At 48.8% G+C, this 285,504-nt stretch overlaps 4 protein-coding genes across 15 annotated transcripts; 3 read left to right on the top strand and 1 right to left on the bottom strand.

Moving 5' to 3' along the window:
• Positions 1-4,415: 4,415 nt before the first annotated feature.
• CHRNA2 (cholinergic receptor nicotinic alpha 2 subunit) lies at positions 4,416-19,219 on the top strand. 2 transcript variants are annotated; one of them, XM_017337945.3, is made up of 7 exons: positions 4,416-4,553; positions 8,330-8,567; positions 9,767-9,918; positions 10,306-10,350; positions 11,873-11,982; positions 15,085-16,102; positions 17,234-19,219. In XM_017337945.3, the coding sequence occupies exons 2-7, from the start codon at positions 8,495-8,497 to the stop codon at positions 17,357-17,359; spliced, it is 1,524 nt and encodes a 507-aa protein (XP_017193434.3). In that variant the 5' UTR covers positions 4,416-4,553; positions 8,330-8,494; the 3' UTR covers positions 17,360-19,219. The 2 variants fall into 2 exon arrangements, with proteins under 2 accessions (XP_017193434.3, XP_051687873.2); XM_051831913.2 differs by lacking the exons at positions 4,416-4,553; positions 8,330-8,567; positions 9,767-9,918; positions 10,306-10,350 and having other exon boundaries at positions 11,870-11,982; positions 15,090-16,102.
• A 306-nt stretch (positions 19,220-19,525) lies between these two features.
• Positions 19,526-145,429, bottom strand: PTK2B (protein tyrosine kinase 2 beta). Of its 5 annotated transcripts, XM_051831886.2 has the most exons (32): positions 145,219-145,429; positions 143,922-144,033; positions 81,528-81,768; positions 54,236-54,414; positions 53,663-53,750; positions 52,446-52,525; positions 43,435-43,497; positions 43,198-43,252; positions 42,667-42,807; positions 42,322-42,396; positions 41,749-41,850; positions 40,971-41,088; positions 40,287-40,326; positions 39,873-39,919; positions 39,275-39,325; positions 38,768-38,865; positions 37,951-38,035; positions 37,736-37,836; positions 37,441-37,556; positions 36,051-36,151; positions 35,790-35,879; positions 34,765-34,969; positions 32,513-32,621; positions 31,449-31,514; positions 29,288-29,413; positions 24,499-24,645; positions 23,688-23,723; positions 23,343-23,367; positions 21,704-21,750; positions 21,133-21,270; positions 20,832-20,912; positions 19,526-20,563 (listed from the first exon to the last, which is right to left on the bottom strand). In XM_051831886.2, the coding sequence occupies exons 3-32, from the start codon at positions 81,729-81,731 to the stop codon at positions 20,345-20,347; spliced, it is 3,033 nt and encodes a 1,010-aa protein (XP_051687846.2). In that variant the 5' UTR covers positions 81,732-81,768; positions 143,922-144,033; positions 145,219-145,429; the 3' UTR covers positions 19,526-20,344. The 5 variants fall into 5 exon arrangements, with proteins under 5 accessions (XP_051687846.2, XP_051687840.2, XP_051687847.2 ...); XM_051831880.2 differs by lacking the exon at positions 145,219-145,429 and having other exon boundaries at positions 143,922-144,145; XM_051831887.2 differs by lacking the exons at positions 143,922-144,033; positions 145,219-145,429 and adding an exon at positions 95,503-95,733.
• A 10,135-nt stretch (positions 145,430-155,564) lies between these two features.
• TRIM35 (tripartite motif containing 35) lies at positions 155,565-169,929 on the top strand. Of its 3 annotated transcripts, XM_008249315.4 has the most exons (6): positions 155,566-156,094; positions 160,948-161,043; positions 162,502-162,732; positions 165,420-165,442; positions 166,259-166,377; positions 167,250-169,929. In XM_008249315.4, the coding sequence occupies exons 1-6, from the start codon at positions 155,660-155,662 to the stop codon at positions 167,825-167,827; spliced, it is 1,482 nt and encodes a 493-aa protein (XP_008247537.2). In that variant the 5' UTR covers positions 155,566-155,659; the 3' UTR covers positions 167,828-169,929. The 3 variants fall into 3 exon arrangements, 2 of the variants coding, with proteins under 2 accessions (XP_051687883.2, XP_008247537.2); XR_001792351.3 differs by lacking the exon at positions 165,420-165,442 and having other exon boundaries at positions 155,565-156,094; XM_051831923.2 differs by lacking the exon at positions 165,420-165,442 and having other exon boundaries at positions 155,565-156,094; positions 166,245-166,377.
• Positions 169,930-201,930: 32,001 nt separating this feature from the next.
• STMN4 (stathmin 4) lies at positions 201,931-222,454 on the top strand. 5 transcript variants are annotated; one of them, XM_008249327.4, is made up of 8 exons: positions 201,931-202,075; positions 215,420-215,509; positions 216,434-216,529; positions 217,119-217,199; positions 217,616-217,824; positions 218,878-219,069; positions 219,762-219,815; positions 221,845-222,454. In XM_008249327.4, the coding sequence occupies exons 2-7, from the start codon at positions 215,497-215,499 to the stop codon at positions 219,780-219,782; spliced, it is 612 nt and encodes a 203-aa protein (XP_008247549.1). In that variant the 5' UTR covers positions 201,931-202,075; positions 215,420-215,496; the 3' UTR covers positions 219,783-219,815; positions 221,845-222,454. The 5 variants fall into 5 exon arrangements, with proteins under 5 accessions (XP_008247549.1, XP_002709500.1, XP_008247558.1 ...); XM_051831942.2 differs by lacking the exon at positions 219,762-219,815 and adding an exon at positions 213,310-213,398 and having other exon boundaries at positions 202,017-202,075; XM_002709454.5 differs by lacking the exon at positions 219,762-219,815 and having other exon boundaries at positions 201,932-202,075.
• Positions 222,455-285,504: the final 63,050 nt, after the last annotated feature.

The following is a 285,504-nucleotide window of genomic DNA, read 5'->3' on the forward strand; positions in this document are numbered from 1 at the left end:
GTGCTCTCTGAGGTACACAGAGATAAGAACTCACTCAGTGGGCTACACACAGAATATCTTTTTAAAATGTAAATCTAATGCCCATGTCTGGTAATTTTAATATTTATGAAATATGTTTTAGTTGATAGCATGAAACATGGCTAAGTTGATATATGTTTTAGATGATATCTAAATATGACTGATATAGTAATGAAGGTACATAAGTTATATCTGTTGTTGTTCACCATATTTGTAAAGAACTTATAGTGTGAGCCGGCACTGTGGTATAGCTGGTAAAGCCACCTCCTGCAGCACCAGCATCCCATAAGGGCACCAATCTGAGTCCCAGTGGTCCACTTCCAATCCAGCCCCCTGCTAATACACCTGGGAAAGCAACAGAGGACGGCCCAAGTACTTGAGTCCCTGCACCCACATGGGAGACCCCAAAGAAACTCCTGGCTCCTGGCTTCTGATTGACCCAGCTCCAGCCATTGCTACCATTTGGGGAGTGAATTAGCTGATAGAAGACCTCTCTCTCCATAAATGGCTTTGAAATCAATAAACAAATCTTTATTTTTTTTGAGAACTTATAGTGGTCTCATTAAGTTTTGTTTTGGACTTCCTGCCACCCTACCTCTTTCCCTCCTCTTGCTATAGGCCTTGGTGTCCCAACTCTATTTTTAAAATGGTTCAATTTCTAGGGGTTGAGAGAGGAGTTGACACTGCTGTTCACTGCTGTAAGTGTTTGAGTCAAGTTCAAATTAAAGTTGTTTCCGGCAGTTTTCTACACTCATCCTCCATCTAAATCTTTGCCATTTTTTAGTACAACAAACAAGTTTCTTTAATTCATTCAGCAAGTGCATATACGGGCACTTCAAAATGGTCATGGGATTTATTTTAGTGCAAGAAATTTTTAAATCCATGCATGCAAGGGATCTTTAAAAAGTTCATGGAAAATTCATATTATGAAAAACTGCATAGATTTCTGGGACATTCTTTCAAAGGCATTCTTCTGCTGATATCATTGGTTCTTGGCTGTGTAGTTTCCAAACCTACCTCTCCCTGGGATTCTGTGAACAACTGATACACTGTAATAAGCCCCTTCCTGCCCAGATAGCCAAAAGGAATTCTGTAGTTGGAAATAAGAACCCTATCAGGCATTCCACTTCATGCGCTTTGGCAGAAAGACCTTGGCAGCCATTTTGACCATAGAATCTGAAAATGCCGTGAGCTCATTTTTCCCAGCCTGCTTCAAACCTCGAGTGAAAGCGTGTGAACTAGGCTCAGTTCACCATCTGCACCAGCCAGACTTGGAGTGGGAGCAGAGGAGAGACTTGGTCCGAGCTTCCAGGAGCAGAGGGCCATCCGTGGATCCATGGTCTCTGGCCGGCAGGCAGGGGTGGTGGCGCGGCTCTGAGACTCCCAGCCTTCAGCTGCAGCTGGGCTGGCCTCACAGGTCTCGTCCTGCAGGATCGCACAGGCAGTGGACTTTGCTTCTGCTTGTTTTCCAAGCCTGTGCCCAAAATAATAAAGCCCCCGTCATCCTCCCACAGTGTCCCTCTGGTGCTCTCTACTGAGCGTGTTTAACATTCTGCACACTCTGAAAGAGAAATGTTTACAGAAATATTTCAGGAAAAGGAAGGCAACAAATTGTTAACTGCCCGCATGGCTAAAATCCAAGTTCAAATTTTGATCTTGTTGCCCAATCATTGGATTGGTTTAATTCACAGCACTGACTGGGGAGAAATGAGACTCTAAGAAGTGGGCTAGTTCCCATGACAAATGTGCTGGCGCCTCCCTTGACAATGAAAGATTTTTCTCCTGTTTGATGAAAGCTCTCCTACCTAAGCTGCAAATTCTATAACAACATTAACTGAAAGAGGTACCATGCCCGCGGAAGCTTCCTTTGTGTGCCTCTCTACTACCCCTCCCTGCCTTCAGAAAAGAACTAAAGGCAGAAGAAGCACGCAGGTCTCAGCAAGCCAGTTAAGAAGGCAGAGAGCGTGGGAAGAGAGAAAGCATAGCCCGATCTGCAGGGTGTCGCCCTGTTAATCTGCTGAGTGTGCGTAGAAGGGGATTCTTTAGGTCCTAGAATTGTCTTTGTTCCTTCTCTGCTATTGTAATAGAATATCCCAGACTGAGAAATTGACTAAAAAAAAAAATTTATTTCTCATACTACTGGAGGGTGAGAAGTTCAAGATCAAGATGGCGACAACTGCTGAGGGCCTCTTTGCTGTGTTACATTGTGGCGGAAGGCATCATATAGCAAGAGGGGGAAAGCACACACACTCGTCTGTCTTCCTGTTCTCATAAAACCATGAACGCAGTCCTGGTGAGATGGGAAGGCAGGCAGTGGGCACAGGAGCTGGAGACCGGCAGCATCCAAGCCTTGTGCACTGCCCAGCTACCATCACCTCCATGCCAATTCAACATGACTAAAGACTGGGCACATCCACTCCACTCCTTGTGCAGCTACACCTCACTCTCCTTCGTTCACCAGAGACCTGGACAGCTCTCCGGAGCCCCACCCCTCCCTTGAACATCCCTTCAGGCCCTGCCCTGAGCACCACACAGAAGCTCAAAACCCCAGATTCCTGCTTTCTCAGCCTTCCTTGATCGGGCTCCTGGGTACATGGTCAATCAATTGCTTCTGTCCTGACCTTTGCATTGGGAGCTAGTGACACGCAGAAGCACCGACAGAGAATTAATTGTGGCAGCAGTGGCAGTGCAGCAGGAATGATTGGTTTCCAAGGACAGCAGTGACAGCAGCACTAGTGCCCGTGATAGGTTTTGCATCCAGTTCTGCAGCAATGGGGCCCGGGCTGCTGGCATGGGACCGATTTGGACAGCTAGATAGAGCAAGGCTCCCCATGTTCTCTCCTGTCCTCCCCGCAGGTCCCTGGCTTTCTACAGGCTGCTGTGAACTATCATTGCCTTTAGCCAAATTGCTTTCTGCTCACATTCGTCTGTAGGTTTTATGGCTTGCAAACTTGAATCCTGATGATATCATCTGTCTTACTCTTTCCCTCCCTCCCTCCCTCCCCCCTTCCTTCCTCCCTCCCCTCATCCCTCCCTCCCCTCATGCCTCCCTCCCCTCATCCCTCCCTTCCTCCCTCCCTCTCTCCCTTCCTTCCTTTTTCTTCCCATCTCTGGAAGAAGCATGCATGCATCCAACGTCACATACATATGCACACGTATAGGAGCACATATGTTAGAGGTATGTACATATGGTGAAGTATTAGCTATTATTGATAGTGGGAATGAGTGCTTTCTTTTTTGCTCTCAGAGATGATACTAGCAGTGACATACACATGAGTAAACCTAACGTGTGTGTGCGCATCACAGCTCCCTGTCCCAGCACTTTGCAATATTTATACCAATTCATTCACTCCTCACAATAAGTCTAGGAAACAAATAATTCACATCCTGCTGTTACAGTGAGGAAACTGAGGCACGAGAAGCTTCTAGAGACCTCTCCAAGACGACACAGCTGTTAAGAAACAGAGCCAGAAAGCAAACCCTGGCAGTTCATGTTTTGGACTGCTACTTTTAACAAAATAAGGGAGATAGGATGACAAGTAGCTTGATGGGGAGGCCAAGCGCAGCGGGTCTCAGGATGGCCCGGTGAGCTCATTTGGGGGCCGAGGGGAAAGTAGGACGGAGTGTGGGGCTGTCCACTAGGTGGCGCTGCTGTCAAGATCACAGGGGCTGAGAGTCATCCTGCATGGGAAGAGGAACAGGAGAAAAGGAGGCAAAGAATCAGTTTATAGGCTTGGAAGGGGACGACTTTGCTTCTCTGGAAGACAGAAGGCAAAGTCACCTGCAAGGGGGCTAAGAAGGGACAACCAAGCAACCAAACAAGGCAGCGGCTCAGGGGAGCCGGTGGTCTTGCAGCTGTGGTGCAGGGAGAAGGGGAGGAGAGAACGGTCAGCAGCCAGCCCGTGGCTCTGTCCTTGCTCCCAGTAACAGCTCTATCAACAGCCAGGTCCTGGATCCACGAGAGCCAACCCTGTGGGGGAGCGCAAGGGGTCCAGATAGTGACCCTGGAGCACAGGGTCCTTCAGAGCAGGGAGCGGGCATCACAGCCTGCATCACCAGACAGCAGGAAGGCAGATCTGCATCTGTCCCCACTGGACATAGGCTGGATAGTCACAGGCTCCTCCCCCCTCCCCGAGATAGAGAGAGAGAGCGAGCTTGTTAAGCTAGCTGCTAGCCTCCCTCCTGAGGTCGGGCTGGGGTTTTACCTGCAGAATCTTCCATGCCAGTCTCTCCGGGACACTCTCTTCCATAGCATCTGCATGACGCCTTCTCAGGAAAACTGACCTCCTTGCAGAACCTGTGCAGCCATCCACCGGAAGCCGATCTGACTCTCACAGTAAGGTCTCCCTCAGCTTAGCAGGGTGTCTCCTGACCCTTCAAGCTTCTGCGTCTATTTGCTCACACAATGAAGTGACCACACTCCATCCTGCACCTGCCAATTCATTTCTGGGGGCACTCTCATCGGCTGCCCGGAACCTCTAAGCCAGGCTTGTTCTCTGGGTCCTTGAATGGCCTGTCTTCTCCAGGGACCACAGGTAAGAAAGTGCCCCTAGGGCTCATGCTGGACATATTGTGCATGCGGGGAGGCTGTGGGTGTGGCCAAAAGGACGCCAGCAGCTTCCTGTGTCCTGAGCTCCTTATTACCGCATGCTTTAATAAGACTACCAGATACCAGTGGTATCTGACTTGGAAGGCAGCGGGGGCTTCATCGCTGGGTTTGCTGGGAGGATGGCTTTTGAGGAGCACACCCCCTCAGCTAGTGTGCGAGCAGGGCTCCTGACCTGTCACCCGGCACCCGGCCTTGAGAGGCAGGCTTCTGCGGCTGGGCAGGTCATTGAGCAGAGCAGATACAGGAGCTGGAAGTTTGCTCTCAGTCTCCTAAGCTCTTCCAAGGAGATTATTCGGACGAAGACACAGTGTCACGTCCTCTAGCAAGGGGCACTTTGCAGGATGCGGGACAGACAGTTGCGGAGGCACTGGGATTCCCGTGCTCGGGGGAGTTGTGGGCTCTGGAGGGCAGAGAGGGCCAGGGTGGTCCTTGTGCAGAGAGTATCGTGGCCTGGTGGGTGAGAACTTGTAAACGAGCTACAGTAGGAAGATGGACAGGGAAGAGAGGCCAAATTGTCCTGAGTTCAAAGGACCCAGGTGAATGAAGGGAGGCTGCAATGAGCATGCGGAAGAGGGGAGGGGTGGTCTAGACACTGGCACACATCAGCAGCGAAACAAGCCCCAGGGGCTCTTGGTGCCCAAGCACTTTGTACCATGCAATACTGCTGGCCTAGGCTTCTCCGTGCACCCATTTACGAAACCCACTTGACATCTGGCATTATCACCCACTGCCATGCCCTCCGCCACACCTGCCAATCCAGCCATGTCGAAGATCAGAGTCCAGAGCTCTTTGTCTTTTAAAACCTTTGTAATGGGACGTGGAAGGTTACTTCAGTTACTACCAATTGCCTGGAACAATTTTACCTTTGGCTTCCAGCGACAAATGAATGCAATTGCCATAGTGGCTAGCTACAAGGGATGCAGATTTGAGACATCTTGCAGGAATATGTGGATTGCAGCTCATGTGCGGATTTTCTCAGGGGTCTGGGACTTCTCTGCTAGATCTCTGGCATGCCTGATACACATGGGGAGAAATGTTTCTTTTATTTAATACATTCGGTTAGAGGCGAAGCAGATCACAGCCTGGGAATTTGCAGCTGGGATACTGGTTGGAAGAAGGAGCTAGGGGATCTGCACATGGAGGAATCTTCTAGAAACTTGGATTCAGCTGAGCCCAGCTTTGGGGTGTGCTGTCTGTCCCTGCTTATCACCCATCCCTCCACAAACCCCAGTTCTGGTGGCTGCCTAGCAGTGACAGTAGCAATACTAGGATTTGTAGGACACAGGCCAGTGAGGGCTGAGTGGCTCACACAAAGCCGCTCTCCTGGCTGGCGGCGTCCCCAGTCCTTTTCCACATTTTAGAAGCTGAAGCCGGAGAGTGAACCTCACTCAGCTTTACCACTTTAGAGTGAACCTCAGCTTTACCACTTAAGAGTGAACCTCAGCTTTACCACTTTAGAGTGAACCTCAGCTTTACCACTTTAAACTTCATGGCCTGGGGCAAATCAGCTTCCCTGATTGGTTCTTTAATTTACACAAAAAGGCATAATAATAGTTCTTCCCCACACCTTCCTAGGGATGAGGTGAGGCCCACAGGGCTGCAAGGCCCTGTACACCTGGAGAACACCCAAATGCAAGTTCTCAAGAGAACCTTACAGGTGTTAGCCTCAAAGGAGACCCTGGACTGCGCTCTCCCTGAGCTTAGCCAGCCCTGATTTCCAACATCTGACAACCAATGAGCAGTCAACCTCACACTCCCCTGAATGCATTTTCTGATGCAGCAAACTCCAGATGGTGCTGAAACGAGGCGATATTTAAGTCACTGACACGCACAGGTAAATTAGGCAGGCCACAGGTCCCCCAAGGGAGAGAGGATGAAAGAGAGAAAAGGTACCAGAAAGTCAGCTCTGTGGTTGTCTGATGGAGTGAGCGAAACAGAGCAGAGAAAAAACCTCACCTGCTTTGCAGTGTCTCCTGGGTTGTTAGTGTGGCAACCCCAGGGTCTCTAACTTCCATGTCTCAGAGGTCTAATAGGGTCCTCTGGCCCCCACCCCGGGAGGGCTGTGAGACAGCCCTTGGAAATGCTTTACTATCTCAACTAGCACCAGTTTATGGTGGGCACTGTGGAATGTAGAAAGATGTCAGAAGGAAGTAAGGATTGCCTCCAATCCCTGCACCCGGGGAAGGCACAGGTGACCTACAGGCACTTAGGGGAAAAAGACTGACAGAAGAGCAATGTGGCGATGACGCCTTTGTCTGGAAATGCTAGCCATGCTCTTTCCTGTGCCATGGGTCTGCCTGAGAGGAGCCCCACAGGCCAGGCCCTGCCCCCGTGAGGGACAGAGGTCCCAGACCTCACCAGCACCACAAAAGCTGCTGGGGCCCAGCCCAGGGTGAGCACCACCCCAACCTCATGCGTAGTTTGCAGGGGGCATGGTAGTTCTCATCCAAGGAGTCCCCCAAAAAGCCCGTGGGAGAGGCTGTCCCCCGGGGCGCCCCTTCCTGAGAGAGCTCTCCCCCACAGCTCAGAGCAGGCATCTTCCAGGAACCAGGGGGTCTGTTCTTCCTGCCTACATTTGTCCTGACCAGGAAGGAAGCAGAGACCTGTGAGAGAGTTAGGAAGAAGCGCATAAACTGGGGACAGGAGTGAGGTGCGTGTGACACGGGGGTGAGTGTGCGCAGCTGCTGGCCGGGGTGGTATCTCCAGAGGGAACAGCAGACAAAAGGAACTCTCTGTTTCTAATGGGTCTTTGAATTAAAATCTCCAGGACACCACTCTGGAAAAGCCGGCTGTTACTGTCTGTCCCAGAAATTGCAACACACGGAGGCTCATATCAGGCGGCTCCCACCCCACGCTCCCCCCAGTTGACACAAAGCATCACTGCTGGAGGCCATTGGGTCACACTGCCCTGCCAGCACCTGGCCTGGCCTCACTGTGGTCGGGAGCTTCCCTGAGAACAATCCTGTTTGCTCCCTGCACCTGTGCTGGGAGGTAGGCAGGGCAAGGAGTGTGCGAGACTTGTCTTAGATACAAGACAAAATCCCAGCAGGGCTGAGTGGCTTGGCTGGGGCTCCAGGTCAGTTTGCAATGTCCAGGCCAGTTCTCTTCTCAGGGTGGGGTGCTGGGGCAGGTCTGGGGAGAAACAGGGCTTCAGCGATGTCTGGAATCACAGACGGGGTGGACTGGGAGAATGAGAATGAACCAGCTCGGAGCAGCTTCCTGACTCCGTAACAGTCATTCTGATTCTCTCATGCACCTGCCAGTTTACTTCTAAAGCACTGCAAAATTGTGCTAAATATGCAAATAAAATTGTGCTAAATATGCAAATAACATAAAAGTTACCATTAGTGGTATTTAGTGCATTTGAAACATTGTCCAATCATCACAACTCTAGCTCCAGAACGTTCTCATCTTTCCAAAAGCAACTCCTAAGCCCATTATCTACACTGAGAGGCAGTGCTATGGGTACCCAAACAGACAACATCCCATCCTTACTGGAAAATAAGAAGGGTTGTTGAAGAGAAAGACAGCTCATTTGAATGTGTAAACTTTTTAAGGTCCTATCCAATATGTCATTTCAGTGGCATGGTTTAAATCGATACCATGAAAAATGATGTTAGCTTCAAACTACTGCTTTTCCCACTCCTTCCCTTATGGAACATGCGAGCCCTTCACTGCCACCCTTGACCTTGGTGTCACCAGGACCCTTTCTGCATCGGCTGTGGTGTGCTGGCCTGTGTCACCCACCCTACAGGCTGAAGAGAGTCGGTCTGGAGGCTAGGGGCAGCCACGTGGACTCCTTGGAGGCCTTGCCGGGCAAGCAGGCTGAGGGCTGACCCAGGGAAAGCCACACCTCCCTCTGAAGCCATGAGCTGCTCGCACCCAGCACTCCGGGCCTTGAGGAAGCTTGGTCTGTGCTGGCTGCTCCTGATCCCAGCAGGTGAGTGGGGGTGACACCGGGACTTCACTCCCCAACGGTGAGCTCACTCGCCCTGGGGAAGGTTCTCCTGCAGGAGAACCCACTGCAGCTGTCAAAGCTGCAGCGGACGTAAGAGGTCACCGGCGAGGCCGCTGGGGTGCAGGGAGAAGGTGGAGGGGCAGTCATGGCTGGGTGTCCCCGAGCTTCTGAGTTCCTCATCTGCAAGATGCAAACCAGACTGTGGGCCTCCCAGGGCTACTGGGAAGATTCAACAAAAGTTTGTGACCGGCACCTGGGCTACCGCGGGCACTCAGGACGCACACGGTGGGTCTTGTTGTAGTCCCACTTTCTATCCCAGAGGGTGTGGATGTGTTTTTCTGGATCTGAAAGCAGGAATTCTCAACTCGCTCGGTGGCTGAGCCCTGAAGTGATGAGCCCGTTTGCAAAGCGTGGTCAAAACTGACATGTGCAAGGCTGGTGCTGCGGCTCACTAGGCTAATCCTCCGCCTAGCGGCGCCGGCACACCGGGTTCTAGTCCCGGTTGGGGCGCCGGATTCTGTCCCGGTTGCCCCTCTTCCAGGCCAGCTCTCTGCTGTGGCCAGGGAGTGCAGTGGAGGATGGCCCAAGTGCTTGGGCCCTGCACCCCATAGGAGACCAGGAAAAGCACCTGGCTCCTGGCTTCGGATCAGCGCGGTGCGCCGGTCGCAGTGCACCAGCCACGGCGGCCATTGGAGGGTGAACCAACAGCAAAGGAAGACCTTTCTCTCTGTCTCTCTCTCTCTCTCACTGTCCACTCTGCCTGTAAAAAAAAAAAAAAAAAAAAAAAAAACAACTGACATGTGCAATCCCACCAGACAATTTTGCAGGGCTTCCCTAGCTGCTAAGAGCTTGTCCATGCTGGCGGTTCAGGAAAAATGCAGGGGCCAGCACTGCCCCTGCTTCCCCTCTGCCATCATTGTTCCCCTCTTTCTTGTCTAATATCTAATTTCTTGAGCTGACTTCTGTGTTGTGTGCCCTGAGCTCTGATAAAAATGATCATGTTGACCCCTTAACAGCGTTCTGAGATAGGAGCTGAAGTAGCATCCCCATTTGCCAGATCTGCAGACTGAGGCTCAATGGAGTTGAGTGGCTCTGATGGAATGGGAGGTGGAGAGGAAGCTGAGTACCCACCTCAGGACTCCTGGAGACGCCCTCTCTCTCTCTCTCTCCCTGTCCCACAGCACTGGCACAGCAAGGCTCCCACACCCATGCTGAGGACCGCCTCTTCAAACATCTCTTTGAGGGCTACAATCGCTGGGCGCGGCCTGTGCCCAACACGTCGGATGTGGTGATTGTGCGCTTCGGGCTGTCCATCGCTCAGCTCATTGACGTGGTGTGCCTGTCCTCACCTCCCTCGGGCTCAGCCCCTGGCAGGATCCCCCCCCCCACCCCCGTGCTGCCATCTCCAGCCCAGTCACAGCATGGTCCCCGGGGTGGCTTGGGGCGGCTGCCCCCAGCTCCCTCCACCATCTCAGCCCTGGAGCTGCCTCCTCGCCGCACAAGCCTGGGTTTCTAGACACGAGTTGAGAGGCCCCACCTGGCCCATGTGACCTGAAAGAGTCCTGGAAAGGCAGCAGTGGGGTGGGGGCTGGGCTCAGGGTGTCAGGGAAGAGGTTCTTCCAGTGCACGGGGACCTAGACCAGCTCCTTCTCCCTCCCCCCATCTTCTGCGCTGGTTCCGCCAGCCTCACTGCTCCTACCCTCTCTCCACTCCTGGCCAGGATGAGAAGAACCAAATGATGACCACTAACGTCTGGCTAAAGCAGGTGAGGGCCCCTCTCCTGGCTGAGGAGGGCGTGGGGCAGGAATCCACTGATCTCAAACCCCGGGGCTCTTACCAACACGGGCCAGGGCGCAGCAAGATTCTGGATCCGCAGGCTACCAAGGAGTAGCAGGAGCCGGCCAGTTGGAGACTGTTTTTGGCAGGTGCGGCGCTCATGGGCTGGCCCAAATCTGGGGTCTGAGATCATCCCTTATAAGGGGCAAAAAACCCTTTTCCTGATAGTAGGCATTTCACTGGCCCTGCCTCTGAGGAAGTGTCGCCCAAGTCCCACATGAGATGTTGGATGCTCGTTTTCCAGCTGATGAGAGCCAGAGGCAGAGTGCAGCCAGGCTGGATGAGGGGGAGCCCGGGAGTGCCCAGCTCGGAACCCCAGGAGCCTTCTGGGAGAACCATGAGTGTTCAGTGGCCATGCTGCCTAGGAAACTACCCCAAAGCTTGCCTGCTAAAACCAGCAGCCAGCCTGCCGAGTCCCATGGTCTTGATAACCGGGAGCTGGTGTGGTTTCTCCTGGTTTGTGTGGTGCCTACTGCATGCTTGGTGGTGCTTGGTCGGTGGCTGGTCTAGGAGAGCATTACTCACCCACCCATCTATCCTTGGCAGGGATGTTTGGAAGGTTCGGGAAGGTTCTGGAAGGCTGGACCCACCTGGGCCCCTCCCCCAGGCCCGCCCAGGGTTTCTCTGCTTGGTCTCTCCATAGTGGGGGGAGGGGGTAGACTCCTCACTTGGTGGCTCAGAGATCCTGGAGGGGAGGGTCCAGAGAGGCAGGGAGAGAAAGCCACTGGTCTGTTACAGCCCAGAAAGTGTCCGTGCTACCCCGTTCTGTGGGTCCCAGGGCCCAGCTGGCCTCGGGGAGGGGCCCTTGATTCCACTTCTTGCTGGGAAGAGAGCCAGAGAGTGTGGCTGGCTCGGAAGCGCCACTGGCGGGCTGGACTCAGGGACTCAGGGACAGAGGGAGACCGGCCTAGATAGATGAAGTGGCTGCTTGCTTGGGCTTCCTGCGCTGGGTGCGGAGGGGAGGAAAGAACGCGGGCCGTGATACCCGGCAAGCCTCTCACACTCTCCTCGTCTGTAAAGTGGGGGTAACGTAGCCGCATTTGCTTGGGAAAATTGATTAACATACCCCATTTTGAAATAATAATCCACCCCAAGTTGGCATACGCATCAATCAACCAAAATGTTGGTTGAACCTGAAAACTTGACTGATGGGCTGGAGAGAGAAGGATAAATTGATTTGGAGGAGAAAACCAGATTCACTGCGTTGGTGAACGCAGAGATGGGACCCCTGGGTGGCTTGCAGGCCGCGGGAAGTTACCCAGAACCACTGCGCTCCCCGGGGAGGCTGCTTCCCACCCGCCTGGCCTCGGCTCTCTCATGGGTCAACTGGGGAACTTGACACCTGCCCTGCAGCCCCTGCGCGCGCGGCTCCCCCACCGAGGGTCTGGGAGCTTGGCCCAGCTTGGGGCGTCCTCTGCCCCTGGGTTGACCCAGCGCCCTCCCGGTCCCAGGAGTGGAGCGACTACAAGCTGCGCTGGAACCCCGCCGACTTTGGCAACATCACCTCCCTCCGCGTCCCCTCGGAGATGATCTGGATCCCGGACCTTGTCCTCTACAACAAGTAGGAAGCCGCGGGGGGGGGGGGGCCGGGGAGGGGCGGGGCACAGGGCGCCTCCTGGTGTCTTCACCTGCTGCCTCTGTCCACTCGATTGCTAAGGCTTTCTCCCCCTCCCCCTTTCTCTTGGTTCCTCCTCCATTTCGATCCTTTCCTTCTCTCACTCATAACGCCAACTTCCTGAGCCCCAGCTGTGTATAGTGCCCACACTGTGCTGGCGGGACAAAGATTTGCCAACACCGAGTGCTCTTGGCAAACTGTGGTACAGCCTCTGCCTAAAGGCAGGAGTTTGGCAGATGGTGGTGGTGTTGCAACAGGTTAGTGGCATCCTTGGTGCGGGTGGAAGGGGACACACCCACCTGGTGTGTGTGTGTGTGTGTGTGTGTGTGTTTTAATGCTTGTTAATGTGTTTTCATCTACCACTTACAAGGCAAAACAATGGCGGACTCGGGGTAGGGGGTGGTGAGGCTTGTTACCGTGTCTTCTATCCTCTAGTTCATTCCCCAGATGCCTGCAACAGCCAGGGCTGGGCCAGGCAGCAGCCAGGAGCCCAGAACTCCATTTTCTGCTTGCCTCCTAGATTCATTAGCAGGAACCTGGGTCGGAAGCAGAGCAGCCAGGAGTTGAACTGGCACATCTCCTATGAGATACGGGCATTCCGAGTCCTGGCCTAAGCCTGCCGAGCACAATGCCTTTCCTGTTTTATTTTTTAATTGTCTCGTATTCAAGGCCAAAAAGACCCGTCATTGAGCATTAAGACTAGAAGCTCATAGGGGCCGGCGTTTTGGTGCAGGGAGTTAAGCTGCAACGCCAGCATCCAACATGAGTGCTGGTTCAAGTCCCGACTGCTCCACTACCAATCCAGGTCCCTGTTAATGGGTCTGAGAAGGCAGCAGAAGATGGCCCAACTGCTTGGTCCCCTGCCACCCACGTGGGAGACCAGGATGGAGTTCCTGGCTACTGGCCTGGCCCAGCTACGATCCTTGTTGCTGCTCTCTGGGGTGTGAACCAGCTGGTGGAGGTCTCTCTCTCTCTCTCTCTCTCTCTCTCTCTCTCCTTCTCTCCCTGCACCTCTGCCTTTCAAATAAACAAATAAGTGTTTTTAAAAAAAGTCCAGAAGTTCATAGGAGGCAGGGACGAATCTAAAGAGAGCCCTGGAGAACAAAAACAAACGAATAAGTATCTTTTTAATAGAAGAAATGAAAAACAATTTGCTTTCATTTGTGTGTTTGATATCAGGTAATGCTTCATTTAGAAGTCAAGACGCTAAGATGAAAAGATTTGGTGTTCTGTTCATCTAAAACTGTTTTCTAAAATGGGGCAGTAATGGGCACCACGTCCTTGGGCTGTGAGTAGATATGAAGAAGAGTGTGGTCAAATAATTTTGGGCCACATTATGTGTCTTAAAGCAGCCCCGCACCCCCTTGGTCCTGCAATGGCAGGGCAGGGTAATACCCTGGCTGTCGTCACATGTTCCCTGCAAACAAACCCATGTAGCCCAGCGTTTCCCAATGCCTTTGATCCTACTTCAGAAATGCTATTTTTAAACAATAAATAAAGAGCAAAAAGGAAAGCAACAATGATTTCTTACACACTGTCCAGCAGCCCTGGGCAGGCCCCAGACCTTTTCACCTAAGCCCCGCGCCGGTCTGGCTCTGCAGGCACGAGTGCCGCAGCAGGAGTCACCCACCCGCTCTGCTCTGTGCCGTAGCCGGCACCCAGGAGCCTTCCTGTCTGCTTGCTGTGTGATCCAGCAGAGGTCCGGAGCGAGGCCCTAATGTCAGGCTGGCCGTGGAGTTTGGGGCTCAGTAAGGCTCTGGCCGGTGTGGCTGATTGTCATCAGATTTACCCTCGGACAGGACAAAAGCCTAAACCAGACTCCTGCAAGCATTCAGCGGGTGCCCACGACCCAAGTTTACAGCTGCAGGCCATAAGGAAAAGGCCATTGCTTTCCCCAAGACGGGTGCATGTTGCCATCTAGTGGTGATTGAGTGTGATGACCAAAATGGCTTGTTTGATGCGTTTCCAGGTTTCTGTATTGCAACCCTAGCACTATTTCTTGGAGAAAAAAAAAATCCTTAATTCTTCTGATATTCTGGGCTTTAGGGATTGGAGGTGGAAGGGTGGTACATTGAAGACCAGGGCGCGGAGCCCACTGTGCCACCTCCTGGGGTGTCCGGGATTCAGCCCTGCCTTCCTTGGCAACACGGTTCTAGGGGTCCTTGTGGGTCTCTGGATGCCTCATTCCACAGTGTGCCCCCTCTCCTCCAGGCCCCACTCACTCCTCATGCCCACTGCACCAGCCCCAGTGCACCCTGTGGGATTTGTCCTTGTCCCCCAAGGGACCCTCTGCTGGTTTGCACTTCACCTGTGTCTCAGCCAGACCCCACCAGCCAAGCCTTGTTCAAATGGCAGCCTTCACAATGACCGTGCTCAGCCCAGCACGAGGGCATGGGAACACTCAGACTCTCCTCCTAACCTCTCTTGCATCTCATATTCCTCTTCCCGTGTGGCCTGGGTGGCAGCTCTAACAACTGACACATGTTAAATGCATGGATTAAAGGAAGTAGCTCCAACCACAGACATTAGGTCTCTTCTGAGCAAGGAACCAAAAGACCCACATGGAAAAAATGTGATCCCCACCTGAGGGGCCAGCTCACCTTGGCTAGGAAGAGGAATGTTCTCATCAGTGATCACTTTAAATGGCCACTGAAGAAACAGGCAGGCTGCACCTACCTGGCCCCGCGATTCCAAATATCATAAGTAACATAAATTCATCATAAGTAATATACATTATATACTGTTACAAATACATGTACCGTCTGTATGCCAACCAAAATCTATAAAATATCACAACATTAGTAGCGGCTTTAAAAAATTCTTGGTACTTTAATTCCACCTTCGGAATTAAAATGACAGGATTTGAAAAGATAACTGGGGTGGCTAGAAAATCCGTGTGCTGGGAAACACATTTGCATACAACCCACAAGTTGGCTGTGCCTGGCTGTGCCACTGGGGTTCCCCTGCCGCCAGTTCTCTGTACCAGCTCGGCGGGGGGCCAGCGGGTGTGCAAGGTCCCCCTCCCCAGCCCCTCTCCTCACTCCCCAGTGCAGATGGCGAGTTTGCAGTGACGCACATGACCAAGGCCCACCTCCTCTTCACGGGCACCGTGCACTGGGTGCCCCCGGCCATCTACAAGAGCTCCTGCAGCATCGACGTCACCTTCTTCCCCTTCGACCAGCAAAACTGCAAGATGAAGTTCGGCTCGTGGACCTACGACAAGGCCAAGATTGACCTGGAGCAGATGGAGCAGAAGGTGGACCTCAAGGACTACTGGGAGAGTGGCGAGTGGGCCATCGTGAACGCCACCAGCACATACCACAGCAAGAAGTACGACTGCTGCGCTGAGATCTACCCCGACGTCACCTTCTACTTCGTCATCCGCCGGCTGCCCCTCTTCTACACCATCAACCTCATCATCCCCTGCCTGCTCATCTCCTGCCTCACCGTGCTGGTCTTCTACCTGCCATCCGACTGCGGAGAGAAGATCACGCTCTGCATCTCCGTGCTGCTCTCGCTCACCGTCTTCCTGCTGCTCATCACCGAGATCATCCCGTCCACCTCGCTGGTCATCCCGCTCATCGGCGAGTACCTGCTCTTCACCATGATCTTCGTCACCCTCTCCATCATCATCACCGTCTTCGTCCTCAATGTGCACCACCGCTCCCCCAGCACCCACAGCATGCCCCGCTGGGTGCGGGGGATCCTTCTGGGCTGTGTGCCCCGCTGGCTGCTGATGAGCCGGCCCCTGCCACCTGCAGAGCCCCACAGACCTCTAGGCCTAAAGCTCAGCCCCTCTTATCACTGGCTGGAGACCAACGTGGACGCTGAGGAGAAGGAGGAGGAGGCAGAGGTGGAGGAGGGCCGGTGGGCGTGTGCTGGCCGTCCAGCCCCGACACCGGGAGCCCTATATGGCTGCGGGGGCTTGCACCCCAGCGCCTCGGGGCCCAAGGCCCAGCCTCTGCCCCAGGAGAGTGAGCTCCTGCTGTCCCCTCGCATGCAGAAGGCCCTGGAAGGCGTGCACTATATTGCTGATCACCTGCGCTCTGAGGATGCCGACTCTTCGGTGCGTTGGGACTGGGTCGGGGGCTCCTGCTGGGTGACTCTGCCAGCTTAGCAGAGCCCCATCTCAGCTTGGGGTGCTTGCTTGGGCCACCCTGGCCTCCTCCCTTGAGGACCTATCTCCCTTAGCCATGGCCCCTAGGAGTGTGGAATGGACGATGAGAGAGAAGGTCTAGGTGGCCATGCTTAGGACATTGATGGGCAGGTGGCAGAATCCCCTGAGGGTCAAGAAGGCCTCTCAGCCTAATGGGAGGACAGTGAGCCGGACAGGCAGTGAACCTGGCTGTGCCATTTCTGCCTGTTAGCTGATGGCGAGGGAGGGGACTGGAGGACGCCGAGAAGGTATTCCTTCCTCCCAGTGCGTCCATCAGTGTGCCCGTGTAGTCCTGCATGGCCTCTCCCATCTTTCCCTTGCTCCTGGGCACTGTGCACTATTCACCCACAAACTCCAAAGGCCCTTGGCTGTGCCAGGTGGGCTCCAGTCTCCAGCCTCTGCCGAATCCAGGGCTGAGCATCAGAATTCATTCTCTCAACCTCGCCCAGGAAGCAAGGCCAGGCGGTTACCACGTGCGGCCTTGTTAGATAAGAACGTTGGTCACTGTTGAACTTGGGAGCCGCTGGGAATCCAGATGCTGTGCCGCTTCTGGCGAGGCTCTGAGCATGAATTCCACAGGGTCCCCCACCCCTCTGCCCAGCCTGCCCTGACCTCGCCTACCTCTCCTGCAGGTGGAGGGGCGAGGCCTGGGGGAGAGGGGGCAGCGAGTCTTCACCATTTTATAACAGTTGGGTGTTGCATTGAAGTCACTGCAGCTCCCCACCCCCACCCCCACCCCAGAGCCCCTGCCCCTGGGTGGTTCTCCAGGGTCTGTGTGCCCCCAGCCTCCTTCAGTTGAGAGCTGATGGAAAGGGGTATATAGCACAGGGACCACAGGGGAGGGGTGCCCGGGCCTCGAGGTAACCCTGCTTCTCCTCTCTGCCCCATCCTTCTGCCTACACGGACCTTAGCGTCCCAAGGTCTCAGCGGAGCAGTGGCCGCTGTCCCCGTTGTCCATCTGTCTAGGGGCTGTGCATGGGCAGGACAGCTCCCCTTCCCAAGGCCTGGCCTCGGTCGCTATGCACCCCTTTCCACCCACAGGTGAAGGAAGACTGGAAGTATGTCGCCATGGTCATCGACAGGATATTCCTCTGGCTGTTTATTATCGTCTGCTTCCTGGGCACCGTTGGACTTTTTCTTCCCCCGTTCCTGGCTGGCATGATCTGACTCCACGTCCTTCGCGTTGGCTGCCAGGTGGCTCTGCCCAGCAGCTCCTGGCTGTCTTTCCCTCTCTTTGGGGTCAACACCATGTGGCTGCAGGTGCTTCTCTGTGGAGCCCTCACCTGGCCTCATCATGGAAGACTTCTTGGAATGCTCGACCTTGACATTTCCGTACTGACACGGAGAGCCTGCTGGGCACCAAGCTCTGTCTTTGGGTGCTGAGAGCCAGCACAGATGAAGGCACTGGCCCTGCAGGCAGTGATGATCTGGCAGTGCCAAGGTGTGCCAGAGTCAGAGACCCTGGAGGATCAATAAAGACGGAAGGCCCAGTGTACAGGTTGGGACCCAAGGGGGACGGAATTTCAGACCTCAGCAGAGGGGTGCGTGTGGCAGGGGGAGGGTGCCCTGGGGGTAGAAGGGCTACCAGCAAGGTTTTGGATTCAGGAATGAGAACCAGCAGGGCTGAGGTGGGGCTTTCCTGTGCAAAGCAGTGGGAGGAGGCTGGCAGGGCAGCTTGGGCTGTCTTTAAGCCAGCCTCAGAAAGAAGTGAGGGTCTGAGACTGTGGGGTTTGGAGCTGTGTTGGCCAAAGGCGGGGCGATGGGGCTCTTCAGAGAGGTGGGGGAGGAGGAAGCAGGCTACGCAGTGGGATCCAGGGCAGGTCCTCTAGGCGGAGGGGGCAGGTGGTGAGGCCAGTCCTCCCGCCTGGAAGCACTCGCAAGCTTCTAGGCTTCCCCTCAGCTTTCTGCCTCCCCCTTCCTTGCTGTAGAATGGCTCAGCACTGGGGAGCCTCAAGAGGTTTGGCAGAGCTGAGAGCCACCGCCTGCAGGGGCCCCACCTGTCCCTGAACACCAGTGGACCATCTCAGATTCGCAGCTTGTTTGGCCTGGCCTCACTCCCTCCTGGGGGGAGGGGCATCAGCCCGCCTCACCTGAGACTTCAGGATCTTTGGGGGCCCCTTCCATGCCGAACTCAAGTGCAGGGCCTTAGTTCCTGCCCGCAGCACCTGGCACAGCACCCGTGCATGGCGTCAGCCCTCCAGATACTTGTTCTGAGTGGCTGAGGGGAGCAAGCTGGATTGCTTGTTTGGCCCCCAGCACCCCTCTGCCCAGCCTGCCCTGACCTCGCCTACCTCTCCTGCAGGCGGAGGGGCGAGGCCTGGGGGAGAGGGGGCAGCGAGTCTTCACCATTTTGTAACAGTTGGGTGTTGCATTGAAGTCACTGTAGCTCCCCACCCCCACCCCCACCCCAGAGCCCCTGCCCCTGGGTGGTTCTCCAGGGTCTGTGTGCCCCCAGTCTCCTTCAGTTGAGAGCTGATAGAAAGGCGGTATCTAGCACAGGGACCACAGGGGAGGGGTGCCCGGGCCTCGAGGTAAATCCCAAAGCTGCAAATCCCAAAGCTGCAGGCCCTGCCCTCCCTCCCCTCCCCGGAGCCCTCAGCTCTCCCGTTCTCGCACCTGGGAATGAGACACTCCGGGGACCTCGGCTGTTGGACCCAGGGATCGGGCCTCTCTGGAGTCCTGCCCTGCCCCCAGCCGGGACCTCAGCACCTGACAGCTGTGGGCCCCAGGCTCCCCAGACAGTGCTCCGAGCAGGGCGAGCTTCTGGTTTCTGTACCCCCCTTCCAAATCCCCACCCCTCTCCCTGACAGACACCCCGGGAAAGCTGCCTGCCCACTCTGCCTCTGGATCCTCCCTGCTCCCTCCTCCAGGCCCTCTCTCTGGTCCAAGCCCCGAGATTTCAGATCTGCTCATAGTATTCACATCTCCTGTCCATCTGGCATGTGAATAAAGGTTTTGAAATCTGATTTTAAAAGCCAGATCCTCTGGTTTGTAACTGTGTGTCTCTGCAGAGCCAGCCACACCTGTTTCATGAGCACCAGCCAGCCCCCTGCGGAGGCCAGGGGGCTTTGGGACCAGCAGGGAGGTGTGACACGGCCACAGAGGGGACTGCTTGGGGTCAGGGGCCTCTCGATGCCCACCCAGAACAAAGGTGCCCAGGCACACCTGCCACACTGCCTGGCATCACCACGTGCCCTGCTTTGGTTGGGCCCCAGCATCGGTCAGCTCTTGGCCCTGCACCTCCTTGAACACGACAGATTTCTTCCAAGGCTGTGGCTCAAGGTCAACATCCTTCCCCAAGGGGTAGATCCAAGACACAAAACAAACCACAAAGCAAATGGTACAATTTTAATTCAGCCACAAGTCAGATAGAAAGAAGATAAAAGAGTGTTCTACACAAACACGTGAGGGGGGGGAGTAAGAAAAGGGGTGGGAGGACGGGAAAAGGAGAGGGGGAAGAGGAAGGGGCAGCAGGAAGAGAGCAGATTGCGGCCCCAAGTCCTATTTTGGTCTCCATCTCTCATTTCTTCCCTGACACTGGGTTTGCTGACAGCACGGCGTCCTGAGCCCAGATTCCCAATTAGCTTGCTCCTGGACTCTGTCTCAGGTCCTCCCCCAGGAGGGCACACGGCTGTCAGTTTGGGCCAAACTCACATTAAATAAATTCCAATATACACTGTACAAAAAAGCCAGGCCCATCCCCGATCTGGCTGTGACTCCACCTCCAAAATGAAGCCCCTCCCGACCCCTCTGAGCACCAGGGGGCCTCAGAGGGCTGGAGAGGAAGGAGAAAGAAGAGCTGGCTTCCAGTGGGCCTGCCGTGTCCATGCAGTACGCCATCTTGGCTGCAGGGGGCACCATGTGACCCCCTATGAGGCTCCAGCCCTTAAGCTAGGGTAAGGAGGGAGTGGCTGGGGACAGCCACGGCCCCTCTGAGACTTCTGTGTCACCCCTACCCTGTGTCCATTCCCAAAGTCCCCTCTGGCCAGCTGCAGCCCGAGCAGCGGTGTGTGGGGTGGGGAAGGGAGGTCGTGCAAATGGCAAGGGAAGGACTCCCCTTGGCCTTCCTCCGAGAAGACCCACGTGACCAAAGGCAAGGCAGGGAGGTACACGACAGGTGGGGGCAGAGGGCGTAGGCAGGTGGCCGCACTCTCAGTCACTTGCAGGCGGATGGGCTAGGTTGGCCAGAACCTTGGCCTGGTCCACGGCATCGAGCAGGTTCTTGGCGTCCACGGCCAAGGTGTGGGAAGCCGTGAGCATCTGGCGCTTGCACTCCTCACTCAGGGAGGTCACGGCGTTCTGCTGGGCCAGCCGCATCTTGTTGATGAGCTCCGCCAGGTCTTTGTTGAGCAGCTTCTGGGTCCCTTCGATCTGCAGGAAGAGCACACGGGACAGGCTGGGGACCCGTAGGGCTGCCCCATATGTCCCCAGAGGTGGTAGCCACACAGGCTTCTGCCTCCAGCCTTGGTCACAGCAGCCCGGAGGTCCCTGCTTGGATACGCTATGCAAAGCCATTTCCTGGGGCCTCAGAGAAGAGGCTGGGCAGGTGGGCCTTAGGAGCCTCCAGTGGGGAGGACAACCAGGGCCTGGTGGAGGTGAAGGGGACAGCCAACAGCTCTGTCTGGGACAGGACACTCACCTCTGTCCGCGAGGATGACGGCAAGGAGGGCAGGAGGTCGTCCACACTCCCGATGAGCTTCCGCAGGGTCAGCCCCACGTTCTGGGGGAGGAAGCGGCAGTGACGTCACTCCTCGCATTGTGGGAAAGCCACGTTTCCCTTGTGGAGAGCACTCCGGGACGGTGCTTGCCCTGTGTGGCTGCCTGGGGCTGAACTCCCTTCGGCCACCTTGGCTACTGGGCTCTATTGGGCCAGTGGCAAGGAGGTGCAGGCACCCCCTTGGGGTGGGATGAGCTGCCCCCGCCCCCACCCTGGCTCTCACCTTCACCACCACCACGTAGCCCTCGGGGGGCAGCTGGCACAGCTCGTTCTTGAGGTCCAGCACGGCCCGAACCAGCTCCATGACATTGAGGTACACCAAGTCATCAGTCCGGTCCAGGTTGGCCGTGGGCTGGATGGACTGAAGAGAAGCAGACAGCCATGCGGGGTGGGCGCACGAGTCAGAGCAATGCTACCATCCAAGGCAGCCACAGCCCGGTAGGAAAGGACTCTGCTCTGGAGTGAGTGCCCAGTCCTGGGACGAAACCTGTACCCACTCCAGGCTACTGCAGGGGCAGTGGGGGTGCTGGAAGCTATGGGTAGGGGGTTCCAGGGAGGAAGGGGCCCACACCTCCAGGACCCAGGGCTGGATTGGGGGTGGGCCAGAACACAGGAGACTGGTTCTTCCCGAATTGGCTGTGTGGCCTTAGGCAAGACACCCTCCCTCTCTGGGCCACATGCATAGTGTGAGGATGCTGGATGGGGCGTCTCTGAAGGTTTCCCAGTGCACAGGCTGTAGTCTCCTGGAAGCTTGACTCCAGTTTGTTGCCAGCTTTGGTAGAACCAACACCTACCTGCGCACCCAGCCGTGGGGGCTTCTGTGGGGGCGCTGTGAACTCCGCTGCAAGGGAAGGGGCAGTTCTCAGTCCCCCTGCCCTCCCCAGCCAGCCCCTCACTTCTGCTACCAGGAGACCCCAGGGAAATGACTCTCAAACTCCAGGAAGACACAGGGAAGACAACCTTGCAGCTTCCCTGGCTTGCCCACAGTCGGGAACAAGCACTTTCTATCACATGGACAGAGACGGTGTAATCATGGGATGAGTGTCAGCTCAGGCCCACGCTTCCTCCCCGGGTGGACGCCGGGTTCTGAGAAACAGTAATGCTCTGTGTGGGAGAAACCTCGCTCTCTGAAGGCTGCAGGCATCTGTGAGACCCCAGGGCCAGTGCGGGCACATCTCCTGGCCCAGAGTGGGGGTGTTCTGAGCACTCCTGAGGTTTCCCTTAGTGGGTGGGGCTCGAGGAAGTGAAAGAGCAGCAGAACCCTGATATTCGTTCCGTGTGATCCGCGTGGACACACGCGCCCTGAGGAGCTGCTAGAAGTGGGAGCCCGCAGGGGAAGGCCCACCCGCACTGCTGCCACCAGAGAGCTTGGCCTCCCGGCAGGCAGCTCCTATATACTCCCTGGGCCTTAGTTTCCACGTCATCTTATTTCTGTAAACAAGACAGCTAACTCAGAAGAGTCTCTGGGGCCAGCATGCCTGGGCTCACACCAGGGCTCTGCTGGTTATCAGGTGTGTGACCTTGGCCAAGCCACTCAACCATCCTGTGCCTCAGTTTCACCCTTTGGACAATGGAGACACAGGCTGAGTAGTGTTATCTGGAATGCTTGGGACCAGAAGTGTTCCAGATTTCAATTTTGGTGGGGAGTGGGTATTGGAATATTTGCATCTACATAATAAGATCTCTCCAGGAGAGGACCCAAGTCTAAACACAAAATTCACTTGTTTCCTATATATTTTATACACAGGGCTTGAATATAATTGCATACAACGTTAATAATTTTGTGCAGGAAACAAAGTTGCACGGTGTGGAATTTTCCATCTGTGCTGGCATGATGGTGCTCAAAAGGTTTCCGATTTTCGACTTCAGATTTTCAGATGAGGGATACTCGACCTGTAATAGCAAGTGGCACCTGTCTCCTGGAGTGGCTGTGAGATCAATTGGGTTAACGTTTAGGTGACTCAGGTCTGTATGTGGCTCTGCCCTCAGCAGAGGCTCCTGGGGAGACCCAGGGGATCAGTGGCCTCTCTTCCTTCCCTGGGCCTAGGGGAGATGAAGGTGAATGGGAGAGGTGGGTGGGGCTACTTCATTCTCTACAACAAGCCTCCAACAGAGCACATGGAAATGCCCAGGAAGGGAGAATGCTCAGCTCCTCCAATCAGATGCAGGAGGAGCTGAGCTGAGGGTGTGGGCAGCGGAGATAGGGATGAGAAAGGACACTGTGCGGGGAGAGAGCCACTGGGCTGGGAGGAGTGGTGAGGGGAGGGGCCCACACCAAGCTGACCCCCTCTGCACACTGCAAGGAAAACAAGGCTGACTTTTCTTAAGGCTGCAGGCACACTGTGTGGCTTCACACCAGCCAGGGAATAAGGACCATGGCCCCACCCAGTGTCAGGCACAAACTTCCCCCACAGGAAGGGCAGAAGCACTTACTGTAACCGGCCTCCTTCTCTGGGGTCTGGAAGGAAGGGAGAAGAGAGAAGATCACGCAGGTGGCTCTGGGAAGAACCCGCTTCCTCCCCTTACCTCCTCTCCACCCCTCCACTGGTTGTAGTCACTGGGAGAGGGGAGCTGGGTGCTCCTGAGAGGCCCAGGCAAGGCTAAGAGTGTGGATCTCAGGAGGGTTCAGGAAAAGAGCCATGTGGAGATCAGAGTAAAAGGACAGATCTGCTCCCAAGATGGGAAGCAGCCCAGGAAGAGACAGGCAGGCCCAGGGGGTTGAGGAGGGAACGAGGGGGCACTGGTGCTGCAGGGAATAGACCTTCCCTGGTGACTTACCAGTGGGGACTTATCGTTCATGTAGACCATGGGGTCCTGCAGAGGAGGAAACCAAAGCAAAGGGCTGAGGATTCTGGAACCGGAAGTACCCAGAATGCATGGAGAGCACTGGCTCTGGTGGGGGGGCGTGGTGCAGCACAGGGCATACATGGACACATGGTGTGTGTCCAATCCCTTAGAATGTAAAGGCAGGACGCAGCCTCTCATCTGTCTCCCTTAGCCCAAGGTGCCCTGGCCTCACCTTTATCCAAAAGGAATTCCCTGAACTGAGGGAGTGACACAGCTGTCATGGGAAGGCTCTAGTCACCGGTCTCTAGAAGTCCTTGCTTCTTAAATGGGTAAACTCTGTTGGCCAGTATTGTTGGGAGGCGTCTGTGTGCAGGAATTCTAGGTCCAGGCAGGGAATTCCCAGGTCTGGGGCTGAAGGTAACTGCCTCCTGCATGTGACCTCAAACCCTCCAGAGCAACTGGAGCCTACCTGGCCATCATAAACTCCCTAAAGAGCCCGGGGTCACCAGCCAGTACAAGGGAGGTCATGAGCGCCACTGTCTGACCAGGAACTTGGACGTGAGCTGATCACGCTCCTCTCCGCCCTAATTTCAGTCTTTGAGAACCTTCACCCCTTATTCCTCGGGGAGCCCGGGAATGAAGCAGTGGCCGCCCGGCTCCTTGCTCAGCGCCGTGCTGCAGTGACCACCCTGATGTCACCGATTGGCTTTCTGTGGGTCGGCCGAGTGGACCCAAATTTGGGGGTTCTATGGCAACACCTCCATTCAATGTGGGGGGTTGTTTGGCAACAGCGCTGGCTCACCAAGGACTTCTCCTCCTGCCTCAGCCACTGGTAGTCTTCCGCCATCTGCTTCTGCTGCTTGTCCAGGATCTGCCGCATCTTGACCTTCTCAGCCTCCCACAGCTGCTGGGCCTCTTCTCGGCTGCTGGGTCGGATGAAGTCCTCCTCCTGAGAGGCCAGCACAGAGAATGGAAGGGATCCCGTGAGCCCGGTCCTCAGGTTCAGAGAGAGATGAGCCTCCTTTGTGCCTCCTGGGAGCCACAGCCCTGGCCTCCCCACCTGCTTCTTGCAGGTGTGCGCTTCGATTCCCCAGCTTTCTGTGCAGTTTCATTGACCATCAGCCGCACACACATGCCCGTGTGGCAAGGGGGCGCCCAGCCCAAGAACACACTGTTCAACATGCACTGTGCTCTGTTACATCATCTGCCAGGGAGACGTCGTTTTCAAGTGACTGCCCCTAATATGAGCCTCTCAGTTGGCATTTGTGATGGCGGCTGTCACGTAACAGCTTTAGAAAGGCAAAGCCAGCCCTCTGGAAGCCCTCTGGCTCCTGTCTCCCCCTAAGCACCGTGGCAGTGGGTCTGGACACTTGAAGCTAGTCCCATGGTGTGAGGTCCCAGGAGACTGTCCCCGGCTGAGCAGAGCACGAGAGAGCACCATCGACCATGATCGTGCCCATCTGCTCAGGTGTGCTCTGTATTAGGACAGCAGCCAGGGTTACTTAACCAAAGGTGGAAGAGACACAGAGCTAAAAGGTAAGACGAGGAACACAATTTTAAAAAGACAGCTCTATCGAAACATGCTAAGTGTGTCCCCTCCCTCGCTTTATTCATCTAACCCCTGTTTTTACTCACCTGTGGGGCTCTGCAAATATTCAGTTTTATCTACAAGCTCTTAAGCAGAAGCACTGCATGTTTTTCTATTTTCCCTCAATCTTCCCTAGGGTTCATTTGTGTCAATTTCTGCCTAGTCCTTCCAAACTATTTTTTTTTTTCTGCTGTACAATGATCACCTTTGTTTCTGGGACTGAGAGAGGAAGAGTGTTATTAGCACCTTTTAAAAGTTAATTAATTAATTTGAAAGGCAGACTGACAGAGACAAGAAGAGCTTCCATCCACTGGTTTACTCCCCAAATGGTCACAGTAGTTAGGGCCGAGCTAAGCTGTATCCAGGAGCCAGGAACTCCATCTGGTCTCCCATGTGGATGGCAGGAACTCAAGTACTCATTCCCTCTGCTGCTTCCTAGGCACATGGCAGGGAGATGGATTGGGAGCAGAGCAGCCAGGACTCCAACCAACACTCTGATAGGGGATGCAGGCATCTGAAGCAGCAGCTGAATGTGCTGTAAACAGAATGCCCACCCCAACTGGCACCTCTTGATTGCATAAAGCCAAGGGTTTGCCTTGGCCAGGGGCAGGTTCTTTCTCTGATGTCCAAGAGAGCAGGGCTTTCAGTTCCTTTTCCCCCAAGTGGCCAGTTTACGTACAAGTTACTTGTGGAAGACGTTAGCAATGACCTCTTGTTACTTCCAGCAAGCCGCAATCTAGAAATTTCCCCACTGAGGCCTATGAAGCATACTTCAGGATTACAGCACAATTTAAAAATGTTTCTATTGGGATGCATTTCCTAGTGCTCACTGGACTTCAGTTACCCATCTCAATTTCTCATAGTACTTTCCCCATTAGTTAGGGCTCTCACTGAAGTAGTCTTTGCTCATTAACATACCCAACTACTATTTATTAAGCAACTATTGTGTAACAGGTGGGGGGCTGGGATGGACAAGACGCATAACATCCCTGTTCTCCTGGGGCTAAGCAAGAAATACTCAGACCAGGGCTTTTCCACTTCTGCACTACTGACACCTGGGGCCAAATAATCCCTTTTTGAACATTTTTTTCTTTTTCTTCTTCTTTTTTTTTTTTTTTTGACAGGCAGAGTGGACAGTGAGAGAGAGAGAGAGAGAGACAGAGGGAAAGGTCTTCCTTTACCGTTGGTTCACCCTCCAATGGCTGCTTTGGCTGGCACGCTGTGGCTGGTGCACTGTGCTGATCTGAAGCCAGGAGCCAGGAGCTTCTCCTGGTCTCCCATGTGGGTGCGGGGACCCAAGCACTTGGGCCATCCTCCACTGCACTCCCTGGCCACAGCAGAGAGCTGGCCTGGAAGAGGAGCGACTGGGACAGAATCCAGCGCCCCAACCGGGACTAGAACCCGGTGTGCTGGCGCCATAGGCAGAGGATTAGCCTAGTGAGCCACTGTGCCGGCCATGAACATTTTTACTTATCTGTTGTTTGAAAGGCAGAGATGGAGGTGGGGGAGGGGGAGAGAAAGAAACAGAGCAGAGATCTTCCATCCTCTGGTTCACTCCCCAGATGACTGCAATATTTGGGACTGAGCCAGGCCAAGCCAGGCTTCCAGAACTCAGGGTGGGTCTCCCCTGTGGGTGACAGGGACCCAAGTTCTTAAGCCACTACCTAATGCTGCCCAGGGTGTGTATCAGCAGGAAGTTAGAATGGGAAGCAGACCAAGAAGAAAATGAAGAACTTAAAAAAAAACCCAAGTCTCTTTAGGGTTGACTGCTGAACTACAGCTCAGGTGTTTTCAGGCACTGGACATTCACGCTGCTGACTACTTCTGCCCTTAGAAGGAATCAGGCCTTATGGTGTTTTAATATGACTCTCATAAGGGAGGGCATCTTCCACGACTTGGCTACGACCCTTCCTGCCAGCCTTATTCCTACCACCACAGTAGCCCTTCCTTCTTCCAGCCAATAGTTCCTCAGGTTTCTCAGCACTCAGTCTTGCTCTCCCTGCTGCCTCTGTCGCTTCTGTCCCCTGCACTCCAGTTTCTTCCTCCGAGCACTCCCCAGCCTCCAAGACCCTGCTGTAAAAAACACCTGGGAGGGGGCATTCCCTCTAAGCTTCTGCTTTGTGGCCCCCACAGCTTTCTGGCTTCACTTACACCTAAGTGTGTCCCTGGCCTGTTCCTTCTGGCCAACTGTAAACTCTATGCAGGCAGCACCGCCTTGTTCCCCTTCAGAACCTTGGACAGCGTCCTGCAGGTGCCCACGCAGCCGGTGGTTGACTGGATTTTAAATCTCAATTGTGAGGTCTTCAAGAGGGAGACTGCTGCCTCCGGTCTCTGGTGTGGCATCCCACAGAGGGCCAGATGAATCGGGCTCTGTGCCCAGTCAGTAGAAATACATCATTTTTGTGGAAAAACCATCTCTGAATGTTTGTTAAATGTTTTTAAATGCCTTGTGGGGAACTTATTTTACCATTTCTACCTAGAAGAGGCTTTATCCATGTTTCTGATCTATACTACAAAGTGGAGTTTGTATTTTTAACCTTTTTTGTTTATTTAAGGACATGCTCACTATGTTCTTTTAGGCTGATTCTCCTTATGGCAGGCAATTACTAATAAACCCCTGACACAAAACTCTCTCTCTCCCTCTCTCTCTCTCTCCTGCACAGTCTGTCTTTATGGAACTGAACAAAATCCTCCCAGGGAAGCAGGGATCAGTTAAAGGCAATGCTACCCCTTAAAGGTGCAAAATAGCTTCTTTGGTAAAGCACACATTTTTAAGTCAAACTCACCAAAACTTAGTTAATTCTGAATATAGAGCCAAGGGCAGGAGGGTGGAGGAACTGAACACTCTCTAAATTATAGTCTATACTTAACATGCTGATTTAGTATTGTTAAGCACATGCAAATATAGAAATTGGTTAAATTCATGTAAAAGAGAAAAATGAAGGTGGTCAGGGAAAAATTAATTTCACAACAGATTTTGGTACCTGTAATTCTAAGTTGCCACGCTCCTTTCAAAATTTTACTAAATTAAGAATAACAGCACAGAAGAGTGAGGGCATTTCAGAGAAAAATGTATATTATCTTCCAATTCTCTTCCTCCAATAACATTTAAGTACTTTTCTATATCATATTATTTGCCTACAGTTTCCAAATCTACTGTAATAAATGGATATCTTCCTCCCAAATATTTAGAGCCATGTATCCTGAGCCTGAAATGCATGCCTGTACACACAGTTCAAATGAAAATCCTAAGAGTTTTGGTCTGCTTCGTAGCTTAGGTTAGTGTATAGATCAAGTGTTCAGGCAACTGACCACAGGTGGGCTTTGTTATTAAAGGAAGTGATTGGGGCATATGCTTATCAGCACAGGTGGCTATGGAGACTTAAAACCTGACCATCAGAGACTACTCCATGAAGCACCTGGGGTCTCACTGTCAGCTGACAATGAAGAGGTGACTGGGGAAGTGGCTAGCCCCTCCTGCACCCCCCTCCCCGTCTCTAGCTAGATAATGAGCTGGAGTCCACCCCAGTCCCTCAGTTCCTTGCCATCCAGTGGAACCTTTTACAAAAGCAGCAGGAGGGGCAGCCACAGACTCCTTTGGCTGAAGCAATTAGCAATCAGGGCATTCAGGCAGGAAGGCAGAGTGGGGCTACAAAGGAACCCCCAGGTTCTTTTATTCCCCAGCACCACCTGGCATGGCTATGCTCTGCCCCTTGGAGCTTGCACACTTCTGTGGGCCACCCTGTCCCTGGGGTCCAGGAGGGACAAGAGCAGTTCCGGGTCCACCTGGTGTCCACAGAAGCAGAGCCTGTCCTGGCCCCCAGCCTCTGATGTGTTTGCGAAGGGAAGGGAGTCCCAGAGTCCCTCCATGGCCTGCCTGGTGCATGGAAGTGGGGAGAGCCCCTCACGAGCCTGAGGACCTGGCATTGTCCGTGCCCCAGGCCGCCTCCCTCTGGCAACCTCCTCGCTCCAGGCTGGGACCCAGCATGCAGAGGCCTCTTACCCGCATGCTGTGGCGCTTGAAGACATTGTGCCGGTGCAGAGGCGGGGTGTGCAGCGAGTTAACAGGAGATGGGTACTCCATAGGGCTGGTGAGCGTGGGAGAGCTGGCACACAGACCCTCGGGGACCTATTCAGGAGAAGCAAAGAAGCACAAGGCACAGGGACAAGGCAAGAAGGCGGACAATTAGCTGCTACAAACATGAGCACAAAGAAATGATACAGGACTTGCTCTCCGGGAGCTAGTACGAACGTGATATGGGCATTTCATTGGCCCTGGAGACACGGCAGAGCAGTGCGCCCTCTCATTCCCCCATGAAGTGCACGCAGGAAGGGCACACATGAAATTGACCTCCTGAGAGCAGGTCCCCTCCCTGAGGACCCTTCAGAACAGTCCTGTCACGGATCAGTGGAGATGGCTAGCCCACAGATGATCTCCCTCTTACTCGTCTATCTCCATCAGTAGACAGGCATAGATATTCACATGCACTTCAAAAGTTTTTGCTCCAAAATCAACTTATCTTTTCATTCCTTTTTCCATGAACTTTTTGAAGTTTGCACATGTAGACATATATGCTCATATCCTACACATGCACACAGTCATCCCCCAGTATCCATGGGGAATTACTTCCAGGGCCCACGGACAAGAAAAGTAATCCCTGATGCTCAAGTCTCTTACATGGCATGGCAGAGCAGTTGTACATAACCTCACTTACTCATAGACTTACTTACAATACCGAATATAATGTACTAATATAACAGTGTAAATAATTATAATAAATATATAATGTAATAATATAATGTAAATAATTATAATAATATAAATAATATAAGTGGTAATGTTTAAATAAATAGTAATATAAACAGTTAGGTTGTATTGCTCAGGGAATGAAAAGAAAAAACCATGTAGAAGTTCAGCACAGACAATTTTTCTCCACACTTTTGATCTTCAGTTGGTTGACTCAACAGATGCAGAACTTATGGATATGGAAAACTGAGTGTGTATATGTAATTTTTTTTTAAATTTTGACATGTCATTCGAGAGGCAGCAAGAGAGAGACACACACATTTCCCAGCCCCTGCATCTCTCCCTAAATGCCCACAACAGCCAGAGCTGGGCCAGCTGAAGCCTTAGCCTGGAACTCCATCTGCGTCTCCCCGGCGGGTGGCAGAGATCTAAGAACTGCAGTCATCATGTGCTGCCTCCCGGGATGCGTACTAGCTGGATGGAGCAGCAGCTATTCCAGCTAGGCACTCTGATATGGGATGCAGGTGTCCCAGTGACGATTTAATTGCTGTGTCCATGGACATCCCTATTTGGTTTTTTAATGAGAAATGTTACCTCTACTTTAAATACCAAAGAAGGGTAAGTCTCTTTTTAAAGAATGCTGCTGCCTCCTTCTGAATCGAGTCTTTTGCTTCACACAAAGGACTGGCATGTTAGTTCTTGGAAGGGCTTGTTTTGGCACTGGGACCCTTCCTTGATAAGAAGTATATGATCATAAGACACTAAGGAACACCAAATACACTGGTATTGCTTCTAATGATTGAGATGCCACATTTTTGAACAGCAACTCTGAGCTGGAAGATGCAGAGAAGAAAAGAGAGGACTGGGCTCTCTCTTCCTGGGATGCAAGAGAGACACAGGACAGCGACAGTTCTGAGGTGGGGACCTGCAGCCTGGGAAAGATTCATGGTTGGTGGTGACGGCTGTGGGAGAAAGCTCACACGGAACCTTGCTCTCTCTTCACGGCCACTCAGGGTCTGGCAGGGCCTCTGCAGGAGCCCCAGGGAGCACCTCCATTCTTGGGAAAGCATCGACTGTCCTCGGCTCCCCGGGGTTCCTTCTCAGCAGGCTGTGCTCAGGGTGGGAAGCCAGGGAAGCTGTGGACACAGCGAAGCAGCTGCAGGCAGGCACACAAAACAGAACACACACAGACGGACAGACTGGGGTTAACACAGGTCTTCTGAGCTGAGGATAACCTGGTACAAACATATGTCTGTTCTTTTGCTCTGAATTCAAATTCTGTACAAGGTGCCAAGGAGAAGACAACCTCCATCACTCAAGTGATCACCGCGCCTCAAAGGCATAAGAATGGAATTTTAGGAAGGACCCCGATGAGGGGTGGACCTGAACCTTCCCAGCCCCCTGGTTACATATTTACCTGGAACTGCAGCTTGGGAGCCAGGAGGTTGGTTTGTGGAGGGGGTCTATACTTGGGCCGGCTGGGCTGGAAGAAGAACAGAGTTGTGTCAGTCGCTTCTCTCTCTCTTTGAGTGAGGGACAACTGAAGCTTATTCAGAGAGATGAGGGGCAAAGTTATTAAAATAATTTGTATGCACTTATTGAATACCAATTACCTGCTGTGCTGGGAATATACAAAAAGGCCAGTTTCTCTGCCCTCCTGGGGGTTCTCACTAATTGGAGGGTCAGTGACCTGTCAGGGGCAGCCTCCCTATCCCTGTGGGCACCTGCCAAGTAATTACAGAGCCCTGGCCATTCAGAGGTGGAGGACACAGCTGGCTTTGCACTGAAGGCTCACAGGGGAGAGGAAAATTGACCTGGACCAAAGGGAAGGGACAGGGCATGCCAGGCCAGGAGGACAGCGAGAAAAGCTCTGGGACCAGACTGGGCACTACTATGGCCTGGACGCTTAGGTTCCCTCCAAATTCATGTGTTGGAGCCCCAACCCTTAATGTCGGGGTACTCAGAGGCAGGGCTGTGGGAGGTGATAGGCTTAGATGAGACTCATGAGGGCGGAGCCCCGGGATGGGATGGGTGCCCTTAAAGGAGGAAGAGGAGAGACAAGAGATTGCACTTTATGCACCAGGTGAGGATACAGTGAGGAAGGGGTCACCTGTAAGTGACAAAGGGGCCCTCACCAGCCTCCAGCTCCTTGAACATGGACATCCAGCCTCCAGCAGTGTGAGCTAATGCTGCCGTTGAAGTCACCCTGCCTGTAGTATTTTCTTAGAGCAGCTCCAGATGGCATGCAGGCCTAGTCCCTTGAAACCCACCCACCTGCTGGTGTGGCAGCAAGGCTCTGGTTCCCAAGCACAGGGCTATGGACCGAAACTGCACCTAAGGGCCCATCAGTCTGATGGACAGCTGGGGTGGGGACTGAGAGAGGACCACAGGGAAGCATCCTGCCTGTGTCGTGGAAACAGGTGAGACAGGGACTCAGCTGTGCTGTGGCTCAGGGACCAAGGAGGCCAGAGCTTGCCTTACCTTTGGTGGGGGTTCCTGGAAGCCTGTGGGCTCCAAGATTTTGGGAGGTCGGTAGCGAGCATTCCTCTCCTGCTCTAGAGCAATGTCCTTCTCCATCTGGTAAATGTCACTGTCACAGAGTTGGGTCAGATAAGAAGAGAGAACCAAGGTCAAGGCCAGCTGCTGCTCAGGGCTCCTCTCTGTACTTCCCCGGAGTGGGAGGGGCCTGGACGAGCACCACTGCCTCCCATTTCCATCTCCACCTCCCCCGCAGAGACGGGGAGAACTCTTGGCTGCAGGCTGGGACAGAACCCCGAGGCCTCCGCCACCCCAAGGCTAGGAGGATCCCAGGAATGGATCCAAGTAGGGAGAAGTGCTTGGAGAGCCAGGCTGAGCTTGCTGCAGCCCATGAGCCCCTGTGGGTTCTCTCCCGGGCCAGCTCTGTGCATGCTTCTCAACCTGGAAATCACAGCTCCTGGGGTACCCTGGAATTCCTGCAAGGGGCTCGTGGCTCCACTGTTCACATGGGTACCAAGCATCACACACTGCTGAGGTGCACTACTGTGCTTGCAAAGCACACGCAAGACACTGTGTAATCAAAGTTCCATCGTGTAGCTTACTACATTTTGTTGATGGGAGAATTCTAAAAGTGTGGCTGGCACTGAGTAGAGGCATTCTCAAAATATGTCTTTAAAAATCTTTCTACGCCCAAGATTGGGGACCCTGAATCAACTCCTTTCCTAAGTCCCAGGCAGGGACTGAGGGAGGTACCCTGGGGTTCTCTGGCCATCCTTGGGGTCCCTCTGGAGAAGATGGGTCCATCCGGGATGGGGGCTGGCTTAGTGCCGCTGCTGGGGGTCTCTCTTGGCCCAGAGATGGGCTCTGCCTCACTGCGATGATCCTTAAGGCCCCAGGATGGATTGAGACCCCATCCTCATGCTTCCAGAGCTTTTGCCCTCTCAAACGGCATCTTTCAAGCATTTTTCTCCTGCGACCCTCGGGCTTCTCACACCTCCCTTAGGCGAGCAACAGATGAATCCAGAATGGATCAGGGGTGTTTATGAGGGTAGACTGGAACAGAAAAGCTTTTAGGCCAGTGTTTTCAGCCTGTGTAGGGGCCTCTGTCCCATGGAAGAACATTTCTCCTGCCTTCCTAGCCTGGCCTGGGAAGTCCCAGCGTCCCTCCCGGGGTTCCCCCACCAGGGAGACTCCGTGGGCTATTGTCTTATGAGATCCCCAAAGCAGCAGTTAGCAAAAGCCAAATTGAGCCTATTACCTATTTCTATATGGCCTCAAACTAAGAAGGTTTTGCACATTTTTTAGTGATTAAAAAAAGAAGAAGAAAAAAGGATCTCATAACACAAGAAAATGACATGAGATTCAAATTTCAGGATCTACAAATGAATTTTTTGGGGGACACAACTATTTCTATTAATCCACATATTATCTATAGCTATTTTAAAGCTACACTGGTAGAACTGAATAAGGAATGAACAGCTCAAAATGCTTATTATCAGGCCCTGTGCAGGAAAAGCTTCCTGACCATCACCCCAAAGGAAGCCAGAAGGGGCGGGCGTTTGGCACAGAGGTTCAGACACCACATGGGGTTCCCACCTGCCATAAAGGAGTGTCTGGGTTCCAGTCCCAGCTCCACTTCTGATGCCAGCTTCCTGTTAATATACACTCTGAGAGGCAGCAACTGATAGTTCAAGTTCTTGGATTCCAGCTACCAGCTAGGAGACCAGACTGATTTCGCACTCCTGGCGGTGGCCTGGCCCAGCCCCAGCTGTTGCATGGACTTGAAGTGGAGAGGAGAGGAGGGCAGGAAGGTGATGCTGGGGCTTCTGCAAAGGGCATGGGCCCTTTGTTCAGAGTCTGCCTCAGTCCTTTGATTCCAAACAAAGGGATATTTTCTGAGCACACTCTACTGGCAAGACACTGACCTTGGAGTTGAGAGATACCTGGATGTGCAAGGCTTCCCCGGGCTCACCTTGTCTCCAAGCTCATACCCGACAGTGAACTTGGTCTCAATCTTCCATCCTCTGTCGGAACTACCAAGGGTCTCTATGCTAAGTGTCTGGCACCGTGCATCTGCTGCAAGGATTGGCTGACTCCTTTGGACGTAGGGTTCAGAGCTGGCCAGAAGAGGGGGCTCTGGGTGGGAATTCCCAGCCCTGTGGGTCACTGTCAACCTCTCACTGCTGTGTAAGAAAAGCCTGGCTCTCCGGGCAGCCAAGCAGGCCCTCCGCCCATCGCCCCTGCTCCCGGCTCACCTGAGGCTGCACACAAGCTCGGTGAAGCGAGGCCGGTCACTGGGGTCGTAGTCCCAGCAGCGGGTCATGAGGGTGTAAAGGATGGGTGGGCAGAGGTCAGGTTTGGGCAGCCGGTCCCCTTTCTCGAGCACCCCGATGACATCCTTGTTCTCCAGCCAGAAGAAGGGCTGCTTCCCAAAGCTCAAGATCTCCCACATGCACACGGCTGAGGGCAGAGGGGAGGGCTCAGGCCCCGTGCTAGGAAGAGGCCGGGCCACCCTCCCAGGCATGACTAGGGCAACCAGCACGAGGCTGGAGGAGCCCCCGGGCTGCCTTGCTGCTCTGTCTAATACCTCTAGGGACTTACCCACCAAGGATGTCTGCTCCAGGTACCTATGACCTGCCCTTGTGGTCCATGAACCAAGGCCCCCTTTCTAGATGCCCTCAGCATGGAGCTATGGGGTGCAGCGGATCAGGAGGTGGCCTTCTCCTAGGAAGAACTGAATCCCTTCCCAGAAAGTGGGAGTGGAAGCCGCGCACCAGCACTTGCTGGCCATGTGAGTGCAGGCCAGCCCCCGACTTGTCTGAGCCTCAGTTTCCCCATCTGGAAAATGGGAGTGATACTAATGCACTTTGCTGGAGTGGCCCTGGGAGAGCTGTGGGATGCCTCGCAGAGCCGCGTGCTCTGTGAGAAGCCGTCCACCTGCACTCAACTCTGTCCTCCCCACACCTGCTCCTCTTCACAGGACAAGCCTCCAAGGGCTGTCTTTGGGGTCCTGCTGAGGGGGCTTCACATTAGTCCATGGCACTAGCCCATGGAGTACACGCTTATCTCAAGAGCCTTTTCCAGGAACATGCTACCTGCCCAGGCCAACCCTTGGCCTCCCCACTCCAGGAACTTCTCAAGTGACCACAGCAAAACAGACCCTGGGAACTGGGGGCGGGGGTGCTCAGATCCCATCCTAGCTCCCTGAACCCTTCTAAGCCTCAGGTCACGGAAGTGAGAACCTGAGCCCTTTCCCCCATCCTCCCACACTGCCACTCACCGAACATCCAGACGTCGCTGGCTGTCGTGAAGCGGCGGAAATTGATGGACTCAGGGGACATCCATTTGATGGGCAGGCGCGTCACAGAGGCTTTGTGCAGGCAGAGAGGTTTGCAGGGGTGGTTTGGGGAAGAAAGATCCAGGATTATCCAGACATGCAGCCTACCCTCCAGAGAGACGACCCGTGGCCCGGGCGTCCTTTTTCTAGGCTCTGGCTTCAGTGGCCCCTCTAGGGGTGAAGCCGCAGCCAGGGCCCCCTCACCTTTGTAATACTCCTCATCCTCAATGTACCGAGAGAGGCCAAAGTCCCCCAGCTTCACACACTCAGGCGAGGCCACCAGGATGTTCCGGACAGCAATGTCCCTGGCAGGAGGATTGGAAGACCAGGGTGAGAGACAGCCATACCGAGGGAGGAGGAGACAGAGCGGAGAGTGCTGGCCAGGTGGCTTCTGTTGGCCACTGCCCCCGCAGAGTCGTCTTGCTGAAGCGCAGCTCCCCAGGGAGTCCCCAACACTCCCAAGGCCCTCTGTCAGCTCTGTCCAACTCACTGTCAGTCTTTGCCTCTGTGGTCCCTTCTCAGGATCCCATTCTGCATGCCCATAGGACCATTTAGGTATCGTGGCCTAGAGACCCTCTGAACCCCTGGTACAGGAGAGCAGACCAGGACATGGGTGGGGGCTGGGGGAAGGAACCTGCCCAGCAGGTGGGCTACTCCCCCCGCGCCCCCCCCCCCCCCCCCCGCTTCAAGCAGGAGCACCTGCTTGAAGTTTATCTGCTCAGTTTATCTCCAGTTCTTGGCATAATTCCAACCCCAAACTAGTTCTCCCGGCAGGCTCCTCTCCCCAGTATTTTGCTAATTGAAAAGATGCCTTAAAAGCATAGCAATTTGAAATAATTAAAGTAAGCAGATCAGTCTCCCAGCACATTAGCCCTTGACTATCTAAGTCGCGTTCTCGGTCTTCATGCTGGAAGCTTCTCAGGGAAAGGAAGCTGTGTCTGTTCTGATCAGGACTTTGTCCCAGCGTCTAGGACAGCACCCAGCCCTGTACAGGACTGCATGGCATCTGCTGAATGAGCGCATCAACGAATGCACGGATGAACTCAGGCTTTACCCTCTCACGTGGCTTTGCACAGGACTGGGCACAACGCCAAGAGATAATGTCAACCGTGGGGTAGGCATCCCCCGGGCCACGATCCCAACGTAGGAGCCTCCTTTCAGGGCAGGGCAACAGAGGGAGGTGGAGGAGGGGCCACCTGCATGGGCAAAGGCAGGCCTGGACCCCAGGACCCTCCTCCTTCCTGGGCCACGTGTCCCGCGTGGGGAAGCCAGAGAAGAGGGAGCTCTGAGCAAGGCAGAAGCTGTTTCAGGACCCCCACAGAGGAGGGGTGGGAGGTGCTGAGCTATAATCGGACCCCCGAGGCTCAGAGTTCCTCTAACTATGATCCTACAGGGTGCAGACGGCTGTTTAACATCCCAGATGTAGGCACAGGCTCGCAGGTGCTCAGGCGCTATAAGTGGCTGGGAAAGTCAAGGCCGCAGCGGGGATTCCAGCACCATCTGTGCACACCCTGCCTCGCCCCAGCCTCCGGAGCCAGCAGCAGGATGGGCCTGGCTCCCACGCTGCCCTGCTGCCTCCCTCCCTCGCCCCTACCTGTGCACGCAGTTGATGCTCTCCAGGTAGGCCATCGCCTTGCATATCTGCAGCGAGTACAGGACGAGGGTGAGCACCTTCAGGGAGTTCTTGTTTCGCTCCAGGTAGTGGCCCAGCTGCAGGAGGGGGACAGAGTCATCGGGGGCCCCAGCGAGCGCCCCACATGGCAGCAAGCCCAAAGGCAGTCAGACCTTCCAGGAATCTCCTCTCCAAACAGAAGGCTCTCCACGCCTCCTCCCCAGGCGCCCTGTTCAAGCCCGGCCCAGCGGGGTCGCAGGGCTCCAATCCTGCTCACCTCCCCGTAGGGGTACAGCTCCATGATGATCCAGGTGGGCTCCTCCTCGATGATGCCCATCAGCTTCACGATGTGCGGGTGGTCGAGGTTCTTCATGATCACTGTGGCGGGGGCCAACGGGACGGCTCGGAGCAGCTCACGGGCCCCGGGCCCCCTGCAGTGGGGTCCTGGCACCGCTCCCCCCATCCCGGGGGCCCTCCCCAGGGGGCGCCTACCTGCCTCGCTCATGAACTTCTCCTTGTTGTCCAGGGTGCAGTCTTTCTTGCAGGTCTTCACAGCCACGTTGATTTTCTCCCCTTTCTGCAACAAGAGTGAGTTCAGGGACTCTGGGTCCAGGCTAGCGTGCCTCACAGAGATGTGTCCCCTCTCCAGCCTCAGCACAGGACTCGCGGTGACTTCCCTGCTGGCCAAGGGCAGGCTGGGGACTCGGGCGGGGCACCGCATCCTCCCCTGCTCCCCTCCTCTGTCTCTCCTCCTCACTTTCTTCGCAGTCAGGCTGTGTTAGGATTGGAAGAAGTTGTCCACAAGAAAATCTCTCATGTTCTGGCTGTCCAGATGAGCGCCTGAGCCTGGCTGCCACAGGATCTACCCAAGGGCAGCAGGTGTGCGGCCGGCCACCCTCAAGGCCACCGCCAAGCATGAGGCCAGGCCCTTTCCTGCTCTTTCTTGGTGGGTTTTGCCCTCTTGCTGCCCTTTCCCATGAGTTCTGCTGTCCCCCAGACCTGCTGGAGACCCGACCACAAAGCCCATCACCTGTCAGCAGCCTGGCACCCCGAATCTTCACCTGCCCCTCAAGCCCACATCCTCCCACTGAGCCCCAGTGGCCCTCCCAGGTCCTGCCTCTGGTTCTAGCTCTGGGATTCATGTGGCTCCCCGCATCCTCAGAAGTGACTCTCGCTCCCGTCACTGCCTGGCTATGTTGCAAATCATGCCAGCCCACACAGATGAGGGCCCACCTGCAACTGGCCAAGACTCGAGCTCCTGTCTCACCCCGCAGCAGCACAGGGAGTGTCGGGGAGGAGCAGAACTCACGTGATTGGTGTAGACCCCTTCATAGACCTCTCCGAAGAAGCCTTCACCGAGAATACGGTTCAGAACCACGTCTTCGCGGCTGATGCCATACTGTGGGCCTGCATGGGCGGAGAGATCAGAGTCCCAGAGCACAGAGACCAGCCGGAACCCTCAGCTAAAGCCAGGCATCCCCACGGGCTGCGCTGGGAATGGGGCTCTAGAATGTTCCATCATCTCAGACCCACAGAGGAGCCAGGGCCCCGTTTCGTCTGCAGGCTGGTCCCAGCTCCACATCCTAAGAAGCCCCCACACCTTCACAGAAACCCCAGAGTTCAGTCAGTGCAGGGGGAAGAGGAGCCATCTCTGCTTTCCCACCAGCAGTGCCTCTGGTGCGTCCCCCATCTGAGCCCCGCGTTGGAGAGGACCAAGGGAGGAGAGAAGGGCCCAAGTCCCCTGTGGCGTCCCAGGAGTCCCCATCCTGTTGCCTCCCAGGGCCCTGCCCAGCACCGTGGCAGGACAAGGACCTACCTCCCGACCTTCGCAGAGTGTCATCCGGAATCTCAGCGTAGATGTCAGACTCTGGAAGAACGGGAAGAGGCCGGCCCCGTGGGCACGAAGCCCTCAGCGGGCACTGCCAGGAACCAGGGAGCGGCTCCCAGCTGCGGGCCCATGGAACCAAACGGGGCGGCAGTGGAAGCCAGGGCAGTCCCAGGGCCCTGTCCCAGGCTCCCACGCGGCTCCAGGGCCTGAGGTCTCTCAGCTCAAGTCCCTGCTCACGACTTCCCACTTGGGTCACTTAGGGCATGTCGGATGATCACCCTCAGCCTCTGTTTCCCTTTCTGGGACAGCAGATTGCTGGGGAATAAATGTCTCCTTCGAAGCCACTCATCCTGGCGTATTTTATTTGGGGCCGCCAGAGCTGAGATGAGCGTGATGCCTCGTACTAACTCCTCGAGACCCGTTAGCTACTGCAATTCATGATATTTTTAAGTGGTCACTAAAAAGTGAGAGGGCATGGGCATTTTTCTGTAACACGGAGGGAACCTTGGCAGTCACGAGAGCAGGCAGAAGCCCAGAAGCAAGAGGGAGGCTCGGAGCGGGCAGAGAGCACAGGAGGCAGCCTCACCTATGCTGCAGCTTTCGGAGAGGTGGGAGCGCCGGGCTTCCAGGTTTCTGTAGGAGGTGGAGGGAGGGAGCCAGGTGAGCTCAGAGCCTGGCAATGCTGCCTCACCCCTCCCCCCACCCCAGCAGCCTCAGTGCCCCTGCCCGCCCACCTATCTGGAGAAGCAGCTGCCCCAGCTGGGAGCGTGGCTATGGCCACTAAGGGGCTGCAGGGCAGGGGACACAGCCGCCCCGCTAGCATAATGCCAGTGTTATTTGCTTGGAGGGAAAACGGCCCTCGTGAAATGCTGGGACCACAGCGTTTTCCCTGGGGCCGGGAGCCAGAAACTCCGGAGGTGGGAGTCTCCTGCTCGTCTTTCCTTCCCTGGGCAGACACAGGCTGAACTAAGGGCTGGGCCTGCCCCTCTGTTGTACTCACAGCATGGGGATCTGCGGCAGGCTGTTCCGCTTCTCACCGTCTGTGGGGAGAGGAGGCAGGGGGAGCTGGAGCCGGGCACGCAGGGGCCTGCGTCAGCCGACCTCCCCACCATCGGCTCCCCTAGCATCTGTACAGCGAGGCAGGCCTTGGGCTCGAACTGCAATCTTCCTTGTAGCCATGACAGCCATGACAGCCCAAGGCCCTGACCTCTGCTTCCTGACTCTGGCCCCAAACCAGACACAGAGAGAGAGAGACACACATACACACAGACACACACACACAGACACACATACAGAGACACACACACAGAAACACACACAGAGACACACACACATACAGACACACAGAGACACACAAACACACATACAGAGACACATATACATACAGACACACAAACACAGAGACACATACACACAGAGACACAGACACAAACACATACACACACAAGCTCCAGCCGGGGTCCAGCTAGGGCTTTGATTTCCCAACACTGCAGATGCCTGTCCTCCAGAGGCCAGCCTGGGCCAGACCTGCAGCTCCTGAGCCAGAAGGCTCTATGAGGAGCATGGGCAGACTGGTAGGCCTGCCTGCACTCGTCAACCTTGGCATTCACTCACAGGCTGCTGGCTTCACTTCTCCCACGCTGCCCCTGGGATCCAGCCCCCTGGCCTCCGAGAGGAAACCCACCTTTCTTGGGATGGACAATGAGGGAGCCCTTGTGTTCCCCCTGCAGCCGGCAGTAGCCATCTATGAGGTCAGCCATGTTCTCAGCCTCTGCTGGAGATGAGGTTTTGATGGACAAGCACTGCAGAGAAGAGACCAGTCAAAGATAAGACTCCAGTGTCTGAGCCAGAGTTGCACAAGGACTGGAGAAGAGACTGCGGGACCCCTGTCCCCTGTCCCTGCCAGGATTCCATCCCTGTTTCTGCTGGAACTCTGCTCGCACTCCCTGTGGCCACCAGAGGGCGCTGTTAGGTCTCCCTAGTCTTGGTCTCTGCACAATGCCTTATATCTCACAGATGCTCAATATGTCAAAGCAGAAACAGAAAAAGGAAGGGGGGCAGTGGGGCAGAGGGTAACAAGGTGAAAGGTGGCCCACAGTCTGCGGTCTGACTGTTCTACCCACAAAATGCCCCCATTCTTGAGGTCTCAATTTCCAAGTCACTGTTCAGGTTGTCAAAGTAAGGCCTCTGGTTTGTACCTGAATTCTGCTCACCTGGACCTACCCTAAAAACTCTGCCCACTTTCCTGACATTAGAAACATGGGAATAACATTATTTCCTAGATTTCCCTAAAACCCATCACCATCCTGGGACCCTGTCAGAGCACTGGGTAAAGCAGCCGCAACAAGATCCCCAGGAACCCCTGGTCCCTGCCTGTCCCTGCCAGACTGGCCTGAGAGCTTCCCGACCTGTAGCTCCTCCCCCCGCAGGCTTCCAGTGCCCAGGTGCCCAGAGCCGCTCACCTGGGGGGCACCTTCAATGCCCAACTGCAGAACCGCCTGGCCCTCCTCCAGCGGGAGGCATCTGATGGACTTGATCTGCTTGAACTCAGCCAGGCAGGTGGGCTGTGGGCAAGAGAAGCGCCCTTCAGACCATTCCGCTGTGGGATCAGGCCATGCAGGCTGCTCAGTGTGGTGGGGGTGGGGAGGACGGAGTGTCTCGGGGGCACACAGAGAGAGTCAAAGACTTTCAGGGCTGGAAGGATCATCCGGGCCAGGCTGTGCACATTGCAACAGAGAAAACGAGGTCTGCAGAAAGCCAGGACTTGCCCAGGGCCATGTGCCAGAACTAGACCCGGGTCCCTGGCTCACAGGGGACTCACTGACTCATTTCGCCATTGAAATTGCAACTCTTCTGCCTGAGCCAGGAGCGACATAGAAGCGTGTGTGTCTCCCTGCACCTCCCCGGCCTCTGTGCAGAGGAAGTGAAGAACCATCTGCCGTGGCTCTCCCCATGGCCATCCATGCCCGGGCCCGGCCCTGTGAGGACTGCACTCCGGGTAGTAGGCAGCGGAGAGGGACTTCTCAGTCTGCTACCTTTGTGTCCTGACTTGTCAGCTGGCGGATGCCTTTAGGGCCGATGACCAGGTCCACAGTAATGTTCCACCCTTGCTGGAATGAAAGGAGAGAGGAGAGTGTAGTCCCAGCTCTGTCCACCCCGTATTTCAGAACTTTGCCGAAAAGCTCCCGGATCCAGCCACAGGGCCTTAGGTTGCTGTCTCCTGGGTCCTCCAGCCCCCGTGTACGTAGTTACCCCCACCCACCCAGGCAGCCTCCCACCGTGGGAGGCCAGCGTTTCAGCTCCTCCTGCCACCTGAGCACCCACAGGGCAAGCTGCCCCCCCGGGGGGGGGCAGGGGAGGGTGAAGGAGGCGGGCATTACAATGAGTTCACAGCGGTAGGTCTCCTGGTCGATGCTGGCGAAGCCGGCCAGGGTGTTGAAGAACTTCATGACACACTCCTCCTCCCTGAGCGAGGCGTACTGCTGGAACGTCTGCTGGATCATCTTCCGGAACTGCCGGGGCTGTGGGGCAGACGGGCAGTGCTGGCCTGGTCCGGCTCTCTTCCCCCGGGGTTGGCGCCCACTGCTGGAGGGCAGTCCCTGCCCTCTCCCCCCAACCCCGCTGTGTCCAGGGAGCTTCCGCATACTCCTGGAGCAGGACAGGGAGTGTCCCCGAAGCTCAGGCCCCGCAGTGAAACAGCCTCCAAAGCAAAGCTGGAGCCAGCCAGCCCCGTCCTGATTCCCAGAGGCACAGAGCAGCCATGGGGTACAGCTAGCTGTCCCATGCCCAGATGCCCGAGCACACAGACACCCTGGCTGCATTGGGCACCCCCAGCCTCGTCCCTTTAGCTCTGGTCCTGGGGGCCAGTGCAGAAGGCATCTTTCTGGGCCCCTCGCCTGTGGGGTCCTCACCTTTAAGTTCTCCTGCATCTGCTTGGGGAAAAACAGGTCCAGGCCCACTTCCTTTCTGAAAGAAGGAGAAAAAAGAGCAGCATTTGACCCCTCTCCATGCCACGCGAGGACTTCCAGCCAATCACGGACAGGTGAGAGGGCCGGGACCAGGGCCTGGGGTGAGAGGGGAAGGGGTGAGCAGGAGAAGTAGGCATAGGAGCAGAGATGGAGCAGGGGCAGGGCCCGCCCGGGACTTACTCCAGGAGCTCGAAGTTGGACTTCTTGTCCAGGGCATTGTGCGGCATGTCCTTGAAGAACCGCCTGGAGAGAGAGCAGTCACAGCAAGTGAGTTGACGGCTGCAGGAGGGGGCCTAGAGTCCACCTCCCCTGCCAGGGGCGGGGATGCTGAAGAGGGAGGAAGTGAGAACTGTCCAGTGTTCTCATTTGAAAAGCTGGAGGCAAAGGGCACACTCCAGCTGCTGCTCCGGAGATTCAGCTGTTGGACAGAGCAGTGCTTGAGCGAGGATATAAGAGGAGGGCTCTGGCTCTCAGAACCAATGGCCCAGGGGCCCAGGGCAGCCAGCGCTCACCTGCCAGCCTGGGAACACCCACCTCCACCTTCAGGTCCTGGGTTCCCTTCGTGATTGCTTTTTCACTTGTTTGCTGTCTCTGAAGTATTATAGTGAGTGTGCTTGTGTGTTCATTTAAATTATTAGTAAATGTAGGACATTTAAAAACTTTAGTGCTGGGGCCAGCACTGTGATGTAATGGGTAAAGCTGCCACCTGTGACAATGGCATCCCACATGGGCACCAGTTCAAGTCCTGGCCGCTCCACTTCTGATCCAGCTCCCTGCTAATCCAGCTGGAAAAGTAGCAGAAGATGACCCAAGTGCTTGGGCCCTTGCATCCACATAAGGAGACCTGGAAGAAGCTCCTGGCTCCTGGCTTTGGCTTGGTTCAGCCCTGGCCATTGTGGTCATCTGAGAAGTGAATCAGCAGATGGAAGATCTCTCTCTCCCTCTTTCCCTTTCTCTCTCTGCTCTTCAAATAAATAAATCTTAAAAAAAAAAAAAAAAACAAAAAAAACAAAAAAAACTTTGAGGCTGGCACTGTGGTGTAGCAGGTAAAGTCACTGCCTGCAGTACCAGCATTCTTCTATATGGGCACTGGTTCAAGTCCCGACTGCTCCCCTTCTGATCCAGCTGCCTGCTATAGCCTGGGAAAGCAGTAGAAAATGGCCCAAGTCCTTGGGCCCCTGTATCCACGTGGCAGACCCTGAGGAAGCTCCTGGTTCCTGGCTTCGGATCAATCCAATTCCAGCTGTTGTGGCCATTTGGGGAGTGAACTAGTGGATAGAAGACCTCTCTCTTTCTCTTTGCCTCTCTGTAACTCTGCCTTTCAAATAAATACATAAATCTTAAAAAAAAAAAAACAGTTTAATACTCACAGAATAGAAAAAGAAAATAAAAGTAATTCATAATCCTACCACCTCCTTTAAGTCCCAATTCTCTTAAAAATGTGTGTTTTGATGAAAACTTTTATGCACAGTCAGTGCCACATAACACTTCAGTCAATGATGGACCACAGACGTGAGGCTGGTCCCTTAAAGTGGTGTCACCTATGCCATCATCGCCATCTTAGTTTGTATAAGTACTCCCTGACTTTCCTACAGAGAACTCACCTAACTGTGCATCACGCAGGCATCGGCAGTAAGTGATGTATGGCCGTATCACTCACTTACAGCAATCGTGGTTCCAGCTGAGACCACACAGTTAGTGTCCACACATGTGCCAGCCCCACTCCCCTGCCTGTGTCCAGCAGTTTCATCGACTGTGGCAGACACTGTCCTACTCTTTTTTTTTTTCTGACAGGCAGAGCGGCAGTGAGAGAGACAGAGAGAAAGGTCTTCCTTTTCTGTTGGTTCACCCTCCAATGCCACGGCCGGCGCGCTGCAGCTGGTGCATTGCGCTGATCTGAAGCCAGGAGCCAGGTGCTTCCTCCTGGTCTCCCATGCGGGTGTAGGGCTCAAGCACTTGGGCCATCCTCCACTGCACTCCCGGGCCATAGCAGAGAGCTGACCTGGAAGAGGGGCAACCAGGACAGAATCCGGTGCCCTGACTGGGACTAGAACCCGGTGTGCCAGCGCTGCAAGGTGGAGGATAGCCTATTGAGCCATGGCGCCGGCCACTGTCCTACTCTTGATCTGATACTGATGTAAGTTTATGTTCCTTTAACCCAGGATTTTGTAGGCATCGGGGAACAGTTCTATGAACCAATACTATAAAGCAGAGAGGCATGTCACTGTGTTTAGAAAATAGGAGATTTAGGCCCTTACCTCATACCCTACAGGGAGCAAGGGAGTACTTTAAAACATTCATGGAAGGGGCTGACGTTGTGGCATAGAAGGCTAAGCCTCTGCCTGCAGCATCAGTATCCCATATGGGCATGGGTTTAATTCCTGGCTGCTCTACTTCCAATCCAGCTTTTGGCTAATGTGCCTGGGAAAGCAGCAAAAAATGGCCCAAGTGCTTGGGCCCCTGCACCCATGTAGTAGACCTGGAAGAAGTTACTGGCTCCTGGCTTTCGTCTGGCTCAGCCCCAGTCATCGTGGCCATTTGGGGAGTGAACCAGCAGATAGAAAATCAATCAATCAATCTCTCTCTCTCTCTCTCTGTCTTTCTCATTTTCTCTCTCCTTCTCTCTCTGCCTTTCAAATAATAATAATTTTCAAAAATGTTCACAAAAATGTGTATTATCTTTTAATTCTATTTTTTGTGAACTTTTTGAAGTACCCCTATTTAATAAATAAAACCATTTTAAAACTAGAAAAAAAATCTAGGGAAATATTTTCAAATCATGAGATGAAAAAGAACATCTACAGCATTAAATCATAGAAGAAATTACCAATAAAAATTAAAACATGAAATATTATATTATATTCCCTTAACAGTTTTTTTAAAATGGCATCTTTGAATATATCATCAAGCAAATAAGTAGCTGTCTCATGGCAAATATCATCTCACCAATAGAAAAGTAAATACATTGGAAAAAAACAGAAAAGATCTACATGGTTAAGGGGATTGATCTCTGGTTAACTGAATTCCAAGCAATTTGAGAAGTTCATTTTTTTAATCTTTCCAAATGTTCCCAATATTACACATTGAACAAGGATTACCTGTTTTACCTAAAAAAATTCCAAGGCAGTGATTTTTTTTTTTTTTTTTTTTTTGACAGGAGAGTGAGAGAGAGACAGAGAGAAAGGTCTTCCTTTGCCATTGGTTCACCCTCCAATGGCCACCGCGGCTGGCGCACTGCGGCTGGCGCACTGCGGCCGGCGCACCGCGCTGATCTGATGGCAGGAGCCAGGTGCTTCTCCTGGTCTCCCATGGGGTGCAGGGCCCAAGCACTTGGGCCATCCTCCACTGCACTCCCGGGCCACAGCAGAGAGCTGGCCTGGAAGAGGGGCAACCGGGACAGAATCCAGCGCCCCTACTGGGACTAGAACCCTGTGTGCCGGTGCCGCAAGGCAGAGGATTAGCCTAGTGAGCCGCGGTGCTGGCCAAGGCAGTGAATTTAATGCTATCTGCAGCCTCTAAAAAGAAAGGCACCCACCTCCACTTTCAAACGAAGGGTTCAGGGCAGGCAGTACTCAGGTTATCAGCCTAGGAAAACCCACTTCCACAGGCCGGAGCTCCCTCTGATTTCTTTTTCACGTTTGCTTTCTCTGAAATGTTGTAGTGTGAACGTTTTTGTGTTCATTTGAATAACGAGTAAATGTGGCACATATTCAAATTTTAGAACATACCGAATAGAAGAAGAAAATAATCTGTAATCCTACCATCACAGGTGACACGTCCTAGCATTTTATTAAATCACACGTGTGTTTTGATGAAGACTTTTATGTACAGTGAAGTGCCACGTAACACTTCAGTCCACCTTCCGGGCTCACCATGTGGCAAGGTGGCCTTCTCCATCGCTACACGCCTCCTTCATACAGGCTTCTGTTCTGCTCCTTCCCCGTGCTGGTCTCCTGCAGCTATGGAGACTAAGGCTAACCCCTTTCCTAGACTCCACAGAGCTGAAGGCAATTATTTGATCCTAACCTTCTCCTGTGGTCTCCCTTCCCTACCCCTGGGGCCTCCAATACATGCACACTAGGTCATCTGCAATCACTTTAACAGTTCCGCTTAGGTGAGAAAAGGTGATGTGAAGGCAGAGTGGGAACAGGATGCGGGTAGAGCAGGAAGACAAGCTGTCTTGCTACCTAGGCAGGCTGAGGGTATTTAAAATCACCTCGGTTAGAACAAAGGAACAACGGAAGATTAAGCAATCTTTTACATAAAGTTTTTCTTATAGAATCAAGAATGAGTATATTTCAATGATGATTAAGAAATAATAACTCTTTATGGTGGCTCAATCAGTATTATTGAATTCTATTTTATGATACTGAAATATTTTTCTATCCCATCTTCTTCCAATGAAAGGTACACAGATAGAAAAGTCTTAAAGCAAATTTAGTAAAATAGGGGTGGAAGGGAAGAAGAAATAAGATGAAGATTATGGCAAACCTGCATAGCACTGTAACTGTTTTCATTTAGTAGAGATTTTGGGTTTGCTTGTCCTGGCTGTCAGGGTGGTGGATACTTTATTCAGTGTGTAATTTAGCACACAAAACTATTTATCCCTAAAAAAAGATTTCATTACTTAAATTAAAGAGTTTGATGAGGATTATGGGGCTGGCATTGCAGAGTAGCAGGTAAAGCCACTGCCTACAATGCTGGCATCCCATATGGGTGCCAGTTCATGTCCTGGCTGCTCCACTTCAGATCCAGTTCCCTGCTAATGGCCTGGGAAAAGCAGCAGAAGATGGCCTACATGCTTGGACCCTGTCACCCGCATGGGACACCTGGATGAAACTCCTGGCTTCGACTTGGCTCAGCCCTGGCCATTGCAACCACCAGGGAGTGAACCAGCGGATGGAAGATCTCCCTCTCTTCCTCTGTCTCTCCCTCCCTCTGTAATGCTGACTCGCAGATAAATAAATAAATAAATAAATAAGTCTTTTTTTTTTTAAAGTTTGAAGAGGTACTGATGAAAAGAAAACTAATATCCTCAACATTCATTTTACCAAAAATAAAAAGTGAATCTCATGTGTTTCTTTCTTCTCTCCCATTGCAATGTGGGTAAATACCAATGTCATAACACTAAAGCACATTTCAGTAAAGGCCACTGTTTCAGGGCCTAACTCAATGGGGTCCAAGTATAGAGCCTCCCAACAGTCTAATTCGGTGGTTCTCATCTGGGGCGACTTTCTACGCCTCACTCTAGACTGGGGATATTTTGGTTGTCACTCCTGGTTGGGGGTGGTGGTGTCCCTGGTGTCTAGTGGTAGAGACCAGGGAAGCTGATGGTCATCCTGCCATCCCCAGGAAGGCCCCTCCCCAACAGAGAGCTGGCCGGCCCCAAACGCCACTGGTTCTGAGGTTAGGAAACCCTGGAAACTTGATCCAAAGAGAGAATTCAAGAGACTAAAACCAATGCCTCTTCTCTATCCCAACTTCTTTCTCCTGTGTGTCCAACACAGCAGGCAAGAAACGACAGCTGAGAATGGGTACGTGTGTTCACTGAGGGCCAAGCCACAGGCAGGGATGGCATTCAGTTAAAGGGCAGGAGAAGCCACCCAGGATTCCCCCGTGGAGGGATCAGCCTCTCCCTATTTGTACCTGAAAAGGGCTGGCAATTAAGATCCCTAAGTTCCACATGGCCAACCAGAGCAGTTTTAGACAGTTTTCCGAGTCAGCGTGACCTGTCACGTTCTACAGTCAGGGGAAACCTCGGAATACACCAGTGAATTCCCCTGGACAGGCAGCATGGCCACCTGCAATTCTTGCTAGGGTAGGAGAGCTACAACGTGTGCTCCCAGGCAACTGGACAAATTGGCTTGCTGCACAACATTAACTCTAACGGGATCAATGTAGGTCACTCCCCAAGTCCCCGATAGCGTTCCTCTCATGTACTGATGACCAATTACAGCCATCCTGATGACAAAGGCATCGGATCACTCCAATTTACCTCAATCTGAGTTTCTACTATTTGTATCAGCTGAGCATCATTGGGATGTCAGGAGTACCAGCCACTATCACTAATCGCAAACCCTGCTCTCGCCCAAAAGTGAACTTTGCAATCTCCTAGGCTGTGGCTGTGAGCACCCAGTTACCAGAAACCTGCCCTGAATGCGGCTGCACCTGCTAGGAGTGCCCCCCCTGGTGCCTGGCCAGCTCTCCCAGCCCATGCCAGCAATTTTGCATGGCTAGCACCAAGAGGGCAGCAGAGTCTTTAAGGCCCATGACTGATACCCAGGTAAGGACAGCAGAAAGGAAACATCTTTGCAAAATCCAGTTAGTTGTGTTTTTCTTATAAGCAGAAATTGCAATATTAACTCATGGCCAGCATTTATAAATTAACCATGATCTAAATTACTTTTGGAGCAAAGCAAGCTGGGTATTCGTCCACTAATCTTTACTTGCCAGTGACTACTTTGTTTGTATTCACTCTGATTTTTTTTTAGTTTGGGATACTCTGAGCCTCCACTGGGGAGTAGAAAATGGCCCTGGCTGTCTTAGGTCATGGGTGAAAAGTTATTTGGTTTCTCAAACAAAGCAGGTACTCATCTCTAGCATATAGACCATGAGTTTCAAATTTTAATTTACAGGGGCACAATTAGATAAAATGATAAACTTGGCACTTACAAAGCACCTCTGATAAATCAATAAAAAGTTAATTGGGGTCATTCTAACTATATGACATTCTGGAAAGAGTAAAAATATAGCAACAGTGGAGGTTGTCAGGGTTGGTGTGTGGGGAGATAACAGGTGGAGCACAGAGGATTTTAGGGCAGGAACTGCTCGGCATGATGCCATATGCCATGATGCCATGACAGCACATCATGGTGGATATGTTGTCATGTATCTGTCCACACTCAGGGAATGTGCAACACCAAGAGTGAACCCTGACATAGACTATGGACTCTGAGTGACAATGCTGTGTCAGCGAAGGTCCATTCATGGTAACAAATGGGCCATTCTGATGGGGATGCTGAAAGTGGAGGAAGCGGTGTATGTGCGTGGGAAGGGGTAATACAAGAAATCTCTGTACCTTCTGCTCAATTTTGCTGTCAGCCTGAAGCTACTTCAAAAAAAATACTGTATTAAAAATAAATAAAGGCAAAGAGAAAAAGCCATTAAAATGAATAATTACTGAACACTTCTGGTCTTATCATTGCTCTGAGTAGTTTAAATTCTTAGAACTTCCTCATAGCAACTCTACAAGGTTGCTACTGTTTTCATTCCCACTTCACAGACAGAAGGGCTGAGGTACACAGAGAGAAGGTGACTTGCCCAGAGTAGCACTGCACACAGAAGACCCGGGGCACACACGGGCAGCCCTGCCTCGGACCCACCGGGTTTTATTCTTATCCCCGGTTGGTTCTTGACAGGAATTGACTCCACTGAGGATTTATCTTACCAATATCATATTTCATGCACATCCCATACTCCCTTTTTAAGTTAGAGAAGAGTACATTGTGGTTTCCCTGAAGATAACACATCTGTAGGTAGGTGAGAGCAAGCCACCACGTTCACAGGACAAGAACCCATCGGCTAGGCTTTTTAGAACCTTTGCAGACAACAGCCACAGCCCTGGAAAATTCTGCCTGATGGTTGATTTTCAGAAATGTACCTGAATCCCTTCATAAGGAATAGTCACAACTTGTCTTTAAAACTGTCCACTATAGCGTGTAGCTTTGTATTCAACTTTTAAAATTATTAGGGCTGAAAATCTTCAGTCAGGTTTACTCAATAGGTGTTTTCCCAGCTTCTCTCCCTAATAAGGCATTCTGTGCACTCCAGTGGCCAAAGGGTGGGAGTAGGAACATTTGTCTGACTCTCCCTCACTCGGGAGACATGAAACAATGCATCCTCCCGGTGAAGCGAGGTGGGCGTGGCAATAATGACACAGTAGCCATCACTGGAGTGCACACTCCCGACAAGACTGCACAACAGCACGTCGACGTCCACGGGTCCTCCAGTCCATTAAACCACCACCAATAACGACTGGGGAATGAGTCAAAGAGACGAGAAGATGAGACACAATGCGAGGGCATCCTCTCGATGCTGCTGTTTTGCTACTCAAGGATGATTGCTTGGGAGGAGGTCATTATTGGAGTCTCAAAGTGAAACAAGAGTCCCGGTTTAAGATCCATGAGTAAAACAGGTAAAACTGTCAGAGGTGGAGACTGTGTAGGCCACGGTGCAGGTCATAGGAGCCAAAGTCTTGGAACACATACAAAGCTGCATGTCATCAAATGAACGCCACAGACTGCCCCGGGGCCACCAGCACCAGGCTCCCCAGATTACCACAAACAGCACTGAGGTGGGCTGTCTTCTAACCAGCCTCAGGGGAAGGCCTGGCTGATCCCTTGCACATTGGGGTGGTCACCAAGTGGTAAGGCAATGAGGAACCTTCAGGATTGTCCTTGATCTACTTTGTCACAAAGGCCAACCGTCTCAGATGCTAGAATCAAAGTGAGATCCTTCCCTTTCCAACACACAGCCCCCAGCAGGGGAACCATCAGCACTCTGAGACCCAGAACGGGGCCTAAACTTCCTAGTGAGCCCCAACACTGCAGAAGCAACAGCAGGTCTGTTACCTAAATGTAAGGTCACGAATAGGATCAGAACTCTCCCTGGAACTGCATACCCAGCAAAGCAGCACATGCAGTGGTGCTGAAAACCCTTCCAGCAACTCTTTTGAGACCAACTGCATCCAAATAACTGGGGGCCTGGGGTGGGTCAAACACATACTTAAGGGCTGGGGTACCGATGCAATGAGTACTATAGTACTGGAGCTGACATGCAGCAGTGGGCCACATAGATGGAAATTCAAGCATTTGAATATCCTCCAGAATCCTGCCTGGTGATCAAGAAATGCTTGCTACCTGGTTTGAATTGCAGCTGAGATGGCAAGGGCAGGTGCAGGCCCAGGAGGCTGGGGAGACCAGAGAGGGATCCAGCTCTTCCTTCCCCCGAGCCCTGCAGGCCAGGTGGAGAGCACCTCAGAGCCTCGCCTGCGTAAGCCTCCTCTTCTCCCCTTTCTGGCTCTCACGAACCCACTCTTGCCTCCCGCTCTGCACATGAAGGAAGTCCAGGCAGCCCAGAGCCCAGCCCAGCACCCCCCCCCCCCAGCCCAGGGAGGCCTTGAGGTCACAAACCTGAGCTCCAGGCAGCCCAGCTGCAGGGCCATGCCCTCGCTGACCTTGCTGGCATAGCGTTGCATGTAGTCATTCCGGAGCTGGCAGGGAGAAAGGCCAAGGGTCAGACTCACACTTCATCCCCCAAGTCCCAGAGCAGAGGCCTCAGAAGATAAACACAGTCCCGCCTCCTGCTGCCTCCTGCCACGGAGCAGGGATGGGGAACAGACAGGGGCGCTCTCTCTGCGGTGCCTCTGCCTCCCTCTAGAGTCTCATCCCTCCCTGGGCTGCAGGCTTCCGAGGAGTTTCCTTACACACTCTCTCCAGATTCCCCGCCTCTGCCCCTCATTTTGGGGAGAAGGAAATAGATTTGGAGAGGAATCTACTTTATCCAATGTCCCATAGATGAGCAGGCACAAACATCATCCATGGCCCGAGAAAAGTTCAACTTGGTCTCTAGCACACCAGGAGGGAGTTGTGGAAGGGAAGGAGCGAAGATCAGATACAAATCGCACAGCAATGCACATGGATTCCATGCTTGCTCTGTGCCAGGTGCTATGCTAGGCACTTAATGTGCATTATATCGAGTGGTGTTTCAGAGAAGCTGCAAATAGCTTGTGAGAGCCGGTTATGAAATTTTCCGAAGCTTTGCAGCGTGGTGGACATTATACTGGTAGCTGGGAAGAGACTGTGCTTGGAGTATTTACACCATGGAAGTTGCCAAGTGCTGCAAATCAGAGATTTTCTTCTCCTGAGAGCCAATTTGCCAGGCCACTACCCATGATCTCATTTGGTCCTCCTAACAACCCTATAGTGTGGATATTATTGGTATTATTATCATCTGCACTTTAGAGAAGACACGGCTTCATGCAGGTAAACAAAGTCCCCAGGAATAGGTGAGCAAGCAGCAGAGCTGGGCTAAAAGCCAGGTAAATGCGGCTACAGAGCACGTGTGTTAAATACTACAGGCTTTCCTCTGGACCGGCTCTTCCTGCTTCATGAGCCAGGCCTCCTGGGCCGCCGGCAAAGTCCAACAGGACCTGGGAGCTCCGGGGCAGGCAAGCTAGCACTTAAACAGCAGAAAGAGAGGACTATGGACCCAGGGATAATTTTAAGAGCAGTTTCTTGGACTGGGCCCTCCCGGTCTTTGTCTTTCTGTGTGCCTAGGAGAGATGGAGAGCACTTGGCATTGAAGGTGCCCCGGGACCCCAGGGATAGGAAGATTTTGCACTTTTTACCTGTTGGTAAAAATACAGCAGCGTGGTCCTGTCTTCTTTCAGGCTCTCCATGAAGTCCTCTGGCAGGTAGCGGATTTGAAGGTCATACCTGCAACAGGTCAGTCAGACTCTCGGGGTCTAAAGGAGGGAGCAGGACCCCAAGGACAGAAGCATCCCCCACCCCCCAGCATGCAAAGGGCTGCCCTGGAGGCTCCTGGCCACCCATTCAGGTCTTGAGTCTTCCTTCCCATCTCTGTGGCTGGGCAGAGAGCAGGTGTCTGGGGTGCTGGAGCAAGCCCTAACTCTCCATCTCTTCTTCCTCACACAGCTCTTTTCCTGGGGTTCAGAGACCAGCCCTTGACCTGGGCTCTCCCTGCCACCTGCATTTTGTCTGTAGACAGTCCTGGGGATCTGCCCAGGGATGTGGATATGCCCGCCAGCCTGCGAAGCCTTGGGAAATGTATGCATTGGATGTCTCAGGACAAAGCCTAGAAGGCCACTCAAGTTTTCCAGAAGAATCTGAGGTTGGGGAGTGCTCTGAGGGAGGACCTCCCAGCACCTCTGTACCCCATAGGCATCTTCCCTTATTCCTACCTCCACTCGGCTTCCACGTGTAGACACTCATACTTGTCCTGCACCTCACCCACCGTCATCTGTGGGTGCAGCCAGTGGACCTCGTCTGATTTCATGTGCTTCAGTCTCAGCCCATAGCACTCAGCCAGCTGGATGTTGGGCCCGATCCGCCCGCTCAGCAGGATGGAGGTGATGATCTCCTATGAAGACAAAAGGGGCGTGGCTCCGGGAGGTCCTCTCCTGGGCTCCCACAATCCTCATGCACTTCCCAGAAGTGTGATTCCCTAGGGCAAGATTGTATCTTAATGTTTTACTTGTCTCTGATTCTCTAGCACTTAGTGAAGACTTGCTGCCCCCCGTGTTCTACCCAGTGACTGAACAATCTGGCAAAATGAGACAGAGATACAGGAGCTGAGAGGAGAGAGCAGGAGTGAAGGAGAAAATGCAGAGGAAAGAGCACAGACTCTGTGCCTCTGCATTGCATTCCAATCAAGTCAATTTTTACAAAAAATGTATTTATTTTATTTGAAAGGCAGAGTTATACACACACACACACACACACACACACACACAAAGTAAGAGAGAGAGAGAGAGATCCTCCAGCCACCAGTCTACTCCTCAAATGGCCACTATGCCTGGAGCTGGGCCCATCCAAAGCCAGGAGCCAGGAGCTTCTTCTGGGTCTCCTACATGGGTGCAGGGACTCCCTGCACCTGCACCCATCTCCTGCTGCTTTCCCAGGCACATGAGCAGGGACCTGGATAAGAAGTGGAGTAGCACCCATATGGGATGCCAGCACCACAGATGGCAGCTTTACTACTGTGCTACAGTGCAGGCCCTGAAGGCAATTAATAATTTGTAAAAAGTACCTTCTGTTTTCCAACTTAGCCCCCAGTACTGAGCATCTGGGCCAAACACTGCTAAGCACTTTACATACATTTTTCACCAAATGGCCCTCCCACTTGGCTGATAGAAAACTGATATAGTTCATTTAGCCCATGGAATTAAGCTGAAATTCTGAACCCTGGGTCACTGGACCCTGAGAGTTTCCATTAGGGCAAGTTGCTTCATGGGATGGTGTGGTTGAGATAGATGGACAAGGCTCATGTCAAGGGATTGAGTGCCATGGTCCCCACACAGGAAGCATGAGCACAGGAAATGCAGTGCTGGCAAGAAACCAGGTGCCCTCTTGCCCTTCCTCTTGTTATCCAAAGGTTAAGGAGGCCACGTGCCCAATAGCCAAATGCCATAGTGTCCTGGCCTAGAGCCAGAGCTGGAATAACATGAGAACCAATTGGGCAGAGCCTGGAAGCCCATCTATAGCTCTGCCTGGTCATGAAATCACTTGGTACCATTTTAACTCAGGTTTCTCAGGTACTCCCACATGTAATTAATTGTTGCACCGAGTCCACTCCTTAAAGTAGCCTGGGGCCAGCACATGGTTCACTAGGCTAGTCCTCTGCCTGTGGCGCTGGCACCCCGTGTTCTAGTCCCAGTTGGGGCGCCAGTTCTGTCCCGCTTGCTCCTCTTCCAGTCTAGCTCTCTGCTGTGGCCAGGGAAGGCAGTGGAGGATGGCCCAAGTGCTTGGGCCCTGAACCCACATGGGAGACCAGGAGGAAGCACTTGGCTCCTGGCTTCAGATCGGCGCAGCGCGCTGGCTGTAGCAGCCATTTGGGGGGTGAACCAACGGAAGGAAAACCTTTCTCTCTGTCTCTCTCTCACTGTCTATAACTCTCTCTCTGTCTCCCTCTCTCACTGTCTAACTCTGCCTGGCAAAAAAAAAAAAGTAGCCCTTGGATGCAAACTCTAAAACTTGTAGGCACTGACCTCTCTCTGTTGCCTTTGTACTGTGTGTGACAACAAGCCTACACCTGTGTAGAGACTGAATGATGCACAGAAGGTCTTTATCTGACCAGGAAGGGGGGGCACTGGTTATTTAGACTTTATGATTTTATTTTTTTCCTCCCAGAAACCTTTTATTTAAGAAATATAAACTTCATGCACTCCATAAATACAACCTTATGAACTTAGTGATTCTTCCCACTATACCTGCCCTCCTATCCATACTCCCACCCTCTCCTATTCCCATTCTTATTTTTTACCAAGATCTATTTTCAATGAACTTTATACACATATGATTAACTCTACACTAAATAAAGAGTTCAACAAATTGTATATAAAAAAAACTGTTCCTCAACAGTCAAGACAAGGCTGTTCAAAGTCATTGCATCTTGAAGTGTTCACTTCACTTCTATAGATTACCTTTTAGGTGCTCCATTAGTTATCACAGATTAGGGAGAACATATGGTAGCTGTACTTTTGGGACTGGCTTATTTCACTAAGTATGATTTTTTCCAGCTTCATCCATTTTGTTGCAAATGACTGGATTTCATTTTATTTCTACTGCTGTGTAGTATTCCATGGTGTACATATCCCAATAGTTTTCTTATCCAATCTTTAGTTGATAGGCATTTGGGTTGATTCAATATCTTAGCTATTATGAATTGAGTTGCAGTATACATGGGGGGTACAAATAATTCTTTCATGTGCTGATTTTAATTCCCTTGGTAAATTCCCAGGAGTGGGATGGCTGGGTCATGCGTAGGTCTATATTCAGATTTCTGAGGTATCTCCATACTGTCTACCACAGTGGCTGTACCAGTTTAGATCCCACCAAGAGTGGATTAGGGTATCTTTTCCCACGCATTCTTGCCAGCATTTGTTGTCTGTTGATTTCTGTATGAAAGCCATTCTAACTGCGGTTAAGTGAAACCTCATTATGGTTTTGATTTGCATTTTCATGACAGCTAGTGATCATGAGCATTTTGTCATGTGTCTATTGGCCATTTGGATTTCCTCTTTTGAAAAATTTCTGTTTAAGTCCTTTGCCCATTTATTAACTGGGTTGTTTGTTTTGTTGTTGTTGAGCTTTTTATATATTCTGGTTATTAATTCTTTATCATTTGCATAATTTGCAAATAATTTCTCCCATTCTGTCGGTTGCTTCTTCACTTTGCCAAGTGTTTCTTTGGCAGTGCAGAAGCTTCTCAATTTGATGTAATCACATCTTCCTGTTGAATGATCCCTTAATCATTGCATAGGCCCTTCTTTGTCTCTTTTAACAGTTTTTGTGTGAAAGTCTATTTTGTCTGATATTAGAATGGTTACACCAGCTCTTTTTTGGTTTCCTTTAGCATGGAATATCTTTTTCCATCTATCACTTTCAGTCTGTGAGTACTTTGTTGATAAGATGTGTTTCTTGTAGGCATCAAATAGATGGGTTTTGTTTTTTAATTCATTCAGTCAGTCTGTATCTTTTAACTGGAGAGTTGAGGTCATTTACATTCAAGGTTACTATAAATAAGTAACGACTTGGCCCTGTCATTTTTCCAGAGAGAAACGTGCCCCACCCTTTTCCCTCTAGGTTGGCAGGTACACTGCCCCCGCCACAGGGCTCCAAGCCAAGCCCATGCCAGGCTCTTCCCACAGCTTTATCGCCAGTGGCTTGGGCTGTTGCAGTCTGGTCTCACCTCACTCCAAAGCCAGTGCTGAGGCTCTTGGCTCTGGAGTCCTGAGTTGTGTGCATCCACAACCTCCATGGGGGTCCACAGTGTCCCTCTAATTTCTGTGGAGTTTCCTCCACCATTTTCTCCTTAATTCTTCCCTGAGATTGCACTCTCTCCACTTTTTTAAAAACTCTCTTCCCCTAGATTAGAGCAGTAAGTTCCCTCCCTATTCTGCCATCTTGAAAACTCTCCTAGACTTTATGATTTTCTAAACTTGCCTCCCAAGTTTTTTTTTAAGATTTTATTTATTTACTTGAGAGGCAGAGTAATAGAGAGAGGCAGAGACAGAGAGATAGGTCCTCCATCTGTGGTTCACTTCCCAAAAGGCTGCAAAGGCCAGAGCTAAGCTGATCCAAAGCCAAGAACCAGGAGCTTCTTCCAGGTCTTCCACACAGGTGCAGGGTCCCAAGCACTTGGGCCACCTTCTACGGCTTTACCAGGCCATAGCCGAGAGCCGGATTTGAAAAGGAGCAGCTGAGACACAAACTGCCATCCAAATGGGATGCTGGCACCGCGGGCAGAGGCTTAGCTCACTATGCCACAGTGCTGTCCCCTAACCTGAAGTTTTTAATTTAGTCAGTCAAATGCAAAAACTCTTTAATTGGAGCAAAAAGAAAGAGGAATACCATTTTTCTAGAAGAAAATTATTTCTTTCAATCTCCTCTACAAAAACATCAAATTCATATTTAAATGGTACTGTTTGAAGGAGCACCCAATTATCTGTCTGCCACAGTATCCCTGTGTCTGGTCCAGCTGCCTCCTGCTGGTCCTCTTGGGTTCCATGAGGTTTTAAACCTGCAAAACCTTGGTCTGAAAAGTCCCTTTCCCATTAGGAAACAGAAACATCGATCACTCATTGGTGAGGTAGGTGGGGACACTGAGGCACAGGATGTACGTGTTAGCAGTGGTAGCAAATCCTGCCCAGACCTGAGGCCGCAGCACGGGCAGGACGGCTGCAATCAATGACAGCTCCACAGGGAGAGGGAGCGGGGCACGGGCAGAGGGCAGAGTTGAAGGCAGTGAAGCAGACAACTTTGTCACTGTCGCTACCCACTTCTCCACAGATCTTCTCTGGGGCTCTATCCTCCAGGCCATCTGGACATACTGCTCAGAGCTGCCCCATACTTCTGAGCCCCACCTGGAGTCCCCACCTCTGTGTTTCTAAACTCAGAGCCTTCCTCTGCCTAGTTGAAATCCACTCAGTTAATGTCCTGTCTCCTTGGGTGAGGACCCCTGTGCTATTTATTACTGAAAACTGAAAGCATTCACGAAGTAAAGAGTATAATACATCTCCTAGTGCACACCCAGCTTCCACAGTGACCCACGGGCTGCCATTCTTGCTCCATCTATACCACCACCTACTCCCCAGCTGTGATTCAACTAACAGTATTTCTTTACAGTTCTTCTGCTACTGTAAAATCTGATTACATTAAACTGCACAATTTTGGCCGTGCAATTTTGATACTTGAATACACCGGTGTAACCCACATACCAGTTAAGATAAAGTGCTTTCCAGACCCCTCAAGAGTTCCCTTGTATTCCTGCTTGTCTCCATGGCCCACTCCTACTCCCACCTCCAGACAATGCCACACAACTCCACCTCCCCACTTTAATTAGTTTGCAGGTTCTTTAACTACATATAAATGTAGTTCTTCAGAATATGAGATTTAAAACACAGATTTATTTATTTAAAAGGCAAAGTGACACGGAGAGAGGAAGAGGGAGAAGGAGACAGAAAGACAGAAAGAGAGAGGAAGAGAATGAATGAATATGAATGAGACTCTTCCATTTACTGTTCACTCCCCAAATGCCTACAATAGTCAAGGATGAATCAGGACTAAACCAGAAGTTAGAGCCTCCATCTGGGTCCCCAAATGGGTCACAAGAACCCAAGTACTTGGGTCATCATCTCTTGCCTCCCAGGTGCATTAGCAGGAAGCTGGATCAGAAGTGGAAGCAGGGCTTGATCCCAGGCACTCTGACATGGCATGTAGCTATCCCAGGCAGTGGCTCAACCTGCTAGGTGCCACAGTGACCACCCCATACATCATTTTTGTGTGTGTCTGTATGTGTTTCTCCAGCATGTCTGAATTCATCCATGTTGTAGCATATAAAGGCACTGAAAAAATGTTATGGAAAAATAGAATTATAAGTTTTATTTTGATTCTTTTTAAAAAATAATTCATGTGTAGTTTTTTCATAATATGCAATTTCCATGAATTTTTTGAAGATCCCATAAGCTTTGATTTAGAAAGTTTTTGCACCAAAATAAACTTTTAATTTCATTTTCTAGGAATTTTTAAAGTTCTATTCATTTATTTGAAAGGCAAAATGAGAGGGAGAGAGAGAGAGAGAGAGAGATCATCCATCTGCTGATTCACTCCTAAAGGCCTGCAGCAGCCAGGGCTGGGCCAGCCCAAAGCCAAGAGCCAAGAATTCCATCCAAGTCTCCCATGTGGCAAGGGTCCGAGTACTAGAGAATCACCTGCTCCCTCCCAGGTGCATTAGCAAGGAGCTGGATTGAAAGTGGAGGCAAGACTTGATCCTAGGCACTCAGATATGAGATGCAGGTCTTCCAAGCAGAGGCTTAACCCACTGAATCACCACCACTCCCACCCCTTTTTCCCATGAATTTTTGGAAATATCCTCATATATCAGTGATTGGATCCTTTATATTGGTGGGTAATATTCTACTCTATAAATGAATCACAGTATGTTTATTCAGGCCCCTGATGTTGGACAATGTGATAACCCTAACTCTTAGCTATCGTGAATTAAATTTCTATGATGTACAAGTATGTACAACGTACAAGTATTTTGTGCATATATGTTATCATTTCCATTTGATAAGGAATGAGGGGTGGTATTATTGGGTCAAAGGTAGATGATATTTGACTTTATAAGAAACTGCCAAAGTTATTCCATTTTATATTTCCACTGTCATTTGAGACTTCTGTTATACTACATCTTCATTAATGTTTGCTGTTGTCAGTCTATTCAATATTAGCATGGTAGTGGGTGTGTACAGTAAGTAGTATCTCATTGTGCTTTTAATTTGCATCTCCCTATGACTAACGGTATTGAGCACATTTTCATCTGCCTCTGGGCCATTTATACACCTTTCTTTGTAAGATGTTTGCTCAGATCTTGTGCCCATTTTCTTTCAGTTGTATTCTTATTATTGAGTTGCAGGAGATCCTCAGAGGTTCCAGATAAAAGTGCTTTGTACAATATGCTTTCTGACTATCTTCTCCAGGTCGATAGTGTGCTCACTATTCATCTCCTTCCCAGAATCTTGACAGAGTATAATTCATCAAACTTTTCTTTCTTAGCCGGTGTTTTCTGCATCCTGAGAGATCTTTACCTGCTCTCAGGTTTGGGAAGAAAAGCTACGGCTTCTTTTATAGGCTCCATAGTTATAACTCCTACATTTAAATCTGGGATCCATCATGAACTGATTCTTGTGTGTGTGTGAAGTAGGGGTTAAAAATTCATATTTTCCATATAGACTTACAGTTGTTCAGCATTGGCTATTGACTTGCCTTTCCCAAATGAGTTGTTCTTCCGCCTGTCAACAATCCACTGGCCATCTAAATTGAGGCCCATTTCTGAACTCTCACTTCTGTTCTGTTGCTCTTTGTGCATACTGTGCTAGTACCACCCTATCTGCACTGCTATAGCTTCAGAGCTCTTGAGGTCAAATAGGGTAAGCTTTCTGCCATTGCCCCTGCAAGGTTGTTACACTATTTTAAGTCTTTGCATGCCCATATAAATCTCAGAATCAGCTTTGTATGCCCATATAAATTTCAGAATCTATTGTAAAAGTCTGCTGCAATACAACTGGGATTGTGTTAAATTTGTAGCTTGATGGGAAAGCAGCATAGAGACCACCAATCCTTGAACGTGGCATATGTATTTATTTAGATATTATTACAGTTTTTTTCAGTAATGTTTTGTAGTTTTCAGTGTATTTGGTTCAGTACAAAGTAGTTCATTTACTTTTGAAGCTTCTATAAGCTAAGGAATTTTAACTGATTTCATTTGTGGGGTCACCTCTAATTTCCTGGCTCTGTCAGCCCCAGGTTTTGTCCTCTGTAACCTCAAACAGGCAAGGCTGCAGCTTTCTGTCCCAGAGCCCCTCTCATATTGGAAAACAAGCTCAGGCCAAAAGTTCCAAACTTGCAACTCTCATCAGTCACTTGGGCGTGGCCTGTCACGCGAGTGCTCCTTCCACTTTCAGTTTGCCATCAGCCTCTTCAGTGCCTGCACAGAGCTTAGTTTTGTTCAGGTTTTGTCACTGTTATCTGTAGGAAGATGGGTCGAGCCGAGCTATTCTGCTGTGTTTGGAATCCCTGTGCTATGATGTGAACAGATCTGTGCTCTTTGCAAATGAGGGAAGGCTGGGGAGCAGAGAACTCCTTTCAAGTCACAGCCACCCAGAGACATTTCTGAGACTCCTGACAAGAGTCTGTGGTCTGAACCCAATCATTAGACTCAGGGTGAGGGCTTGTCTTGGAGATCTTGAGAATCAAAGGCCTGTACTTTCCCAGACTGGAGGAGACTAAGGAGATATGACAACTACTAAGCAGTGTGTGCTCCTGGATGGAACAGGAAAAACAGATGTCGCTGAGACAGTTTGTGAAATCTGGAAGGTGTCTATGGCTTAGATGGTAGCGTCAGAGCAGTGCTGAAGGCCTGACTTGGGTGGTCCTGGTGTGTTCTGTAGAAGAGTGTCCTTATTTGGGAGAAGTAAACATGGGAACATTTCAGTGATGGAACAATATTGCTGGAATTTGTGCTGAAAGAGCTCAGAAAAAGAACCATGACCATGGTGTGTGTGTGTGTGTCTGCGTGTGTTTGTGCTGAAGAGACAGAGCTAGCAAATGTGGCAAATAATAAACTTGGACAATCTGAACAACAGGGGAGTCTGGGTAAATGCGATTTGTGAGAGTGCTTAGCACTGACCTGTTCAACTCCTTGATTCTTTTGAAATAATTTCAAAATAGAGAAAGCAGACTGTTGAGGGGATTCCCAGCCCCCTGAGAAGTAAAGATGCCACATCCAGTGGACAAGTAAGGCTTGTGGGAGGCCAAACAGGGCTGCGGTTTCCCTTCCTTCCGTAGTCTCTGAGAGGAGCCAGGCTCAGTCTAGCGCTTGGTCCCACGGTTGGTGAAACTCTCCAGGGGATGACTTGGGCACAAGTTTTTGCCAGTGTCCTAAGGAGCAACTAATTCTGTCATACAGGTGGTGGGATAAGCTGAACTCTGGCTTCTTGGAGTGGAAATTCATTAATAGACTCATCAGCCAGCAGATCTTCAAAGGAAGGCAGATGTGAGTTTCAGGTAAGGAAGAATTTGGGAGTTTTCTGAGCATGAAATGCATTCTTTGGGAGGCTGGACAGCTTCTTAGCAGGTGCATTCTGTCCTGAGAGGCAAACCTGCAGCTCCCGGGGAGAGGGAGCTTTGTCAGGCAGTTCAGCAACCCACCCCAGGATCACCGGAGCTTGGTAATGAGGTTGGATCCTGAAGAATGTGGCGGCCCTTTGTCCTTTTCTCTTTGGAGGGCGCCTCCAAACCTCTGGAATTTCCCACGTGATAGGTCTGCCTTTGTTCTTCACAGTGGCCCCTACAGACTTTCAGCTGCAAAGGCCAACTGCGTGACTGATTAGGGAGTTGACATTGGAGCCCCACGACAATCAGCCAGACCTCCAAGGAGTGGTGGGGAGCTGAAGATTAAGCTTGATTATGTGGCCCGTGATTTGATGAATCCATTGATCATAAATCCATTGATCATGCCTGAGCAGCAAACCCGAAACTCAGGGACACTCCCAAAGGACATGGAAACTTCTTGTATGGAATCCTGTGAGCTGTTTCTTCATTGTCTGATGCCCATTTGTGTCTTTATTTTTTTAAGATTCATTTATTTATTTATTTGAAAGGTAGAATTACAGAGAGACAGAAGCAGAGAAGAGAGAGAGAGAGAGCCCATTTGGGATGCTGACACTGCAGGTGGAGGCTTTACCCCCTACACCACATTGCCAGCTCCCATTGTGTCTTTTTTTTTTTTTTTAAGAGAAAAGGAAGATTTATTTTAAATCAGAGACCTCCAGCCAGAGTAGTGTGGAGAGGGGCTCCAAGGGAGGTTGGTGGTAGTGAGGTTTGTAAGCTCAATTTTGGAGAAGAAAAAACTTGGCAATCTGGTTGATGTTTAGTTACAAGACAAGGACAAAACTCATCAAAAGACCTGACTTGCAATCTTTTAACCCTGTCTGGCTTGCTCACGATAAAACAAAAGAGCCATCCAAAGGGTGGGATACCTAATTTTTTTAGGCCAGTAAAGTTCAGAAGGGTGGAGTCACCACTCCCTTGCTATTCTCCTGATAAGACTGGAGATTCTTAAAGGAGTAGGGCAAGCACTTTTGCTCTTGCTAAAGATCCACGCGAGGTTTCAGGTGCATGGCCATCTAGAATTTCACTGTCTCCAGTCTGGAGAAGAGGAATCTAACAAGCAGATTAAATTCCCAGGGTCTAAAACAAAGGACAGAGTCATTACTAGGGGACCTAAGAAAGGTGCTGTCTAAACCATGAGGGAGTGTTCCCATTGAGAGGCAAACAGAAACTGACAGGAGAGGCTTGATAATAATCAGGTGGACCTTAAGGCCTGGCCAGACCTATCTATCTGTTCACATGGGGTTCTGGAAGAGACATCATAAGGGAGGTGTGACCTCCTTAGGGAAGGCATCCTGTTGACTTCCATAACCTGGCTGACCAGGGAGGAGAACTGGCCTGCACAGATGGTAGGTGGCATCCCTGAAAGCAAATGTACAGTGCTGCCTGCAATGCTGCTTGGCCGTCCCCTCAACAGTGCTTACTCTGGCAGCTGGGCTGAGTGAAGGGCTTTTCTCAGCTTAGAGCCAACAGCGCCTGTGGCTCTGACCCAGGAGTCCTTCAACCCCCAGGGCAGCTCCATTTCCAGTGACCCAGCTCTTGGTTGGCAGAGCCGCCAGGACTGTCCAAAAGCTGACTCCTGGGTCCATCTGAAGGCCTGGCTTTCTGCATCATAAACCAATGCCATTTGCGGTGGACTGGCCTGTTGGGTCTCCCTGATGGCAGATCACTGTGTAAAGCAGCAACTAATTGGCCTGCCTACCTATCTGTACATTGCTCCTGCTGCCTACCTTGCTCCTCTTCCCCCTGGTTTCTGGTAAAGCAGACCAGGGAGGCAGTCTTTAATGTCATCTAAGAGGGTGCTCAGTCCCATCCCTAATCTTTGGTGGCCTAAGTGGAAATCTAGCTGTTCTGGTTCTGATGTGTGGTTTTGTTTTTGTTTTTGTTTTTGTTTTTTTCCCTGTGAGGCAGACAGTGCCCATGAGGAAAGCTATATCCTCACTTTAACATCAAACATGTAGTTCAAGTATAGCATTCGCCTGGCTTCTGTGAGTGGTTCTAGCAAATTATCAAACTTGAGTGAGTAGTGGGAACCCTGAAATTTGTAGCCAGTTGGTCAAAAGTGTAGATGACTTGGGATCCCTGAAGCTTATGGCTGAGGCCTGAGAAGAGGGGTGTCCTATATACTTGCCCTCAACCTGTGAGGTCTGAGCTAACACCAGAATTGTCCTGTGTCAGAACTGCATTGCAATATGTGCCCTACAGGTCTAGTCAGGAGAAACACTGTTGTCCACAATGACATACAAGGAACTCTAACTTTGCAGTCACATAAACCCAGGTGTGACCCCAATTCTGACAGGTCCTTCTAGTAGGGTAACAAGCTCCCCAAGCTATTGTCTCCTCCCTGCAGTTCTCCAGCCTACTCCTACCAAGCTGCAGAATGGCTTGTTCATTCAAACCATCAGCAACTATCTGTTACACACTCATTCTGCAACAGGAGCCCTGTGCACAAGAGCTCTCTCCTGTGGAAGTGCTTACGATGATGATTCGGTGGGAGGAAGAGAGTAGCTAAAACCCAGCAGGGCCCAGAGACAGGTAACAGAAGGGAAAGCTGGGTAGCAGGCATTTGGTACCGTGGTTAAGATGCCACTTGGAACGTCAACATCCCATATCAGGGTGCCTGGGTTCAAGTCCCAGTTCTGCTTCCAGTTCCAGCTTCCTGCTAAGACACACCCTGGGAGGCAGCTGTGATGTCTCCAGGGGTTGGCTCCCTGAATCCTTTTGGGAGACCCAGATTGAGGTCCCAATTCTTGGCATCTGCCTGACTCAACCCTAAGCCTTGAGTGCATTTGAGCAGTGAATCAACCAATGAAGATTGATCTGTGGTTGTATGTGTGTGCACGCATGCATGTGTGTTTCTGTTTCTGTCTCTCAAATAAATAGATAAGATTTTAAAGAGAGAGAAAGAGAGAGAGAGAGAGAGAGAGAGAGGAGGGTAAGCCCGGAGGTTTGGATCAGCCTTGCCTTCTCCCTCTTCACCGTCTCTAATATGCACACAGCTTCTTACGCAAATGGTGGGAGCAGCAAATCAGCACTCTACCCACGGCTCATCAACTGTCACTAATGAGTCAATATTTCTTTCTCTATTAATGAATCACTTTTTACAAGTGACAGAATAAGATGCTTATCTCCTCACTAAACTACCACATGTGCCGTGATAACAAAGAAAGCTTTCTCAGTTTTATCAGTCGCTGTTTAGAGAAGCCCCCCTCCAAGTCTGTTTTATTTTTCCTACAGGAAGACCCTTACTCCCTGCCATATACAGGCTTCCAGGTATGGCAAATTAGACACTTAGACTTCCCATGGATCTCAACCTGCAGGTTATTGAAGGCCTCCTGGTGCTTTCTTGCAAACATTTCAAAGGCTTTTCTTCCAATTTGGCTAATGTTGCTTTATTTACTTTATCACATATGTGATGACCCCAAACTGCCTTTGCCTTTCACTATTCTCTAGCCTTTATTTGTAGGTCAGAAGCAAAACAGGAAAAGGACTGGATGGTTTGTCCCCATGACCAGAACAATTTACAGTCAAGTGTTGCATAATGGTATTTTGGTTAACTACGGGCCACATACATCTGTACAACTGTGGTCCCATAAAATTCTATGGCCTAGGAACTTTGTAAGCCATCTTAGAGGCCGGGAGTTTAGAAGCAATGCAGCAGGGGTGTGTGATTTGTCTACCAGTCAAGATGGCCCCATTCTACTGTGGAGAACCTCACTTGCATTCCTGGCTCCAGCTCCTGACTCCAGTTTCCTTCTAATGAAGAGCGTGGATGGCAGCAGTCATGACCCATGTAGTTATAGCCCTGCCACCCGTGGACCCAGGTGGAGTTCTGAGCTCCTGGTTTAAGGCCTGACTCAGACCTGGTCCTTGTAGGCATTTGGAAAGTGAATCAGTGGACGGGAGAAATGTCTCTATCTCTGCTTTTCAGGATGAATGAATGAATGAATGACAGGAACAACATGACAGCCAAGCACCCCACTGTCCTCCATTAGGCCTACCCTGGCCCAAACAGTGGCCTTTGTGCAAGGTCACACCACATTTAGCGACTTGTAAACAGAAGCTTTTCAAGGCCCGGCCCTGTCATGCCAGTCTGCAACAGCTCTCATCGGCTATGCCAGGGCTCCACGTCACACAGTCTGAGGCCTTTGCTGTGTCTGCCTCATCACCCAGCTTTACCAGCTGGTCAATCCTGCTTTCTTCCCTCCTCAAAAGCATATTTTAAGAGTCCTTGCCAACATACTCCCTCCATGAAAACCTGCAACTCAGGGCTGGTGCTGTGGCACAGTGGGTTAAAGCCCTGGCCTGCAGTGCCGGCACCCGTAGGGACGCCAGTTCTAGTCCTGGCTGCTCCTCTTCCAATCCAGCTCTCAGCTATGGCCCAGGAAAGCAGTGGAAGATGGCACAAGTCCTTGGGCCCCTGTACCCACATGGGAGACCTGGAAGAAGCTCCTGGCTCCTGGCTTCGGATCAGCACAGCTCTGGCCGTTGCGGCCATCTGGGGAGTGAACCAGCAGATGAAAGACCTCTCTCTCTCTGTCTCTACCTCTCTCTGTAACTCTGTCTTTTAAATAAACAGAATAAATCTAAAAAAAAAAAAAAAAAAAAACAAACCTCCAACCCAGAAACCCAACCTGATACGCTGGCCAATAAATTGCTTTCCACACTTGATTCAATTCACTCTCCATATTCTTTACTCCTGAAAACCAAGCATTCCTCTTTTAAATATAATGCAATTGAAGATTTTAATAAGTACAATACACATAAGCCTTGATTCAAAATGTCTTGCTTAATTATTAGTTAAAAAGATGTCAGACAGATGAGGCCAAATTCAAAGCAGGTAACTTCGGCTGGAAACCCTCATTGGTTCCTTATGTTCCACTTGCAAGACTGAGACCCAAACTCTTTTAGCTCATGGTGGGAAGGGTCCTTGGGACTTAGCTCCGTGCATCCTCTCCAGTCGCATTGCCCGGTCCTCTCTGCCCGCACTGTGCTCCATGTCCCAGCCTCTAGTCAGGCTCGTGCTGTCCCCGCTGTCCCATCACAGTGTGCTCTCGCATCCTCTGTGCTGAGCAGCTGCTACGCTTCCCTCTCCCTCCTGTCCTCTCTTGCCTTGGGCTCCCAGTTATTCTTATGACCCAGGCAGAACTAGGAGGGCTTCCAGGAAACCCTCCCTGAGTCCCTGTGACAGAGTTTCTGCTTCCTCCTCTGGGTTCCAGAGAACTTTACACATGCGTCTAGTAAGATAATGTTACAGGCTGAATTGCATCCCTGCAAAAAGATAGGCTGCAGTCTCAGCACCCGTGGCTTAGAATGTGCTCTGATTTGATAAAAAGGGGGCTCTGCAGACGAATCAAGTTAAAATGAAGCCGTTAGCATTGGCTCTAATCCTTAATGATTGGTATCTTTATAAATATGGGGACTTTGGGCATAGAAGGAGACATGCACAGAGGGAGAACATCACGTGAAGATGCAAGATTTGAGCACTGCATCTACGAGATTGCTGGCAAATCACTGGATGCTAGAGAGCAGGGAAGGGCTCCCTGTACGTGCTTCTAAGAGTGTGACAATGCACTTCTGTTGTTTTAAGCCACCCTACTTGTGATACTTTCTTACCACAGACCGTGGAACATATTATAGACTTTTATCAAGTAGAACCAAAACAATCACCCATGTCTGACCTTGGAGTAGACAGACATGAATCACTGTTTTAGTCCCAATCAGTAAAGGGTCATGAGAGTTTTAGGAAATGATGCCACCTACCTTGACAGCTATTCCTCAATCAGGTACCCCCATAAAGAGATTATAGTAAAGATTGAAACTGGTTTCTAGTGATTTTTCAAATGATAGACTAACATTTTTTTGAAATGAGACGCTGTCCTGAGATTGTTTTCAAGATAGAAGTAACTGCCTGGATTTCTGTGGACCATAAACATGTAAAGAGCTTAGTACAACAGTGAGCACAAAGCAGGTGTTCAACAAATGGTGGTTACCGTGATGAGCAGACAAAAGGGGGAGGGGGAAACAGGGCTCCAGGGTTAGGTCAGCCTGAGGAGGTGGATTAACTCGCTCAAGAAGTCTCTAATTAAGACAAAAAACGATGGGCAGTAAAAGGGACTCCAAGTGCCCCTGGGCCAGAGGCTCCTCAGACTCTTCCTGACCAGGCGGGAACTGGCACCTTGGGAGACCCATTCCCTGGGAGTAGCTGGTTAGGCCGTGCCCATGGGAAAGAAGGGAGCCACGGTTGCTACAACTCCACCAGCTGCTTAGCACTAGAGAAGGAGCAGTTGAAGAAGCAGTCTCTGCAGAACGGATGTGCGACTCTTTGTGAGCTGAAGCCGGTCCTGGCAGCAAGCGGATGAAATAGAATAAATGATCCTGGTAGGAGGATCCGGCCAGGACTTCAGCTGATCCATCCACACTGGCTGGAAAAAATAATGCAGAGAAAAAAAACAGACTTCCTTCTGCGTGGAGCAAGAGAGGGTTTCATGTTCCCAGGGCCAAATCCCTTCTTCTTCTGCTGTATGCACAGACAGGAGGTAGAGCTCTGGGGAAGTGAGAAGGAGCCCTAAGAGGTAACAAGAGGCCTTCTCTTTAATTGACTTGAATAGAACACAAGAATTGTCCCTGAAAAATAAAAATGCTCTGTTAAAAATAAGACTGCTCTGTCAAACATTCTGATATACCGAGAAACCACAAGGAAGGGCTCTCGAGGCAAGCTGAGATTTAGAGGAATAAAGAACAATTAACAGCCTCAGAAAAGTACCAGTTGGATTTTATCAGAAAAGTCCCTCTAGTAAAATATCTTCAAAAATAACACCTTTACAATTCTTTCCTGCAATATGCAGTGTTTGCCTAGAATAGGAGGGGTGAGTGATGGAGGTCACTCCAATGGGACAGGTAAAGTTTTATTTCACGTGGGCCATAGGATCAGGACATTCCTTTTACCATAATGATTCACAATTCACATCAGTCTCAAGGACCCCATAGGAGGAAGGAAGGTTCTTTCTTGCGCTCAACACCCATGGCCACAGCCAACTGAATGCCTGTCCCGAGCCCCCATCATGGTGAAAATGATGGCAACATGGAGTTCTAGGTAGTCTCTGTTGACTTTAGTACTGGATAATCCACCCATTCATCCATGCATCCATCATTAAATGATTTGTCATTCATTAGTTCAGCAAATTGAGTAAACAAAATCCTTCTCTCTGGAGCGGGAGGTGGTAAGCAGTAAACACACAAATAATATATTGGGTTTTGAGAATTGCAAAGAAGACACAGGAAGCAAGGTAAATGACCAAGGGCTACTGTTTTACATGCGTGACTAGCACAGCTCTCTCTGATATGCAGGCTTTATCACAGACCCCTGGAGGAAGTCAGACAGACTGGATGGCTTCAGGGAGAAGAGCCTTTCACACAACGGGCTAGAAAGCACAAAAGCTCCAAGGTGGGTGTCAGTGGGGCTCTAGGGTGTTTGGTGCCTTTGAAGAACCATGAAGAGGACAGAGGGGCTGGGGTGGAGAGAGCACGGAAGGTCAGGGGTCAGCAATTTTCTGTAAAGGGCCAGGTAGTAAATATTTTAGGCTGTGTGGGACATAGGATGCCTGGTACAACTACTCTACTCTGCCATGTACTTCAAGGGCAGTCATACATAATACATAAGCAAATGAGTATGGCTGTGTTCTAATAAAAGTATTTACAGAACTGAGTGGAGGGCCATATCTGGTCTAGTGGCAATTTCTTGCTGATCCCTGATGCAGGCCAAGGTGCGGACGCTGGGGTTTATTTTGGGTGAGATAGTCAGTGGAGGGTTTACAGCAAGACTGTATAATCTAAGCTATGCCTTAAATACATCCCTTCTGCTGACTTCTGTTTTAAAAAGTCACAATGGGGGCCAGCGCTATGGTATAGCAGGTAAAGTGGCCACCTGCAGTGCCAGCATCCCGTATGGGTGCCGGTTCAAGTCCCAGCTATTCCACTTCTGATCCAGCTCTCTGCTGTGGCCTGGGAAAGCAATAGAAGATGGCCCAAGTCCTTGGGCCCCTGCACCCATATGGGAGACCTGGAAGAAGCTTCTGGCTCCTGGCTTTGGATCGGCAAAGCTCTGGCCATTGTGGCCAATTGGGGAGTGAACCAGCGGATGGAAGACCCCTCTCTCTCTCTCTCTCTCTCTCTCCCCCTGCCTCTCCTCTATGTAACTCTGACTTTAAAATAAATAAATAAATCTTTTTTTAAAAAAAAAGTCACAATGGCTTCCACCTGTGGAATGGATCAAATGGGGATAAAGACAGAGTTAGGAGGCAAACACATTATTGCAGGTAGGAGATGCTGATGACTTGAACCAAGGAGGCAATGGAGACAGTGAGAAGAAAATCATAATCTGACTATTTTTTTATGGCAGAGCTGACATATTTCTCAACAGACTGAATAGAATGTAAGAGAAAGAAAGAACCCAAGGAAAACTCCAGGATACAACATTTTTAAGGATCGGCCTGAGATACAATTAATTGAAAGAACAGAGCTGCAGTTGATGAAGATGGGGGAAGACCAAAGAAGAATCAAATTGTTAGGAGAGGGTTATTAGTTTCATCTTTACATAGAGATTAGAAAGCCAGCTGGGGAGCGGGAAGGTGAATCGAAGAACTGGCATCCTGGAAGAAGACTGGAGCCAGCATGATCAACTTGGGTACTGCAGGTTCAAGTTAGAATTTCAAGCTCACTGGCTGGACGAGATCACTAGAGGAATGGCCAAGGCCCAGCCTATAGTATTACATGACCTGACAGTGTCACAGGAAATCTCACGCAAAAGCACTCAGCCCACAGGCTGTCCAGTAACTAAGAACCCCAGCCAATGGGAAGAAATGGAACCCTTACGTCAGCCTGGTTCAGTGGTCACTTCCAGATACCCAGCTGTGCACTGACCACAGTGGGTGTGCATATGTGTGCAAAATGCTCACCTTTCCTTCCACACCTCTGTGGTCTTAACTGATGGCTATCATGGGTTGAATAGTTGTGCCAAAAAGATATGCCTATGTCCTAACCCCAGAATCTGTTTATGTGGCCTCTTGGGAAAAAAAAGGCTCTTGTAGATATACTTAAGGATCTCAAAATGAGAAAAATGAGACCATTATGGACCATATGGGTAGCTCCTAAATCTAATGCCAAGTGTCCTTATCAAAGACACATAGAGGAGGGACACACAGAGAAGAGAGGGCCACAGGAAGACGGAGTGGTGCGGCCACAAGCCATCCAAGGCTCGGAGCCACCAGAAGCTGGAAGACCAAAGAAGGCTCTGCCCGTGAGGCTTCACAGGGAGCGAGGCCCTGCTGACCCCTGGGTTTGAGACTTCTGCGTGCAGAACTGTGATGGATTCTGTTGTGGTAAGCCACTAGATTTGTACTAATTTTCTATGGCATCAATAGGAAAGAAAACCAATGGCGTTGCAAGTTCTGAGCTCTCAACACAAGGGCTCATTCTTAAAAAGTGACCAGGTAACAAAATAATAAAAGTAAGCATAACTTATCACTGTGAAAGCATTCATCTCAGTGATAAAAGCCACTAACAAGGACATTCAGCAATGTACCCATCAGATTAAAAATAGCTCTGAAGGCACAGACACCTGACTACTGATGTGTCAGTGTCAGGCCTCTAAGGGTACAGAGAAAGAAACAAAGGCCCGGAACTCTATAGGTTTGCCTGGTTCTCGCCGCTGGCGGTATCTGTGTGTGGGTGGGCTAACCTGGCAAGCACACACAGGAAACGGGGAGGGGGCGCAGAAAGGAGGGGCCCTTGTGACTGCGCCTCCGTGGTGCTGGTTTGTGGCTTCCTGGCTGAGCCCTTTCCTGTCCTGTTTTCACAGATGGGGGGCTAGCCTTGTGTGCGTCCATGGAGTCTCTTTAGAGTAACCTTTCTTTCAGAAACGACAACTTCCCGGGCCAGGCAACCTTCCCCTCGGTCACTCTTGCACCCCAGCCTTGGGGCTTTGCTTTGGTAGCACCTGGAGGGGGGCCGCAGGGGCTCCTCTACAAACCAAGAACCTGAGCCAAGGACCACAGGCAGCTGCTGGGCCACCTTGGCCAGCTCTGGTTATCCAATCCAATCCCCACAGACGGCCTGAGCTACACAGCAGACATTTACTCGCATCGTTCTGGGGCTGGGAAGGAGGATCAAGGGGCCACTTCCTGGTGAGGGTCCACTCCCCCGCTCGCAGCCAGCTGCCCCGTCTTGCTGCGACCTCGCTGGGAGAGAGCGAGCTCTGCTCTCCCTTCCTTCTCTTGCAAAGGCACCAATCCCATGTCAGGGGCTCCTCCCTCATGGCTTCAGGTAAACCTAAACACCTCCTATCTCAGTCTCTTCCTGCAGCCGTAAGAAAATTCTTTCAACTGGGTCATTTCTACACTTGACCAAAAGGCTGAGCAATGACTCAACGGGATGATTTCTAAGCAATGGAAGTTCATTGCTCACGGCTCTGGCGCAGAAAAGCCCATGACGAAGGCGCTGGCAGACGCCGAGGCGGTGAGGGCTCACAGCCTGCTCAGAGACGGCTCCGTCTACTTTCCTACCATGGCAGAAGGGAAAGGGGCAGGGGCGTACCCTTCAACCTGTCATCTGGACGCTAATCTCACCCATGTGAGCCGAGGCATTGTGACTTGTACTACCCCAAAGAGCCCACTTTCTAATCCCAGCACACAGGGTACTGGGTGCCATGTGAGCTTTGGGGGAAGGTCAACATTTGGACCACAGTGCCTCCAAACACCACCGTATTAGAGGATAAGGCTTCAGCACATGAATTTAGGGGAGGACTGAACATAACACTCAGTTTATTACACCATGCAGCTGCTGAGGGAATAGATTTCAACTGGAAGCTAACTGGGATGGATATTGGATGGGTACAGGGGAGTACCAGACTTGGCCAAGTGGTCACAATACCTGAAATGTGCCCCTCTGGGAATTCTGGAAGGTTCCTAATTCACTGGGGAGGCTGGAGAGTGTAGGCATGTGTGGAGTAGTCTACACTGGGAACTGGATTCCGCTCTCCTCATATGCCAGGCAAGCAGCACCCAAGAGCAAACCCCGCCCCCCAGCCCTGGCAACCTAGAGACCCTAGTGTAGGGTGGAAGGGATGCGACTGGACAGGACACGAGGGGCACAGGACGGCTTTGGCTCTGTCCCTCCCAGGGGTGTACATGTGGATTCTGAATGGGGTGGTGCTTCAGAACAAAACAAGGACGAGCTGTGAACACAGCTTTCCAGCACGGGAGAAGCCAGTTCACGGAGAGGGCTTTGGATACAGGTGTTTCATCAGCATTTCTAGAACCACATCTCAGGCACCTGCCTGCTGTTCAGTTCAAGGCCAATGTTCAGATGGTCCAATAATGGAGAGAGACGGGCACACGAAGAGTGGGGGTCAGCTGGAGCCAGCCCAAGGGAGAAACCAGCACGAGCCAGCCAGGCTGCATGCAGACACAGGGACAGCACAGCTATCTTAGAAACAGGTGGCTGGGGCTGGCATTGCGGCATAGCAGGTAAAGTCGCCACCTGCAATGCCGGCATCTCATATGGGTGCTGGTTTGTTTTCCAGTTGTTCCGCTTCTGATGCAGCTCCCTGCTAATGGCCTGAGAAAAGCAGCACAAGATGGCCCAAATGTTTGGGCTCCTGCCACCCACATGAGAGACCTGGATAAAGCTCCTGGCTCCTGGTTTTGGCTTGGCTCAGCCCTGGCTCTTGTGACCATCTGGGGAGGGAACCAGTGCATGGGAGATCTCCCTCTCTCTCTCTTTCTCTCTCTGTAACTTTGACTTTCAAATAAATAAATATGTTTTTTAAAAATAAGTAGGTGGCTGTGTAATGTCTCCTCAGAATGTTGATGCTTTCAGATCAGTGGGGGGATTGTTAATAGTTACTCCTGGACAATGTGGTAAAATGGGACTGAGACAAACTTGGACATAAGTTCACCCTGCCTAGAAAAGAGTAGGAGGATAGAAAGGAGAGGGAGGAGACAGAGGGGAAGGGGAAGGGGAAGGGGGAGGGAGGGAGGGAGAGAGAGACAGAGAGAGAGAGAGAGAGAGAGAGGCAGGCAGCAGGAATCAAGGAGAGACGCCCTGTGTGGGCACAACTGGGTGGTACTCTGCCAGTTGTTTTCAAAGTATCATCTTAGCTCCTTTCCCAGACAAGCAAATTAGCACGTTAGAGAAAAATATAATGATATAAGCCTCCACTTGTTACAAAAGATTCAGAGCTCCCAAATAAACACAATTTTCTATGAATCTCAAACCAAAAGGAAATGGAAAAATCAAGAATAGCAAAATACATTTCTCATTCAGCACATTGCTTGATTCTTTTCAACACCCGCCTGGTTTCTGCTAGGACCTAGGCATAAGGGCCCCCAGCTTATTTAATTAGCTTTTGTCAGCCTAAGGAAAATGTCATGAGGCTATTATACGTGCAAACAAAGAAGCTGCGAATAAAGACAAAAGCATGCAATCACCCAGTACACATGGAGTAACTGTGTTTTGGAAACATGCTACCCCATGGACTGTGCCAGGCGATGCCCCATTGCTTCTGTTTGATCAGACACAGCTACATGGGGAATGTCAGAATTTCAGGAGTCTTCTCAAGGAAGTACATGTACTTGGCAAGTCTGAAAGGGTTGGCAGCATTTTGGGTACTGGGAGGATGGGGAAAGATACAGAGCTGGAAGTAGACACATCTACCAGAGGACAAAGCCACAGGAGAAGAAGAGAGTCAAGAATGGTTGGGGAGCAGAGGAAGAAAAGGGCTGTCCCAGGAGAACCCCAGCAAGGAAGCTGGACCTGAACCTCACACTGGGTGCTGTGTCTCAAGCAGCACAGCTGGTTCTTGACATTTGGACTAACCCCATTCGTTGCTCATATTATATGATCCACAGTGTGGGGAGCAGCCCGGACTGGACTGAGTTACTGGAATTAAGACTTATTCTATGCATCTGCTCTCCCACAATATGGCGCTGGGAGAGAAGTAAACAGCTTCCGCACAGCTGCCTCCAGTTCAGCTAATAAACTGTAGGACTTGCTCCTGATTGGAGGAGAGCAGCGTACTCGGCGTGTGGGCAGCCGAGTTGGGATTGGCGGAGGAGGACTATAAAGGAGGAGAGAGACGGCATGCACCGGGGAACATCTAAGGAGAACATCTGAAGGAACACCTGTGCAGCCCCCGAGAGAGCCGGCCGGCGGTGTGCCGCTCCCCTGCGAAAGTGGGGAATGTGGCCAGGGGGAACTGCCCTTCCACGGAGGTGGAAGGGATAGTAGCCAACCCGGGAAGAACCAGCAGCAAACCCGGGGAGGGCCGAGCAGATGAAAGAACAGCGCAGGGTCCTGTGTCGTTCCTCCACGAAGAGGGGGAGCGACATAATGGTGCTGTGACTCGGATAGGAAACCTAGAACGGATAGCAAACCCAGGGAGGGCCGAGCAGACGAAAGAACAGCGCAGGGTCCTGTGTCGTTCCTCCACGAAGAGGGGGAGCGACACACAGGATATTTCTTCCTGTCAGAGTACTCATCTAAGATTGTAAGGGCTCATTCTTCAGTGTGAGTCAATGCCAGTCTCACCTTGGCCAGGAAGCCCTGTGCAAGCAGGGAGTGCACCTGTTTTACATGTGCTAACACCCCCCAGGACATAATCACTATGGTCCCAGGCACATGGAGGCACCCAACTAATATTTGGGGGATGGATGATGAGATTATTCAAGACCATACCCATGATTTCATCCCCATCTATGGCTTGAGCCAACATGTAGAGGCTGACCATTCACAAATGTCCAGGTCCAGCTTGTTCTCTCCTGCAGAACCACATATTCAACAGTCTACTCAATATTTCTACAAGAAAAGGCTCGAGTATCTAAACTGTACCTGACAGACCCAAAGCTGAATTTGTGAGCTCCCCATGCCCCATGCAGTTTCTCCTCTGGTGCTTTTTTGTCTTAGGGAGTGGGAAACAGGCCTGTCCTTCTTGAAACATCCCCTTCCTCATTTCCATATCTGTTCATCACCAAATCCCTTCATTTTCACCCCCAAATTATTCGGAGTATGGTCACTTCTCCAAATAGACCACAGGCTATGTGGATTTGAAAACAGAATCCTCCCCATACCAGAAATTTGCTTAACTCCTCTGCACTTAGTTTTCTTATAATACAAAGTTAGGAAATAATAATATGCATTTCATAGGGTTCTTCTGAAAAGCCAATAAAATAATGCATACTATGTTCTTTCAATAGTTCCAGCTGCTATCACCACCATCATCATCATAATCCCAATCATCACCATTACCATCACCACCACCTCCACCACCACTATCTCCATCACCTTCACCATGATCAGCACAAGCACCAGTATCACCATCACCACCATCACCATCATCATCCCCATGGTTACAGTCCTAATCTAAGCAACTATCATCTCTCATTTGGATCACTGCAACAGTCACCCAACATCTCCCCACACCCATCCTCATCTTCGCCTAGTAGATTTTTCATTATGCAACCCAAGTAATGCTTGAAAAGCACAATCTCGTGTATTTAAATAATGTCAGTGGTTTCCCAGAAGAGATGGGATAAAAACCAAGATGTTCACAGGTTTAAATAGCCAATCCTGGACAACTATTAGCCTCACCCCTGCCTACCTTGTTCTTTCTTCTGATAACACTGTTCATCTTACGTTCTCCTCATTCCGTCCTTTCATTGTCAAAATCTCTCTAAAAGGTTGTTTGCACTGCTGTGCAACTCACTGCACAATAGCTCCTGTCCCTATCTTTCCATTGAAACTGCCCAGCCAAAGGTTCTGTAGGGTACCTGTTGCTGAAAGCAGTGAACCTCTTTCTGGCCTTGATCCTTCTGAGCATCTGACACTGCTAACCAGTGGTGAACTCTGACACTGGTTAACTCCCTCTGACTTTGGCTCCCTGAGTCTATTCTCCTGTTCTCTTTATCTATCTTTGACTCCTTTTTCCATCATTTGCCACTCATTCTCTATCAGTTCTTTAGAAGTTAACTCCCCTGGGTTTCCTCACTGAAACGTTTTCTCCTGGTCTACTCGTTCTCTGTGGATGATCTTACCGATACGCATCATATCCACTGCATGACGATGCCCATATTCTTGTCTCTGGGTCCTTCCTCCCTCCTGAGCTCCCCCACGCCCCCGTGAGGGTGTTTTAGAAACACAACTGTAAAGCTGGCGTCTCAGCAGGCCCCTCCTTCTCTGTTCACTTCTCAGTGAATGGTGCAGCATCCATTCAGCTGCCACAGCAAGAGCTTGAGTCATCCTTGCCTCCTCCTTTTCTCTGCCTCCCTACACCTGGTTAATCATGAAATGCTGTCGACTCTGCCTCATAAATGCACTCAGATCTGCTCCCAATGCCACCCCCTTAGTTCAAGTTCTCATCATTTCCCTCCTGCAAGCTATCCACAGCTTCCTTACCCATCTCCCATCCACCAGTCTTTCCTTTCTCCATTCCTTTTACTAGTGGGCCAACTTTCAAAAGAGGAGTTTCCTTCAGTGCATCAGAAATGGCTGACTTAAAAAATAGCACCTTAGTAGTTCTTTCTTAGTTTATTACCAGGTATAGAAGCCTACTCTAAGGTTCTGAGAACTCTTGTTGCAAAAGAATCTGTTCTGAATTATTTAGCCATGGCTGGTGTTTGGTGCTGCAGTTAAGCTGCTGCTTGGGATACCTATCTCCCAAATCAGAGTGCCTCGGTTCAAGTCCTGGCTCCGATTCCAGCTTCCTGCTGAAGTGCATCCTGGGAGGCAGCAGGTGATAGCTCAAGTAGTCGAGTCCTTGCTACCCATGTGGGAGACCAGAACTGAGTTCCCAGCTCCTGGCTTCCACCTGACCCAGAGTTGGCGGTGGTGGGCATTTTGCAAGTGAAGGAGGGAATGGGAGATCTCTCCATTTCTCTCTGACTCTGTCTCTGTTTGCCTCTCTCTTCCTTTCAAATAAATGATAAAATAAATACCTTTTTTTTACAAAAAGAATTGTTCAATCAAGCTTTTCTCAAACATTGTTGATCATAAAATCATGTCTTACATCCTGCCAAACACTGTGCTCTCTATGTGAAAACAAGACACAAGGAGAAATACCAAAAGAAGAGAATGGCGACTTTATTCCCTGGGGAAGTAGAAACACTTAAAGATTCCTGAGCAGAGTAATGACCTAATGCCCACATAACCAACAGCTTCAGTACTGAGACCTTACTATGCTCTAGGTGTTTCTTGTCTATCATCTCTAATCCTTACAACAAGGCTACCAAGTGGGCATGATCCCAGGTGAGGAGACTGAAGCCCAAATCAGTTTAGCAATAGGTCCAAGGTCATAGAACCAGCAAGTGTGGGGCAACGGTTTGCTGCAAGTACAGGTGGCATGAAAGCCACAGCTCTTTGCAAAAAAAGCAGGTGACATTATGCCTTCAGGAGACACTGGAAGCAGGAAATAGCAGATGATTGGAACACAGGTTCCTGGAAGGCAGTCCCTTCTTTCCTTTGCTCTCTGCCTCTGTCACCACACTCCTCTAGATACGCTTCAAGTCCTAGTAGTCATTCTTAAACTTGGCTCTCATTGTCCTTTCTGTAAGCCTGCTGTACTCTTCCCTCTCAAACATCTAGCAGGTCACCAGCCATCTCCACGATGCTCTCTCCCCTGCTTAAAAACTTTGTGTCATTTCCCACTGCCTGCCCAATTACAAATTTCTCAGCCTGCTATTTTAGGCCCTCTGTTATCTACTGTCAACTTTTCCTTTTGATCTTGGCTTTAGCTACCTTTCTAAGTATAACCTGTGCTTCTCTCAAACCGCACCACTCACCGTTTGGCACCTCCCTGCCCTTGTTCATGCTGTTCTCTCCTCTTCAACAGCTGTTTCCGCTCCCCAGTGTTGCTACTTTAAATCCTGCGGAGGCCTCCTTTCACTGCTCATTCCATAAAACACGTCCTAATCTGTGCTAGCCAACGTTCTGGTTTTTAGCACAAAAGGGTGATGGGGCACCGCCCAAACTTGGAAATCAGGTTAATTTCTGAAATTTTACCTAGTATAATTCACAGTGAATGGCCTTAATTGTTAGCAAACATGACCTACCCGAAGGAAGATGCAAGAAGCGCATAGTTAAGGAGACATGAACACACCCTCCCGGAAGAAGGTACTCTCAGGACACAATTGTGCCTGTGTATCGGAAACCATGAGACGAACAAAGAGGGCCCTAATCAAATCAATTACAGGAAGCAGGGAGTCAGCCAAGCCATAATCCATGATGATAACTGGCCAAGACAGTGAGCTAATCAATTACATTCTGCTCTGGTTTGTAGAAGCACAGATGTGCTGGAGCAGACAGAATGTAGCCATAGCACTGACCAAAGGAGACACTGAATTTGCCGACACTGACTTTCAGGACACAGAAAGGGTTGACAATGACATGGAGACAGCCAGCTTAGCCAGCTGACTCAGATCTGCTTAGTTCTCCCAAAAGTCCTGTTTCCTCTCTGCAAATTACAAATTCTCTAAGCAGTCTTCTGAGAAGCAGTCTGGCTTTCCCTTACATCATCATTAAGGAATATTCTGGGCAGAAGAAAGGTAAATCCTCATTGCATCTACCTCAATGGGCTGTTGGGAGGATTTCATGAGATAATGTGTGTAGAGAGAGGGACTCAAGATCCACATAGTGTTGGTGATGGAGCTCTGCTTTGGAGAATGATTGTATTTACATGTGGCTCAGGTGAACCAACTTTCTGATGTCTAGGTGCCCTGATGAAGGCTGAGTACCCGGAACTGCAAAGCAGAGCCTGTGATCCTGGCTAGGAGTGGGCCAGGCAGTGCGGCCTCAGGAAGGACCTGGCCAGCCACCTGGTCCAGCCATCTCTAGTTCATTATCACCCTCTAAATCCTCACCAGCTCCCACTGCTAAATGCCCAGCAAACGTCTTACATCATTTTTATTCTACTTGTAGTACAATCACCTGTGTGTCTCTGTAATTCCAATTTCAAGTGTTGACACTTTGAGAACAGGGGCTTTAAGTCCCCTGTGTAGAGCCTCAAATGTAATAAATACTTGATGGACTGGATCAAAGGCCATGCAAATGATCTGGGGTTCAAACAAAGGCTTTAACATCTGTTTCCCAGGGCACTCCCAGAAGTGGAGTGCAGACCCTGGAGAGGAGGTTCCCCACGCCACCTCACCCATGACCAGCGATGGAATGGGATGGCCCACTAGGCCGAATGAGGGCTGCTCAGCTGCCCGGGAAGGAGAGGCAGGTATAAACAGAGGTGGTCTCCACACTTACCCGGATCTCGGTCTGTACAGTGCATTTGACCAGTTTGAAGTTCTTCCCAGGATTGAAGCTGTTGCTATAGAAGCACACTTTGAGGATACGCACGTCTTCCTTTTCCACGTCGACTGGGACCACCACCATGGGTTCTGGCGGCCCTTCAGGCCGGCGTAACGTGCCCACCTTTACTCGACTCAGGGGCTCAGACACCCCAGACATCCTTTCAGACGGCAGCTAGGACCGGAACATCGCAGACCTGTGGAGACAGCGGAGGGACAGCTCAGAAATGAGTCCCTAGAGGCCCAATGCCCCCTCCTCTAGGGACAGCACCCACCAAGCTCCAAGACCAATGTGGGTGACATACTCTCCCAATCCCCAAAACGACCCTTAAAGCCATCCAGCTGTCCTGACTGGGGAGGTTGCAGTGCAAGGAAGCAGTTTGCATAAGCACCCAGGTGGAGCATCCAGACTGGGAGCTCCCGGCGTGCATGCTCACTCTTCTGGAAGCCTCCTCTCCATCCCATTTCTCCCCCCACATTGGCTCCCAGGCAAGGGCCCACACTTAGCAAGCGCAGCTGTGAGAGGAGGCGGCACAGCATGGTTCCCAGGCACAGCTGAGCAGAAAATGTGAAGAGTGAGACAGTAGAAAATAGCAGGAGAGAAACAGGGACATGGGGGAGAGCTGAGAAGAAACAGAACTGGAGAATGGGTGGCCCTGATGGGACGGGGTCAGAAAAGGCAGGAAAGGGCCCAGGGTGGGGGGGTTGGGGGGGTGGCTATCAGCTGACAGCTTTGTCTGCTTCCGCCCTCCGCTGCCGGTGGGAACTATCAGGGTTGAAAGGCCAAGTCCACAGGGACTCATCCCATAGACCATCACTCATGACCTGTGGAAGAGTTCAAGAGGACCAGCACTGGGCCCCAAGCAGCCCAGTGTGGAGGGTGACTCTGCAGGGTGGGAGGAGGTGGCCCGAGCCCTCTGATGCGTCCTGGTAGACTTTGAAGAAGTCCAGGAATCTGCAGTTTACTCTGGATCTCAGCAAAGTAGATCCTGGTCTCTGGACCCAACATAAAAGGGTTCACTTTCTGCAGACCTAAAGCAGGGAGCATCCAGGAGAAGCAATGGAAGTTCTAGCTCTAGACTGGTGTCAATCTTGGCTCCACAACAGGATCACCCAGGGGGCTTTTAAGAAATAATCCAAGACCTGTCCCTAAAGCTTGCCATTGGATTGGTCCACGGTGAGCCCTGGACATTAGTATATTGAGTTTTCCAGGATTTTCCCAACATTCATTCAGGGATAGGAACCACTGCTCTCAAATGAAACTGGCTCTTATCCTAAAACCTTAACAACAAAAGCATCCTCTTCTAACAAGAGACTGTGACTTTAGGGGGCATTCCTAGACCAGGCATTGCAGGTGGAGGAATGCTGGAGGTGGCCTTACTAAAATACACATATGGAGTCAAACATTTTCAAAGTAGAATCATAGCCTATGCTTATTTATTCACACTGGGATGAGCACTAGGAAAGAAAGATTTAGATAGCCACTATCTTCAAGGATCCAGTCCTTTGAAAAAATATAAATGTATGTTAAGAATATGAAAAATTATAAGGATGAGGGAAGGAACAGAGCATATCCCTTAATTCAGGGACAGACAGATGGTGGGAAGTCCTGGGTTCAGAGTCCACAAGGGAAGCCAAAACTGGGACAAGACTGATAGAGACAATAACATTCAATCTACTTTAGGGACAAATATATGCATATAGTCTAGACGTATCAATTTCACCTATCAATCAATCCATCCATCCTAGAAGTTTCCATACCATTTTTTAACAAACATCTACTCAACGTGTAGTGTGTGCCAATATTCCCACTACTGTGTTTTGCAGTTGAGATATATCTTAGTTCCCCTAGACCTTTCATCAGGAATCCAAGCCTTTTGAGAAGTAACCTCAGGAGACACCAGTAGGGGAGTGGGAAATGTGTGACAGAAAAGGGAAGACAGTCAAAGAAGAGGTGTTCATTGAGTGACTGCTTGGGTAACTGCAGTTTTTATGCTGGTGGGAGCTCGGGGAGCCAGGACACAGTATAGCCCACTGGTAGAGGGAGGATCCGGGACATTTACACACCACTTCTTGCAGTCATTCCTTCCAGCCCTTGCAGCCTGTTCTGCACAGAAGAAAAGAGAAAGTCCTTAGTGCAAAGGAGGCAGAGCTGGCAGCTGTGTGTTGGAGTAGAACATTGAAATGGCAAGGTCCAAGAGCATGCCAGAGGGGACAATGACAGTTCTGCTATAGGATGTGCAGATGACAGAGAATGTCTTGTTCCAGAGAGCTCCCACTCTAGACAGGAAGACAAAAAGGCAAGTACTCGATACAGCCATATAAGTGCCACACATGCAGCTGGCCCCAGCTTCAGGATCTGTTGCGTCTACTGAGCCAGTGGTCTTGGGGCCACCGTGCACCTCATTTGTATGAGCTAGTCTGCAGGCAGGAACTTCATGAGGAAGATTTGTAGAAGAGGTTTCTGGGGGAGGAAGGAAGTAGAGTGGTGTCAGCGGCGGTCCCCAGAGACAAGGTCTCACCTCAATGGACTGAATATTTGCTTCCCCCTAGATGCATCTGCTGAAATCCAAAGCCCCAGGGTGATGGTGTTAGGAGGCAGGCACTCTGGGAGATGGCTACGTCCTAGGGTGGGCTCTTCATCAGTGAGATCAATGCTCTGTTGTAAGGGACCCAAGAGAGCGCTGTCACCCTCTTTCTGGCACACTAGAATAGTGAGAAGTCAGCAGTCTGCAAACCAGTAGAGGGCCCTCACCAGGACCCCGCAGTGCTGGCTCCCTGGCCTTAGACTTCCAGCCTGCAGACTGTGCAAACTGCATTTTTGTTGTTTATAAGCCATCCAATCTATGGCACTTTGACAAGACAGAAATTCTGGAGGAAGTCCCTAATAATGCAAGCCAAGGGGCCCACCTGACAAAGGCCATTTGGAAACTGGGACATGCTGCTGAGCCACGCTGGTGGCAATGTGGACTTGAAGCTGGAAAGAAGAACATTATGCCCACATCCTGAAACTTTTTCAGAAGCACATGGGAGCTCCAAAAATCTCAGGTTTTGGAGCATTTAAGATAAGAATTTTTGGGTGAGGATGTCATAAACCCCATGTGATACCAAGTATGTGAAGCCAGCATTGAGTACCCCAGTCCTCAAAGAATCCTGAACTCATCCTACTGCTAACAACGGTGTCTTGAAAGATCCTGGAAGGACTTGAAACTGAGGCAGAAGTGTCTTGGTCAAAAGACCCAGAGCCAGAAAGGCAGTGTCCACATCTCTACTAATATGGGGCACCCTCCTCAAGGGCACTCAAAACTCCCATCTGTAGACACAGATCTGCAATGAACTTCCAGAACTCTCTGAAGCAAGGCTGCTGAGAGGGGTAAGGGAGGGCTCAGCCACTTGTCTCCACGGCTTGGGAGAACCCAGCTCTCAACCCCATGCACAATCTCCTCTCACACTCACTGTGCTTGTGCTCTGGTCTCAGCTCATTTTCTGACTAGCTCTAAAAGCGTGTGCAAGCAATTTTTTTTTTTACAGGCAGAGTGGACAGTGAGAGAGAGAGACAGAGAGAAAGGTCTTCCTTCCGTTGGTTCACCCCCCAAATGACTGCTACCGGCGCGCTGCGCCAATCCAAAGTCAGGAACCAGGTGCTTCCTCCTGGTCTCCCATGCAGGTGCAGGGCCCAAGCACTTGGGCCATCCTCCACTGCACTCCCAGGCCACAGCAGAGAGCTGGCCTGGAAGAGGAGCAACTGGGACAGAATCTGGCGCCCCGACCGGGACTAGAACCTAGGGTGCTGGCGCCACAGGTGGAGGATTAGCTTAGTGAGCCATGGCACCGGCCTGTGCAAGCAATTTAACTTCGCCAACTTCATTTTCCTCACCTATAAGTTAGGGATAACCCCACCCACCCTGTTTTCCTTATGGAATAGTTCTAACAATGAAGTGAGCAAACATAAATAGAAAAGTCATTATAAGCAATACGGCAGAACATAAATGAAAGTCTCCACTACTGTGGTTATGATCTGCTGATTTTCCCAAGTCTTGTCTGACTACCTGAATTCCCCATATCTTGCTCCTCTGGACAGTGGTTGTCTAGAGGAGGGAAAAAAGGTCTGATTAGCAGCATTTGCCAATTTCCATGGTGTAAATATATCCACCAGGTTTATTTCAAGCTACCAATACTCATCACTGTGCACTGAGTTAGGTTTGATGAAAACAACCCTCTGGCTCCAAGTCCTGTTTCTGACAAAAGAACTTGCCTCTTTGCCCAAATTTTGCCCGATTATTTTAATTTCTCATCAGTAGCCTCTCTCTCTGGCTTTTGATGATCTCAGAACCCTCTGATCCTCAATATATGAACTGCAAGGCCTGTCCCTTTCTCCATACCTCCTTCCTGGCTCTTGGACCCCTGGCAGCAGGTCCACCCACATCCTGATGTGCCCTGGGCCATCTGCTTGGTGTCACATCCTGAGGCTCCAGCAACAACCCTGGCTCCGAGCCACCTTAACTTCAGCTTACGTCCCTGCCCACAGATCTGCCGAAGTCAGAGTCAAAAACATAACAAACACAAGGAAACAGTACCAAATTAAAACAGGAAAAGTTTTGATTGGCTACAAGAACTTCTTGGCCAAAACCTGCAAAAGGTACTAAACGAGGCTATTCAATCTTGGAGTCCCTGAGAATCTTCAGGAAGAAAATTAATTATGTCCTTCCTGAATGGCAAGACATTCACCTACCTAAAGGAGAGGTCCCTGAGGTAGGATTTCAGTCCCTTCCAGATGCCCTATGTTGTCATGGTACCTGATGCTTGTTCCTGTGTGGGGAAGATGCTAGGTTTCCAGGGACAACCATCGCAGGCAGGAAAACATAATTCTTGCCCTTGAGGGCACCGTAGGGTCATGGTACACTTGCTGAACATGTGTTGTATACTAAGGAGTTTATATGAGCAATCTCTGATTCTCCAGAAACATTTTTATTTATCTGAGATGCAGAGGTACAGAGAGAGGGAGAGATAGAGAGAGAGGCCTTTATCTGCTGGTTCACTCCCCAGATGGCTATGACGGTTGGAGCTGAGCCAATTCGAGGCTAGGAGCCAGGAGCTTCTTCCAGGTCCCCCACGTGGGTGCAGGGGCCCAGACACTTGGGCCATCCTTCACTGCTTTCCCAGGCCATTAGTAGGGAGCTAGATTGGAAGTGGAGCAGCCAGGACTGAAACTGAAATCCATATGGGATGCTGGCGCCACAGGTGGAGGCTGACCCTACCAGGCCACAGTGCCAGCCCCTCTCCAGACACATTTTGTGGGCTATTTAATACTAGCCTCATGGCCCAAGAGAGGACACCGAGGCCCATAGAGGTTACCGTGTCCAGATCACACAAGTGGTAGGCAGCAGAGACCTAGTGCTACTTATGGCCTAATCCAGAATCTGCTGTGAGTAGAGCCCCGCAGTGTAGTATAGCAACCCTGAGCACGCACCCTGCTTGCTGTTGCCCCTGATCTGAAGGGGCTCACTAGGGGGACTATTATTCAGAAAGGAGGTGTGGCATCAGGGAGAAGCCACACACATTGCACTCATTCAAACAGGATTAAAGCGCATTCCTGGTGCTAGGACACCACTGGGACATAACCCACAGCAGCCTCTGGGGTTAGGCGACATGGTGGCCCCAGGTCTCTGCTGCTTATCTGGACAAGGCGACCTCTGCAGGCCTCGTTTCCTCTCTTGGGGCATGGGGCTAATATTACCTATCTTGCAGAGTTCTATGGAAACTCAGAGGTTACTTGTGGATACTACCCAGTACACTCCTAGTTTAAATGCCTGTGATTTGGCAGAAGAATTGAAGACCTATTACCAAACCCACTTCTAAAACACACTACACTGGCCTCATCCGTGCCAGTGGACCAGGACCAGGTGGTCATGGCAGCCCCTCTATCACTCATGCTGGGAGGCTGCCTCTACGCCAAGACCCGCCTCTCTCCACCCACCTGCCCACCTGTACTCCGCTCACCCACATGCCCATTGTCTGGCCTGAGCATGCAGAGGAGTGGGTTCCATGGAAGGCAGCCTCACTGGAGATGGCCAAAGCACCAGCCCTCTGGGATCTGCACAAGTCAGAATGTCACAAGATGCACACTTTATTTCCACTCTGCCTCTGAGTCACTTCCCCCGGCTGTTTCCACATCAACAAAATGGGGAATACATGCCTTTCCGATCATACAGGACTGCTGGGCACAGCCACTTAACTAACGGGCAGTGACCTTGCCATCTCTGGGAGCCGTCCCCATGTTTCTGGCAAGGCAGGGCTCTGCTGGCTCCAGAGAGCACCCCCTCCCTGGCTCAAGCCCTTTCAGCTTCCAGCACCTGCAGGGCCAGCCTCCTGCCTGCCCCAGGGCTGCCCAGTCCACACTTCCTTTGATCCCTTCCCTCCTCTCCAAGCTTCCCTCCCCATTACCTAGTGAGGAAGGAACAAGAAACATTGTGATTGTCACCAGCTGTCATTCACTATAATTCAAAAAGCACTGGTGAAGATTCTACCACGCTTTCGGCTCCCCGCCCCCACCCCCATTATCCACTCACAGTGCTCTCTGGCCAGCACCTGCCAACCTACTGACTTAGGGACCTACTGACTTAGGGTGGGCCCTCAGGGGGGCATGTGAGGGACAACAGGGACACTGTTAGCTGTCCTTCCTTGTTAAGGAATCCTGTTTCTACAGTAGTTTGAAAACTCTGTTCTCTGTGGCTAGATAGATTTTTCTTACTTCCCTGTTTGCTTCCCTGAGCCTTCAAAAATTCATACTCACCTAGATTTGCCAGCTTTTGAATGACTTGGCTGGCTTGTTTCCCCCTGTCCTTCCTTTCTTTCCCCCCTCTCTCACTTCCTCTCTCTCCCTTTTCCTTCATTCTCCTCTTTCTCTCTCTGCCTTCCTATGTCTCAGGAGCCAGGCCAAACTTTGGAAATACAAAAAGTAGAGTCCAGTAGAGACTTGCAATCCAGTGAAGAGGATAAAGATCATACACACACACACACACACACACATTCACACTCACACACGCATGCACACACACATGCACACACACATGAATACCCAAACAGGCATGCACACACACACATGCACACACACTATTCGCAGCATGCTATGGGATCTGACAGAGCTCCAGGCACAGTGACAGAGGATCACAAGAGAGGATTTGCCTACTGGACCTTGAGATCTCAGGAAAAGGTGACCCTGTGAGCTTAGGCAACTGCATGGTGTGATGTAATGGTTGGTTACGACAGTGGCTTGGATCATTGGACAGAGACTAGAAGGTAGCAACATGCTAAGGAATGTGTACTTCATCCTACGGAAAAGCAGGTTTGCATTTAAAAATGTGAACGTAGCAATCGGATGGAGCAGAAGGAGCAGATAGGACAAGGAGCTGCGGCAGGCTCAGCCACGGCAGTGGGAGGAAGGACCCTGGATCTGCAGCATTCGCCAGCTTCTCTGCTATAAACACTTCCAAGATCTCTGAGAGTGGAGGTGGAGAGAGACGGGCGCCCTCAGCACCACTGCCGACCCAGGCCAGGAGGGCCTGTTTCAGGGCCACTGCCCTCAAGCCTGCCTCTGACCATTGAGGTCTCCCGGGTCCCTGCAGTACCACTGCCACCACCAACTCAAGACAGCCACAGCCAAGGCACACGAAAGCACAGAACCGCACAATGGGCTCCTTCCTCTAAGGTGCTCTGCTCTTCCCATCTCCTGAAAGGTGCAGGTCGCAGAGTGGCGCTGTTGTCACCCTTAACCTCCGGCCAAATTTCCCTCCAGTTTCACCACTTTGCACCACGTTCTCAGCTCTTTCCTTCTTGTCCAACCTCCAGGTCCAGGAAGTCGCATTTCCCTCCCTGAGTGCATTACAAAAGCGGTTGTTGAGCAAGGCAATGCAGTGACCTGACAACCTGTTGGTGCTCCAGTTGACAGAGTCCTTCCCCATTGTCTTGAGAGGTTATGAGGAGGCCAGATGATGAGCTGGGGAATTCAGACCTGGTCCAATGGCTTCTTCCCAAGACAGGTGGGCAAGGGTGCACACTAACCTGGAGGAGCAGCTGTTGCTTACATTGTGCCTTGCTCATATCTCTTAATTTGGTATGAAGGAGTCTGTGCCTATCGAATGAGAAGCACCAAAATGAGCACAGGACTGGAAGAGCTGATAACTTGTATGGTAGATCATAAAGGACTCCTGAGGGGGTGGTGTTGCGGCACAGAGGGTTAATGGGGGGGACCAGGATGGAGTCCCATGCTCTTGGCTTCGGCCTGGCCCAGTCCTGGCTGTTGTAGCCATTTGGGGAGTGAATCAGCAGATGGAAGATCTCTCTGTGTGCCCTCCTTCTTCCTTTCCCTCTCCCTACATGGTTCTGCTTTTCAAATAAATAAATAAATAAATCTTTAAAAATGTATATAAAGAAAGGTTCCCTGAAATCTTCCTGGGCTAACAGGCAGCACACACCAAAATTAACAAAATGCAGTTTGTAAAGTGAGAGAGATAGGATGTTCTTATGCAGATCTTTTAGAAAAAAAATAGGATAAAAACTTGATGATGCATTTGTTATGGGCTATGGTGCTCTGGGGGCACACCACACTCCAGGGGCAGGAGGCACCCAGACCCAAGGCGGCCACGCACGGGGCTCCCCTGCAGAGGCTCCGGCTAGTGACCCCCACAGGATACCCAGGGAAGGACACCTCCCTCCATGGAGTCCTTGAACATGGTGTCAGGTGTGGCCCAAAGGAAGCCGGAGGGACACCAGGGCAGCACCGGCCCAAGGCTTCCATCTCCCCTACAGCCCCAGCTCCTGCCTGCCTCCTTGGAAGCAGCTCTCCTGACGCCCTGCCCCTACGTCCTCTGGAGCCCAGCCAGGCTAAACATGGTGCCTGGGCAGATCAGGTTGGAAGAGGGGTAGAAGGGGCTGCACTGGTCCTCCCCTTGGTGTGCAGCTCCAGGAAGACCTGGGTGGGTGGCTACTGTTCTACTCTGTTGCAGGGCACGCAGGGGCTCAGCAACCAGCCCTCAAGGTTCCTGTGCATTGGTTTGGGCCCCTGCACAAGCCTGGAGCAGGCCCACATCAGCCCGGCTTATGCACCAGCACAGGGAGCGGGCTGTAGGGTGCTGAGGATGGTGTTGGGGTCATGTGATCCAGCAGCGTCAGCCCCCCAGAGTTCAGGGACGGAGCCTGGCCCCAGGGAACCATGAGTTCAGGCTTCTGCTTGAAGCGCTGAGCGACAGCCAGCTGTCTGGTGCAGGCATTAGTGCCTGTCCCCTCCAGGTCCATCTGGCAGGCACCAGCGCTCTCACAGCCACGGCCACGGCCACAGCCACCTAGGGAACAGCAAGGGGGTCTGGGGGCGTGGTTTAGAAGCTAGAGGGTGGCACAGGCGGCCCTGCCATGCGATGTCTGGCGGGATCACATCTGAGCTCTGTGTAGAATGCTCCTGTCGCCACTGGTCAGGGGCCAGTACTGTGGAGCCATGGGTGTGGAGCTGGTATCTCATACAAATGCTGGTGTAAGCGCGGGCTGCTATGCTTCTGACCCGGCTCCCAGCTGCGGGCAGTGAAGGGGCTGTTCTGGGTGGCCCCTCAGCTTGAAGACACACCTCACAAGTGACTGCCCTTCCCAGAGCCTCCACGCCCATCTTCTAAAACGTCTTCTAGTCTAGGTTGAGGAAAACACAGCTTAGCAGCAGCAGGGCTTGGAACACAGGATTTATGCTAACTCCCTGGCAGCTGCTATGACATAGCCACCAAAAAGAAGTTCATGTAGTGCTAGGGCAACCAGAAAACCCTTAGACAAAGGACAGTGATTTCTATAGGCTCTGTGCACACCGACCACAACTCAGCACTGCCTAAGGGCCCCAGGTCTCAGAGCCCTGAAAGCCTGGGTCCTCCAAAACAGAGGAGAGAAACGAGTTCCAGGGAAGGAAGATGGATTGCTGGTTTCAGATGATTGTAGGGGGCCATGGAAAGGACAGAGGCACCTCCTTCATCCAAGTCAATGCTTCAAGTAAAAAAAGCGACAGAGCAGAGGAGGCGGGTGGATCCTTACCTGTGCAGACGGCACACTGAGCAGCCCCGGATAGGGTTTAAAGCCTCACTAACTTGCTGGTTCCTCCAAAGACAGGTGTCACTCTCACTTTGAGGCTGAGGAAGTGACTGAGTGACTGTCTTCTTACGTGGCAGAGACCAGGCCAGGCCTCAGTTTTCTCATCTTATCCCAGCAAATGCAGTTGCAGCCCGAGGCCAGCAGGGAGCCTGCCAGAGAGCAGTTCAGACACGCGCTGCCTTCCAGATGTGGCCCTCAGGATTCTGCCCAGAGACTCCTCACACAAGCCCATTCATTGCTACCTACGCAGCACCGGAAGGCTGTCTCAGCATGCACAATATGGCTATCCAGGGTTTCATTAAGAAACAATCAAACATTGGTAATTAAAAGAAAACCCAACTACTTGTTTTTTAAACCAGGAAATGCACACCCAGGTGTGACAGCACAGGTGTTGTCCCCTCATCCATTACCACCTTAAAATCAACAAAAACACCCCCTTGAACAAGCTTCTCCACCTGCCAACTTCCAATCTGCCAGTCTTTGCAAATCCCACTTACGCCAAAACTTGCTTTACGTAAACAGACACCCAAACCATGAAATGCAAGGACGCCCCCATCTGTAGCCTGCAGCCATCAGCCTTCACTGTGAATTGTATAAAACAGCTCAGGTGCCCCATCAAGCAAACAGGATGCCACCTGTGTGTGACAAGACTTGGAAAAAGGAAAATAGGTGGTAATAGTAATTAAAAGTGGCAATGAAACAACTTTAAGGAACCACTACAAACTCATCCAACGAGCCAAGATCCCAAAAGAAAACTAATAAAGCCTCATGTGTATGGGCTTGAAACAAGACGGTACCCCTGCCACTTAATTCAGACTGCTTTCCGAAGGCAAGCTAGTTCAGCAGGAAGCCACTCATACGTGCTGGCCTGGTTGCCCATGGTGGGGAAACGTACATATTAAGGGGAGGGATGTGGCTCATTCACACAGGAATGTTCATAGCTGTGCTATTTATAAGAATGACATTCTGAGAGCCAGAACAAAACGCTCAGGGAAGTGCTCGGGGGAACGCTAGGCGACGTCCCTAATGATAAGCGATGATAAAAATATGAGTAGTAGTACATGAGAAGATGTATATAAAATGTGTTAAGTGACACAGACTGGGATTTACATACTGATTGAAACTACATGAAAACACAGCTACATTTAGAAATACAGTTAACAGATCTTAAGTTCTCTTACCGTTATCTTGGTTAAATATACACGAGAGTATGTAAAGTCCATTGCACAAGGGTAAAAGTTGATCCTCTTCTGCGGATCTGCCTCTGGCTGCCCTCACACAATCTCATCTTCTATACTTCCCATGTGGCCCAAAGAACTCAAGGAGGGAGCAAATAGGCCCTTAAAATTTTTGTTTCTAGGGGCTGGTGCTGTGGCACAGTGGGTTAAAGCCCCATCCTGCAGTGCCAGCATTCCATGTGGGCGACGGTTTGAGTCCCAGCTACTCCACTTTCGATCCAGCTCTCTGCTATGGCCTGAGAAAGCGGAAGATGGCCCAAGTCCTTGGGCCCCAGCACCCACGCACGAGACCTGGAAGAAACTCCTGGCTTTGGATCAGCTAAGCTCTGGCCATTGCAGTCATTTGGGGAGTGAATCAGTGGAATGGAAGACCTCTCTCTCTTTCTCTCTCTCTCTGGCTCCACCTCTCTCTTTCTAACTCTTTCAAATAAATAAAAATTTTTAAAAAATTTAATTTCTGAATCCCATCCCAAATCAAGATGGGGTAAACAGGGCAGAGAGGCAGCTCCCTGAGATCCCACCAGGGAGGCATGGGACAGAAGTGACCTGCAATGCCCAGCTGTCCGTCAGGAGCCCTCAGTGTCTCGAGGGTCTCTGCCCCACCACGACCCCGGTCTCCTCTCTGTCCCTGAGACCCAGAGCACACATCTTGGGCAACCGTCATGCTCCCCAAAGGGCTCACTGCTGAGACAGAGCAGCGGCTAACACCGAGCACTTCTCTAGCCCAGGGCTGGGCCAGCACTTCCCGGGCACACAGGGTAGCTACTGGGGTCCCTTCAGTATTTTTAAATAATATTCTAGGTGACTGTGGGTTTTGTACATTTTAAATTGAAATTGTGAACCTTTAAGGTGTGTAGTGTGATGTTTGATGTACAAACATAGTAAACTGATCTTTACAGTCAAGCTAAGCAACTTCCATCTTTCCACACAATTTCCACTTTCGCGTGTATGTGGTGAGGACATTTAAGAGCTCCTCCCAGCGCATCTCATGTCTACAGCAGAGCGGGATTCACGTAGTCCTCACGTACACAGCTGATCTCTGGAGACTATCCCTTCTACATCCTGAATACGTTCTGTGGAGCAAAGGTGCAGCATGAGGACTATATGCGCAGATCTCACGTGTACAGGTTGGTCCTCTGGCCCACGTCTTCCACTTCCCACCCCTTGCACCACCCCCCAACATCCCAGGTGATTCGAACATCTGCCCAGGGAGGGTGAGGACCCACTGGTTTGGCCTTAGTGCACTGGTGGGAACTAAGTGCCTAAACTGAGCAGTGTCTCAGCTGCAACCAGGCCTCCCAATTTCCAGACTTCAGGCCTTCCAGGACCAGGGTTCTGTTCAATAAACACTTGGTGTAGTGAGATCCCAGTGAGTTAAACTTCAATGCAGGACCTGGGGGCCAGCACTATGGCACAAAGGGTTAAGCCCCTGCCTGGGATGCCTGAGCATGGGTTTGAGTGCCAGCTACTCCGCTGCAGATCCAGCTCCCTGCTAATGCGCCTGGAAAGACAGCAGAAAATGGCCCAAGTATTTGGGTCCCTGCCACCCTCGTAGGAGACTGGGATCCAATTCCAGGCTCCTGACTTCAACCAAGATCATTGTCCTGTCTCTACCTCTCTATCATTCTGCCCTTCAAGCAAATTAAAAAAAAAAAAAAATCTTAAAAAAGCATACAGGTCCTTGCAGGGATTCTGGGAGCCTTATTTCAGGGCACAGTGGAGGCTTCTATTTCAGTTTCTTGTTGCTACCAAAGTCCTCTGTTGGGAAATGGGCAGAAAGAGAAGAAAGAGTTGGTTCCAGTTATTCAGAGCTCAGAGAAACAGGGGGAACTTCGGTCTTTTACAACTCCAGCCAACACAGGGCCAAAGATGGGAAACCTTGAGCGCCAGGGCCAGAAATCCCCCTGCTACCGCCTTCCCCAGCCTCCCTCCCGCCATCACTGAGTCTGGAGCAGCAGCTGTCTTCCCTGGGTAGAAAAAGAAAATAAAACACAAAGGGAAAACCCAACTGAAAATTTCCTGAGCATACAGGGTGGCAAATTCTTCTTGGAAACGGGCAATGGGGAGAAAGGCCTCAGGGACCCACAGTCAGGGCTGAGCAGGGAGAGCCCTGGCCACTGACTGCTGGAGCTGGGGTGGTTGTGAACAAGACCCTGCGAATGGCAGTTTAGGTGACAGCTCAGCAAGGAGGCATCTAAAAAAGCCGCGGTGCTTTCCCCAGGGCACAGTTCTCACCAGGTGCACAGCCTCACTCAGAAGTGGATTCTTGCCTGCCCCACACGTGATTAATGAGGAGAAATCTGGGGCACAGTCAATTAAAGTAAAACAAAACCTCCAATCATTATGTGCATATTCATTGCACAAAGCGCTTCCATGGTTACAACTGAGTTGTACACGTGTACAATTGAGAAAACCGTTCTAGTAGAGAGGAAACGGCGTTGTCCCGTTTAATGTTTAATTTAAAGTGATAAATACTTCTAAAGAATCACTTCAGCTTCCTCTTCACACACATTCGACCCAAGCCTGCAAAGAAGAAGGATCCCGGACTACTTCCGGCCCCTAGGCACTTACTTTCTCTTCACGGCCGTGCTGGGTGCAGACTAGAATCCTAGGATTGTCTCCGTAAAAACCATGACGGTCGCTCCCCCGACACTGGATCAGAGCCTGTGTTTGGCATAACGGCCCCCGGCCCTTTCTTCCTTTAGCTCTTCTTTCACGGAGGTTGAGGTTTCTGAGGCACTCAGGAAGTTGAAGAAAGAACCGAAACCCACTGCTCCGCAGCTTTACCGCAGGCAGGAGCAGGGAGAGAAGCTAAGGGCACTGCCCGACCCCTTCCCAGCAGGACGCCGGCCGGCTGCGGGAGTGGGGGCAGGGGAAAGCAGAAGTGGGCAGCAGGTTGTGAGGGTCATGTCCACATCCAGGATTTCAGGAACTCCAAAAGGAACCTGGTAGCTTTGGGATCTGCAAGGAGGGAAGGCCTACACTTCCGGGAATGGAGAGGCCTACTTCCGGGGAAGAAAGTCCTTGTCAAGGTCCCTGCGGGTGCCTAAAGGTCAACCTTTAACCCCCATGCCCTGAATCTATAAAAGGAGCTCTCCCAATCTCTAATGTGCGACTTCCCCGGCCCCCCGCTCTGTTGGGGCCGTGGAACCTTGCCCGGGAGCGGAACCCCAATAAAAGCCTGTGAATTAATTGATTTGTCTGCCTGGGAGATCTGTTACGCGCCAGACACCTTACAGAACCAAGTTCTACTTCTCCCTTGTTGACTGAGAATTTTCTGGCCACCTCATTGACGCAGGCACACACACACACACACACACACAGTCACCAAAGCTTAAGAGAGCACATTCTTTGGAATGGTATCCAACTCAAAGCCCAGAAGGATCTCAGGTGATTGGAGCAGGAAACCACACCTGTCTGGGCCTCCAGTTTTCCAGAAGTGAAGGCATTAAGTGAGAGGAACACTTTTCCAACAGTCAGAAGCATGAGTATGTCCAACTATTTAAATTCACAGCTCAGTTACAGAAGGGGCTTAATTTTTTTTCCTACTTGGCATCCTTTTATTTATTTTTTATTTTTTAAAGATTTTATTTATTTATTTGAGAGGTAGAGTTACAGACTGTGAGAGAGAGAGACAAAGGTCTTCCTGCCATTGGTTCACTCCCCAGATGGCTGCAACGGCTGGAGCTGTGCTGATCCGAAGCCAGGAGGAAGGAGCTTCCTCCAGGTCTCCCAAGAGGTGCAGGGGCCCAAGGACTTGGGCCATCCTCCACTGCTCTCCCAGGCCACAGAAGAGAGCTGGATTGGAAGAGGGGCAGCTGGGACTAGAACCAGCACCCTTATGGGATGTCGGCACTGCAGGTGGAGGATTGATTTATTGCGCCTTGGAGCTGGCCCCGAAGGGGCTTAATTTTTCCCAATCTGGCTGAGGGAAACACGATGGGTCTAGGGAGAGGAAGCTTAGAGGTCTTTCCATATACCACATACACATTTTAGACCTGACCTCAAGAAGCCTATAGGAAACAGTTTGGATGAGATCTGTAGACATTGCTGGTGGTAACTGGATGCCTCCCAAGGCCACTCCCAGGAGGGGCAATGACACTGGGGGTGGGGTGGGGGTGGAGGCAGCGGGCTCAGCAAGCACATGGGCCCTGTGCAGATTTACTGGGCCTGAATCTGCCCTGCAGCCGCCTGCTCTCTCAGGATTTGGGAGCTGAATGGGCTTTCAAGGTCGCACACTCCTGGGCCTTCGCCATGGCCTTGCAGCCCACACATGTGACTCCTGCCCTCTGCTCGGGCCTCTCAGAACTGTGGTCCCTGCTCATCCTTGAGCCGAGGTGGTGGCAACCACAGCCCCCTTTGTCCCCACAGCACTGTCTGAGCAGACTAACCACCCACTCGTGGGTTCTATTCTCGGCTGTCAACATCACCATCATTTGTCAAGTGCCTAATGGCATGGCTGTGTGCCAGGGGAGGGAAGGAGGAATCTAGAACACAGGCTGCCCTGCTCACTGCCGCAGCCCACGGCCCTTCTGGGAACAGACAGGTTGTACCAGCAAGATACTGAGCCAGACATGAATGGACACGGTGCATTTCTTATGTACAGCTGGGTTCACCGGTGCATAACTGGGGGAGGCCTGCAGAGCCCCCGGGGGGCAGAAAGTCTGGGTTCTGGTTCTTAACCCTCCACCACCCAGTAGATGAAGATACCATTTTTTACTCCAGCCCCCCAGTGCAGTGCATGGGTAATCATTCGCCCACAGGGACTCACCCGCATGATCAGAACATTATAGGATTTAGCATTGGAAGGGGACTCAGACATCGTCCAGTCTGATGGTTTCCAGAACCTGGATGGTCCTCAAGAGGAAATCATTAGAAACACAGATGGTCTACTCGGGACTTACCTGTCAAAATGGGGAGGGGGAGGTTAGGCAAAGTGATTTTTATGTCATGGAAATGACTGGCTGGCGGTTGGCCATGCTGACACCAGAGAGAGAACATCAGCTGTCAGCTCAGACCCTTGATTCAGAGCAACGCTGGATCCAGGCTGAGGTGTCCCCCTAGTCTGAGTCCTGGCTCTAAGACTGTGGGAACTCAAGGTTCCCTATGGGTCCTGGACATCTTCCTGGTCAGGGACTGCACTGTTGCCCCAGAGAAATCACGGCTAGAGGCATTTCTGAGTCCATGCTGTCCTAGTGTCAAGGACTCACAGATAAAGATTACTGGCCTGCTCCCTCCAGCCCCTTCCAAATTCATGGAATGGCAGACAGGGATCCAATTCCAGATCCTGCTCTGCAAATGACCCTGGCACTTTAGTCAAGCTGATCTTTGGGTTCAGGTCCCCTCTGTTCAAACACAGAGTAAGGATGGACTCTCGGTCACTTCTGGTCCCATCTGCTATTGGATTGACAGCACCTCGAGGCCAGAAGGAAGCAGAGACATCACTTAGCCCAGGGCTTCTCTCGGGGAGCCTGGAGAGACTGATGCCCTCAGTCCTAGGGGCATGTGGATAAGGTCTTGTAATAACCATGTTTCTAGTTTATGGGTTGATGCTTGGACATCTGGAGCTTTGATGACCCTGCAGGGAACGCTCCTCCAAGAGTTAGCCAATTCTTAACAGCCCAGCTTCCATATGCAAATCAGCCAATCCAGAGCCCATATCCCAGCCCCTCGTTTATCAGTTCCCGCACTCTGGACCGCTCTGCACCTACCCTAACCAACCCAGGGCCAGGTAATTCTAACCAGCTTATCCTGCCTGTTCCTCCCATGGAAAACACAATACAGACTCCAACTCACTTCTTCTCTCACTTCTCTGCCTCCTCAGCCACCCTGCTGCTTTCCCCTTGTGGCCCTCACTGCATGTGGGGTCTCAGGTAAGTTTCAGTGTCTTCCTTTGTGGCAGTCCCCCTGCATCTGTGAGTTTCCCATACTTGATTAGAACAAAGCCCAGCTGCCCTCAGACTGAACACTCTGAACCTTCACACTCTGAACCTCTGGGCTCAGATGAACTCCCCTCTGGGCTTCCAAATCCCCTCCAGCCTACCCCCGTGTGCCATGCAAACATTTTCACTATCTACATGTACCGTTCACGACAGAGACTGAGAACCCCCAATTTGGCAACCTCAAGTCTAACAAGTGCCTGCTCTCTGCAGCCCCTGCTGCTGCCCCTCAGCCCTCACTGCCCAAATGTCCCAAGCCTCTCCACTTCTGAGGAGCAGAGGAGCACTGCTTGTACTAACCTGCCTCTCAGCGCTGGTGGCCCCTGAGTGGATTTCTGCCCACTGGGGCACACAGAATTGGCTCAATCCCTCTTCCCCGCGAACTCTCTTCAGCTTTGGAAGAGCAGCATGTCCGGGTTCTCTGGAGGCCTTTCTTCTCCCACCTAAGCACCCCCATTTCTTTCATCGCGCTCAGGCACTGGGATGCATGTTTCCTACTCTGCTGTGATGCTGCGGGATTCCATCCTGGGGTCTATTTATCAGGGTATCTCTTGCTTTACGCCTGCACATGGAGGACAGAAAGATGGCCAACCTCTATATGACCACTTCCAGTTTCTCATGGGCGCTTTCATGTGAAATCTCTATAATTTTTAAATGTTGGTACAAACTTAGAAAACATGGCAAGCCAAGGAGGAGCTGTCAGTCCTCTCCCAGGCCCTTGCCCACAGCCAAGGACCTCAGTTGTTTGGCTTCTCCTTGGTTGGAGAGGACAGAGTTTTCCCACCACCCCCGAGGGCCCCTTCCCAGCGTAGAGCTGAGGAAGGACTGGGCCATGGGGGACTCTTTAGACAGCAGCCTAATGGAAAAGCTCGTGAGAGTTCCAGGGCAGCAGGTACCTGATGTGTGCCTTGAGCGCGGCCTCCTACCGCCTTCCCCTCTGCTCGCACTAAGAGAGCCCAGCACGCTGTTAGCATGGGCTCTCCACTGGGGCGAGGGACTCTGAGGCTCAGGCCGGGGTTTTTTTCTCCTTACCCAGGGCAGTGGGGACTCACTTGAGTGATGCTGCTCAAGCCTGGCTGGTGGAGGCCAAGCCAACAGGAAAGCAGGTTCCTAGGCTAATGGGGGCAGCCTTGGCTTGGATTTGATGGACAGTTGCTGTGTGACAATGGATGCCTGACCTCTATGCCACCGCTTCTTCTAGCCTTTTATGAGGAGCTGGAAATGCAGCCTTTTAACATGAACTCTTTTTTAAAAAAAGATTTATTTATTTATTTGAAGGGCAGATTTATGCAAAGGAAGAGAGAGAGAGAGAGAGTCTTTCATCTGCTGGTTCACTCCCAAAATGGCCGCAATGGCCAGAGCCATGCCAATCTGAAGGCAGGAGCCAGGAGCTTCTTCCAAGTCTCCCATGGGGGTGAGGGGCCCAAGGACCTGGGCCATCTTCTACTGCTTTCCCAGGCCATAGCAGAGAGCTGGATCAGAGTGGAGCAGCCAGGTCTTGAACCAGCGCCCATATGGGATGCCAGCACTGCAAGTGGCATCTTTACCCACTACACCACAGTGCTGGCCCTGTGAACTCTTTAACTAGTAGATGTTGGCACAAGCTTATAAAAGCCGGTATTAACAAATATAATGCGTGTTTGGATCAAGCCCAGGCCACTAGTTCACACCCTCTGTTCCCAGCTCAGCCAGGGTTATCCCCCTACTCAGGAAAGGGCCATCACCTGGCACAGCCCAGACGTCTTCAGCTTCTCTCTAAGGGCTTTCTCAGCTGCCTCCCTCCAACCACCACACCCCATGCTGGTTACTTTTTTGTGTCAACCTGACTGGTCCACAAGGTGCCCTGATACTCAACATGCTGCTGGGTGGACCTTTGAGGGTGTTTTTGGATGAGCTTAGCCTTCCAATGGTAGACTAAGTGGAGCAGATTCTCCTCCCTAATGTGCATGGGCCGCATCCCATCACTGATGACCTGAATAACAAAGACAGACCTTCCCCAGTGTCAGAGACTTCCTCCTGCCTGAGGATCTACCTAGTCAGGACACCGGTTTCCTCTTCTCTTTGGAAGCAAACTGGAATACCGGCTCTTCCTGGGTTTCCAGCCTGCCAGCTTCAGCTCCCTGGGGTCTCCACCTTACAGACTGCAGGTCTCAGACTTGCTGGCCTCCAAAACTGCATGAGCCAATGCCTTGGACTAATTTCTTTATAAACACACATTCACTTCTGATAGGTTCTGTTTCTCAGGGGGACCTGACTGATACACTCCCCTTCACCAAAAGGTAGCTGGCACTTGTAAGAAAAGCCTGATCATTTATCAAGTGAAATGCTTTTTCTGGCCCTGTACCTGGCCCTGGTACCTTATTTCTAGTGTTGAGTATACTAGAAACAACTATTTTTTATTGCAAGCTTCTCATGGCAGGCCTGGTGTTTAGCAATGTATATATATACTTCCTATATAATGCACACAACACCCTGTCCCCCTAGTAGACCTTATGAGCAGGCTCTGCACCTGCTCCTGGACCAGGGCTTGGTACAGGGGAGGTGATCAATAAATTAAGACAGGCTTGAGTAGCCAGGCCTGTCTCCAGTGCCTGACCTTGACATTCACACCTACAGCTCTCTCAGCCAACTGGAATGGCCAGAGTTTAGCTCCTTTACAACTCAGCAAGCCCTTGTCTGCCCTTCCCCCTCTGTTGTCCTCCCCAACAAGCCAACCGATCTGCTCGTGAGCTATCCACCGAGGTTTCTAAAGACTAATTTGGGAGTCTAACCACAGTTTCATCTGTAAAAAGAAGACAAAACCAAGAGAGGAAACCCACGGCAAGAGCCCCAGATCCCCCTCTTTTCTCAGAGTTGCTTTCAGGTAGCACAAGGGCCCAGCAGGTCTGACACCCAGGTGGACCACAGAGAGAAAAGGCTGACAGCCTTGACCCTGTGCAGGAGGAAGATTTCTGAGGCAGTGCTCACTTTCCAGGAACCACCATCCCCATGCAGTTTGCATTGCTCTTGAGTTCCTGCTGGGTCCAGCTGCACAGCAAGCTGGCAGATAAAGGACAAAAAGAAGAATACATCACGTACAGGCAAGGGGTAGGGGAGGGAGGGAGCTTCAGACAAAACAATGCAAAGTGAGAGGCTTAAGAGGCTTGCATGATCCATGATGCACCGTCAGACCCACCTGTAGCAGAAGGCACAGAGAGGAATGACTAAGAGCTTGCCCTGAATGTGGTCACACATACAAGCCTCCTTGTTTGCTCCTTGGTGACCCTGCCCTCCCCTCCTCAGGATTGAGGATATATCCCCAATTGCCCTGCTTTTTCTTGGAAGCCATTTCAGTCCATAAATACACTGGGTACTGAACATCTGCTTTATCCAAGAATGACAATAGTCCGATTTCTCTTTCTGTCCTCTGCAGCATCAAGATCCCACTCTAAAGATTCCAATACAACACAGCTATTCTGTTAACCACATAGTAAGGCACGAGGAAAACTGAATGTCAGAGTGCTGTGATGCCTACCTTAACTCCCAGAAGTTCTGAGACCCTGAGCATAGCACTTCCCCAGAGGGACCTCAGTTGCTTCATCTAAATAGGGGGGGATTGGATCAGTTCTTACATTTTTTTATTTAAGTCCTTAATACAGGTTGAACATCCCTAATCCCCAAATCCACAATCTGAAGTACTCCAAAATCTGAAAATGTTTGAGCACACACAAGTGGAAAATTCCATATTTGATCTCATGCAATACATTAAAAACGTTGTATAGAATTACCTATATTTATAAGGCATGTATGAAACACACATGAATTTTGTGTTCAGATTTGAGTCCTATCCCTGACACCTCATTATGTATTCACAAATATTCCAAAATCCCCCAAAAAACTGAACTTCAACATTTCTGGTCCTATGCACTATGGCTAAGGGTTACCTAACCTGTGTATGAACTCCTGTGTTACCTGACCTTGAGTGTTACCTGACCTTGAGTTTTTGGCAGGTCGGAACCGCTGATGCCTCCAAGCCTAGCCCGAGGCCTGGCCATAACAGACCTTCCCTCCATGTTCTTATGAGGGGGTTCTGTGATTATAAGATGCTAGAAGGAGGGCTAAAAGCAAGGGGTGGAGAGGAAGGGGGTCTCAGGGCAAGGCTTTAGGAGGGAGGTGGTGTTTGCAAAGCACTGGAAAGGTGGGGCAGAAAGAGAAGATGATATTCCTTGCTTCTTTTATCCCAATATCACAGCTCTGTTTATTCTGAGAAGCAACCAGCTGCAGCTCCAAAATAGACATGCTGAAAAACGCCTCTAATGACAGAGAAAGCCTCTGTGGGAACAAGGTTGGAACAGCCCTTTCCAAGCGACAGGAACACAGAAGCGCCGAGGGAAGGCGGACACTCCTGGGGTTCTTTCTACTTCTGCCTGCCTCTCCTACTCCTTCCCAGCCCGAGAAAGCCTTGGTTCTTCTTCCTAGGGGCCCCAGGCCATGGAAGCCCACATAATAGAGCAGAGGGAGGCCCTGCAGTCACTCCCAGGCCCCAGGGAGAGTGGTCAGTTCTCCCCTGACAGGGGTTCCACGCCAGGTGGGACAAACGGTGTTCTTGTCCATGGGCCCGAATATCTTTCCAAGCTGCTTTGCTGAGAGCAGGAGAGATAATGAGACAAACGATGGAACTGGAGCGTTTGTTAAGCATCTGGGTTATTTGTGTGTATGCCCCTGCTGCCAAAGGAAAATTGTACTGGACAGAGCTAAAGAGGCAAGGAGGACTGTTTTCAACTCTATTGCCATGAGCAAAAAAGAATGATTTCAACTCCTGCTCAAGAGTGGGGCAGCCCGGGGGTCTACAGCAATAGGCAGGGTGAGGGCATCAGTGCAGGGACAGTTGCTAAGAAGAGAAGGGCTAGAGAGCAGTGGAGGCCACAGGGTGGGAGCGGGGTTGCTTCCCATGTTGGGCTTAGTAGGCCAAGGCCATGGCTTGCCCAAGAGAACCCTTGGAGGAACCTGGCTCAAGTCTGGTCAAGAAAGGAGTCCTTGTCAGAAGGGAAGCAGTGTTTGTACAAACAGCTATCCCCTCCCTCATCCACTTTAGCAGCCTGGAGCAAGGGAAGTGTGGAACTGGACCCCTAGAAAGGTCCATACTATGAACAAAGCAGGCTCAGCCTGGGCCTGACACCACACTTCCTATTCTGTGGGGTCTGCTTTGTCCTGCAGCTCTTGATGAGGGGTCACAGAGGTCTTGTCTCCCAGTAACCCCTACTGCAATTGCAGGGGACCAAAACAAGGTGACAGAAAGAGAAACAGAGAGCATCCTCTTGGGGACCCACAGCCTGCCTCTCTGTTAAAACGGACACTTGGCTGAGAACAGACAGCTGGGAAAGCCCAGACACCTGTTCAGTTCCTCATCAGCCCCGGCAGGACCAAGTGGATCCAGGTGTCTTCCAGGGCACATGTTCTAGACTTTTCTGTTTGCCCAGAATCCCAGGCCCCAGCTGCTTCCCTACAGCCACTAAAGGCTCTTCAAGGCAGGGCAGAGCTACTGTGAAAGCCAGGGGGCCACGTGGCCATGGCCTTGTAAGACAAAGCACCCTGGACACTAGTTCCAAACGAGTCCATTTATGCCGCCATTGTTTGTGTGTGTTTAAAAGTATTAATCGGTCAAAGTAAACATGTAAAACACATCACAGAGTTTGCTGCCCAATTTTGGCGTTTCTCGCTCTTCATCCTCATTTTCAATCCTAGGAGATTCCCAAAATGGAAAAGGCCCATACATTGCCACAGCTGCACGCGACAGGCAAATGCCTGTCTCCTCAAGATACTGTTTCTTAGGCTGCTGCTCCCGGATCCTCTCTGCCCATGTCCCTGCCTCCACCAGCTCCCAGCAGCTCCCTCTCCGCCCCACACAAACACTCCAGCCTGTACTTGGTCTGAAGGGAGCCTCAAAGCCCGCCCCTTCTCCACCTCTATTCTGCATGCCCAGAAGCTTCACGCGGGACTTCCTGCCTACCTCAGGGATGGATACAGGCTCAGTCTCAAGAAATATGTATAATGCAAAGACAGACTTGCCCAGGAAATACCTGCCAGGGAGTGGGAGGTAGGTAGTGAAGGGGAAGAGGCGGCTCGTGGTCTCTGCTGTGCCCAGAGGCTGCTCTGGTCCTGACCTGGAACTCTGGGCTGGAGTTTCTGGCAGAGCCTGATCCGGCCAGTACAAAAAGACTTCCTAAACTTAATCATGCAAAGGCTGGCCTACCCCCACAAGGACCTGGGGCACCAAGAAGCCGGAGGTTGCCTGGGGAGACTGGGCTGTTTCTGTAGCAGACCACAAGGGTTAGCACGAAACCCACCCCACGTTGTTGAAGAGTGGAGATTAGTCCATAGCCTGGCTCTAAAAGTAGACAGCCTGGCCCCGGGGTATAGAGAGAAGGTGAGAGGTGCTGGGGTGTGGCTGTTGGGTCTGTCCTCAGGGAGGTTGAACTAATTCTAGGGTCAGGGATGGGAAGGAATGGAGCTCCTGGAGACCCCCCACGCTATGACTTGTGTCACTCCAAGAACCAAGAGCATAATTTTCTTTTTGTGGTATCAGATTTCCTGTCACCACCTGGGGGTCACTGTCCTATTTGACAAAGAAGCTTGGTTCAAAGATGGTGTGGAAGAGGAAAGGAGGGAAAGAGGTGAGTGAGCCAGGGCTGAGTGCACAGGAAACACTTGTGAAACTGAGGTATCACTAACGGTGTTGCCGGGAATCCTGTCTGCCCCGCCAGCCTGGAGCCCCGCGTTATCTTATCTCCTCTCAGAATCCCGGAGGGTCAGTTTTGCAGCAGGAAGGTAAATGGCCAACAAGTAGCTTCGCCTTGCCACAAGTACCCTTTGCCTTCTAGCACAGAGCACCAGCCATTCGTAAAAACAACTTTAATACATTTCTACTGGGTATTTTTAATATGCCAGTTACAAATATTACCTATTTAACTTTCAAAGCAAACCAAAGAAGTTACCAATATTATTCTCCTGCCATGTTATCTATGGGGAAATTGAGGCATAGCGTGGCTGAAGTAACTCTCTTGAAGTCCCAGAGCTGGAAGATGGCAGATGTGGCTCTTACTTCCTTAGCCGGTACACCACATTATCCCTCAAGGAAACATATAGGACTTTGCCATTTATCGATGCTTCCAAAACTCATTGAAAAATGGAACTAAAAGAGAAGTTTGCATGCTGAAGTTTGATGCAATGGTTAAGCCATTGCTAGAACGCCTGAATCCCATATCAGAGTGCCTGCGTTTGAATCCTGAACCCATTTCCAGTTCCAGCATAACACTAATGTGCGCCTGGGAGGCAGCTGGTGATGGGGTCTTTGCTCCCAAGTGAGAGACCTGACTGAGTTCCAGACTCCTGGCTTTGGCTTGGCCCAGCCCTGGCTGCTGCAGGCATTTGAGCGGTGAGCTAAGGGATGGGAGATTGTTCTCTCTGCCTCTCTCTCTTTGCCTTTCAAATAAAATGACAATAAATACATTAAAATGTCTTGAAGAGAAATTTATTTTGGTGCAAAAATAAACTGAAGCCAGGGACCAGCATTGTGGTGCAGCTGGCTTTTGCTGCTGCGTGCAATGCCAGGATCCATTACTGAAGCGCCACATCAAGTCCCAGTTGCTCTGCTTCCAATCCAGCTCCCCGCTAATGCACTGGGGAAGGTGGCAGAAGATGGCCGAACAGTGGGACCCCTACCACCCATGTAGAAGAGTCAGATGGAGTTCTGAGCTCCTGGCTTTGGCCTGGCCCAACCCCAGCCATTGTGGCCATTTGGTCAGTGAACTGGTAGATGAAAGATCTGTCTGTCTTTCCATCTCTCTGTCACTCTACTTTTCAACTACATGAATGGATCTTTAAAAAAAATGAAACCCTGGATGCAATTATTGTGAAGGAAAGCAGCAAGGGCTTGAGCAGGTTGCTGTTCTTGCTGAATTGCTTCTTTGCCCAGTGTTGTGCCTGATGGGTCTCCTTGTCTTGTCTACCTTCTCTCAGCTATTGAGGGCTGTTGTGCAGGGCCTGTGTTTACCATCAATTCCATGAGCACCACGGACTGTGGGTGGACACAAGAGAGGTGACAAGAGTGACCCAGGAAGTCGCAGCCAAGCTGGTGAGACACAGTGACACCTACATCACAGCATGGTCACAGCAACAGACAGAATGGAGTTGTACAAGGGAGAGAGGCTAATCTGACCTCTCTGGGAAGGCAGGGTCTGAGCTGGACCTTCAAGGGCAGATAGCTTTGTGAGCGAGAGGAGGTGGGCGGAAGGCTGTCCACAAAGCTCAGGATGAAGATGGGCAAGCAGCAGGAAAGGCTGAGGCTGGCAAGGAGTCCACCAACAACACCAAGGTTCAGAGAGGTGACTCTGCCCCCGACTGTGCACAGGCTGGGTGGCAGGACAAGACCGCAGGCAGCGATTTGGTGCCCGGTGCACTGGTTCTCACAAGAATAACTGGAGTATTATCCAAGCATGGGGCGATAATAAGGAAAAGGGAGGGATAATGAAGGAGGGTGCTCTGAGGCAGAATCCACCAGAACTGTCAGTATCACCCACAACCTCCTCCAGTCAGTGCGAGGAAACGTGGTGAAGTGATTCCTTAGTCAGGATAAGTTTGGGATGCAAAGGACCGTTGCAGGTGAGTAGAGAAAGTGGGATACTCAATACCACTTGCAGAACAATCACGTGAGAATTCGTGGCAAACTCCCATCTGGTCCCTGTAACACGGAGTGCAATGTCTCCCCATCCCCACATCTCTGCCTGGTACAAGCCGCTTTTTGCAAAGTACACCTCAAGTTCTAAATCTGCTGTGAAGCTTGTCTTCACGTCTCCCAGTCAGATGAGCTCTTGCTCTCTTCAGGACTCGTCTGCCTTAGTGTGAATATGTTACATTCACTCCTCAAGGCTACAACTTCCTCAACAGCCGGCATTTGTGCCTCACACACTTTATCCCCATTGCACTCAGCATGGGACCTGGAACATACACAAGGAGGCCATCATTCATGCAGGAGTTTGGAACTGAAGAGGCCTGGCCAAGCTCCCCCCGAGTTATATGCTCTGTAGCTGAAGGGCCCCTCACTGGATGCCCATGGGATGCACCTGCCAGCTCAGGGGGAAGAGGAGGCAGCTTAGACGGATGGACCTGAGGGCAAGCCACAGCGTTCTCACTCATCAGCGGCGTCATACACACATTGCCAACTATTCTGAGCTGTGGTTTCCTCCTCTGTAAAATGGGATGATAATGTCGCAGCTTCAGAGTTGTCATGAGGATTCAATGCCAGGCTGTGTATACGTAAGATGTATGGAGAGCACCAGGCGCTGGAACTCCACCTGCAGGCAGGCATTCTGCCAGCAGCAGCTCTGCGCGCACCTGTGTGTCAGGAGCAGGGGACCAGGCTCCGGGTCTAATCGTAGCCCTGCAGTGGCCTGGGTATATCCTCACTTCCTCATCTGCCATGCAAAGGGGTGTAATCGTGACCCGCAGGACTTGGGTGGGCGAAGCGAGCAGTAAGACTTCACACACACACACATATCCCAGAAATGCTTCGTGACTGCACCGACCCAGCATGGAGCACCCATTTCCGGAGCTCCTGCCACGAGTCATCACAGCCTTCCCTAGACACAGCACGGGTGCGACCATGGCTCTCTGCCTTGCTCAGGGGGAGGGTCTGTGATGAGAAAGGTGAAGACTGTCGTGGAAGCACTGTGGAGGTGGAAGGGGGTGAGGCTAGACCCAAAATCTAGCTGTGGAGGCTGAGCGAGGGAAGAGCCATCAGGGATCCTACCAGCCACCTTCAGGCAAGTGCAGGTGTTCCCTCCTGGCCATCTTCTGCTTGGATTCTTCCACTGATGATGAACTCACTACCTCAACATTTCTGTAGCTGTTCCTTTACTCAAAGCTCTAATGATAAAAAAAAATTTTCTTCCTATAACTTCCTGAGAGAAAGACAGCCAAGCACATCGCACCTCCACTTACAGGCCTTCCGGTGTTAGAAAACAGCTCATCTGCTGCACTGACCTGCCTGAGTCTGCTCCCTCTGACCCGCCTCAGTTCCCTCCAACAGTCCTCACAGGACAGCCACAGCTGCACCTCCGGGACCCTTCCCAAAAGCCCTTCTACCTGGTTCAGGAGGGACCCTTGGAAGTGAGCCCACAGAGCAGGAGTTGGCCTTTATTCTAGTCCCCACCACAGTGCAGGGACGTGGCCAGGAGGCTACCCTGAACTTCAGCCCCTCTCACCAGGAGGGGAGCGGGAGACGATGCGCTCCTAGGAAGAACTGCCTGGGCATCCAATTCCACAAGAATTCCCAGTGGGCTCTGGCTGGGTGGGGACCTCAGATACTCTTTATCACAAGGAACTGAGACAACGCACTACAGCAGTGCCACCCCAGCCCTTACCAAGCTTCATTTCTACCCCGTGGCTCCAGGTTTCTCATGGGAGTGGCTGTGTGCCTGCTGCTGACTCTCATCCTGGCCTGCTACCTTCCCTGTGGACCCATGAGGCTGGGATTGCCCTTTGCTCTCCAGTGGTGGGCTTCAGCAAAGTCAAAGGGTCCCAGGGAAGCATTGGTAGGGGGACGCCAAATAGTGCAGGGGGGATGGAGTGGCAGCAGAATATTGGGGGTGAGCAGTGCCAGTGTGGGAGAGAGCAGAAAGAAGGACGCTGACCCAAGTCCCTCTTCTCTTCGCCTGCCACAGGTGATCACTTTACCTGACAATAAATCCCTATCAGGATGAAGATGCCTTTCACAGCCCATGCAGTGAGGATGCCAGACTGCAAGTTTGGGTCTCCCTAGCCAAAGTGACAAGACATGCCATGCTCATAGGGAGCTGCCAGTGAATCAGCCCAGGAAGCAGAGGGGAGAACCCAGGTGGGCCCAGGAAGCAGGGCGGGGAGGGGAGGAGGGTCCCTGATATGTAGTCTCCTGGCTCAGTTTCAGAGTCTAATTTGTACCTCTGGGGCCACCTCTAGGGTGAGAGGTTGGGTCAGCAAAACGATGGGAGGCTCGGGACCAGACTCAGATTTGGACAGGGCCTGTTGGGGATTAGGTGGTGGTTTGTTTCCATAAAAAGGAAGTTCTTGGCCGGCACCGCGGCTCACTAGGCTAATCCGCCTTGCGGCACCGGCACACCGGGTTCTAGTCTCGGTCGGGGCGCCGGATTCTGTCCCGGTCGCCCCTCTTCCAGGCCAGCTCTCTGCTGTGGCCAGGGAGTGCAGTGGAGGATGGCCCAAGTGCTTGGGCCCTGCACCCCATAGGAGACCAGGAGAAGCACCTGGCTCCTGCCATCGGATCAGCGCAGTGTGCCGGCTGCAGCACGCTGGCTGCGGCGGCCATTGGAGGGTGAACCAATGGCAAAGGAAGACCTTTCTCTCTGTCTCTCTCTCTCACTGTCCACTCTGCCTGTCAAAAAAAAAAAAAAAAAAAAAAAAGGAAGTTCTGAGTGAGACCCTGGCTGCCCTTTCTGCCCCACGACCCCGCCAGGTTAGTAAACATCCAACAGGAGCAAGCTCAGCCTTCTGAACACTTACATTGCATTTCCTTGGCACACAGTGCAGGGCTGGCTGTGAAGATGAACCCAGAGATGAGAAAGGGGTGTTTGGAACATCGGGTCATATCAGCGAAGCGGAGCATTGAGCAGGGGACTGAGAGGCACCAAGCCATTCGCTCCAGGTAGTGAGGTGGCAGGATGCTCTGTTACTGGGGTGGGGAGTCCAGGAAATGCAGAGTGACTGGGGGCTCACCATCTTGGATGCCAGAAATAGAAGGGTGCTACCCTCTCCCTAAATGCAACCTCTTAATGTTATAGAGAAGGCACCTGGGGTCCATGAGGACTTATTTAGATACTGATTGAGTGCACTTCTCTCTGCTCATCACCTGGAGGGAGAAGAAATACTCAACGCTAGACTCAGGGCAAGAGAAATACCATTTATGACTCCCCCTCCATGCCCCACCCTACTAGTCAAAATGTACCAGGTACAATATTCAGTAGAAAAGTCTCTCAGATTCTTTTTTAAGTTCACAGCATGATGGTATCTTTGGCAGCTCTCGGCATTCTAGGGTATCATGCCAGGGGACATCCTGCCCCTCTCCCACCCTCACACCTTAGCATTTGATCACCTGCTACCTGTTTAGGGAGCAAGTTACACACCGGGCTCTACAGTCTCTGAGGTAGGAGGACTGGGAGGACGGAAGACCCTGGGGACACAATGGCCGCAGCGGCCATTGGAGGGTGAACCAATGGTAAAGGAAGACCCTTCTCTCTCTCTCTCTCTCTCATTGTCCACTCTGCCTGTCAAAAAAAAAAAAAAAGTCTTAGTCCCCCATAGGTGGGAAAAAGGAAATTTCTAGGTACGTGTGTCAGACACAGAGTGACTGCACAACCACACTGAGTGGCACTGAGGCTGGAGAAGCCATGGGGATAGCAGAGGATGGAGCCCAGGAGTTAGCGCTGGGCAGAGGGGTTCATGCTCACGTTCCTGCTCATGCTCATGTTCATGTTCATATTCATGTTCATGTTCATGTTCATGTTCATGCAGGGTGGTGTTATCAGGCCTCAGATCCTTGTGAGGCAGGAGTCAAAAACAGAGAAGAAAAAGCTGTCCTAAGTAGAAGACAAGCATTGGAAACACTGCTCACCAGCCCCCCAAAATGATGCTACTTCCCTTGGCTGGGGCCCAGGGAAGGAAGGAAGGAGAGAAAGAAGGAAGAAAATTAAAAGCCAAAGCCTGTGCCATCCTATGTGCAGTGGGAATTCTAATCTAAGTAATAAAAGTTAAAAACAAATCCAGAATTGGTGACAAATGATTCAGGCAGAGGAAAACCAACCCTCTGTAGTTCCACAATAAAAAAAAAAAAATGGAAAGTCCCCCGCCCCACTTCCCAATTATAATCCACACAAGTAACCAACCAACCTTGGGGAAAGGGCAACAGATCCAAATTACAGATTAGATGATTAAGAAGCAGTGTAGGCTGGTACAGTGGCTCACTAGGCTAATCCTCCGCCTACAGCACCGGCTCTCCGGGTTCTAGTCCCGGTTGGGGTACCAGATTCTGTCCTGGTTGCTCCTCTTCCAGTCCAGCTCTCTGCTGTGGCCTGGGAGTGCAGTGGAGGATGGCCCAAGTTCTTGGGCCCTGCACCTGCATGGGAGACCAGGAGGAGGCACCTGGCTCCTGGCTTCGGATTGGTGCAGCGTGCCGGTCGTAGCGGCCATTTGTGGGGTGAACCAATGGAAAGGAAGACCTTTCTCTCTGTCTCTCTGTCTCTCTGTCTAACTCTGCCTATCAAAAAAAAAAAAAAAGCAGTGTAATTGGGTGCTATAGATGATATTAATATTCAAATAGCGAAAATGTTCAAAGTCCAAGATAACAATCCTAACAGCTAAAGCAGGGGAGGGGTGTTGTGGAAAAGGAGGGCGCACAAACATGCTGGCCGAGGCAAGGTGGAAGACGGAGGAGAAATGTAACATCCTTCCACCTGGGGGAAGAGGATAATGATAAAGAATAATCTTAGATGTTCAATTCAGTTATGTGTTAAAAGTTAAAAAAAAAAAACATTAAAGTAACAGAAACGTAATGCAAGTGTAACTTCCAGATGAGTAGGGGTCAGAGCAGAAAGCAGCAGAAACACAGTCAATCCAGTGAAAGTCAAGGTCAAAGGCAAAGCTAAGCAACACAGGATAAATGCAGAGCAAGTGGTCTGAGTCTGTTCTGTGCTGCCAGAACAGAATATCCAGGATGGAACAGAAATGGGAGGCTGGGATGGGCAACATCAAGGTATTGTCATCTGGTGTGTGCCTCTTCCTGTGTCCTAACATGGGAGAAGGCAGAAAGGCAAACCAACTGCAGCTAACTGATGTGGGAAATCGCTTCTATAAGAGCTTTCATCCTATTAATAAGGGAACCTCTCAAAGATCCTCCCTTTAATACTATCACAATGACAACAACTGAATTTTGGAGACGACTTGTTCAAGCCATAGCAAAAGTCTTAATAAATTTTTAAGAAAGCTTAAATTTCTGGGGCCGGCATTGTGGTCTAGCGGGTAAAGCCGCCACTTGCGCCACCAGCATCCCATATGGGCACTGGTTCGTGTCTCAGCTGCTCCACTTCCAATCCAGCTCCCTGCTAATGGCCTGGGAAAAGCAGTGCAAGATGAGCCAAGTGTTTAGGCCCCTGACACCATGTGGGACACCCAGATGAAGGTCCTGGCCACTAGCTTCGGCCTGGCCCCACTCTGGCTATTGTGGCCATCTGGGGAGTGAATCAGAAGATGGAAAATCTCTGTCTCTCCATCTCTTCTCTGTAGCTCTGAATTTCAAAATAAATAAATGAACCTTTTTTTAAAAAAAAAAAGTTTAAATTGCACCTAAAAGACAAAGACTTTCAAACTTAATGTTTTTAAATCCAGCTACATGAAGTTTATAAAAAACAAACCTAAAATATTAAGACAGGTTGAATTAAGGGGATAGAAAATATAAAGCAGGTAATTACTAAATGAAAAAAGCTGATAGAGATTTCAAGAAAAACATTAAAAACATGATTATAGCGATTATATTAAAAAGGAAAAATTCACTAAGAAGTTGTGGTCATAAACCTGTATGCACTAAAAGACAGAGACTTGAATATGTAAAGCAAAAATTGACAGAAATACAAGACAAATTGCTCCTTCTTGGCAGCGTCATTTGCCCTAAGTTCTACAGAACTGTGCAGCATTTGGTGTGGCTGAACCTAGAGTACTGAGTTTTGCTCATCAGCCCTGTGCTGCCCTGGTGGAATTCAGATAGTTACAAGCAGTCTATGGAACAGCAAAGAGAGAGGACAATGAGAGCTAATGACAAAATACGTCTAGGACATTCTGCTAAGCACTAAGGACATCATCTCTTAAAGCCTCAAAGAAATCCACAGAGGTTGGCTTAGTTATCTTAATTTACAATGAGTATAGCAGTCCCGGCTCATGCCCAGGGGATCCATTCCAAAACCCACGGTGGATGCCAGAAGCCATGAGTAGTAGAGAACACACTCTATAGTCAAGCACACAATACTCGATCTGATAACTGAGATAGCTACTAAGCGATGAACAGGTGGGCAGAGTGTGCAGTGTGGGTGTGCCGCACAAGCGGATGAGTCACAGCCCCGCACGGGGTGTTGTGATATTTCATCACTGCACAGGGTGAGTGTTTGGCCTGACCCATGTCCTGCATCAGAGTAAACAGGTTCGATTCCCATCTCTGGCTCCTGTTTCTAGCTCCCCACTAATGGAGATCTTGGGAGGCAGCAGTGATGGCTCAAGTAATTGGGTTCTTGCCAATTATGTTGCAGACCTGGATTCAGTTTCCGCCTTTGGCCTCCTGGCTGTTGTGGGTATTTAGGGAGTAAACCAGCAGACGGGAACGTTCTCTTTCTCTCTCTCTCTCTCTCTCTCTCTCTCTCCCCCTGCCTCCCTCTCAAAGAAAGCAAAAAAAAATTTTTCATTATGTTCCTAGAATTGTATCTACAAAGCACACTGAATCTGTTAAAAATTAACTAAGAATTTTAAAAAAGAATGGTGCCCAATTTAAAACATATGAATTTCTGAATTTCCCACTTAATATTTTCAGCCCATGACTGACTGTGGGCAGCATGGAAAGCAAAAGCAAAGACAAGGGGGGCTGTTGTGATTCCAACGTACAGAGAAGGAACTGAGCTTCAAGCATGTTAAGTAGCTTTTCTGGGTCACATGACTGGTGAGTGAGTGAGTCTGAATGCAGAGCCTCTGGGGTAGATCCCATGAGGCCAGGCACCATTTTCACTTTCCATATCCCTCGCACAGGTTAGGCACCCGACAAACACCTGATGAAAGAATGAGTGAATGAACAGGCCATTTTTTATTATGTCCGAGCACTCGGTCATCTCGCTAATCCTTGCTGTCCCTGTGTTCCACCCAAGTCTCCCCTCCTTCCAACAGAGGTTTCTTCTCTCTCCAGCCTGTTCCCTGGCCATTTTCTCTCCCTCACCCAGAGCTGTTAAGGAGCTGGCAAGTGCAGAGCCAGGATCTGAATTCTAGCATTCTCTACTCCCTAAGGCAATGCTATACGCTTTCATTTGTTAGGTAGATTATGAGACCTTTAACAGAGTGCTCAGTGAATGTTCCCAATTACTGCTATAAGAAATAAGGTGCGGGAAAGTGGCTTCTAAGAAGAGGTAGCATGTGAAATGCACCTGAAAGAACAGATGTCGGGGGCCAGCGTGTGGCTCAGTGGGTTAAGCGTGGCATCCTGTATAAGTACTGATTTGGGTACCAGCTCAACTCTCTGTTCCTGTGCTTGGGAAAGCAGCAGAAGATGGCCCAAGTGCTTGGTCTCCCTGCCCAGGTGGGAGACTCAGATGGAGTTCCAGGCTTCTGGCTTCAGCCTGGCTCAACCCTGGCTGTTGAGACCATTTGGGGAATGAATCAGCAGATAGAAGCTCTCTCTCTCTCTCTCTCTCTCTCTCTCTCTCTCTGTAACTATATCTTTCATACAAAATAAATAAATCTTAAATAATAAATAATAGATGTCAGCAAGTATATAGTTAAGCAAACCCAGGCTGGAAGAGGAGAGAGAAGGAAGCCAGGCTCTCACATGTGTCAGTGGTGTCTCACAAACACAGCTGACCACCTTATAGGTGGTAGGGAAAAGATGCCCTCAGTGGCTATTAAGGGAGAGGGCAGGCAATGGCCCAAAACACCAGAAACTTGGGAAGTGAGTTTTCCCATCTCCTCTTCTGTCAGTTGCTGGCATCACCTCCCTACCATACTTGGCCATGAGCAGACAGCCAGAAGGGATGGGAGGACCACAGGCTATTTAAACACCAACTGAAATGACCCTGGAACTATTCAGGTGGTGAGAAAATTTGGGGGGGACAAAAGTGTCAAAGAAATTGTAGACTGTTGCTATTTCTTCTATTTTTTTTTTAATTTTGAAATAACTATAGATTCACAGGAAGTTGCACAAATAGCACACAGAGTTCTCTGCACCCTTGACTCATCTTCCCTGAGTGTGGCATTTGGTAAGTGTAATATCAAAATCAGGAAACCGACATCGTCACCATGCTGTAATGAGTCTAGAGAGCTTCTTCCATTTTCACCATTCAACATGGATTCCTCTGTGTGTGTGTGTGTGTGTGTGTGTGTTTAGTTCTGTACAACTTTTTTTAAGATTTTATTTATTTATTGAGAGGTAGAGTTACAGACACTGAGAGGGAGAAACAGAGAGAAATGTCCTCCATCCACTGGTTCACTCCCCAGACGGCCGCAATGACCAGAGCTGGGCCAATCTGAAACCAGGAGCCTGAAGTTTCTTCCAGGTCTCCCACGTGGGTGCAGGGGCCCAAGCACATGGGCCATCCTCTATTGCTTTCCCAGGCCATAGCAGAGAGCTGGATCAGAAGAGGAGCAGCCAGGTAGCTGGGACCAGAATCAGCATCCATATGGGATGCCGGCACCGCAGGTGGAGGATTAACCTACTGCCCCACAGCACCAGCCCTGTAGTTCTGCACAACTTTATCCCTTGTATATATGCTTCTGTAAGCACCCACACAGACCTATTTTATCACTGTGAAAGGATTCCCTTGGCCAGAAGCCAGGAACTCCACCCAGGTCTCCCACCTGGGTGGCATGGGCACAAGAACTTGGGCCATCTTCCGCTGATTTCCCAGGTGCATTGGCAGGAAGCTGGATTGGAAGTGGAGCTGCTGGGACTCGAACTAGTGTACTGATACTGGATGCTGGATGTCACAGGCCACTGCGCCACAACGCTGGCCACTGGTCATCCAAGTTTTAAGTGGAACATCAACTTTTCTAAAAAGCCTTCATGTTTACAGCCTTCTCCCTGGCCAGCTCCTTGCAGCTCCTCCTCATCCCATACATGTCCTTTGTTCTGTGCCTGGGGCTCCGGCCCAGCACCCAGCATGGTCAGTGCACGCTTGTCCTATTAGTAGATGGACAGCAACACTGAACTCATAGTTATTTTCTAGCACAGGCCATCCCCAGCTGGGAGCACAGCACACTGTTTGGCATAACATCATAAAGGGGCTGGTGGTCAGGCAGAGGGCTGCGTTTTCTCACTTGAGCGATGCTGGGAGGCTCTCTGATGGCTCGGAGGTTTGCTGTTACAGACGGTACTGTAATGAACTTCTTACCATATGTGCAGTGACGCATATCTGATTATCTCATTAGAAGAGAATCCTAGAAGTAGAATTACTAAGTCAGAAGACATCAACTCTTTTATATTTCTTAGTACACCCTGCCAAGTTGCTTTCTGAAAACATACTTGTATTAGTTTCCTACTGTTGCTGTAACAAATTATCACAGATTTGGTGGCTTAAACAACACAAACGTACAGTTCTGTGGATTATAAATCCTGAAGCTAAGGAGCTGGCAAGGCTGCATTCCTTCCAGAGGCTCTAGGGGAGAATCCTGGTGTTTTTTCCAGGGAAGAGAAACTGCTTCCATTCCTCGCTCATGGTCCCTTCCTCCATTTTTACAGCCAGCAGGCAGAATCTTCCAATTTCTCTCTCTCTCTCCCTCCCTCCTTCCCTCTCTCTCTCTCTCTCTCTCTCTCTCTCTCTCTCATTTCAGCTCTGTCACACTGTCTTCCCTTACTCTGAACTCCCCTGTATGCAACAGCCACGTCCAGGTCAGGCTGAAGCCAAGTCAGGAGCCAGGAGCTAGGAACTTAGTCTGGGTATCCTATGTGGGTGGTAGGGCTCCCCCTCCTCTTATTCCTCTTAGTCCCTCTCTTAATTTTTACAATGATCCACCTTCAGTTTACTTTATACTCTTAAGATTAACCCTACACTAACTGAAGAGTTCAACAAATAGGAAGAAGAAAAAGATACCGTTTGCCTCACTCTTACAAGGACCTTTGTGATAGCGTTCAAACAGAAAATCCAAAATAATCTTCCTGGCTCAAGAACTTAATTTCATCTCATCTGTAGATTCTCTCACCATGTAGGCCAATATAGTTGCAAATTTTGGAATTAAGATGTGACTATCTTTGAGAAGCCATTATTATATAGTCATAAGCAGAGTATTAAAACATTAATACTTATTAACAACAGCATAATGCAGTCTAGAGAGCTAAAAGGTGGAATAAAAAATAGCCATTTTCTCCAAGAACACCATTCACTTAATACTAAGGGGCAAGGTGGTTTCTCAATTTCAGATGTAAGCCATATAATACAAATGTCATCCTTGAAGGGCAGGGACAATTCTATGGGAACACCACCACTAATACTGACATTAAGTTCAGGTTCAGGAAGGATGAAACAAAAAGCAAACACGTAAACAGTCCTGAAAAACCCTACAAGCAGGGCGACTTGACCAGGCAGGTGAGGTCAGTTATATCTTTGATAAAATGAGTGTTGTCAAACAATGTGGTAATATCTAAATGATTGACTGATGTATACTTCAAGACCTTGCTACTTGCGTGTTTCATAAAGTTTTATTCAGTTCTTAGGAATAACATAATCACACAGTTCTAACTTCCAAGCACTTTGGATATCACCATTCTCCACAATGAATAGTCCTCCCAACATCACACACATACCTGCTAGCCACCTATCATAAACTGCCCCCAACCCATTATTGTAGGGACCTCAGCTGTCTTGTCCATCTGCAATGCCTGCTCCCCTTTCTTCAGAGTTTCACTTGCTTTATTTGTAGGAACTATACCTTCTCTCAGGCTAAACTTCTAGTTCTAGTGAATGCTGCCCGTTGTGGCTGACCATCTCTTCTTCCTCCATCATGGTCTAGACACATTAACCATGCTTAAGCAAACACAGTACCCCATCCCCTGGCCATGGGGATTGGTCCAGAAATGGACCCATGATCTTAACTAAGCCAATCAGTGTTCTTCCCAGACATTTGTAAAACTTTAGCTTAGGAAAAAGAGTTTTTTTCTCTCCTGAAGTCACTTTTCTCCTGCCCTTACAAAATCATCCATGGTCAGGTCTAAGTGACCAAGTTTAATGAGTTGCCACTTCCTGGATGGTCACCCTCAAGAATCTGAGCAATGGGAAATCACAGCTCACAGGCAGCCTCCTCTTAGAGCATCCTACCACTAGCTAAAGTGCCTTACTGTTCAAGCACTGGTCTTGCTTTGCCATTACTCGGTATATATGGGGATGTGTCATGGTGACCAAAGCATTGTGTTTGTGCACGTGTGTGTGTGTGTGTGTGTGTGTTTGAGAGAGAGAGAGAGAGAGAGAGAATGTATACGTGCAGATGAGTTGGGGCTCTGCTTACTCATACTCATCAGTCAACATGAGAGGATACAGTTAATCCAGGTTGAACCCTTCCTTTCCTATGAGAATAAAGGAAAAAGAGAAAAAGTCCACAGCAGATTGGCAAGCAATGGGCACAGCATCTCAGATGTCCTGGAAGAAGGCATTATTTTCTTGGAGAGGGTGTGTCACCCCCAGAGCTTAGGGTGGCTCACTGGCTTGATGTGATGGCACTCCATCCACCCTACTCTCCTGTCTTGGGAGTCTGATATAATGCAGTATCCAACACACTCAGCCCTATGGATGTGTAGCATACAGCACATTTGTACTACAGACTTTCTGGGGCTCGTTTTTAGTAGATGCTAAATGAATATTTTTGGGATACTTTGGCAGTTGAGTCTCCTCTAGTCCTGACATTGCAGTCCTGTCATGCAGCTCCCCATGTCTCTGTGCTTGAGGTAACTGAGGGGAAGCAGAGCCCACACTTCTTATTCATTGCTTTTTGTTCTTCTTCTTATAGAAAATATCCTCTTGAGTTTAGAATAATGTGCATCCAAAGCAATGAAAGCACCCATCTTGGCTAACTCTTAGAGCAAAAACAAGGTTTACAAGTGTAGACCAGCCCACATGACTCCCCTCCCCCTCCCGAAACACCAAGTGTATCATGCTCCTGCTCCGACAGGCATTTAGAAGAGAAGTGGTTGGGAGGCTCTTCCTGCCTTTTGTGTTTGTTTTTCACAGGAATACAATTTGACCTGTACTTGGCCTTCCATGCATCATGCGGATGAGGGAGTCTACACAATCTATAGATGCGTAGGTGGGTGAAGAAAGCTCTTTGGCAACTTGTTAAAATACCTGTACAGTTTTTTAAAAAAAATAAGGGGGTGGGGTGGCAGGACACCACTCCTATTGATTAGTGAGTACTTGGAAAACTGGAAGAGTTGGGGAGGGCTGTGCTTGGAACAGCAGAGGGAATTTGCTCAGCTGGGGCCCCTGAGTCACCCATGACAGGTACCACAGAGCCACTGCTCTCAGCTCCCTGCCCAGAGGAAGTGGGACCAAATAGCAGACTGAGTCACATTTATTGAAGAGACCATGGGAACAAAAGCTATAGACTGAGCCTGTGCGGGGGATGGCACGCGGAATGCTTTTACCACCCCATTAGCAGCATTTCTGGTTCCCTTGAGTGGATGACGTGGGCTCTACTTTCACATCACTCTTCAGCGGGTGGTTTTAACCCTGTAGAATCAGGTGTGTTCTCAGACACAGGCTTACTGCTGACATTTCCCCTTAGAACATGTTGTCTGTGTTTCGTTCAAAAGATCAGGCTTCTGAAATTATTCCGGAGATTGTGAAATGCTGGTCACCTAAAGTTTTAAATGACAAAGGCTGGTTGGCAGCGTGAGCTCACCAGTATTGTAACAAAATCTTCTTAGAGATTCAGTTCAAGCCTCAGAGGGAGTCCCCTGGGATGAGTAGAAGGACAGAAATCAACAGATTTGGGGTCCAGACACTGTCTGCCTCTACACTGCAGCAGAACCTTAGTCAAGTCACTTTCCTGTTGTCTTATTTTTATTTAAACAGTAAGAGAAATGTATTTATAATGCCAAATTAATCGCTGCTAACATCTTGGGGATTTTTCTTTAAGTGACAGAGATGGTGAGGGAGAGGAAAAAGTTGGGGGGGGGGAGAAAGAGAGAGAGAGAGAGACAGAGAGAGAGAAATCTTCTATCTGCAGCTTAACTGTCCAAATGGCAGCACCCCTACAGAAGCTTGGAGCCTAGAACTCCATTCAGTTCTCCCATGAGATCAAAAGTGGAGCAGCTGGGGCTCGACCTGGCACTACAATATGGGATGGTGGTCGCAAGGGGTGGCTTAACCCTCTGTGCCACGATGCTGGCTTGGGGATCCTTTTCTCACCTGTGAATAAGGGGGTTGGACTAGGTGATTGCCAAGGTTTCTTCCAGCTTCATATCCCTTGATGCTGTTGTGACTTATAGAACATAGATCAATTTGTCTCCCCACTGCTATGCATCTAATTCCTGTATTTTAAAAAAGTTACTTAAGACTGTGGACAGCTGATGCTTGTGTCATAGCCGATCTCTTACAACTTTATCATGAAGCTGGAGCTACCAACATTTTCACAGCAAGCGCTATTCATCTTTTCCCTGAAGTCATGGGATTGGAGGCTGGTTAGCTGCAAAGTCCCCCAGTGAAGTTGCACCCTTTATTCCAAAAGGCTTTGAAATAGATCTTCCAGTATGAGCGGGAATTGAAGATGATTTGTTGGAGGAAGAACCTGAAATTCTGAAGAGAATGTAAATGTCTCTGGAATGTGTGTTCATCTATGGTCAGATGGCCAACCTTCAAGATTGTGATCACAACCACATTTGTTTGTCACACTTTGATCTGACTTACTACAAATTACTGATGTCGAGCAACTTAATAGTCCTTGCTTTGGGATTTCCCATTTGCAAATTCAGCTATCTCTCAGGCCACCACCAAACACCCATCTGCCATAGCAGCACCCATGACATACTCTGCCAACACCTACAGCGGCAATGACTGCTTGTCTTACTCTTCTATCACGCCTTGGGCATGTTCTGACTCATCAGTTTTCCTTATTGAAAGGGTAGAGTTATGTACCAGAGTAAGAAGCCCCTAGAGTGTTCCTGGCTAAGGTTTGGACTAGGTGATAACCTGCCTCTTAGCCACAGGGCACTGGGGAGCAAGGAGTGGACATATTGCTGCAACCTGCTCTGACAGCTTCAAGACAAAGACTCCTTGTGAAAGAGGACTTGGTTCTGCCCACTGAGGACTTTGAAGGACAAGTGACAATCATTCCTCAGTTTGTTACGGTTTGATGATGTCAGGGGCTTTAGACATTTTAGAATCTCTCCATTTTTACAGATGCAAAGATGGGACTGGGTTTGTTTAAGAAAATTCTTCTCTCCAAAATTAGTAAAACCTCTTGACATGCATAGAGAATATAGATGCATATTATCTACTTTGAGCCTCCCAGGAGCTCTGTGCATTCCACAAGGCAGGTGCCCTTAACTCCATCTTACAAATACACAAAAGAAATGTCAGGGCTGTGGAGGGCAGGGCCCCAGATCAGAGGCAGAGCTAGAGCTGAGCCTTCCTGCCACTATCTCGAACTCCCTCCCGTGAACCCCATCAGGAACTTGGCTTTGACTTTAGGGAGGTGTGAAATGAAGGCTCTAGAGGCAATAACTGTCATCATAGCCCTGCGGGACAAATATTCCAATCCCCTTGGAATACTAAGACATACATTAAATAAACTTGACCTGAATCACATAATAATCAGGGCAAAACAAAAAGATCTGGGATGGGAACATACACCTTCAGACTCGGTCTCCCTGGCCATCTCTGCCTCACCCAGCAATCCCCAGGGAAGTCACAGGGGTCCAGTTTCTGATCGGGGCAGCAGTAGAGAACAGGAAGTGGGTCTTGGCTCACTTTGGTGTCTGGCCCAGAGGTCTCAGCTGGGATTCACATGAATGTAAGGGACAGGTGTGTGTGTGTGTGTGTGTGTGTGTGTGTGGCAGGGGGCATTGGGGTCATATCTGACCAGGGGAGCTGGGGGCCATCTGGCGGCACAGAGGAGCATCTGAAAGGCAGAGACACTGGGCACTGGGTAGACAGGAGAGCTGCCAGGTGGGGGCCAGGGCCATGCCCGAGCCCAAAAGATCAACCTTCCAGCTGAAGAAACAGCAGGGAACAATGCTGGCGGGGTGGGGGCGGGGAGGACACAGGCTTGGTGCAGGGCAGGACTGCGTGGGCGCAGAGAGGATTCTGCAAGCTGCCCTGCCTGCATCACAGGCATCCTGAGAACAAGTGCAAGCAGAGATATCCGGCCCTTCGAGAACCACCTACCCAGCCACCTCCACAAAGATATTACCCAATGCCAAGTAAAAGCCAAACAGCAACCAATTTGGGCCCCCGGATGATGAGCCACCGTACTGCTGGCCACCTCTGACAGTTACCTTCCTCTAGATGCACAGAGAAACAGGGCTCTGTTTGTATTGTCTGTGGTGCTCCGTGCACAGTGCTGGGAGGTGTGATCACACTTCCCTTTCTGGTTGCTAAGCATATGGTTACTAGGCGACAGCCTGAGATGATGCACAAAGCGGGGCTTCTGGGAGGTGTGCGTGCTGGAGTGTGTGCATGCAGGAAAGAGATGGAAGGTGGCGTGGGGAGGAAAGTGTGTCCTGTCAATTTGGCTTTCCCTGGGGGGCTTGGCAAGTGGCTGGCAGAGGGAGCACGGAGGAGACGCCAGTGCTACTGAACCATTGGGGAGGAACAAATGAAGACGTGCTTGAGTATTCACGACATAGGAAAAGGGCCGGATTCCACTTCAAACTGCTCCCCAAGAATATCAGCATGCGGTAAACAAGTTTTGGGTATCCAACGTCACTGATTTTCAGCTTCTGGGAAATTGTCATTTTCCCCCTATATGTTATCTATCTATCTATCTATCTATCTATCTATCTATCTAAGATTTATTTATTTGTAAGGCAAAGGAACGGAAAGAGAATTCTATCCTGGTCTCCCACATGGTTGGCAGGGGCCCAAGAACTTTGGTCACCTTCCACTGCTTTCCCAGGCGCACTAGCAGGAAGTTGGATAGGAAGTGAAACAGCTGGGACTCGAACTGGCATCCCGATATGTGATGCCAGTAGTGCAAGCTGTGGCTTAGCTTGCTGTGCCGTAATGCCTGCCATCCCTGCTCCCCCTGTACACACACACCTCACCATATGCTATTGGATTTTCATTTTATCTGGAGATCATTTTATCTTCCTTTATTTTATCTTCCATTTGATTTTCCTCTTATGGAAAGGAAAAGCACTTATGGATTATGAAACTTGAGGCCTTTCTACATCCACATTGCTAAGATGGGATGCTCCTGGAGCAAACAGAATACTTCTGGAAAAAAGAAGGTTCACCTCTGCGATCACCTGAACAGCCTGGAAAACCACTGGGCATCGGGAGAGCTTGGAAGAGCAGCCTTGAAAGAGAAGTAGGAAGGCAGGGCAAGAGGCAGAAGGTGGGCGAGATGACAAGGAAGGCCAGGGGAAGTCATGTGAACTAGAGGAAGGGACAGCGCAATGCTATGCTCAGCTATGTCACCAGTATGCATATGCTGAAGGCCCCGGTACCTCAAAATGTGACTGTACCTGGAGATAGGGCCTTTAGAGAACAGACTACGGAAAACTGAAGTCATCATGCTGGGCCCTCATCCAACATGACTGGTGTCCTTACAAGAAGAGATTGAGGAAGCTGTGGCACAGAAGGTTGAGCTGCTGCCTGCAAGGCTGGTATTGCACACGAGCACTGGTTCAAGTCCTGGCTGCTCCACTTCTGATCCAGCTCCCTACTAATGCACCTGGAAGGAGTGGAAGATGGCCCACGTACTCAGACCTCTGCCACCCATGTGAAAGACCCAGATTGAGTTCCTGGCTCCAGGATTCAGCGTGGCCCAGCCCTGACCATTCCAGCCATTAGAGGAATGAACCAGTAAACCAGTGGGTGGAAGATTCTCTCTCTCGCTCACTCGCTCTCATTCTCTCTCCCTCTCATTCTGTCAATCTGCCTTTGAAATACATAAAATACATCATAAAAAACAAAAGAAGGGATTAGAATGCAGATAGGCATGGAAGTGAAGACACAAGGAAAGATGGCCACCTACCAACTAAGGAGTGAGGTGTCAGGAGAAATCAACTCTGCCCACTTAGGTCTGTCCACCTTGATCTTGGACTTCTAGCCTCCAGAACTGGAATAAAACTGGTACTGAAGCTTCCCCAGTCTGGGGTGCCCTTTTGTGGCAGCCTGAGCCAGAGGCAAACTACAGAAGCATCCTAGGGGCTTAAAAACCAGGCTGAGGCATTCAAACTTGAAGCTGCTCCTAGAGTTTTACTTACTAGTTTCATCAGCATAATGTTTCAAAAACAAAAAATCCAGTTGGAGAGAGGAAATACAATCCCACAGTGACAGAGGCTGGGAGCCACCCACCAAGAGGTCCTGTCCCCTGCGGAATGTTTTGTCTACTGCTGGCCACAACTATTCAAGAAGGCAAGTAAGTCATTTATCCTCCAACGAGGAGACAGAAAAGCAGGACATCTGAAAATCCACTCCTGCAAAGAAGAGAGGAAGGAACACTTTATGTTAAGCCAGTGTCGGAGAACAATGGGGTACGGGAAAAGCACTCACTAGGATGGGATGCTGCAAGGGGCAGTTTTTGCACCAGGGAGTGAGAGGCAGAGGGAATTCTGCTCTGTGAAAGGAACAACCTTCTGGCAATAAAAGTGATCCAACAATCGGGTGGGTTGTTGCAATAAAACATTTCCAGCAGGTGCTCAAAGAAAGATCTTTCTCCCCAAAAAGGCTTTGGGACAAGATGACTTTCAGCCATCTACCTTACTTCCAATCAAAAAATTATTTGCTTAATTGGCTTATATCCGTCCTTTGTGACACTGATGAAGGGAGAATGTTAGATTCCCCCAAGGCAGCACAGAGAGCAGAAATCAAACCCCTCCACGGAAATCAAGCCAAACAAAGATCTGCCTAAGCTTCTTCTTGAGCTCTTGCCTATCTGCTTCTGGGAGAGTGGAGCTGTAACTCGCACCTGGTGTCGGGCAGTCAGACCTGTGGCTGAATCAGAGTTGCCTTTGCTTCAGAATCACAGTGAACTGCCCTTAATTACATGTTGCAGGGATTTTTAAGAGATATGTGAATAATTTATCATGTGCCAGACACCATCTAAGTTGTTAGACAGGGTAGAGCATGGATTTAAAAACAGGTAAGACTGGCTGAGAGCTCACTCAAGAGACGGAAGGAGGGGGATGTCAGCTGTCACTCAAGGCAGGGGTTTGAGTGAGCGGCAAACACAGGCCACTAAGTCTGAGTCCAGGGGAGAGGAAATCCAGGAAGGCCTCAGGAAGTCAAGGTGGCCAGAAGCTGAGGAGGAGGTCACAGGGCAAATGAGGTAGCAAGAGGGGACTGGAACATTCTGGAAGAAGAAACGGCCTTCTGGAAAAGGAAAATGTGACTGCCACTATGGGGGTCCAGATGCTTGCATACCTTCCCTACCATGTCTTGGACCAGCTCCGTCACTCTGTAACCAGTGGCGTCAGCATCTTCCCTTGGTTCCTCACCATGGCCCCGGGGTCCTCACTGAGGCCTCCAGCCAAGAGCTCCGGTCTCCTTTACAGCAGCTGCCGTATCTGCTGCACTCACAAAAGGGTCTTTAAAAAGGTTCATGGAAAATGCATATTATGGAAAAACAATGCACGGATTTCAAAAAATTTTTGCACCAAAGTAAACTTATTTTTTCATCTTATTTTCTACAAACTTCTTTGAAATACCCCCTCACGTATGTCTTTACTTGACTGATCTTCCCATGAACAAGTCAAAGGTGACATAGGTTGTGCTTATTCCCAATGCTAGGGTCACATGTGTGATAGAATTAGTTTGCTTCTCTCCTTCTTGTCCAACCAGAAAGTCCATGTGGCGGGTCCATACAAATAGGATACAAAGGTCCATTGTCAGAATGCCAGGTCTGAAGTCTCGGGGAAAGCAAACAGCTTTCTTTCACAAATGGCGAAACTCATCCACATCCCACCCCTGGCTTAGTTTGCCTTTGTAGGGGAACTGGGTGTTTGTTCCAACAGAGCCCCCACTATAAGCCACTACACCCTCCCTCAGTGCAGCCACCCCACTCCCCAGTGACAGGCAGCTCCTGGTCACCTGCCCCTGGTTGTACCCAGATGCCACCATGAGCAGTTGTGCCCGAAGGATGTGGCATCTTTGTTGAAAGACATGCAGCAGAGAGATGGTAACAGAAGTCCTCGTAGAGAGAAGCTGTTTTTGTTTAGAATCATGCCCCACTAAGTCACTGCAGTTAGAGATGAGGCTCGAGGAGCCGGGTCTCGGTATAACTCAGCCATTGCTCTAAGAAAGACAGGCTAAAGGAGAGGGAGGAGGAGGCCAGAGAAGGGACAAATGCAATGGGCTCTGACCCTCTCCCTAACACTCTTCTTCCTCTGACTCTTCAGTGCAGCCACAAAACCATCAGTGTTCCCTGTCGCCTGGGACTTCCTGGGGTCACTGGAGAAGGGGCTGAGTTCAGTGTCTTGGAGCCATGTGGCCAAAAAGCAGCAACAGGACAGAGGTGGCGGGAAGCACAAGGAAGCGAGTCTGGAACTGACAGAGATCATGGTGAGGCCTCGCGCTGCCCTGGGCTGTAGGGCTGGGGTTTATGCCAAGTTCAATCAGATAGACAAGAGGTGGGCCCAGGGAGTCTTCTAGCTGCATATACTTTTATCTTCTAGTAATGAATGCCATTGAAACACATAATAGTTAAGTGCATTGAATATGACTACATGCAATGTCCCAATGCTAAGTGCTTCGTGTACAAACACGCCTTATCTCTTCTTCACCTTTGCAATAGCTTTGTTAGAAAAACATAATCATCACCAACACTTGGCACAGAGGAGAGCTGGGCACGGACCAGAGGGGTCACGAAGGAGCTTGAAGTCACCTGGCTGGCAGAGGGAGGGCCACACCTAGAGCCAGAGAGCCAGCTCCTAACTCTTGTCACCTGCTCTGCTGATTCTCAAGAATTGCCTGTGTGCAAACCGGACACTCCTCTGCCCCCACTGGGAAACCTATTGCTCCCTACTTAGTAGCAACAACATCAGGTCCAATGTTCTGTTGGGAAGGGGAGGTCTGGGGGAAAAAATAGAGGGGAGGGAGAGGTCCCCAAAATAAGTGAACTGGTATGCACGGCATCTTCTGGAAAGGTGCAAGGAGAGGCTGGCGGGTGCGTGTAAGAGTCCTTTCTCAAACCTTGGGGCATTTCCTTGTCATGCACTCAGAGCAAAAAGAAATCAATTTTTAGAAAGAGAAAGGCCATGGTTGACCAGTAAGGGGTAGGTTGAAGGGGAGCTAGCCTGAGTGCCTAGTGCTCAGACCTGGTCAACCACATTCTGTGAGCTGAGGGTCCCCGCCCAGGGCGACTTTGTTGGCACGCAGGTGTAAGTAAGCAGCAAAGGGCAGTCATTCCCAGAGCTGTATACGGATCCCTTCAGGGCTTCTGGGACTCAGGCGGGGTCCACAGCCTGGGGGACACCAAGGCCTAGGCAAGGCCAGAGGAGTGGGGTCAAAGGTGAGAACTGAGAACAGTGTCTGGGAGAGGAGCTGTGCTTGGAAGTCTGGTGAGTGCGGCAGGGGAGAGAGGAGACTTGGCTGTCGGTAGATGGAAAGATCCAGAAGAAGTAAAAGAATGAGCAAAAAAAAGAAAGAATGATCAGTCATGAAATGAAATTTGCAAGGTTGACTTGGACACCCAAGGCCGCACATTTTTGGCCTGAAGTGAACATTCTTCTCACAGCTCTGGGGGGAGGTTCCCAGAGAAATGCAGATTAGGAACGAATTTATGCTCAAGGCTGGCGAGGCACCCTCTCACGGGGGGCTTCACTCAGCACACACTGCCTCTTCCCCATCACCTTGGCCCTTGTGGATCTGTCTCCAGACCCAGGGCCAGGGAGCACCGAGGAAACAGACCTTGTTTGGGTTTGTTTTGCAGAGCCTCGCTGTGGTCCAACAGGCACGGCTGGACGCTGCCTTCCTATAACCCACTGCAGAGCAGCCCAGACCCCGTGATCTGTCCTCAGAGAACTACGGTCTCCTTGGTAAAGGCACAAATGTGATAAACGACACAGAGAGAGGGTGGAGAGCCGAACCCAGGCCAAGGGTACTGGGAAAGGTGGGGCGGAGGCAGCATTTGGTGAGGGTCAGAAGGGGACTTAGAGATGGGATTCAGGAAGCCCAGGAGGGGCAGATGTGACTGCAAGACTACCCACCGTGGACAGAGGTGCAAGGCTCAGGGAATCCCCCCAGCCACCAAGCGCCATAGGCAGATGAAAGGCGTGTCCGAGTTAGAGCCTACAGAGACACGGTAGTTGTTTCAACCAGGGTGGGCTTCAAAGCAGAAATCAAAAGAGGAAGAAACGGCTGCTTGGGTACAACTGCAGACAGGCCCAGGAGCCTTTAAAAAGTTCCCGCCTGGGGCTGGCGTTGTGGTGCAGTGGGTTAAGCTGCCACCTGCAATGCCTGCATCTCTTATGGGCACTGGTTCACTTCTCATGCAGCTCCCTACTAATGCGCCAGGGAAGGCAGCGGAAAATTGGCCAAGTACTTAGGTCCCTGCACTCACATGGGAGATCCAGATGAAGTTCCAAGCTCCTGGCTTTGGCCTGGCCCAGTACTAGCCAATGAGGCATTTAGGGAATGAACCAGCAGATGGAAGATCTCTGTCTCTCCCCCTCTCTCTGTTTAACTCTGCCTTTCGAATAAATAAATAAATTTAAATAAAATAAAAGGCTCTCGCCCCTGGGGACTCGGATACCTCCCTGCCCCACAAGCTGTGGCCAGCCATAAACTGTGAATTTGGAGCCTAGGAATGTGGGTTTTCAAAAGCCCTCTAGGTGACGTAAAGGCAGCGACATCCAAGCCCCAGCCATGCTAGCCCAGCAGATCTCAGTCACGTTCAGCGGTCAGTGAAGCTGGCCTCCTTGCTGACAGCTCTCCTTGGCCATTACACTTCCCCTGTGACATCCTCCCCCCAAGCAACCACATCCCCAGGGGTCAGGGGACCCATGGCAGGACCAGGGAATGCTCTGCGCACTCTTCTCTTTCCACAGCTGATGAGGTTTTGCAATGTCCTTTTCATCTCTCTGGAGACCAGCTCAAAATGAGTGCTTTCCCCAGAAACCTTCCCACACCTAAACAAGCGCTTCTTCAATAGTAACTCCATATGCTGACATTTGCTGGATTCAGATTGGGAGACAGGGGCACGAGGCAAGGCCCCTGCCTTTGCACCGTTCCATTTAGCAAGGCATGTACTTGCGAAACGTAATTTTATCTGGAGAAAACATGTGCCAGGCTTAGATGAATGGTACAGCCAAGCACGCCAGGAGGAGCGGTGCTCAGGGAAGATGGATTGCGAGCCTCTGTCCCTGCCCAATTCCTTCCCTTCCACCACAGAGTCTTCCAGGCCTGGACACGCTACCTGTTCCACAGTTCCCAAGGAGCAACCATTCCGACAGTAGAGGCAAAAACACACAGGGCCACTCCGTGGCTTTCGAGGTAGGCGTCTTCTTCGTGGATTTCCCACTGCTGTAGAACAAGCACATCTCACGCTCACACCTGCCCACAAAGGCAGGTTGGTTCCAGCTCACCTCTCTCTGCTCCCTCCACCTCTCCCCCCCACCTCCCTCCCACCCCCGCCCACTACCGACAGGCACCTTCAGAGTAAGGCAGCAGGAAGTGAGATCTTCCTCGGGGCTGGGCCTTGCCACCAGCCTCTTTGGCCAGGTGCAGGTGGCTACGACACCTAAGCTGGCAGAAGGCACCCCAGACTGTGTCCCTGAAGAGTGTGTACCTGCCACTGGCTATACACTGGCACTGTCAACCCTTGGCCACACCCCAGAAATACCTATCTGCAAACCTCCCAGCCAAAGCTGCTCTGTCCTTGGCACAAGAGCTCCTCTGGCCTGGGGCCAGAATCCTGTTCTCCACAACAGACTCTACCCTGCTGAAGGAGTCCCTGAGTTAAACACGCTGTAGGTACTGTGCCCTCACACACATATCCTATAGCTTCCCATTGCCAGAGAACAATGCCCAGTGCCAAGCTCTGGGATAAGGGTCCTCTCTACATCCTGCCAGCGGTGTTCCCACCATGATCCCTCCAGAGCCGGCTACAGCCAACCCCCTCGAGCTGTCCCTGGCTTCCCAAACAGGCCATGGTCTTCGATGCCTTCTTATCTTTACATATACTGGAAAGAGCCCGCCTTTGTCTGCCAGTGCACTCCTATCTATGCTTCAACTCCCTTCTCGGCATCACCTCAACCATGAAGCCTTGTTGGCCTCCTCTTGACAAAGCTGGCACTTCTGCCCCTCGAGCCTCTATGGTAGTTGCTTCTCCCTCTCAGGCAGCCCGCCTGGTTTCACAGTGCCTACTTGCATTGCAATTTCATCTTGAAGATCGTCTGTTGTTCACCTCTGTATCCCCATCAGGCCTGGCCCACAATCGGTGCAAGATACAGCTGTCTCTTTGAATCCATGGGGCCTTGGCTCCAGGACACCCACAGACACCAAAATCCATGGATGCTCAAGTCTCTTATATGAAATGGTATAGCATTTGTATATGATCAGCCATCACCGACACTGGAGACACAGGGTACTTGTCCAGGGATGGACTAAAATTCTATGGAAAGGGGTTGGCTCTGTGGCTTTGTGGGTAAAGCTGCCACCTGCAATGCTGGCATCCCATATGGCCGCTGGTTTGAGTCCCAGCTACTCCACTTCTGATCCAGCTCTCTGCTATGGCCTGGGAAAGCAGTAAAAGATGGTTCAAGTCCTTGGGCCTCTGCACCCATGTGGGAGACCCAGAAGAAGCTCCTGGCTCCTGGCTTCAGATCGGCACAGCTCCAGCTGTTGCAGCCATTAGGGGAGTAAACCAGCGTATGGAAGACCAGTCTCTCTATCTCGCTCTGCATCTGCCTCTCTGTAACTCTGCCTTTCAAATAAATAAATAAATAAATCTAAAAAAAATTCTATGGAGAAGGGGCTGGCATTGTGGGGAAGCAGAAATCCCATATGGGCACCAGCTGCTCCACTTCCAATCCAGCTCCTTGCTTATAGCCTGGGAAAGCAACAGAAAATGGCCCAAATACTTGGACCTCTGCTACCTATATGGGAGACCCAGAGGAAGCTCCTGGCTCCTGGCTTTGGCCTGGCCCAGTGATGGCTGTTGCAGCCATCTATGGAGTGAACCAGCAGATGGAAGATCTGTGTGTGTGTGTGTGTGTGTGTGTGTCTCCCTCTCTCTCTGTAATTCCACCTTTCAAATAAATGAGTAAATATATACATCTTTTTAAAAAAATTTTTATGGGAGGGATCTAGATGCTTCTCTGATATGCGCTGATATGAACCCATAATTCCTAACTCACCAACCACTATCAGTAGAGGAAGGAGTCTAGGCCACAGCCATGTCCACACTGCCCTTCCCTGTCCTTGCTCCCTGGCCCCAGCCGACCTCCACGGAACCTGTCCTCCACATTCCCGACATGAAAATCTTTCCACGGAGCAAGATCATTTGTCTCTTCTTCCCTCTCCAGGGTCTCAGCCTTTTAAAGTCCCTTCTCAGGCTTGGCCTGTGCCTTTCACTTCTTCATAAGTCCGACCACAGCTTCCTTTCTTATCTTCTTGCTTAATGTTCTGTTTCCTTTGCTCACTTGACACCCAAACTCCAGAGTTCCACTTGCCAATTTACATGTTGTCTTAAAATTTTTTTGAAAGATTGATTTATTTGAAATGTAGAGTTAGAGAGAGAGAGAGAGAGAGAGAGAGAGAGAGAAAGAGATTGTCCATCTGCTGATTTACTCTCCAGATGGCCATAATGGCCAGGCCAGGGCCAGACAGAAGCCAGGTGCATTAGCAGGCAGCTGGAATGGAAATGGAGCCGCTGGGACTCCAATGGGCACCCATAAGGGATGTCAGTGTTGAAGTAGGTAGCTTACCCCACAGCACCACTACTTAGTCTCTGCACACATTTTCTTAAGGGCAGACTGGAGGGGAAGAATGGGGAGAGGAGTCTCTATGGAAGCTAGAAGGAGGTCCTAGTGAGTGTGGTCCCGAAGTGGATCAGAGACAGTGCCACCCCCAGGCAAGAGGAGCGGCCTTGAGGGCCAGGGCAGCCCCAAAGTCCTCATGCTCATGGGACGGGTGGTGGTGGACTGGACCTGAACAAAGCAAATCCCAGGAAAATCCGAGCACGAATCCCTGAGGACTGAGAACCTGAACCACATTCCACTGTCCTCTCAACCATCTCTGGGCGTCTCAGCCCCTTCAGGTTCTGCTCCTAAAGGAAGATGACAAAGATATTCTGGACCGCAGGAAATACCTGGCCTAGTTTCCAGCCTGTAATCACAAACTTGTTTTTCAAACAATTTTATATATAAGCCTGTGAAATGCAAATTAAAGACCAAAGCTGGTTTTTACCTAGGAATTAGAAAATCCTGAATGAACAGGGAAACAGGGTTGTGATTAAGTCATCACAAAGTTGTTAACTGTTTTACTTGGTGCATTCTTTCTTTTGTTCATTCATTCATCTCATCCATACATTATCCATCCATCCATCCATCCATTCATCTATTGATTTTTAAATATCACAAACACTTGAATAGAAGGTGAAGCTTTCTCCCTTCCCAAATTATTTGTCACAGAAGAGGAAGTTTATATCCAAGTCCTTAGAAAATCTTTCATATTATGAGTTTCTCCTTCGAGTCCCTCGTTCTGAACAAATATATACTGTTTTGGACAAAATATTAGCCTGAAACCACTTCATTCAGTTCTAGTTTTTGATACTTACAAAAGTCACTGGATAGAATTGTTCTTTTTTCTTTTTTTAAAAAAGCAAGCATGATACTATAATACAGACTCAGTACCTTTTTTGAGGGCATAGCATCATCCAGGTTGCAAATGTTGAATGTTGGGAAAAAAAGCCTTTAAAGATAAAATTTTTAAAGCCATGTACTAAGTGGTTACATTGTGGACATCAAAAACAAATACCTTCTAAAAGATCTGACTAGGCATTTCTCCAAAGAAGATACACAAATGGCCAATAAGTACATGAAAATATGCTCAATACCATTAGTCATCAGGGAAATGCAAGTGAAAACCACAATAAGATACCACTGCATCCCCACAGGATGGTTCACATAAGAATTACAGACAAGAACAAGTGTTGACAAGAACGTGGAAAGTTGGAACGGCTGAATGTAAGCTGATGCAATGCTGTAACAGTTTAGCAGCTCCTCAAGATGTTAAATGTAGAGCTGCCACATGACCCAGGCTTGCACTCTGAAGTTGATAACCAAGAGAAGTGGGAACATATGTCCATGCAGACACGGAGACACGAATGTTCATAGCAGCATGAGTCCTAGTGGTCAAAACATGGAAACAGCACAAATGTTCATCAAAGGATGAATGGGCAACAAAAGGAGGTGAATATATACAATGAAATAGTAGACATCAATTAAAAAAAAAAAAAGGAATGAAGGATTGATGGTTGCTCCTGTGTAGACGAAGTTCCAAAACGTCTTGCTAAGTGAAGGGAGCCAGTCACAGAAGACGGCAACACCGTGTGATTCTAAGGACACAGGAGGTCCAGAAGAGGCAAACTGGGGCAGAGGAAGAATGGGGCGTGGCTGCTAGTGCGAGAGTTTTCTGTCTGCAGGAATGAAAACATTCTGCAGTCGGTGGTGATGGCTGCACAACTCTGAATATACTAAAGCTTGTACATTTTAAAAGGGTGAATTGGATTCTATATGAATTCTATAAAAAAAAAGCTATAATTAAAAAGAAACATCTTTTGGATTAATACGGAGCAGCTGAGTCTCTTTAGACGGCAGAGTTGAAGGGATCCGCAGAGCACGGGGAGCAGCTGCAGAAAGGATCCTAGAGCGAGGACACCCAGGTCAGAGGCGGGGTGAGCTGTTGCAACGTTCACAGCAGGGAGAGTTGTGAAATAACCGCATTTTTAAGCTCCTGCAGTATCTGATAAGCTATGTTATTTAAAATGAATCACTAAAATAACACATTAAGTATTATCCTAAAAAGTTTATCTGTGCAAACTAGCTTTTAAACAGCCCTCTTTATTAGGAGAACAGAGAAGCCTTATGGTCAGGCACACAGGGTACGGATCAGATGCCAGCTGTGTATTTGGGCACCAGGTTGTGTCCTTGGGACATAACTGTAACTCTCAGTACCGATATGGTTCTGTCCTCATGGGGCTTGCAGCCTGGTTTGTCTAAATTGAAGAGGGACTCAAATTTGAGGTCCTTTTTACGAAAGGTTCATAACACTGGTGATAACATCTCCTATGAGTCGTGCTTAACCCTTTGGGATCACAGGCTCCTTGGAGCTGGATGAAAGCTCTGGGCTTTATTCTCATAAACGCACGGATTTGCTTAGCGGTGGAATTTCTGCATCTGCTTTCAGAGAGTCCACATGCACCACCTCTCCCCGCACAGTAGCTACACCAGGCTGGATTTCCTGCTTTGAGACTGTTCTTCTCAGGATCTCTTTGCACCTGGGCCCATCCCCCTGTTCCCATCACACATACGCAACAGGGGCCCCATGAACTCGAGAACTGGAATGGATTCCAGGTGACCTGGACCCCAGAAGATCCAGGGGCTGCAGGGGCCCCTGTGGAGGAGAGCTGAGGGTCTGGAGGGACCTCCCCTCCTCCCTTCAATCCTAGAGGGGCCTAACTTTACCGGGGATATAGGAAGCGACTTCAAAATGTTTGCAGAAAAATAGATTTAAAAGCTAAGCTTATTTTGGTGCTAAAATTTTTCAAAATCCACACATACGAGATTCAGTCTTCAAAAAGTTCATAGAAAATGTGTATTATGAAAAAATTATTCATGGAGCTCTAATTTTTTTTTGCCAAAAATCTTGCATATTTTAATTCCATTTCTCCACAGACGTTTTGAGATATGCTCATATATTGGTCTTTTGCCTAAAATCCATGTTGAAGAAAGTTTTCCATTTGTTAAAAAGTCCCCAAGCCCCTTTATGATACATACAAATGAAGAAGCCAAGGCCGGAACCAGCTGGCCCCAGTGACCCACCTGAGAGCACAGAGTGGGACCGTGAGGAAGCAGTGGCCAGCCCTGGGCTCACTGTCCTGGGGTCCCAGAGCAGCAGTGCTCAGCACCCTGCAGGCACCCCCCAGAGGTGGATACCCCCCAGAGGCTGGGGGCTGGGTGTTTAGCAAATAGGAACAGGAAGTATATTTCTCTAGAACCAGGTCAAGAATGGAGTGGGCCCAGAGGTCACTCTGGGGATAGAGGGGGGCCCTGCCGAGCAGACAAAGGAGCTGCTTTGCACCAAGCAGTTGCACATCATGGGGCTGTAGGGGCTGAAGAGTCCAGCGACCACGGCAGGCAACAGGTGTGTGCACACCACTAGGCCAAAGTCCAGGTGCCTTAAAACTGGCCATCTCTGCCTTGTCAATCTGTCCCCGGATTCCTGATGCAATGTCACCCTCTACCAAGGCCGCCTAACTCTCCTGTCCTTCGGCCTGGCCTCCAGAGCAGGGGGGTGAGGGAAAGGGAAAGGCAAGGCTTAGCGAGATTCGGGAGTGGCTTAGTGAAGGGATTCCCGAGCGCCTGCTCTCCAGCTCTGATGTCCTCTCGCTGGGCTACAGGAAATCTCTGCCTTCAGGGGCCAAGGAGGGCATTGTGGGCCCAAGGCAAGCGTTGAAGAGGCTTGGGAGGTGGACCCTGCTCTGTCGCAACCGGTGTGTGACGCCAGGTTTAGGGAATGAGGAAGCCGACGTCTGTGTCTGGCGCAGGTGAGCCAGGCGTGAGTGTGCTGGGGAGGAAGGCTCATATTTCTCTGGCCCCAGGGGAAACTGACTCTCCAGTCCTTGTCATCTGAGGGCACTGGGCACCAGGCAGGAGGACAAAGTGAACAGCACTGCCTGCCTGGGAGCTTAGAGGATGCGCAGGAACCTAGAGGCTGCAGAGGGGGCTCAGGCTCCCCAGGGAGCTGAGCCTGGGCGAAGTCAGCAGGCCTGGGAAAGGTGGATGGGACAGGACCCTGGTTGTGAGGGACAGATGTCAGTGGGGTTGAGGAAGGAATGGAGGGGTAAATTCAAGGGGTCTGGATCCACCTAGAGGCACTGGGGAGCTGCTGAGGGAGGCAGAGCTAGGAGGAAGAGAAACCTCTGGGCAACATTAGGTGATACGGCTTAGGCTGGGGCAGGGGCTGCCGAAAAGGAAGGAGAGGCATGAAGAAAGAATCTACAGGGTTTACTGACGGGCAGGAGAGGAGCAGAGCAGGGCAGGAGAGGAGCAGAGCAGGGCGGCAGAGCGAAGGCTCAGGTTTCAGCCCAGAGTGTGTGGGAGATGACTGCACGGGAGAGGCAGCGATGCAGGGGAGGAGACTGTCTGGAGAGAGAGACGGGTCTAGTTGCTGAGCCGAGGCGTTTAGGAAGATGAGCCGCTCCAGTGTAGATGGCCTGCAGACTCCTGGACGCGGGGGGCGGAAGCCAGGAGGGCGGCTGGGGCCGGCGGCAGGTGAGGAGGGTGAGAGGCTGCACATCTAAGTGCACATTCCTGACCACATGGTCAGAGCGCCTTGCAGAAACTGGCGCCGAGCACAGGGGAGGCCCCGGGGGAGGGACTGATATGTGAATCCAGAACACAAAGAAAGGAAGGATGGAGCACAGTGGCAAGTCACTCACCCAACCTAAACCACGTGAGGCTCCCGTCAGCCCGCAGCCATTCATCCGGGGTCAGCGTATACTCAAAGAGGGTGGCAGCCTCCCCTTGACCTGTGGGAACTCCCCAGGACCCCCACCACCCTGAGTCACTCCCAGGGTCTGCACTCTGAGAGCAGGCTCCCACCCGTGCAAGTCCAAGCTCTTTCCCCTATAAGGCACTCTTGAGGGCGTCTAAGCCCCCGGCAGCACCTTCAACAGTTCCTCACCGCCCGCCCAGTAAAGGCCTGGCTTTCAGGAAGATGCAGGCTCTTCCACTCAGTGTTCAGCCCTTATCTTACCTCCACCTGTATCTTTTGCTACCCCTGGCCCCACCCCGAATGAGTCACTGAAACCACGCCTTTCCACCTCTCTGCTTCTGTTAACTCTCTTCTTTCATCACAACTACATCCTGTGTTCCTAGGCCCTCTCCCACCTGACCTGTCAGAGCTTCCCCAAGGTCACCTCCTCCAGAAAGCCCTCCCAGAGTCCTCAGCCAGAAGGAGCCTCGGTCCTCTAATCTCTTAGCATTTCATGACTCTTTTATGTCTAGGTCTTGTTTTAGTTATTTATCTGCATATATTACCTTTCCTACCAGAATGTAAATTTGACAGAAAGAGATACAGTCCCACAGATCTGGGGACAATGACTATCCCCTGAGAAGGAAGCTGGTGGAGACAGAGAGAAACATTCGGCTACATTCATGATCAAATCCACATATTTATGATGTCAAAGAGATGTGCTGACATCACATTGCTAGCCAAGTGGAAGAGTCTATAGCACAGCCCAGGGCCCCGAGCCTGGATCCTCCTCCCACATGGGCTGCCCACACTGAGCTGGGGGCGTGGGAGCTGGAGCTTGTGGTGAGCCACTTACAGCTGCCTCTGTGGCCACTGCCGTGCGTCAGGGCCGAGCACCTGGGTCGACAGCAGAGGGGACGTACCGCGGATGCTGCTAAGAGTGGCTGTGACGATGCAAGGGGACTCCCATCTCTGGCGCCTTGCCCGCAGCAGGAACTGGAGGTGGTATGGCCAAGCTGAGGTGAGGCCACAGCAGAACAAAGAGAAGCAGCCGGAGTTGAGGAGGAAGTAGTGGGATGGGGCTAGGTATGCTCATTTAGAAACCAGGAACCTGGGCTGCTCCAGGTGACCCAGGACTATAGCCACATGGTCTAGCAGGAGGGAAAGGACCCTTTGGAGGGTCAAAGCCAAAGTCAGGGCAGAATTCCTGGGAGGCCAGATGAGCCCCAGGGCAACCACCGCGGTGCAGGGGAGTCTCAGAGAAGCACATGGAAGGCTCCCGGGGGGAGGGGGGAGCTTGAAAGGGGCAGACTGTCTTCCTGGTACCCTCAAGATTGCCCGGAGAACTGACCCACTTTAAAAGGAGACCAGCCCATGAGTCAGGACACCGAGTTCTAAATCCTGGGGGAGGTGGGTTGGCTGGAGCGCCCTGTCTTTTGTGAGTGACACTGCCAGATTCCGTGTGGGTGGATTTCAGCACATGAAATGGAAGAGAGAAGCCGAGAGGGGAGCAATGACGGCAGAGGGCGGCCAAGAGAGAAAGCGAAGGCTCCCCGTTCCACGTCCATGGCGACTGGCTGACTGGCCGTGTTGATCTTAGTCCTAATCGCACTGACCGGCTGCCTTATCAGAGCTGCACTCACTGGGGAAAAGGGAGCACGTGAGAGAGACCCGGGAAACCAGAGCAGGGTCCGTTCCTGCAACCCACTGTAGCAAAACAAAAACCTGCACGCCTATCCACCGGCCCCTCGCGGCGAGGGAAAAAGGACATCGGCGTGTGCAGCCTGGAGTCTGCTGTCTTCATCAAGCTGTCATCGTGAGTAATAATTACGCCTTGGGGAACAGCGCGGTGACTCAAAAGCTGCCCCCGCCCCCACTGCCACCCCCTCACATTGCTCAGAGCCCTGCACACAGCTTGAAGGGGGGCCATTTCCTGTGGGAGCGCCCCCGGGGGTCGTTCAGCCCCCAGGGCCTTAGGGGCAGCTGCAGACTGGAGAAGAAGTCAGGAGGCCCAGCCAGCTGCTCCCGAGCTCCACGGATTGGGAGAGAGGTGGGCAGAGTGAGCACTGTTCACCTGACGGCATCTGGGAAGCAGGTACCTGCGAGCAGCCGTCTTCGGGCTTTTGGAAGAATGCTTGAGTCCTAAGAACAAGAACATCGCGCTGCAGACACGGCCAGAGCTCACATCATGGGATGCCTCCATGTGCCCGTTAGCAGGCCGTTTTATGTACAGCTGAGGCTACTGTTAAGTAAGCTAGTGCATAATGCCACCTGGGTGCTCCAACATTAAAATAATCCATACGCATTGGTAAACGTCCATGTTCCCAGTCCCCTAAAAGCTGGCCTCCTCCACTCCTAGCCTTCCATGATCCAACACCCGGGGGTGACCCCGGGCACAGCAGGGGCCTCTCCATCCCGCTCAGGGCAATGGCCACTGTCAGCCATGTCTGATCTGTGCCCAGGCGTTTGTGCCTGCTGACCTGTTGATTATGACTCTGGTCTATAAGATCTCACTCCTTCTGCACCAAATGACCTGCTACCCTCCCCATTTTACAGATGAAAAAGCTAATGCCCAACGATCTGTCTATGGCCACGCAGGGCATCCCAGGGCTGGGGTTGGAACCCAGGCAGACTCCCGGCCTGGAATCTTGACCACCCAACTGTGTGGGTGAGAAAAGCACACTGGTGTTGCAGGGACTGCTGCCAATGTCCATCTCCCATCCTCTGCCCTGCCAAGGCCCACATGCTGTGAGACAGTACTGATCGCCAGGCCAGCAAGACTGCTCTTGTTTTTGTTTTTAAAGAGGTATTTATTTATTTTTCTAAAGTCAGATTTACAGAGAGGGAGAGGAGAGACAGACAGATGTGCTAGTTCACTCCCCAGATGGCTGCAAGAGCCAGCACTGGCCCAGGCAGAAGCCAGGAGCCAGGAGCCAGGAGCTTCCTTCGGGGCTCCCATGTGGGTGGCAGGGGCCCAACCACTTGAGCCATCTTCTGCTGCTTTCCCGGGCATATCAGTAGGGAACTGCATTGGAAGTGGAGCAGCCAGGACTCGAACGGGCATCCACATGGGATGCCAGCATTCGGGGGGAGGCGTTACCCGCTACGCCGCAAGTACTGGCCCCAAGACTGCTCTTTCCCATGCGTCAGGGCCCAAGCACATCCCACCTGTGCACCTCTCCACCAGTCACCCCTGTGCGGCCACCTCAGGTTCCCTCTCACCTGGGCAGCAGGGCCACATGTTCCCAAGACACAAGACTTCTGGACAAGGGACTAACTGGGAGCTGAGAGACCTCTGCCATGGGGAGAGACCCCAGGGGACCTGCTGTCTTTGCAGTATTCAGGGCACACGGAACTAAGGTGTCACCATGAAAAGTCAAGTGCTACCAGGCAGACTCCTCCAGGGGGCCTGTGAACTGAGCCGCAGATGGCAGGTGCAGTGGGAAGGGCTGGGCTGAACAGGTGAGAGGGTGTACCTCTGAGAGATGCCCAGCGCCAGGAAGGCCACACACGTGAGCTTACGCCCTGAGTGCTGCAGAGTGTCAAGTGTGTTGGGTCCGTCCTGGCTAGGCTGAGAGGAGGAACCACGCCTTCTGAGAACCCTGGTGTGTTCCCAAACTGCGCCCACATCAGCACGCACTGCCTGTGGAAAGCTATCTCCCTTGAGACCCTGCAGAAGTGCTCCAGCCACACAGGGACTGCTAGGGTGAGCCGAGGGACACGTGTGTCTTTTTCTGCAGACCTTATCATAACCTTGACCATTCAGCTATGCATGCACAGCTCATTTGAATGTTTTGTCCATGGGGCACCCCTCTGGAGGATTCCTGGCAAAGGCTGCTTTTAGGGACTGGGAACAAAAAGCTTACCCCTGGGGTAAGGGGGTTGGGGAAGACTCAGCCCCTGGCAAGGAGGACCATTTATAACCTACCGGTTCCCACAGAGAGACACACTTTCCATTTCCTGTTTCTCTTAAGAAATTCTTAACTTCCTCCAGGTTCCTCTTGAGGAGGCCCCTAATTTGTTCTTACAAATGCTTCTATTAAAGTCAGCCGACAATTCCGGAGGCCTCTTACTTCATCTACCCCTGAGCACTATTTCTCTAATAAGGAACTCATTACAAAACTGGCAGGAATGACCACCCGATTTTATGGGGCATTGGTGTGGGAAAGGCACAGTGCGGGGTGTTTGATGTGGGTTCTCCTGTAAGTCACTCACTGTTTCCCTTCGGGTAATCCAAAGGGGAACCATTCCCTGGGAGTGCGGCATTGGCTGTCTCCTCCCTTGGAAGTGGGTCAGAGGGGAGGAAAATTGCAAGACCAAAATAACTGGGCTCTCTCTCTCTCTCTCTATATATATATATTATATATAAAACATTTATATTATACATATTATATATGTTATACATTATATATATATATATAATAGCATGGTCAAGCAGTGAAGAAACCTAAAAATGGAATCAGAAGGACTCACACAAGAGAAATATGTCTGGAGTTAGTTCTCAGGGTGCCCAGGCAGTTCCTAGCCTGGACTTCCTAGCATAGCCCCAGCTGCAGCTTTCTCCGAGAGCAGCATTGCCAGATAAACCCAGCACACCGAGTCAACCCTGAACTTCAGATAAATGCTGACTACTGTCTGAGGATAAGTACGTCCCAAGTATTGCATGGGATATACTTGCACTGGAAAAAACACTCAGGGCTTCTGTGAAATTCAAAGGGGACTGCTAAATCTGGCAACCCCAACCTGCAGTGGGAAGCCTGCTGGGAAGCCATGCCTGGCTCCAGGTCCCAAGCCTTGCTCCAACAGGAGTTGCCATGGCAGCCAAGCATGGCTTCCCAGGCCCTCTGGAGCTGTGTGCAGTTACCTCGCCCCTGCACTGTGGGGGCTCAGAACACGCTGAGCTACTTTCAATATCCTGGATGTGTCATGCTGCATCTGGTCTCCCACCGCGTCTATCCCGGGGTCCCCGGCCCCGGGTCTTTGCACTCGCAGGGGTCTGTGCCATTCCCTCCTCTCCTGCTCATTCCCCTGGTTCCTGCAGTTCTTAGACTCACTCCTGCCAGGGAGCCTTTCTGGCCACCGGACCAGCTCCTCCCACCCCATTCCTGCACTGTGTGGGTTGCAACCTGACCCTTCCCCTGGCAGCCCCCACCGCTTACAGGGCTGCCCTGGTGAGCAGGACCCACACTCATCTCCCCACACCTACCCCTAGCTCCTGGCTGCAGGTGGGAACCCAGTAGGGGCTGCTGGAATGAACGAAGACTATCTAGCCAAAGCTGGTCTCCTGAATGTGACTACTTACTTCCGCCCTTCTGTCTTGAGTCACTTTCGCATGGCCCTGCCTTCCTTCCCTCTAACCCCCAGAGTAGCTGAGGAAAGCAGGGGCTTGGATCAGCAACAGCCTAAAGGTTAGCAGAGAGAAGCCCCGACGTGGAGAGCCCCATGGCACCAGCGACCCTGCTCACGGCCCTGTGCGCTGCCCACAGCGCCCACCTGCAGCTAAGGATCTGCATTGGGTTCTTCCCCCACCCCCACCCCGGCTTCTGAGTGCTGCTGCCGGCCAGTAGCACCCCCGGGACCCACCTTCTGCTCCTGTTCCACCCCCTCCAGCCCCTGGAATTGGCCCCGTGGACTTAGCTCCCATGGCGGGTGGGGGGCGCCGGGGCCTGGGTTGGGGGGGCCCATGTCGCAAGGCTGGGAGTTAGGGCAGGTGGCAGGGCCCTTCCGGTCTCAGAACACCGCCCATAAGCTCCAATGCCCCCTCCCTGCCCCCAGCAAAGCTTCGCCCACGAACCGCCTGCAGCGGGAGGAGGTGGCCGAGAACTTAACCCTTGCGCGGCATTCAGAAGGCAGCTTCTCCAAGAACGCGTGTGGCGAATGCGGAAACTTTAGTCCGCACGGCACACACGCACATGCAGCCCTGCGCCTGTGGCCCTCTTCGCAGGGTCCAGCAGAGACTGGGTTCCTGAGATGCCCTGGCAGGGGGAGTTGGGGGTGGGAGAAAGTGACCCCAGGAAGGGGCGCTGACCCGCGAGGGAGCAGCGGCAGGGCCGCTAGGGCGGAGCTCCGGGCAGCAGCCCGAGTTGGATTCTCAGAGCCGACCCTTAGGGCGCGCCGGGCCCCCCACCCCCGCCTCCGCTGTCTGACTAGGTAAAGACGACACAGACAGGCAAACAGGCTTCAGTCGCAAATGAACTCCAAAAATAGCACCCCTCTCCTGCCGGCCACTGAAGGCTAGCGGGCGTCGGACGCGCACTTCCTGGGTGCGTGACTGCCTTTCCAGGAACTCGCAGTCCGGTCCAGGTGCCCAAAGCCCGGAGTTGTCACCGCCCCACTCCACGCCACCCCCCACCCCAGTCCCTGTCCACCCCGTCAAGCCTCCAACAACTTCTGGCCCCCGGCGCTCAGCCCCGAATTGCAACAGTGGACTCACAGGAAGCGAGACGCGGGCTTCAGCGACGGCTCCAGGTGCGTCGGGGGCTGCGGCAGGTCCAGGTGCGTCGGGGGCAGCGGCAGGTAGGGTGCGCGGCGGCCCGCGGCCGTGGCTGAGTGAGAGGGCTGACAGGTTGGTGTTTTCCCACTCCTGCTCCCGGCTGTTAACCACACCCCTCCTGCTCTCCTCCCCACTTCCTTAAAGGGTGGGGTATGTTGTCTGTGTGCCTGCGCCAGCCTCTTACCATAAACTCTGAAATAGACGCTGCCACCAATTCCCAGAGCTGCCCGGCCCACCTCTAACACCCCCCACCAGTGCCCAGCGGGATCCGGGGATGTTCCCCGCCCGTTGTGAGAGGCCCCACCCTGCACTCCCTCCCACTCCACCTGCAGCCTTTTGGAGGCCTCGCTTTAGATTGGGAGACACTACTTGTCCCATGCTGTCAGCACCTGTGCCCAGGTCGCTCCACATCCTAAAGCAACCCCAGCTCCCTTTCTAGGCATGGGAGGTGGGATGAATGGGGAGCGGGGGGTGGGGCCAGAGGGTTGGACAAGGAACAGTCCCGGAGCAGTGATGGGGCACATGAGAGGCCAGCCCTGCTGGGGGCATGTACACATCAACTCACTTTGCTGCCCAGAGAGAGGCTGGCCGCTTCTCTCAGGCTGTAGGGCAGTGAGATTGGAGGCGGGGCCTCGTGGTACCTGGCAGCACTTCTGCCCTATCACAGAAAGATCCCAGACTCTCCTCTGCAGGAGGAGGCGACCTGGACTCCGTGGAAAGTCAGAGAGCTGGGATGGACTCAGTGCTGCCCAGCCTCCCGGTTCCTCTGCAGAGCCCCTGCCCCAGACTTCTCTATTCTGCATCAGTGGAGGATTGGAATCTGACTTGGGAACCAGTGCAGCAACACAGTTCTAGAGGATGTTATTGGCAATGCAGGCTCTGGGAATGGCGCCCCCTGGAGTTGTGCAACATTATGTTACTCAGCCACACGTGACAGCCAGGCATGAGGGACTGTTTTGATAATACTGCCTCACCTCCCTCCATCCCAAACGCAGATCAGCTGTCCCAGGAGGACAGCAGGGAAGACCAGCACTTGGTCTAAGTGCCAAGGAAGCACACACTTTACATGACTGTACTGAATTCCAGAGACTTGGATTATTTAAGAAAGCCTGAAGTCAATGTTTCTCAATGTATAATCAGTGGACTCCTTGTAGCTGTTACCTGGGTGCCTCTCTGGGTCTACTGAAAATCAGGACCTCTGAAGCCGAGGCCCACCTGCCCCACCCTGGCCACTCACGGTTTATCCGCTCTGACAGCTGGAGCCCCTCCTGGTTCATCCCGCCCACTGATTGCTGTTTGGGATCTTGGAGATAATGTTGGTGGCTTCACAGCGGCCGGAAGATGACCAAGTGGGGCACTCTGGCTATGACTTGGAGACACAAGGCAAGTGGCAGGGGTAAACTGATGTTGACAAGGAAGGTTCATGAGGACATGGGGTGGGTAAGTCACAAAAAGGGAATTGTGAGGTGGCTGCATGTGTTGGGTGGCTCATCCCTACTCCTGCACATGGGAATGATGGAGGGAAGTTGGAGGGGTATGAGGTTAGATACCTAAGTGAGCTGTGGAGGGTCTGGACCAGGGCGGTGGCACTGGGAACTCAGCAAAACCAACAGATTGGTTTAAGACAGGTGAGTTTGTGTATGCTGCCCCCATGTGGTCACATTTATGAACTACAACTTCATCTCTGCAAGGCCGGGTTTCTGAGCTCCAGCTGTTGGAGGTTGTTGAATTCAACGTTTCTTTTGAAGCCTGAGGACCTAGCTCCTAGAATCACAGCACCACAGGGGTTGTGTCGCTCTTGCTATGTTTTTTTTAATAAAATGGGCCTTAAGAAACTCTCTGAGGTGGCCAGCTCCACCTCCAGGTTTCCTTACATTGTGTCCATGAGCAGCAAAGGAGACCAGGTCATACAATGCAGCCTGTTAGCTGCCTTTTCAAACACCAATCCGAAATGCCCTCAGGGACCCTGGAGTTCTATGGAGACGCCCTGAGAGATGCTGCCCATGACTGCTCGTGGGTTGTGGCAAGGACCAGCCCCAGGAAAAGCACTTCCTGTTTGTCCACTCTCACTGTGTCGCAGGCTGGCAGCAGGCTGCGCTGGGAGGCTTGGGTCACCAGGAGGAGGAACCGGAAGGAAAGAAGACTTTGAGCACATGTCCTCTCTGCCTGTTTAACCTTCCCACTCGGCTGTCCGACCCAGCCCAGACCCGGGGCCAGGACCCTGCACCACCACGCGGCTCCCCAGCCGCCCTCCATGGTCTTCCATGAGTGGCAACAACAGAGCTCAGGCACCAGGAGTCACCTTCCACCCTCCTGCTGCCTCAGCCTCACCCCAGAGCCACGCCACCTCCACGTGCTGGGAACCCTCCCAAGCGCCAGCCTAGTCATCGCTTTCTTTCCAGACCACTGCCCTCATCCTGCTCACCTGTGCAAAGGGCCTCCTTAACCTGTCCCCTCCTGCACCCTGGAAGGAGTGGGGATTGAAGCTCGTCAAAGTGGCCTGAACCACTTTGGGGCTACACTTCGAGGGTGGCATCTGAAACCACGGGAATGGGTGAGATTGTCCAGGGCAAGAGAAAGAGGTAGCAGAGGCCTTGAGGCCGGGCTCCTGCCGAGAGCGAAGCGAGGCACAAGGAAAAGTCAAAAAGGTGGAGGCTGATGAAGACTGGAAGTGGAGGCATGGCGGCAGCATGTGGGCCACTCTCCTGGAAAAGTTGGCTGTCAAGGGGAAGTGAGAGAGCATGGCCAGCGGGAGGGGGCTGCGGTGGAAAGGGGGCTGTCGGGTCATTGGCCAGCAGGGCAGGATTCAGTGTGCAAGGGAAGGGTCCAGGCTGGAAGGGAGAGGTCGTGATCTGGGGCAAGGGCATCCATGTCTTTGTCCATGACACACTGCTTGGGTTTTGGTCACTCACAGCCAACAAGAGAATAGGTGCAGGACAGTAAGATTTGAGAGTGATATACAGACCACATCCACAGTACTTGTCTTGCTGTGGTTATTGTGATGAATCTCTTAGTGTGCTTGATTTATAAGTATTTAGGAGAAAGCATAGCATCTGTAGGATGTGGCGACATCCGTGTCTTCATGCACCCACTGTGGGTCTTGGGAAGTATCTCATCTACAAGAGTAGAATCAGCACTCTTCACTCTATCTCTTTCCCAGGGCATTGGGAAGCCCGAATTCGGTGTGAAAATGCTGTGCTTATTATTAGAGTAGTGATAGGAGTTAGGCAGGGTAGCCCTGCTGAGGAGAGATTGTATACCTACCTGCCAGGTACATACCAGTCCTCAAGTGGCTGCTCTGTGCTAAGGGCTTTCGTCTATCCAGTTAACCTTCACAACAATCACCAAGGTAGACAGTAGCATTCCTACTTTGTGCAAAGGAAAAGGGAGTTTAAGGAAGGTAAATAACTTATCCATGGCCACTGAGGCAGTAAAAAGCAGGGCTGGAGCCAGTGCTGTGGCGTAGCAGGTAAAGCGGCCACCTGCAGTGCCGGCATCCCTTATAGGCACCAGTTCAAGTCCTGTCTGCTCCACTTAGGATACAGCTCTCTGCTGCGGCCTGGGAAAGCAGTGGAAGATGGCCCAAGTTCTTGGTCCCCTGTGCCCATGTGGGAGACCCAGAAGAAGCTCAGGGCTCCTGGATTCAGATCAACCCAGCTCTGGCTGTTGCGGCCATTTGGGGTATGAACCACAGAATGGAAGACCTCTCTCTCTCTCTCTCTCTCTCCCCCCCCCCTCTCTCTCTCCCTCTCTCTCTCTCACTCTCTCTCTCTCCCTCGCTCTCTCTCTCCCTCTCCCTCTCTGCCTCTGTCTTTCATATACATAAATCCTTACAAAAAAAAGCAATGTTGACTCAAAGCCTAACAGGGGCATTTGGTGCGGTAGCGAAGATGTTGCTAGGGATGCTCACAACTCGTATTGCTGTGCTTGTGTTTGAGTCCAGCTCTACTCCCAGGTTCAGCTCCCTGCAGTGTGTGTGCCCTGAGAGACAGCAGGTGCTGACTTCAGTACCTGGCTGGGTGCCTCACCCATGTGGGAGAACCAGATTGAGTTGCTGGCTTTGGCCCAGCCCAGGACCAGCTGCTGGGGGCACGTGGGGAGTGAACCAGTAGATGGGAGGTACCTCTGTGTGTGCACACGTGTATGTGTATGTGTGTGCGCATGTGTATGTATGTGTCTGCCTTTCAAATATATAACAGTAAACGAAACTCAGAAATAACATTGTTGGCAGGTCTGTGCCACATTGTAACAAGGATGTCTCCATCCTGGATGATGGAATTAAATCACATAAATATTTCAGAATAAATTTCATTTTTTAAAAAAATTTATTTATGGGGACGGCACTGTGGTGCAGCAGGTTAACGCCCTGGCCTAAAGTGCCAGCATCCCATATGGGCGCCTGTTTGAGATCTGGCTGCTCCTCTTCTGATCCAGCTCTCTGCTATGGCCTGGGATAGCAGTAGAAGATGGCCCAAGTCCTTGGGCCCTGCACCCACATGGGAGACTTGGAAGAAGCTCCTGGCTCCTGGCTTCGATTGGCACAGCTCCAGCCAATGCAGCCATCTAGGGAATGAACCAGTGGATGGAAGGCCTCTCTCTGTCTCTACCTCTCTCTATAACTCTTTCAAATAAATAAAATAAATCTTTTTTAAGAAATGTATTTATTTATTTGAAAGTCAGAGTTTTACACACACACACACAAACACACACACACACACACACACACACACAGAGAGAGATTTTCCATCCGCTGGTTCACTCTCCAATTGGCTGCAATGGCCAGAGCTGCATCAATCTGAAGCCAGGAGCCAGGAGCTTCTTCCGGGTCTCCCATGCGGAAGGTCCATGCAGGGGCCCAAGGACTTGGGCCATCTTCTACTGCTTTCCCAGGCCATAGCAGAGAGCTGGATTGTAAGTGGAGCAGCCGAGTCTCAAACCAGCAGCCATATGGGATGCTGGCACTGCAGGCGGTGGCTTTACCCGCTACACCACAACACCGGCCCCAGAATAAATTTCATTTTAAGAGAAAAGTATGGTTCTAAGTTTGAACAAAAAAATAGATAAAAGAAAACCTGTGGGCACCAGGACTGAATTCCTCAGGCCCCCGCCATCTCTCAATGGCTCTAAGTTAACCACTAAGCTCACTACGTGGGCCACGGTGGGGCTCAAAATAGAGAGCTTGAAACCATGCCCTGAGCTTGAAAAGGAAGGACCCTTTATCCCACCCATGAAAGTGCTACTGGTTGTCCCCAGTGTCCAATTTCCTTTTCTTCCCATAATAACAGAACCCCTGTTATCACAGGTGGCTAGCACTGTGGGGTACCAGCATTCCATTCCATTCTTTTTTTTTTTTTTTTTTTTTTTTACAGATAGAGTTAGACAGTGTGAGAGAAAGACAGAGAGAAACGTCTTTCCTCCCTTGGTTCACCCCACAAATGGCCGCTATGGCTGGCACACAGTGCCAATCTGAAGCCAGGAGCCAGGAACTTCTTCCAGGTCTCTCACATGGGTGCAGGGGCTCAAACACTTAGGCCATCCTCCACTGCCCTCCTGGGCCACAGCAGAGAGCTGGCCTGGAAGAAGAGCAACCGGGACTAGAACCCAGCACCCATATGGGATGCCAGTGCCACAGGTGGAGGATTAACCAAGTGAACCATGGCGCCGGCCCCAAGCATCCCATTCTTGAGTATCAGTTCCACTTTTGGCTGCTCCAGTTCTGATCCAACTCCTTGCTAATGTGCCTGGGAGAGCAGCAGCGGATGGCCCAACTGCTCTCTCCATGTGGGAGATCAGGATAGAGCTCAAGGCTCCAGGCTGTTGTAGCTAGTTAGGGAGTAGCTGAAATCTCTCTCTCTCTCTCCTCTCTCCTTCTCTCCCTCCTCCTCTTCTCTTGTCTTTCAAACAAATGCAGTAAATCTTAATTAATAACTTAATTCATCGCAGGCTGCCCCAGATAAAGGCTACATTCCTGCAGAGGCCCCTGCAGGGATGGCTGTGTGAGTTGAGAGCCCTGAGTCAGGCCCTCCAAGGGAGCGGCCCCGCCCCCAGCAGTGTCTTCTCGTCCACCTGAGGTTGGAGCCTGGTGCAGCCACCTTGGTCTGCGAGGCTGAGAACAGCCAAGCAACCTGAGAGCTGAAGTCTGAGTCCTAAAAGCTACCGAGCCTCCATGCTCTCCCTGGACACAGTTGGACGCCAGGTAACCTTTCCCGCGAGAGACAGTTCAGGTGTCCCGGTACTACCTCTGAAGCCCCACGTGCTTCTGTGATTTGGGGGCATGACAACACATACACATTTGGTCACTGCCCCAGGCTGCTGACACACAGCTCCTAAAACCCCTGGAATCTCTGGGGTGTTGCATGCTAAGAAAGTAACTTGTAGCTGGGGATCCCTCAATGGCCTAGCAAACCAAGGCAGGATTAGAGGAGTGGAATTGTTAGTCCCATTCCCCAGCCATGGGGAAGGGAGGATCACCAATGGCCAAGGTGATTGCCTGATCTAATCAATCATGCCAAGGAAAGGAGGCCTCCCCTGAACCCCAAAAGGACAGGGTTGGGAAGGCTTCCAGTGAGCTGAATGCATGCATGGAGGGTCTTGGAGGTGGGGTGACTGCACAGAGTGTGGAAGCTCTGCACCTTCTCCCACCCCCACTCTGAGCATCTGTGCCCTTTGTAATAGCCTTTATAATAACTGGGCAAATGGGCCGGTGCCGCGGCTCACTAGGCTAATCCTCCGCCTTGCGGCGCCGGCACACCAGCTTCTAGTCCCGGTCGGGGCGCCGGATTCTGTCCCAGTTGCCCCTCTTCCAGGCCAGCTCTCTGCTGTGGCCAGGGAGTGCAGTGGAGGATGGCCCAAGTGCTTGGGCCCTGCACCCCATGGTGAGGTACCCCAGGTACCCCAGGATAAGCAGCTGGATCCTGCCATCGGATCAGCGCGGTGCGCCGGCCGCAGCGTGCTGGCCGTGGCGGCCATTGGAGGGTGAACCAACGGCAAAGGAAGACCTTTCTCTCTGTCTCTCTCTCTCACTGTCCACTCTGCCTGTCAAAAAAACAAACAAACAAACAAACAAAAACAAAAACAAAAAAAACCTGGGCAAACGTATAAAGTGTTTCCCTGGGTCCTGTGAGCTGCTCTAGCAAATTAGTCAAATCTAAGGAAAGCGAGAAGGCATTTGGCACAGCAGTTGGGGATGCCCACATTCCGTATCGGGGTGCCTGGGTTCAGGTCCTGGCTCTACTTCCTGTTCAAGCTTCCTGCTAATGTGCACCCTGGGAGGCAGGAGATGACGGGCAAGTACTTGAGTTCCTGTCACCCACATGGACTGATTCCTGGCTTCTGGCTTTGGCCTGGTCTGGCCCAGCTGTTGTGGGCATTTAGAGAGTAAACCTGTGGATCTCTCCCCTCCCCACCGCCTTTCAAATAAATTATAATTATAATATAAATAAATCAATTTTAACAGCTGAGGAGCAGGTGGTGGGAGCCCTGATTTGTACCAGGTGGGTCAGAAACACAAAGCACAACATGGGATTTGCCATCAGCATCCAAAGTGGGCGGTGCTGGGCACTGAGCCCTCGGCCTGTGGGACCTGATGCTGCCAGCTCCTGGCAGATGGTGTCAGAACCGAACTGAATTACAGGACAGCTCGTCGGTCATGTCATAAGGGACTGTTGTGTGCTATGTGCAAACAAAAAAAAGAAAACTGTTATTTTTCTGCGAGTATCCTAATACTTTGTCATTTAATCAATTTTCTCTTAGATATGAATTAAAACAGAACCTCAATGTTATCTATAAAGTGGGAATAATTTACCTTACAGGTTGTTGAAGGGACTATAAATGATGCAGACACATTTCCAAGTTCACATCTCGTCAACTTTTAAAAGTGGATTTCTGAAAAAAAAAAAAAAAAAACAACAAAAAAACCACACATGGTTGCCTGAAAATATTCTACTTCTCCCTATCCCTTGTCCCCAAGGTACAAAAACATTGTGGAGGGGAGAAATGAAATAAAAATAGCAAACTTGATAATGATGCAAGCTGAATGATGGCTGTGTGGTCGGTAATTATACTCTTCTCTCCAAAACACTGTGTCTGAAATATTCATAATGAAAAAGTTAAAATAAGTGAACAAAATAAGATTTTTCCGCTCCTGGGTATCATCAACCCTGAATCTCCGTGAGAAACATAAAGATGTATTTAAGCCCTTGAGAAACTGACTTGGGCTCCCAAGAGGGAGGGCAGGATGGAAAAGGCAGAAAAATGATTTTTTCACTTTCTCTACTGAAGACCTGCAGGCAGCAGGTGCTCCGTGGGTTTCTCAGCTACTGGGCCCTGCTCCAGGGTATCTGTAGCTCCCCAGGACTGCGAGTGGCAGGCTGCTCCCTGAGTGAGCAGTATCCTGGGGGAGGAGTCTGCCCTGCACTCCTGCCCACGCTGGCTCAACTCTGGTACTTCTGTGAGTTGGGTCTTTTTGGACCCACACTGGTTGGCTGAGCGCTGAAGCCATGGAGTGACTGCACGAGCCTGCTCTTGTCATGGCCAGCTTGTCTGTTCTAGGAGCTATCTGGTCCCAGCCCACAGGGTGCTGGCAGCACCAGGAAGGAAGTGGACACTGACAGCCACAGGCAGCTGCAGAGTTGGTAGCAAGAAGAACCTCTAGAAAGGAAAGGAAAGCAACCAAGAGACCTCCAAATGCAGGCAACAGCATCGTGGCCATGGACAGGACAGTCAACCCCAGGCATCGTATCGACTGCTGAAGGGATCACTTTATTATCCAGCATTCAGATGCAGACTTACGGAACTGGGACACTAGAGAAGTTCAGGGAGGTGCTTGGCGTGCAGGGTTATGAGCTCCATCTTGTGGCCATTTCAGATATTGCTTCCACCGTTAAATTTTGAACCAGCAATCAGCTGCAGAACCGACAACTCGTTGGGTGAGCAGATCTGGAACAACGACCCTCCAACTTTGGTGTGCTTCCGCACTGTCTGATGAAGGTGTGGAAATGCAGCTTCCTGGGCCTGTCCCCTGGGACAGGTGAGGAGACTGAAGTGGGCCCAGAAATCTGTACTTTTTACAAGTTCTCCAGGAGGTTGCAGGAGGGTCATGGGCCAGTATAAGAAACACGGACAGCATTAAGAATTAGTGGTATTCACACACCCCCCCCCCCCCCGCCCCGTGCACGTGGGAAGGACTGAGGAAAAGTTTGGAAGGAAATTGTCAAGAACTACGCAGGTCTGAGATTTTGCCCTACCTACGAAATGTAATAGAACACCCCACACCCGGAGGAGTGGGTTCTAGAACTCCCACACCTGGATGTGCTTGCCTGACGCACAGCAAGCCAGATCCTCACAGCAGGTTACCCGAACAAAGCTGGAGTCTGTTTTGCAATGTGCAGAGCAAGGAATCAGCCAGCTATCACCCAATTCCTGGACTTCCCCATGGACCAAGTACGATGGATTTTATAAAGTTGGGATTGAGCAGTGCATGATTAGCCTATGTGCAAACACCTGGATACCACCGTGCTCATGGCCTCCCTTGATCAGTCGGAGAGAGGAAACAGTGTGTCCATTCTGTCGTGGCAAAGTGGGCATTGGTCTGTCTGGGATCTAGTGTTTGAACAATGTCTGTGACATCCTGGGAAGCTCTCAGCACACAGTTTAGCCTGGAGATGTTAACTATAGAGCTGACAATTTAATTCTGAGGCTTTGTGATTCAGAGATTTGCTGGGTCTGCCTTATTGTTAAGCCACGCCCTTAATGTCCTGAACTAATCTTTGGTAAGGAGTTGACTTGCAATCATCAAAGGGAAGACAGGAAGTACAAGCTGAGGGAGAGATGCTGGGGACTGACGACGTCTACAGAAAGGGTATTCGGGCTAGCGGTTCAGTCTCACTGGTTAGTCTGCCACAGGTTCATGAGCACCTCTTAGAAGACATGAGCCTTGGGGAAGGCGTTTGGGGCAGTGGTTAATGCCTGCCCACTGTATCGGAATGCCTGGGTATGAGTCCCAGCCGTGCTTGGGATTCCAGCCTGCTGCTAACACATACCCTGGGAGGCAGCAAGTAATGGCTCTGTCACTCAGCTGGGAGATGGGGATTGAGCTCCTGGCTCCCGCCTCGAGCTGCTTCTGCTCTGGCTGTTGAGGGCATGCGGGGAACGAAACAGTGGATGGAAGATCTCTGTCTGTGCCTGTCTCTCTGTATTTCAAGTAAATCAGTTCAAATTAAAAAGAGAAGACATGTGACTTCCAGGTCAGAGACCAAGGACAGCTCAGTGCCAGCAGTAATCACAGCACCGCCACTGGGCCAGTTTCAAAGCTCCAGGTCTCCCAGGCCTGTAAGATGAGGGCCACAGTAGGTTGCACTAAGTCTAGGAAATGCAGTCTTTCATAATGAGGAATTAGCCAGCCAGACCTTTGCCTGCAGGACACACTATTTCTGCCAAGGCTGTTTGCCATGGGCACACCTTTGAAAAGACAGTTGGAAAAAATGCATTTAGTGCCTCTGTTCTCAAGACATGCAGGGACACGAGACACTCGGAGAACTGTCTCCAGCAGAAACCAGGAACGGAGGTGTGTCATGTGAAAACTAGTCTGCATCCGAAGGCTGTAAAGTGATCGCACAGAGGCCCACACCCGCTCCTCCAGGCAAGAATTCAGCTCCCTTGCAGACGTGCTTAATCTCTGTTCCTCAGCACTTGCCTACGGTCATGTGCACTTTCCATATAGTGGACGTTTTATTCAGGAGGAAACAGATCTTGAAAGATTGTGACTTGTCCATTTACCCAGAGGAACTGCAATGGGGTCTTCTCGGAGGTCTTCCCATTACCCCCTCTCCTCATGCGTCTCCTCCCATAGCAGGGGCTAGGATTAAAAAGGGCTAAGATGGGGCCGGCGCCTCATCCTCTGCCTGCAGCACTGGCATCCCATATGGGCGCCAGTTCTAGTCCCAGCTGCTCCTCTTCCAGTCCAGCTCTCTGCTATGGCCTGGGGAGGCAGCAGAAGATTGCCCAAGTCCTTAGGCCCCTGCACCCATGTGGGAGACCCGGAAAAAGCTCCTGGCTTTGGATCGGCACAGCTTTGGGCCGTTGTGGCCCACCTGGGGCGTGAACCAGCGGAGGGAAGACCTTTCTCTCTGTCTCTCCCTCTCACTGTCTGTAACTCTACCTCTCAAATAAATAAATAAAATCTTTAAAAAAAAAAGGCTAAGATAAGCAAAGGACTAGCTCGAGAGTGGGGACAAGTCTTTGAAAAGCCCTGCTGACCACTCCCTCCAAACCACGAAGCTGAGATCTCTGGCTTCTCCCGCCTCGCGGGCCTGAGACTGCCAGTTCTTGGTTCAGGAAGGGGTTCTAGGGTTCGTTTCCCTCCACAAGCCGGAAGCAGGTTTCCAGTGTCATGGCAACTCTTCTGCATAGATGAGGATATTTCCGTGCTAACGGCTGGGACTGGAGCAGGCGGGAACTGACGGCTCAGCGTCCGGCCCGCTCTTCCGGGATTTCCCCGCAGAAACCGGAAGTGGGGGCGTAGCCTCCTGAGAGCGCCCCGCAGATTGGCCAGTGTCGCTGCCTCTCAGCACTCCGAGGGGAAGGGGCTGGGCACCGCCCACGTCCTCGGCCAAGCGCTGCCAGGCGTGTGGGAGGGGCCGGGCCGAAAGTTGCGAGCGCTGAAGGCGGCGGCTCGTGCCATGGAGGCTGGCCCTGCCGTGTCCCCTGGGCCTTCCCGCCCCTTCAAGGAGGAGCTGCTCTGTGCCGTCTGCTACGACCCCTTCCGCGACGCCGTGACTCTGCACTGCGGCCACAACTTCTGCCGCGGGTGCGTGAGCCGCTGCTGGGAGGTGCAGGTGACGCCCACTTGCCCGGTGTGCAAGGATCGCGCCTCCCCCGCCGACCTGCGCACCAACCACACCCTCAACAACCTGGTGGAGAAGCTGCTGCGCGAGGAGGCCGAGGGCGCGCGCTGGACTGGCCATCGCTCGCCGCGCCTCTGCCGCCTGCACCGCGGCCAGTTCAGCCTCTTCTGCCTGGAGGATAAGGAGCTTCTGTGCTGCTCGTGCCAGGCCGACCCCCGGCACCAGGGCCACCGCATGCAGCCGGTGAAGGACACTGCCCAGGACTTCCGGGTAAGAGTGGCCGGGCGCGCACGTGGTGGCCGATCCACGGCTGGACCCGGCACCCCTGACTCCTCTGCTCCCGCCCCTGCAGCCGGCCTGGGCCGCGCGTGCCCAGTGCTGCCTCGCTTCCTGCTCCGGCTTGTAGCTGCCTCCTCTGGACCCCTGACCTGTTCGACGTGGGTACCTGCGGGGGTTCCCTTCTACAGGACTGCCCCAGGGACAGGATGAGAGGAGGGGGGGTGTAAACAGGAAATGAGAGCTGGGGTTCCAGGATGCTCCCCAGACAGCCCCGCCCCTTGTGACAGGGCCCTGGGGCCCGGGGCCCAGCACCCTGCACGCCAGTGGGGTGTGCCCAGGAACGGTTGGCACGCCCGATTTAGACGGGGAGGAAGAGCGCAAGACCTGGCTTTGGGAAGGGAGCCTTCAGGTTCCCCCATCAGTCACCTTGTTCCTGAGCACGGTTCCTGTCGCCCTAGGCAGCTCCTTTATTGTGGGTCACTTTTAGGACCCCAGTGCTGGGTTTCAGTGACGACAAATAAGAGCGGTTTACAGGGCAAAATTAAAGCGGCAAATTCTTTGGTATAGGAGGGGAAAATGATCAGAAATGAAGGGTTAGCCTAGCTCAGAAGTTTTCAAAACCTTTGGTGTTTGCTAATAGGAAGAAAACATTTTTCATAGTGCCCCAGACATCCATACGTAAGTGTCAATTTAACAGTTTTCTGAAGATGTCCACTGTATTCTAGCATTTTTTGTTGCACTTTTCTTTTTTAAGAATTTATTTATTTCTTTGAAAGGCAGAGCTAGAGAAAGAGGGAGAGAGACAGAGAGAGAGATCCTCCCTCTGCTGGTTCACTCCCCAAATGGCCACAATGGCTAGAGCTGGGCTGGTCGGAAGCCAGGAGCCAGGAGTTTCCCCCAGGCCTGCTACGTGGGTGCCAGGGCATAAACACTTGGGCCCTCTTCCACTGCTTTCACAGGCACACTAGCAAGGAGCTGGATCAGAAGTAGAGCAGCTGGGGCTTGAACCTGGGCCCATATGGGATGCTGCACGCCATAACGCCAGCCCCTGTTGCTCTACTTTTAAAAATCTTGGAGTGGAGCAATTTCTTTCCTCTTAACCCGTGACTCAGATGCACAGTTTGGAGGACACTGGTTTGCTGGTGGGAATCTGAGTGTTCTGACAAGGAGACACTGCAGGAATCCACAAAGCCTGGTCTCAGGACCTGCCTCAACAATGCGCATGCCCCCTGTTACTGTCACCTTTGTTGAGCCGTGGTCCACTACTGTGCTTTTCCCATGTGTCCTTGGTAGGAGGGCTACGTCCTGATTCCAGACAGTGACAGTGCTGGGCAGCCTGAGGGTGGGGTCCGGGTAGGGGAAGATCAGGGAGCAAGTCGTGCTCACCTGGCAGAGGTCCAGATTGGGGGGGGGGCAGGGGTCAAAGCTGAGAACACCCAGGCAGAGCCCCCAGGTCTGAGCCAGGTGCCAAGGAGCATGTGGTCTAAAGACGGGTTTTGATGTTTCAGCAGATGCTTGAAATGCCAGTTTTCAGGGATGCTGTGGGAGTTGAGAGAGACTGGTGCTACCCTCAGGGAGCTTCCAGCAGTGACCCGAGGGGTGAGGAGGTATTGGTGAAGGGGTCAAGTTAGTGGGCGCCCAGGGTGATGTCCGAGGGGCGGGGCGCAGTCTAGTCCCAAAGGATCTGAGGAGATTGAGACTGAGCGTGGGCAGCCCGAAGCAGGGAGCAACTCCCTCCTTTACCAGACAGTCTGTGCTGGGGCCCTGTGTGTGCAAGGACTGACTCCGGGCACAGAGGCTGCGAGGCTGTAGGAGAGGGCCCAGCCCCGTGGGGTTCGGTCAGCTGGCGAGTTGTAGTTTTGTGTGACTGGAGCTAGGTGGTGGTTGTGGGGAGACCCCCTGGATGCCAGGGGGCTAGGTCGGCAGCTGGGGCCTGCCGTGCTGTGGAGAGCCCCGGAAGTCTCCTTAGGGGGTTTGGTGATGGGATGTGTGCTTAGGCAAAGGTCCCTGTGAGGAGCTCAGCAGAACTAACCACGCCGGCCCAACGCTTTTTGAACACTTACTCTGTGTGCGATCCTCTTAAGCACTGATGGCCGTAGACAGAACGGTTTAGGGTTTATTATCTCACCATTCTGGAGCTCAGAGGCCCTCAACCGTGTTGACAGGCTGCACTCCTGCTGCAGGCTCGGGGAGAATTTACGTCCTTGCCTTCTCCAGCTTCCAGAGACCCCTTCTGTCTTTGAAGTGCGTCATCCCAGCTTCTGCTGTCACATGGCCTTCCTTGGCCAACCCTCCTCCCTCCCCCCGTGAGGACCCTTGTGATCTCATTAGGCCAACTCGGCTAATCAGGGACTCTTGACTTAAACACCTGCAAAGTCGCTTTTTGCCGTATAAGGTCACATTCACGGCTTCCAGCCATTAGAACGTAGACGTCTTTGGAGGAGCCGTTATTCAGGCCCTGTTGTCCTCATTTTACAGGGATACTGAATCTCAGGTTGAGTAACATGTCCAAAGTCCCTGGCGCCCTGGTCAGCCTCTTGAACCTCTACTCAGGTCATGGACATTGGCAGAGGCTCCTCTCCCTGCTGGCCTCCATTCCCGGGGCTGTGTGGGCTTGCAGGGCCGACAGGAGGTTTTGATTGAGTGGAAGGCACTGCGCGGCCAGTAGCAGAGAGGGCGATTCTGGGTTTGAGTGCAGAGCCACACCGACACTTGTGAAGTTGCAGACTGACAGGCGTGTGAGCACAGTACAAGACGTGTCTGGATTTGTCTGGGGGGCGTGGGAGGAGTCTCCAAGAACGTGATTTCTCAGCGACCCATGGGGGCAGCCCTCAGCAATGGTGGCACGTAGAGCCGAGGCGTGAGGAAGTCTGAGATGCATCCTACAGAGCACCGAAGGGCGTGTTTGGGAGCCAGGATTCTTGTCCTAACTGCGTGGGCGTAATGAACAGACCGATGAGATTTGGAACAGGCCATAAATGTTTAAACCGGAGCCCCAAAACCAAATGATACTGACAATCAAATGCAAATAAAACTCAAATCAATACAATTCCAGTTTTTTAAAAAGACTTTTCTTGTTTATTTGAAAGAGAGCAAAAGAGAGAGATTGTCCATCTGCTGGTTCACTCCCCAATTGGCCATAATAGCCAGGTCCGGGCCAGGCCACAGCCAGGAGCCAGAAACTCTATCTAGGGCTCCCACTTGGCTGGCAGGAACCCCAAGCGCTTGGGTCATCTTCCCCTTGCCTTCCCAGGCTTATTAGCAGGGAGCTGAATTGGGAACAGAGTAGCAGGGATTTGAACCGGCACTCTGATATGGGATGCCAGCATGGCCAGTGGCAGTTTAACCTGATGTACCTTAACACTGGCCCCAGTGGTTCTAGTTAAAATGTTAATTGCAAAGTTTTTTTGTTGGAACTGAATCTCTCCTCCTGAGAAAGCTGCTTTAGACTCTCCCTTTATACTACAGGCAATGACTTGATTTGCCAGCCAGAATTTCCCTGTTGGAAGAGCTCTGGAACGTTCGTGTGATGTGATTAGCTTTCACTTGACTCTAGCCCATTTGCCTGCTGAGTGTATTTCTGCTCTGTCTTTATTAGGCCAAGACATTGAAAGTAGTATAGCCTGGCATCAAGTATGTTGTTAACAGAATGCAAGTGTTGTACTGAAGTTATAGGTACCAAAAACATTTGTCAACACTCTGTAGGATGACTCAGAATAGGTTTATCTCGGTGTTTTGTTAGGTTATCATTAGTTGAAAACTCTAAAACTCTTCTTGGAGAACTTGTAAGTCCCACAAAATACACAAACATGGAACCAACAGGGGATGGTGTAGGGATGCTTATATTTTACTAAGGAGAAAAAGGAAACTTGGAGAAGACTGGCCCCAGATGCATGCTGGTTTTAAGTCCTGGCTGTACCACTTCTGATCCAGCTCCCTGCTAATGCTCCTGGGAAAGCAGCAGAAGATGACCCAAGTACCTGGGCCCCAGCTACCCACATGTGAGACCTAGATGGAGTGCCAGGTTCCCAGCTTTAGCCTGGCCCAGCCCCAGGCATTTCAGCCATTTGAAGAGTGAATAAGAGAATGGAAGATCTCTTTCTCTCTCCTTCTCTCTCTCTCTCTCTCTCTCTCTCTAACTCTGCCCTTCAAATCAATCTTTGAGAAAAAGAAGATGATAGACCTGGGGTACAACAGATAGGAATCCAGCCTCAAACTCAGGCTTCTTCAGGGAGTCCAAGGTGATCAGAAGCAATGATGAACATTGAAAAAAATCTTTAAAAAATGACTAAGCCACTAACAGCAGAACCTGCTGATAAAGTATTTCACGTGACCCAAGCAATACTGTTAGACCATCAGGAGAAAGCGGGGTGTGAAGAGGCATGTTTAGGTCGGGCCTCATGGGGAGTGTCTGGACCAGCCCTACCATGATGCCTGAGGACTGCTGACTGCAGATCAGTTCAGCTTGGAAAGTTGCAAAGGGAGTCTGTGAGGACAGCCTTTCCACAGTTGCCTGCACAGCTCGGGGATTCAGGGCCCAACCTGGACCAGCCTTAGGCTCGAGCAGGATGCTGTGCCCTACCCTGGCCAGCTTGAGAGTGAATAGGCCTGTCTACCTCAGTCACGTCTCCCCATCTGTACCAGGCATGCTCAGAGGAGGCAGGCTGGAGAATATCTGAGAATATCTTTAACGTCTGATTCAAGGTCAGGTCCATACTCCCAGGTCTGGTAGATACAGTTGGGCCGTTCTTGTTGAAGTGGAATCCCAGTTGTAAGTGTTGTGTGTTGTCCTCCCTGGCTGTCCTCCAGGCTAACTTGCCTCCCCCCTTCTTCCCCAACGACAGGCCAAGTGCAGGAACATGGAGCATGCACTTCGGGAGAAAGCCAAGGCCTTCTGGGCCATGCGGCGCTCCTATGAGGCCATGGCCAAGCACAATCAGGTGAGTGATCCTGGGCTGAGCAGGGGGACGGGGGACGCCCAGGGCAGTCGTGAGAGTAGCAAAGGACGGTCAGCGCTGGGTGTGACACTTGACACGTTGGCCTTCTGTAGCCCTGCTTGTCTCACATGGCCATGTGTGGGACAAGACTGGGGCTACTCTGCCTCTCTGAAGACCTGGGCAGGACCACAGGGACAGCTTAACAGGCCACCTGCACCTCGCTCACTGTGATTTAAGAGTGACTTAAGCACATGTGACATATCGCCATCTACTGTGTTCAACCAGCAGTGGCCTGGGCTCTTAGTGATTCCATGTCTCCTTTCACTTCCATGTTCACTCCCCTGGCAGCCCTGTCTCCAAAATAAGAGGGATCTTCAAAAAGTTTGTAGCAGATGGAATTCAAAAATGTTTCTTTTAGAGCAAAAAGTTTCGGTATCTGTACATGAGGGCTCTTCAAAAAGTTCATGGAAAATGTGTATTATGAAAAACTATGTTCCCTGCGAGTGTTGTGGATCAGACAAACTGAAAGTGCTGAGATTGGAAGACAAATATTTAAAAAAATGGTTTATTTATTTATTTGAAAGGCAAAGTTACAAAGAGGCAGAGGTAGAGAGAGAGACAGAAAGAGAGAGAGGTCTTCCATCTGCCGGTTCACTCCCCAAATGGCCGCAACGGCTGGAGCTGGGCTGATCTGAAGCCAGGAGCCAGGAGCCTCTTTCAGGTCTCCCACTCAGGAGCAGGGGCACAAGGACCTGGGCCATCTTCCACTGCTTTCCCAGGCCACAGCAGGGAGCTGGATCTGAAGTGGAGCAGCCGGGACACAAACCCGAGCCCATGTGGGATGCCAGTGCTACAGGGTCTTTACCTGCTACACCACAGTGCTGGCCCCAATGCAAATAATTTTTTTTTTTTGGACAGGCAGAGTTAGACAGTGAGAGAGGAGAAAGAGAGAAAGGTCTTCCTTCCATTGGTTCACCCCAAATGGCTGCTACGGCCAGCGCTGCGCTGATCCAAAGCCAGGAGCCAGGTGCTTCCTCCTGGTCTCCCATGTGGGTGCAAGGCCCAATCACTTGGGCCATCCTCCACAAGGCAAATAATTTTTAAACATTGTCATTTGCAACAGTTCATTTCTGTGATTTATGATTTGCCTGGCTGCTGTGCAACTTAAACAAGATACGGGATATTGTATGTTGACAGCCATTGCTGTCTGTAAGCAGTGATTCATTCTTTAAACATTTCCCCCCAAAATTTCATTATTCTGTTTGGCTTTCTCAGCTGAAATGTTAACTTACAGCTTTGTGCGCATGAAGTCTTACTTCGTGCTTTATTCCTGAGGGTTCTACCTGTGCTTCCTCCTTTGAACATAGAGTTTGTGAAAAACCTGGAAGTCTCAGTGCTGGGCAATGGCCGAGGGCCCCTCTGCATTGCACCTTCTCTGACTCCCTCCTGCTCCCGCTGTAGGTGGAGGCGGCCTGGCTGGAGGGCCGCATCCGGCAGGAGTTTGACAAGCTCCGCGAGTTCTTGCGGGTGGAGGAGCAGGCGCTCCTGGACGCCATGGCCGAGGAGACCCGGCAGAAGCAACTTCTGGCCGACGAGAAGATGAAGCAGCTCGCGGAAGAGACCGAGGCGCTGGCCCATGAGATCGAGCGGCTGCAGGTGGAGATGAAGGAAGACGACGTTTCTTTCCTTATGGTGAGGAGCTCAGCATCTGGATGCACTGACTGACGGGGCCAGATGTGCAGGGAGCAGCCATTAGCCACACCCACCAGCCCTGGCCAGCCCAGTCTTCCCACAGGTTCCTGGCCACTGGCCTGGAGCTCACAGAGGATGGGCTCTGAGGGTGTCAAGAGGCTAAAAAGACGAAGTCGAGAGCAGAGTTGCTCGAGGGCCTCTTATTTCTCTCTTGTCTTTGCTGTCCCACTCTCACCGTCTCCCTTGCACTCACTCTTGCTGTCATTTTTTTTTTTTTTTTTGGTTTCTTCTCTTCTCTCCCTTAATTAAATGACATCTTTCAAAATTTTTCAATTTTTTATTTAAATGTAACATCATGGTGTTCTGTCTTCTTAAGCAAAGGATGATTTGATTCTCGAGATCTCATCGTTTTTCCTTTCTCTCGTTGATTGCGTTTTCCCCCCATGAGTCATGGGTCCTGGAGAGCTGTTTCTGTCACTTGAAGGCTGGCTTGTAAATCAGTCAGGAGAGTGAGGCGTGTCCTCTGCCTGGAGAGCAGCCGAACCCTCTGGACCCAGGAGTCTCTGTCCAGCGGAGCGGGAAGGGATGGTGACCTGTGTCATTCAGGCAGGGTGTCACATCCTGGTCAGGGCCTTTGTGGGCTCTCCACTTCATAAAAAGGCTTGAACCCTGAGGACGAAATCATTCCGTGAGGGGCTCTAAAAGCTGGATTCCTTGTCTGTTCTGTTTAGCACGTTGAGAGTGTCATCTTGCCCAGGGCCCAGGGTTCTTTCAAGAATGGTTTTGATTTGTGGTTTCTTTTTTTAAGTAAGGACTTTATTGAGATAGTACTCACATGCTGTACAATGAGTGCAGTGCGTTGAAACTACACAATTCAGTGATTTAAGGTGTATACGGAGTTGTGCAACCATCACAAATGTCGTTACTTTTCACCACTGTAATCACATAGCCTGAGGCGGCCTCGCTTTGTAAAGGGAAAGGGATTGTTTAGCTCACATTATGGAGCTTCAGGTCCATTCTCAGGTGGCCCTGTCGGGCTGGGCGGCTGGTGAGGGCAGCAATGGCAGCGGTGGAGCACACGTGGACAAAGGATCATGTGATGAGCCAGGAAGCAGAGAGCCTGGGCTGCACTCAGGCACCAGGAGCAGCCCTCTGTAAGCATTGCCTCTCAGGGGCACCCCTTCCCCACCCCAGGACCTCCCACTGGACCCTCCTCCCCGACAACATGATTGCCTCGTTTCCTTGCTCTTAAGGCCATGAACTGCGACTTTGGGATATAAACATCTGCCCAAGTGTAGCAGCCAAATCATTTTCAAACCATAGCAAGAACTATCAATTTCAGACTCTTTCATCACCCCAGAAAGGAACTGTGCCCTGTGCCCTTGGCTGTCACTCCCCAATCCCTCCTCCCCCCAGCCCCTGGCAACCACTAATCTATTCTCTATGTAGATTTACCTAGTCTAGATATTTCATATAAATGGAGTCATAGTGGTGGACTTTTGTGTCTGGCTTCCTAATGCTTTGAAGTTTCATACATGCATCTTAATACTTTATTATTTCTTATGGCTGATTAATCTGTCATTATACAGTTATATTACAATCTGTTTATCCATTTGTCCATTCTGTGATCATTTGGATTGCTTCTTTTTTTTTGACTATTATGAATAATATGGCTATAAACATTTGTGTGCCAGTTTTTTTGTGGACATCTTTTCCTTTTGCTTGGGTACACCCCCAGGAGCTTACTTGCTGGATCCTGTGGTAACTCCAGATTTGAAGAACTGCCAGGCTGGTTTCCAAAGCAACTGAAACACGTTATATTCCATCAGCAGTGTGTGAGGATTACGGCTTCTCCACCTCCTCGTCAACACTTGCCTTTTCAAAATTTAGTTGTAGCCATTCCAGCACATGTGGAGTGGAGTCTCATTGTGGTTTTGATTTGCTTTCTCCGGGTGGCTCATGATGTTGAACATCTATTCATGTGCGTGTTGGTCACTAGTGGATCTTCTTTGGAGAAATGTCCATTTGGAACCTTGGCCTATTTTTTGATTGGGTTGTCTTTTGTTGAATTATGAGAGTTCTTTATATATTCTAGATACAATTCCTATATTAGTTCTAGCTCTAGAGTTAAATCTTTGATCCATTTTGAGTTAATTGTGTATGATATAATATAAGGTCTAGCTTCATTTTATGTACGTGTGTAGCTGTTTGTCTCAGCGTGATTTGTTAGAAAGACTGTTTTGTGTCTCATGAATGGGTCTTGACACTCTTGCCAGTGAACGTGACGGTGTATTTCTGCACTTTCACTTTGGTTGCATTCATCCAAATGTCTGTTCTTACATTAGTACTATACTATCTTGATTGCTGTTGCTTTGTAGTAAGTTTGGAAATTGAGGAGTGTGAGTCCTCCAACTTTGGTCTTCTTTTTCAGGATTAATTTGAACTATTCTGGGTCCCTTGAATTTCCATATGAATTTGAGGGTCAGTTTTTCAGTTTTTTTCAAAGACGCTAGCTGGGATAGAGACTGTACTGACTGTGTAGATCCACTTGGGGGATATTGACATCCTAACAGTAAGTCTTCTGATCCATGAACATAGGATGCAGGACTTCTCTTGAAGTTCAAAAACTTACACATTTTCTCTGTGTCTATATCTCCATTTCTATTTTTTTTTTTTTTCAATTTCAGAAACACAAGAGCCGAAAACGGCGGTAAGTTGCCAAGGCTGGTGGAAGGGGTTGGGGAAAAGCAGACAGAAGTACCAGGGTAGTGGCTTGGGTAGGCAGGTAGCACAGCCGGCTGGGCATAATGGCAGAGACTGGCAGGTGGAGAGAGCTCTGTTTGAGGGATTCCAGTTCCAGCTGGCGTGGGCACAGAATGAGGAGTGTGGAGGGTCGCAATCCATGGGGCAGCGAGGAAGAATGCCACCCTGCACATGGCTGGTATTTCTCAGGGGATCATCTGGCATTTACGCTTGGTTCTTGGCCAGCTCCCTCCTCCTGAAAGCCTTTGGACACGCTGGTTTTTGTTGCAGTGGTTGGGTTCACTGGGGTGAATAAGGAAGAACTAACTATGTCCCTGTCAAAGCTGTCCAAAGATGGAAGAGAGTACTTTGTGGGGTAATGAGTTCCCTGTCACAGGAGGTATTCAAGCAAAGGCCACGTGAGACCTTGGGACTTTGGACTAGTACAGCCTTAAGTTTCTTCCAGTTTAGACATCCCATAAACAGATGTATGTGATTTCAGTCTACACATATGGCAAAGGTCTCAGAGGACTTCCTGTTTATATTTCTCCCAGCTGAGGCAGGAGAGCCCTTATATTGACTCTTTCGAAGGGATATAACAGCCCTATGGGCTCCTGGGCTGTCTCCTGCCAGAGCCCACTGCAGGTTTGTCTTGGGGAAGGTGGCCAGGAAATTTAGGCAAGAAGGAAAGGACCCCATCCCGTCACTTGTTTCCAGTTAACGCAGTAGGACCCCGAATGCATGGCCCCAGCCCCGCTCACCGTGCCCAGTCCTGCCTCCCCAGGCTCTTCTGCACCATGGAGCCGGAGCCCGTCCAGGCTGGCATGCTCATTGATGTCTGCAAGTACCTGGACTCCCTGCAGTACCGCGTCTGGAAGAAGATGATCACGTCTGTGGAAGCTGGTGGGTCCAGGCACAAGGCTGGCACTTCACGCCACCCAGAGCTGGCTGAGCACACCTCACCTCCCAGCTAGGCTTCCTCCGGCAGGCCTCTTCCAGGCAGGCCCTGGGCCCTGCTCCCGCCCCTCCTGGCAGAGTGCATCCCTACCCTCTGCCTCCTCTTCAGAACAAAGAGCATTCCCCTCTGTATTCAGAACCAGGTTCTGTATACAGGCAACAACCTCTTCGGTTCAGGTGACCACAGCCCACGTGAGCCACTGTGTCGTGGTTTCACTGGGAGACATGTCAGTGGCCCGGGGGATTTTTCATGCTTAACTAAGACGTCCCAGGGGCGAGTACCTGCCTGTGTCAGTGTCCTGTGGCTTAAAACAACAGAGATGTGTTCTGCTACAGTCCTAGAGGCTAGAAATCTAACTCTGGGTGGGCAGCAGGATTGCGCACCCCTGACACCTGTAGCGGAGAGTCCTCCCTTGCCTCTTGCAACTGCTGCAGTTTGCTAGCCGTCCTTAGCTGTCCTGGTTTGCAGCTCTGGAGCTCGGCTTCTGTGGTCTGGTGGCATTCTCCCCTTCTGTCCCTTCTCATTTTATGACCATACTGTCGTACTGGATTAAGGGCACCGCTACAGTCTGACTTCATCCTAACTTCTTATCTGCAGTTGACCCCATTCCCATATGAGGTCCTATCCCTAGGCTCTGGGAGTTAGGATTTCCGAGTATCTTCTGGGGGGACACAATTCAACTTACAGTCCTGTGTGGACTAGGGCCCAGATGGGACACAGGAGATGGGATGGGCCCATGGGAGCCATTGGAGGGCGGGACAGAAGGGCGGGGCGTCACGTGTGCTAACTGTCCCCCTGCTTGTCCCCTTGCCTGCAGTGCCCTTCAGCTTAGATCCCAACACTGCAGCCGGCTGGCTTTCTGTGTCCGATGACCTCACCAGCGTCACCAACCATGGCTACCGCGTGCAGGTGGAGAACCCGGAGCGCTTCTCCTCGGCGCCCTGCCTGCTGGGCTCCCGGGTCTTTTCGCAGGGCTCCCATGCCTGGGAAGTGGCCCTGGGCGGGCTGCAGAGCTGGCGGGTGGGCGTGGTGCGGGTGCGGCAGGACTCGGGTGCCGATGGCCACTCACACAGCTGCTACCACGACACGCGCTCGGGCTTCTGGTACGTGTGCCGCACGCAAGGGGTGGAGGGGGACCATTGCGTGACCTCGGACCCGGCCACGTCGCCGCTGGTGCTGGCCATCCCGCGCCGCCTGCGCGTGGAGCTGGAGTGCGAGGAAGGGGAGCTGTCCTTCTACGACGCCGAGCGCCACTGCCACCTGTACACCTTCCACGCCCGCTTCGGGGAGGTGCGGCCCTACTTCTACCTAGGGGGCGCACGAGGGGACGGACCCCCGGAGGCCCTGCGCATCTGCCCCCTGCGCGTGTCCATCAAGGAAGAGTTGGACGGCTGAGCAGGCCGGGGTCTTGCACTGGGGGTCCTGTTTCCTTCCTACCGCTCCTCCGCAGTCCACCCTGCGCCAGTGTCTCCCGACGGTCTGGCAGGACGCTCTCCCCACGACTCCAGGCCCCAAGCCGCTTGCTTCACGTTTCTCTCCTCTTGCCCCCCTTAAAAGCCACCTGGGAACCCCTTGAACCCAGGCTCTGTGGAGCCCTGGTACCTTCAGGATGTGAATTTTTAAAACCTCATTCCAGGATTTCTGGGGATAATGTTAACTTTCAGGGCAGACCTCTTTTAATCTGGGAGACAGCTGCCCACTGAAAAAGAGTTGGTTGCTCAGTTCTCCAGTGTGGAAGGCTGGCAGGGAAGTGCCAGCCAAAGGCAGGAGGCAGGAGAAGTGAGAGAAAAGCACGGGCCGGTGCCCTGGCTGTGTTTATCTGGGGGAAGGGGTGGGTAAGGCTGCCTGGGCAGGGCAGGCAGGTGCAGGAGTGACTGGCGTGAATGGCTCTAGCAGCCCTGGGTCTTAGGGGCTGCCCTTGTGATCTGATCCTGGCCCTGGAGTGTGAGAGCCGAGTAGGCTGTGGGGCTGTAGCTCTGGGTGGCGTGGTTTGCACAGGGAAGGCACTCTCCAGCGAGCCGCTGGCTCTCTAGGAATTGGTTGCATAGCAAGGGCATCTTTCCATGGCCAGTGAGGCCTGGGATGCCGGACAAGAAAAGAGCATTCGTGCAGGGCAGCTGTTGTGTCTTTGGGATAGGACCCAAGACTCAGCTAATCCACCCCTTATGTCAGTATCTTTTTTTTTTCTTCTTAAAAGATTTATTTATTTGAAAGTCATAGTTACAGAGAGAGAGAAGGAGAGGCAGAGAGAGAGAGAGAGGTCCTCCATCTGCTGGTTCACTCTCCAATTGGCCACAACGGCTGGAGCTGTGCCGATCCAAAGCCAGGAGCCAGGAGCTTCCTCCAGGTCTCCCACATGGGTGCAGGGGCCCAAGGACTTGGGCCTTCTCATTCTGCTCTCCCAGGCCATAGTAGAGAGCTGGATCAGAAGTGGAGCAGCTGGGTCTGGAACCAGCGCCCATATGGGATGCCGGCACTGCAGGCGGAGGCTTTACCCACTACACAGTGCTGGCCCCCTTATGTTTGTATCTTAAAAGGGCTCCATGTAGCCTCCCCGGGGGTCCCACAGGGTGGGAGACAACGATGTCCATCCCCTCCAGTGTATTTGTGCTTCTTGGACAACTTCCTCTGAATAGAGGTTCCAGAGAACTGCAGAAAAAAAGTTCTGGAAACCATGGTTCCAGTCTGTTCCCTCTCTGGCCTCAGTTTCCTCGTGTGTCCATGTAGGGCTGGGGCATGATGGCCCTCTGTGGTCGCTGCACAGGAAATCCTCCGGAGTCATTCTCCCTAAGGCATGTGGAAAGAAGGGAAAGGCGAAGAAAGGGGTGCGGCCTGGGGGTGGCCCTGTGGCTGCCACCCTGGACCCCAGGGGAGGGAAGGGAGGCAGGTGCCGCGCTCTTGCCTTTGCTGACTCAGGTTGCTCGTCCTTGCCGTCCCGACTCCTGGGTTTTCATCCCAACTTCTCCCCACCGCCACGCCCACAGACCTGTGCCCCCTCACATGTGCCTGCAGATCGTTTCTAATGCCAAATCTCCGTGGCCCTGGATCACCATACCCCGGGAGGCAGCCTTGTAAAAGGACGTAGTTCCCTGTAGAAGTAGGGTTAACTGGGTGTGTTTCTGACCAAGGACTTGACATTCTACCTGTACCCTACCCCTTAGTACACACAAACAGGCAATTGAAAGAAAAATTAGGACTTGCACCTATACATGTTTGTGTACACTGGTTCCATAAACAGTAGGGCCACGGGGAGGGACCAGGTAGAAAGTGCCACTGTGTGAAGTGGGCCAGGTTAGGGGTGGTGAGGATGTTGGCAAACTGGCACATGTGCCTGGCTGCAAGACACTTAGGCTGAAGAAAGTTCAAGCACATCTGAAAGTGTATACCCTCGACTATCAAGTATTCATGTAGCCCATAAATATAATTTCTATGTAATGAATGTGACCTGAGATTATTTTGTTAGTTATAATAATAAACTTTTTAAAATGGTTTTTTCATCTTGGTTGTTGAAAGTTTTTTTTTTTTACACAGAATAATTTGGAGAGCATAGACTTTTTTTAAAAGAGTGTTTGAGCTAAAACCCACTTTTTATTTGACATTTTCCTTTAGAAATTAAAGCTCATGTTCATCTATGTAGTAGCATGTATTTGGCTTTATTCCCTTTTATTGTCAGATACTTCATTGTAGGAATGATGTACTATAATTTATTTATACATTCATCAGTTAATGGGTATTTGGGTTATTTCCACTTTGGGGCTATTATGATTAATCCTACCATGACCATTCTCTTGGGTATATTCTGGAATGGATTTGCTAGACCCAGTAGTAGCTACTGAACCTTTTGAGGAACTGACAAGCTCTTTTGCAGTGTGGCTGAATAATTTTATATTATCCCCAGAAACATAAGAGAGTTCTGATTGTTCCACATCCTTGCCAACTCATGCTATTATCCGTCTTGTAACTTAGCTATCCCAGTGGAGGTGAAGTGATGTCTTATTGTTTTCATTTGCATTCCTTTGATGGCTAATGACATTGAGCATCTTTTCACATGCTTTTTGGCCATTTGTAGATCTGCTTTGGGGAAATGTCTTCAGATCAGTTGCCCACTTTCAACTGAGTTATTTGTATTTTTATTATTGAGTTATAAGAGTTCTTTAGAAATTACAGAAACAAGTCTCTTTATCAGGTATGCGACTTATAAAACTTCTCCCTTGGCTAGCGCCACGGCTCACTAGGCTAATCCTCCACCTTGCGGCACCAGCACACGGGGTTCTAGTCCTGGTTGGGGCGCCGGATTCTGTCCCGGTTGCCCCTCTTCCAGGCCAGCTCTCTGCTGTGGCCCGGGAGTGCAGTGGAGGATGGCCCAAGTGCTTGGCCCCTGCACCCGCATGGGAGACCAGGAGGAGCACCTGGCTCCTGGCTTCTGATCAGCGCGATGCGTCAGCTGCAGTGCACCAGCCGCAGCAGCCATTGGAGGGTGAACCAATGGCAAAAAGGAAGACCTTTCTCTCTCTTTCTCTCTCACTATCCACTCTGCCTTTCAAAAAAACTAACAAACAAACAAAAAAAACACCTCCCCTTCTGTGGGTTGTTGTTTAACTTTCTTGATTATGTCCTTTGAAATGCAAAAGTTTTACATTTTTTCTTCACTTTTACATTTTTACATATTTGAAAGGCAGAGATAGAGGGATAGACACACACACACACACACACACACACACACACCACAGAATCTTCCTTTTGCTGATTCACTCCCTAAATACCCCCGATAGTCAGGGCTGGGCCAGGTCATAGCAGGAGCCAGGAGCTCCATCTGGGTCTCCCATGTGCGTGACAAGCATTCAACTATTTGAGGCATTATCTGTTGCTTCCCAGGGTGCACCTTAGCGGAAAGCTGGAGCGGAAGCGGAGGAGCCAGGACTTAAATCTGATCAGGAACGTGGGCAACCCAAGCCGTGACTCAACTGCTGCGCCACAGTCCTGTCCCTAGAAGTTTTTAATTTTGGTGATGTCCAGTTCATTTATCTTTTCCCCTAGAAATCTTACTTTTGTCACAGCCCTGAAGCCCATATAGTCTAAGTTCTGGACCTCAGCTCAGGGATGGCACAGTTGTCCTACCGCTAGCTCTAATCCCAGAGTTGGTTAAGTGCTCCCTCAACCCTGTCCTGGCTCACCTGCAGCACACTCCCTCATGGCCACATCCAGCCTGAAGGTGCAGATCCCTGGGACGGCCCCTGTGCTGCAGCCTCTCTATAGGGCAGCCAGATGCACTCCTTCAGCCTGCCCTGCATGGCCCCCAGCCTGACCTGCCCACCTGCTTCTCCAGGGCAGCTCCGAAGCTCGCTGTGGCCCAGCTCTGCCTTTGTACCCCGGGATTCCCGACTGCTGCTGCACAAGTGGCCCCACCCAAACCCTGCAGACATGTTGCCCGGCCTCGCACAGGACTGTTTTCATTGGCATGTCCTGAACGTGCCAGGTTACACTGGTTCTGCCAGTAAAGTCTCCTTAATACTTATCTACATGAGATTATTTAGCTGTCGGTAAAAATGGAGATAACCCACCTCAGGTAGGTATCAGGCCACATGCTGAGCCCTGAGGCTGGTGACAACCAAGTGAGAATCCGAGGTTCCCTCACTGATGTCCTGGTTCCCTGTCATTTCCACGTTAGCACCAGTTGTTTGTTGATCAGGATCAAGTGCCCAATGGCTGTCTCCTGCCTTGCTCTCAACAGATTTGGCTCTTGATCAAAGATCACAACAGTGGAGCCCTTTTGTGACTCTCATGGTTAGTGACTGGCAGTGGCAGGACATTTAAGAGACCTCCCCAGCTGCCACTGTTGTCTTACACAGATCTTGCTCAGGCTCCCTGGGTGGCCACTGCCAGCTGTCCATCCCGCAGGAAGAGCATCTGGCTGTCTTCTCTGTGTGGAGATCTGTGAGTGCAAAACCTCATCATCTTCACCTCGCAGTCCCAGATCCAGGGATGCCGCTGTGCCAGAACAGGAGGGTGCTTCAGAACATTTGTGGCAGAAAAATAGATGATTCGCTTATTCTGGTGCAAAATAACTTTGAAATACATAATTGAAATGCAATAATTTTGAAAACCTTGTATCGTTTTCATCACACTCATTTTCTTTTCTTTTTTTTTTTTTTTTTTTTTTTTTTTTTGACAGGCAGAGTGGACAGTGAGAGAGAGAGAGACAGAGAGAAAGGTCTTCCTTTGCCGTTGGTTCACCCTCCAATGGCCGCCACGGCCGGCGCACCGCGCTGATCCGATGGCAGGAGCCAGGTGCTTCTCCTGGTCTCCCATGGGATGCAGGGCCCAAGCACTTGGGCCATCCTCCACTGCACTCCCGGGCCATAGCAGAGAGCTGGCCTGGAAGAGGGGCAACCGGGACAGAATCCGGTGTGCCGGCGCCACAAGGCGGAAGATTAGCCTATTGAGCCGCGGCGCCGGCCACACTCATTTTCCATGTACTACCTGAAGACCCCTTATGGGTTTCAGATTTTTTTGAGCTAACATAAACTTACCTTTGAATTTCCTTTGTCCGTGACCTTTCTGAAGCACCCTCATAGATGACTGCTGAGTGCAGGTACAGTTGGAGGCAAGCACTGTAGGTCAGGAAAGCTGGCCTCGAAAGCTCTACAACAGAGCTGTCAGCATTGTGGGAAGAGAAAGTGGCACAAAGCCGGATTCTTGGATCTGGGTACCAACCCTGGATGCGTCTGTGCCGCTGCTCAGGCACACTGAGGATTACGGTACGTGCCTCAGGCTGCTGTGGGGATTCAGCGGCGATTTTCAGTAAAAATACCAAATGTATCCCAAACCAAGTATAAGTTGGCTAATTCTTCCAAAATTCAGAGACTGGCTGGCGCCGTGGCTCAATAGGCTAATCCTCTGCCTGTGGCGCCGGCACACCGGGTTCTAGTCCCAGTCGGGGCACCGGATTCTGTCCTGGTTGCCCCTCTTCCAGGCCAGCTCTCTGCTGTGGCCAGGGAGTGTAGTGGAGGATGGCCCAAGTGCTTGGGCCCTGCACCTGCATGGGAGACCAGGAGAAGCACCAGGCTCCTACCATCGGATCAGTGCGGTGTGCCGGCTGCAGCAGCCATTGGGAGGTGAACCAACGAAAAAGGAAGACCTTTCTCTCTGTCTCTCTCTCTCACTGTCCACTCTGCCTGTCCAAAAAAAAAAAAAAAAAAAAAAATTCAGAGACTCTGCTGAAATGATGATTCCTGATGACAACTCCCAAAGAAAATTGAGAAGTTGAGATATACAAGTTATCTATGTTGAGAGTGCTTAGATTTTCAACATAAAGCTTACATTTATGAAAATGTCAGTGACACGGGAACCCAGTTATGTTGTAATAACAGAGAAAAATAGGATTCCAAGTTCTGCACAGACATGTAGCACACTCACAGAAAGGCAGGCAGCAACTTGTCTGTAGTCTGTGTATGCTGTTTGATTAGACAGTTTACTTGGCTGTAAATTCCAAAGGTACACCATGTACTAGAACATTCTCCTCTGCCTAAACACTCAGTGCCCCTCCTTGTAGGCCTTTCATATTATCTGTTTTCTTTTAAATCCTTCCAGAGGTATTTTATGCACAGCATCCAATCTTTACAAGTAGGTTCTGGTCCACCCAGTACACTGGAATTTCACAGCAGATACTCCGGCTCAGTATCCACGAGCAGCCCGAACAAGATGGGGAAACTGAAAGGTTGTTACTAAGATAATTTGCTGTCCTCAAGGAGGGGCTTGGTCCTGGGTCATGCAGTCCCTTCCGCTGGTGACCTTCACTCTCTGCTCTTTTTTAAATACTTCACCCTCAGGGTTTAGAACAAAGGGAAAACCTTCAGCCTGAGACTTCCCCCCGTATTTTAAGAATCTGTATCCTTAAACAGATATCAGGTAGTTAAGAGGCTGGGCTATGGGATTGTACAACCTGGGTTTAAGCAGACCCAGTCCCTGTGCAACTGCGGGAGAGTTCCTTAACCTCTGTGTGCCTTAGTGTCATCATGTGAAAAAGTGGGAGATAATAAGAGTTATTACCATGTAGGGTAGAGAAAGTATAAAATACTTGGAAAAGAATCTGGCACCTACTTAGCAGGGGAGAGTTGAATATCGTACCCAACTCAACTCTGCTACTTAAAAAGCTGCAAGGCTTCGAGACGGATGATCTACTTTCCTTCCCTACACAGGAAAACTTGGGCACTTGCATACATTTTTCCCAGCTCATTTCCAGTCCCATCATCCTGTGAGTCACGATTTGTGAAAGCCGCAATCTTTCATGCAGTGGGAACTGCTGACTCAGGGTGTTGCCAACCAACATTCAGGAACCCTGAAGCCTTGCCGCAGGTTTTGGCCTTGGAGAAAACAGAACACTAAAGAGTTGGACTGTTGCAGGCACAGGAAAGGTTACTCTAAAGAGGAGCAGATTTCAGAAAATCGCTCATTAAATTAGTAGTCCATCATGCACAGTAACATTGTATTTTCATGTTCCACAGAGGGCTCATCTATTTGTGAGGTTAATGATGCCAGGGGCAGGTGTTTGGACGAGCAGTTAAAATGCCACTTAGGATGCCTGCATCACATATCAGAGTACCTGGGTTCAAGTCCCACCTCCAGCTCCTGATTCCGGTTTCTGCTTCTGTGCACCCTGGGAGACAGCAGGTGATGGTTCAGGACCTTGGGCCCCTGCTGCCCACATAAGAGACCTGGACTGAGTTCCTGGCTCCAGCTTCAGCCCCTTACAGGCATTTAGGGCACTTACTCTCTCACTCTGTCCCTTTCTCTGCTCTCAAATAAATAAATAAAATTAACATAATGAAAAGATGTCAACAACTATCGCCTCATGTCCACTGTGGAGATGGTCTTAGCAGCAACAAAGCTGTGTGAGTTGAATGAATGGGCAATGTGGGGACTGTAGCACCTCCCTTCAAGGTTTCCAAAGCAAAATGCAGCTTCTTACCCTCGCCTCACCCCCACCCCGTGGGGAGACCAGGCAAGATGGATTCACTCACTGCTCAAGTCTGGTGGCCCAGGGCAGAGGGCCCCTGCTCTGGGGCGCTGCTTGTCCTGGTTTGTGTCACTTGGGTGGGTTTCTTCTGCCAGGAAACATCCTGAGGAAGACGGGAGAGCCTGGTTTCTATGGATACGAGGCTAGCCAGGATCTGCGTAAGGTAGTACAGAGACCAGTCTGGGAGCACGGTGGACTGAAAGCTAATGGCACATGGAAAAGAACTGGAGGGCCTGGCTGGCCGGGCTCCATTTCAGCCCTCTCCTGGGGGCCAGAATCTGCATCCTCTCAGTTCTCTGGACACCCGAGAATGGACAAAGTGGCCTTTGAAAGCCCCTCCCCCACCCCCCGCAGGCCACAGCGCATAGTTGGGGCTCAACAAACATTGGTGCTCTTTCGCCTCCTCCCCCGTGACTCAGTTATTGGTTACCAGGGTCCTTCTGTAAGGCCTAGAAACCTCCGCTGTATATTCATTTCCACTGGCTCCTGACTGCCCTGGGAAACAGGGTCAGGAGGTCTGGGTTCAAGGTGCCAGGACAAGCCAGCCACCGAACCAGGGCTCCAACCCAGTCTCCGGGAGCTGGCATTCCCAAATTGCAAAACATAGCAAACATGGGGGGTGGGATGGGGGGAGTGTGGGGGGGTGTTGCGGTAGATGTGGTAGACAGTTTGGTGTATGAGAGCCAGAGCTCAGCTGGAGGGACTGGGGAGAAAGAAAGAAAAAAGAAATGCCGGTGCCACGGCTCACTAGGCTAATCCTCCGCTTTGCGGCGCCGGCACACCGGGTTCTAGTCCCGGTCGAGGTGCCGGATTCTGTCCCGGTTGCCCCTCTTCCAGGCCAGCTCTCTGCTGTGGCCAGGGAGTGCAGTGGAGGATGGCTCAAGTGCTTGGGCCCTGCACCCCATGGGAGACCAGGAGAAGCACCTGGCTCCTGCCATCGGATCAGCGTGGTGCGCCAGCCGCAGCGCGCCAGCCGCGGTGGCCATTGGAGGGTGAACCAACGGCAAAGGAAGACCTTTCTCTCTGTCTCTCTCTCTCACTGTCCACTCTGCCTGTCAAAAAAAAAAAAAAAAAAAAAAAAAAGGAACGAAAAAAAGAGAGAGAGAGAAAAGAAAGAAAGAGGCATTGGGAATCCGGAAGGCAGCAGGCGCGCCAGGCAGTGGCATGGACAGCCCGCACCAGCTCAGAACTGCCAGGTATCACGGTTGCCTGCTTCCAGCTTTTTATATTAACAATGATCAGTTAGAAAATATAATGGAAATAGTATTTCATTCACAATAGAAACTAAAATATATAACTACTTTGAGTTAAATTTTAAAACAGTAAAGTTTTATTCACATTTTAAAAGTTGATTAGACTGGCCAGCGCCGCGGCTCACTAGGCTAATCCTCTGCCTTGCGGCGCCGGCACACCGGGTTCTAGTCCCGGTCGGGGCGCCGGATTCTGTCCCGGTTGCCCCTCTTCCAGGCCAGCTCTCTGCTGTGGCCAGGGAGTGCAGTGGAGGATGGCCCAAGTGCTTGGGCCCTGCACCCCATGGGGGACCAGGAAAAGCACCTGGCTCCTGGCTTCGGATCAGCGCGGTGCGCCGGCGGCCACGGCAGCCAATGGAGGGTGAACCAACGGCAAAAGGAAGACCTTTCTCTCTGTTTCTCTCTCTCACTGTCCACTCTGCCTGTCAAAAAAAAATTTTTTTTTTGATTAGACTAAGCAAATACTAAATACTTATAGATTGGGCCTTGAAATTAGGCAAAAATGATTTTAAAACTTGAAATAATAAGGATAACCAAAATGTTTTTGGAAGAGAAATATTTACACTGATTGTTTTCACTAAAATTTTAATTTTTAAGGAAATACTTTTTTTTTTGACAGGCAGAGTGGACAGTGAGAGAGAGAGAGACAGAGAGAGGAAATACTTTCTTGAGACAAGAAATTAAAGATCCATCCTTAGTCATTACAGAATTATCTAAGAGAACTGTTGAAAATAAATATCCAAGGGTAAGAGAAGAATTAAATACATGATTCCACATGCTGAAATAGCACGAAACCACTTTAATTCCAGAATATTTAAAGACACAAGGAGCTGCTTACTTGATTAAAGCCAAACCTGAAACTATATTCAGTGCTACTCCAGGTTTGTGAAGCTGTCATGCCCTTGAAGGGAATACCCAGAATTGTGCCCATGGGAACCTTTGGATGATGCGGTTGTACACACAGGGTATCTTTCTCCCCTCTCCCCCTGCACTTCTGCCTCCTTTTTTCCTGAGCCGAGAAAGCATTACGCTTCAAATCGGGGAAGAGATGACCTGAAGACGAGTCGGTTATAACTGTCCCAGACTATTACTTTGAAAACAGAGAGCAGGAGAGCTTGGCCGGCAGCCTCGGCAGGCTGGCCAGAGGGGTGTAACCGCGGGCTGGGTCCCGGGAGAAGGCGCGGGAGACAGGGCACCCAAGGAAGCAGCCCGGGAACCCAGGGTTTTCTCTGCAGGAGGTCGCCTGCTCCGTGAGGCCCCGAAATTGAGGGACGGGGAAAATCAGCTAGAGGCGGAGGGGCCCTTTGGTTGTCGCTTTCAGCGGCGGGTACCGCCCAGAGGGTCCGGACGTGGGCGGCAAGGTGGAAACCGCTGCTTCTGAGCTCACCGCGGCATCCGGGTCTTTAGAAACTCCAGGAGCAGGGCCGTTACCATTGGCTCCTGTTACAGGCATGACGTCACCATTACCCAATCTGAAGTCAGTTGCTCCTCCCGGGCTTAGCGGTTAATTAGGAGCTAATTAACTCTTCCTAAGCCTTAGAGGCAGGCACAAACAATGCCCTTCCCCTTTGCTGGTAACCTGGGCAGAGGAGCAAGCAGGTGGAAATGGAAGTAAGTGGGCAGAGCAGATAATGCCAGGTTTTGTAGATAAAGGTATTTTTAAGGTACGAAAGCAACAAATGCTCATTTAGGAATTTGTAAAAGAATCACCTAGAATCCCACCTTGCAGAGTACTGCTAAACATTTTGAAGCAGTTTCTTCCTATATTTTTAAACTCAAAAGTGCGACATTCGACAGAAATTAGGTCACTATTTCTTTTGTAACCTTTTAAATACATTTACTAAAAGAATTTTCCTTATGTATTATTTAACACCAAATGAATAGCATTTACAGGCTGTAAAACTTTGCAGCTAAATAGACCTTCCATACATGTACCGTCTCCCGTGAATTTGTCTTCGATTTCACTGCTGCAAGCAACTATTCTGAGTATAACATCGGAATTTTTTTTTTTTTTTTCATTTTATTTGTAAGGCAGAAAGAGGGGGAAGGGGAGAAAGAGAGAGATCTTCCATCTTCTGGTTCACTCCCCAGATGCGAGCAACAGCCAGGACTGGGCCAAGCCCAGTGGGCGGGACAGTGGGACCCAAGTATTTGAGCCATCATCTGCTCCCTCCCAGGCATCTCAATAGCAGGAAGTAACATCAGAAGCAGAGCTGACACTGTTATGGGATGTGGTAATCCCAAGGGACTTAACTGCTAAGCCAAAAGCCTGCCCCCATAGTTTGTTTTTAAAGTGCCCAGGTCACTCTTATTAACAATGCCCCAATGAACACAATTGTAGCTACCTTGTTCTGAAAGACTCCTTTAACCCTTAGGATAAATTTCTAGAAAGAAAAGGCTGATGCCAAAGATGAAGGTACCTATTGCCAGGCTGCCCTTCAGAAATGTCATGAGCTGTCTATGAGACTATCTGCTTCTTCAGGCCCTAAACAAGCATGGGTGTTTCCCATATCTGATATTTTAGTTCAAAATGATAACTCCTGAATCTTTTGTGTATTTCTTTCATTTCCCTCACTACTAGTGATGTTGACCATAGTTTCATTTATTAAATAGCCTATTAGGACCGGCATTGTGGCATTAACAGGGAAGGCGCCACCTGCAACACCAACAGTGGCATCCCATATGGGCGCCAGTTCGAGTCCCCGCTGCTCCACTTACAATCCAGCTTCCTTCTAATGTGCCTGGGAAAGCGGTGGAGGATGACACAAGTGCTTGGGCCACTGCACCCACGTGGGAGACCCAGGTGAAGCTTCTGGCTCCTGGCTTTGGCCTGGCCCAGCCCCGGCCTTTGTGGCCATCTGGGGAGTGAACCAGTGGAAGGAAGACCTCTCTCTTCTGTGTCTCTCCCTCTCTCTCTGTAGTTCTTTCAAATAAGTAAATAAATAACTCTTTGAAAAAAAAATCTGCTTGATACTTGCATTTCTTTTCTATGTTATCTGTGTTCTTTGTCCATTTTTATATCATTTTTCTAATTTACTTGCAATATCTTTAATTTCAATCTGACTGTACTTTTTGAATGTTTTCAAATAGATAGACATTTTTTCCTTTTATTTTCTTTTCCACTTTAATTTATTTGAAAGGCCAGGTGACAGAGAGAGAGGAAGACAGACACACACACACACACAGATTGCTTCTACCTGTTGGTTCACTCCCCACATGGCTGTAACAGACAGGTCTGGGCCAGATCAAAGCCAGGAGTCAGAAACTCCATTCGGGTCTTCCATGTGGGTATTGGGGGCCCAAATATTTGGGATATTGTGTGCTGCTTCCCCAGGTACATTAGCAGGGAGCTGGATCAGAAGCAGCATCCCATATGGGTGCCGGGTCGAGTCCCGGCTGCTCCACTAATGATCCAGCTCTGTGCTATGGCCTGGGAAAGCAGTGGAAGACGGTCCAAGTCCTTGGGCCCCTGCATCCGCGTGGGAAGACCTGGAGGAACCTCCTGGCTTTGGATCAGTGCCAATTGGAACCAGCAGATGGAAGACCACTCTCTCTCTCTTTGCCTCTCCTTCTCTTTCTATATAACTCTGACTTTCAAATAAATAAATCTTAAAAAATTATCCAATCTATTAAAAAAATAAAGCAGAAGCAGAGCGGGAGTCAAGCCAGCACTCCCATATGGGATGCTGACATCACAAGTGGCAGGTGAACCTGCTGTGCCCTGTCAATGCCTCCCAGGTTTTTCTCACATGCTGTCTCTGAGCGTTTTTTGGTAGTGTTTCATTATATTTGTGGTGCATCTGGACAGCATTCCACGTTCTTTGTGTGCTGGGAGATTAAGTGGTATGTTTCTGGAAGGTGTAAAGAACCAGAGCCATTATTGGAGTTAATTCTTCTTTGACCAATTTTAAAAGATCTTACATAATGATTAATCAATTGCATTCAATATGTTCTTTACTAAAATTCTACTTTTAATTATTTTAGTTGAAATAATTAAAGTTTTAATTAAAACTTTACTAAAATTTCCTTATTAAAAAATTTAAGATTAGTAATATCCACTTGGGCATAAATGTAAAATTCAAAAGGGAAGGCAGTGAGAAGTGAGTTTGTCTCTCCTAGCTGCTCCCAACCACCTATTTCTTCTTCCCATAAGTGATTGTTACTGCTGGTTTATCATGAACCTTTCCAGAAATATTCTAAAAACAAGCACATTCTGTTTTTATTCACAAAATCATCAAGACTGTAAATATTTTATCTTTCTTTTTAAAAATGTAATACCTGTTTATCCTGAAGATCATACATTTTAAATGTATTCTTCAGGAAATGTCATCTCATTTAAGTTTTGTTTTTTCATTTTTTATTTGACAGACAGAGAAAGGGGGAGAGAGAGAGAGAGCAAGAGAGAGAGCGAGTGAGCCTCTATCCACTGACACTCCCTAATTGCCTGCAAGACCCAGGACTGGGCCAGGCTGAAGCCAGGGGCCTGGAACTCCACTGGGGTGCACTGCATAGGTGGTCGGAACCCAGTACTTGAGCCATCATTTGCTGCCTTCTAGGGTGCAGGTCAGCAGGAAGCTGGAAGTGAAAAGAGAGGCAAGACTCAAACGTGGGACCTCTGATGTGTGATGCAGGAATTTCAAATGGCATCTTAGTCAAAGCACCAACACCCACCCGCATGGGGTGTGTGTTCAGGATACACATAGAGTCACCTCATTCTTATTTAGATTTTTCAGATGTTTTAAATAAAAAAGTTTAAAACTTAGTGGTTTGCTGTCTCTCTGTTGTGTTTTAAGCTTGCTTCGTTTTGTTCCCAGTCTTGTTCTATAGAGCATTTCCTTTGCATTTTTTCCTCTAGAAATTGGGAAGGTACTTTTATTCTTTGTGATTTTAGAAGCTGCTATCTTAAGTTTTATTAGAAAACTTAACCAATACCTCCCGACTTATTTTATGAATATGGCATTACAGACCAATACCTGGAAGGGATGTTATAAGCAAAATAGTTAGAGAACAAATTCATTGACAACTGAAGAGCTTAAGCAGAAGTGGTGAACCATGAACTAAATCTTGATTATGGATGTATGTGTGTGTGTGTGTGTGTGTGTAAATTCTCAACCAGATTGAATTTATTTCAGGAACTTATTCCAGATACTGCTTTTAAAGTTGAAAATCAATGATGTCATCCCAGTAACAAGAGAAAAATATAATCACCTCAGTATATGCAGAAAAATCATCCAACAAAATTCATCAACAATTCATTAAAAAATTCTTTGAAAGCTAGCTGTAAGGGAACATTTTCTTGACCTGCTAAATGATAGGTATAAAGCACTTAGATAAACCAATATACAGGATGAAGTGTTGAAAGCTCTTCCTCTGAAGTCAAGGAAGATTTTAGTTTGAAATCATATTGTCTTGATGTCCACACTCACTCCTTCTAGAATCCCCAGCCAATAGAATAAGACACACTAAGAAAATAAAAGGCACAAGCAGTGAAAAGGAAAAAGTAAAACTGTCACTATTTGCAGGTGATGCGATTATTTAGGTAGGGAAATCAAACAATACATGTAAATTATTGGTAGTAAATGAATTAGCAAAAAACTAGAATATGAAATTCAACAAAAGATATTTTCAATGAAATGTTACTTCATTAACAGTAAAATATTAAATATTTGAGAATATATGTAACAATTTACAAGACTCTATACAGAGCATTATAAAATTTTTTTTAAAGGCAAAGAAGGAGCCAATGCTGTGGTGTAGCAGGTAACGCCACCGCCTGCAGTGCCGGCATATCATATGGACACCAGTTCTAGTCCCGGCTGCTCCTCTTCCGATTCAGCTCTCTGCTGTGGCCCGGGAAAGCAGTGGAGAATGGCCCAAGTGTTTGAACCCCTGCACCCATGTGGGAGACCTGGAAGAAGTTCCTGGCTCCTGGCTTTGGATCAGCAAAGCTCCAGCCCTTGTGGCCACTTGAGGAATGAACCAGCAGATGAAAGACCTCTCTCTGTCTCTCTCTCTATCTGTAATTCTGCCTTTCAAATAAATAAATACATCTTTAGAAAAAAAAGTTAAAGATGCCCTAAATGAATGAGAGCTATGCCATGTCTGTATTCAATATTCCTAGAAGCCAATTCTCCCCACACTGGTCCATAGATGCAACCCAATCCTGGTCAAAATTCACATGGTTTACAAACCGAAGACTAACAACAGATAATACTGGGCTGACTGTAGATCCACCTGTGAAGGGCAAAATACAATTGTAGAAAATAAAAGATACATATTTTCTTGACTTTAGGGAAACAAAGTACACCCAAGAAACCAGCTATAATGAAAAGACTGATAGAATTGACTCCATCAGCATTAAGAAGCTCTGTTCATCAAAAGCAGATACTAAGAAAGTAACGATACACATTCAGCATGGAAGAAGGTATTAGCAGTACTCACAATCTGACAAAGAGCTTGCGTTCACAATATATGAAGACAAATTCTTGGTGTAGTTCCTTCTGATAAAGTTCTCTGGCTAGATTCCAAGCAAAAATGAAGAGAAGCATTAGTTTGTTATGTATCTTATCTCCCACTGGAGAGAATTAGGAGCCTAGGAAGGCAGGACTGGGCGGGAGCCAGAGCCGGCATCAGTCACAGCTGGGAGTTTTGCTTCTGCCCACATGTGTTGCTGTACGCACTGCGTGGGGCTGCTGTGTCAGGGACACGCTGGAGCCTGTGTGGCTGCTATGTCAGGTTTCTCTGTGGCTGTCCACTGCTCATCCGTTGTGTGGAGGGTCCTGGGAGCTAGAATTATGAGTGGCTTTAATATTCTCATTATTTAAAATAATTTATAATTCCATTTTTTAAAAAATTGCTAAAATGCACATATGTTAATTCTAAAATCAGAACATGATAAAAATGTGCCAAGCAGCTGAGTGATTGTACAATAGTATAAAATGAGGATGATAGTAACACCCCCAGCCTTATTCAGAAATCTCTTTCGTGTTCACACTTCAACATCTGAACTTCAGTGTTGTGCTTCATGTAACTGACAAAATCCACTCTGCCTATGGGCTGCCCCTTAAAAATGCTAGCTTTCATTCACTTCTCTCTCTAGCTGTTTTTTTTTTTTTTAAGATTTATTTTATTTATTTGTGTGTGTGTGTGAGAGAGAGAGAGGTCTTCCATCACCTGGTCTACTCCAAAATGGTCGCAGTGGCTGGAGCTTTGCCAACTGGGAGCCAGGAGCCAGGAGTCAGGAGCTTCTTCTGGGTATTCCACATTAGTGCAGGGGCCCAAAGACTTGGGCCATCTTCTAACTGCTTTCCCAGGCCCATAACAGAGAGCTGGATCGGAAGAGGAGCAGCTGGTACTCGAACCAGCGCCCATATAGGATGCGGGCACTGCAGGCTGGGGCATCAACCCACTGAGCCACAGCACCTGCCCCCATCTAGCTGTTCTTAATGCTGATCACCATCTTGTGCTTTGAGAAGCACAGGGACGAGATGACTGTCCCTGAGTCAGGGAAAGTTTCCCAGAGGTGGTAGCTGTGCACTGGGTTGGAGTTAGTGCGACAGAAAAGTGACAGAGATGGCCGCAGGCGTGGGACACAGCGGATTGAAAGGTGGGTGGCAGCAAATGATATGCCATCCTCAGGGAGCCAATAGTATTTCAGCACAGCCGGAAAATGAGCTCCACATACAGAGCCAGCTCCATAATAAACCCATCTCCGTGGGTCTGTATCCATATCTGTGTCTGTGGCTGCACCCACACTCATATCCACGTCTATATCCTGCTGACTCTGTTTCTCCGGCGACCACTGACTAAGGCAGTGGGGACAGTTGAGGGGGACAGGAGCGGGGGCAACAAGGGGCAGTGGTACCCATGGAGGGCCTCAGAGCCGTGCTGAGAGGGGCAGACATTTTCCTGTAATTACTTTCAGCCACCGAAGGCTGTTTTAAAGGACAGTCAATGCATGAGCAGGAGGAGACTCCTCCTCTCTCCTAGCCCCAAACTGAGTAAAGTCACACTGTGTGTGAGTGCAGGCTGAGGGTCCAGCCCTGATTCTCATTGCCAAAACCTCTGCAGCTGGGGCCAGCACTGTGGCTCAGCGGGTTAATGTTCCAGCCTGCAGAACCAGCATCCCATACGGGCGCCGGTTCAAGTCCCAGCTGCCCACTTCTGATCCAGCTCTCTGCTATGACCTGGGAAAGCAGTAGAAGATGGCCCAAGTGCTTGGGCCCCTGCTCCCGCATGAGAGATCCGGAAGAAACTTCTGGCTCCTGGTTCCGGATGGGTGAAGCTCCGGCCGCTGTGGCCAACTGGGGAGTGAAGCAGCAGATGGAAGACCTCTCTTTCTGCCTCTCCTTTCTCTGCGTAACTTTGACTTTCAAATAAATAAATAAATCTTTAAAAACAAAAAAAAACCCTCTGCAGCAGCACATGGTCCCTGCAGCACCTGCCCAGCAGCAGCCCGGGGTGTCAAGGGCATCGCTGGGGTCCTCTGGGCCTTTGCTGGCTGGGATGATGTCATATTCAATGTGACCCATGTGTGTCCCTGCCCCAGGGACCACACTCCCAGTGTTTGCTCCAGTGAGCCTCTCCCCAGGCAGAGCGGCCATGCTCACAGGCTGGGGAAGGAGGCGGCGGGCGAGCTGAGGTCTGCAGTTCTGACTCCTGCTCCTTCCCAGATCAGCTCTGGCAGGATATGGCGAAGTGAAGCTAAGGCCTTCATTTCACTGGCACTTCCGGTTGGAGATGCTACACTGGGCCTTTGCTCTTTTATTTATTTATTTTTTTAAGATTTATTTATTTGTTTGAAAGGCAGAGTTACAGACAGAGAGAGGGAGAGATGGAGAGAGAGGTCTTCCCTGCGCTGGTTCACTCCCCAAATGGCCGCAACGGCCAGAGCTGGGCTGATCCAAAGCCAGGAGCCAGGAGCTTCTTCCGGGTCTCCCACGTGGGGTGCAGGGGCCTGAGCACTTGGGCCATCTTCTACTGCTTTCCCAGGCCATAGTAGAGAGCTGGATCAGAAGTGGAACAGCCAGGACAGGAGCTGGCGCCCATATGGGATGCCGGCGCTGCAAACGGCAACTTTACCCACTACGCCACAGCGCCATCCCCTCTTCTCCTTCTGAGACATCAAACAAATGATAGCAAACTTGTAAGCCTACCACAAAAAGTAAATGAACTGTGCCAGAGAAGAAATCTGCCCCTCTCTTTTCTTGACTCTGGTACACTCTAAGGTGAATTTTTGCAGTACCTCCCGGGCCCAGAGCTCCGACACAGGCCCTGTTCCCTTTCAGCACCATGGGTCCCCCACCCCGAGTCCTTCATAGCCTTCCTGTGAAGGGCGACTTGAAATTACGGTGGCGTGGGTTCTACCGGCAAACTGGGAGTAGTTGTTCAAAAGCTGAAACACGGAAGCCGTAAAGTAGGAAGCTCGCTTCCGTCGCCTTGGAATGAACCCATCTACTACTGCCTTTCTCCCTTGCAGTTCTTCTGCTCCCTCGTCCTGGACTGTTCCTTACATTCGGGGCTCGGAAGCCTCTGAGTTCATCCCGCATATCTGCACGTGGCTGCCCAGGGCCCAGAGACAGGGCACTCCCTTGCTTTTGCCTTCTTCTTGTTCTGAACTCCATGATGGCGACAGTGATAGAACTTGAGAGGGGCACAGAGATGGCCCACTCTCCCCCCACCCCCCATCTCACCGGCTGGCAGCTTGAACCCTCACTTCTCTCCACCTCAAAAAACACCTACGATGCCTCTGCATCAACTTCTACAATTTAATTATTTTTTTTAAAAAGCTTTACTTATTTATTTGAAAGGCAGAGTTACAGAGAAATCTTTTATCTACTAGTTCACTCCCCAAATGGCCACAATGGCCAGGCCGAAGCCAGGAGCCAGGAACTTCATCCGGGTCTCCCATGTGGATAGCAGGGGCCCAAACACTTGGGCCATCTTCTGCTCCTTTTGCAGGCACATTGGGAGGGAGCTGGATTGGAAGTAGAGAAGCCAGGACCATATGGAATGCTAACAACACAGGCAGAGGCTTTACCCATTATGCCATAGCGCTGGCCTCTGTATTCAAATTCTTGAATCCAGGTTGGGATAGCCAAAGCCAGCTTATTTCCTATATATTCATTTGTCTGTTCATGGTTTTTTTCATGACTTTTCCAAACCCCTGGCTTTTGAGCCCCCGCCAGGCACTGAGACACACTGAAGAGTAACAGCCTTGTAAGGCATGGTTCTCACCCTCAACACTCTTAGTCTAATAGGAGAGATAGATAAGCAAGATATATTGTGAATGTGTGGTGCCTTCTAGCATTCCTCTAGAGACCCCAGAGGGGAAGTGGGATGAGGTGGAGAAGGCAGAGGCTTCCCAGCAGGAGGAAGGAAGCCCACCTGAATCACACACTCTTTAAAGGCAGGAATGCAACCATGGATTTTATTACACATCAACCCACTCCTGGATCCAGCACAATGCAGAATCTTGGAGCCACCTCCCCGACACTGCAGTGTGACCTTGGCCAAGGTCACTAACTTCCTTGAGATTTAGGAAATAACCAAGTCATTCCTATAAAAAAATGTTGGATTTGGGCAAGAAGAGGGCACAAGAGCACCAGCGGAGAGACTCTGAAAGAATTCACTGGCTTGAGTTTGTTTTTCAGAGGATCTTCCAGGAAAGCCTGTCTTATAACATGGTGGGGCTGGGGATAAGGGCGCAGACCAGCACATACAAGAAAAGCTGCAAGAAATCTGGTTTTAGATGCTTGAACATGCGATATATGAAGAAATACATTGCTTGAGCAGGAAGGGCTCTCCCACTCCCCTTTATCCACACCCTGGACACTCCCCTAACCCTGGCTAGGAAAGCCCTGGAAAACTGTTTCTCAAGGAGGGAGGTTGATTAGGGAAAAGTACCTTCCCACAGTTTCCGTTGCTTGTCACAAATAAGTAAATCTTTCCTTTGAGCAATTGTCACATAAACCTGGTTATTTGGTGACACCAAGTGAACAGACCCCTTGTGTCTACTAACATTCCTACCAGATAGGTTTATCATGAAAATGGAGTTGACCCATGTCAAGAACTTAGCAGAGTACCTGACACATGTAGCCATGAGTATGTAGCAGCTATTGTTGGTAGCAGTTCAGGCTGAGACTCCAAGACAATAGGGTCAACCCCTCCCACATTCTGCAGTGAGGAGTGGAGCACCGAAGCAGGGTGTTAAGAGGGAGCTGGAAGCCTGTTCTGCAAACCTCGGCTGACCTCCCTCCTTTAGCAAATAAGAAGTTGGGAAACCAAAGGGCAGAGTTACAGTTGGAGGGAGGATCTCTTGGATGAACATTGTTGGCATGCTGTGGGTCCCACCTTCCTTCCCCAACCCCCATCCCCATCTCCTTCTCCCTCTGAGCAGCTACAACCGTGGAGAATGTCTCTCTCTAGCTGGAGACTAATGAACTCCTTGAAGTCCTTCCTTTGTGACTTCCAGAGCTGAGAGGTCACAGGTCACCTGTGTCTGATGGATGCTTGAGGACTCAAACTGGGAGGGTGTACCCTTGGCTGGGGCTGCTCCAATGGCAGGGTAAGGGACAGCCTGGGTGTCAGAACAAATGGTGTGTGAGAATCCCCCAGGACCTGGTGTTCCACAGGCTCCTTGGAGTTTTGTTAGATTCTTTCCAGTGGAACTTCCCCAAGGGGAGAGAGGCATCAACACGGAGAAGCTGGTGGGTCCCTACCATGCCTGGAGCCAATGGCAGGACTGCAATCAGCTTGAAGACATCACTCCTCCACCACCGCTTGGCAAGGGAGCTGCAAGTGAGACAGGCGTAGAAAGAGGTCTGGGTTGGGGAGACACTTGGAAGAGCCCAAGGGGAAAAAGTGAGCTCTGAATGCCTGCGAGGCACGGAGCGCACCAAGTCATCATCCTGAGCACAGCGTCTGCTGATGGTTTTCCTTACCCACCCGCTCTCCCTGTACCCCAGGTGGGGCAGAGGGGCAGAAACCAACACCCAAGGCAGAGAGGGGGCTGCTTCCAGCCTCCAGCACCCCTGGGCTGGAGAAGGGGAAAGTGGTAACTTATGCAGAGTGGGAAATTTGGGTGGGATATGCTGATTATTCATCCCTGGTTGTTTGGGGAACTGAGAAGAGGCTCTTCTGTTATTTGATCATGGACTTGACCAGGATGTTCATCCAGGGGCAGTGGTGATCTTACTATCAGTTCCCTGTGTCCAGCCTGAGGTGTTTCTCAGGCTGATCCCTTGGCCTGATGTGCTGCCCCTCCTGTCACCCACAAGCCTGCTCCCTCCTCCAATGGCAAGTTCTCAGTCTGCTTTGGAGAGGATTCTTTTCACCTTCATTGAGCTGTAATTGACAAATAAATAAAATTGCAGATACTTAAAGTATACAATGCCATGATTTGATAAATACAGAGTTAAATGATTAGCACAATCAAGGTAATTAGCGTATTATCACCTCTCATAGTTACTTCTGTGTGAGCGCGCATGTGTGTGTGTGAGTGTGTGTGTGTGAATGGTTAAGATTTACTTTCTTTCTTTCTTTTTTTTTTTTTTTTGACAGGCAGAGTGGACAGTGTGTGAGAGAGAGAGAGACAGAGAGAAAGGTCTTCCTTTTCCGTTGATTCACCCCCAAAATGGTTGCTGTGGCCGGCGCACCACGCTGATCTGAAGCCAGGAGCCAGGTGCTTCTCCTGGTCTCCCATGCGGGTGCAGGGCCCAAGCACTTGGGCCATCCTCCACTGTACTCCCGGGCCATAGCAGAGAGCTGGACTGGAAGAGGAGAAACTGGGACAGAATCCGGTGCCCCGACCGGGACTAGAACACGGAGTGCCGGCGCCGCAGGTGGAGGATTAGCCTAGTGAGCCACGGCGCCGGCCAAGATTTACTTTCTCACACATTCAAATCCACAACACAACATTTCACATATTATTAACTGCAGTCACAGTGCTGGACATTACATCCTAGACCTGGTTCATCGTATAGCTGACAGTTTGTGTCCTTTGGCCAACAACTCCTCATTTCACCCCCCTGCTGCTCTTGGAAACCACCATTGGAGAGTTTTGACCAACCCTTCCTCTAGCTCTTTGCTTCGTGGAGAAGGGGTGCACCTGCTTGATTCCAGAGGCTGATATCCACTGTAGCAGCAAAAGGAGATCCCCAGCCCCTTGCAGGTTCTAGAATTGAGTCTCCAAAATGAACAGACAGTAGACAAAGCTACAGAAGACAATAGCATAAAAATAATATCATCACGAGTGCTCCACCACACGAACAGAGGAGAACTCCTTGAAACTCAGCTTCCCTCTCCTTTTCCTAAGGGAGGGGGGAGGAGGCACATATCAAGCAAGGGCTGTCCTGTGCAGGTGAGGTCTCCAGGTGACAGCCACCAGTGCAATCTCCATCTGATCTCTGCTTAGTGTGAGAAGTCTTTGCGAGACAGAGGCCTCTGCCTGCCTCTGCCAGTCGCTCATGTAGACAGCTGTGAATTTCTTCTACAAAAGGACAGCTTTTCAGGGCCATTCCTGTGTCTGTGGAGGTCTGTAGTTTCTCTGAATAGCTAACTTGGAATATGCCAAAGAAATATATTGGAGGGGGGATATTTCCTCTCCCATACCACCAATGCTCCAGTCTTGGGAGAACACTCTTTCAGCATATACTTCATCTAATATGGGCTGTTGTTTCTACCAATTCAGTTTTATAGAGATGTACTTTCCCAATAAAAAACAGTCATTTCAATTTTGGTGGGTTTTGAAAAGCACATAAACCTGTGTAATCACTTCTATGATCAAGATGTGGCATATTTTTATTACCCTAAACACACTTCTGTACCCTCTACCTCCAGGCAATCCTCAGCCCCTGCCTAGTACCAGAAACCCCTGGTCAGCTTTCCATCACTACAGATGGGATTCAGCTCTCCTAGAGCTTCATATAAATGCAATTCTATACGACAACTCAATTTTAATCAAGCACGGTGTGTCTAGACAAGAAGACACTTTCAAGAAAATCAATTTAAAATGTGAACGATTGCCCATCTAACAGGCAAACTGGTATCATTCTCTCTAGAAAGCAAACATATTGAAATACAACAATATTCGTCAGCTTTTCATTACTTTAACTGAGATAGCCGAGGAGAAGTACTCCAGAAGGAAAAACATTCCCTGTAGTTCACAGCTTGGAGGTTCGCATTGCGAGATCAGACAGCCCCATCGCTTCAGGCACCTGGTGAGCTGGAGGGCAGTGCAGGGGAGTCACACAGTGAGCTAGGAGGCAGGAGGCACAGGGAGTAGACTCTTCCTCCACTCTTTATGTGGTCTCTCCTTATGATGCCACTGGGACTCCATCATGGAGCCTCACCCAAGGAGTCCAATTCCATCAGGTTCCACTTTCCAACAATTTGATCAAACCTCTACCCTAATCCATCAACCATTGATCCAGTAACTATTTTTTTAAAGATTTGTTTATTTATTTGAAAGTCAGAGTTACACAGAGAGAGGAGAAGCAGAGAGAGAGAGAGAGAGATCTTCCATCTGCTGATTCACTCCACAAATGGCCACAAGGGCCAGAGCTGTGCCAGGTCTGAAGCCAAGAGCCAGAAGCATCTTCCTGGTCTCCCATGTGGATACAGGGGCCACATTCCACTGCTTTCCCAGGCCACAGCAGAGAGCTGGATCAGAAGTGGAGCAGCGGGGTCTCGAACCGGCACCCATAGGGGATGCCAGCACTACAGGCGGCAGCTTTACCCACTATGCTACAGCACCGGCCCCAATCCATTAACTATTAATGTAATTTCTTGAGGTTTAAACTTCTGCATGAATTTAGGGAGCCAAATTCTGTTCAATCCATAATATTCTTCCCCTGCCCCACAAAACTCAGGTCCTTCTCACATATAGCATACAATCATTCCATCCTCCAAAACTTCCAAAGTCTTAACCCAGTCCAACATTAATCCAACAGTCTAAAGTCCAAAGTCCATGTGATATTCAAGACAAAATCAAAGACAAGTTAACTATTTCCAAGATGCAATGGCAGGACAGGCACAGCGTGTACCTTCCCAGGGAAAGAAGAGACACAGAAATAGAAAGGACCCAAATCCAGCAATCCTGAAATTTCGTGTCCACCATCCTGGGTACACTGTGGCAGTCCTGCCCCTATGGCTTTGCTGGTCACAATTCATGCTTCGGCTCTCACAGGTTAGCATCTCTTCTCTGCAGCTCACTAGGTATTTCCCCAGTGGGGACTCGCGACACAGCTCCAATCCACATTTCTGCTTGGTATTGCTCTAGTGGAGGTTCCTGTGGTGATGTCACCCCTGTGACTGACTTCTCTCTGGGCCCAGTTTGTCTGAAACTCCCTTGGAAATCTAAATGCAGGTCCCATGCCTCCATGGTGCCGTTGGTCTTTGCTCACGTGGTTACCCCCTGAGGCTGCACACTGATGTCATTGGCTTTCCTTGGCTTGCCTGGCACACTGTTTGCAGTTCTTCTTGGTGGGTGCCTTAGGCTGCCGTGACCTCTGGGGTCTCCACTGCAGCTTCACTATGTATTGCTCCTTGTAGGGGCTCCAGTCCTGCAGCACAACTCTGCCTGGCCTCCCAGGCGTTCTTTTGAAAGTTCAGTGGAAGCTGCCATGATCTCATAGCTCTTGCATTCTGCGTATCTGCAAAATTAGCATCATATAGACACCAGTACGAAGTTCTGCTGCCAATAGGAGCTGTGCTTGGACCTGAGTCCGTCAGGGCTGCCTTTCTGATGAGAACTTCGCTGGCAAGTCAGAACACAGAACTGACCCTGGGATTTCAGGAAAGAATTCTGCTCTTCAGGGTTCTGGGTCCATAATGAGAAGGGCAGCCTCGCCGGTGCCGCGGCTCACTAGGCTAATCCTCCGCCTAGCGGCGCCGGCACACCGGGTTCTAGTCCCGGTCGGGGCGCCGGATATTGTCCCGGTTGCCCCTCTTCCAGGCCAGCCCTCTGCTGTGGCCAGGGAGTGCAGTGGAGGATGGCCCAGGTGCTTGGGCCCTGCACCCCATGGGAGACCAGGAAAAGTACCTGGCTCCTGGCTCCTGCCATCGGATCAGCGCGGTGCGCCGGCCGCAGCGCGCTGGCCGCGGTGGCCATTGGAGGGTGAACCAACGGCAAAGGAAGACCTTTCTCTCTGTCTCTCTCTCTCACTGTCCACTCTGCCTGTCAAAAAAAAAAAAAAAAAAAGAAGGGCAGCCTCAACAGTCTTTGAAATGAGAGTGAGTGAGTGATGCCGTAGTTAAGAAAACAACTTGGGATGCCCACATCCTATACCAGAGTTCTTGCCTTTGAGTTCTGGTTCTACTAAAGCACACCCAGAGAGGAAGCTGATGGTGGCTCAAGCACTCATGTTCCTACCACCCATATGGGATAACTGGACCTAGCTTCAGACTGGCCTAGCCCTGGCTATTGCAGGCATTTGGGGAGTGAACAAGCAGATGGAAGGTGTCAGACTCTCTCTCTCTCATTATCTCTTTCTTTCAATGGATGAAAATGAATATATATGCATATGAGTTTTATATATATGTATGTATGATATATATGTGTGTATATATACATATATATGTATATATGATATATCATCATATATACATATATATGTATATATATAGATGAGTTCTCTGAAATGCTTTCAGGGTCTTTCTCCCATTGTTTTGCCCATTAACACATGGCTGCCTTTGTCTTGCATCAATCTCTTTAATAAGAAGATTTTTTTTTAACCTCATTTTCTTGTCCTAAACAAGCTTGGGGCTGGTGCCATGGCATAGCAGGTAGAGCCGCCACCTACAGTGCTGGCATCCCATCAGGGCCAGACAAATTATCTTACCTGGACATTTTTGATATTGGGTTGGGGAGAAAGCTGGTTTGTCTCTGTCACCCTGGGAATGTGGGATGCTCAGTGTTTTGAAAGCACAGAGGGTGTTTCATGGAGCCTGGAAGGAATAGCCTTTTAGACAAATGTAGATGGAGAATCGGGGAAGAGAGAAATTGGGGGGCAGGGAGAGAGAGCGAGCGAGCGAGTGAATCTTCTCAAATCCTGTTGGCTTTCAGTTCCTGGTTCTGGCCCAGCTGTTTTGTGCGTGTGGGCCTCTATTTGATAACCCTTTAAACCTGAATGCATTTCCTGTTTTTATTTATGGTTATTTGGGGGTGGTTTCCTGTTCATTTGCAGCCAAATGAGTCCTGAATAAGATGCAGTGGTGGTACCAGGAAATAAAGCCGCATATAATCATGCGGCTGACCCAGTTCGGAGGGTGAGGGCAGTCAGACTCCTTCATCCTGGAATGGGAAACAGTGGCTGACTTGCAGGCCAAAACAGCTGGTGCAACCAGTGTTGGCTGGATTTAGGATCTTGGACATTTTTTCTACTAAGGCTGAGACTTTAGGGGCTTGAAAGCCCATGTTGAAGGATGTCAAGCTGTGCTGGCAGCTCCCTGGGGCTTCAGCAAGGTGCACAGGAGAGACATTAAGTCTGAGATCGTCTGGCTTAAAACGGATAGGGAAAAACAGGTCAGTTATGCAATCCTGCTCCTGAAATCCGTTCTGCTCATAGCATAGGATCTGAGACCACTTAGAGTCCATTCTCGAAGTTAATCACAGGACTGACAGAGCTGCGGCAGCTACACTGTGCGGTAACCTATATCAAGAACTAAATTTGGTGCACCAATTATGAAACAGTGAGGTGGTGACAATTGGAACAAGGACACCTGGGGAGGACCAGGGGGGTTGGGGACTCCAGTCTCTCCCAGCTTCCTCTGAGTCCATCTGCTATGCCCTCTTCCTGGACAAGGGTGAGGATGCCTCCCACCATGAAGCACCCTTAGGGCTGAGCTTAGGATGCTCCATGGAGCAAACAAGGTGAAGATAGACTTTCTCTGCTGCCCTCTATACCCTAAGGGAAAATCAATTATGCGGAGAACATGGGCACGGCCCTCAGGCTTCCTTCTAAACCCTGAAGCCCCAAGGGCATGGCTCAACTCCAACTGTTCAGCTTAGCAAACTGTCTAGAAATGACTTTCAGAAGATGGAGTCTCCCTAAATTAAATGGACAGGCTGCCAATTAAGATTTTACAGGTGTTATGCTGCCAAGAAAACCTTCAGCCTAGCGAACAGGATCTTCTGATCCACACAGATCAACACTGCAGAGCATCAGTCGCACAGCAAGCCACAGGCTCAAGCCCCAAGGCTGCTGGCTCCCTTTAGAAGAGGTCTCATGTGCACAGCCAGTTCCTCCCCAGTCTCCTTGTAGGGGTGTCCCTGGAGGAACCTGGACAAGGGCAATGTCCCTGTGGGTAGCACCTGGAGTGGCTGTACTGGCTAACCAAAGGACTCCCGCAGCAGGTGCCAGCTCCATGTGAGCTTTGTCAGGTGTCCAGTGGGAGGCAGTTTGCACTTCTGATCAGCTGCTTTTTTTTTTTTTTTTTTTTGACAGGCAGAGTGGACAGTGAGAGAGAGAGACAGAGAGAAAGGTCTTCCTTTTGCCGTTGGGTCACCCTCCAATGGCCGCCGCTGCCGGCGTCCTGCGGCCAGTGCACCGTGCTGATCCGATGGCAGGACCCAGGTACTTATCCTGGTCTCCCATGGGGTGCATGGCCCAAGCACTTGGGCCATCCTCCACTGCACTCCCTGGCCACAGCAGAGAGCTGGCCTGGAAGAGGGGCAACCGGGACAGAATCCGGCGCCCCGACCGGGACTAGAACCCTGAGTGCCAGCGCCGCAAGGCGGAGGATTAGCCCAGTGAGCCGCGGCGCCAGCCCCCAGCTGCTTTCTTAAGGGTCCTTCTTTCTTCATTTTGAAGTGGGAGAGCTTTATGGACCCTAAAGCAGAGGGTTGCTCCCAAGAACAAGTCAGGAAGGCCATCATGAGTCCCCAGGGTCCCCCTTTCTCCCAGCGTTGTGTCTCCGGTGGGCAATAGCCAAAGGGTGTTACTGTTTTCTCCATAGACTGGGCCAGTCTGACACTGCCTGGCGAAGCCCGCACCTCATCTCCGTGTATGATAGGAAGAGATGAAGGTGCTCACCTGAGGGGGTACATTTGTCTGTGTGACCCCACTCCCATGCAACAGGCATGGACTCCCGGCCAAAGCAGAGCTGATTGATCTTGTTTTCCTGAGAGTTTTGACTTGAACCTGGGAGAGAACAAATGAATTTCTCTGTGTGTCCCAAGTACAAAGATACCAGTGCCACCAGAGGCAGTGAGATCCTTCGTGGCTGTGAAGCCACCGTGTGTGTGTGTGTGTGTGTGTGTGTGGAGCAGCAGAGGAGGTCTGCAGAGAGAGGAAACTAGTGCAGACAGGAGGGGGCAGAGAGAGCAGAGAGCGAAGAAGGGAAGGGGGAGAGGGGAAGGGAGGGTGTTAACATTGCCTTCGCGCTCTTCGCACTTGTTTCTGGGGGGAACATTTTGCTTTAGGTTTCATGAAATATTCCTGACCCTCCCTTCATCCCCATCACACACACACACTCTCTCTCTCTCTCACACACACACACACCTGCACTCCTCACTCTTTTTCTTTTTTCTCTTTTTTTGATAATTTAAAAACTTGAAATGATTATAGGTTCAGAAGAATTTTCAGATAGTGCAGCGAGATCCCATGGCCCTTCCTTCAGTTTGCCCCATGAATACAATTTATATAACTCTAGAACAGTATCAAAACCAGGAAATTGACGTTGGTGCAATGTGTGTGTATAGTTCCATACCACTGTATCCCAGGTGTAGATTTGGGTCATCACCACCATAGTCAGGATACGGAACTGCTCAGAGAATTTCTACAGAGAATTTCTTTCTAGTAGTCCTTTAGAATCATCCTCGCCATCACCACCACTACTGCTCTCTTCCGGGAGCTCGAAATCTGTATCCCATCTCTGTAATCTGGTCTTTTTGTGATTACTGTGTAAATGGAATCAGACACCCTATGATTTTGGATACTGGCATTTTGTTTTTCTTTACTAAGTATAATTCCTTTGAGAACCACTCAAGTTGTTGAGTACATCAACAGTCAATTTCCTTTTATTGCTGAAAAGTATTCCATGATGTGGATGTACCCCAGCTTGTTTATCCACTCACCCACTGAAGGACATTTTGGTTGTCCTTGTGTGGGGCTGTCATAAGTAAACCTGCTACAAACATTTGAGTATAGGTTTTGTATGAATTTCAGCTTTCATTTCTCTGGGAATGTCCAGGAATGCAATTGCTTCATCATCTGTGTGTGTAATGTTATGAAGAAGTTGCAAACTATTTTCTAGAGTATGTGTACCATTTTGCATCCCCACCAGCAATGTATGAGAAATCTCGTTTCCCTATGTTCTAACCAGCATTTGGTATTGTTACTGTTTTTTACTTTAGTTATTTTAATTGATGTACAGCAATATCTCTTTGTGGTCTTAAATTGCATTTCCCTGGTGGCTATGTTGTATATCTTCTTCTTCTTTTTTTTTTTTTTTTTTGACAGGCAGAGTGGACAGTGAGAGAGAGAGACAGAGAGAAAGGTCTTCCTTTTGCCGTTGGTTCACCCTCCAATGGCCGCCGCTGCCGGCGTGCTGCGGCCGGCGCACCGTGCTGATCCGATGGCAGGAGCCAGGTACTTCTCCTGGTCTCCCATGGGGTGCATGGCCCAAGCACTTGGGCCATTCTCCACTGCACTCCCGGGCCATAGCAGAGAGCTGGCCTGGAAGAGGGGCAACCGGGACAGAATCCGGCGCCCCGACCGGGACTAGAACCTGGTGTGCCGGCGCCGCTAGGCGGAGGATTAGCCTATTGAGCCATGGCGCCAGCCTGTATATCTTCTCAACTATCTATTTGCTGTCTGTGTGTTCTCATGGATGAATTATTTCTTCGTATCTTTTGCCAGTTTTCTAACTGGATCACGAATGTGTAGACTTTTCAGTCTTATTTTTTAAAAATTTTATTTTATTGATTACTTCAAAAGGCAATCAGAGAGAGAGAGAGAGAGAGAGAGAGAATCTTTGGTCTGCTGGTTCACTCAGCAAATGCCCACAACAACTGTGGCTGGGCCAGGCCACATCAGGAGCTGGGAACTCAGTTCAGGTCCCCAGTGTAGGAGGCAGGGACCCAACCGCCTGAACCACCACTGCTGCTTCCCAAGTCGTGCGTTAGCAAGGACGTGAACCCAGACACTCTGAGAAGAGATCTGGGGATCCGCGGTGGTATCTTAACAGCAGCTCCACTTACTCATCCCTTCAAATTTTCACAAAACTTTGGCTTAAATTATCTTGGTTTTTTGTTTGCTGTTTTTTTTTTTAAAAAAAAAAACAAGTTTTAACTTGTTTTAAACATTTAAGACTTTTCTTACTTGGGAACCTAAGACTTTTGGGTGGTCTGCTTTTGTATCTAATGTCAGTTACAACGGTAGTTGACATTTCTTGAACCTATAATGTACACCAGGCACTCTTCTAAGTGATTTGCAGATGTCAACTCACATGATATGTGTTGCCCTTATAAACATTATATGTTGATATTAGAAACATTGATCACCATTGTAATGTACTTTATAAGCCTAATCATTAGTGTGAACACACTTCGGGTAATGTGGCTTGGTTTAAAGTTGCATTGAATTTGTGTTTTAATTGATTGAAAAAAAATCTAAGCAACTAGTGGCACAAGAATGTATGAGACAGAATAACCTGTCTCCGTGTAATAAAGTTGTTCAATGCGTGGGAGATTTGGATGGAATTCTGGGCTATCACCTGCTGTGGTGGGCATTTGTGAAGTGAACCAGAATCTGGATGATCTGTCTCTCTGTCAGTCTCTGTCTCTACTTCTCTCTCTCTCTGCCTTCCAAGCACATAAAAAGGTAAGAAAATAAATGACATCATGCATACATGTCATTATTCATTTTAATATATATCTGACAATATTGAGTTCAATAAATTCTATAGAAGAAAATCCCTCAAATCTTAGTCTTGTAAAATAAGGACACAAAGATGAACTCCTATTTGTATTTTATAGCTTTTGTAAACCACATTAGTGAAAGAGAATCATATACTTGTGTTGATCAAATAAGATACTCTGAATTCCAGTGTGAGGCCAGGACCACACTTCCTGAGGACTGGGAATTGATTAGAGGTTCCGCAAGGCTTCCCAGGAAGACAGCCCAGTAGGTACTACAGTAGAACTACCTCTGTCAAGGGCAGAAGCCCCTTTAGGGACTGGATGCTATATTTGGTACCCTGAGGGTTGTGAGTTATAATATGAGCCAGGCCATCGCCAGTCACTGCCCTTGGATTCCTGGGCAGAACTCAATGAATTGGCCTCCACGGTGCCACCAGGCAGCATGTGGGGACTAAGGGTCTGAGTGACCCAAGCTGCTTCAGTTCTGTGCATTGTGGGCCCCTTGCCCCTTTGGTTGATGCCCTGCTGCCTCTCTGAACTGGACTGATTACAATCAGCTGGCCCTGTCCAAAGCTGACACAGCAGGTCCCAGGACAGCGCTTGGCTGCCCATCTTCCCCAGCAAAGTTCCCAGGAGCTTTGAACATGAAGGTACGAAGAATACAATTCCCATCCAGTCCTCTGTCTGCTTCCCACCCACTCTGAACCTCCTCATCTGGGCCTTTATGGTTTCTTTTTAGGGTTTGGTCCCTCCTTACCATTTGTCCTGTGGACTTGATGCTTGGCACATTTTCCTGCAGTAACTGAGCGTCTGTCTCCACTCATCACTACTGTGTATTGCTTTATACACCCTGGGATGCTCCTATCCAGCAGGTCTTTGTGGCTGTGCCTTTCTCTGGCTTGCCTCACTCCCTTTCTTTTCAATATTATTTCCTGCTACCCTACCCCTAAGCTTACATCTAGGCCTCACCATTTAACAGGTTGGTTGCTTGCAGCCTACTTTCCCCATCGAAATCTGTTTCCTTGGTAGATGGAGTAGGTACTCCCTTCCTCAAAAGACAGTTGAGGGTTTTACTCTGTAGGTGAGTATCTATCTATCTATCTATCTATCTATCTATCTATCTATCACCTTTATATCTCTCATCTGTCTATATCATCTGCCTCACCCCATCTCTCTGACAGCATTGTAATCAACTGGCATCCAGATCACGCTAGAAATGGAGCCGCCTTCCGCAGTTCCCTTTACCCCCTTGGAGTCTGCTCTCAGGCATTGATGTCCACTCCCCCCTACTCCCACCCTGACCCCAGCCCCACCTCCTGTCACTGTCAGGGGGACTCAGACAGATGCTTCCCTCTCCTAGTAGCAGAGGATCTCTGACTGGCTGCCATCACCATGGCAACTCACTGTCTCCTCTCCCCTCCCTCACTTTCCAGAGCCAGCAGATCTGTGGATTTCCAGACTTCTTAGGGATGTACAGGGAGGGAGCCTGGGGGAGGGGAGACAGCTACCTTGGCACATTTTGGGCTTGTTTGGATTCCAGATTCCAGGCTGTATGTAGTGTGGCCTCTGCTTTCTCCACAGGATGAGGGAATCACTGCTGAGATCCGTAGGGACTCCTGATTCTCTCTGAAATGAACCATCTCGGAGTCCAAAGCTTCTGGGTTGGTGGCATGTGGCATGCATGATAAGCGTGTTGTTTAAGACACCCAGTGAATGTCAAGCAGAACGGTGCTCCTCCTGCTGCCTTACAGCCCTGCTGAAATTACTGCGTGGATAGGGGAGCATGGATGTGCTTTGAGAATCCCAAAATAGGCAGGGGTCATTCATTTTTCTGGCCAACCCCAGACATAGTTATCCAGGAGTGGACAAAGTAACAGGTGCCCTCCCTTCGTGATCTGAGGTGGGAGCTGGGACATGTGTTCACATGGAACTCCCTGGAGGAAACACAGGTGCCAGGAAGAGAGCTGCCAACCAGTGGGTCTCAGCTCTGGGGTTTATGTTGGGGGTTAGTGCCAGGGCCGCCTCACACTATACTTACTTTCTAGCAGGATCTGTCGAGTGAACCCGCACGTCTCTGGCGTGCATTCCCTGTGATTTTTCAAGTTCAGATTATGGCTATTGTTGTTAAAAACAATTTCAAAGAATGGGTTGTATTCAAAGTAATTTTGTCATGACCTTGATTGTGATTGAACAAACCCTCCTTATCCAGGAAGAGGGGTGGAATTGTGGCCTGTGGAACAGCGAGGATGAACCTGGAAGACATTCTGCTGAGTGAAATAAGCCAGGCACAAAAGGGCACGGCTGTGAGATCCCACCTATATGAGGTGCCTGGAGCAAGCAGATTCATAGAGACTGGCAGTAGTGCAGAAGTGAGGAGAAAGGGAGTTACTGTTTAGTGGTTCCAGATGAGAGCGGGGTTAAGATGAAAAAGTTCTGGAGATAGATGGCAATGATCATTGCACAAGAGCACTGAGAATCTTCTTCCTGTCACTGAGCTTCACACTTAGAAAAGGTTAAAATGGGGAAGCTTTATGTTATGCACATGTAGCTGTAATAAAATTTCCCTCCTTTCCAAGAGAAAGGAAGGAGACATGCTGGGTGCTGGAGTGTGGGGATGGTGAACACAGCGAGGGGGGCGTTAAGAGAGAGAGGGGTACCGTTCCCACAGACTGCTTTATCTCTCACCTACTCCCTCTTCTCAGGGAACCAGAGAAGATGCCAGTGACGTCCTGTCACCTCCCCTAAGGATTCCATCAGTTTAGAAGTCACAAGGGTCATGGGCAACCTCTCTCTCCACCTCGGACTCCAGCTGCAAGAACCCGGCTGACCAAGCAGGCTGTGAGGACCCATCAGTGCTGGGCAAATGCCACTGTGGAGAAGGGGCAGACACCTCTGCTAGCGGAGCCGTGGGGGGGGGGGCTTGTTCTCCTGACTTTCTGTAGGGATCCCACTCCAGCTCTAGGGCTTGGGGTTTCTACAGCCCCTCCCTGCCATCCAAATCACCGCGGAAACCCACCAGCCCTCAGACGGAGTGGGAAACAGGCACCAAGCCCTCCGGCAAGCTATTTTTAGGGTTCATCTGTTCTCTCTTATTGCTCCTCTAGATTCCACATTCTCCCACCCCCAGATCTGAAAGAGCTAAAGATTCTCTAAATCATTCATCATTCCCCCAGCTAGCAAGCTGTGCCGTCTCCCCCACCCTCCCCGAATACTGCCTCTTCTTCCTCCTCACCACCCTCACCCTCTGCTTCTCCGGCTCCACAGGCAGAAGAGAAAGCAGGCTCTTTGTCTGACATCATCTTCCCCTCCCTGGCCTGCTAAGAGTTACTCAGGCAATCCCTGCTCCACCAGAGGAGACTGTCCAATTGCCAAGCAACCCACTGTCAGCCAATCATAGAGCTTGGAGGTGATGTCATGGCAAGAGCCAGGCAGTGGTGCTGATGTTGAGAGAAGCCTAGGGTACCACTAATTGAAGGAGTGAGGAACAGAGCAGCACGCTTCGAACTGGACTGCAGGTAAGTCGAAATGAAATGCAAATGATTTGAGGATTGTCAGGCGAAAGAAAAAAGCCATACAAGGGAGAAGCGAGGGGTCTGGTGTCTATTGTGTTGCCTTCGGTTTCACTCAATCAATTAAACTTTTGTCAAACCCTGGGGGAAACAGGGTGAGGCAAAAAGAATGGCGCTGGGTGGAGGGGCGAGGGTGGGCTACAGGCTTTCCTCACATTTCAGAGCTGGGGAGAGCGAGGATGGGCAGGAAGTGGCAGAGGTTCACAGTGAGTTATTTCTGCATAACAATGTCTTGTGGCTGAAGGAGAAAGGTTGCTCCCTTGGAGCCCACCCTCACCTGGAGACCCCTGCATTTGACATTGTCTTCCTCGGATACAGCATTTCTTGTCTCTCTCCCCATTTTTTCTTTCCCCTCTACCTTTGCATGGGTTACTTTTGTCCCTTGGTTCTAAAGATACAATGAGATCATCACCTCTTCCTCGCCCCGCCCCACCCTGAGGTCAACCTGATCCTACCTGGCCAGGGCTGGCTGACTCTAAAGCTGAAAACTGCAGCCCAGAACTGCCATGCCCTGGTCCTTGGCCACGGCCATGGGCGGGTCCCCTCCTCACTCAGCCCACCGCCCTCCCCAGGAGTTTTGGCTTTGTCCTTTGCTCATCCCGGGACCCAGGAATTTAGTGTCCAGCGGCCAGCTCTGTCCCCACGTGGCGGAGCTGCCTTTGTTTTATTTCTCCCAGGAAGATACACTCAGGTGTGGAGGAGGCTCGATGTCCTGAGCCAGGGCAGGTGTCCAGGATGCCTTAGAGGGTTAGGTCAGAAATATTCAGGCAGCCTCTGTGTGAGTACCCCGGGCTGGGATACCTCCCACCTCTAGACCAAGCAAATGGTAGGTGGGCATGGCAGGGGCACCTGCCGGAGACCAGAGGGGTGAGGGGAGGCAGAGAGGGGCTATGGGGGAATCTGTCTCAGCAGAGGCGGAGGCCCCCTTTCGGGGAGGAACCTCTCCCACAGCGGGCGGGTGCCAGGGGAATGAGATCATCTCCCAGATGAGGAAATAATCACAGTGTTGGAGGGATGAGGAGGCAGAGGGGGAGTCTAATCAGCAGCTCCAGGGAGGGGAGAAGGAGGCTCCGGCCACCGAGCCCTCTCCCCCAGCTCATCCCAACCCCTGCCTGGCTGCTAGGAACTGTGACTTCCCCGCTCCTTGGAGCTGCCGAGCACCTGTTAGCTGGTCCCAGCCCTCGTGGGATCCTTGGCTCCAGCAAGGCATGCCCGGAACAGCTTTGGAGCAAGGACGGTGAACTGCTGGACGGGTCCACCATAGAGCATCCAAGCAGAAGTTGGAGGAGCACCCAGTGTGGGGCTCCAGGGGAGAGATTTCTGCATCGTGTTGAGGATCAGTCTGGATTAGTGCTTTTCAAACTGCAGGCTGAGACCCATTAGTAGATTGTGGAATCTGTTCTGTGGAGTCTGTTTTGATTTGTTTTGTTTTGTTTTTAAATAAAATGAAATGACAAAATTAAAAAAAGAACATATTCCACATAATGAACTAATATTTTTAGTTATATATTTTCAGTTACGTGTATATTTTGGTACATACGATAACTTATCAGTAACTCTGTGTGTGTATAAGCATGTGTGTGTGTGTGTGTGTGTGAATATCATGAGGTATACACACCAGACCACAACATAAAATGCAGTTTTATTGTGGGACCCCAGTCAAAAAAAGTTTAAGGAACATTGGGTTAAATTACTTTTGTTTTTTATTTGACAGGTAGAGTTACAGACAGTGAGAAAGAGACAGAGAGAAAGGTCTTCCTTCCATTGGTTCACTCCCCAAATAGTTGCTACGGCCGGCGCTCTGTGCCGATACGAAGCCAGGAGCCGGGTGCTTCCTCCTGGTCTCCCATGCAGGTGCAGGGACCCAAGCACTTGGGCCATCCTCCACTGCACTCCCTGGCCACAGCAGAGAGCTGGACTGGAAGAGGAGCAACCAGGACTAGAACCCGGTGCCTATAGGGGATGCTGGCACCACAGGTGGAGGATTAACCTAGTGGGCCATGGCGCCGGCCCCGGGTTAAATTACTTTTAATCACTTCTTCTAACCCTAAGACTATAAACCTATGGAAATACACTAGAATGAACTAAAATTTTTTGAAATTGTGATAGAATGTGCATATCATACAATTTAGCATTTTATTAATTTTCAAGCTCACAGTGCATACTGTAAATGCATACTGTAGTGCACCCAGTGTTCAGAACTCTTTGTTTTGCCAAATTGAGACTCTACACCCATTAGACACTAACTGCCCATCATCCTCTGCCTCAGACCCTGGCAACCTCCTTTCCACTTTTTCTCTGTGTGAGTCTGACTGCTCTAGGTACCTCATATTCAGTGGGATTATGCAGTATTTGTCCAGTTGTGACTGGCTCATTTCACTCAGCATAATGACCACTAGATTCATCCATGTTATAGACTGTATGTCTCCACCAGCAGGTGTTAAATAAGTGCCCAAAACATACAACTAAACCCCAGCACTGTTTTCCATAGGACACCATGTTTCTTTGGGGACATACTGTTCTAAAGGAACCATCACAGATAGACATCTGATTTACTCTTTTCCATTCTGAGCAGGTTGTTGGACAAACATCCAATAGCCTTCCTTTGTCCACAGTTTCAGTTATCCATGGTCAACAGTGCTCCAAAAATATTGCTTCAGAAATAAAGAAATTCACACATTTTAAATAAATTGTGTTATAGTATATTATTATAATTGTTCTATTTTATTATTGTTTATTGTTGTTGTTAATCTCTTACTGTGCCTAATATGTAAATCCAATTTTATTATAGATACCTATGCATAGGAAAAAAACAGTAGTTTCTGTGGGAGAGGTTCCAGGACTTCCCTCAGATAACAAAATCCATGGACACTTAAGTCCTTTATATAAAATGGCTTAGAATTTACATGTAACCTACACAATACTTTCATTATACTTTAAGTCATTTCTGAATTACTTGTAATACTTAACACACCATAAATACTCTATTAATAGTTGTTCCACTGTTTTGTTTAGGGAATAGTGGCAAGAAAAAAGTCTGTGTATATGAAAAACAGAAATAACTGGTTTTTCAAATGTTTTTGATTGACAATTGGTTGAATCTGTGAATGAGGAACCCCAGATATGGTGGACTGTCTGTGTGTGTTTGAGATTTTCAATAATAAATAGCACAGGGGAGTGGGTGTTCAACTGATCTAGCCTGGCGGTTAAGACATCCACATCCCACATCAGAACACAAGGATTTGATTCTTGACTTCAGCTCCCGACTCCAGCTTTCTGCCTTCCCTGGGAGGCAGCAATGATGGTTCACATAGCTGGGTTTCCTGCCACTCACGTGTGAGACCTGGATTGAGTTCCAGATTTTGCCTGAGGCCCAACCCTGGCAGTTGCATGCATTTGGGAAGTGAGCCAGTGGATAGGACTCTACTGTGTGTGTATGTTGGGTGTGTGTGTGTGGGTGTGTGTGGTTGGGGGGTGTGGGTGTGTGTGAGAAAGGTGCTGGCACACACAACTCTGTCTCTCAATAAAAATTATAAAAAAATCAATTGAGCTTGTTTTTGTTTAAAATAATAAATAAATGAACAAACAAATATATAAATAGCACAGAGGTCCTAGCCCTGAGGAAATTAGACTTTAGCCAGGTAGGGAAATGCTCTCAGTTTTAAATGCAGAGGTGCGGGTTCCAGGTAGGTAGGTGCAGGTACGGAAGGACTTACAGGGCACAGTACAATGTGCAGTTTCAGGCAACCATGGAATGTTTTGGAACATATATGACACAGATAAGAGGGGGACTGTGATGAACATACTAGTGGTGGCAGAATAGTGGAATGTTTGTGTTCTTACTAGGTTGGGTGCTCCATTTCTAAATTCTATTTTGGATCAATAACAGAAATGCAAGGGGCGGGTGTTGTGGCACGGTGGGTTAGGTTAGGGAAACTGGCATTCCATGTTGGAGTGTCTGCTTAGAGTTGAGGATACTTCACTTCTGATCCAGCTTTCTGCTAATGCAGCTTTTTAAAAAAAATTTCTTTTACTTATTTGAGAGGTAGAATTACAGACAGTGAGAGGGAGAGACAGAGAGAAAGGTCTTCCATCCACTGGTTCACTCCCCAAATGGCCACGATGGCTGGAGCTGAGCCAATCTGAAGCCAGGAGCCAGGAGCTTCTTCCGGGTCTTCCACTCGAGTGTAGGTGCCCATGCATCTGGGCCATTTTCCACCGCTTTCCCAGGCCATAGCAGAGAGCTGGATTGGAAGAGGAGCACCTGGGACTAGAACCAGCAACCATATAGGATGCCAGCACCGCAGGCGGAGGATTAACTACTGCGCCAAAGCTCTGGCCCCTGCTAATGCATGTTGAGAGGCAACAGATGGCCAGCGCCGCGGCTCAACAGGCTAATCCTCCGCCTTGCGGCGCCGGCACACAGGGTTCTAGTACCGGTCAGGGCACCGGATTCTGTCCTAGTTGACCCTCTTCCAGGCCAGCTCTCTGTTATAGCCTGGGAGTGCAGTGGAGGATGGCCCAAGTACTTGGGCCCTGCAGCCCATGGGAGACCAGGAGAAGCACCTGGGTCCTGCCATTGGAATAGCGTGGTGCGCCGGCTACCGGCCACGGCAGCCATTGGAGGGTGAACCAACGACAAAAGGAAGACCTTTCTCTCTGTCTCTCTCTCTCTCTCACTATCCACTCTGCCTGTCAAAAAAAAAAAAAAAAAAAAAAAAAAAAAAAAAAAAAAAAAGAGAGGCAACAGATGATGGCTCAAGGATTTGGGTCCCTGCCACCCATGGGGATGAACTAGATGCAGGTTAGGGCTCCTGTCTCCTACCTGGCTGTTTCAGGCAATGGGGGATGAACCAGCTGATGGAAGATCTCACTCTCTCTCTCTTCTTGTTGCTCTGCTTTTCAAGTATATGAAAAATAAAATAAATAAATTAAAAGAAAAACAAAATCCAAAGGCCAAGTAGGATGGACTATTTTAAACACTTTTGCCTTATAGGAGGGAAGTAGAATAACTGATAGAATTTAAAATAGACCAACAAAAATTAACAAACTGAAATCTAGAGAATGAGGTGGTTAAACAGGACAGAGGTACATGGGACTAGGAAAATAAAGCAGGGAAGAGGTAGGTAAAGAGACACGGAGATGGTCTTATAAAGTCTTATAAGAAGAGGGGAACAATTCAGATCTCTTGTGTTCTTGATTTTAAATTACAGGATAGTTGGTTATGTACATCACAGCCAAAGAAAGGCTTACATTTCTAGAACTCTTAAGGTCATCTTTCTCTACCTCCTTTGGTGTCTTTATCTCCTACCTACCTTGAGATTCTCATTTGGAGACAGAATTCACAGATAGTTTGAAGTCATGAGTGGGGAGAAACAGGACTTTTTTTGTGGGGGAAGCATAGAAATTTGGGAGAATTATACAACATGCAAAATGTAATTTTTGTAGTGCCCTTTAGAGAACCAAACTCTGTTTTTAAGCTTGAGAAATTAACATGCATCATGTATAATTTGGTTTGCTTATTAAATTAGCACTAGCTATATTTAGAGATGTGACAATCTGGGAAAGGTTGCTTTTTCTGTTTTCCTTTGGGGAGTGATAGGGACCAAAAAACCCTCCCTGACCATTTTCTTGAAAGCTTTTTCCATTTTTTTAAAAAAATATTTCTAGTCCCTCTAGGAAGACAGGAAAACACAGGACATATGTACATCCCCTATCCCACACACACAGGTGTCTCTTCTGACACATACAAGTACACAGCTGTTCTTTCCAAAGCTCACTGGTCTTTTCCATCAAGCGGAACTGAGCAGTGTGGGTCTTTTCTCATGGAATCTCGCTCTCAGAGACATGCTAGGAGGAGGAAGAACAGAGCAGATCAGAAAGGGCAGGAGTCTGGGGATGCTTGGCTTGATATAGGATGCAGGCAAATCAAGTTCCAAGAACTAATTGCAGAATGACTCCAGAGAAAGGAGCTGAGTGCAGGCTCTGGGATGAAAGACCCAGTGTGACGGGGAATGGGCAGGGTTTCAGTGGACCATTCGGGAGTGTATGCCCAGAAAGGCAGAACAGACAGGGAGCGAAGTTCAAGCTGAGAATGTAGAAACAGGTGGACTGGGAGGAGCACATTTTTGGCAGCTGGTGTCTGCTCACAGCACAAACACAATTGGAGCACTGGTTGTGAGACAAGGCTGCCTGTCATCTGCATCTGCCACCAGACCAGATACAAAAGGACTCAAGAAACATACTATCAGCTTCCTGGAAAAAATTACTCCAGGAAGTGCTCCAGCTAGTCAAAATAGTTATTAAATGAAAGAACTCAAATGCAAAATGGGCTTGGTATTGGTAAAGGGCATGAGGTGAGAACACACTAACCTCTAGAGTTGCTTAATTATAATCAACAATTTGTAAAGTTGAATGCAAGTTAAATATTTTGAGGTTAGGGAATGTGTTTATTAAGCTCACCGCTGTATTCCTAGTACCTTGAAGAGTGCATTAGTATGCACTCAATAGATGAAATTTGTCCGTAAGAAAGAAATCAACAATGATAATCTAAAAACTGAAAATTCAGATCTTTCTGACAAAACCAAGTTTGTAGAGATCAGAGGTAAAATTTTGCTGAATCTCTCACAGAGAAATTCGTTAGATACTGTTTTGTCCTTAAATTTTAATGATTAAAATGTGAAACTTTTAAAGCATTAGAGAAGAATGAAAGAACAGAGAAAATGAGAGCCATCTTGTGAGAGAGGGATTCTTCTCAGTGTAGCTCCGTGTGGTTCCGAAGCCTGGCTTTGCTCGGGTTCCAACAGCACATGCGAGGCACTAGACTTTTGGGGTGCTCCGTCTCATAATCTGAGAAGAGGTAGAAAATATAAGTATTGGGATCTCCATGGCTCCTTCCAACTCCGGGATAGAACACCCAGAGATCTTCCATCCTTGGGACCTCAGAATGGGCAGAGAGCTTGACACTGGAAACACCTGTGAATTCTATTGTGGATATGAAAAGGTGCTGTCTTATTGCACTTAATAGGCCAGGTTTGTGCCTTTTAGCAGGGCTTTTCTGAGGCAATGCATGACTCAGAGGAGAGCTTGAAGGTGGCAATTTCAAACACTGAAGTGACCCAGGGTAGGGAAGCAGATTTGGAGCAGGCAAGCAGCTGCTCACCCTTCAAACACAAACCACCAGCAATCATCCAATTTGCTGACATGTACAGGTGGCCTTGGAGATGAAGTTGCACAGAACTTTGTCCAAGACATCATGGCCTTTGTCATGAAAGACTGGTTCAAATCCCATCTTTATCGTTGTCTACTTACAGGACATGGGGCAAATCAAATCACTCACTTAGATTGATCATCTGTAAAATGGGTACAGTAGTATCTGCTTTGTAGGATTTGGGGAGAATGAGATGAAAAAATATATATGCCCTGAATTACAACTACATAATTGTAATAGGGATATGGGGAAAAGCCCTCCCCCCAAACCTGGAAGAAAACATGGATAGCACAAAGTCACAAGACTCTAAAGCTTTATTTTCTCATTTATTTTCTGGGTCACACCAATTTTCTGAAATATGGTGTCAATATGTTTGAAATGAATGTATCTATGTAAAATGCATATATGCACGTACATGCTTTGGCTGGGGCCTGTATAAAATGTTCCTACTGTTGTTATTAGGAGTAAGACTCCAAAGACTTGCTCCATATGTGGGTGCCTCCAACTGCTTTTGAACTAGGACCTCATGCAGTGCCTGGGTCACAGGTCTTGCTCCATCAGCAAGTCTGAAGGGAAGCCCTCACCCATGAACTTGACTTCGACATGCTGATTTTTCTGTAGATGCTGAATCAGAACTGAAACTAGCCCAGAAATTCTCATCGCCGTGGATTCTCAGGGCTGTCACTTTCACAGCCTTAACTGCCCTTTCCTCACTTGCCTCTCCACACAGTGGTCCAGTGATGAGGGACTCCACAGACTTGGCCTTCAGGGTCTGCTTTTGCCAGGACACACGTGTTTCCTGGGGGCATAACTGGAGTTGCATTCCTGAGCCCGTCAGGTCCTCCGGGGCAGTTGCATCTGATCTGAATCCCCACCATTTCTTCTTTTTGAAGCTCTTGGAAGCAAACCTAAGGGTGGTTAGACAATCCAACCCCCAAAGCCAGGGCATCCCACAGTGTTCTGTCTTGCCTGGTTTCCTTCTGTGAGACTCTCTAGTTTCTTCTTCCTCTCTGCTTTAACACCTCCTCCTTTTCCCTTGAAGACATGGTTCATGCTGCTGAGGAAAACCACACCAAAGGCTGAACCACATCTGCAGAACTTCCAAAGGCTCCACAGCTTGAGGTTTCCAACCAGGGACCTGTTTCATTTTCCACCAACAAAAACCCCTGTGGTTATTCTAGGACCTCCTACAGGGCTTGGCACCGATTAAATATTTAATAAATGTTGTGGATAGGATGAAAACCACATTCATGAAAAAGTAATTTATCTCCTTTTGATTTTTAAACTCAAAGAAAGCACAGCTGCCAATCAGGGCCCCTGACCTGCCTGAAATAACCAGGGCTACTGTTCTAAGACAACACGATTCCAACCAAAGGCAAAGAAACACGCCATCTGGGCAGCTTATGTGCTTCTTCCGAGTAAATATGGAACTTCAAAGGAACTTCAGAAGACGACTAGCAGTGCACCTGTGTAAAGAGCCATCTTTCAGCGCTGCTCGGGGCTCAGAATCCCTTGCTCTTGTGTTCGCGAAGTGCTCACTCTACTTCTCTGCCAGCATACCTATATTTGTCTTCTAAAACCCTTGCTGGGGACGGCTCTGTTCAAGCCACTTGGACGTGCATTAGCTGCTTGTCCCACAAAGAGTCCACAAGAGACTTGACAGATCCTGAAAGCCTTATCTGGGCATTTGTGACAGTGACAAACAATACGCTTCCTTCCTTTGCTGTAAGGGCAGTCAGAGGCACTTTGGAAGGCCAGGTGTGCACCCCGTAAGAGGCCATCTGGCATCCAAGAGCTGGGGACTCTTCTAGGGGTGATCAGCTGCTCCCTGGTCGTTAACTTATCGCAGAGACCTTGAGAGTATGGATCCCTTAACAATTCCCTTCCGCATGCCCATCTTTGCACTGGAAGCTGTGCTGGTGATCCCCATGTGGGCTGCTCCCTGTCGACTAGGCCGGTGTCCAGAGGGAGAAAGAGGAACAGTGTACACGGAAGAGACACCAACCCTAGAATCCAGTGCCATCTGCCGGCAACTTGCTGTGTGAACTCAGGCTGTGGACTATTGTATGAACTTGTCCTGGGCTGTGCAAAGCCCTGAGCCCACCTGACCCCTGCCACTAAGAGCCTGTAGCATCCCCAGTTTAGCGGTCGACTCCAGCAGTGAGATTGTATTTGGTTGAGAGCCACTTGCTTGCCACTTCCTCTTCTCCCCCTCTCTGACATGCTGACATTCTAGGGGAACTTCTTCACTTGGGGCGTATTTTTCTCCCTGTCACTCCCACTGTGAGATCCTTCCTCAGGCAACAGCCTTGATTCTACGTCTTCATTGTCAGTCATACTTACCCTCTGATAGAAAACGACCTCATTCTGTGCCTGCTCTCTGAGGGTTGCCTCTTTGCTTGGTGGGGTTGGCACTCACTAATTTACTGCTCAATTATGCTAATGGTTCAACCCACCAACAAAAATATGTGATTACCTGTTCTTCCATACACAGAGTCTTGGATGCTGGAGCTGAGGGAAATGCTTGAATCAGTTTGTAAATGAGAATGGGTGGGATGCAAAAATCCGAGGGCATGTAACTTTGAACCTAGACACAGATTCCAGCCTTTTGCTTCTAATCTCTTCTCTAGGTGAATCTTCTCATACTAGTCATATAGAAACAAGATCAGGGGCAGGTGTTTGGCTCAGTGTTTAAGATACCTACCTGCATCCTCTTTTGGAGTACCTGGGTTCAATATTTGCCTCAGGCTCCTGGATCCAGCTTATCACTGATGTGGATTCTGGGAGGCAGCAGCTGATGGCTCAAGTAGTTGAGTCTCTGTTACCCCCATGGGAGACCAGGATTGTATTCCTGGTTCCTGGTTTTGGCTCAGTCCAGTCATGGCAGTTATGGGCATTTGGGGTGTAAGCCAGCAAAAGAGAGCTCTTCCTCTCTCTCTTGCTCTCTCTCTCTCTCAAAATAAGTAGAGACATATTTAGGATGGAATGTCCAAGCTCTATTCCTTATTGCCAGTGTGACTCAGTGTAATTGACCTAAGCCTGCTGAGCTCCAATTTTCTCACCATGGAAGAACCTCATAGAATGAGGGGATAGTCTCTACGATTTTCCTGGGGCAAAGTAGCTGTTCAAGAAGCAGCAGCTGTTATTGCTATCGTCCGCAGCATCACCATTCCCCATGCCCTCATGCAAGTCACCCGCTGCCTCCCGCATAGAGGACACAAACTCTTTCCTTGGCCTGCGGGTCTCTGTGGTCTCTGTGTTCCTGTTCTAGCTTTCAGTCCCAGTGCACCCTGCATACAGCCCAGTGGGGCCCCTCCGTTCCTGAACAAAGTCAGTCCCTATTCCTGGCACACAGGCTCCAAAGCAAGGTTTTAAACATTGCAGAGCCTAAATTGCAACACAATCCTTCATGCTCTGAGATCTGGCTGCACTCTTCCCATTGCCTTGTCAGCTTGTGAAGATCACCTGGGGTCGTGTGGGTGTGGAGTGCTCTGTGAGCATAGGGTCGTTTCATTGTTGGGAGCTGAGGCAGGAGGCACATTCCCAGCTCATACTCCGTCCCCTTCCTTTCTTGGGTATTCTTCTCTATCTCTCCTCCCCTGATTCTCATCTATTTTGATCTCCATTTATCATTCATAATGCAAGTTAAAGTCCAAAGCTTTTGTCTCTTTCAGCAAGGGCTTACTCACTCTGCCAATCAACTGGTCAACCAGCCTGGAGCTGGTACAGGTTGGAGAGTCTTGACCCGAGATGTCACATCCAGGCACCACGCCTGACTGCCCGTTCAAGACCTCGCTGACATTGTCAGGGCCAGCCTGGTTCTGAGCAGAGAAGGCCTATTGTGCTGCAATGGGAGGGGCATGGTGGGGGCCTCTGGCTCCTAACACAACAGTGAGGACAAGAACAAAACACTTGAAGGCCAGCTAGACCTCATTTCCAATCTGTGCTCTCTTTCTCTCTTGCTTTCCAGCGGCATCACCTTGAGCAACTCACATAAACACCCTGAGCCTCCGTTTCCTCACTTGCACAGAGACAGCAGCTCTAACTTACAGGCCTATGGTGAGAAGGCAGAAGGCAGGAATCTAACTGCTGCTTGGGGCTTCCTTTTTGCTGGATGCCGTGCGTAGGCTTTGCGTATTTAACGTGTGTAGCTCCACAGAATTAAGAGAAGCGAAGTTTGGACATACGAAGTGACTGGTGACAGTCTGTCTGGGTTTTACACCACACCGGTCTATACTAAAGCTCATGTTGAGCCAGTAATTCCCATCAGCTCCCCCTGCCTGTCCCTAGGTAGCAAGGACCCCGGTCCCCAGAGTGTCCCGATTAGGGAAGAAAGGAGTCTCCAAGTTGGTCTCTGGTTCCTTTCCCTCATGAGGGCACAAGTAGCCATGCTGTTGGCTCAGGCCATCCTCCACTGGCATGGGGACAACTGAGGGTGGCCCAGGACCAAGGGGTCACAATGATAGGCACTTATCTCCAGCCATTCCTCACCGTCTGGGTAGCTGCTGTCACGGAGCCCATCACCTCTAATCCCACAGATCCTCCACTACCACTTCCCACCCTTTCTCTCCCATTTCATCTCAGTCTCTCCTCTTTTCCCACTTTCTGGCCCAGTATCAGCCAGCTGTAGACAGATCTGTGTGGACACTGAGCTTTCTCACTTCCAACCCTTGCCGGTGGTGTTTCTGGGGCCAAGTGTACTCTCTGCCTAATTCTGCCTCACCCTTAACACTCAGTCCAGGGGCTGTGAACACCCAGGGCCCCTCCCAGTCTCCCCAACCTCATGCTGAGAATGCACTCTGTCTCTGTGCTCCCACAATAACCCCGCATGCCGATTCCTACCTCTGTGTGAACCACAATAGGACAGCATCATTCCTTCATGTTCTCATGTATGGTTTTTTTTTTTTTTTTTTTTTTTTTTTTTTTTTTTTTTTTTTTTACAGGCAGAGTGGACAGTGAGAGAGAGAGAGACAGAGAGAAAGGTCTTCCTTTGCCACTGGTTCACCCTCCAATAGCCGCCGCAGCCAGCGTGCTGCGGCCGGCACACTGCGCTGATCCAATGGCAGGAGCCAGGTGCTTCTCCTGGTCTCCCATGGGCTGCAGGGCCCAAGTACTTGGGCCACCCTCCACTGCCTTCCTGGGCCACAAGCAGAGAGCTGGCCTGGAAGAGGGGCAACCGGGACAGAATCCGGCGCCCCGACTGGGACTAGAACCCTGTGTGTCGGCGCCGCAAGGTGGAGGATTAGCCTAGTGAGCCGCGGTGCCGGCCTCCGTGTTGTTTTTTATTTCTTATTTTATTTTTTAAACAGATGTGTCTATTTGGAAGACAAATGCCCAGCCAGCTCTGGGCCAGGACAAAGCCAGGAGGCAGGAATTCCTTCTGGGTCTCCCACAGGGGTGGCAGGAACCCAAGTACTTGGGCCATCATCCTCAGTCTCCTAGCTGTATTAGCAGGAAACTGAACAGGAAGTGCAGAGCAGCAGGGACTCCAGTCAGCACTGTGCTATGGAGTGCGGATGTCCCAACAAGCAGCCCCACAACACCCCTCTCCCCCAGTTTGTTTTATATGAGGCCAAGCAGAGCTTCAGTCAGAGGTTCTTAGAGGGTGGTAAGGTGGTATCTGAAGTGCTTTATCCTCCTCTGTGCTATTTCCCATATCAAAATTGGCCAGAAAGAGCTCTAGGGGATGTGTAGGGAGATGTTCAGGAAGCATCGTTATCTTGCAAGCCCCTTGCAGGTGCTTCTGCCTGAGGACTTGCCTCATACCCAACCCTAACCCTCACCTTGGACCAGGCTGCTGAGCTGCACAGGGAGTCAGATGAACACCCCTTGGCCTGTGCATTTCTGGGGACCCCACCTTTGGCTCCCCTCAGAGGCCTCAGATGGGGAAGCAGTTATGAAATGATCGTGGGTGCAGAGCCTCTGAGCTTGACTGGGGTGGTGTAGAAGGAGGCGGGTGTTGGGAAGGTGAGAATTGGCAGGGAGAAGCGAGAGCCAGTGAGAGACCTCCGTGATGACCTTCTTGGTGGCATAAAGACCTTTGGTAGAAGAAGACCCTGTCACTATTCTCTTTTCCTCAGGTTTGTGACCAAGTCCTAAGCTAGTACCAAGCCTACCTTGTGATCCAGTTGGATTCGGCCACCAGGTCCCGGAAAACATGACTCTCGCTGGTAGGTCCAGATGCTGTTGTGTGATGGGGCACTCAGCACCAGCTGTTTCTCTGCACACATGTGAACATGCATCCTGCAGACACAAGGGGCTGCCTGGAAACACAGCGAGGGTCAGGGGAGGTCATCCCTGGGTGGCGGTGGGGTCGCGGTTCAGTTTCCCTTCCTTTGGTTCACCTGTGTGTGTTTTAAGGTTTTTATTATGCCCATGTAGTATTTGTGCAGTTATGTTTTCGAGTTTGTAAAAGGAGATGAGAGGAGAGTGCCTGGCACTGGGGGTGCTGGACATCAACATGGGTGAATGGGCCCCAGGGTAGTGGGGAGGGACTTGCAGGAGGCCAGCTAGGACCTGGACAGCTCTTGCCTATGGCCTCCCAAACCCAGAAAGACTCCGGGACAAGGCTGTGCTCCAGCCATCAGGGATCCCTGTCTCTGCACTCTGCTGTGTTAGGAAGGTCAGGAAGACCCACAGCCTGACTGGCCACCTCCCCGCAGCCAGAGCAGAGGGACGGGGTGAGGGCGCCCCCTCCTGTCTGGAATCCTCCTTGGTGGCAGCACCGCCATATTTAAGTTGTATGTAGAACTGTGTGGGGCAGGTGTGGGGAGAAAGAGGCAGGTGCAGGGGCCCTGAGTGGGGAGGGCACTGACTGGGGATCTTTGCTGAGGGTGTCTTGCATTCTATGGTAGGAGGGGAGAAGATGTCCTGGGGAGAAGGATGGGGTCATCTGGGTGCTCAGGAAGACTGCTGTTTCAAAAGGGTGGAAGTGGATTGGAATCACATATAGAAATCCTAATCTGGGCGGCTTCAGGACAAAGGCCCTGGACCCCAGCCTTGGAATGGGTCTGGGTGATTTGGGTGCCCATGTGGAGCCCAGGACACCCAGCTGCTGAGGTTCCTCATCCTCACCTGCCGGCATATCCCTGCAGCCTACAAAGAGAAGATGAAGGAGCTCCCGCTGGTGTCCTTGTTCTGCTCCTGCTTCCTGGCTGACCCCCTGAATAAGTCATCCTACAACTATGAAGGTCAGTGAGGGCCCAGTTGGGAAAGGAAGGGGTGTGGGATCCCATGCTTGTGGATACAGCAACCCCACCCCCATTCATGAATCTGCCCTATCACTATCTCTGAGGGTCTGAGCAATAGGGGTGTTGCCTGGGACCCTAGACAGTAGCCCTGGATCTCAGTGTCACCAGTGTTCATTCGGTGAACAAGTAGATGCTGTGGAGGCTTCAAAGGGGAACCAGACAGGGAGTCTGCCTACGGGGACCCCTGGATGAGATGGCATAACAGGACTCAGTGTGCACCACCAGCTTCCACTGGCCACAGGGCTCTCCAGGGCAGCTGGAGACTCTCTGGGAAAGGCCAGAGGTGGGCAAAGGGCTTCCACCTGTAGCCACACAAGGAAGCTGTGCGACAGCTGTGCTATGTGGGGGCCATGGCAACTACAGTCCCAAGACACTGGCAGGGAGCCATGGATAGCCACATACTCATATGGGGCAATCAGGGACCAGCCAAGTCACCCTCTAATTTTCTGGCTCAAAGGAAGGGATGGGTTTGGTCTGGCAATGAGAGATGGGAGTGCTCCAATGACCTGAGACTGTTTTTTCTGTTTAGGCTGGTGTGGGAGACAGTGTAGGAGAAAAGGTCAAAGCCAGCGGAAAGACAGTGCTGACTGGAGAGAAAGAAGAGAAGAGGGTAGGAGGGAGACAGGGGAGAGGTGTGCAGAGGCTAAGCCATCAGATGGGCAGTGGGGCGAGGAAGGGATGGGGGTGGGAGGTGGGCAAAGTGCACCTCTGTCGGTCACTGGTGAGGACAAAGTGAGGAGGAGGCTGGTGGTGGGGTCAAAACCAAACGCTGCTGGCATGGCTGCGGCCATCGTAAGAACTCGTGTGTGCAGGAGCCCCTGCCCTCAGAGCCTTCCTGTGGCCAAAGACTCCATCAGCCCTATCCAAGCCCACTGACCCGAGGTATCAGCGTTCAGGGCAGAGCCAGAGCCCCAGTCATGGTCATTATTCTGCCTTGGGACCCCAGGCCTCCCCGATCCGTGTGCATGTTCCTGGGGACCCTGCCTGCTCTTCAGGGGGTGAGCAGCCCCTTCCTGTTCCCTGCAGCAGACACAGTGGACCTGAACTGGTGTGTCATTTCCGACATGGAAGTCATTGAGCTCAACAAGTGCACCTCCGGCCAGTCTTTTGAAGTCATTCTGAAGCCGCCTTCCTTCGACGGGGTACCCGAGTTCAACGCCTCCCTGCCCCGGAGACGAGACCCGTCCCTGGAGGAGATCCAGAAGAAACTAGAAGCAGCTGAGGAGCGGAGGAAGGTGAGTGTGGCCCTGTCTTCTACCCTCCATCTCGTTGCGTGTGGGAGGGAGCGGGAGACAGTGATGCCCTGAGTTGCAGTCAGGTCATGGGCAAGTCACGCGTCTTTAGACAGCTCATCACATGTGCGGGGTGAAGAAGGAGGCACTGTTGAGGGTAATAAAGAAGTAAGAGCCCTGGGACTCTAGGAGCGGCATCAAGTGTAGTCAGAGGCATAGGATGGGCACTTCGTGCCTCCAAGAGGTGGCCTTCCATCACCGCACAGTGAGATGTTGATGAACGCCAAGGGTTTTTCCTCACTGAGGGAGCGGGTACATTGCTAGCCAGTGGTATGCCTTCTGCTGTCCTTTAGATTCTTGTGGCCCAAGTCTGATGCCGTCTTTGTGTAAGTTTTCCTTTATCTTTCAAGCAGGAAATGAGCTCCTCTCTTGAATTCCTCTTGACCTCTTCAGGCACATGTGAAAGCTAGGCTGGGTTTTACCCACTTATATAAGGCAGTACTTCAAAAGGTTTGTGAAAAAAAAAAAAAGAATTGAAAATAAATTACTTTTTGTGCAAAGGAATGGAAATCCATGCAGTTTCTTAGAATGCACATCTTCCACCAACCTTTGGAAACGCCTGCATGTGCATGGATCTCAAAATATTTTTGCACCAAAATAAAAAAATGAATTATATTTTAATACCATTCTCCATAATTTCTTTGAAGTACTCTTGCATATGCCTTATTTCTGCTAGGCTTTTTTCTCCCCCAGGTTGCTAGAACAGTACCTGGCACATATTAAAAGATGATTGAGTATCTGTGAATGAATCAATGAATGAATGATTGTAATGATTAAAGGGTCCTAAGGATATTTAGAAAAAGGCTGAAAACAAAACAAAACAAAGAACGTGGAAGGCTTTGAAGGTGGTGGGAGAATTCAACAAGTGTCCTTGCTTCCCGGGATAGGGACGTTGCTCAGGGAGGCGCCTATCCTGGATGTGGGGCTTCTAAGCCCTGCCGGTGAAATGCACCCCAGCACACTCACGTTGCAGTCTCTCTCTTTGTGCTTTTCCAGTACCAGGAAGCCGAGCTCCTGAAACACCTAGCAGAGAAACGAGAACACGAGCGGGAGGTGATCCAAAAAGCCATTGAAGAGAACAACAACTTCATCAAGATGGCTAAAGAAAAACTGGCCCAGAAGATGGAGTCCAACAAGGAGAACCGGGAGGCTCACCTAGCTGCCATGTTGGAACGGCTGCAAGAGAAGGTGAGTGGCCCTGGGTCAGAGAGGAGGCGCCTGGGCCGCTCTCTTCCCTCCGTGGCAAGCACACCCGGACCTGCGCGTCATTTCAGGAAGCAGGCAGCCTTGGGAGGAATGCAGTTATTGCTATTAGGCAGGATCCTCAGAGAGTTCCAAGGGAACCACTGGGAAGTCCTAGGCAACAAACATGAACCTGGCTTTGAGTTCCCTTGGGGGTTATTCTGCACAGTGACACAATTGCAATGTCCCACTGCCTTAGGGAGATGTAGCCTCTGCTTTCTAAAGTGCGTCTGTCTAATGCAAGGGGCTAGAACGCACAGGCGGTTGTACCTTCCTGGCTTCATCCATGAATGCACTGATTTGCTTTAATCGGAGATGCTGACCTGAGCTCCTGGCTCTGAGCCAAGGAAGGGCTGACGAGCTGAGTTGCCCATTGAGCAGGAAACGTGACTCTGGGCAAACCTCTTGACATAGACCGAGTGACTCACAAGCCTTTCCAATAGCCTGCCTTTTGTCAATAAACCAAATGGTGTCACCTAAATATGAGAAACATGAGAGCCTGGGGTTGGTTCCCCCGTGTCAGCAGAATCATAGCCCGTGCTGCTGAGAACACGCTGGCCTCGTTTCCTGAGTCTCAAGGCTGGCCCAGTTCCTCCTGCAGCTCCTGGGAGAGCTCCAGCTCTGTGTTTTATTTCCAGGAGCCGCCTGCTGCGCGGTGACTCCCGGGACCCGATCGGTGGCCTCGTCCCATGGTGAGCAGCGTGGTCCCCACTCCTTCCCGACCATCTACCTAGAGTCTCAGGCCCTTGGCAACAGCTACTAGAAAGACCAGTTTTCATTCCCAGGGATCTGACTGTTGTGCCGGCTCTGGAGCTGGCCAGTGTGTGCAGGTCCTGCTCTCTGATGCCCCATCCCAGAAGGGGCAGCAAGGCCTTGTGGGAAGAAAGCGATCCGAGTCTGGCTTCAGGCTTCCCCAGCCACTGAGGGATGACTGGAGGCAAATACTTGAGGAAAAACCGCGTGGGGTTGGGGATAAGATGGGATGTGGGCTCTCAGACCCAACCTGAAACGAACCATTGAGGCTAGACCTGTGCCGTGGCGTTTGAAAGCTGCTTGCAGAAACCACTTTTGTTTCATCGTACCACGATCCGCAGCAGGCCATGCAAAAGCAGGACAGGCATTTTCCTTAGTTTGCGAGTGAAGAAACCGTGTCAGAGGTCTCGTGACCAGCTCAGGGTCACAGAGCTAAGAATCAGTGGGGCTGGGGCAGAGCCAGGCGGCACCTTCACAGCCTGCCTCAGCAAGATCAGCCTCTAGTCATCTTGCCAGCCTACTGTCAGTGAGAGCAACCCGGGTGGTCAAGGCCAAGGGCTCCGTGTGGTGAGCTCACCTGGGAACGGAGATGGTCGGAGTCGGAGAGACTGTGGAGGTGAGGTGGGCTCAGTGAAGCAGGATGTCAGAGCAGACTTTCCTCTGGACAGGATTTCTACTCCCCTTTACCCACCGTGCAGGTAGAAGGCTGGGGAGAGCCGGGTGTGTGATTCCCGTCCTGTGAACCTGCATGTGCCAGTGGGCTCCTGTCTGTGTGTTCACTGACCATCTGCACCAGGCTCACTGTGTGCAGTGTCAAGACACAGGGTGTTCAGACCCCACCCCGGACACCCGGGTTTTCTGGGGATGCTGCCCAAGCACACCCAGCTTCGTGGGTGATGCCGATTCACAGCAAAACTTGAGAACCACTGCCCTGGAGGTACTACTCCTCAGTCCCAGGCCATGGAAAGTTCTAGGGCTTCTCCAGGTACAGAGGCCTTGCCTCAGTGGGTGTCCTCCAGGCTGATTCTGACTTGTGAAACGTGACTATGCCAGGCGCCGGTAGGGACAGCATCTACTGAGCGCCTGACATATACAAGGGGCTCTGATAGAAAGCAGGACACACGAGGAAGAGATGTCTCTGCCTGCAAGGGAGTCGCCCTCTGGTGGAGGAGGCAGGTGTGCGCAGGGAGTAGGAACAGCGGGCAGATTGGTGAGGCAGCCTGGCAGGTGAACCCTGCAGCCACAGAGCTGGAAGCCAAAAGAGCTCCCATCCATGCCCCTTTCTTTAAACATCACAAAGCTGAGGTCTGCTGGAAGTGGCTGGACCAAACTCACCTGCTGGTGGGTCTTGGCGGGCCAATTCCGACTTTTGACTTGATTATGCCATGAAATGAAAGATGGTTCTTTTAAAATAGGAGTCAGAAAGTTTACTTTTTGGAGTTGGGCAATAGTTACAAACATTCTCCCATCAACTCATATTTTAAGAGGCCTTGCCTTTCACTAAGGGGATTGAGGCAGCTCGCACTGAGGAGACGGATGAGAAGTACCAGCAGTAGGCAGTAGGGTACACTTGTGCTGAGCCTTGTCTGCTCCACCTGTTCCTCTAATGCAAGCTGCCCACAGTGGCTTCTTCTATTAAGTCAAGCCAAAAAATTCATCCAAGCTAAAGAACGGCCAGGTGATGGAAGGGAGGCTGAAGGACCCTGGGGTCCCTGTGGAGTGGGCCTCCTTTAGGAGACTGGGACCCACCCATCCATGAGCTTCCTGGGACCACAGCTCAAGGGCTCCCTCCCTTGCCTCCTGCCAGCCTCACCTGCCACCTTCTGCCCCTCCCAGGATGCCTCTGCAGACCCAGCTCTTCGCTTCCTGCAGTGGTCATTCTTTGTTTTCCATTCTCTTGCCCCTCAACCTCCCTTTTCCCCTGGGCAGCCTTGTGTGACCTGCCCCTCTCCCTCCTCTCCTCCCTAGGACAAGCATGCCGAGGAGGTGCGGAAAAACAAGGAGCTGAAGGAAGAGGCCTCCAGGTAAAGCCCAGAGGCCAAAGAAGTTTCCAGGACAGCCGGACAGCTGCAGCGGCTCCGCAGCCCCGAGGCAGCCTCGCCCACCGGCTGCTCTCCCAGCACTGGGGTTAGGGGGGAGGGGGGTGGCCAAGGGGCATTTCCTCTGCTTTTGGTGTTTGTACATGTAAAGAATTGACCAGTGAAGCCATCCTATTTGTTTCTGGGGGACAACGATGAGGTGGGAGAGGGGAGAGAGGAGAGAGTTTGGGAGAAGGAGGTAGAGAAGAACTCATGGATGTTGCCACACTGCCCACTGCAGACTCCGGCCAAATCCTCCATTTTCTTATCTCTGCCTGGACATTGAGCGCCCAGGCACCGCACTGAGGGGAGATGAGAACCAAGGCAGAAGAAGCTCCCGGTGAAGGCCAGGGCTCTGGGTGGGTGAGGCGGTGGCTGCAGGGCGTGCAGAATGGGTGTGAGATCCGGAAGGGTGACTTCTGCCCTGCAGCAGGTGGGATGACATGTGAGTGTGTGTATGTGTTAACCATCCTTTTTGATCATGACCAATGAAACACTGACTCCGAGTCTCCTGTCTTTATTCCCTGACTGTCCTTTGGGTGATGTGTAGCATGTGTTTGGAAGTTGGCTCCTGCTCACCTTACCGGATGGCAGGTGCCCCTTTTCTGTCTTAATCTTGTCATTCAGGCATCTGAGGTGCTGGACAAGGTGGGTTAAATCATGTCAACTATTGGCACAGCTGCGGCTTTTCTTATTCTTTCAAATCTCTTTTGTGAGATGTCCCATACTGAATCAAGTGCACTGAATTGATAGGAAAAAAAACTCATTCTTCCTTTTGTGTAGAGTGTCCTACTATGGTCCCTACCATATACTGGAAGAAAGAGGTTATTTTAGTCTGTTTGGGTTGCTATAACAAAAGACCTTCAGCTGAGTAATTTTTTTAATTTATTCAACAGATAGAATTATAGACAGTGAGAGAGCAAGACAGAGAGAAAGGTCTTCCTTCCGTTGGTTCACTCTCCAAATGGCTGCTATGGCCAGCGCTGCACAGATCCGAAGCCAGGAGCCAGATGCTTCTTTCTGGTCTCCCACGCGGGTGTAAGGCCCAAGGACTTGTGCTGTCCTCCACTGTCCTCCCTCGCCACAGCAGAGAGCTGGACTGGAAGAGGAGCAACCAGGACTAGAACTCAGCACCTATATGGGATGCCGGCGGTGCCGCAGGTGGAGGATTAACCTAGTGCGCCACAGCGCTGGCCCCAGCTGAGTAATTTGTAAACCACAGATTTATTTCTCATGGTTCTGGAGGCTGGAACGTCCAAGGTCAAGGTGCCAGTAAATTCAGCATCCTGTGAAGACCTGCTGCGTGCTTCAGAGATACTGCCTTGCCCTCACATGGCGAGGAGAGGGGCAAAAGGACTCCTTATCGCCTCTATTTTTTTTTTTTAAGACTTATTTATTCACGAGGTAGAAATGTCACCAGAGAAAAGGCCATGGGTTCTTGTCTTCACTAAAGAAAAGACTCAGGTGTGAGACAGAGAGCAAGGTAATAAGGTTTTAGTGGGTACAGGGGATCCGTCAGAATAGAAGGGATAGAGAGAGAGTGCTGGTCACTGGGACTGGGGAAAAGCAAGGTTACATGGTTGAATGGCGAGAATATACCTGGGCAGGCCAGGCAGGCAGGTCAGCAGAGAGCAGGGGGCTGAGCGCCCAGTCTTTGATTAGACACCCAGCTTTTTAGGGGGTCTCTTTACCCCCTCCCCCTTCTCCTTTAGGATAAAGGGTTTTGTGGAGAATAAGTTAGCAAATTCCTCCCCAGGTTTGCTGGAGCTGGGCAGAGCAGAGGGGCTACCCCTAAGGGCTGTGAAGGTTTTTTTTTTTTTTTTTTTTTTTTTTTTTTTTTTTTTTTTTTTTTTTTTGACAGGCAGAGTGGACAGTGAGAGAGAGACAGAGAGAAAGGTCTTCCTTTGCCATTGGTTCACCCTCCAATGGCCGCCGTGGCTGGTGCGCTGTAGCTGGCACACCGTGCCTATCCGAAGGCAGGAGCCAGGTACTTCTCCTGGTCTCCCATGGGGTGCAGGGCCCAAGCAGTTGGGTCATCCTCCACTGCACTCCATGGCCACAGCAGAGAGCTGGCCTGGAAGAGGGGCAACCGGGACAGAATCCGGCACCCCGACCGGGACTAGAACCCGGTGTGCCGGCGCCGCAAGGCGGAGGATTAGCTTACTGAGCCGCGGCGCCGGCTGTGAAGGTTTTATTGCCCCATATTATCAGGTCTTCCATCCACTGCTTCGCACCCCAAAGGGCTGCAATGGCTGGAGCAGGAGCTGCGCTTATCCAAAGCCAGGAGCCAGGAGCTTCTTCTGGGTCTCCTACATGGGTGCAGGAGCCCAAGCACTTGGGCCATCTTCCACGACTTTCCCAGGCCACAGCAGAAAGCTAGATCAGAAGTGGAGCAGCCATATGGGATGCCAGCACTCAGGTGGTGGCCTTACCCACTACTCCACAGTGCTGGCCCCTCCAGCCTCTTTTATAAGAGCACCAATCCCATTGGTGTGGGTAGAAGCTTCATGACCAAAGGCCCTACCTCGTCACACTATGAGGACACTTTAACATGGAGTTAAAGTGTCTATTGATGCCAAAAAGTTTTCAGACCCTGTTAGCCATCACAAAGCATACCAAACACCAGAATAAGGGAAAGGGTTTATTGGGGAAACCCAGCAGGCTGGAGGAAAGGGGTGAGGAAGGAAAAGAGAGAGAAGGAGAGTATAAGGGAGAAACAGAGAGGAGAGGAGATAGCAAGGAGAGAAGAGAGAGAAGAGAGATGAGAGGAGGAGAGGAGAGCAAATGAGAGGAGGCAAGAGAGCAGGAGAGAAGAGCCAAGAGAGCCACGTGTTCAGGAACAGGTCCTTTTAAAACTTTGCCGGAGGGCGGGCAGGGAAGCAGGAGCATCGAATCCCATTAGGATGGGGGTGGAGCTTGACACTTGTGGTTGGGCCATGTGGCCACCTGGCTTCCAGCAATGGCGGCGGGAGCCAGGGCCTAGGATGTAAATCAGGGTGTAGATTGTGCCATAGATAAAACTGCGCCAGTTTCCTAACAGGCCCACAGTTTTTTTTTTCCATAATATACATTTCCATAACCTTTTTAATTAACCCCAGATTGCACTGAGGATTAGATTTCAAGATATGAATGGGGCGGGTGTGGTAGTGGCCCTGGACACCAGCGTTCAGACCATAGCACAAGTCTTTTCTCCTTTGAGGTGTTTGGGATTCTAGGTGTGTCACAAAAATGCAAGCAAGGAAATGAAGTGTTTGTTGGTGGAAGACAGAGGGGCATTCGGGCCCAGGCGTCATGTTCTCCAGGAACGGAACCATGGTGGGCCAAGAAACCCTCCTGCTGCCCTAGGGTCAGGAGAGGGGGGGCCCGCCCAGAGCATCTCCACACTCTGTCCCGCATATTCTGCTTCTTTGTACTTCTCTGGGGTCGCCATTTTCTTTCTCACCAGCAGTGCTGAAATTCAGCTTGATTTTAGGATTAGGCGACGGGCAGTGGTGGTGGTGGCGGCTGACACTTGGGCAGCCCCAGGAATTTTCTGTGCTCTGCATGTATGTTAGCTCACAGAGCCCTCACACCAACCACAGGAGGTAGATATTCTTACTCTTATCACCCCACTTTGCAGACCCATAGAAACGTCAGTTAATTGCCCAAGATCACAAGTATATAGTAGGTAGAAGAACAAGGACATGAATTCGGTGGTTTGCCCCCAGAAGGCTTCTTCTTAGCAACTGCATTGTGCTGCATCTTGAACTTCCAAACTCAGCTGTAAAACCCGAGAGCTTTTTGTTGAACTGTCAGTTGTGACGCATTGGATGTGAGCGGATGAGATCCATGTGGGGACCCATCCAGCCTACCTCCCTTCCTTCCTCTTTCTTTTTTGTTAGAAAATATATAGAAGAGCCAGTGGTTTGGTATATTAGGTTAAGCCTCTGCCTGTAGCCCTGGCATCCCCTATGGGCACCAGTTCAATTCCTGGCTGCTCCACTTTTTCTTTCTTTCTTTTTTTTTTTTTAAGATTTATTTTATTTATTTGCAAGACAGAGTTACAGAGAGGTAGACCCAGAGAGAGACAGAGGTCTTCCATCTGCTGGTTCACTCCCCAGATGACTGCAACAGCCAGAGCTGATCTGATCCAAAGCCAGGATCTAGGAACTTCTTCCAGGTTTCCCACATGGGGGGCCATCTTCCACTGCTTTCCTAGGCCATAGCAAAGAGCTGGATTGGAATTGGAGCAGCCAGGTTTTGAACCGGTGTCCACATGGGATGCCTGCGCTGCAGGCCGCAGCTTTAACCCGCTGCACCACAGTGCTGGCCCCTGCTCCACTGCTGATCCAATTCCCTACAAATGTGCCTGGGAAAGCAGTAGAAGATGGCCCAAGTGCTTGGGCCCCTGCACCCATGTGGGAGACCCGGAAGAAGCTTAATGGCTCCTGGCTTCAGATCGGCACAGCTCCACCCATTGTGGCCATTTGGGAGTGAACCAGCAGATGGAAGACCTTTCTCTCTGTTTCTCTCTCTCTCTCTCTGTCTTTAACTTAAAATAAATAAGTAAATCCTTTTTTTTTAAAGTATAGAGTAGAAATAAAACATCAAAATAAAACATCTCCCAGAATTTCATGGAAAGTATTCACATTCTAGGTTACAGCAGAAAATGTACAAGATACTAGGTGTGAAGTTACTATCAGAGTGAGTATGGCCACAGAGCTAGGGCATCTAGGCTGCAGCACAAGTGGCTTCAGGCAGTGGGAGACTGGCTGAGCCATCAAGAGCCAGCTTCTGAGAAGAGAGACAAAAGCACGACCTGGAGGGATTACTTTCCTGAGTTTGTCCCAGTGGCGTCTCCATCCTCCCACCGGAATGCCTGAGGCTGGGGGATGCTCCAGTACCATCCAGTTTGATGGGGGATGCAGGCTGCAGGCGTCCCACGTGGTGTCTTCAGAACTGCCAAATGCCCACCACCCCGTTCATCTTTTAAGCTCGGCTCAGATACTAAGTTTCCTGCTTCTGCCAGTGTTTTATATTTTTATAGGCTTTGATCACTGTGTGGTTATTTATTCACCTACCCCTCTCACCTATTAGACTTGACAGCCCTGGAAAATAGAAGCCAGTGTAAAAATGAAGCAGAGACCATCACTCTGTTCCTTGGAACTCCTGTGTGGGATGTGGAAATCCCAAGCAGTGTCTTAACAGTGCACTAAGTGTTCACTCCAAGCATTATCTTTTCAGGGTGTTGTCCTTAAATCTACATTTTAGCAGTCATTTCCCATTTCTTTTTATAAAGATTTAATACGATTTAATGTTCTTTTAAACGATTTTTGACTGTCAGCAGGATTTATATGCATTGTGCCAGCATGGGCAGACTGTTGCTTACAGGTATGCTCTGTCCTGATGGACCAACGTTCTTTCTGTTTGGCTGCTGAGCCTGTCATTCCAGCTGTGTGGCTCCTCCCCTGGGGTTCTGTGTCTCCTCCATATCCAGTAACTAAAAGGTTCAAGTTTGAAATCACAGGGGACCTAGAACCTCACTTTAGTGAGGCATACATTATGATTGGCTATGAAATATAGCAGTTACTTATTTTAAATGCCAGATAAAATTTCTTGAAGTCTATATACACTGTGGGCTAATGAAATCTAGTCCCAGGTTTTTGGGGGCCAGTCACGGCCGCAGCTTGATGAATTCTGTACAATAAAGAACGAAGCCATAGGAGGCATTGCTGAGGCTAACGGAGGGCTAGACTCACCATCAGCTGGAACTGGGGGGGAAGCCTTCGTGGCGTGTGCTGCTCCTGAGCTGAGTCAATGAGGATGAGCGGGTTTTGAGCAGACAGAGAGGAAGAGGCAGAGCTGCAGACGTGGAAGGGAACCGAGAGGGACACCAGGCCAGCAGGAGAAGCCACGGAAGTGGATGAATCCCTCACCAGAGAGGAGCATATGAAAAGAGGGTGCTTGCATTCTCCTGATCCTGGGGCCCACAAAGGATGGGGTCAAAGAGAGGTGTGGTTTAAGTCCTGACATCCTAACCCTGTGGCTTGCAAAGGGGGCTGAATGCTCTGCTGGAAATGGGTGAGCAAGTTTAGTTAACATGGGAGTGACCACAGTGATCCTCTGAGTGAGTGGAGGTCAAGGTTGCCAGAAAGGAACCAAGAACGTCTCCTATTTCCTTCAACTTCAAATGTAAGAGCAGCCTCCGCACGATTATCTATGGGCGGAACTTAATTCAGTTTTTCATGCGAACACAGAGCTCCTCCCCAGTTTGAACATATACGACTTCCAGGAGTGCGATTCTTCAGCTCTGCTAGTCTCTCCTCTTTGTTGCTGATTTTGGTTCACTGCTCTGTGCCCTCTCCTGGCCTGAATTCTAGTCCTCTCTCTTCACTCTCAGCCTTTGATTTAGCTTTCTTCTACTAGATGCATCGCCCCAAGCAAAAGGCTGCTATGGAAACAACCTAACAAAGCTTAACAGTAACCCTTGAAAGAATCGCACTGCATTTAAAGAAACTGCAGTAATACCAGACAAAGTCTGTGATGGTTGGTTTAGGGGATACTCAGGTAGCTGGGAAGGCATTATCTATTTATCTTCAAAGCTTCAGTAGGTACAAAGCCCATCCTACTTCCACTGAAAGGGCAATAGTGTATATAACGGGGAGGAAAATCCATGGAAACAAAACAGCGATGACAGATTACATTTTAGACAGCCACTGAGTTTGGCACAACAGTTAAGACGCCACTTGGGATGTCCACATCCCATATAGGAGCGACTAGGTTCAAGTTCTGGGTTTGCTTCCAATTTCCTGACATTGTGCACCAGGGAAGGCAGCAGGCAATAGCTCAAGTAGTTGGGTCCCTGCCACCCATGTGGGAGACTAAGATGGAGTTCTAAGCTCCCCGCTTTGGTCTGGCCCACACTCAGCTGCTGTGGCATTTGAGAAGTGAACCAGGAGATGGAAGATATTGTTCCATCTCTTTCCTTTTCAAATATGATGAAATTTTTTTTTTAAAAATCAAGAGCAACACAGTCACTAAAAATATGTTCCATATGTTTGAGAAGGCAAGGGGAAACCTAAAAGAACTGGAAGATCTAAAACTGACCTAAATGGAACTGTTAGAATATAAATACAGTATTTGTGGAAAGATGTCATGGATGGGATTTATAGCAGTTAGTCACCACAAAAGAAAACTTGAAGACAAAGCAACAGCAATAATCTGAATAGAGCTTGGGGGAAAAGACTAAAGGAAGGAAGATGATATCCGTGACCTGTGGAACAAGACAGATTTTTACTATGCATGGAGTCTGAGTCCCAGAAGGAGAGGTAACTAGGGAGGAGATGAAACAGAGACATACTTGAAGTAATGGCTTGAATACTCAAAATTGGCTAAAAAGCATAAAATCAGATTTTATATCACAAAACTATGAGGATAAACAGAGAAACCACACTAAAGAATATCTAAAATTGCTGAAAAACAATGATGAAAAGAAAATCTTCAAAGTAATTAGAGAAAAAGTGGTAGCACATTTCTTTTCAGAAAGTATTTGTTTTCGGCTATTTTTTAAAAAATACTTCCAAAATGTTGATGTTCTAAGCCCCAGTACCCCAGGCTGGGACTGTATTTGTAGACAGAAGTAATTAAGTTAAAATGAAGTAATTATGATGAGACCTTATCCAATATTATGGATGTTCTTATGGGATGAGGAGTTTACGACACACACACACACACACACACAGAGAGAGAGAGAGAGAGAGAGAGAGAGAGAGAGAATGTGAAGACAACAACCATGTACAAAGCAAGGGGAGAATCCTTGGAACAAACATCCTGCCATGCCTTGATCTTGAACTTGTAGCCTACATAACTGCGAGAAATTAAATTTCTGTGGAGCTATGTATAGAAACCCTAGCAAATGAACAGAATCATACAGAAAAATATTTAAGGCACTCAAAGAAAAAAATCTGGTTATTAAATATTCTATCTCCTCCAAAGTAGCTTTCAAGAATGAGGGTAAAGATAAGACTGATTTCCAGATCATCAATATCTAAGAGATTTCATCTCCACAGACTTGAACTAAAAGAAATGGTAAGGGGCCAGCGCCGTGGCACACTAGGTTAATCCTCCATCTGCAGTGCTGGCATTCCATATAGGCTCCGGTTCTAGTCTCGGTTATTCCTCTTCCAGTCCAGCTCTCTGCTGTGGCCCGGGAAGGCAGTGGAGGATGGCCTAAGTGCTTGGGCCCCTGCACCTTTATGGGAGACCAGGAAGAGACACCTGACTCCTGGCTTTGGATCGGCGCAGCTCCGGCCATTGTGGCCATTTGGGGAGTGAACCAACAGAAGGAAGACCTTTCTCTCTGTTTCTCTCTCTCACTGTCTATAACTCTACCTGTCAAATAAAATAAAAATCTTAAAAAAAAGAAATAATAAGGCTGGGGCTGGTGCTGTGGCGTAGCGGCTAAAGCAGTACCTGCAATGCAGGCATCCCATATGGGCACTGGTTCAAGTCCCAGCTGCTCCACTTCCTGTCCAGCTCTCTGCTATGGGCCTGGGAAAGCAGTAGAAGATGGCCCAAGTCCTTGGGCTCCTGCACCGCTGTGGGAGACCTGGAAGAAGCTCCTGGTACCTGGCTTTGGATCGGTGCAGCTCCGGCCGTTGTGGTCAACTGGGGAGTGAATCATCGGATGGAAGATCTCTCTCTCTCTCTCTCTCTCTGCCTCTCCTTCTCTCTCTATGTAACTCTGACTTTCAAATAAATAAATCTAAAAAAAGAAACAATAAGGACAATTCTTTGAGCAGGAAGATAATGCCACATATATGTATACATGCGCGCATGTGTGTGTGTGTGTGTGCACATGTGTGTATATTTAGTAGAAGTTCCAGATGGTAGGTAAGGGAAAGAAGAAAGCCTAAAGATGTGTATCAGAAATCAAAGGAATGGAAGGAAAAATTAAGTTGAATTTTTAAAGTTGAAGGCTGTGGAACATTTCTGCCCTAGGGAAAGAGAAAGTTGTTTCCAAGTTTATTTGTAATGAGATCGTCATATTTTCTTGATCTATTTTCGTGGCTTCTCTACAGGTTAATGGTAATAGATATTAAATGTCTTTTTGATTGAGTGTCAAAAATGTTATGTGTGGTGTTTATTTGAATTGAAATTTATTCTTTAGAAATAGGAAAGGAAAATGTTATAATCTAAAAGTTACATTTCATTCCAGGGACAGGAGAGGAAAACAAACATCAAGTGTTTTCATGTGCCTTAAATGGCTATACTTAGGCTATATTATTACCTCATCTAGTTTGTTTATTGTTTGTGGATTTTCATTTAAAATTTATTTGAAAGGCAGAGAGAGAGAGAGAGAGAGAGAGATAGAAAGAGATTTTCCTTCTTCTGATTCATACCTCAAATGTCTGCAACAGCTGGGGCTGGGTGGGATTCAGGCTGGGAGCCAGGAGCCAGGAAATCAATCCAAGTCTCCCACGTGGCAGCATAGAAACAACTAGTTGAGGTTTGCATGCTGCCTCCCAGGGTGTGCATTAGCAGGAAGCTGGAATCCAAGGCAGTGCTGGGACTCAAAAGCAAGGCATTCCAACAGCAACATGTGCATCCCAAGCAGTGTCTTAACTGCTGCAAACACCCTCCCCTTGCTAGCTTAACCATCACAGTAGCCCTATGAGGGAGACATTGTGGTACCCAGTTTGCAGCAGTAAGCAATGATGTCAGAGACATAGTTATTGTGACTAGCTTCTTTCCAAGTAGAAGAACCAGGATTTGAATCCTAATCAGCTAGACTTCAGAATCCATATTCTTTCGCAAAACACCAAGAGCTTTCTGGCCATTCCTTCCCAGGGTGAGAGCTTGGGGACGTTGTGCAGCCCCAGTGAGGTAAACTAAGCCTTGAACTCCTCAAGAAGATGTTTTGAGATGAGGCACACGCATCACGGGGGCTGTTTCCCAAGGGGGAAAATGCAGCATGCACACGTCTTGTCTTCTTGTCATTGTACTTGGGTCTCTTGAGTCTGTGCAGGGGACAGTCATCTGAGATGCCCTCAGTGAGACGAGAGGAGCAATGGAGTTGTTCTGAGCCCCTCTACGTCACTGAAGGTTCACATCTAAGCCATGTGCCTCGAGGAACGGTCAGGAGGACAAAGTCCCTTACCTCCCTAGGCAGATTTAAAACCATGGCAATGTCTAGGAGCTCCAAGCCCTAAATTCTGCAGGTGTTGTGACTTGTAACTGGAGGTAGCCCGCTTTCTGATTGTAGGCACTTATCTATGATAAGCACCTTTCCCTTCAGACAAATCTGATATATGAAAACCCGCGTTTGCAGGAGAAATTGCAGCGTATATCTTTTGCCAAAGAATTCCTTTGACTAGCAGATCCTATTGCCCTAAAATGTAATAAGATGAAGAAAACCCATAATTCATTTAGAAGCTGCAGGCCTCCCCTACTAACAGCCATTCTCGACGTTACATTTTGTTGACAAGGGAACACTGCTGACTTCAGTGAGAACGTGCTAACATTTGGAATGAGTGCCTGTTCCAGCACTGGACTATCAGTGTGCGGCCTCACAAGCACCCAGGGCACAGCGCGGTGATTCTCACCATACAGAGGAGCAAACCAGGGCTCAGGCAGCCCAAGGCAGTGAGCGCGGTGAGGGAACTGCCAGCAGTGTGGAGCCGCAACCGGGCACCAGCCATCGGCCTCCGCACACTTCCTGTGGACCCGTGTAATTCTCGGGCCAGCCCTCGAGGCGGATGCCTGCCAGAGCGTCATTTTGCGGATGTGGAAACTGAAGCGGAGAGCGCCTCCTAGTCACCCTTGCTGGGCCGCAGGCTCAGGGAGTGGTGGACGCGGGTTCCATATCCAGGCTGTTGGGTCGGAGCCCGAGCTCTAACGACTCGACTCTGCGCTTTCTGGATGGGTGTGTTCACAGGAACGCCGTGCAGAAGCTCACTATAACAGAGGCCAGAACTCTGTGGGTGTGCAGCGCCGGCTGGAAATCCACACAGCCAGCAATAGGGGTTTTAATAGCAAACGAGGGGAAAAAAAATAAATTGGGATGAACTTTCCAGAAGCCAGGAAGTAGGACAGAAGCAGCTCACGGAAAGCACAACTGGTCTCTTTCTTTTCCTAAGAGGAAGATTATTCCAGACTTGGTCTGAGGAGCTTAATAATATCATTGAAAATCTGTATTTTCAAAACTCTCTTCATTCCATCTTCCTTACGTTAGATTCGACCCAGGTTGATTTCATCCGAGTGACAAAGTGGCTCCCGCGGCGGCCCCAAGATTTAAATCCTCATGTGATTGCATCTGCCAGCAGGAAGCAGTCGCCCCTGCAGACCTCCCCCTACCTGGAAGAGGACACAAACCTAAAGATGTCCCTCAGAGTCCCTGGTCACGATAGGGTCACACGCCATGTTCTGGGTGCAAGGGAGGCTGGTAGATTGAGCTTTCGAATTTAGCCTATGTGTTGGGGGTGAGTCGGTTTCAGCAAGGAAGGCGTGTAGATTGGCTACCGGACAGGAAGTCAACAGTCTCTCCCCATCAAAGACTGCTTCCGGCTCTTAGAGCAAGGACTAGACTTCTACCAAATCCACCTCTGCTAATCATCCATTCTGAAGCAGTTAGTATTTCAGACTTTGATAACTAAATGTGGAGCTTGGTATTTCCATCATTTTCCAATTAAAACTACAGTAACACAACATCCCAACAAGTTCTTGGCAAATGTATTGATGTAAAAATTCGTTTAATCACAGAATTTAGGGCTGGCAGACCATACAGTCTCTACCTTCCTCACTGCCAGACGAGGACATTGAGACCTAGAGGGGAGAAGTGACTCTTCTGAGTTCACACAGCAAAAAGGAAACCTTTCAGTGCAAATCTCTTTAATACGACAGTTACTTGACATTGCAAAGCTGATTCTTCAAAGACTGAAGTTGCCATTTTAAACTGTGAGGAGATACATTAGGGGTAGCAGAGAAGCAAGGCAGAAGCAGCCTGGTCCCTGGTTACCATGGAGCCCTCCCTTGGGCTCAGACATCCTCATCCATTAGACAGAGCCCATCAGGCATAGACCCAGCATCTTACTCTTCCCCTGCTTCCCCCATCCCATAATTGTTGCTATGCAACATTTCAGATGTCTGCCTGGTGACATATGGGTAAAAAGTTATGCATGCTTAGCAAAGCCTGAATCCTGTGTTACAAAACTGCTGCCACAATATGCCAAGAGCTTTTCAAAGAGGGGAATGTGGGTGCAGACGAAGAGGGAAATATCTCAGGATATAGGGTGAGCAGATAATGTTTGGAGTGCCTAGCACGTTGTGGTCACTGTGCCAGGTGTTGGGAGACAATGGTGAATAATGGAGGAGACTGGAGGGGAAGATGGACACAAAAGTCTGTAAGTTCTAAAGGGAACGACATGGTACTAGGAAGACATGTAGGGAGTCTTCCAAAGGATCACAGAGAGTGTGTGTTATGGAAAAGCTGTGCATGGATTTCAAGATTTTCTTTTGCACTAAAATAACTGATCTTTTAATTTTGCTTTCCTACAGACTTTTAGAAGTATGCTTGTATACCCACCTAGGAGGCCAACCCAGTCTGGGAGGGTAGGACAGGCTTCTTCCCAAAATGCCAGTGTTGGCAGTGGTAGACTGATTCGTTGCACTAATCTAATACCAATGCCCAGGCCTTGTCACACTGTGTTGGTCACAATGCCATCGGAGGTGTGGGGCTTAACAGGCAAGAGCTGGTGCAATTCTGTGACAGGGAAAGGGGCTTCTTGGTGTCTACCTGAGACTTTGTAAAAAAGGCATACTCTGGAGGCAGCTGTGTGGCTCTATGCATCCTGCCCCATGCATGCCTCCCGGTCCATAAAGAAAACAGGCTTTCCTGAACATGCTTTTGTCTTCGCCTACATTTCTTTAAGGCTTTGGTTACTAAAAAGACTATCTTTTGGATCTGTGACATAACAGAGCTGGGTAAGCATTTACAAGAAACTGTCAAAGAGGTTTTTAGAGGACTGGAGAGAGGAAGGAGATGGTAGATAAAAACAGGTGGTGGGCTAGGACTGGGCATTTTGTCCAGCAGATTAAGCTGCCAATTGCGATGTCCTCCTTCCATAGCAAAGGGCTTGGTTTGAGTCCTGGCTACTTTGCTTCCAATCCAGTTCCCTGCTAATGTGCCTGGGGAGACAGCAGAAGACGACCCAAGTACTTGGGTTCCTGACACCCTGGTGGGAGACCAGAATGTCGTCACTGGCTCCTGGTTTTGGTCTGTCCCAGTGTTGGCTGTTGCACCCTAGATGGAAAGGTCAGCAGACAAGTGATCGCAGCCTCAGGGACAGCAGGGAACGGGCTTCTTGGAATTTCTTTCTCTGGTAGGGGGAGTAGTATAGTCAGAAAACAGATGATGAGGCCGGCGCCGCGGCTCACTAGGCTAATCCTCCGCCTAGCGGCGCCGGCACACCGGGTTCTAGTCCCGGTCGGGGCGCCGGATTCTGTCCCGGTTGCCCCTCTTCCAGGCCAGCTCTCTGCTGTGGCCAGGGAGTGCAGTGGAGGATGGCCCAGGTGCTTGGGCCCTGCACCCCATGGGAGACCAGGAAAAGCACCTGGCTCCTGGCTCCTGCCATCGGATCAGCGCGGTGCGCCGGCCGCAGCGCGCCGGCCGCGGCGGCCATTGGAGGGTGAACCAACGGCAAAGGAAGACCTTTCTCTCTGTCTCTCTCTCTCACTGTCCACTCTGCCTGTCAAAAAAAATAATAATAATAAAAAGAAAACGGATGAATTGGAAGCCGGGATCCCAACCGCACTCTATCTGGCTATGAGGTGTTCTGCCTCACACAGTGCACAGCTGCTCCAAGATAAAGCCATGACCAGCCACCTGGGGACTTTGTGGTACGGTCACAAGACTTCACGTGGGAAACTTCAATGAAGCACATGGACGAGACTGCACAGCGGTGGGTTTGGACTCTCAGGGCTCCCTCTGGGCTCTTCCTTTCTCAGCTGTCTCAAGCTGCTGTGTTGTGGGAAGGTGACTTCCCAGCTTAGGATCCTGGACAAGGACTCTGCAAACAACCAGAATGACACTGAAAGAGTCCAAGGAGAATCCACGGATTCCATGGCCACGTAGAATTGTCCTTGTCTCAAGGATGAGTGACGGGGCAAGGATGTGTGACAGGAGGAGAGAAGAAAGTGCAGAACAGAGCTTTCAAGTCGCATGGGGGCACTTGACATTACTTTGAGAAGCAACTATCATAGAAAAGACAAATAACTTTTAAATAGCTATGACTGTATCAATAAAACTCAAAAGGCTACAGATCAAATCCAAGATGGCAGATGATAAGAAAATAGTTTAATGCAAAATGAATTGAGAATAGGAAGAAAGACATACAAAGGTTTATATAATATTGTGACATATTTGAGGAAAACAAAAATTCATAGGAGAATTAAGACATGCATTAAAGTTAAATACAAGTCTACTTCAAAAAATAATGAGAAATGAAATTAAAAGATAGTTTTAATTTGTTGCAAAAAATTTTGAAGCCCATGCATACATGGAATCTTCAAAAAGTTTATTAAAAATACATATTAAGAAAAAACTACTCATGAATTTCAAAATTTTTTGCCTCAAAATAAACTTATCTGTTAATTCAAAAGTATTGTATGTATGTGTGTACTTAATGAGTTAATAAATTACTTTAGCCAAATGTAATTCAACCTTGAAAAATGTTCCACAATTCAGAGGAAGAAAAGAGAAAGGGAAACATTTATATGAATAATAAAGAAATAGATTGTACAGTGTATTAATAAGCATTCTTTTGGCACAGATGTTAGAAATGTATCTGAAATGCATTTAAGCATCAAAGGGAATTTATGGACTATTACATCTTGAGAATTTGCCAGTGGGTCTGGGACTTCTTTTCACTGCGATAAGAATGGAAGTTAATTACTATGCAAATTCTGTGTAGTCAGGATGTGTTTGTTTCTGAGAATCAGAAGGATTCTCACAGCAAGGGAGGAGACACTGTAATTCTGACCTAGCATTGCACCTGCGAGCCAGGCGGCAGCTTGCAGGAGACAGTTATGCCCACCAGGTGGTGCTCTTGTTGTTTTTACTCTGAGAACTCAAGCAATAGTTCAAAAAGATTTACACAAGGGAAGCTGTTAACCCAGAACTGTTAGGATCGGTAATTAGGGATAAGGTTGCTATGGTGATGAGGAGGTCCTGGGGTGTTTATGGCTTTGTGAGAGCCAATGCCAGATAAACTATCAGATTGCTTCCCTTGATGCTAATGGCTGGTGTAGCAAGGTGGTGAAAATACTCTTAAGATTAACTGCTGTGGGTGCGATTCTATCTATGTTCTCTGATTTAACCATCTATAACCAAGGTGTTAGGAAGGCAAAATGTACTTATTTTAAAATATTTGTCTCATTCCACATCAGATTTTTGCCATCCTCTGTGTATTTTATTTCTACCACCATGTGGCTTCCATAAAACGCTCTGTGAAGCAAGGTTCCGTTGATCCAACTAGCCTAGGAATGGTCTTAGAGATTTGCAATGCACAGTGGCCTATTAAAATCTATGAGAAGTCCTGTTTTATTATCAAAACTCATATGACAATTGATCCCATTGTAAAGGAATATTCATTAACTCTGAGGGAATCTGTCCTCATTTTGTTCCTGAAATGTTAATGAGTATGTCATTGAAATGGGTTTGAATGTGATTTACTATGTCAGTGTCGGTCTCCCCAATGAGGTGGTGAGTTCTTTTCTGTGGCAGTGATCTAGCAAAGACTTGATGCATAATGCAGGCTCAATAAGTGTGAATTGTTATTTATGGGTTCTGAAGAATATTTTTGAATTTAATTATCCATGGATACCATTGATTGCAATTATTATTATTATTATTTTTATAAATGATCTTTAACCCTATGTTTGAATAGGCAGATGAATCCAATATTCAAGACATGTTCAACAGCATTAGTAATAATTCATTTGTAACAACATCAAACTATTACCACAGGGCTGGGCAATTGGCATGGTGGTTATGACACCACTTGGGACACCTGCATCTCATATTGGAATGCCTGGGTTTGAGCACCAGCCCTGCTTCCAATCTGGAAGGCAGCAGGTGATGACTGAAGTCCTGGGGCCCCTGCCACCCATGTGGGAGACTCAGATTGACTTCGCAGCTCCTGACTCCATTTTTGACTCAGCCCCAGATGTTCTGGGCATCTGAGGACCTAACCAGTGGATGGAGGACCTCTGTCAGTCTTTGTCTCTCTGTCTTCCAAACATAAAACAAGTCAAAGCTAAAAATTATTACTATGCTCACAAGAAAGGACAAAAAATTGAAATACTTTTACCTCTAGTCACAATTTATATTCCTTTTCGTTGTATTTCCCCATTTTTTTTTTTTTTTGACAGGCAGAGTGGACAGTGAGAGAGAGAGACAGAGAGAAAGGTCTTCCTTTGCCGTTGGTTCACCCTCCAATGGCCGCCGCGGCCGGCGCACCGCGCTGATCCGATGGCAGGAGCCAGGAGCCAGGTACTTATCCTGGTCTCCCATGGGGTGCAGGGCCCAAGCACCTGGGCCATCCTCCACTGCACTCCCTGGCCACAGCAGAGGGCTGGCCTGGAAGAGGGGCAACCGGGACAGAATCCGGCGCCCCGACTGGGACTAGAACCCGGTGTGCCGGCGCCGCTAGGCGAAGGATTAGCCTAGTGAGCCGCGGCGCCGGCCCTCCCCATTTTTTTTTTGACAGGCAGAGTGGGCAGTGAGAGAGAGACAGACAGACAGAAAGGTCTTCCTTTTGCTGTTGGTTCACCCTCCAATGGCTGCCGTGGCCAGTGCGCTGTGGCCGGTGCACCACACTGATCGGAAGCCAGGAGCCAGGAGCCAGGAGCCAGGAGCCAGGAGCCAGGAGGTGCTTCTCCTGGTCTCCCATGCGGGTGCAGGGCCCAAGTACTTGGGCCATCCTCCACTGCACTCCTGGGCCATAGCAGAGAGCTGGCCTGGAAGAGGGGCAACTGGGACAGAATCCGGCGCCCTGACCAGGACTAGAACCTGGTGTGCTGGCGCCGCAAGGCGGAGGATTAGCCTATTGAGCCACGGCGCCAGCCCTCTGCATTGTTTTAAAATCAGTATGTTGCTAGCAATTTTTCATAGACACTTTCCACTTAAAATGATCAATTTGTGATATATCATAAAACATACCTATAGAAACACAAAAACACGGGGCACTTACTTATGTATGCTTTGTCTCCCCAGGAAGTTATTCTTCGTGACATTTGATTGTGCATCTGGCCTGTGGTCTCTTGACTTTTTTTGGGAAGGTTCATGTTTGTCTGAACCTCCTCCTGCTAGCAAAAGAACAGTAGCTGTAGCATCCAAGGGTGAGGGGCTGTTTGTTGAAGCCTGTGTCACAGAGCACTAAGCAGAAGGGACCTTGCTGTGGGTTAACTTCATGTTTCCATGAGGGAATAGGAGTGCTTGTTTCACTGGAGAACTTGGTTCTTCTCCAAACACTGCAGTCTCTGCTTGACTTTGGAAACATATCCAGGCTCACAACATTTCTGTACACTTTATGAGTTGTGAGAGATGAGGGCAAATGCTTCTGTGAGCCAACCTTAATCTTCTCATCCCCCAAATGTGGAGAATGTGCTACTTGGAGGAACAAATGTGATCACATATATAGAGGCGCAGTGATGAGCCTGGCATGTGCTAGATGCTCTCCAAATGTTTCTCCCCATTTGTTTTCATTTCTCCCAGTGTCACTGGTGATAATAATGATGGAATCTTGGGATATGGAGTGGGGAGGTTAATAGTGAAAGATACCAACAATTAGAACAGAATCTAAAAATCTGCTTTTAAGTCTCTACTCTTTCCAAATTGATGATTACTTCGCTCTGACAAACCCTGTTACTTCCCGTTCTCTGCTTTATGTCCTTTGCTTCCAGAAGACTCAAGTGTTGATATTTTTTTTGAGAGAGAGAGACAGACCAGACAGACAGACAGAAAGAGTTCCAATCAGCTGGTTCACTCTTGAAATGTCTGAAGTGAGCAGAATTGAAACAGATGGAGGCAGGGACTATGAACTCAATCTGAAGCTTCCACAGGACAGGACCTGTGGGAATCTTGGGCCATCACCATGTTTTTACACCTACAGTAAATATTGATTGAATGAACTCATACACTGTGCTACAAGTTCACGCATATTTCCAGTTCTCACTCTGAGACTGGGATAATTCTAATTCTTGTGGTCCTTGGAGAAGGGAAGCTTTTCTCTGCAGACTCAACTTGTTCCTCCATTGTCCTTAAAAACGCTTTGTGGAGAGCCAGTCTCTAAGTTAACAATGCTCAAGTCCTCCAAATAGCTAAGTTCTTTTGTGTTTTCTCTCCTGGGCCTATCATCCAATCACCATTCCTGAATAGCCACCTGCTTTGTCAGGGAGTCATTTATCTTTAGATGACCTTCTGGTTAGAGCCTGGCCTTGAACAAACATTAGTTTTGAATCAATAAGGTTGTTATTTCCTCTCTGTGTGACACAGTTGCTTCCTCAGTAATATGAAAATGATATAGGATTCTTTATAAGATTACTGCATTAAGCACTCAATAGATTCAAAATTCCTGGCTCATTTCGGGAAGAATTATGAATATTCCAGGAATGTTAGTTTTCTGGCTCATTCTTTTGTCCTTTTCCCCCTTCCTTTTCTATAATTTTCTTCCTTTCTGTGTCGTTTCTTCCTTCCCTTCCTTTATTCTTTCTTCTCTTGTTTTTTTTTTTTTCTCCCTAACTCTACATGAATCTGTTAGCTACCCTTGAAAATGATGGCTCCCTTGTTCATCTTTCCAGCCACTCAGAAGAGGAGAAGGAAAGAAGTTATAGAAAGACTTTTTCAATATCAGAAAAAGTCCACTGAAATGGGAATCCTAAGTAGCATCAGAGGGGCGCCAGGTTTTCTCCCATGTTCCGCCTTCCTTCTCATTCTGGCAGCCGGGAGCCTGCATCAGGTGCATGGGGACACATCTGGGACGCCAAGTGAGAAGTTGATGCTCTCGTAGGGAGAAACTAGAAGTCAAACTTTCCTCCCACTTGAGATTGCCTCATTACTTTTCTTGAGTCCATTTCCCTTTTTTAAATAATTTCTCCTGGTAATTCTTTTCTATTTCACTGGTCTGAAATGGCTTGGTACCTCCTCCTTGTCATGAGAAGGCAACATCTCATGGTTTCCTCCATCACTCAGATGACAACCAGGAGTTCAGTGAGGCTGAGGGAAGGCATGCCAATAAGCTAGGTAAAAAAAAAAGAATTCTTCCCAGTAAAATGAGACCCAGATAATCTTGGCTGACCATAGAAATATAAAACTTAGTTTATTCAAAGTCTCAGCATGGATTATAGTGTTCCTTTTAATCAAATGTGCTCAAGAATATAAATATATATACTTTAGGGTCCTAGTGTGTACATGCAGGATGCTGGTTTAGAAATGGGTTTAGGGTTCTCTTTCACCTGATATAAGAACTATTATTTGAGAAAGGACTTTAGCATACAAAGGGGCTGCTTTGAAAATAGAAGCTTGATAATTGCGAAGAAGAATCACATAGGTAACTGTAAGTATAAAAATTACTGTAAATCATATGAGCAAATTCCCAAATGAGCAAGCATGGATTATACATTAAGAGAGGTTCTCAAGCAGTTACACAATATTGGTGGGAAAAAGATACATTTCATTCTCTCACACAACTGCTCTCTGGCTGGGGGATGTGTCAGGATACTTGGGAGTTGGTATATATACCAAGATTGTGTGGTGGCAAAGGAGATTACAGTGTGAATAATACCTAAGGTGACAAGTGACACAAAAGTGAATGAAGATACAGAAAGAGGAGATAAAAATAAAACATCATATAGAGCAAAGATGGCTATTGATATGACAAATTCTTTCAGTAAAATATATTTGTAAGTATAGGGAAAAGAGAGACTACACGAAGATTGGAGGATGGAGTTCAGAAATTTTCAAAGAGGGTATATACCGCGAGAGATATCAAAGAGAGAAACCGCGGTGCTGATAAAATCCTTGGCCATAGGACTCAGGAGAAAATAGAAGTTTGGGGAGTCAGTGTATTTAGGCCATGACAGGAACTGGCAAGTTACGTTTCATAAGAACACAGGAGATTAACGCCATGGTGAATGATACCAGGGACTTCAAAACCAGAATGAACCTTCTGAGTGAAAACAATTAGGAGAGCTCCATAGGCAGATACGCGAAGGCACTGGTGAGCTAAGCAGTGAAAACCTCTCCTTTTGGCTTACATAGAATGTTAGAGATCAGATTTAGCTTCTTGCCTCGAAACAACTAAAAATTGTGCAAAATATGTGAAGTAAGGTTTTTCAGACACTAAATACCAGGCAGCACATGATAATGGTGCCTGAGAAAGGGGAAGAGATATGAGCAAAATCAAATCGCTGGTCTATTGATTTGAGAGAGTTTTCAGCTTGTGGTACAGAGAGGACAAAGCCGGAATTCAGAGGTCTCAATATTGGTCAGAGTCAGGATAAAAAGATGCCAAGTCAGCTACAGTTATTATTGCAAAGCACTGGAGAAGAAAGAGATAAATAGAGACGTACCTGGAGAATAGGAAATTCTTCTTGGTTCCTCAGTTCATACTGATCTTGCCATGCAGCTGAGAAAATGACCCAAGACTAGAAATGTTCTACTCAAAAAGAATACAGGAAACAATTCCTGGACCTCCACAAGGGCTGGAAATAATCTGTGCTCCCATGAGGCAGGATGAAAATCCTCATAATTCACTGGGTATACCATAGAACACCAAGGGAGATATTGCTTCAGTAGTGGAGAAAAATTAGTTCTAGACCAAAGAGCACTCTGGTTTCATGTAAAAATGCTTAAAAATCAAGTCTTGAAAGGATAAATATACTTAAAGTTAATTCGACTGTGTCAAAAAATAAAGGTCAAAAATATTTATGAGAGTAAGAAAACATCGTGCAGGTAACAAGGGGAAATTCACAATTGATAACATCTAATAAAAAGTTAATAGAAACGCAAAAAGTAGAATGAGAAAAGTTAATTAATAGGAAATGTAAAAATGATAGAGATTATAGCAGATACAGACATTAAAAGCTATTGAAACCTACAGCAAAGTAGAGGACCTGGAACATGCAAAAAGACCCAAATAAAACTTCTAGCAATGAAAAATATTTCATATAGGATTTATAATACAGTGTTTGTAAAGAAAAATTTATCATAGGAACTGAACACCATGGAAGTGAAGATTAGAGAACAATACCACCCTTCGGAAATTTACCTAATCTAACATTTTGAAATTCACTCTTTATATTGGATTACTGCTAATCAATCAGATGTTTTACAACCTTGTCTTAATTCTTTTTTTTTAAAGGTTTATTTATTTATTTGAGATGCAGAGTTACAGAGAGAGGGAGAGACACAGCGAGAAAGGTCTTTCATCTCCAAATGAAAGCTGGTTCACTCCTCAAATGGCTGCAATGGCCAGAGCTGTGCCAATCCAAAGTCAGGAGCCAGGAGCCAGAAGTTTCTTCTGAGTCTCCCATGTGAGTACAGGGGCCCAAGGACCTGGGCCGTCTTCCACTGCTTTCCCAGGCCACAGCAGAGAGCTGATCGGAAGTGGAGCAGCCAGGACTTGAACCGGCGCCCATATGGGATGCCAGCACTGCAGGCAGTGGGTTTACCTGCTACACTACAGCACTGCCCCCCCACAATTCTTAATTTTACAAAACCACCTGGGTGACTCACCATTTACACATATACCATTCCCTAGTCACATGGATACACATGCACACACACACAGACTTAATAGAAGTAACAGAATATTAATAGCCATCTACAGAGATGTGTATGCCGATATTTTATAGGAGTTTGATCTTAGTAGATATGTATTTATAAAATGCTAGCTCATGGAGCTTATATTCTAGTTGAGGAAATAGGATATAAAAATATTTTAAAAGTCAGAAACAGTGGAGCTAGGATCTGGTGTTTAGCCTAGAACTTAGTCCACATTTGGTATCAGAGTACGTGGGTTCCAGTCCCACCTATGACTCCTGATTTCAGATTCCTGTTAATTCAGACCCTGCATGGTAACAGTGATGGCTCAAATGATTGGGCTCCCGCCACCCGTATGGGAGATCTGTACTGAGTTCTTAGCTCATCACTTCAGTCCCTGTCCAGCACTACTAACCAGTAATAGAAACTAACTCTCTCTCTCTCTCTCCCTCTCTCTCTCTGCTTCTACAATAAGTACAATAAATAAAAATGTTAAAAGGCAATGCTGCTAGCAAGTGAAGTTTAAGACAATACTGAAGTAGATGACACAGGCAGAGCCTAACCATAAACAGCACAGGATTTGGCATGAAACAGAAGTGGTTTTGAGCACTGACTCTGTCTTTTATTAGCTGTGTAACTTAGATGTGTTATTTAATATTTCTAAAATTTAATTTCTCAACTAATTATGGAGGTGATTGTGATATTCCCTTCACAGAGCTGCTGTGAGTATGAAATTTATTAGAATGGGCATTTTAAACTGCTGCCATTGTAGTCTTTAGCTGCAGGCGTGCAATTTGTATAAATCTATTTTTTGGTTTTGTTGGGACAGTATGTCGACAAAACCTGAAAGTGGAAATAGATTATATATGAATTTCTTAGTCTAAGGTATAATATAGTTTGGGAGTTAATTAAGGTGATGTGATAATCAAACCTTTTAAAGAAGTTTCTAGAAGTTGAGCCAAAGATATAAACTGGTAATTCACAGAAGAAGAAATAAATATGAAGTTTAGCATTGGAAAATAATTGTTCAGCTCTGCTCATAATGGTATACAAATTGAAGCTACACTTAGAGGTTGCTTCCTATGAATGAGATCTGAAAAAAACCAAAACATTCCCAGTAGGATCTATTGGCAAGCCATAGGGTAATGGGCAGCCTAACAAGATGGTGATGGGGTGCAGAGAAGTATGACTCTTGTGGAGGTGAATTTGGCAATATCCAGCAATGTATCATAGCCATTGATCATTTGGTCTACAAATATGTCCCAAAAATATTAGGAACAAAGTGATAAAATAACTAGTGCACAGCATTTGTAATACCAAAAGAATGAAACATAGAGGACTAGTTCAATAAGGAATGGCATATTCCTAAAATAAAAAACTATGTAGTTATAAAAAGGAAAGAAGATGATTTCTATAAATGAATGTAAGTGATTTCCAATATTATAGATATTGTGCAACTAGTAAGACACAGGATTGTGTGTGTATGTATAGATATAGATATATAGAGTATGATATCTTGAACAATAAAAGAGAGGAAATACAAATATATATTTATTTGCATATTATACATGCAAAAAAGAAACACTGCAAAGATAAATAAGTATCAGAAACTTACAGGTGAACCAGGAAAACATTTACAGGATAGAACTGGAGGTGAAACATTTCTAAATGTATCTCTTGTTATGTAATTTTGACTTCAAAAACCTGCAAATGTATTACGTACTTAAAAACTGGTCCAAAAATAAATAATGAACTAAAATGTACACCACTAAAAGGTAGTTTTTAAATAAACCAAAGAGACAAAATTATATTAAATTCCATTCAGTAGTTTGTTAGTGGTAATATTTGAGTTTTTTTGAATATTTTATGTATATTATAAGAAAGTAAATAAATAATGGCATTAAGAACTTTTGAAAGCAATATTTTCAGTATAAGACAAAGCAAGTAACAGCATAAAAATGAAAGAATATGGGAAAAACTATGCTCTATTTGAATAAAATATTCGTATGGGCCTTTTATTTTTTAATCTCAAAATTACATATTTTCTAGATTTGTTCACTGAAAATGCTAAGAAGAAAATGCAGCCCATAATCGGTCTTCACTGATAGAGATTATGATCTCTAAATACTTTTGAAAAGAAGTAGGAGACCTGGGTAATAATTGCATCTAGGTGTGGGGAAGGAAACACGCATTGTGACCCTAGAATGTTCCATTGTGCCAGAAAAGAAGCTAAAAAAGACTAATAACACATATCCAAAGACACAGAGACTAAGAAGAGAATCCCTATGGTTAAAAAGGGACTATCTGGAGTTGGTACTGTGGTAGAGTGGGTAAAGCTGCTGCCTGCAGTGCCAGCATCCCATACATGTGCAGATTCGAGTCCCAGCTGCTCAACTTTTGACCCAGCTCTCTGCTATGGCCTGGGAAAGCAGTGGAAGATGGCCCAAGTCCTTGGGGTCCTGAACCCATGTGGGAACCTGGAAGAAGCTCCTGGCTCCTAGCTTTGGATTGGCACAGCTCCAGCTATTGCAGCCATTTGGGGAGTGAAGCAGCGGATGGAAGGCCTTTCTCTCTCTATCTCTCTGCCTCTGCCTCTGTAACTCTGTCTTCCAGATAGAGAAATAAATCTTAAAAAAAGAGACTATTTGAATATTAAAAAGAATAATGAATGCTATTGGTTAAAACATGTTGATTATATAAAAGTTCAAAGATTCAAAATACTTAGAAACAAAAACAACTCATTGAACACCACTGGATGTAACTAGAGGAAACAGAGCTCACCATACCACAAGGAAAGAATTAGAACAATTATTATGCCTTTTCTCTTGAGTTATATTTCAGGGTTATCAAGAAGTCCTAGAAAATGAGAAAAAGAATCCTTTATTACAAAAGAACTCCAGCTAAATCTGTGAAGAAAATAATGAAATTGCAAAATCACCACGTTGCAAGAAGTCATGATCACCAACACATGGACCATTAGGTGAAAGGTTGATGGGGAGCTTGACAATGAGATGAGGGGTCAGACTGTACACTCTGAATTCATTGACCAGTCATGCTTCACCAATTATGGGATGTCCAGACACTACTCCTGATGGGGTGTGTGGTGAAACTCAGTACTGCCAAGGCAGCTGTGTTATAAAAAGAAATCAAAATTGAATTTAATCAAGAGTACAGGGTTAACTCACATTTATTAGAAACACTAAAAGAGAGAGAGTTAACACCACAGGGAGGCAAATTCCAAATGTGGCTGATTCAGCTTCTGTGACTTGTCAATGACCGAGATAGACAAAGCAAGATAGGCAAACTCTAGATTGAAAAAGACTTCACGCATAGCAACCAAAGGTAATGAAAGAGTACAGCTTGTTTGGATTCTGATTGGAACCATTAAATGTAAATGACATTTTTGGAACAACTGAGAAAAAATGTTAAAGACTAGGTATTATATAAAACAAAGGAATGATTGTTAATTTGATTACATGGTTCCATAGTAGTCGTAGTTTTAGAGATGCCTTCTGAATTGTGTGCAGTGAAGTGGCATGATGTCTGGAATTTGCTTTGAAATACTTCAGGGGCAAGTGTTTGGCCTAACTATTTTTTTTTTTTTTTTTTGACAGGCAGAGTGGACAGTGAGAGAGAGAGACAGAGAGAGAAAGGTCTTCCTTTTGCCGTTGGTTCACCCTCCAATGGCCGCCGCTGCAGCCGGCGCACCGCGCTGATCCTGGCAGGAGCCAGGAGCCAGGTGCTTTTCCTGGTCTCCCATGGGGTGCAGGGCCCAAGCACCTGGGCCATCCTCCACTGCACTCCCTGGCCATAGCAGAGAGCTGGCCTGGAAGAGGGGCAACCGGGACAGAATCCGGCGCCCCAACCGGGACTAGAACCCGGTGTGCCGGCGCCGCAAGGTGGAGGATTAGCCTATTGAGCCACGGCGCCGGCCTGGCCTAACTATTAAGATGGCTGCTTCCCAGATGGCAGTGACAGGGTTCAAGCCCTGACTCTGCTTCCAGCTTCTTGCTAATGTGGACCCTGAAGTGGCGGCAGGTGATGGCTCAAGTGACCAAGTCTCTGCCACCCACTTGGGAGATCAGGATTGAGTCCCCAGCGCCTGGCTTCTGGGAGGTCCAGTCCCATCACTGCAGGCATCTGGGGATTGAACCCATGGATAAGAGTTTTCTGTGACTGTCTATTTGTCGCTCTTTTGGCCTTTCTAAAATTTAAGGGAACACTTCAACAACAACAGCAACAACAAAAAGGATAAATGAAACAAATATGGAAACATCTTAATTGTTCATCTAGATAAAGGGTATGTGAAAGTTCTGTATATTATTTTCTTACCTTGTGTTAAAATGTCGGGCAGGCATATCACAAATGATTTAGCGCTCCACTGAGGGGGATGAAGGGGGAACTTCTACAGGGTATTGCTGGAAACGATGTAAAGAAAATATTTGATTGGTTAAAGTGGAAAGTCGCTAATTAAAAATTAGTAGGTGGTTTCTGGCTAGCGAAGTGTCTAGTTACAGGACACTTGGCAGTTCCTGATTGGTTAAGCTTACTTTTCACTTTATTGTTTGCACTGAGTTGAATTTTGGTTTGCTTTGATAGAACCCAAGCCACCAGAGCTGTTTCAGCCTGATGGCCTCCCAAGTCATTATTTTTGACACTGGTAAGTATGTTTGAAAGTATACACATACAATTTTAAAGCCAAAAGTTTACTTTGGAAATTAAAATAACTTTGGGGAAAAGCATTAAAGAGACATTTGAAAATTGTCTTGAGATACTGGTCTTAGGACAGATTGGAAACAGCCTCATCTCTTGCAGTTCTTCTGGAACGTGACTGATCACTCACTGAGTGGAATCATAGCACCATTGGTGACCTCACTCTTGACATCAAGAAGTCAATGTGTAGTTTATGTGTAGTTTATGGGAGAGGGGGTTTCTCAAGACTTCTCTGTCCATTTCTATCTCCAATAGGATGTGGTTGCACCAGTCAGGGGTCTGGGAACCTCTGCTCAGGGGAGGTAGACGGGCTTTCAAAGAGAGGAGCCAAGTGTTCTCTCTTCATGTTGGTGGCTTTCTTGGCTGTTAGAATTCATTTTCCCATTCAGAGTGTTAGTTTTTAAAATCATTTTATAATACTAGATCATTTGAGGAGATGTCGTTTTCTCCATTTAAGCCACAGTGAACCAAGGTGGGACACAGAGGAGAAGGGAAAGGGTGCAATGTTTCTACCATCCTTTCATGTAGACCAGTGATTTTCTTTTCTATTCTACTCTTCTCTTTTCTTTTCTAAGATTTATTTATTCATTTGAAAGGTGGAGTGATGGAAAGAGAGAGATAGGGGGCACGGTGGGGGAGAGAGAGAGAAAGAGAGAAAAATCATCCATCTGCTGGTTCACTCCCTTAATGGCCACAACAGCTGCGACGGGACCAGGCTGAAGCTAGGAGACAGGAGCTTCATCCAGGTCTCCCACTGGGATGGAAGGGATCCATGTACATGGGCCACCTTCTGCTACTTTCCCAGGTGCACCAGCAGGGAGCTGGGTCATAAGTGGAGCAACTGGGACTCAAAGTGGTGGTCATATGGGATGCCAGTGTTACAGGTAGTGGCTTAGCCCACTGCACCACGAACTGGCCCCAGAAAGTGGTTTTCAAAGTGTGGTCCACAGAACCTTGAGGATGAAAGGTTCACAAATGGTTTCAAATGAATTTCTTCAGTTGGAATTATTTTCACTATACTACGAAGGCATTTTTATTTTTTCCAATGTGCTGACATTTGCACTAATATGGATAAAATTCTGATACTTGAATCAAAACAGTGACACCAAACTGTAAGTCTTGATTCTTCATTACACATTCTCAGGGAAAAGAAAGTCCAATTTTAATAAGTGAATCAGTATGAGCTATTTTTTTTGTTAAATCTTGACCTTTGCATGCACACTTATTTTTTATTATTTGGTGTGACTAAATGGGAAATACACATAAGCACTTCTGCTGATATTGAAGTGTGATAATTATCTCGGGAAAAAGCACTTTGCAGGTCTTTAAATTTGAATTGGCAGCTGCTGACACAGGACATCATTTTTATTTGAACACCTACTGACAAAGATAGTTATTCAGTGTTTATAGACATTTTCTTGAAACAGAATTAGGTAATCCTGGCCACATATTGGAACATAGCTTTATTTGTTGCAATGCTAAAATTTAAAACCTCAACAAAATTTTAGACACTACAAAAATAGGACTTTGAAAAACTTGCATTCATCACTGTTATCTAGGGTGTTTCCCAACTTAGAGGCATTTCTGATGAGATCAATGGTGATATTAACAATCTGACTTTTTTCCTGATGCTGTAATACTGAGATGTGTCAACATTTGCAAGATGTACAGAACTTAGTGCATCCGAATTTCCAGATGACCACTGTGTGATGTTACAAAATCAAGCATGAGTGAGAGATCTTTCAAAATGCAAATTAGACCCATAAGTACTAAGCTGTATCAGTGAATGAAAAGTTGTTTGACACAATTTCATATCTTACTTTGCCTTAAGAAGGGGCTATTTGTCAAATATTTGTATAGTGTTAAGAAGAATATTCACAATTATCTTGAAAGGATAGTAAGAACTTCTTTCTTTTTCAACTAAGTATCTGTTTGAGGAGAGATTTCTTTAAAATATAATTTAAGCAAAACAGCATATTGCAGCAGATCAAATGCAGGAGCAAATATGAGACTCCAGCTCTTCCAGCTATACATTGAATTTGCAGAAACATGAAACAATGCCACTGGTCTCAGTAATTTTTAAGAGTTTTTAAAGTTTAATTCATTTAGAAGGAGGGAATTTAATCTCTTAATAGGCACTTAGCTGTTTTTAAAATGAATTTTTAGAAAGATTTTATTTATTTATTTATTTGAAAGGCAGAGATACAGGGAGAGAAGGAGAGAGAGTTTTGGGAAGATGAATTGAGAGTTTCCTTTACTTAGGCAGACTCTGTCCTGTGCAGCATTGTTGCAGGCTGTTGTGATAAACTTGATGCCCCTCAGAATATAGAATCCCCAAACCACAACTGCTCACTTAAGATATGTTTCTGTAATCTTCTTGATTTTTTGTTATGTTATACTTTTTTTAAATTTTAGGTGTCACATACCATTTGTTTTTTTTTTTTCTTTTTTTTCTGTTTCCTTTTTTGTTTGTTATATAGTTATTTTTTTTTATTTAATAAATGTGAATTTACAAAGTGCAGCTTTTGTATTTTTGTGGCTCCCCCCCTCCAACCTCCCTCCCTCCCGTGGCCCTCCCCTCTCCCACTCCCTCTCCCATCCTGCCCTTCATTGAGTTTCATTCTCAATTACCTTCATATACTGAAGATCAACTTAGTATATACTAAGCAAGGATTTCAACAGGCTGCACTCACAGAACCGCACAAGGTATAGGGTATTGTTCGACTAGTAGTGTCGTTTTTAAGTTTCATAGTAGAACACATTAAGGACAGAGATCCTACGTGGGGAGCATGTACCCAGTGACTCCCGTTGTTGATTTAACAATTGGCACTCTTATTTATGACGTCAGCAATCACCTGAGACTCTTGCTATGAGCTGTCTAGGCTATGGAAGCCCCTTGAGTTCACGGACTCTGAACTTGTTTAGTCAAGGCCGTATCACAGTGGAGGTTCCTTCCTCCCTTCAGAGAAAGGCGCCTCTCTCCTTGATGGCCTGTTCCTTCTGCTGGGATCTTGTTCACCAGGATCTTTCATTTAGACTGTTTTTTGCCACCATGTCATGGCTTTCCATGCCTGTGAGACTCTCATGGACCTTTTAGCCAGATCTGAATGTCCCAAGGGTTGATTCTGAGGCAGGAGTGCGGCCATTCTGAGTCTGCTGTGTGTCCTATTTCCCCCGCAGGATCATTCTCTCCCTTTTAATTCTATCCTTCATTGTTTGCTTACATTGGTCTTATTTGTGAAATCTCATCGACACATACCCTATGTAAATACAGTTGTGTATTTATACTTATCACTTTACCAAGTGCGCTGGCATTGGTACCTGCCTCCTTGGTAAGATTGAGTTGAAATCCCCTGGCACATTTCTAGTTCCACCATTGGAGGTAAGTCCGAGTGAGCATGTGCCAACCTATATATCTCCTCCCTCTCTTATTCCCACTCCTATGTTTAACAGAGATCACTTTTCCTTATACTTTAATTTTATACGCCTAAGAATGATTGTGCATTGATTACAGAGTTCAACCAGTGGTCTTATGTAGAACAAACAGAGCAACAACAACAACAACAACAACAAAAATACTAAAAGGAATAAAATAGTAAGTTGTTCCTCAACAGTCTAGACAAGGGCTGATCATGTCATTGTCTCTCATAGTGTCCATTTCACTTCATTGGGTATCATTTTAGATGCTCGTTTAGTTGCCATCGATCAGGGAGAACATATGGTATTTGTCCCTTTTGGACTGCTTACTTCACTCAGCATGATGTTTTCCAGCTTCCTCCATTTTGTTGTAAATGCCCGGATTTCATTGTTTTTTACTGCTGTATAGTGTTCCATAGAGTACATATCTCATAGTTTCTTTATCCAGTCATCCGTTGATGGACATTTAGGTTGATTCCATGTCTTAGCTATTGTGAATTGAGCTGCAACAAATATTGAGGTGCAAATGGCTCTTTTTTTCTCCCCTTTAATTCCATTTGGGTAAATTCCAAGGAGTGGGATGGCTGGGTCCTGTGGTAGTGCTGTATTCAGGTTTCTGAGGACTCTCCAAACTGTCTTTCATAGTGGCTTTACCAGTTTGCATTCCCACCAACAGTGGATTAGTGTCCCTTTTTCCCCACATCCTCACCAGCATCTGTTGTTGGTTGATTTCTTTAGGTGTCACATACCATTTGTACAATGTATGTTCATGTGATTTAGCATGAAATGTCTGTTAAAATCATTTACCCATTGTTTATTTACTTAGTTTTATTTATTTGAAAAACAAAACCGAGAGGGAGAGGGAAAGAGAGAGAAAGAAAGATATTGTCCAACTGTTGCTTCCCTCCCCAAATGCCCACAACAGGACAAACCCAGGAGCCCAGAACTCCATCTGGGTCTCCTACACAGTGACAGGGCCCCGATTACTTGAGCCATCAAGTGCTGCCTTCCAGGGTGCATTAGCAGGAAACCAGATGCAAAGCAAAGGCAGTGGTCAAGATCCTAGGCGCTTCAATACATGACGCAGGCATCCAAAAGGGCAGTCTAACATTTGACCATTTCAAACTGGATTATTATTATTATTTTGCTATTGAGTTGCTTGATTTTCTTGTGTGATGTGAATATTAGTTTCTTGTTGTATCAGTAGTTTTCAGATATTTTTCTCCCATTCTGCATGTTATCTTGTCACTTTGTTGCTTGTTTCCTTTCCTATGCAAAAGTTTCTTGGTTTGGTATAATCTCTCATCTGTTTTTGCTTTCATTACCTGGGATTTGGACTTATACAAAAGTCTTTGCCTATTCTGTTGTCTTAAAGTGTTTCTCTTAGTTTTTCTTCTAGGTCTTTAGTCCATTTGAATTGATGTTTGTGTATGGTGTAAACTAGGGGTTCATTGTTATTCATAGATACATCCAGTTTTCAGACCACCAAAATTTGTTGGAGAGATCGTCTTTTTTTCCAATGTATTTCATGGTCCCTTTGGCAAAAATCAATTGACTGTTAGTACATGGATTAATTTCTGTGTTCTTTGAGTTTGTTCCATTGGCCACTGAATCAATTTTTGTGCTATCACCATGTTGATTTTGGTAATGATAGTTTTTCTCACTAATTTCTTTTGCTTTAAAAACTATAGTCATATAGTTTTTAAATAATGTAGTCATATATTAACTTTATTATTTAAAAATAGTCATATAGGGCCGGCGCCGTGGCTCAATAGGCTAATCCTCCACCTTGTGGCGCCGGCACACCGGGTTCTAGTCCCGGTCGGGGCGTCGGATTCTGTCCCGGTTGCCCCTCTTCCAGGCCAGCTCTCTGCTATGGCCAGGGAGTGCAGTGGAGGATGGCCCAGGTGCTTGGGCCCTGCACCCCATGGGAGACCAGGAAAAGCACCTGGATCCTGGCTCCTGCCATCGGATCAGCGTGGTGCGCCGGCTGCAGCGGCGGCCATTGGAGGGTGAACCAACGGCAAAGGAAGACCTTTCTCTCTCTGTCTCTCTCTCACTGTCCACTCTGCCTGTTAAAAAAAAAAATAGTCATATAGTTTTTAAAAATATAGTACAAATGTTTACATGTAGTGGGTTTATTATCATTATTATTATTTTAAACAAGTTACTAAATACTTACATGCTTTCCTCACTTTTGATTTTTTCTTTTACATAGAAGCCTTCTATTTAAGGTATACAAACTTCATGGATTTCATATATACAAATTTAGGAAAATAGTGATTTTTCCCACCCTACCCTCCCTCCCACCTGCACTCCCACCCTTATTCCTTCTCCCTCTCCTATTCCCATTCTTATTTTTTACTAAGATCTATTTTCAATTAACTTTATACACATAAGAATAACCCTATACTAAATAAATAGTTCAACAAATAGTATGAAAAAAAAAAACCATTCCTCAACAATTCAGACAAGAGCTGTTCAAAGTCATCACATCTTAAAGTGTCAATTTCAATTCTATAGGTTACCTTTTGGGTACTCTATTAGTTATTATAGATCAGGTAGAACATATGATATTCATCTTTTTGTGACTGGCTTATTTCACTAAGTATAATGTTTCCTAGTTGCATCCATTTTGTTGCAAATGACAGGATTTCATTTTTTACTGCTGTGTAGTATTCCATGGTGTACATATATCATAATTTCTTTATCCAGTCTTCAGTTGATGGACATCTGGGTTGATTCCATATCTTAGCAATTGTGAATTGAGCTGCAGTATACTTAGGGATACAAATCATTCTTTTATATGCTGATTTCTTTTGGTTTAGGTAAATTCCCAGGAGTGGGATGGCTGGACTATATGGTGGGACTATATTCATATTTCTGAGGTATCTCCATACTGTCTTCCACAGTGGCTGCACCAGTGTACATTCCCACCAACAGTGGGTTGGGGTACCTTCTCCAGAACATCTTGCCAGCATTTGTTCTTTATTGATTTCTGTGTGAAAGCCATTCTAACTGAGGTGAGGTGAAACATCATTCTGGTTTTGATTTGCATTTCCCTGATAGCTAGTGATCCTGAGCATTTTTTAAATGTGCCTGTTGGCCATTTGATTTTCCTCTTTTGAAAAATACCTGTTCAAGTGCTTTGTCCTTTTCTTAACTGGACTGTTTATTTTGTTCTTGTTGAGTTTCTTGAGCTCTTTATATATTCTGGATATTAATTCTTTATCAGTTGCATGGTTTGCAAATATTTTTTCCCATTCTGTCGGTTGCCTCTTCACTTTGCTGAGTGTTTCTTTTGCAGTATTTTGGATCCCCTATATATAGAGTCTTGCCATCTGTAAATAGGGATAGTTTGACTTCCTTCACCCAGTTTGTATCTCTTTAATTTTTCTTTCCTAATGACTGTGGCTAAAATTTTCAGGACTATGTTGAATACTAATGGTGAGAGTGGGCATCCTTGTTTGGTTCCAGGTCTTAGTGGGAATGCTTCCAACCTTTCTATTCAATAAGATGCTAGCCATGGGTTTGTCATAAATTTGCCTTGATTGGGTCGAAGAATGTTCCTTCTATACCCGATTTGCTTAAAGTTTTCATCATGAAAGCTGTTGTATTTTATCAAATTCCTTCCCTACATCCATTGAGATAGTCATATGGTTTTCTGTTCTTTAGTTTATTAATGTGGTGTAGCCTATTTGTTGATTTGGGAATGTTGAACCATCACTGCATACCTGGGATAAATCCCACTTTGTCCAGGTAAATGATCCTCCTTATGTGCTGTTGGATTTGATTGGCTAGTATTTTGTTAGGGATTTTTGCATCTCTGTTCATCAGGGAAATTGGTCTGTAGTTTCCTTTATCTGCGAAAAGTTTTTCAGGTTTAGGAATTAAGGTGATGCTGGCTTCACCTTACAGCCAGTCTGTATCTTGTAACTGGAGAGCTGAGGTCATTTACATTCAAAGTGACTATTGTTAAATAACGACTTTGACCTGCCATTTTCTCATAAATATGCCTATTGTTTACTTTGGATTTCATTTGTACTTTTACTAGGGGATTTTTTGCTTTCATATTCTTTCATAGTGATGACCACATTTCTGTGTTTCTGTTTGCAACACATCTTTAAGCATCTTTTGTAAGGCTAGAAGAGTGGTGACAAATTCTTTCAATTTCTGTTTTTTATAGAAGGTCTTTATTTCACCTTCATTCATAAATGAGAGCTTTTCAGGGTACAGTTTTCTGGGTTGACAGTTTTTCTCTTAAGATTTGAAATATATCTCACCATTCTCTCCAACCTATAGGGTTTCCAAAGAGAAGTTAGCTGTGAATCTAATTGGAGATCATCTGAAGGTAATCTGGCATTTCTCTCATGCAGATTTTAGAATCTTTTCTTTATGTTTTACTGTGGGGGTTTTGACTACAATGTGTTGTGGTGAAGATATTTTCTGGCCATGCCTATTAGAAGTTCTATATGCTTCCTGTCCTTGGACATCCATTTCTTTTTCTGAATTAGGGAAATTTTCTGTAGTTGTTTTGCTAAATAGGCCTTCTAATCCATTCTCTCTTTCCACTCCTTCAGTTACTCCTAAGACCCATTTTTAGGTCATTTGATAGTATCCCATAAATCTTAACACTGTTTTTAATTTTTCTGATTTCTTTTTTTTTTTTTTTGTCTAACTGTAAAATTTCTAGTGATTTGTCTTCTAACTCGGGTATTCTTTCTTCTACCTCACTGAGTCTTTTGTTAAAGCTTTCCACTGCATTTTTATTTGATCTATTGTATTCTTCATTTCTCATGTATCATTTTGATTTCTCTTTAAAATCTCAATTTCATGGGAAAAAATTTCATTCATGTCAAGTATAGATTTTTTTAACTTGTGGATTTCTTCTGATTACTTCTGAGTAATCCTGTGATTAATTTTTGAATTCCTTTTCCAGCATTTCATCAATCTCTTAATCTTCACATTAGTATTGAAGTGTTGTGTTCTTTGAGGTGTCATGTTGTCTTCTTTATTCTTGTTTTTTGAATCTCTGTATTTATTTTTAGGCATTTGTGGAGATACTTGTTGGTTTTTTTCCCCCTCCGATGGCTTTTATCTTTGGACTATTTCTCAGTGGTTTAGTGAAGTGTCTATTCTTTCAGAGAATACTTAGAGGCATGTGCTGGGTGTGTCCAGGGAACTCTGTTCAGTGCTTAGGATGAGGGGAGTATCCAATGTGACACCCAAGTTGGGAATGGTAGATCTCTTTTTTATATCAGAGAGAATGTTTTGATCAGCTCTGTTGACATAGTCTCACCTTCACCTCCCCTCCTCCAAGGAGACCAATGCCTGGGTGCTGGCCCCAGTGGGCACTATATTCATCTGTGCTGCCATAAGAATCATATAAATGATCCATGCAGTCCTCAGTGTGAGCATAGATCTCACAGCAATGGCCCACATTAAGCAATCAGGGAGCCCTGAGTGTGTGGAGCCACCCACAGTGACTGCCTAGAGGCCCAGTCACATCCTGTGCCCTGCTATGCAGCACGCTGTTTCCCCAATCCCAGAGTACAAGGTTTTCACAGTCACAAGGTGTTGAGGATCCACTACAACCTGCCGGTTCTTCCCATCCACGGAGAGGTGGAGACTTTCCCTGTGGGTACTGCACCTAGGCAGCCTAAGCCCAAGAGCTTGTGATATGCTGGGGGGCTGGGGGCATCTCACAGTCCTGTGTGGATGCCCAGCCCCCTGTCATTCTTTCCAGGCAGGCTCAGACATCTCCTCCTGTAGAGTTGCTGGGCTCTCAGACACAAGCTGGTGCAGCTATTGCATATGTCCAAAATGGCACCTGCCCTCTCTCAGCTAGTTGCAGATTGCCATTTTTGGGGCATCAGGGAGAGAGAAACATGCTCCTTTTTCCCCTTTAGGTTAGCAGGTACACTGTCTCCCACAGGGCTTCAAGTGGGCCCACGCCTGGTTCTCCCACAGCTTTATTGCTGGTGGCTTGGGCTGCTGCAGTTTGCTCTCATCTCACTCTCCAAAGCTGGTGCTGAGGCTCTTGGCTGCTGGGGTCCTGTGCTGTGGCCGTGTCTATGCTGAGCATCTGGCACCCTCCATGTAGGTCCACAGCATCCTTCTAAGTTCCATGGAGTTTCCATTGCAGTTTTCGCCCTAGTTCTTCCCTGAGATTGCACTCTCTCCACTTTTTTTTTAAACTATCTTCCCCTAGAATAGAGCAGTAAGCTCCCTCCCTATTCCATCATCTTGGACTCTCTTCCACTTATAATTTATAGTGTGGTAAATAGTGAAAAATGCAGCTCATAGAAACAAAATCTTTTTTAGAACTCTGAAATCTTTTTTAGAACTCTGGCTCACTTGGTTAATCGCCTGCTGCGCCGGCATCCTATATGGGTTCCAGGTTCTAGTCCCGGTTGCTCCTCTTCCAGTCCAGCTCTCTGCTGTGGCCCGGGAGGGCAGTGGAGGATGGCCCAAGTGCTTAGGCCCCTGCACCTGCATGGGAGACCAGGAGGAAACACCTGGCTCCTGGCTTCGGATCAGCATAGCACCGGCTGTAGCGGCCATTTGGGGAGTGAACCAACGGAAGGAAGACTTTCTCTCTGTCTCTCTCTTTCACTGTCTATAACTCTACCTGTCAAATAATAATTATTATAATAATAAAGAATGCAAAGGCTGAGAATGCTTGGTCTAAGCTGCAGAAACTGGTAGACTCAGTTCACCAAGAGTGGCAGTTGATCTGAGGTTTTGGGCCTAGGATCAAGTATTAGCAGAATACTTTCTTGTTTTAAATGTTACATATATGTTTAAGCATGTGCTTATAAATGTCAGTTTGAAGGTACCTGATTAGTTCCTGGCCTTTCAGGACTGTGGTTCAAGAGACAGGGTCTTGAGTTTAGAGGCACCTGCTCAGAGGTATCAGGTTAATCAAGACTTGCTCTGACTGTAGGAGAGTTTAGCTGGTTCCCAATCACTTCCTTTTTCTCATAACTTGGGTTTCGGTTAATTCATTCATGGACTACTGAACCAAAGGACATGAAATGTTTTTGTTTTCATTTTTGATAGGCAGAGTGGACAGTGAGAGAGAGAGAGACAGAGAGAAAGGTCTTCCTTTTCCGTTGGTTCACCCCTCAGTGGCTACTCCGGTGGCGCGCTGCGGCCGGCGCACCATGCTGATCCGAAGCCAGGAGCCAGGTGCTTCTCCTGGTCTCCCATGCGGGTGCAGGGCCCAAGGACTTGGGCCATCCTCCACTGCCTTCCTGGGACACAGCAGAGAGCTGGCCTGGAAGAGGGGCAACCAGGACAGAATCCAGCACCCCGACTGGGACTAGAACCCGGTGTGCCGGTGTCGCAGGCGGAGGATTAGTCTATTGAGCAGTGGCGCCAGCCAGGACATGAAATGAAATGCATCCTAAGGCTGAAGATGGTTCCTTTTGCTGAGGAGTTGGAATTAGGGCCAAATTTAATACCTAAAATTGGATTGAAACATTAATTTCTGCCTCTAATTGTTTAGCAGAAGGGAAAATTTTGCTATGCAAGTGTCTTTGCAGAGTCAGATTACAGATTCTGAATTTAGACTTGATCCCTATCTTGCCTTGACAATCTGTAAAGGGTTCATGAATTTCACCTACCCTAAATCCAGAGGGCAATTAAGAAAATTCCAAAGGACAGTATCTCCAGGCACTTACTGGCATGCTTTTCTGTAGAGCCTTCCTTGTGGGGTGAGGTTTGCAAAGAGATATTTCCAGTTTGTTCTGTCACTTTGTAACCCCCAAAGGGAAGCATAACATACCTTCAAGGGCTGGAAAAATACAGTCATCCTTTCCCTGCTGTGGAACAAACGAGGTTGGCTTCCTTGCTGGGAAACAGCAAATAGAGCGGGGTGTGACTGTGGAGTTCTGAGAATTGGGGAGCTCTTTGAAGGCTGTGCTGGTTTACATTTAAATCTCCCCATTTTGCTGGATGGTTTCTCTTTTAAAAAATTTTAATATAAAGAGAATAGATTTTCTGTAGTTCTCATGCTTGGAGTTGCTGAAGTTTTCCTTAATACAGGTGATGAGGGGCATCAGGATGACCTGAGCCCCTGGAGACACTGGTCTCCAAACTCATAGCTTGAACAGAAGAGGGCTGTGGAGTTTCCTTTGAGTCCATCAAGTTCCCAAGAAACAAATGAGTGGTGCTTTACGATCTGGAGTTGAAGAAAAAGAGGGATGAGTTGCCAAGGGTATTGAGTGATTCTGTGAGTAGAGTACACTCTGATGTTCAGCTCAGTGCCACAATGTCTTAGTGTGGAAGGTTGAATCATTCAGACCTTGGCCTAGTTCCATAAGGTATTAAAATCCCACGCATTCATGAAATCATCTTTAAGCCACAGCTGGTAATGGTCTTCAGGAGAACAAATAAACACAAGAGATCACTTTCATGCCTTTCTCTAACAACCCTGGTTCTGGTGTGCTTTCCTGTGAGGAAAGAAAAGAAATAACTCTCAGTGACCCCTTCATGGGCATCCATGAGGATACAGTGTTGGAGTAAATGTGGAGAGCTTCAAGTAGCTTTGCCTGAACTATGAGCCTTCCATGTGCCAGGCACCTTTCCAAAGTGATGAACTCACTGAGGTCTCAGATCAAGCCTTTGAATTATTCTCATTTTACAGAATGGAAAAGGAGGTACAGAGAGGTTAAGTAGCTTGTCCAAGCTTACCCAAGGAGCAGGAGGCAGAGCTGGGATGAGAAGACCAACAACCTAGCCTCTGAGTATGGACTTTCAACTGCTACCACTGTGCTATGGTTGAAACAAAATTTAACTCCTCAATTCATGCAGACATTTAAGCCTCAAGGTCATAACTTAATGACACCAAAGAACATGGAGGCTTGATTTGTTATGGTGTCAAAAGGTAAGGCCTTTGGGAAGTGTTTGGGCTGAATCAGGTTGCTAAGGTGGAGTCATCATGATCAACCATCATGGTTTATAAGGAAAAAGCACACTGAGTGTTCTCTCTCTCTCTCTCTCTCTGCTTCCTGGATCACCACATGATCTTTCCTTTGCAGGTGTTCTTTTACCTATGGCTCTCATCAGGTGAAGGACCAATGGAATTGGTCAATCTTGGACTGAGAACCTCCAAAACTATGAGAGAAATAAACCTTTTCCTTTAGAAGTTTGGATCTCTCAGGTATTTAGGTTAAGTGATGAGAAGCTGACACACACACCCCAATGTGCAATTTATAATTTGTCTTCCCAAGTCACTGTTGTTTGAGTTTCATATTCAGAATCTCATATACCTAACCCTGGTAGGTGACCTGTTTGATTGTTTTCCCAAGATTATCTTTCTGCCCTCCCCACATCACAACAAACAGGAGACATGTGTGGTTCCATCCACACACAAATCTATACATCATGTATGGTTTAGGTATTTTGTCATTCAGAATGGAGAATTGGCCATTGTGAGGATAGCTCTAGCTACACTCTCACTCCTTCCCTAATTATAGCCTTCAATTTTGGCTGGAATAGAGTTATATCTCTAAGTTATAAAGGTTTGTTTTGGTGATAAGAAAATGTAACTCCAAAGCCTAACAAAGGAATTGACTGTCATTCTAAGAGGCCAATGTAATAATACCTTCATACCCAGATAGTTTCTGACTCTTACTATCTCATAAAATCATTCATTGGTTTGATTGATTTTCCTTATTTAATGCTTAGTTTCTTTATTGCATAAACATTGATGATATTGTCCTGAAAACATTCTTTCTGTTCCTACATGCTCACTCTCTACTCTGGTCTTGTGCTTGTCAATTTTTTTCTCAGATTGTTCTTTATTGAGGATCTATGGAGGAACAAAGTCTCAGACACTTATAGGCTATCAACAATCATTTCTTGTATAAAGCATGTGTTCAGACGCCCCTTGTTTTAGAGGTTAAAATAGTTGGCTGCTTTGTAAGTAAAAGTAATCCCATTAAAGTTAACATGAGATTCTTTTCAACATCACAATGTGAATATATTTTGAAAGAAACTCGTAGGATAGCTTTAAAGAGTTTCTGACTCTGATGTAATTTAGAGAAAGAACAGCAGAGAAGACATTGGTTGTTTGCAAGAGTGTCTGTTGTCAGGAGCATTGGAAATCTCGAATTCTTTCATGGACAAAACTCAGGAGTATTCTTTTCCAATGATTCTCAATAGGGGGCAATATGTCCCCCATGAGAGGGAATTTGGGCATTCCTGCAGGGTTTTCCAGTTTTTCAGAACAATGGAAAAGGTATTGCTAGCGTTTAGGACTGGAGCAAGGAGTAGTGGTGTTTATACTGCCAGTTATGTCATGCCTGAGAAAAGCCGTATTTTAAACGTTTTATGGAGATAAAAACCAGATTTTATACAATAGCTGGGGGAGGGAGTAAAGCAGAGATCTGAGTATGGAAGGAAAGGACAGGCAACGGGAAGAGAAGAGAGAAAGTGAAACAGAAGAAGCAGATGAATATGGGGAAGAAGAAAAAAAAGGGAGGGGGAGGAGGTTGGACTGGAAGAAACAGAGAAATAGAAAAGAGAGAAAGACCTCTCAGGCCTAGTGTGGGGGCAGCTTCCTCAGTCTCTGCCAACCGCCTCCCTTCCCATGGTTGGGGAAGGACCTGCAGTTCTCTGTGTATCTCTTATCTCAGCACTGACCAGTCAGCGTGATGTAGTGCAGAGCATCTGAAGGCACAAACTGTGGCTCTTAAATCTGTCTTCAGTCAGCACAGTGCACGGCGCAGGATACCTGAGGCATTAAATGTACAAGAGCAGCTGAAGTCCATGATTTATAGCATGACTTCCTTTTTTTTTTTTTTTTTAAAGATTTATTTATTTACTTGAAGGGCAGGGTTACAGAGAGGCAGAGGCAGGGGGAGAGAGAGAGAGAGAGAGAGAGAGAGAGAGAGAGAGATGCCATCCACTAGTTCACTCCCCAAATGGCCACAATGGGAGGAGCTGGGTCAATCGAAAGCCAGGAGCCAGGAACTTCTCCCAGAGCCCCCACATGGGTGTTTTCCCAGGCCATAGCAGAGAGCTGGATTGGAAGTGGAGCAGCCGGGTTTCAAACCGGTGCCTATATGGGATGCTGGCACTGCAGGTAGTGGCTTGACCCACTATGCCACAGTGCCTCCCCTTTAGCATGACTTCTAATTGCACCAAGCCAGGAATCTGAATCCTGACCCCCAACACATTCACACCCTAAAGTAGATTTATTGTCAACTTACATCTGCACTTTAAATAATAAATGTTAGATTATAATTTTTAAAATTGGATTTTAGCTGAAAATAAGGTTCTATTAAATATGTTCAAAAAGATAGGAAATAGGAATGTGGATGAAATCGGATACCATCCCCAAGTTTCTTATTATGAAATGATGATGTCTAAACAGATCCAGCAGTCACAGTCTCCCAGAAATGGGTTCCTGGGGAAGATGCTGACACCTGGCTTCTGGGACCAGCTGAGGGTGGGGCCTCAGGAAGAAGAGGCAGTCCATTCTGGAAACGTCTGCAGGCATTATCCAGGGCAGTGTAGGTGGCCTTGCCTAGAAGAATTTGATGTTTAAGAGGTGGATATCCTTGGTGTATCTCCCTCTGGAAGTGGATTTCCTGTATTCTGGAGGAGATAAACTGAATGAATTGGTTCAAACAAAGAGGTTAAGGCAAGGAGGAGTGATAGCAGAGGCATTTCTAAGGGCAGGAAGAGGATATAAGTTCTCCACCCAAGGAGTTGGGAACCCGCGCCTAGGCACTCTATTACATCTGCTCCAGCTCATCAGATGGGCCCTTTTCAAACCTTCCGTGAATTGCTCACACATTCTGCAGCTTACTCAGTTCCTGACCCCTTTCCTTTCCAGTCTAGAGATCCAGTCATTCTACTTTAGGGCAAACATTTCATACACAATGTCTTTTCTGTGTCCCTCAACGTTCTTGTTCCTTCTTAACTAAGAATATATTCTTTTTTTCTTAAATATTTATTTTACTTATTTGAAAGACAGAGTTACAGACAGAGGTAGAGACAGAGAGAGAGAGGTCTTCCATTCGCTGGTTCACTCCCCAATTGGCCGCAATGACCGGAGCTGTGCCCATCCGAAGCCAGGAGCCAGGAGCTTCTTCCAGGTCTCCCACGTGGGTGCAGGGCCTCAAGCACTTGGGCCATCTTCTACTGCTTTCCCAGGCCATAGCAGAGAGCTGGATCAGAAGAGGAGCAGCTGGGACTAGAACTGGTGCCCATATGGGATGCCAGTGCTCCAGGCCAGGGCTTTAACTGCTGCGCCACAGTGCTGGCCCCAAGAATATATTCTTAAGCTTATAGTTTCCTTTGTATTTCTCACTCCCTTATCTACTGGTTCATTTAATATATATTTTAAAATAATTTTAAAGCAATCTTTACATAAATTTTTTTTTAAACAAAAGACTATGTGGAATGTTACAGAACACATAGAACACAATGAACACTGTACTTCATGTGAATTGCTTGTTTCTAGGTATGACGTTTCCTGGCCACAAGAGGCAGCACACCATGACATGTGTGCACTGTGGTGGGCTGCCCCAAAATGAACTAGTCTGCTTCCTGAAGCACATGGAAAGTGGATGTTTTTCTCAGACATCTAAGCCAGCCTAGGGTGACAATGTACAGATTTTTGGAATGCATACCATTAGTCATTTTATCTTCCCCAAACTTTGAGTCCTTGCTCCTAGTCCTAATCCTTGCTTCTCAGGTACAAAGAGGCCAAAAAGCTTCCCCAGCATTTGACTGTGGGTGCTGTATATATATTCTAGAATCAGGTGTGAGAATAACAAGTATCCTACCTGGGTAGCGTCTCTTGTTTGAAATGGGAGCACTGTCCAGCGAGTATAATTCTAGCAAAGTCTTTTGTGAAAGCTGCTACCAGGCAAAAAATGCATAATAACCCTTTCTTTATAACCTCTTGGCTTTATTTACTTTTGGCTCCATCTTGATTTTTATTCTCTTCCTGTGATAAAGATCCTTTTCTGAAAATACCACTGATCAATAATCCTGTAGCTCTGCTAAATTTGTACCTTGCTGCCAGGTTGGAGTTGACCTGAGTATTGACCCAGTCCCACATCTGGAGAGCAGTATTTGACAACCAGCAGTTAGTATCAGAAACACTTTCAGCCACATGTAAGCAACAAACAGGTGTTAGAAGGAGTGGTTTTCAGGCTAACTTTACCTGGAGTCTATTTTTAAGCTAAATTCATCTGTTCTGTAGATGGGAGTCATGGTCTCAAAGTGCTAGGCCAACATTATCTTGCTGGGAGTTGTGCTTCTGTAGAACTCTGACGGGAAGGCAGCAGACAGAAAACTCTAAAATGGAAATATGTAACAAACCAACAAGAACCTAACAAATAGGTTTACATCTTAAAAACAGTGAACGGGGTGTTATCTAACAGCAGGTATATTATAATTTGCTATTCATAAATGTACGACAGGAAAGGTTGACCAACCATACAGTACTCTCAGATTTGGAAAGCTCTCCAAGCTAACAAGCCAATCAAATGCAGAATTAGATATTTAAAAAATAAAATTTGGTAGCTAATCTTTTGAAGTCTCAGGGCCTACTAAGAAGTAACAGCTCCATTTACTCACTATAAGGCTGGGAACACTTGAAGCCAGGCATTCTGCAAATAATTTTTAGATACGCCAATGCTTCCAACTGTACCCTGTTATCATGAGAGCACATTCTTACTGAGCTCAGGAAAACATTCACATTGGCATGAAAAACCACAAATCCTCATGGAAGTTTTTGAATTTTGTAGGAATTAAGTGTGTGTGTGTGTGTGTGTAAGGTAAATATTTCCATCTCTGTTTACAAAACTATACCAAAGAACTCTAAATAATAGAAATCATAGGGAAAAGTTTTTCTGAACCTAGAAGATGAAATATTTAAGTACAGAACTAGCATATTTTAAATAAAAGAAAAGAAATCCACAAGTTTCACAAATCAGTCAGTCTCATGTAGTTAATTCTTGCTTGTTCTCCATCAGTCATTTTATGGGCTTTCCAGTTTTTTTCCCCCGCAGAGTTCTGAAAATTTTTCTTTAGTCCATGCATCTTAAGGTAGTCGGAAACCTGTATTCAAAAACGTTTCTTAGAGTCTTCTCCATGAATATGATTGCAAATGTTTTTAGAGAAGAATCAGAACTGTGGATGACGAAGGACGTAATAGCCGTGATTAAAATGATGAAACTCAGCCACTGACCCAGAGAGTCAGCTATGTTCATTGCATACAGCATTCTAGAAGAGTTTTATAAAAAACACTTTTTATAAAAAAAGGGAGTGGTGGTTCACAAAATTCCTGTCCCTTTTTTGCCCCTGATCCTATGATGGGAAGGGCAGCCTCACAGATTTTTTAAAGGCCTCTGGGTTCTTTCTCAAGATGACAATATTAACTCTTTTCAGACTTCGAGTTACTAAGCAGTCAGAACGTAACAAAGACAGCAGAGAACATAGGAAATTACCTTAGCAACGACTGCGACGGTGCAGGACCACAGTGTAGCTAAGAGTTGTGCTCAAGGGCCAGGCCTCCCATTCTAGAACTTTATTTTGGGGCCAGCATTACAAAGGAAAACTAGAAGCTTCTTTTTCAGTGCCTGCAGATCAAACCAATACCAATTAAGGCAATTATCCTATTAAAAAGAAACGTCCCAAATGAGGGGCCACTGAGGTGAACCAACTGCACTTTAACTAGAAGGAAGCCCAGCATTTCTTTCAATGCTGGATAGCCAATCCAAGTCCAGAAGAAAGGCACGAACAAGGTACTCTTCCTTTAGCATCATTTTGAACAAGCATTTGGCTGAAAGGTGGGGGAAGGGTGGAGGTGGGGTGGCAGTAGGCTTTCTTTTTTCTTTTTTTTTTTCTTTTTTCTTTTTATCTTTGACAGGCAGAGTGGACAGTGAGAGAGAGACAGAGAGAAAGGTCTTCCTTTTGCCATTGGTTCACCCTCCAATGGCCGCCGCAACCTGCGCGCTGCGGCCGGCGCACCGCGCTGATCCGAAGGCAGGAGCCAGGTACTTCTCCTGGTCTCCCATGGGGTGCAGGGCCCAAGCACGTGGGCCATCCTCCACTGCACTCCCTGGCCACAGCAGAGAGCTGGCCTGGAAGAGGGGCAACCAGGACAGAATCCGGCACCCCGACCGGGACTAGAACCTGGTGTGCCGGCGCCGCAAGGCGGAGGATTAGCCTAGTGAGCCGCGGCGCCGGCTGTGATTGACTTTTGCATATTGCTCTACACAGCATGATTCCCTGGAGTCATGTGGGACTTTGTTGCACAGACCCACAGCAAGCTGCTCCCTTTATTGCTGAGTGGTAGTCCACCACAGTTCAACTATTCATCTGTGGGAGGATATGAGGCTGTTTCCAGTTTTGGGCTATGATGAGTAAAACTGCTATACAACATGCATGTGTAGGTTTTTTTTTTTTTATTTTTTGACAGGCAGAGTGGACAGTGAGAGAGAGAGAGAGACAGAGAGAAAGGTCTTCCTTTGCCGTTGGTTCACCCTCCAATGGCCGCCGCGGCCGGCGCGCTGCGGCCGGCGCACCGCACTGATCCGATGGCAGGAGCCAGGAGCTAGGTGCTTTTCCTGGTCTCCCATGGGGTGCAGGGCCCAAGCACTTGGGCCATCCTCCACTGCCCTCCCTGGCCACAGCAGAGAGCTGGCCTGGAAGAGGGGCAACCGGGACAGAATCCGGTGCCCCGACCGGGACTAGAACCCGGTGTGCCGGCGCCGCTAGGCGGAGGATTAGCCTAGTGAGCCGCGGCGCCAGCCCGCATGTGTAGATTTTTATGTGAACAAAAATTTTCATTTTTTTCAGAGGAAAATGTTCAAAAATGTAACTGCTTGGTCATATGGTGATTGCATTATTTTAGCATTTAAGGGAATGGTCAAACTGTTTTTAGGAGTTGCTGTGTCAATTTTTATTCCCATGACTAATGTTTCTTAAGCTTTTCCACAGCTAAGGCTGATTACCATGGAAAAGTGGATTGGTGCCCTGATTGAAGGGGAAGTTCGGTCTCAGTCCCATCCCAGCCTCGTGGCCTAGGGCTCCCAGAGAGCATTGGAGGCTGTTATAAAAATAGCAGTCTCAAAAACCCGTATTGGATTACCCTCTACGCTCCAACAGGTGTTCTAAATCTGTATATGAACTGGTCCACTTCGTGTTCTCAACAACATAGGTGCTGTTGCCCCATTTTACAGATGAGGCATCTGAGCCCTCCAGATTGGGTAAACTGTCATCAGTCACCCCTCAGTAGCACGGAGGCAAGAATCCTACCCAACCTGCCCAGCTGCCAAACCCGTGTTCTCCTCCCTCCCCCAGGATTCTACCAGATGAGAGGAAAGGCGGCTGGGCAGCAAAATACCTGATTCCATTAGGAGCCTCCCCGGGTCGGGGGTTGTCAGTTTCGCTCTTGGCTCCAGGCATCTTCCTTCTAAGCATTTTCCTAGGAGCTTACAGAAACTCCTTCCACACATCTGGAAATGCTGTTGCCCTCACACCCAAAAGGTCAGGGGCCAGAACGCAGAGGCAGACTCCAGGTAATTGTTTTCTCCCTTATTAACTTGCTCTTGCAGATTAAAAGAAGAACCAACACCACCCCAGAACACAAGGCAAGCCCTTGGGGGCTCTGAATGAATGCTGTTCTGATGGCAGTGAGGATGTATTTTTCCCTTCAGTGAGACAGCTGCTGTCTCCCAGGTGGCTGCTTTCTTCCTCCCAGTGGGAATGCAGGGACGGTATTTTCTGCGTGAATTCCAGGTGACCCACACAAAGCACACTCTCATTACCTCATCAGAAGCTGATGCAGACTTTCTTGGTTCACCCCAACTGCTTTGCTTAGCTTGGGTGCCAGCACAATTAACGTCCAAAACCAGTATCGGATGCATTCATCAAGCATGGCCTGGGATCAATGGCTTGGATGTCTGAATTTCTCAGAAAGTAAGGAGGACATTCACCTTCACCTGTATGTGAAATTTCCTGCCAGGAGCTGCATAGACAGGGTCGGGGGCAGGAAATAAAGGATCTAACTTTTAGCTTTCACGGAGCTCTCCTGTTGGGGATGGGCAGTGGGTATTGGAGGTGGGAGGAAGGTAATGGACAGATAAGGCAGGAATAAAAGAAAGCACAGTAAAGGGGAGGGTTTAAGAAGGGCATGGCTGGCTGAAATGATACAGCGAAGCCCTGGTAGCTCTGATTCGTCTGCTCTCCCCTTTCACTGCCACAGCTCTGCATTGCCTTGTTTCCTGAGCTGACAACTTGGACATGAAGTGAAACCATGGCTTGACAGTAGAAGGGGAGATTTGGTTGGAGGCTTTTTGGAATAGAAGGGATATGGCTGACCTACTCCTGAACACTCCTCCCTCTCTCCCCTGCACCCCATCAATACTTCCTTCACTCTCTTTTTATAAAGGATGAAGTGCAGATTTTTTACGTTTTTCACTACGAATGTGGATTGGGTATCAGCAAAATTGTGTGCACTGGAGAGGTTTTTACAGAAGGCTTTTCACATCTTAACATATACACTGAAATAGCATTTCATTATCGCATCACAGACCTGTCTAGTTGTTCTCGGACGTATCACTTCAGTGACTAAAAGTGCACGCTCATTAGATTCCAGCCCCTCTCAGAAAATAGTCCCTTTTATTCTCTTGGCAGTATTTTTTTTTAGGGAAAAGAAACCTCCAAGAATTATTTGACTCTGCAGAAGGCAATGTGAGGGCATATTGATTTTGTACTTCCTGCCATCAAGGGAAATTTATCTCTTTCCTGAATGTAAGTCTTTTCACAAATGTGCTGCATCTAAGCTATGGATTGAAAATGCTCAATATAAATGGACTTTATTCTTATATTTTAAAATATTAACTTTTATATAATATTGCTATATATGCATATTTTTAAAGGAAAATAGTGACATAATGTTTACAATGACAAACAGCAGCTCCCTATCCCTCCCTTTCACATCCCAATTATCTACTTCCTAGAGGTAAGAACTGTAAATTCTTTTCCTCTTGCTATTTGATTATTCTATAGCTGCTTAAATTGCTATGTCTTGACTTTTCCATTTTCTGCCTTTTCAATATTATCTGGTGACTTCTTATGACAGAGCTAAGAATTTAGTCTTCTATTATCTCGCATGCACACACACATCCTCATGGTGAATTCGAACACATTTTTGTTTAGATCCAGACTTGGTATGTGTGATAGTGTGACTATGTCAATATTTCTCCCTGATAAGCCAAGAAGGCTATTATGTTTGCAATACCATGTCAATTTTTTGTGTTCCAAAGTAAATTTCTTTGGATTTTTCTTTTCCTTGGCTTAGAATTTTCTACTATTTGTGTATCCTCCACTATCAATGCAAAACATCTTTCAATCTAATTTTCCACACAATCAAACCTGCTCCTATCCCATCCTTGCCCCATTTTTTTTTTTCTGCTGGCATCCTTCTCAAAGCTTTTTGTGTCCATTTCTAATCTGGACTAATTTTGCTCATGGGCTACGACCCCTTGCAACCTAGGGACTTACCTTTGCTGTCCTCCTGGGAATTCCCTTTGCCCCTCATCTCCCTTGAAGAGCTATTTTCAGTATCCCTTGGTTTGTCATCAAGCTGATGCTGGCTACTGTAGCAAACATATCTTAAATTCACTGGGATAATGCAATATAATTTTATTCCCTCTAACAGTTCAATAGAACTTTATTGTGCCTTTCACAGGGTGATGAAGAGATATAATTCTTTACCTTGTAGTTCTGCTGTCCTTTGAAGATCCCAATGATTTTTGCTTCCAGTATGTAGAAAGAGGAAGATTTTATTCCCTTGACCAGAACTCAATTACCTGGTAGCACCTAGCAGCAAGTGAGGCTGAGAAATGTCATCTCTGTGCCTTGAAAAAAGCACTGGTGAAGAAGATGTAATGTTGGAGGACATAGTAGTTGAGAACTTTTCAGAATTAGAGAAAGACATGAATCTTCCAATTGAAACTGTTGCTCTGAATTCTAAATCCTATACAAGACAAAAACAAGTTCACTCATCATAATCAAAATGAAGACCACTATTGTATTGGTTTACTACTCACAGTCCCCTCTTTTGTACTCACCCTTGACACTTTATTTATTTATTTGACAGATAGAGTTAGACAGTGAGAGAGAGAGACAGAGAGAAAGGTCTTCCTTCCGCTGGTTCATCCCCAAAATGGCCACTATGGCCAGAGCTACGCTGATCTGAAGCCAGGAGCCAGGTACTTCTTCTTGGTTTCCCACGCAGGTGCAGGCGCCTAAGCACTTGGGCCATCCTCCACTGCCTTCCTGGGCCACAGCAGAGAGCTGGACTGGAAGTAGAGCAGCCGGGACTAGAACCAGAACTGGTGCCCATATGGGATGCCGGTGCCGCAGGCAGAGGATTAAGCAAGTGAGCCACGGCGCCAGCCCCCGACTCTTGATTTTGATTAGTGACTCAGTTGGTTATAATACATCCTTAAATAACTGTCTTTCCTTTAAGAATGGTATACTTTACAGGACTTGAGTCTGAAAACATCAATGACCTTCACAGGTGGGTGATAACTTGGTTGGTTATATCCTTTTAATTCTAAATTCTGTAAATCAGCAGTTTCCTAAAGGAGGAAAATCTTCCCTTCTTGATGTCCAAGGGGAACATTTGGCCCGATTTGAAGGTATTTTTGGCTGTCTCAACAGTGGAGAGTGTTACTACACATCCTGTGATGCACAGGACATCCCCTCTCAGGCCCCCATTGTTAATAGTCCTGAAGTTGAGAAACCCTATGCTAGACATCACCTTTTTTCTTTAATTGTTTTATAACAGGCAGTGCATAGCTCTCTGATGTCATCTTGTTCTGTTTTTAAATGTGTAATGGTAGTAGGTGTTGACAAGAGTTCATGAGATTTAAAAAAAAAATGAGAGACATAGAAAATTTAAAACAGTCCTAAACAACAATAACAAAGTCGGAGGCATTGCAATACCAGATTTCAGGACACACTCAGGGCAGTTATGATCCAACCAGCGCGGTACTGCACAAAAATAGACACATGAACCAACAGAACAGACTAGAAACCCAGAAATCATCAGTGTATGTCCAACCAATGAGTCTTTGACAAAGGAGCTAAAATCAATCCCCAGAGAAAGGAAAGTCTCTTCAACAAAATAGTGCTGGAAAAATTGGATTTCTGTGTGCAGAAGTATGAAATAAGACCCCTACATTATACCTTATACAAAAATCAACTAAAAATGGATTAAGGATCTAATTCTATGACCTGGTACTATCAAATTACTAGAGAAAAACATTGGGGAAACAATGCAACACATTTGCATTGAAAAAAACTTCGTGAAAAAGACCCAGAAGCACAGATAATCAAATTAAAAATAGACAAATGGGTTTACATCAAGTGAAGACACTTCTGCATTGCAGAGGAAACACTCAGCAAAACAAAGAGGCAATTGACAGAATGGGAGAAAATTTTGGAAACTATATAACTGATAAATGATTAATATCCAGAATCTAAAGAGTTTAAAGAGACTCAACCACCACAAAACAAGCAATCCAGTTAAAAAATAGGGAAAGGATTTGAACAGGAATTTTTCTTTTCTTTTTTTAAAAGATTCATTTATTTATTTGAAAGTCAGAGTTATACAGAAAGAGAAGGAGAGGCAGAGAGAGAGAGAGAGAGAGAGGTCTTCCTTCCGCTGCTTCCCTCCCCAGTTGGCTACAATAACCAGAGCTGCACTGATACAAAGCCAGGGGCCAGGTGCTTCTTCCTGGTCTCCCACATGGGTGCAGGGGTCCAGGGACTTAGGCCATCTTCTACTGCTTTCCCAGGCCATAGCAGAGAGCTGGATTGGAAGTTGAGCAGCTGGGTCTTGAACCGGTGCCCACATGGGATGCCGGCACTGCCTGTGGTGGCTTTACCTGTTAAGCCACATTGCTGGCCCTGGCATTTTTTAAAGGATGAAATTCAAATGATCAACAGACACATGAAAAAATGCTTAGAATCACTAGCCATCAGGGAAATGTAGTTAAAAACCATATTGAGATTTCATTGCACCCCAGTGAGAAGGACTCTCATATAGAAATCAAAAAACTAATAAATACTTGTGAGGATAAGAGGAAAAAGGTACCCTAATCCACTGTTGGTGAGAATGTAAACTAGTGTAGCCATTGTGGAAGACAGTACAGAGATTCCTCAGGAATCTGAAAACTGATTCAACTTATGACCCAGCCATCCTACTCCTGGGGATTTACCCAAACATAATGAGACCAGCATATGGAAGGGTTGTCTGTACCCTCATGTTTATCGCAGCTCAATTCACAATAGGTAAGATATGGAACCAACACAGGTGTCCATCAGCTGATGACTAGATAAAGAAAATGTGGTATATATGCACTATGGAATACCACTCAGCCATAAAAAGAATGAAATTCTGTCTTTTGAAAAAACTGATGCAACTGGAAAACATTATACTTAGTGAAATAAGTCAGTCCCAAAAAGACAAATATCGAATGCCTTCCCTGATCTGTGGCAACCAGTAGAGTACAAAATATGTGATGTATCTGAGTGAAATTAACATTTTCAGCTTTGATTATTATTTACAGCCCTTATCTCTACCTTTGAGGAACAGTGTTTTTTTTTCTTATTATTATTTGTTGAATTCTTTACTTAATGGAGGAGGGTTAAGCTTATGATTATAAAATAAACTGAAAGCATGTCATTGTAAAAATTAAAAGAAAGAATAAAAAAGGGAGGAGGAAGAAAGGTGGAATCAGGGATATGAAGGAGGATAGGGTGGTAAGGATCACCATGCTTCTAAATTTGTACATATGAGGGCTGGCACTGTGGTGTAGCAGGTAAAGCTGCTGCCTGCAGTGTCGACATCTCATATGGGCAGTGGTTCAAGTCCCGGCTGCTCTGCTTCCAAGCCAACTCTCTGCTATGGCCTGGGAAAGCAGTAGAGGATGGCCCATGTGCTTGAGCCCCTGCTCTCACATGAGAGACCTGGCTCCTGGCTTTGGATTGGTGCAGCTCCAGCCATTGTGGCCACTTGGGGAGTGAACCAGCGGATGGAAGACCTCTGTCTCTCTCTGCCTCTCCTTCTCTCTCTGTGTAACTCTGACTTTCAAATAAATAAATAAATAAATCTTTAAAAAATTTGTATATATGAAATACATGAAATTTGTTCACCATGTATAAATAAAAAACTGTTGAAAAGACAGAATAATATAAAATATTATTCCACAAGATAAAGAAATTAAATACCTCTTTGACACAAACTTCTTCCTTTTTTTTTTAAGAAAAAGGAAAAAAAATAATTCTGCACTTGTTACATCTAAGTCTTTTAGTGAACAATTGGCTCAAGAGTGACAGATATAAAATAATTTAGTGCATATAAAAATCTGAAAATAATTTTTAATATTTGAAAAACAAAGTTAAAGAGAGAAGGAGAAAGACACAGATCAATCTTCCCTCCACTGGCTTACTCCTCAAATGACTGCAACAGAGAGAGCTGGGCCAGTTCAAAGCCAGGAACTAGGAATTTCACCGAAGTCTCCCATGTGGCTGTTAGACCCAACAACTTGGGTAATTTTTGCTACCTTTCCAGACCATTAGCAGGGAACTGGATCAGAAATGGAAAAGCTGGTGCATGAATCAGTGCCCATATGGAATACTGGCATCACCGAAGACAGCTTAACCTGCTACAGTACAACACCAGCTCAGAGATTTTAAAATGATACACTTGAAGGGTAATGGAATTTCATAAAGCAAGGCCCAGTGTAGTTTTTTTTTTACTCTGTGATTCAAGATTGTCTCTGACATGGGAGAGTTTTCAGTGGTTTGGATCTTGCTATTGAAGAAGAGGCTGCCTGGCTAGGAACCTGTAACTCATCCAACAGAGTTGCTCTCCCACACCTAACTAGACCCTAGTTCTGCTTGCCTACAAAATTAGAACTTGCATTTGTGTGCTAAATATTTAGCAAATACCCATTGTGTGCCGGGTCCCAATCTAGACTCCAGGAATGCAGCAATGGGCAAAACAGGGGAGATAGTCCATGCTTTTAATTTTGTGGAGCTTACATTCTTCAGTTTTTGCAGAATGTGCCCAGGCTATGTGATTGCCCTTTTCTAAACCAACCTCCAAATTTGGGTTATATCCTACAACTCTTGTCGCATTTGGTTCAGATGTTTTTCATCTCTTCACTAGTCCCAAGTTTCTGAGATCTCAGCAAGTCTTGCCAAAAATATAAATACGAGTTAAAATCAACACAGTTCGAAAGAGAAGTACTATCAGAAACTCTATGTGTAGCTGAACTTGAGCTGAGTAGATTAGAGTGGTAGTCAGATTTTCAGAAGCTGCCAATGAGTCGTCCACCTATCTCAGTTCCTCTCCAAGCCTCAGATGCCCTCCCACAGAAGGAAATTGTCTTTATAAAATGAGCACCATCCTCCTGGAAGTCACATGGTGCTTGGCCAAGGCCTTGTAAGTTCTGGAGGTTGCCACACTTGTCTTTGCCTTTCTAGAGCACTGACATGTCTCTTCATAAAGTGTTAGGATGATACTTTGTATCCATTTGCAGTGAGACTAGATTTGGGACAAACTAGACTCGAGATCTGGTCTTTACCCCATCTCAGGACTGCACCTTACCAATGCTTCTATTACTGTTTAGCAGGGTCTGTCCAGAGGAGACCCTGGGGAGTAGGGGAAAGACACAAGAAGGGATCAAAGGTAATTCTTCTATCTCACACATATAGTCAGACCCCAGTCCTGCTTGCCTCCAGACTTAGAACTTCATTTGGTCTCATAAATATTTAACATATGCCCATGGTGTACCAGGTAGTCATGTGGACTCTGGCAATACGATTTTCACATTCATGATTGTAAGGGTGATTTGTATACAATTTGCTTCTCTGTAATTGGTTTTGACACGCAACTAGCCTTATAAATCGGTGCATAAAATTAGCTGAGTAGATGTTCATCTTTTTCTTATCTCTAAGACAGTTTAATAAGAACTGGATTATTTATCCATTTCTTAAAAGATTGGGAAAATAATTTATAAAACTGTCTGGGTTTGCTGTCTTGTGGGCTGGTGGATGTGGGGAAGACTTTTAAATAGTGCTTGTACTTGGTAAATGATTGTTAACTTACTCATGGCTTTCCATCCATTACTTAGTCAATCTTAGAAATTTTTCATGTCCTAAATATATGCATCATCTAATCTTTAAAATTTTTTGATATAAATTTATTCTCAGCATCTATAACCATGATCTCTTTCATCCTTATATATATATGTATATATAAGTATAAAATTTTATGTATCCTTGATATATATATAAGTATGTATAAATATAAAACATTTTTTCTTTGTTTATTTTTGTTTTTGCTTTTTTTCCAACCAGCTTTATTTATTTATTTTAAAGTACTGACTGACTTAGTGTTAATGACTGCGCTACAATCTGAATCTCTTCTAGGTTTGTAGCTATCAAATCATGGGAGTCCCTAACTGGGTCTGCAGCTGCTATCACCAGGGCTTGGGATGAGCCCCACAGCACTACCTGAAGACATGGATTTAAGAATAGGTTTTACTGGGAAGTCATACAGAGGCCAAGTTTCAGTAAGCAGAGAAGAGTTAAAGATCTTGTCACCCGTCCCCATCTGTCATCACCCCCAGAGAGGCCTGCAGGGGGAGCTGCTGCTAACTTTCAGGGAAAGTCTTCCCCTCCAGGAGAGGGACCTCTTCCAGTTGCGGCTGCCCCTTCCATTGGGTGAGTGTGAAGAGAGGCTTGTCGGGGAAATAAACATATCTTCTAAGAATTCTATGTGCTTCCTGTACTTGGACATTCCTTTTGTTCTCCAAATTAGGGAAATTTTTGTAATTATTTCACTGAATAGGCCTTTAAGTCCATTCTCTCTTTTCATTCCTTCAGGAACTAAGAGCCATAGGTTGTATCATTTGATACTATATCAAATCCAACAGTATTCTAAGTTTTTCTAAATTCTTCCCCTTTTTTACCCTTTGGTCTGAATGAAAAGTTTCCAAAGATTTGTCTTCTAGCTCAGATATTTTTTTCTTCTGCCTTACCAGATCTGTTCTTAAGGCTTTCCACTACATTTTCTTATTTGATCTATTGAATTCTGTATTTCTAATATTTCATTTTGTTTTCTTTTTAAAAACTCCATCATGGGAGAATTTTTCATTTTGTCGTGTGTGGATTTCTTTATTTCATGGATTTGTTTCTCATTGTTCTGTGTAATCCTACAGTTAATCTTTTGGATTCCATTGCAGGTATTTCATCAGTTTCTTTATCTTCACATTTTAATCTTGAAGTGTGGTGTTCTTTTGGGGGTGTCATGTCATGTCATGTTGTTTCTTTAATCTTGTTTCTTGAATTTCTGTATTTATTTTTTAGGCATTTTGGAGATACTTGCTTTTTTTCTCTGATGGGTTTTCTCTCTGAACTATGCCTCTGTGGCTTAGTGGAATGTCTGCACTTGCAGTGAATATCCAGATGTGTTCTCTGAGTGTGGCCACGGAACCGTGGTCAGTGCTCCAGTGTGGGTTGAGTATCCAGGGTGACACCCAAGTTGGTTGTGGTAGATCTCTATGGTCACCTCTGTTGGTGTAAACACACCCTCACCTCCTCTCTTCCAAGGTGATCAGTGCCTGGGCGTTAGCTCTCAGTGGGTGCAACACTCATCCATGCTTCTGCATGAACTGCACAAAGGTCTGCTCAGCACGCTGTGTGAACATGGCTGCTGCTGCAGTGACCCAGCCCAGGCCTCTGATCATCTGGAGCCGCACACAGTGACTGCCCAGAGACCCAACTACACTCTCTCATGCAGTCAGATAATTCCCACAGTCTCAGCACTCAGGACTCCCACAGTCAGGGGGTGCAGAGCTTCCACTCTGTCCCACTAGCCTATTGTGTCCACAGAGAGGTTGAGACATTCCCAGAGTCAGCTGCCTGTGGGTACTCCACTTCTGCAGTTTGAGCCCTGGAGCTCTGGATCTTGTGCTATGTTGAGAGGCTGGGGGCACCTCAAAGTCATATGTAGGTGCCCAGCCCACTGTCAACCCTCAGCTAGACTCTGAGTCAGTGGGGAGTGTGGATTTTTCCCTCTGGTAAAATCCTGTATCGCACATAGTGCAATACCCACCAACCGCAGAACTACTCATTTCACAGTCATGCTGGGCATTACAAGAATCTCAGCAGCTGGTGCTGATGTCAGAATGGCTCCTCCTCCCTGCCCATTTCTGGACTTGTGCCCCAGAGCTGCTCGGGTGACAATATGGCGACCGACCCCGCCAGTTGCCCCTGACCTCTTCTGACAAGCTGGTGAGTTTCCCCACCAGTTCCTGGGTGCATGCACAAACCTGTAGCAGCTTTTGCCTATTTATTTCCAAAGTGGTGCCATTGTGAGGTGGTGTGGGGAGAGAGACATGTGCCCCTTTTCATTTTCTCTGGATGAGTGAGCACCCAGTTCTCCGCAGGGCTCTCGGCTGGACTCACAGACAGTGTGGTCTGCTAGGCTCTCCCTCCAGCTGTCTCACCAGTGCATGGGCCACTGCAGTCTGATCTCACCTTGCTCTCCAAAGCTGGAGCTTTCTCGGGCTCAGGGTTGCCAGGGTTGTTTGTTGTGCCCATGCTCATTGCTGGGCGTCTGCCCCTTCCACACAGATGTGTGGCAGAATTCCCACTGCAGTTCTTCCTCCAACTCTCCCCTGAGAACGCACTCCCCCCACCCCCCCTTTTTTTTTTTTACTATTTTTCCTAGCCTAAAGCAGACTGACATATTACTATTCCACCATCTTGGAGTCCCCCTAAATGCTGAACATAGTGTCTGCTATCTACTGAGATAAGCCTGAGGTCCTGAAAGAGATATTTCAGTGATTTGAAGGGATGACATATTGGCACTGGAGTTTAATAGTGCAGTGTATAAAAATAATTTATTACCAGTCATAATCAAGGCACTATAGTCTTAAATAATTCAATTGAGATCTACATTTAATTATCTTTATTATACACACACACACACACATAGTCAAAGATAATCTCTTTAGTCTTTCACTTTTCCACATTTGATTTCAGGATAATTTCTTAGTGAAAGAAAAATGGTGAATTGCTCTAAAATTCCAAATAAATACTGGATTAATTATCAATATTGCATTTCACTTAACACTTACTCCTTGATTAAAATGACCACATTTCTTGTGATTCATTATTATATAATTATTTCAGTTTCTTAATAGCTTTGATAGTCAAAAGACAGATAGGGAGCATGCCCATGTGCTGGTTCACTCCCCATATTCTCAAAGCAGCCTGGGGAAGGGTGTGCTGAGTCTAGGAGCTAGGAACTCAGTCCAGCTGTCCTAGGTGGATGGCAGGAAGCCAATCACTTGAACCATCAAGATTGCCTCCCGTGTCTTCATTAGCAGGTAGCTGGGGTTGGGAGATGAAGATGAGAATTGAATCCAGGTACTCTGAATCCAGGCTGTGGATGTCTTAACTGGTAGGGTACGTGTCCACCCACATTTCAGTTTTACTTCTGTTACCGGAGGAAAAACAGGGCCCTTGTCTTCGCGCAAGAAAGAATTCAGGTGTGAGACCGAGAGCAGGGGAAAGCAACATAGCAAGGTTTATTAGGGTAGGAACATCTGTAAGAACAGATGGGCACCTCTCCAGAGAGGTCCTGAGAGAGAGTGCACAGTTTAATTTAGGCTGGGGCTTTTAAGGGGATGGGTCTTGCCTTCTTCCCTCCACCTCTCCTTTCTGAGTTTTCCCCCTGAAGTTATCAGACAGGGGAAGCCTGGCTGGCATTGCCCTGCCTTAGAGGAAGGATGGTTATTGGGTAGAAGGGGCAGGACCCCTGGAAGGCCATCAGGATCCGGGGCGGGACGTTTGAAGTGCAGATACTGGGCTGCACCTGGAAGGTTATGGGGATGACTTTGAGATGCGGATGCTGGACCTAGATGTCAACTCCTTAGATATTTGTTACACACACATAAGCTCATTTCTGACTTCCTACCTAACACTTCCATGGGAAAATTTTAGTAAGAAAGAAAGAATTAATTAAGAATCTTCAAGTACTGTTCCCATATTGTGTATGAGACAAGGATGCAATAAACATCTTTGTTGGTAGCATGCAACAACCAGAATGACCAAAGGTAGGAATTCAAAAATGTTGATCAGGTGGTTTGCCTTAATACTGCTATGTTAATTATTTAATTTGAGTGATTTCACTGTGTTCATAGAAGACAAAGTGTGTACATTATTTATTTTATTTCTACCCAACTTAAGTTGCCATAGAATGTTTATAATACAAGTTTTAATAAAAGGAAATAAAGATGCTACTTTAACTAGGATTTCATCAGCATGTTTTATTTGAAATCTGGAATTGTGTAATCCACAAGACTACCTCTTTTATAGTATTAAGATCGTTACTTGGGCCGGCGCTGCGGCTCACTTGGCTAATCCTCTGCCTTGCGGCGCCGGCACACTGGGTTCTAGTCCCGGTCGGGGCGCTGGATTCTGTCCCAGTTGCCCCTCTTCCAGGCCAGCTCTCTGCTGTGGCCAGGGAGGGCAGTGGAGGATGGCCCAAGTGCTTGGGCCCTGCACCCCATGGGAGACCAGGAGAAGTACCTGGCTCCTGCCTTCGGATCAGCGCGGTGCGCCGGCCGCAGCGTGCTGGCCGTGGTGGCCATTGGACGGTGAACCAATGGCAAAGGAAGACCTTTCTCTCTGTCTCTCTCTCTCACTGTCCACTCTGCCTGTCAAAAAAAAAATATCGTTACTCACTTTCTTTTCCTTTTATTTTTTGCCTGCTTGTTTCCATTTCTTTTCTTGTTTTTTTTTTTTTCTTTTATGGATTGTTTCATTATGAAACTTAGTTATGGATATTCAGTTATTGAGAAAGAAAGCTAATTAACTATAAAACTAGATTTTCCTGGAAAAGGAACTAACAGAAGGAAAAAGCGACACCCCTGAAGGAAAACTTTAGAAGAATTTTGAAGCATATAAATGGTATTGGAGTTCCAGATGATTATCAATAGATGTGATAGGCACTTAACTTTGGTTACTTTGTGGTAAAGAGGACAACAACTACAATGATCTATACACAAAGAACTTAGAAAACCAAATGCACTTTACAGCACATTGCATACTTTTAGAGAAAACATCATTCAATATGTTAAGATAGTTATTGTTTATGAGGAAAAACTTATTATTAGAATTGTTATCAGGTCACCAGCAAATCAGCGTACTCTGTGTTCTCGCAGGAAGTGCAAGCATTTTCACGCTAATTAGGAATCAGAGATGGAGGCTGAGAACTGATAACAGTTATCACTCTTTACATACAGACACCTTATCATTTCTCTTCTGCATCTTATATCATAGTCCCAAAGCCTCTTCAATGACCATTTATGGCAGAAAGAAGAGATGGATAGCTTCAATTGTAGTACCAAGGGCAAAGGACAGATAAACAAAATAACACCACTGAGCATTGTGCTTTTGGTTTTGAGTTTGTTAGCAGATACTTAGCAAAGCAAGAGATCCTCTACATGCACTGTGCTAGATGCTTATAGAAAATGATTTATTCATCCAGGAAACAAATATCCTTGAAATCTTCTCAATGAGCCATGTCCTCATTTGATCAAGGGCCAAATAGTTTGAAGGATCAGCTCATTAGTTGACTCACTGGAATGGGATGGGAAATCTTGCTTCTGAAAACAATATATTAGGAGTGGAAGGTCAGGGAAAATGATGTTCTCCAACTTAATGGAGAGTTCACGCTTCTCTCATCCCACTCTCTTCCTCCTCTCCAAAGCTGATAGTTTCCATTCCAGTTTATTCAGGAACTGTCTGGGAACAAGGAACATTTGGTTAATGATTTGAAAACATTCGTAATGGATGAAATGGGAGTGACAAGCACCTCAGGGCACTAAAAAGGATGGCCTCTAGCCATCTCCGCTTTAGCATTCAATTTAACTTAGTATTTTTTGGATTTTCTTTTATGGATGGAATTGTGAGGCACAATAACTTATCTGTTGTTTCCTCTGTCCTTAAAGAGCTATCAAAGCAATGAAGTTGCATGCACACACACACACACACACACATACACAACTCAACAGTCATGAAATTACTATAGATAGAACAATATAGAGCAACAGAGCATGTTGTTTTCTACTAAATATAACTGCTGTTCAGATTCTAATACAGAAATGAATTGTCAGTCAATTTTATGAAGGGTGGTACTGACGGTGTTATTTTGTAAGATACCTAAAAGGCGTATTTTAGTCAGGTCTGGAAGCAAGATGGTATTAGGTAAGAAAAATTCAAGTACAATTAGACAAAGGAAATAAGAGAAAATGACCCAATAAAATGACATCAAATATCCTTTCTAGATTCAAGTCAATTTTTCTGGTTGGGACAATCAGCTCTATTTTCCTGAACACCTTGAACCCCATCTTTGAAATCCGTCTCTGTTGGAAAAAAATCAATCAATAAAGTCTACTACATTCTCTCTGTAGTGTCATCTAATTGTGCATTCAGAGAAAATGAATCACAAAGGTTTTATTTTTAGCACAGTTTCAGAAGTTTTAATATTCCATTATTGTTAGAAATGCTTGTCACGTTTCATTTTATTAGAATGAATTCCAAAAACAGCACTATATGAAAATCATTATGACTTTGGGGGATACAGTTGATGATAATAGAAACTAATATTTAAGGACAGAAGTTAAGATTTATTGGTCAGGTGTTTGTCAGGCATCTTGTTAAAAAGTTTTACATACAAAATATCATTCCTCTTGTAAACTCCATGCAGTAAGTATTAGCTTCTGGATTTACACTTTTGTGATTTTACATAAATTATTGCTAAGAGAGAACAAGTAACTTGCTCAAGGCTACACATCAGTGTGTGGCAAAGCCAGAACTGGCACTTGTTACCACCCTCGAGTAGGTCAAGCCCATCTGCAGGTCTACACATTTACTTGACCTTCAGCTAATATCAAGTTTAAAGAAAGCAGTGGTATACACATGACAGTCTTCGGACTGCTAATTGTGATTTGGGAAATTTTATTCCCTCTCCTACAATAAAGCCTCAATTAACTATAGAATACATTTGGGTTATGGGTACATTTAGGTTTCTAGTTAATTAAGGATTACAAATAAAGTCTTTCCTTTAAGCTTCCTGGTGGACAAGACTGAATTCGGTCTTCATCCCTGGGAAGGTGGCTGGACCTCCGTTCTATACAGCAAACGTTAATTGAGCACCAGTGGATACTTTGAGTTGCCTCAAGTATTTGGAGCCTCACAGTTGACTCTGTCCCTCTAGCAACGTGACTGGGGTGGGACGGAGATCCCTAACAAGTCACTCATCTGATTTGAAGTCACCAGAGAATACAGTAGGGCTTCCTCATTTGCCAGATTTTAAAAGTGTGATCTGTGGGGCCAGCACCATGGCGCTGTAGGTGAATCCTCCACCTGCGGCGCCGGCATCCCATATGGGCGCCAGTTCGAGTCCTGGCTGCTCCTCTTCCAATCCAGCTCTCTGCTGTGGCCTGGGAAGGCAGTGGAAGATGACCCAAGTGGTTGGGCCTCTGCGCCTGAGTGGGAGACCAGAAAAAGGCTCCTGGCTCCTGGCTTCAGATCAGCGCACCTCCAGCCGTTGCAGCCAACTGGGGAGTGAACCAACGGAAGGAAGACCTTTCTCTCTGTCTAACTCTGCCTGTCAAAAAAAAAAATTCTAATTTCTTTTTTCACATAGATACCATTTCCTGTCTTAAGGAGTCACAGAAACTAAAATAAGAACCTCCTAACAAAATATTTTAGGCCGAAGGTTTTTTAGATATTCGTTTATCTTTATCTAAGAACACCTAAAAACAGATCGTATTGTGTTATTACCTTCCATAAAAGCTTTCACTGTCTCCGCATTTCCCAGATGAGAGAATCAAAGGCTCAAATCCTTAGCATGACAGCCAAGGCCCTTCCAATGGGCTGTGATACATATTTTTAGTCTTACATTTGATAATACCTTTGTACCCACCAGTGATACTTTGGTGTAAAGAACATAAGCTTTGGAATTTAACTTCATCACTTATTGGACGTAATCTTGGACACGTAGTCTTGAGCAAATTCTTTAAGTTTTTCATCCACAAAATGGGCATAATGAGAGTCAGATATTCCCCACTATTTTTCTTCTGTCATTTTTCCCTGCTATGGACCAACTCTACTGAATTTTAGCCAATGATGATGGACTCTCCCCTGCAACAAGCATAGGGCCCTGCTATTGAGAGAGGCCGGTGAACGCTTCGCTTGGGATTGATTAGAGACTTGCCATTAATATGGGAGTTGCCAGCGGTTCTGCAGCTAAGGAGTGACTAATTTGGAACAAAAGGAAATCATCTTGACTTTCAATAATATGAAAGCAGAAGCAACCCTAGGAAACAATTGGCCTCTGATGCTGAAAGGACATTACACGTTCAACTGAAGAAAAATGAAGAAAACTACTTTAATTACTGAGCTGAAATAAGGGGACAGAGGGAGGCCGACATGAGTGTACACCAAAGACACTTAGCTGGAGGTGGGGCTGCTGTATGAATATTATCATTTTCCTGGGTCTCATGACCTTAAAAAGTTGGCAAACATTTATTTAAATATATCTTGTGAATCTAGTAAGTCACATTTATGAGAACAACTAACCTCTTTTAAATATTTTAGTGCTTTCTTAAGCTTAGTAAAATACTCATCTCTTTTTGTTGTTTTAAGACATGAAGTTTATTTTAGTCTATTAAAGCAGCAATAGAAAACTAACAAATCTCAAAACACTTTAAAACCTAAATTCAAAGATTAATAATATGCCACCTTCATGTCTTTATTATAATATAAGTTACTCCAAAGTCAAGCACACAGTATTAATTCTATGCAGTGAATTTATTTTGTCATCTCTATAGTTGGTTCTGAATTTCCTGCATTAAGGACAATTGTACATTAGGGGTGCACTTTACCATGCAAAGTTACTTGAAATTGGCTTCCTGAATAAATTTGGATTACCTTCTCAACTGGATACATTTTTGACCCACTCATCAGATATGAAGTTATAAACCCCTAGAACAATTTCCCCATGACCCAGGCTTCTTGTCTGAATTCTTATTTATTATATTGAGAGCATCTGGGGACTCCAGGGCCATACCTTATAAAGAGGATTGGCTTCAAACTGGAGTCCCCAGAGTTCAAGATAAGCTGTGGCCTAATTAACCTTAATCTCCAGATCAGATCAGAGCTGATGAAGCTCTTAAACCGTGATCTCGGTTACTTCACTACTAGATGGACTCAACCGATCAATACTCTGTTTCCTTCTGAGCTTCTTACAGATGTTCCCCGTCTTGCAGGACAGCTGCATTTACATTTCAATGATGTCTATTTGTAGAGTGCATGACTGTTAAGGCTGTGGCGCTCGGCTATTGCAGAGCTAAAGCCTTCTTAGTTCTTCACACATGGGGACTCCTCTTCATGATTCCACAATCTTTATAGGTTGTGACTTCTTCCAATAATCATGGCAGATTCAAACAAGAAAATTTAAATAACAAAACAGTAAAATATGTCTTATTT

The sequence above is a fragment of the Oryctolagus cuniculus genome, chromosome 2 (assembly GCF_964237555.1).
Source record: "Oryctolagus cuniculus chromosome 2, mOryCun1.1, whole genome shotgun sequence".
In the NCBI taxonomy this organism is placed as follows: Eukaryota; Metazoa; Chordata; class Mammalia; order Lagomorpha; family Leporidae; genus Oryctolagus; species Oryctolagus cuniculus.

What these genes read in the sequence shown, in the direction of transcription:
- PTK2B (XM_051831886.2), bottom strand. Translation starts at nt 81,731, where the DNA reads ATGTCTGGGGTGTCTGAGCCCCTGAGTCGAGTAAAGGTGGGCACGTTA. An exon ending in CTGGGCTGCCTGGAGCTCAG is followed by an intron (nt 43,498 to 52,445) that starts GTTTGTGACCTC and finishes CTCTCTCTCCAG; the next exon opens with GCGGTTCTTCAAGGACATGC. An exon ending in GCTACGTGGTGGTGGTGAAG is followed by an intron (nt 20,913 to 21,132) that starts GTGAGAGCCAGG and finishes TTCCTCCCCCAG; the next exon opens with AACGTGGGGCTGACCCTGCG.
- STMN4 (XM_002709454.5), top strand. An exon ending in GTCATCCTACAACTATGAAG is followed by an intron (nt 216,530 to 217,118) that starts GTCAGTGAGGGC and finishes TTTTCTGTTTAG; the next exon opens with GCTGGTGTGGGAGACAGTGT. An exon ending in CAGCTGAGGAGCGGAGGAAG is followed by an intron (nt 217,825 to 218,877) that starts GTGAGTGTGGCC and finishes GTGCTTTTCCAG; the next exon opens with TACCAGGAAGCCGAGCTCCT.
- CHRNA2 (XM_017337945.3), top strand. Translation starts at nt 8,495, where the DNA reads ATGAGCTGCTCGCACCCAGCACTCCGGGCCTTGAGGAAGCTTGGTCTG. An exon ending in GCTGCTCCTGATCCCAGCAG is followed by an intron (nt 8,568 to 9,766) that starts GTGAGTGGGGGT and finishes CCTGTCCCACAG; the next exon opens with CACTGGCACAGCAAGGCTCC. An exon ending in GACCTTGTCCTCTACAACAA is followed by an intron (nt 11,983 to 15,084) that starts GTAGGAAGCCGC and finishes CTCACTCCCCAG; the next exon opens with TGCAGATGGCGAGTTTGCAG.
- TRIM35 (XM_008249315.4), top strand. Translation starts at nt 155,660, where the DNA reads ATGGAGGCTGGCCCTGCCGTGTCCCCTGGGCCTTCCCGCCCCTTCAAG. An exon ending in ACGACGTTTCTTTCCTTATG is followed by an intron (nt 162,733 to 165,419) that starts GTGAGGAGCTCA and finishes TTTCAATTTCAG; the next exon opens with AAACACAAGAGCCGAAAACG. An exon ending in CACAAGAGCCGAAAACGGCG is followed by an intron (nt 165,443 to 166,258) that starts GTAAGTTGCCAA and finishes CTGCCTCCCCAG; the next exon opens with GCTCTTCTGCACCATGGAGC.